This window comes from Dendrobates tinctorius, unplaced genomic scaffold (genome assembly GCF_039654945.1).
Source record: "Dendrobates tinctorius isolate UK_male_01 unplaced genomic scaffold, ASM3965494v1 ptg000230l, whole genome shotgun sequence".
Taxonomy (NCBI): Eukaryota; Metazoa; Chordata; class Amphibia; order Anura; family Dendrobatidae; genus Dendrobates; species Dendrobates tinctorius.
The window spans coordinates 12,153,005-12,441,362 of NW_027361897.1; the positions used below are offsets into that span (position 1 = coordinate 12,153,005).

At 44.3% G+C, this 288,358-nt stretch overlaps 4 protein-coding genes across 6 annotated transcripts; 3 read left to right on the forward strand and 1 right to left on the reverse strand.

Moving 5' to 3' along the window:
- Nucleotides 1–3,481: 3,481 nt before the first annotated feature.
- On the forward strand, nucleotides 3,482–88,711 carry LOC141059713 (protein FRA10AC1). Its single transcript, XM_073555831.1, has 14 exons — nucleotides 3,482–3,638; nucleotides 6,276–6,352; nucleotides 10,519–10,614; nucleotides 10,703–10,748; nucleotides 27,629–27,705; nucleotides 29,857–29,937; nucleotides 39,602–39,686; nucleotides 41,408–41,453; nucleotides 55,243–55,356; nucleotides 59,062–59,104; nucleotides 60,898–61,004; nucleotides 86,932–86,970; nucleotides 88,448–88,529; nucleotides 88,630–88,711. Exons 1-14 carry the CDS (start codon nucleotides 3,624–3,626, stop codon nucleotides 88,670–88,672), a joined length of 951 nt encoding a protein of 316 aa, XP_073411932.1. The 5' UTR covers nucleotides 3,482–3,623; the 3' UTR covers nucleotides 88,673–88,711.
- Nucleotides 12,898–14,426, forward strand: LOC141059662 (uncharacterized). Its single transcript, XM_073555745.1, has 2 exons — nucleotides 12,898–13,088; nucleotides 13,203–14,426. The coding sequence occupies exons 1-2, from the start codon at nucleotides 12,997–12,999 to the stop codon at nucleotides 14,299–14,301; spliced, it is 1,191 nt and encodes a 396-aa protein (XP_073411846.1). The 5' UTR covers nucleotides 12,898–12,996; the 3' UTR covers nucleotides 14,302–14,426.
- Nucleotides 88,712–98,885: 10,174 nt separating the features above from the next.
- Nucleotides 98,886–218,445, reverse strand: PDE6C (phosphodiesterase 6C). 3 transcript variants are annotated; one of them, XM_073555832.1, is made up of 22 exons: nucleotides 218,252–218,445; nucleotides 186,823–186,975; nucleotides 184,478–184,567; nucleotides 176,801–176,941; nucleotides 175,660–175,734; nucleotides 173,900–173,964; nucleotides 173,742–173,808; nucleotides 173,381–173,428; nucleotides 173,003–173,152; nucleotides 171,187–171,330; nucleotides 171,041–171,106; nucleotides 169,816–169,962; nucleotides 154,520–154,627; nucleotides 151,335–151,444; nucleotides 150,811–150,898; nucleotides 147,671–147,771; nucleotides 128,820–128,927; nucleotides 127,278–127,341; nucleotides 124,663–124,737; nucleotides 124,038–124,121; nucleotides 118,174–118,330; nucleotides 98,886–99,835 (listed from the first exon to the last, which is right to left on the reverse strand). In XM_073555832.1, the coding sequence occupies exons 1-22, from the start codon at nucleotides 218,321–218,323 to the stop codon at nucleotides 99,780–99,782; spliced, it is 2,169 nt and encodes a 722-aa protein (XP_073411933.1). In that variant the 5' UTR covers nucleotides 218,324–218,445; the 3' UTR covers nucleotides 98,886–99,779. The 3 variants fall into 3 exon arrangements, with proteins under 3 accessions (XP_073411933.1, XP_073411934.1, XP_073411935.1); XM_073555833.1 differs by having other exon boundaries at nucleotides 218,199–218,330; XM_073555834.1 differs by lacking the exons at nucleotides 184,478–184,567; nucleotides 186,823–186,975; nucleotides 218,252–218,445 and adding an exon at nucleotides 179,655–179,733.
- A 60,443-nt stretch (nucleotides 218,446–278,888) lies between these two features.
- RBP4 (retinol binding protein 4) lies at nucleotides 278,889–288,066 on the forward strand. Its single transcript, XM_073555835.1, has 6 exons — nucleotides 278,889–279,042; nucleotides 279,227–279,386; nucleotides 282,383–282,519; nucleotides 284,329–284,435; nucleotides 286,195–286,407; nucleotides 287,762–288,066. The coding sequence occupies exons 2-6, from the start codon at nucleotides 279,258–279,260 to the stop codon at nucleotides 287,779–287,781; spliced, it is 606 nt and encodes a 201-aa protein (XP_073411936.1). The 5' UTR covers nucleotides 278,889–279,042; nucleotides 279,227–279,257; the 3' UTR covers nucleotides 287,782–288,066.
- Nucleotides 288,067–288,358: the final 292 nt, after the last annotated feature.

Genomic DNA, 288,358 nt, shown 5'->3' on the forward strand with positions numbered 1-288,358 from the left:
CTTGAGCAAGCATCTGTGTGGATGGTCTCATGCGCATTAAATTTCTTGGTGAGAGCTGCCACCTCTCCAGAAATTCAAACACCTCATATGGGGTATTGGGGGGGGTGCTTGCATCAAGCAGGATCTGAATACATCCCCTAATACAGAGCCTGACCTCACGGGTAAGGGCACGGAGATAAAGGGTGAGGCTACGTGCATAGGCCTCCTCACCATCATCTGTAGTGACTCTGGACAAGTAATTCAGCACCCCAGTGTCCACATTGGTCCTGCTCTCTTGAATGGTGACCTGGCGCCTTCTTCTTATTCGCCGTGATGCTAGAGCAGCCTGTGGGGAGGGCCTGATCTGGGCAGTTGGGCTGCTGCTCAAGTTGCCCATCTCTTCCAGGATGGGTGAGGTTGCAGCTGCAGACCGTCCTGGTGGTGTGTTGTGTAGGGCAGCCATTGTGTGTTCTGGTGATGCCTCCTCTTCAGCCATCCTTCTTGTAGGGGGAGAAGATGGGCCAGCCACCTCATCCCCTACAGGATCTATAATGGGCTCTGCCTCTGAGGCCATTCCTCGATCCGTAAGGTTGGATTGAGTTCTGTTATGAAATAGAACAGAGGCAAAAATACATCAATATTTTTGTCCCTGTAAAGTATTTGTGTAATGTTTTTGTGTCATGTGGTGTGAGGTATGTACTTACGGTCTCAGAGCCAGAATTGGGGCGAGGAAGTTCAGCCGGTCATAGTAGATATATTTGCGCTTGACATGGCCAGCATCCCCACTCCTGGACCGCTGCTGGCGTTCCCGGCGGTACTGGTCCCGGATGCTTCTCCACCATTTCATCACATCTTCCACTGCAATGTGACAGGAAAGAATGTCAAAATCACATATTTGAGTGGTCACATTTTCGAACAGTAGTCTAGGCATGGGGCCTTATGGGGTGTGCGTTCTACCCATGGTGGCATATGTAATTGGGCCGATACCCAGGGTCTCATTAGCTCCCCTGAAACTAATTTTAGTGGCTAGGAGGATGAGGAGCTTGTGGCCTAACCCCTAATTATGGCTGTGTGAAGCCACGTGTCACATCCTAATGTAACGGCCTCATGAGGCTAATAAAAGTACATGCACAGGAGGGGGGGGGGCTGATTGTAGAGTCATTTTATAGCGCGCGCTAACGTTAATTATATTTTTATGGTTGCACTTACGAATTTTATGCTGCTCATCACGTGGTCTGTCACCAAAGTCATGGTACATCTGGCAACAGATGCGCCTCCATGACGCCTCCTTTCTTGTGCGGTTCGCATAGTTTGCGTCGCGTGGGTCCCATATTTCTGGACGCTCCTGCACCAGCACAATTAGCATCTCTACATTAATATATGTGGACGCCATGCTGCTGCTGTACTCCGTGGAGGCGTACTTCCTGGATGTCTGGAGCGCTTTTTGAGCTCATTTGCATGTCTAGGCTTCCTGATGATGGATTGGCCCATTTCCTGTTCACCAGCCAAAAGACCTGCGTATTGCTCGCAGGTCACACGTGTGGTCCGTGTGTAATCCGTATTTTTTGCGCACCCATAGACTTGCATTGGCGTACTACGGGCGTAGTACGCTGACAATTGCAGCATGCTGCGAGTGGCACGGAGCGTAGGATACGGAGGAGAAATATACGCCTGGTGCGAGTGACCCCATAGAGAATCATTTGTCCGTGTCTAATGCGTGCTTTTAGCGCCTCTCACTCTCCCGTATTCCTCGCCAGTGTGACTCCAGCCGTATACATGTGTAAGCAGGTGCGGGAATGCAGTAATGCAGGGATTGCAGAACAAGGTCCTATAAGGCCGGTTTCACATTTGCCTTTCAGGGCGCAGCGACGACCTGCGCATGGCCGCCGCCGGTTGCTCCGCCTATCGGCGCATGACGCTGCATGCGTCCTGCGTCCCCTATCTTTAACACTGGGAACGCAGGCCGTGCGCAGTATGCGTTTAAAGATAGGGGACGCAGGACGCATGCAGCGTCATGCGCCGATAGGCGGAGCTACCGGCGGAGGCTTAGCGGCGGCTGTGCGCAGGCCGTCGCTACGCCCTGAAACGCAAATGTGAAACTAGCCTAACAAGGTTGTTTAATTGGCTAACAAAGAAAAGGGTGGCAATGGTCTCCTCGCAGGGAGCTAAGAACATTAACCAATGGAGAGTAACAAGGGGAGTAAACAAAGGGTTAACGAGACAGTCTGATATGTAAATTGCACTTAAGGGCCTGTCACACTAAGCGATATCGCTGTGTCTGATACTTACCTCCGACCGCTCCCCCGCTGGTTATCGCTGATCGCGTGAGAACGTCCTGGACCGCTTCCCGTCGTCGGCTTCCTGCTGTGACAACGAGTGAGGACGTCAGGATCGCCTGGTGTGACAGGTAAGTAGCGACCCCCGTCCCCAGCGATGTCGCTGGTGAGATCTGCCTGTGTGGCAGCTCACTAGCGACCACTTAGCGATGTACCAGCGATCCTGACCGCGTCATATCGCTGGTTGGGATCGCTGGTACATCGCTAAGTGTGACAGTACCCTTAGAGTGGTCTTCTTCGGTCCTCATTCGAATACAGTCTGATGGGGGTTGTAGTAACCAACGTGGCGTCCTTAGGTGGATCCAGCGAATCACGGTCCAGCTTCTGGCTGTCCCCGGTTTTACCCGTTGAGCCCCAAGTCCATAAATCTGTGCAGCCAAAGTAGGGAGCGCTGCAGGGGTCTCTGTCAAACACGTGTGCTGCTGATGATCGTCTATCGGTAAAGGGGGACGCACCTTGGGACCCTGCACCTGGCACGCACTCCTCCGCACGAGCACAGCCCTCTGCTTAGCCGGGCGCGCGGCGCTCTGCACACTGTCTGTCTGGAGCGCTCGCTTAATCTCTGCCGCGGCTCGTCTCCGCGCTGTCTGTCACCCTGCGGAGCGTGCCGCACGATTCCTTCTGCTCGCGCTGCCGGCGGGAGACTGACTGCTGTTTCGTGCGCTTTCATCTCTGTTTGCGGCTTAAACACCCCCCCCTTTTCCCGGGTCAGTTCCGGACCCCGCTCATCACAGGTACCCGCTGCCTGGTCCTCCTCCTTACACATAACATTTTAAGTAAAATCGACTACCTTGCATGGGACTGCGTAATTAATTTTGCTTTCCATTTTCTCTGGAGGATTGTCCTAACATATTTGTAGCCATAATAAGACAAATATCACGGCGCAGGCCAGTGTTTCCCTATGGGCCAGTGTTTCCCTATAACGTGGCCACTCGTCAGCACCACGGGTGCGAACAGAATTGAAATATAATAAAAAGGGCCATCACAGGGGTCGTCTAAAAAACTCATTTTCATATGTCCTTTGAGCCACTATGGGTGCCCCAGCCAGACCATCTGGATGATGGGCAAATAATACCCCCCCAAAACAGAGGGTAAGTGTCAGGCAGCGTGTGTGCAGGGGCTCGTGTAACCCCACAGTACTCTAGTAGTGTGACTGTGTAGTGTACTGTCCCAGCAGGCGACCTCTAGTGTCAGCTACAGGTACTGCACGCTGCGGAACTTCGTGCGGAAGTGATTTGTTTCCGGGGGATTGTGTCTGGTGAGACACTCTCTGTGCAGGAAGGAGGGGGAGATTTTGTTACCGTGTCAATGAAGTCCAGTCATGTGAGTAAGCAGGAGCTGCAGCTTTTTCGTCAGTTCGCGGAGTTATTGCTTGCTGTGTGCGGAGAAGCTGGTGTTATGTGACAGGTGCATGCTGGGACCTCTGGTTCTCCACCCTTGTATTGCTGCACACCTGTGTATAGAGGGTATGTGAAGCAAAAAATCACTCTATGGTTCAAAACCTTACAAAAATAAGCAGAAAAAAATGTCTGATGCGAAACCTGCCTCGTGTGGGGATTCACTGTCACACAGCTCCCCCATAGAGAAACATTGGGGGCCGCTAAGAATAATGTGATCGTTGCGGGTTACCGAGATCGCAGTGTTTGTCTGTAGGGGGCGACGTGGTAACATGGGGTGGCAATATAGGATCCTGAAGCCAAATCATTGGGATTTTCAACGTTAACCGAATTATACATGTAAACTGGCAAACACGGCAGGTACTCGCCCTCCCGGGTCCCGATCTCAACCGCTGCTCCGATGTTTGTGTTTTAGCTGCAGCGGTGATGTTATGTCGACAGCTGATATCACCGCGTCTTCTGGCTGGGCTAGGGGCGGCATCATCACTAGGGGCGGCGTCTTCTGGCTGCGCTAGGGGCGGCATCATCACTAGGGGCGGCGTCTTCTGGCTGCGCTAGGGGCGGCATCATCACTAGGGGCGGCATCATCACTAGGGGCGGCGTCTTCTGGCTGCGCTAGGGGCGGCGTCTTCTGGCTGCGCTAGGGGCAGCATCATCACTAGGGGCGGCGTCTTCTGGCTGCGCTAGGGGCGGCGTCTTCTGGCTGCGCTAGGGGCGGCGTCTTCTGGCTGGGCTAGGGGCGGCGTCGCCTGACTGGGCTAGGGGCGGCGTCGCCTGACTGGGCTAGGGGCGGCATCATCGCTAGGGGCGGCGTCATCTGGCTGGGCTAGGGGGGGCGTCATCACTAGGGACGGCGTCTTCTGGCTGGGCTAGGGGCAGCATCATCACTAGGGACAGTGTCTTCTGGCTGGGCTAGGGGAGCGGCGTCGCCTGACTGGACTAGGGGTGGTGTCATCGCTAGGGGCGGCGTCTTCTGGCTGCGCTAGGGGCGGCGTCTTCTGGCTGCGCTAGGGGCGGCGTCTTCTGGCTGCGCTAGGGGCAGCATCATCACTAGGGGCGGCGTCGCTTGGCTGGGCTAGGGGCGCGGTGTCATCTGGCTGGGCTAGGGGCGGTGTCATCGCTAGGGGCGGCGTCGCCTGACTGGACTAGGGGCGGTGTAATCGCTAGGGGCGGCGTCTTCTGGCTGCGCTAGGGGCGGCGTCGCCTGGCTGCGCTGGGGCAGCATCATCACTAGGGACGGTGTCTTCTGGCTGGGCTAGGGGCGCGGTGTCATCTGGCTGGGCTAGGGGCGGCGTCGCCTGACTGGACTAGGGGCGGTGTCATCGCTTGGGGCGGCGTCTTCTGGCTGCGCTAGGGGCAGCGTCGCCTGACTGGGCTAGGGGCGACATCATCACTAGGGACGGTGTTTTCTGGCTGGGCTAGGGGCGCGGTGTCATCTGGCTGGGCTAGGGGCGGCGTCGCCTGACTGGACTAGGGGCGGTGTCATCGCTAGGGGCGGCGTCTTCTGGCTGCGCTAGGGGCGTCGTCATCTGGCTGGGCTAGGGGCAGCGTCGCCTGACTGGGCTAGGGGCAGCATCATCACTAGGGGCGGCGTCTTCTGGCTGGGCTAGGGGCGCGGCGTCTTCTGGCTGGGCTAGGGGCGCGGCATCTTCTGGTTGGGCTAGGGGCGGCATCATCACTAGGGACGGTGTCTTCTGGCTGGGCTAAGGGCGGCATCATCGGGCATCGCTAGGGGCGGCGTGACCTAGCTGCGCTAGTATGCTTTTCTTCACTTTGGCACACAATATTCACAAATTTTATGAATTAAAAAAATGCTTTTTATTTTTGTGTTTTAACATTTTTTCGTGACTTTTTAGCTCAAGAAGTGTCATGTTCTGCTAAAATTTGTCAAAATTTAAAAAAAAAAATTCAGGCATGCATGAAATCACTCTCAAGGGAAGGCTGGAGTACATTTGCCCCAACATTTTTGCGACTTTTAAAAAAAAAAAAAAAAAAATCAAAATTGATTTAGCCAAAAGCATCTGGAACCTGCAAACCCCATCCACATTAACAAAAATAAACAGATGAGCACATGTAAAATAGGACTTAAGACTAAAATATTACATCAAGTCTCCATCTCTAAAGCAAGCGACTGTCTTTGTTAATGGGTGACGTAGGAAACAACCCACACACTCATTCACTGACCTGTGCTCTGCTTTAGGCTGCTGTCTTGTGGTTATGTCTCTGTTATAAAAGTATTATGGCAGCACGCTCAAACATTGAGAGGCTTTTCTCCTACAGAAGAATTATTTCTACAGGAGAATTTGGTGGTATACCTGCACATACTACAGACAGTCCTAGTCCAGGCACTTATCTATGGCTTTGTGCACACATCACCTTGTGGATGATACCGAACAGTTTTTCACACTTTGCCTTCCAATAGTGCAGGTATATTTGTACTCATGGTATGCAGTACATACAGGAATGACTACATTCTACCTGTGATTTCTTTAAACTACATCGTTATACCCTTTGTGCATTATTACATGGAAGGTTTAATGGTGATTTTTCCATTTTGTTGCAGGCACGTGTCTACGATGAATATGACTCAGATTTTAGTGACGAGGGAGAAGACTCTGAGAAAACTGTCAAGAAAAAACGGTGAGCTCATATGAGCACTGCTAAATTGATTATATGGACATGAATGGGCGACGTAATGCAATGGCTCTTTTTATTAAAGGGTTTGTCCAGGCTTGGGTTTTAAGTCAGCAGTCACTCTTTGTGAATGTTTGCGTATGTGCACCACTACTCTGTTCACTCAGAAGACTGTGGGGCCAAAGTTATTGGGATCTGTGAGATCCCAATAGTCAGACCCTCATTGATCATAAATTGAATTTGTAATCTATGGTTGGGGGATAATTCTATGTAGCAAGAAATTCCCTATAAAGTGTAAATCATGCAAACATGGTTTAGTTTACACTTCACACCAGAATGGGAAAGAAGTGTGATCGAGGGACTGTGATGATTGTTCATAGAGAAGGAGATGATTGGAGAATTTCAGAAACTGAAAATGTCTTTAGCTTTTCACATCAAGTGATAAGATCCTGTGAATCCCATTCCAATCCTGGAGCCGATACTGGTCTCTAAATTTTGCTTTTGTCATTGACTCTACATTAGCAATGAGCGACCGTGCTTGGATATTGTGTTATCCGAGTGTCTTCAGTGTGCTCAGATAGTATGTTCGAGTCCCCGCAGCTGCATCATTCGAGGCTGTTAGACAACTGTAACACATGCAGGGATTATCGGTTTATTAGCCCGGGCATAGTAACTAACTACGGTTAGTTATAACAAATTATAATGAATATATATATATTTATAGCGCCCCTCCCTCTCCGCTTAGCCACATTCACTACAATATCCCACATCATCCCGTCAGCGAGTGCTACCGGACTACTACCCCTAATATCCCACATCGTCCCATCAACCAGAGCCACCGGACTACTAATATCCCACATCATCCCGTCAGCCAGAGCCACCGGACTACTAATATCCCACATCTTCCCGTCACAGCCGCCGGACTACTACCCCTAATATCCCACATCATCCAGTCAGATCCACCGGACTACTACCCCTAATATACCGCATCATCCCGTCAGCCAAAGCCACCGGACTGCTACCCCTAATATCCCACATCATCCAGTCAGATCCACCGGACTACTACCCATAATATGCCACATCCCATCAGCCGAGCGCTGAGTGGAACGGTCCTAACTTCCATACCGGGGATTCCTTTAAGAGAGGCCTGGCGTCAGAACCAGAGTGCTAAGTGGATTTGCCCTGACTCCCATACCAATGATCCCTTTAATAGAACCCTGGGGTCAGAATCAGAGCACGGAGGGATTTGCCCGAACTTCCGTACAGGAGATCCTGTTAAGAGAGCCTGGGATCAGTACCAGAGCATTTGAAGGCAATTGCCCTGACTTCCATACCGGGGATCCCTTTAAGAGAGGCCTGGGGTCAGTACCAAAACGCTGAGTGGATTTGCCCTAACTTGCATACCATTGATCCACGGGAGGGGGGATTCATTTCTGTCTTGTGATCTGTGCTTCTGTCTGGGGGGCAGACAATGGTTGGGAGCTTATGTTCCTGGGGATGCTAGATTTCTCCCACCAAGTCAGTGTCTGCTGAGGTGTTGTCAAGTGAGAAAACTTGCTCATAGCAACCAATCACAGCTTAGCTACTTTTAACCAGCTCTGGTGAAATGAGAGATGCTTAGTGATTGGTTGCAAGGAAAACTGTTGATCACAGCAACCAATCACAGCTGAGCTTCTTTTGAACAGCTCTGGTGAAATGAAAGATGCTTCGTCATTGATTCGTTGGTGATACACACATACATTCATTTTTATATATAGAGATTTCCTGCATGTGTTTTGGCTGTTGAACAGCCGCGAGACATGCAGCCACAGGGACTCAAACATATTATTGGCACAAGCCCAAGATCATGCTCAGATAACACTATATTCAGGCTATGTGCCCACGTATGCAGAAAATTTCTGCATTAAAACCAGACTCCTTCCCAGAAAATGCACATTTTTTCCGCGCATCTCCAGACACACAGAAAATAGCTAAAAATGCAGACTTTTCTGCAAAATTAATGAGCTGCGTTTTTTACCGCGAAGCGTTTTTTTTTTTCGCTTAAACGCATCAATATGCTCAAAAAGTGCAAAATGCATTAAAATGAATGGGATGCTTCTTTTGCGCTATTTTTAAGTGTTTTTGCCTGTAAAAACACTTAAAAAATGCGAAAAAAAACGCTTACGTGGGCACACAGCCTCAAGCACGTTCACTCATCACTACTCTCCATATTACAACATAACTTTTTTTTATCTTTCCTACATAGTTAATCTAGCTGTAGAAGTGCAAAAACACTGCAGTTTTTTTTTTTTTTTTTAACATGTATACATTTGTGGCTAAAAATCATTCTTGCAGTTGGGTTTTGCACTGTTTGACGTTTACAGGCTATTTGTTTTCCTGCATATTCATCATAGTTGTGGTTTGTGGCAAACAGGCAGAAAATGGGTACAAACTCCCATGAAACCATCATAAAAGGCTGACTGACAGATTCTCAGTTAACTCCTTCTGCAGACAGGATTATTTCTATGAGAAGAAATGGTAGGTTGTGCTGTGATGAACAGGGGACAAGGCCACATACCGTAATTGACTTGCTATTTAGTTTTGTGGTTACTAATGCTCCTTGGGGACCTTTTATCCTGCCGTATAAAAGCCACATTAATAGCTTTTAATTTTTGTTGCTTTTTTGTCAATTACAATATAGCTTGATTACTTGCTGGAAGAGAAACAAAATCTGCTTTATAATTCTGCGTTAGCTGCAAAAAAGGAATCTTTGAGTTGTGGCTTTGTCATTAGCTGCACAGGAAACACGTTGGTCTGAGATGTAAAAAGAATGGGTGTAATTTTCTGTATCAAAATTATGTAATATTGTGATTATTTCTATAGTTTTCATGTAGTCTTACATTGATGGAGCTGGTGCACAAGTTACAGACTTTGAAGCGATAGAGGGTTCAGTGATTACACACATGGGGTGATGGAGAGGGTTTAGTGATGACGCATACGAAGAGTGGGGGGTTCAGTAACTGCACACGGGGGATGATGGGGATGGTTCAGTGATTACACACCAAAGTGATGGAGGGGGGTCACACAGTTAGTGGCGGCTTTCTGGGTACTACTGTTCAGTTCCTACTCAAATGAAATGGAGCTGCTCTGCACCTCCTCGTATAATCATGAATCGTCTATGTTGCCCTTGTATATTTACCCACTGCACCCTCCATCACCTGCATGTCTGTAATCATTGAACTATTTGCATCATCCCCCATGTGGTTATCACTGAACCTTCTCCTTCACCCCCATGTGGTTATCACTGAACCCTCCCCATCACCCCCTTGTGGTTATCACTGAACCCTCCCCATCACCCCCTTGTGGTTATCACTGAACCCTCCCCATCACCCCCTTGTGGTTATCACTGAACCCTCCCCATCACCCCCTTGTGGTTATCACTGAACCCTCCCCATCACCCCCTTGTGGTTATCACTGAACCTTCCCCATCACCCCCTTGTGGTTATCACTGAACCTTCCCCATCACCCCCATATGGTTATCACTGAACCCTCCCCATCACCCCCTTGTGGTTATCACTGGTCCTTCTTTTTCACTTCACTGAACAGTCTCCATCACTCTCGTGTGTGATCACTGAACTGTCCATCACATAATGTAACTGCAATCTTTTCTTTTCAGCCTGGAAAATCTCTTTAAATGGCATATAACAGGGTATAGCAGAATACTATGACATTCTGGTTACCAGTAAGCCAGCAGGAGGTACAAAAGGAAATTAGATTTTAGGGTGTATAAAGAGATAAAAATTTGTGATACCAGAGTAATATTATCCCCAGACGCATATGTGAGAGCTGAAGAAGGGTCAGAGGTGGACAGCTAGATCATAAAGTAGGATGGGAGGTCTCTTCTAATGAGAGATTAGAAAAATCAGACTTGTTCATCTTGGATATATTTGTGTGGTCTTACAACTGGAGCAAAGTTTGTCACTTACAAGAGCCAAGTGTGTGGAAGAAAGGCTTCTTTACAGTTAAAGCAATCAGTCTTTTTAATACCTTTCCCTTTGAGGTAGTGTATATGAGTTGAGACTTGTTGGGTGAATCTTGCTCTTCTATATATCACACTTTGGTTGTCTTATGTGATCACCAGATGAACTACTCATCACTTCTGTGCTAAATGGTTGTCTGCTGTTAAATTTCAGAAGGAAAGAAGATGAGGAGCTGCTCAGAAAGCCCTTCCAGAAGGAGCGACCCGGGAAGGTGGCACACAGACAGGTCGCGGAGCAGGAATGGGACAGGTATGACATGAGCCACCTCTCGTCCATCAGTCGTTCCCAGCAATTCATGTATTACATTGTCGTTTTTTTGTTTGTTTTTTACAAAAAGGGAGGAAGCACGAAACCAGCGGTTCCACCTCATCTCTATGGATGCTGTATCCTTTGGCAATGTCCCGGGGCTTATTACTGCCACTGGCTTTAATAAACTTTCCACCCGAGTAATTAGAGGAAGTGCAGCTCAAGATCACTCTATGATGAAAACGGCAGATCAATGAGATTTCACAGCATAAATAATGGAAAAAGTAATCAGCAATTCTGTTCTGAGCCCCAGTGAAATAACGGACAGGTGAATTATGGATCTGATTATATAGTTCGGATTCTGTAATCATTTCTTTATTATATTGTGTGCTCCCCTAAGACATTTACTGTGTATTTGTTATAGATTTGCCCATTGTTTTTTCTGGATTTTCACTCACGGTTTTGGATCTAGAAGGTTGCTGTTTCTTCCAATGCAAAATGGATTTATTCACTTATCTTTAATCTGAGAACAGCATAATGTAGGGGCTGAGAGCCTTATTCCAGGGATGTCACTTGCTCAGAAGCTTTCTGTAGTTTCAATTTCAGTACAATCTGTGCTTTATCAGCAGGAGATTATCACTGCAGGACTAGGTGTCACGTGCCAGGCATTCCAGTCAATCTGTGTAACAACCCCCCCCCCCCCCTCCCGTCCCTACGTTATGCTGCTTTCAGACTACATAAAACATTTCCTTTAAGGCCTCTTTCACACATCAGGTTTTCGGCATCAGGCGCGATCCGGCGCTTTTGACTAAAACCGGATCCGGCGAAATGCAATGCCGGATCCGGTTTCCCCCCCCTTTGACTTGCATTAGAGCCGGATGGCCATGCGTTTCATCCGATTTTCGCCGGATCCGGCAATGTGACGCGGATCCGGCGTGTCCGGCTTTTTCATACAATGAAAGCCTATGAGCGCCGCAATGCGCCTGATCCGGCGACAGCCGGATCCGGCGGCCGGATCCGGTTTCTTTGGTCTGAGCATGCTCAGTAGCTCTGCCCACAGGACATATATAAAAGCAAGACAATGGGACCCTCAGCCACACCCAACATGCCACCCAAGCCAAGAACCAGGAGCAGGAGAAGGCAGCAGACATCTGCAGCAGCAGCACCATCAGCACCACCCCAAATGGAGCAGCATGCTGAACAACGGGAGGGGAGTCCAGCAGCAGATGAGAGACGGTAATTATCAAATCCCCCATTCCTCCAAACTAGGGCTATGGAATATCAAGATATTCATTGGCCCTTTGTTTCTCTTTATTCAACAGCCGCCCAATAGATGCAGCAGCAGCAGCAATGGCAGCAGCAGAAACACCACCCACAGCCATGGAGTCTGGCCATGAGGAAGACAGCACATCTTCTGGGAGCCCTCCCTCGCATCGTCAGCGTTTGACGGTAAGTTTTTATTTCCAAAATCCATCATCTCTGTAATATATGTGTATTCATTGCCTTTTATTTCAAAACAGGAATCACAAGATGAAGAGGAGCTCCCAGAAGAAGAAGGAAGGGGTGGACAGACACTTGGAGTGGGCTCACAATTGGTAAGTTTTTTTGCATCAAACGCAGAAACACAACATCACACTACACACAACACATAGAAAACAATGTTCTGCAGACCACACACAGCAAACAAATGCCTACATCCAAAGACATAACATTTTTTGTTTTCTTCTCTAGTCTTCCCAATCTGGTGCTCGGCCAAGAGGTCCTCGCAGTGCCTCCCAGGGTCGTCGGCGACAGCAACGCGGCGGTCACCAGCGTGTAAGTATAAATATTTTTGCTTTGTTTTTTTTGCACTTTTTATTTCATTTCTTTTGTGGAGGCTAATTATGTTATTTTTGTCTTTTTCTTTAACAGCCTTCACAGCGTGCTCCCGACTCTGACGGTGAGGATGGAGGGATTGATGTGGACCGCCTCATCGATCTCGTCAGAGAAAGGGAGCCGCTCTGGAATATGGCTGACCGCCGCCACGCTGACCTGATCGTTACCCGACGACTCTGGGAGGAAATCTGTTCGCTCCTTGTGGACCGCTGGGAGGACCTCGAAGCTCGGGCCCAGATTAAAGAGCGTAAGTATATACAGTACCGGTTGCTTGATTTAAACCAGTGTTTCCCGAACTCCAGTCCTCGTGGTCCCCACGGATCATGTGTTCAGGATTTCTATTTACTTTGGAAATCCTGAAAACAAGACCCCTGGGGACCATGAGGACTGGAGTTTGGGAAACACTGATGTTGTATACTAACCACTTTGTCCTTTCTCGTTTCAGGGGAGAGAATTGTGAAGCGGTGGCGGTCTGTGAGGGATCGTTTCAAGAAGGAGTTCAATAAAGAGATGCGGGCCCCGAGTGGATCTGGAGGACGCAGGAGCAAGTACAAGTACGCACGAGCCCTGTCGTTCCTCCGGGAGACAATGCTCACCAGAAGGTAAATATTACACACCACATGTGACAAAAAAATGTTTACATGTAACTTTTTTTTTTCAGCCAGGGCCATACCATGTCACTATTTTAATTGTTTTTTTTTCTCTTTATTCCACAGCACGGTGAGCAGCACTCGGGAGCCTGCACGATTGGACCCTTCTGAGGCGATCCCTGAGGAGACCGGCACCGAGGGACACTTCGACCGCCCTGGTACATCTGCACCTTCCCAGCCTTCCCACACATTCGACCCATCTGTCCCATCCACCAGCACCAGCACAGGAGCATCGTGGCCGCCTACATTACATGAAGCTGCTGGTGAGGAGATCGCTTTCCCTTTACCCCACCCTTCTGCCCCTGCCACCTCTAGTACACCTGCGGGTACTGGGCGGCAGAGGGGTCAGGAAAAGAGTTATGCGCCAGAGTTCTTGCATCTGAATGCATCTTTCCAGAACTGTCTAAAAGTCTTGTCAGAGCAAATCTCCGCAGGCTTTCAGCAGATCAACTCCAGCATTCTGGAGGTGAAGACACTTCTGCAAACCATGCATTCAGAAGCAAGATCTTCGCCAAACCACACCTTTTTCAGGTCTGTTGTGGAGCGCATGGCAACACTATCTCCTACCCAGCAGATGCATGTAATGCATTCGTGCCACGGTGCTCTACAGCAGGTTACCTCCCAACCTCCACCTCCCACCACTGTAGTTCCTCCACCTGCACCCCCTCCAGCCACTTTCCATCCTCCCCCTCCTATTACATCTGCACCCCCTCCAGCCACTTTCCATCCTCCCCCTCCTATTACATCTGCACCCCCTCCAGCCACTTTCCATCCTCCCCCTCCTATTACATACCAGCAACCTCCCCAGTACCAGCAACCTCCCCAGTACCAGCAACCTCCCCAGTACCAGACATCTCACTTCCAGCAACCTGCCCCGTACCAAACTCCTTCCCCATACCAAACGCCTTCCCCGTACCAAACTCCTTCCCCATACAACTTTCCATCAACATCATCTGCTCCTACAGTCCCTGCCCAACCCTCCACTCCACTGCCCACCACCTCTTCTGCCTCCCAAATGTCCACCCATTCTGTAGCTTTTTCCACACCATCACCTCTAACTGTTCCTTCCCCACCACGATCCCAGTCCTCTCTCCACACTCCCAGTGTCGAAGTGTCCCGCAGCCCCTCCAGCAGTATTTCCACCCCACACTACACAGATTTATAATGTGTGTTTTTTAATAAAAATGGTCATTTGGTTTAAAACATTTATTAAAAAAGTTTTTTTCACTTTAAAAACATTTTACAAAAAAAAAAAATATTTTAAATAAAAGTTAAATTATCGTTTTACAATGGTTGTCTGTCATTTCTTTCTGCGGCGAACTATGTTTAAAAAAAAGGTTAAATACAGGGTATTTCAAAGATAAAAAGGTATTCAAAACCAGGTATATAACTGTGGGTAAATTTTAGCTTTTTGCCACAGTTGTGTTCCTGGTTGTGTTTGAAGCAAAGTATTTCACCTAAAAAGTTGTGTTTATTGTTGGTGATTTCCTAACAATGTACACAACTTTTGTTAAAAGGTGAAATACTTTGCATAAAACACAACCAGGTACACACCTGTGGCCTAAAGCTAAAAATAGAGACCATGACAAGATAGCCAACTTTGGTTGGCAAAGGTATATACTGTTGGTACAGAAGGTACACAAGTTTGGTTAGGGCACAAATCTTTCACACTCTGTCATCCTGCCAGTGTTCTCTGCCTTGAGGTGACATAAAGTATAGTGCAAAATTGTCCCTCATTACTGAAACCGTCACAGAACTTCTAGTGGTAATGTCATGGTAATCTTGCAAGGTGGTTTCTTCAGAGGTGTCCTCAATGGAAATGGGTTCCTTGCAGATAACAAAATTGTGGAGTACCACGCACGCTTTGATCACCTCGTCCACAGTTTCTGTCTTGAGGTTGATCGCAGTCAATAGGACCCGCCATTTGGCTGTCAGAATACCAAAGGTACATTCAACCATTCTTCTTGCTCTTGTGAGGCGGTAATTAAAAATGCGTTTTGGTCTTGACAATCCTCTGCTAGAGTACGGTTTCAAAAGGTGTTCTGACAGCTGGAAGGCTTCATCCCCTACACAGACAAATGGCATAGGTGGACCAGATGTTTGCGGCAGCGGTCTAGGTGGTGGGAACTGGAAGGTGTTTCCATACAGTTTACGCCCCATGGCAGACAGTTTGAAAACTTGAGAGTCATTGGAGCGGCCATAGGCCCCAATATCAACCGCAATAAATTTGTATTCCGCGTCAGCGATGGCCATGAGGACAATTGAAAAATATTTCTTGTAATTGAAATATTCCGATCCCGATCCAGCTGGCTTTACAATGCGGATATGTTTCCCGTCCACAGCGCCCAAGCAGTTGGGAAACTGACATATCTGTTGAAACTTGTCAGCAATTTCAATCCACCTCTCTGTTGTGGGCTCTGGTAAAAACTCTTCAGCTAAGGAGTCCCACAGTGCACGGCATGTGTACTTCACAATTCCAGATATGGTGGAAATCCCGAGTCTGTACTGGAAATGCAGTGACGAAAGGGATTCTCCAGTTGCAAGAAATCTGTGGGGAATTAAAAAACAATAAATTAGTTTTAAATCACAGCATTACATACCAAAACTGAGCTATAACACTTAGAGATACAAACTACCACCAACAAGATTGCAGTGAAAGTGTGCTCTGATGCGATCACATCCAATAAATGTGGCTTACCTTAAAGTCACCATCAGACGCTCTGCGGGTGAAACAGAGAAGCGGCAATAGGTGTCCGCTTTTCTTATGAGGTGTGCAATGCGCTCCACCAAGTAATCAAAATTCTCCATTTTCATCCTAACATATCCAAAAAATTTATCCGGGTTTCGTCGAAGGTCCATGCAGAGTGTAGAATAGACCCCACGCGTCATTCCCTTGGCTGTGATGGGGTGGATCCACAAACGTCGTCTACGATGCCTGATGCGCTGCTGTCTCGCTCTCTCCTTCTCCAGAACAATCACCCTCAAACGATTCGCCTCCGCTATAAAATCCGCCAAATTCTTCAAAATATTTCCAATGACAACATCCATCTTCGCCAGTAACTTGCTCTTCTCTCCAACCTGCACTTTCTCCTCGACAACCTGTCAAAGAAGGGCTGTAGGAACACTCTATATATAGTTTTCCAGTAGCCAATCCCGTTCGGAAGGCCACAAGGGTCAATTTTAAAAACCGGATCCGGCGTAATCCGTCGAAAAACGGATAGAAAAACGGATGAACCGGATGAGACGGATCCGGTTTTGTCTGTCAAGAAAAAGACGGATCCGGCAGAAAACCGGATCCGTCACATCCGGTTTTACTAAACATTTGCCGGATCCGGCGTTCCGGCACGACGCCGGATCGCGCCTGACGCCGAAAACCTGATGTGTGAAAGTAGCCTAACCCCTTTCTAACCTCTGACGGGATAGTACATCAGTGGTCAGACTCCCCTGCTTTGAGGTGGGCCCACCTCAAAGCTACGACATGTCAGCTGTTATAAACAGCTGATATGTGCCTGCAATAGGCGCGAGTGGAATCGCGATCCACTCGCGCCTATTAACTAGTTAAATCCCGCTGTCAAACGCTGACAGCGGGCATTTAACTACCGCTTCTGGCCACCGGGCCGGAAGTGCATGCATCGCCGACCCCCGTCACTTGATCGGGGTCGGCGACGCGTTGCCTTGACAACCAGAGGTCTCATAGAGACCTCTATGGTTGTTGCAGGCACATTGCTATGAGCGCCGCCCGGTGGTCAACGCTCAGAGCAATGCAGTAAATCTGCTACATATGGATATTATCAGAAGCCGCTTCATACAATTCAAAACAGGATTTTTTGGGTTGCTTACCGTAAAATCTGTTTCTCGGAGCCTTCATTGGGGGACACAGAGACAATGGGTGTATGCTTTGCTGCCACTAGGAGGCTGACACTATGCACAAAAAAATGTTAGCTCCTCCTCCGCAGTATACACCCCACCGACCGGCACCAATTTCCTCAGTTAGTGAGAAAGCAGTAGGAGAAGTAACAAAACAGAACAGACAACTCAACTGTAACCAACCGACAACCATAAGAACAGGAGTTGTAAAACATGGGAGGGTGCTGTGTCCCCCAATGAAGGCTCCGAGAAACAGATTTTACGGTAAGCAACCCAAAAAATCCTGTTTTCTCGTTCGCCTTATTGGGGGACACAGAGACCATGGGACGTCCCAAAGCAGTCCCTGGGGTGGGAAACAAACTTCCATCAGGCCAGCGGACTCACCACCGCGGCCTGCAGAATCCGTCTACCTAGGCTGGCGTCCGCCGAACCGTAGGTGTGGACTCTGTAGAATTTCACAAACGTGTGAACCGATGACCATGTTGCAGCTTTGCAAAGCTGCAGCGCGGAAGCTCTGTGGCGCACCGCCCAGGAGGCACCCACTGCCCGAGTAGAGTGGGCCCTGATCCCCGGAGAGGCTCCGCGACGCTTAACTCGGTAGGCTTCCAAAATTGCCGATCTGATCCAGCGAGCAATAGTGGCCTTTGACGCCGAGTGACCTTTCCGCGCCCCATCAGGGATAATGAAAAGAGACTCTGTCTTTCGCAAGGAAGCCGTTCTAGACAGATAGACTCTTATCGCCCTAACCAGGTCCAGCTTGTTCAAGGACCGCTCTCGGGGATGAGTTGGATACGGACAAAAGGATGGTAGCACGATATCCTCGTTGAGGTGAAACGAGGACACCACCTTCGGCAGGAAAGAGGGCGGAGGCCGCAGAACTACCTTATCCTGGTGGAGCACCAGAAAAGGGGAGCGGCACGAAAGAGCTGCCAATTCCGACACGCGCCGGACGGAGGTGATGGCCACCAGAAAGGCTACCTTCCAAGAAAGGAGAGAAAGGGAAATATCCCTGAGGGGTTCAAAGGGAGGACCTTGCAGAACCTCAAGAACCAGATTAAGATCCCATGGATCCACGGGCGCCCGGTACGGCGGAACTGTGTGAGCCACGCCCTGAAGAAAGGTCTTAACCTGAGGACGGGAAGCCAATGTTTTCTGAAATAGAATGGACAGCGCCGAAACTTGACCCTTCAGGGAACTGAGGGCAAGGCCCGCATCCAATCCTGCCTGAAGAAACGCTAGGACTGAAGGGAGCGAAAAGGACATGGGCGCGATGTCATTGGTCTCACACCAAGTGAAATAGGCCTTCCAAGTACGGTAGTAGATCTTGGAAGATGATGGCTTTCTGGCTCGGATCATGGTCTGAACTACCTGGTCGGAAAATCCTGCCCGTTTCAGAACCTCGGTCTCAACAGCCACGCCGTTAAATTGAGCGGCCGAGAATTGGGGTGGCAAATCGGTCCCTGAGACAGCAGATCTGTTCTGTCTGGAAGCTTCCAGGGGGCGTCCGCGAGAAGGTTGACAATGTCCGCGAACCAAGACCTTCTGGGCCAATTCGGGGCGATGAGAATGACTGGAATTCCTTCTGCCTTGATCTTTTTCAACAGGTTGGGAAGAAGAGGCAGAGGAGGGAACAGGTAGGGAAGGTCGAACTGGGACCAAGGAACGGCCAGGGCGTCGGCGCCCACTGCCAGAGGGTCCCGAGACCTGGACACGAATTGTGGGACTTTCCTGTTGAGGCAAGACGCCATGAGGTCTACATCCGGGGTTCCCCACCGAAGGCAGAGCAGATGAAACACCTCCGGATGGAGGGACCACTCTCCCGCCGCGAGACCCTTGCGGCTGAGAAAATCGTCGGCCCAGTTGTCTACGCCGGGAATGTGCACCGCGGAAATTGTCGGAACGGAAATCTCCGCCCAACGAAGAATCTTGGACCCCTCCGCCAGGGCTGAGACACTCCGTGTTCCCCCTTGGCGGTAGACATATGCCACCGCTGTGGCGATGTCTGTCTGAATCCGTACCGGCAGTCCCTTGAGGAGCCTTTCCCAGTGAACGAGAGCAAGATGGATAGCTCGAATCTCCAGAATGTTGATCGGTACTGATTCCCGATCCGACCATCGACCCTGAACAGTGTGGTTGCGGAACACTGCACCCCAACCGAGGAGACTGACATCTGTGGTTACTATCTGCCAGCGAATGGGAAGGAAGAATCGACCCGATAGAATGAGAGGTGACGACAACCACCAGTTGAGGGACCGCTTGATCCGGTAAGAAGGAGGAACAGGGCGATCCAGGGACCGAGGCGACCTGTTCCACTTCGACAGAATGGCCTGCTGGAGAGGTCTGGCGTGAAATTGGGCAAAGGGAACTGCCTCTATCGCCGCCACCATCTTTCCCAGGACCCTCCTGGCTGTACGGAGGGACGGGAATCATGAGATCTGCAGCGATCGTACTTCCTGCTGCAGAGAGAGAATCTTCTCTTGTGGGAGAAAGACCCTTGACCGACGAGTGTCGAACAGAAGGCCTAGAAAGACCAAGCGTTGGGTAGGAACCAGACAGGACTTTTTCCTGTTGACGATCCACCCGAAATCGGAAAGTGTCCAGGACGATTGACAAACTTTGGTGAGCCTGTTGAAATGAGGGAGCCCTGATCAGAATATCGTTTAGGTACGGGAAAAGAATGAGACCTCTGACTCTCAACAAAGCCATCAACGCAGCCACGATCTTCGTGAAGAGTCTGGGAGCGGTGGCAAGACCGAAGGGCCGTGCGACGAGCTGGTAGTGGTACTGTCTGAGGAGAGAGGCGATACTCGTAGAGAACCCCGGGACCAAGGCTGGATCCTTTGGAGGCCGGGATTCGAAGAAACGATCCCGTGGGAGAGAGACGAACTGTATCTTGTATCCTGAGGATACGACCTCCCTGACCCAAGCGTCCTCTACGGAGGCCAGCCAAACGTCCCTGAAGGAAGGAAGTCGGCCTCCCAATTGGAAAGGCGCCTCGCGTGTCCGACGATAGTCATGCTGAAGTAGACCGTCCAGATCTGGACGGTCTGCCCTGGGAAGAGTGGGATCGCCAGGAAGGAGTGGGTCTGAAGGAAACTTTCTTTCTCTCCTGGTGAGCCTGCGGTCTCTGTTGGCTGGAGGAGTTGTCCGCCGTATTGAAACGGCGGAAAGTCCGAAAGGGTCGAAACTGACGCCTTAGTGGAGGTCTGCGAGGATTGGACTGAGGGAGAAGTGAACTCGTGCCTCCGGTGGCGTCCTTAATAATCTGGTCCAATTGGGACCCAAAGAGGCGCACCCCCTGAAAAGGCAAGTTAGTGAGGGACTTTTTAGAAGACAAGTCCGCTTGCCAGGCCTTTAGCCAAACTGTACGTCGAATTGCAACTACGTTGCTTGACGCCTGAACTGCACAGGATGCGGCATCCAAGGAAGCGGAAAGAAGATAGTCCCCAGCATGGGAGATCTGATTGGCGAGATCGGCCAAACGCTCCGGTTGCGCCTTATCTAAGATGCCTTGATGAAGGTCGTCTGCCCACGTGGCTATGGCCTTTGCTGCCCAGGATGAAGCAAAGATTGGGCACACAGCCGCTGAAGCCGCTTCAAAGGCAGACTTCGCCAGGGATTCTATAATCCTGTCATTAGAATCCTTTAGGGACGCCACGCCTGAAAGCGGGAGAACCGTGTTATTGGAAAGCCTGGACACAGGCGGATCCACCGAGGGAGAGGCCGACCAGTTGTCCGTGAGCTCCTTAGCAAATGGGTAGAGTACGCCTAGACGTTTTCCTCTTTGAAAGCGTCTGGTCAGATCCTCTCTTTCCTTGGTAAAAATCTTCCCAAACTCGGAATGGAAAGGAAAAACCCTGGAGGGAGTTTCTGCCCGTCTGAACGAAACCTCCTGATCTGAGGATTTCGCAGGGGAGTCAGCAATATCGAAAGTATGATGGATCGCTGCAATGAGGTTCTGCACTGTGACCTTCATGTTTGCATCCTGGTCTGAATCCAGCTCTAAAATCCCCTCAGATGACCTGTCCGAAAGCGCTTCACCTGACTCGGGAGAGGAGGCCCGAGAGGGAGGCTGCTGAGAAGGGCTATGCGGTGAGATGGGACGAGGAGAGGAATCCGGCTGGGCATCTTGCCTGGGTCTTTTGCGACTAACGCTGGCTGACTCAGATGGAACAATTTGGAACCTGCTTGGCCCTGCTGAAGAGTCCAGGGGCAACTTATCAAGAACGGCCACCAGGGACTGAGACACCTTGGTGAGGTCTGCCACTGATTGAGATAGCGAGGAGGCCCAGCCAGGCATGGGGGGTTCACTCTCACCTGGAGCCGTAGATGGCTCCTGGACGGCGTCAGGCTGAATTGGGTTGCTACAATCCAGGCAGAGGGGAGTGGACTGGCCTGTTGGAAGTTTGCGATTGCACGAAGAACATGCAAAGAACTTGACTAAAGTGGAGGGGGGGGGCAGTAGAGCGGGTACGATCAGACTTAGAGGTAGACATAGCGAAAAGCTGAGGTAATGCCGGAAGGTTGGGGGACAGAGGGCGGAGAAGGGTCAGTGTGCAGTGCAGAGCTACTCACGGTCCGGTGTCCCCAGAAGCGATGCTCTGCGACCTGTCAGTGGATGCAGGTCAGAGCGAAATCCCGCCGATAGACCTCCTGAAGGAAAAAAACAGCTGGCAGAAGATGATCCGGTGACGAGCTGGTGTCCGGCTAACAGGCTGGTAAAATGGCGCCTGCCTGAGAAAGAGCGCGCGTCCAGGAGAGGAGGGAGGGCGGAGCACATTGCAGGGTTAAAATTCACCACCCTCTAGCCAATAGCAGGCTGGGCAGGTGAAGGACAGGTGGTGGGAGGGCATGGGAAGAGCGGGAGAGAAGCCCGCTTAGAAGAAAGGGGCGGGGGGCGTGGCGCGACGCAGCGGTAGGCCCGAAGTGAAGCCGGGGCCCAAATTAGTTGCGGCGGCTGCCTGTCAGCAGGGGGTCGGCGTGGAGGTCGTAAGAAGGGGACGCCGCAGCCGCAAGCCGCTCTCAAGGGGAGGAAAGGAAAAAGGCCCTGTGCTCACTGTCCCCAGAAAGGGGGAGGAGGGGGGGAATGCGGGGCCAGCAAAAAAGAGCATGGTGTGCCTATAGATGTAGGGCGACTGCGAGCGCCCGCAGCGCCCGCATCCCTGTGCCATTGAAGAGGCCCCCTGTCCGCCGGGAATGAGCAGCCAGGTAATAAAAATCTATACTCGCCCATCCCCGATCCGTTACCTGGGTCTGAAGAAGTCCTGCGTCTCATCCAACCGACAGGCTCTGGTAGGCGAGTGGGAGGGAGACTGGCGACAAGGACCCCTGAAGTCGCTGGCACGTCTTGGTGTCGGCGTCCGTCTGGCTGGTCCTGCCGCGGAGAACTGCAAGGATACGGGGTGGCAGTACACGCCGTACTCGCAGACTCCGTGGGAGTACAGATGTAACTTTTCACTCTGTATCCCTCCGTAGAACCTGTAAAGGAACGACGCACGACGAGGTAGATATGGGTCTAATGAAAGACCCGTGTCCACCTCCTACTGACACTAAGCTAAACTGAGGAAATTGGTGCCGGTCGGTGGGGTGTATACTGCGGAGGAGGAGCTAACATTTTTTTGTGCATAGTGTCAGCCTCCTAGTGGCAGCAAAGCATACACCCATGGTCTCTGTGTCCCCCAATAAGGCGAACGAGAAAAGTTTTTTTTAGATGTGTTTTTATTTTTTAAAAATAACCTGATCTGAAAAACTTTCCCAAAACTCTTTTCCTTTAGCGTCTATTTATATTTGCTGATGATCAGATACTGTCATTCCTCGAAACTCTTGTGTCCAATTATCGGCCTCTGTATACGTGAAAAATGCCTGATTGATGCGGGTCCCATTTCCAGATCCAAAACCTGTCCTTCCAGATGAGGTGTCTGCCATATTGAGGTAGAGAAGGGGTGATGACCTGTGAACCCCCTCTCTTCATTCATTTTTAGGGGTGTTGCAGATATAATGTGCATTTATTTAATATTTCACCCATAGCTTTTCAAACTGAGAAATCCACTGAGAAAATGTGCATACTGTGAATGTCAAATCCACAGCGTAGGTCAATTTCTACTATGGATTTCCTCTGCAGCGTGTAGATAAGATTTTGAAATATTACACGAGTCTGTTCGGGACGTACGTACAGAGGGTAAAAGGGGTTATTCACTTTTACATCAGGAGGTGGTGTCCGTGCATCGCAGGCAGGTACTGTGCCCCTGTCCGGTAATTAGAACGGGCACCTGGAATACTTGGAAAGTGGCCGGCTAAAGCTACAGAAGAAGCTGTTCTCACCTCCTGATGCAGAAATGAGAGACACAGGAAAAACATGGCACATAAATTAATAAAAATACCTTAAAATAATTTTACCGGAGTTTCACTTTTAACTGTCGCTATCATTGGATTTTACATCGGATGTAGGTCACAGGTAATAAGCTAAGTGGTGGAGTAATCGAGGCTTGTCTGTGATGCCCAGAGTATTATGCATTGCTCCTATTAAATAGGTGCTATCAAGGGTTTCGGCATCTATCCCTGCACAATGTCAGAAGATGCAAAACGTACTTTAATGTGCATTCTAACTGCGGCAACTACTAACCTGACGTTTCATCCACAGGTCATCACACATTATAGCGGATTGCTGCATCTCATTATTTCCCATTGCTCCCAGCCTTATCTGTTCTGTTTTTAGCTTCCTGTCTCCATCAGATTTTCTGTTTTACATTATGCAGGGTTCATCCTTTTGCATTTAGTAAATTGACATGCAAATAAAATTCATAAAAAAAAAAAACGATTTAAAATCTGCTTTTGGTTTGTTAGAAAAAAAAAAAAGATGACATCATATCCTGGTATTAAATAATGTTCTCCAGAACATGATGATCTCATTGGCGGCCTGGGATCAAGTCTATAATAATTCACGTCCCTGCCAAATAAGCAAAGCATTCTTGGAAAACTTCAAAAAGAAGAAAAAAAAAGTGATTTTTCCGATTGGCTGCCCATATTGTAATTTAGTGACCTGTGCTGTGAACTCTTCAGGTTTTTATTCCTTGGTCTGTTTCAGATTCACAGTATTCCAATGTTCCTTTTGCATCAATTCCTCATCGTTTTCAAGGTCTCTGAAAACCTTCACAGTTTATTTCCAGTGGATAAACATCTTTAGCGTATCGAGCAGTGGTGGAAAATCTCCTGTGTATCCTAGTGCGAGCATTGTGTGTGAGATTGTTCATAATCCCGTCCGCGCTGCCGAGAGAATCAGCAGCAAAAATTGAGCGGAGCTGCAGATTTGAAAGTCTGCAGTGCAAGCATTTCAGCAAGATCCAGGCAAAGTGCTATGGATTTATCATATACAGTTTTTATTTTTTCCTGCAGGAAGTCTGCAGCAGATCTCAAGGACTCACGTATAATGCACACAATTCAGATTTTCTGCTCGGAAATCCACAACTTAATATAGAAATGACTACATTAATAAGATTTCAAAAATCTCATCTACACCTTGTGGACATTTTCCACATATTAATTGATCTACACAACATGCCAGCTCTTTCTATGGATTTCATTTTGGATTCGCCCTTTCCAGTGCATAGAGTGAAATCTGCGACATACCCACAAACACACAAATGTCTGCAGAGCAAGCTCTGTAGCTATTGTGCTTTGCCCTAAAGACTTCTAATCACTGACTGCAAGCATAAAACATGAAAAGTCTGTAGAATTGAAGGAAAAATGCATAGTTTTCAATTCTCAGCAATTCTTCTGCTGTACAGATCCATGCCCCCAGCTTCACCCAGTGCCTGAGCTCTAATTCCAAGGAAATGACAAATACCATAGCTTCACTGATTTTAAATTTTTTCCAGATTATTTTGTCTATTGACATTATTGCTTTAATTGCTTTTATCATGTGGCTTAATAGACCGATTCTATCATTAGCTCAACAGACGTTAGTTTGGATTTTCTGAGAACTTTCAGCAAGTGGAACAGAAAAAAACTGAGCAGTTTGATATACATATATTTGTTGGAAAAATGGATTTTATGTATTTAAATCTGCTTTTTTTTTCTGAGCTGAAGAGTCCAGTGAGTGGACCTGCTTAGGGCTCTGCTGTTATCTCTGTATGTATACACTTTGTCGCAACTCCCGCTGGACTATTAAGCCCAAAACAACAAGCATGTATAAAATTAGGTAAATGCAACCTCAGGGGCATAACCACACATGACAAAGAACACCGTGTCATTATTTAAGAGGAAATGGGCAAAAGCACAGAAGCAGGGTGTGAAGAATTTAGTTGCTTCCATAAGAATTAAAGGGGTTGTCCACTATTAGAACAACCCCTTCTTGATCTAAATGTTTGACGCCGATAAAACAAAAAAAGCTTATACTCACCTACCGTGCCAGTGCCGTTTCGGGGGCTCTTGTGCTGTTGTTGTGACATATGAGCTTTGCGCCTAATCGACATTGGCGTCACTATTCCCGCTTTCGTACGATTAAGTAATGAAGGAAGTGTTCACCAGCCGTACAAAAGTGGGAATAGTGACACCAGCATTGATTGGGCGCCAAACTCACGTGTTGCAACAACCGCACGAGAACCCCAGGAATGCGAGTGTAGGAGGCGAGTGTAAGATTTTTTTATTTTATCGGGGCCAAGCATGGATTATGAGAAGGTGTTGTCTAAGTAGTGAACAATTTGCTTAAGAAGGTACGTAGCAGCCAGGTTCTGCTGATCAAATTCTTTTGATTAATTGTTCATCAGTAAGTGGGGTCACCTCTATTAAAGCAGAAGTTTGGGCAGTTTTCTGGTCTAGAGCCGTTAGACATGTGTTAACACATTGCCAAATAGGAAAGCAACCAGCAGTGATATTAGAGATGCAAATGTTACTGCTCATTAGTCTACGAAGAATTCTAACAACATTTCCAAAACATTGTTCACAAGTGGAAAACATTCAAGACAGTTGACAATTTTCCAAAGAGATGACGTCCCAACAAACTCAGTCAACTGATCAAATTATGTAATCTTCAGAAAAATTACATAAACTTCTAGAGCTACTGCTCAGAATCTAAAGGCCTCAGTATGTTAAACTTTCAAGCTTATGAGCATAAATAAAAAATAGACTGAATAAGTATAGCTTGTTTGGATGGGTTGCCAACATGGCTAAAAATTTTATAAAGATTCTTCTAAGCAAACCACAAGTGTTTTGGAACATTGTCCTTTTGACAGACAGGACCAAAGTGAACATGCTAAGCCATAATGTTCTGCACCACATTTGTCATAATTCAGTCACAGCTTATCAGCAGAAACATCTCATACCAACTGTAAAGCATGGTGGAGGAGGAGTAATGATTTGGGGTGGTTTTTCAGCCACAGTTCCTGGGTACCTTGCAGTCATTGAATCGACCTTGTATACCAAACTATTCTAATGTCAAATGTGAGGTCATCTAGTCAAAAGCTAAAGCTTGGCCAAAACTGGGACAAATATCCCAAGTACACCAGAAAATCTATATCGGAATGGCTTAAAAAGAAAAGAATCAAGGTGCGTCAAGGGTACGGTTAGGGTTCAGACCTCAACGCAATTAAAATGTTGTGGCTGGACCTTAAGAAAGCTGGCATACGCTAATGCACATAGATCTTAATTAATTTATAGGCTTGTCTGGGCAAAATAAATCTTTTTCCAGTGCACTGGGGTCTGCACAGAGACAGGAAGCAGTAGTGTCACTGGAACACCAGTTACCTGTGACTGTCTGCAAAGGTGACTTTGAACAGCCCGTCATCATAAAACATCCGTTGATGGCGCAGAGTAAGACTGGAGGAGAGGCTAGAATGGAGGTCTGTCCTCTGCAGCGATGAGTTCTGCTTTTGTTTTCTTGGACGTTGACCGTAGATTGGTCTGGAGACTGCATGGACAATGCCATGAAGAGGCCTTCACAAGGGATCATTACACAAGTCCTTATAGGATTATGGTGTGGCATAATGTACATTCCACATTACAGTACATCGATTTGGTGGTGGAACCAGTGTTGCGACCATTTCTTCAAAGCGTCCCAGGAGCCGTTTTCTCGTGTTGCTGTGAGCATCCTGCGTGGCCTAAGCATGGTACCAAGGCCTGCAGCGTCTCTAGACTTGTCTCCCATTGAGCATATCTTTGGGTGTCATTGGTCAGAAATTGCAAAGGAAATTGCCAGCAGCGGTACTTGATGATTTGACCAAGTGCATTCAACGCGACAGAACTTTCTTCAGACAACCATTAATTAGCTCATTGATAGCAACCAAAGGTGCTCATACTTGATACTAAATAAATTGAGATGTTTTGAACGTTTTGTTTCCATTTTTTTTAACCTTTTAATATCGTTAACCTGACTATCCATCTTGTGTTTTCCATAACTCCACAAATGTTACCTGCTTGACTTTACAATTTCAATGTTGTGTATGTCATGAGAAAAACTAAATACACCCTACTTTTGAACTCTTTGGACTTGCTTATCAGGGCATAATTTAAAAAAAAATGGTCCTTTGAAGTTCTTAGAATTTCCTTGTGTTACAAAAAAATCCTTTAATGCATATAAATGATTGTAGTCAGCGTGTACATTTTACTTTTCTTAACCTCAAGTGTTGCAGTTTGCCAGACATCAGAAGTTTGTGAATGACTACATTCTGTATTATGGAGGAAAACTACAAGACTTCCAGCTTCCCAAGTAAGTGCATTGCCCTTATACATTATGTATCGTAATGTGCTAAAGTGTAATTTGCAGACCAATTAAACCATGCACACTTCTACAATGTCCTATGTTTCACCATAGCTATAGGTTACAATCCTTGTTTGCAAAACCATCCAGAGAAATGAGCCGCAACACATGTTGGTATAAGTTTAATGTGTAAGTTCACATTCACACTGTGCCCATGAGCAAAATACCGTGCAGTCAGTAAATAAATAGTAATAGTACATGTTAAATAACAGGGTACTTAGTTACACTATTTTGATCAAAAGAGCGTAAAAGCCATCTCGCTCCGACAAGGTGTACCCCCTCTGGATGGTCGCTAACTCTTGTAGTTCACCTCACTTTGTGTCAGCAGACCTCAAAATAGCCGGGGGCATATATAGACAAGATGGACTGCCCAATAAGGGGGAGCCATGCCCCTGTATGTACAATCCTTATGTAGTGTCATTCTGCAGTCGTGTCTTACTCTCTATTTTTCTTTCATACAAGTGTAGGTTACCAGTTAGATACATTAGTGAATAAAATAAATTGTGTAACCATATAGACTTCCAGAAGGGACTCCTATGTTTTTTGTAGCGTTATCGGCTCTCTTCTACTTTTACATGAAGCAATTTAAAAAAAATATCCAAAAGTAGCATTCAATCAATATTAATAAACATATTGTGAAGGTTCTTGAGTAAATCTATTTTAGTTGATGAGTAGAGATGGGTGAATCCGAACAAGGACTTTTTCAGGAAGTCCTTGCTCAGCACCCATACTTCGGGAGTTTTGCACTCCGTCATCTGCATGAAACACCCGCTGCTCTCATCGGCAGTAAGATCAGAGAGCTGCCAATCCGAGAGCTGCCGCTCTCAGATGACAGCATGATCCAGCAGCTGTGGCCGGCGGTAAAACATTTACCACCGGTCACAGAGGCGTCAGATGATGAAAAAGTATTACTCCATTCAACCTACACCTGCTGCCGCTAATAACAGCCAGAGCAGGCAGCGACGGATGGGTGTTTTCATCAGCTGGCACCTGCGCTTTAAATAACTAAATACATTTTAAAAAAGCAGTGTGGGTTACCCTCTATTTTCAATAACCAGCATGGCAAAACTGACAGCTGTGGACTGCAACTGTCAGCTTTATCTCACTATTCAATTTATCATTATTTAAATAATTTAAAAAAACGGCATGGGGACCCTTCTATTCCTGATAAACTGTCATGATAAAGTTAACAGCTGAGGGTTGCAGCCTGCATCTGTCAGTTTTGTTATATTGGTAATCAAAAATAAAGGGAAACCCACAGCGGGTTTTTGAAAAAAAATTTATAGTTCAGGCACCGGTTGGTGAATACTCCAATCAGCCGCTGCGTGCTCGCGCTTTTAGGTGTAAGCTGATGGGAGTAGTACTCTCTCATCAGCCAACGCATCTGTGACCAGAGTGAAACTTTTTACCTCCAGTCACAGCTGCTGACTGCAACGCTCTGACAGGCGGTAATGATTTTACCGCCTATCAAAATCAGTGTTTGCCGTGCTATCATGCAGATGACAGCGTGGCAACAATGAATTTTCGGGCCCCCCATTCATCTGAATGGAATCCGGGTTCGGGTACTGTTCTGGTACCCGAATTGAACTTTAACTGTTCGGCCAAACCCAAACATCCAAAGGTTCGCCCATCACTATGAGACATGTCTTGATTTTTTTTCTTCTTCTCTGATACTGTTTCCCTAATGCAAACTGCATTTTCCATGATGTCTTTGACTTTGCAGAGGGGCGGAGTCTCATCACTCCAGCCTGTCTCCTGCTTGTGATGGGTGTCTCCCTGCCAGCGCTTACAAGCTGGATCACATAGAATACACTGCAAAATCTCAACACAGCACCACACACGCATGTGTTGAAGACCGTTTTATAACTAGTTAGTATTCTGATCTACACCACATCTACACACCTTTGTCAAGTCTCACTTTTATACGCTACCAATGTTTCTTACCCCAGTGCTTTACAGGATAATATTGCTGATGATCCCTAATGTTGAAAATTACTCAGGCAGGGGTAGACAACCGATTGGACAATATCAGTGTTCACAAAGAACCTTTTGCTTTCCACTCTCTGTATAGGCTTTTAATAATGTACATTTTCATTGCAGAGGAAATCGTAAAACAGACTTAGACGTTATACGAGAAAACCACAGGTTCCTTTGGCAAGAGGAAGATGAAGACATGACTTGGTAAGTCCAGTAAGGCTTTGTTCACATTTGTGTTGTAGTGTTTAAAATAAAAAAGCAGATTTGACAGGAGGAATTGCCTTATTTGCAATATCATTATTCTCTGCAAGCAGTGGACCCCGTTACAACTGAGTGGGGACCCTGAGCTGCCATTAGTATATGTCATATGTATTGAAGAGTTGTGAGTTAAAGGGGTTATCCAGGACATTTTTTTTTTTTTTTACTATGGGCCTAAAATCAAACAAGCAGGTAGCCACTAGCTGTCTGTCGGGCTGTCTACCTGGGGCGGTCCCAACAATTTAAGTGATTCTGCTGCTCCATGTCAACGGAGCAGCTCTTCCTCTTCCCAGTTGCTCTGTTGAAGTGGTGTAACTACTGACTGATAACCAGCTTTCTGCAGTTAAGCAGCAGGGAGATGGCTGTCAGTCATCATGGCACCAGCAGTCACGCCCCATCGATAGAAGAGAGCAGAAGAGAAGCCTCTACTCTACTGACAGAATGTCAGCAGAAGCCCATGAATGTCCAGCAGGAGTGGTCTATGCTTGCTCTGTGCCCGCAGAAATCGTCCCTGGGCACAACAGGTAGGTAGTTAGGAAATACCTGCCTGTTGGTTCTTATGCCAATAGTAAAAAAGTTGCATAGTCCTGGATAGCCTTTTAAAAAAGCCGCAATGCCGAAGCACTCCCATGAAATGTGAGCGTCAGCGTTGTACTGATGCTCCATAGACTTACATTGTAAAAGCAGCTTCCAGCTCCCCCATAGATCCCACTGTGATCCAGCGAAATGGAATGGCAGACATATAAGACCAGGTTCACATTGCGTTAATGCAGTCCGTTCAACGCATAGCATTGATGGACTGCATTAATGCTACCCCCATAACGTGATTACGTTATGTGATCCCGCTAGCCAGATGCTTCATCTGCTCTAGCAGTGACGCTGCAGACCGCGTCCGAGGGTCTCTTACAGAATGACAGCACATCGCTAACGTATGCGGATTATGACATGCGTAAGGCTAGTTTCACACTAGCGCTTTTGAGCGCAGCGACGGCCTGCGCACGGCCGCCGCTAAGCCCCCCCCTTCCACGCCTCCGCCGGTAGCTCCGCCTACCGGCGCATGACGCTGCATGCGTCCTGCGTCCCCTATCTTTATCACTGGGGGCGCAGGCCGTGCGCAGTATGCCTTTGGAGCCGGAGCTACCGGCGGAGGCGGGGCTTAGCGGCGGCCGTGCGCAGGCCGTCGCTGCGCTCAAAAGCGCTAGTGTGAAACTAGCCTTAGCGATGCGCTCGTCTATAAACTGTTCCAAATTATTATGCAAAAAATATTTCCTCATATTTTCTCTAAATTACCTTTATGAATTGCAGTCATTGTTATTTTCCAGTCATCTAATATTCTAGTATAATTGCAATGTTTTTGAACAAACTGCCTAAGAAAACAGTATATTTTTAAAAATAAGAAACACTCACAATGCATGTTCCAAATTATTATGCACAGCAGAGTTTTCAACCTTTTTATTTTGAAAAAAAAAATGGTCAATTGTGAAATTATAAGCATTATCAGCTTATTACACAATGAAATCAAACAGTTTTCAAGTCAAAACTTTATTCTAGGTGATGTTACATTTGCACATAGGACCCCTTGTTCGAAAGAAGCTTCTGAACTCTCGTCCATTGAATTTCAGTTTTTGGATGGTTTGTGCTTCAATTGTTTTGCATGTGGCCAGAATACCCTCCCAGAGCTGTTGCTTAGATGTGAACTGCCTCCCGCCATCATAGACACTCCTTTTGATGATGCTCCAGAGGTTCTCAATGGGGTTGAGGTCAGGGGAAGATGGTGACCACACCATAAGTTTGTCCTCTTTTATGCCCATAGCAGCCAGAGATGCCGATGTGTTATTTGCAGCATGAGACGGTGCATTATCATGCATGAAAATGATCTTGGTGCGGAAAGCACGGTTCTTCCTCTTGAACCATGGCACGAAGTGCTGTTTTAGAAACTCCACATAGATTATGGAGTTCATCTTTACCCCTTCAGGATCCTAAAGGGGCCGACAATCTCTCTCCCCATGATTCCAGCCCAAAACATTACTCCACCTCCACATTATTGGCGCCTTAGCCGTGTTTTCATGGGGTGTCCATCAACCAGCCATCCTCCACTCCATCCAGCTGGACCATCGAGCGTTGCACGGCACTCATCAGTGAACAAAACTGTTTGGAAGTCAGTCTTCATGTATCGTTTGGCCCACTGGAGCCGCTTCTGCTTGTGTGCAGTGGATAGAGGTGGTCGACAGGATGGCTTACGCACAGCTGCAAACCTCTGAAGGACCCTGCATCTTGTTGTTCGGGGGACGTTGGAGGCACCAGCAGCTTCAAAAACTTGTCTGCTGCTATGACAAGGCATTTTTGCAGCTGTCCTTTTAACCTGACGCAATTGCCTGTTGGAAAGAGTCCTCAATTTTTCCTTATCAGCACGCACACGTGTGTGCTGGGAATCAGATACATACTTCTTGATTGTGCGATGATCACGATGAAGTGTCTTGGCAATGTTGATTGTAGTCATATCTTGACACATCCTTTTTCTTTCCCATTTTGGCATAAAATGTAGGCTTCATAATAATGTGAAAAAGCCTTCTTAAGTAGTCTTGCCATTATTTGGACACACCTGCCAAACTAATTTGCACAGGTATCTGCAATTGCTTTCAGTGATATAAAGAGCCCTGACACACATTACCATCAATGAATTTAAATGACAAACAAAAAACACCTTATCACCCCTAAACTCTTTTTGCATAATAATTTGGAACACAGTTTGAGTGTATGGGTGCGTTAACGCATCCGTTACATAGCGTTAATGCCGCTATGTAACGGATGCGTTAAACGCAGCACCCGAACGCTATGTGAACCCAGCCTATATGAGTAGACAAGAGTGTAGTTGGAAACTAGGGTAGACTGCGATCAGTAAGTATATTAACACGCTTACAATACATTACATAATAATAATAATCTTTATTTCTCCTACGCCTCATTGGGGGACACAGAGACAGTGGGTGTTATGCTGCTTGCCACTAGGAGGACACTAAGTAAACCAGAAAAAAAGTGAACTCCTCCCCTGCAGTATACACCCTCTCGCTGGATAAGATATCTCCAGTTCATGCTTAGTGTCTGTAGGAGGCACTTGGGTCTGGCTTCCGACCCCACCGTTTTTATTTTATTTTTGAATTTTCTGTAAATTTTTATTTTTTAATTAACGGAGTGAAGGGGGCGACGGTTCCTTTCTACGGCCCGCTCTCCCCCGAACCAACAACAGGCAAGCATGCGGAATATACCTCCCCGTACACTTTGCTGCGACGTTTGGGGCTGATTCCTCTGGCAAAAGTTCCGGTAATCCACGGATATGAGGGAAGGCGCACGGATTGAAGGAGACTGGACGGCGCTTCCGAAGGCCCTGAATCAGCCCCATAGCTCTCCATCCCCCTACCATAGGGAGGATCGATTGAGCATGCCCCTTTAAGAACTACTCCAGCTATGCTACATCAGCCCAGGAGGATGAGAGCCTGCATGGATGGCCCCGGACAGCGCTGAGCACTGGAGTTGAGGTATGGGGTCGGGTCCTGGCCCCCGGGAGAAGCGCTGACTTAGCGTCAGCAGCGGAGCACCAGTCCCCCATCGCGGCCCCCCCTCGGCACCAGAAAAATTTAGTCCCAGGCCTGCTAAGCCGCAATTTCAATAGCCCCGGCGCCTACCGCTGTTAGGCTCAAAAATTTCCGGCCTACTAGGCTGCAATTTGAATAGCGCCGCCCGCGCTATTATCGCCGCCCCTCGTCCTGGCGCCTCTCATCCCTGACGAGACGTGCAATCCTAATCTCGGGGGCCATGTCTTTTTTTACCTCAGCCTGCTCTGGAGAACTGTGAGGCGAGCATTCTGCCGGATACCGGGTGACACCGCAGGGCCACCGCTATTCCTCCCGGGGGACACAGCACAAGAGTGGGTAAGCTGCATCTGCCCTCAGATTAAAGCTTAACCCCTTTCCGGCACATCCCCTTCCCGGCACATCCCCTGCAGCTGCAGACAGACTGCTGTTAACCCTTTCATGAGCGCTATGTCTCAATCTAGGGAGGCTAAACGGGCTGCTAAAAAGCACACTGCGTTTTTTACCATGTGTACAACTTGCAAGCCTGCCTTACTCAGTGCACAGACTAATCCTTTATGCACGGACTGCGACCTGGCCTGCGAATGGACCTGCGCTCAATCGCCCCTCGCCGCCACTGACGGGCCTCCTGCGTTTAGTACCCCTGAGTGGGCTGCGTCCCTGTCACGGTCGGTGGAGTCTCTGACTCAGGCTATATTCTTCCTCTGGGAGAACTCTGTAACCCAGAGAGCATCCTTACCGAGAAAGCGAACCCATGACGCGTCCCCTAGTCCCGTTCGCGCATCTGTGACTCCTGTCTCTCGCTCTCCCTCTCCTGGAGTTCTCAGCGAGCACGACTCTGAATTCAAATCTGACACATCAGCCCCTCAGAATCCCCCATCTGATCAAGAGTCGTTTGATTCTCTTTTAGAATCAGTCAACAGGATTCTGAAGCTGGATGAGGGTAATGTTCCCGCTCCAGCACATCCTATCTCACTTAAGAAAACCAAGCGTGTGCGTGAGTGTCCAGCCATCCGGACTTTAAGGAAGTTGTCCAGAAACATAGGGATCGTCCGCATAAGCGGTTCACAGGGCAAAAGTCTACTCAGGCCAAATACCCTTTTGATCCAGACCTAATGAAGGATTGGTTACAGTCCCCTCCGGTGGACCCTCCTGTATCGCGTCTTGCTTCAAAAACGCTCCTATCCGTTTCTGAGGGTTCCTCAATCAGAAACCCCTCCGATCGTCAGATTGACTACCTTGTCCGTTCAGTTTTCGAAGCTTCAGGAGTAGCGCTTTTTCCATCTTTCGCGGCAATTTGGGTCACTAAAGCAATGGCCGCTTGGGCAGAAGTCTTGATTAATTCCTTCCAGGGCACTAATCTTCCTCCGGAGGCAACCATGGTCGCCAGGCAGATAATTCACGCAGCGGACTTTGTAGTGGACGCATCTTTTGATGCCGCCAATTGCGCTGCTCAAACTGCCGGTAATGCGATCTCCATTAGAAGAGCCCTATGGCTCCACGACTGGCGGGCAGATGCCATATCCAAAAGATCGTTGACTTCTCTCCCCTTTCAAACGGGTCGTCTTCTTGGAGAGAAACTGGATCAGCTCATTTCTGATGCTACCAGGGGAAAAAGTAAATTCCTTCCTCAACAAAAGGCTGTTTGGCCGTTTCGCCACCAACAGCTGACACGCTTTTGATCTTTTCGCAACAATTCCGGTTGGTCCTCCTCTACCTTCTCTTCCGGATCAGGTTCGATCCCCATGCGGAGTCAGAGGCTCCCAGGTCTCATACAGACCTAACCGCTCTTGGAAACCCAGGCCTAGGGCTTCTGGATCTAGGGGAGCCAGATCTCATAGATCTACCCAATGACTTGTTGCGGTATCCGGCGGACACCGACAGAGTAGGCGGTCGCCTACTTTCCTTCAGCCACACCTGGCTCGCGGTCATCCACGACAAGTGGGTCAGGGAGCTGGTGTCTCCGGATACAGGATATATTTTTCCTCTCCCCCCCCTCCATCTCACTTTTTCCTTTCCTCTACCAGCAAGAGAAAGACAAGAGTCTTCCTTCGGGCTGTTCAGGCTCTCTTAAAGGAAGGAGTCATCATTCCGGTCCCTCATCATGAAAGGTTCAGATTATTTTATTCAAACCTTTTTGTGATTCCAAACAAAGACGGGACGATGCGGCCCATACTGGATCTCAGATTGTTAAATCAGTTTGTCAGGGTACAGCGATTCCGAATGGTGTTACCGTATCTGGACGACCTGCTCATTAAGGGTCCGTCCCTTCCAGCCTGCGAGGAATCCGTGGAGATAACAGTAAATACACTTTCGCGCCTGAGGTGGAAGATAATCTTCAAAAAGTCTTCCCCGAAATAGGCTCAGCAGATTTCCCTTTTAGGGATGATCTTGGACACTTCCCGCGAGTTGCTCATTCTCCCTCCAGAAAAGATGCAAGCCTTACAACAGGCAGTGCGGACTCTTTCCCGACCAGCTTCTCACTCCATTCGTTTCAGCATGAGAGTTCTCGGAAAGATGGTGGCTGCAATGGAAGCAGTTCCATTTGCTCAGTTCCATCTCCGTCCCTTGCAATATGCGTTGCTTTTAGCTTGGGACAAGAACCCGTTCTCCATGGACCGTCGGTTCCTTCTGTCCCTGCGGGTCAGGCAGTCCCTTAGGTTACGGGCAGCACGGTGGCTCAGTGGTTAGCGCTGCAGCCTTGCAGCGCTGGGGTCCTGGGTTCGAATCCCACCAAGGACAACATCTGCAAGGAGTTTGTATGTTCTCCCCGTGTTTGCGTGGGTTTCCTCCGGGCACTCCGGTTTCCTCCCACACTCCAAAAGACATACTGATAGGGAATTTAGATTGTGAGCCCCATCGGGGACAGTGATGAAAATGTGTGCAAACTGTAAAGCGCTGCGGAATATGTTAGCGCTATATAAAAATAAAGATTATTATTATTATTATTAGGTTGTGGACACTGAGGTCCTCCCTGAATCAAGGGAGGTCTTTTCTCCCAGTAAGATGGTTGGTAACCACCGACGCAAGTCGTCTTGGCTGGGGTGCGGTCTTTCGTCACCACACGGCTCAGGGTCGTTGGTCGACCCGAGAGTCCCATCTCCCCTTCAACATTTTGGAGATACGAGCGATCAGATTTGCTCTACGGAGTTCCCACCATCTCCTTGCAGGTCACCCCATCAGGATCCAATCCGACAACGCCACGGCTGTAGCGTATATCAATCTACAGGGAGGTACCCGGAGCAGGAGGGCCATGCACGAAGTGAGTCACATCCTCCATTGGGCCGAGACCAACCATTCGCACATCTCAGCTATTCACATCCCGGGCGTAGAAAATTGGGTGGCAGATTTTCTCAGTCGCCAAGGCATTGCCTCGGGAGAGTGGTCTCTTCATCCGGAAGTCTTTCAGCAGATTTGTCATCGTTAGGGGACTCCGGATGTGGACCTCATGGCCTCCAGACTAAAAACAAGGTGTCTCGGTTCATTGCCCGATTGCACGATTCATGCACCATCGGAGCGGACGCCCTAATTCTGCCATGGCACCGGTTCCGGCTCCCGTACACCTTTCCCCCCCTCTTCCCTTGTTTCTGAAAGTTATCAAGAAGATCAGAGCGGAGGGTGTACCAGTGATCCTAGTCGCGCCAGATTGGCCGCGCCGAGCATGTTATGCAGCACTAATACAACTAGTCTCCAACGTCCCCTGGCGACTTCAGATCGCACGGATCTGCTCTCTCAGGGCCCGATTTACCACCAGAACTCCAGGGCCCTGTCTTTGACGGCGTGGCTGTTGAATCCTGGATTTTAACACAGGCTGGGTTCTCTCGCGACGGGATTTCCACCATGATTAGTGCTAGGAAACCTGTGTCTATCACCGCACCTGGAAAACCTTCTTTTCATGGTGCAAGGATCATGGTCGATCCCCTCTGGTGTTCTCCATTCCGGCCATATTGGAGTTCCTTCAATCCGGATTAAAATCAGGTCTCGCGCTTAGCTCGCTCAAGGGCCAAATTTCGGCCTTGTCAGTGCTTTTCCAATGCAAAATTGCCACCAAACCTCAGGTCAAGACGTTCATTCAAGGATTTTCCCATGTGGCGCCTCCTTATAGAAGGCCATTGGAATCATGGGACCTCAACCTGGTTCTCAGGGCCTTACAGGAGGCTCCTTTCGAACCGCTGCAGGACGTGTCATTGACTGTCCTCTCTTGGAAAGTGGTCTTTCTAGTGGCAATTATGTCGATCAGACGAGTTTCCGAATTGGCAGCCCTGTCCTGCCGTTCTCCGTTCCTGAATTTTCATCAGGACAAGGTAGTTCTCAGGACGTCCCCATCCTTCCTGCCCAAGGTCGTTTCCTCTTTCCATCTCAATGAGGAAATTGTTTTGCCTTCCTTTTGTCCGGCGCCAGTCCATCGCATTGAGAAGGCCCTCCACACCCTGGATGTGGTTAGGGCGCTGAGACGGTACATCTCGCGGACTGCTCCATTCCGCAAGTCATATGCCCTGTTCACACTTCCAGAGGGGCACAGGAAGGGTCTAGCCGCTTCAAAAGCAACGCTAGCCAGGTGGATTCACTTAGCGATTCAGCAATCCTACCGTGTCAGGAACGCACCTGTCCCAGCGGGGATTAAGGCACACTCTACTCGGTCAGTGGGCGCCTCTTGGGCCATTCGGCACCAGGCCTCGGCAGAGCAGGTCTGCAAGGCTGCGACTTGGTCCAGTCTGCATACTTTTACAAAACATTACCAAATTCATTCTCAGGCCTCTGCGGATGCAGCTCTCGGCAGACGCATCCTGCAATCGGCAGTACCTCAGTGTTGACTCAGTTGTACATGGGGTATTAGCAGATGTATGCTCCCCACCCAGGGACTGCTTTAGGACGTCCCAATTTCACTGTGTCCCCCAATGAGGCGTAGGAGAAATAGGGATTTTTGTGTACTCACCGTAAAATCATTTTCTCCGAGCCATTCATTGGGGGACACAGCACCCGCCCTGTTTAGCCTACTGGCTCATTTGTAGCATTCTTAGGTTTAGACATAGTTATGGTTATTGTTGATTGTTTAAGCTGTAGCTTTTTTCACCAAACTGGAGATATCTCATCCAGCGACAGGGTATATACTGCAGGGGAGGAGTTCACTTTTTTTCTGGTTTACTTTGTGTCCTCCTAGTGACAAGCAGCATAACACTCACTGTTTCTATGTCCCTCAATGAATGGCTCGGAGAAAAGGATTTTACGGTGAGTACACAAAAATCCCTATTTTAATTTTTTTATACATTACATATATTTACACAGGTCTACGGCATATAGCATTTCTTTCAAGTGCTTTTACAGAGCCTAAATATGCCCTCATATAGCTGAATTCAATGGGCCTATAAACCATAATACTTGTTTGCTAGGATGAAAAAAAAACTTATAAATGAATCTGTTGTATTAGAAGCACAATCCACAAAATCAAAGCAGATCTGCAGTGTATAAGTTTTGCATTGTTTGGCCTTAAAGGACGTTTGTCTTTTTCTGAGCTCCTATTCGCTGATTTATGACCACAGGCCTCATCAAAGTTAAGCTGAACTTTGATGTGGTCATCAGTCAGCTGAGAGGTGCTCAGAAAATAGTTACTATCTTTCCTATCAAATTGTGCTGACTGACAGATTCTCAGTGAACTCAGCAGCCAGCGATATGACTGGGGAATAAAGTTTGTAAGAGTCACACAGTGTAAACATTTCAATACAACCCAGTTGCTAAAATTATTTTTAGTACAAAATGCATGCATCTAAGTAAAAAAACAAAAGCCACGGCCCCCAAAGGTGGCCATAGCCTTTAGCCCGAACTTTCTGTAACTTTGTTTACATTTTCTCATTAAGATTTAGAGACTGAAATATAATCAGTTTTATGAAAAATTAATGGTTCTTACTGTTTAACGTTTTCTGTCCCTGCATTGACGCTTCATAAATGTTCTACGATCTATAAATGCGTCCACGGACATTTACTTTTCTCTGCCACATGAAAGGTTTTTTTTGTGCTGACAGGGAGAAGAGAATTGCAAAGAAATACTATGATAAATTATTTAAAGAATATTGTATAGCGGATCTCAGCAGATACAAGGAAAACAAGGTTTGTGGATATGAGATAAATGTTGTTTATGTTGTATGCATTATGTAGGAGCCCTGCACAAAGGCCGATCTTAGTATCGTCAACATGTAACACAAATCTGTATTTCTCGTACTTTTCCATTCTATAAGAGTCACTATTTGGCACAATTTTTTTTAAATTATAGGTGTTATAGGTTTGCAGTCAGGAGGCCCAGCAGTTTAAAGAGGTGTCTCTGCAACTAAGAGAGCTGTCGACCAGCTCTCAACTCACAACCCCACCCTTACATACACATGCATGCTTCATTTAGTCGAGCGTCCATGTGTTCTGCTCTCGGAGAGTGGAGTAAGCTACTGCCAGACACCTCTCCCAGGAAAATAAAATGATCGCTTGTTGGAGATCAATATGCACTGTTCTTCCTTTTCCCCCAACATCAATTGATTGCAGGTCTTCCGGCAGCCTGAAGTACGCAGTGTATGTAGCAGGCACATCATAGTGGTCATTCTTTGGTACTGCAGCTCGGCTCCCATTGAAGTAAGTAGAAGTTGAGCTGCAGTACCAGAGAACGGCCGCTATGCCGTGTACAAAGCTATGCACAATGGACATAGCTGATCATTGGCGGTGCCAAGTCTCTGACCAGATATTGATGACTTATTGTTATCCAAATACTGGATAACCCCTTTATGGCAGTGGCTACTTAAAAGGCAATGATCAATGAGTTCTGTATATTCTGAAAGTCATGTGTCTTGCAGACCAGATATACATGGGGTATTATTCAGGCAAGCAGCGGTCAAAAATGTTGTACAGATCCTCAAAGAGCAAATGATTATTACCAGCAAATAGACGTTCTGGTTTTTCCTGTTACTTATCGTAATCCCATTAGCTCACATTCACACTGTACTTACAAGCTCCATGAAATGGCAATACTGGAGCGTCTTAAGGTACTGTCACACTTAGCGACGTACCAGCGATATGACCCGATCAGGATCGCTGGTGCATCGCTAAGTGGTCGCTAGTGAACCGCCACACAGACAGATCTCACCAGCGACATCGCAAGGGTCGGAGGTCGCCACTTACCTGTCACACTAGGCGATCCTGCGTCCTCCCGCCCGCGTCCACGCGTCGCTCGTCGCCACAGCAGGAAGTGGCCGACGAGAAACGGTCCAGGACGTTCTCGCGCGATCAGCGATAACCAGCGGGGGAGCGGTCGGAGGTAAGTATCAGACATTGCGATATCGCTATAACGTCACAAAAACCAGTAACGTTATAGCGATATTGCTAGCGATATCACTTAGTGTGACAGGCCCTTTTATTTTATAACTTTTTGATATAGTGTGACTCTGTTATTCCCCCTGGAATTATAGGAATATTGACAACTAGGTGTTGCTATTCTCCCTTTTAAAGAGGTGTGGTCTCCACGGTCTGATATCAGCACTGATTGGTCAGTGTCTAAGGACACACCCCCAACTAGTAACACCCAGCTGACAGTTTATTGATACATTTCTAGGAGGAATAACAGAGGAAGAGCACAATGCAGAAATCTAGAGAAACATTACCCAACACCTGTCCATAGAGCTGACAACGTCCTGTTTGACTGTCTTCTTCCTATTTAATTTTTGCTTTTTAAGCTGTAGGGATTTATAGGAGATCTTGTGCTTCATGCGCTGCTTGTGAGCCTGTAAGTGTTAACATGGCCGTGCACAGATTTCTCTGTTTTTTGATCGCTACTTTCTTTCTCGCTGCAGTTTGGGTTTCGATGGAGAGTAGAAAAAGAAGTCGTCTCTGGGAAAGGTAATTATTCTACTACTAAATGGAAGCGGTAATGTCACGATGGGGGAAGGCTTTCCAGCGTTGAGAACCTCTCCCCCCCCATGTGCTCACCCACCTATCCACTCTCTCTTTCCCCATTTGCTGACTTTTCCCATCTGTGCTCTCTTCTTTGACCTGTCTACCCCATGTGCTATCCCCCTTGTCTGCTGTCACTCTCCTTCCTGTGCTGTATTCTCCCCTCATGTGCTGTCTCGTTTGAGCTGTCTCCCCCCTGTGCTCTGTCTCTCTCACCCCTGTGTCTGACTGTGTACAGAACATACCACAGCTCCTGGGCAGGGGAGGAAGCAAAAGACAGTACTGACATTACAGCAGGAGATCGCAGAGGATACATTTTGTGAGGTAAAATATTGTTTAAAAACAGTCAGTGAAATATTTTATCTCACAAAATGTATCCTCTGCGATCTCCTGCTGTTATATCAGTATTGTCTATTTCTTCCTCTTCTGCCCAGGAGATGTGGTATGTTCTGTACACGGTCAGACACAGACAATTTTTAAAATGAACTTTCGTTCGCGGGAAAACCCCTTTAGGCTGTGTGCCCACGTAAGTGTTTTTTTCGCGTTTTTTAAGCGTGTTTACTGGCAAAAACGCTTAAAAATTGCTTAAAAGAAGCATCCTATTCATTTTAATGCATTTTGCACTTTTCGTGTATATTGATGCGTTTTTTTCCGCGTAAAAAAACGCAGCATGCTCATTAATTTTGCAGAAAAGTCAGCGTTTTTAGCTATTTTCTATGAGACTGGGGATGCGCGGAAAAAAACACAAAAAACGCGCGGTTTCTGGGAAGGAGTCTGGTTTTCATGCAGAAATTTTCTGCACATGTGGGCACATAGCCTGATTATGACCGGCTTCCTCTGCCTGTAGACACGTTGTGCATCTGCTGCCAGGATCAGACGAATGATTCACTGCGCCTGCGCGGAATTTGCTGAGCCGCAGTGCGACGGTGTTCCGCTGGTGGTACCGCGCAAGAGGCAGTGTGACTGTGTGGTGCATACGACGTATAGAGTGTGTGTGGTGCGACGGTGTTCAGCTGGTGGTACCACGCAGCAGTTTCCACATTGAGACACCCACCACTTGGGTGTCCCAATATGGCGGTCGGTGAACTTCCTGCGCTTGGAATTCTGGGATCCGGACACATCTGACAGGACAGGAAATGAAATTATTACAAGGCAATTATATGAATAGATATGGCCTCCAGTATATGAGACCGGATGGATGAAATGTTAGCCTCATCTGTTGCATTTCGCCTTTCTCTTCTCAGACAGATTGAAAGTGTAACCTCGTGCTAAAAAAGCACAATTTGTCTATAAATGTGATAATTCACAGCATAAGTGCTATAATTTTAACATCCATTATTGCATAACGTTAAAGGATTCTCTTGCATAGATGTCACAAGCCTCTCGGAGTCGCTGAGCTCAGTGATTGGCTGCAGCGCTGCAGAAACTAGGGGCAGGGGCTCTTGCTCATACAAGGGTAGGCCATATGGATAGATATTGTCTTCTTACAAGGAACCCATCAGATCCCCCATGCCCTCCAATCCAGCAGCATTCACCTATGTATGATTGAACTCCCTGCCATCACCGCTCATTTCGTCAGCATCCATGTGTCTCTGAAGCCGGGTGCACCCTTCCTGGCCTCAGAGATACATTGCACATGACCTGAAATTCAGAGGATTTACAGTATATGAGGATGCAATATTTATTATGCTTACTTAGTGCCATCATGCTCCGCAGCGCTTTACACACATTATTATCACTGTCCCCATTGGGGCTCACGATCTAGAGTCCCTATCAGTATGTCTGTGGATATGGGAGGAAACCGGAGAACCCGGAGGAAATCCACGCAAACATGGGGAGAACATAGAAACTTTTTGCAGCTGCTGTTTTTAGTGGGACGTGAACCAAAGACCCCAATACACAGCAATAGCACCATATGTATTGATAATGCTAGATACTATCTAGTAAGTTCAGTCACTCGTAGGGCAGCATAGGAGGGCCTACGTGGCAAGAATGGTGGCTTCATCAGGCCTCCCTCACTTACCATTGCATCGCAGGGAGGCTGATGAGTACTGGTGGACGGGCAAATATTGACATGCCGCTTTCATTTATATGGTTATACTGCAGCGAGCAGAGCTCGCTCCGGTCACTGCAGTTATAGGCAGATGCTGACTGTGGGACACAGCCGGTGTGTGCTGAGTGTGGTGCAGGCTCAGTCCCTAGTCGTGCTCTATGGACCTATATGACTTAAATTTACAATGTTTAGTCGCTAAAGGAAGGGTTTTTATGCCTTTTCTTTTTTAATAAAAAGTAGTGGGAAGCCACCTGTTTGTAAAAGATAGGAAAAAATCATTACTTACCACCAAAATCTGCCGCTACTCCAATGCTGACACACTGACCATCTCTGTTAGATGGAAGTGATCACTTCATAATAACCACCGACCTGACGGCTGCAGGGTGACGTGTGACTGATGGTAAAGACATCCTCCGGTCTGGCCGAGATAAGCAACGATGGCGGATCCCAATGTCAAGCATTGTACTAGCCCCCTGATCATAGTCCGGGGGGGGCAATCACGTGTCCTAATAGAAAAGCGGGGCCATGCATTAGGACGTGAAAAGCCTGTGAGCTCACGCGGTTTGGTCGCGCATATATTGACATATAGATGTGTCTGTGGTTTAGATTTTTGCTTTCTGTCATTTCAACGTTGACCGATAGAAAACCCACACGAGTGCTGCAGAGATCCTCAACATAAATTGCCATACTGCAGGCTTCAATCCACTCGCAGGCGCATTTACATTGTGGATTTTTTCTGCAGTTTGTGGAGGAGACTTTGTGTGCCGCAGATTTTTCACACAGTCAGAGCGGTGCTGCAATCCCTTATGCCGGGGCAGCCAGGGCGCCTCAGGAAAAACGAGGATGCAGCGCCACTCCAGAGTCGTGTTCCCTCCATTCTCAGGATCAGTGAGGGTCTTAAAGGTGGATCCCTACTGATCATAGAGCGATCGCTAAATCCTCCCGATTTGTCATAAGAAAACATCATTATAAGCCTAATGTGCCATTAAAGTTTACACTTGTCACGTCTGACAGCAGAGGGCGCTACAGCTTTACTTACACGGAAACACACAAAACCTGAACATACACCCTGCAGTAAGTAAGAGCAACGGTGCATATAAAGAGCATGGGGTATTTAGTAAATGCTATTTTTGATCAAAAGAAGCGTTACGAGCCATCCCACCAGCTACAAGGTGTACCAAATCGTGAGGTTCCTAACACCTGGTATTAAAACCTTACCATGTGTCAAAGTGACATCTCTATTGGCCATTATTATATACACTATTTGTCATTACAGTTGTGGCCAAAAGTATTGACACCCCTGCAATTCTGTCAGATAATACTCAGTTTCTTCCTGAAAATGATTGCAAACACAAATTCTTTGGTATTATTATCTTCATTTAATTTGTCTTAAATGAAAAAACACAAAAGAGAATGAAGCAAAAAGCAAAGCATTGATCATTTCACACAAAACTCCAAAAATGGGCCAGACAAAAGTATTGGCACCCTCAGCCTAATACTTGGTTGTACAACCTTTAGCCAAAATAACTGCGACCAACTGCTTTCGGTAACCATCAATGAGTTTCTTACAATGCTCTGCTGGAATTTTAGACCATTCTTCTTTGGCAAACTGCTCCAGGTCCCTAATATTAGAAGGGTGCCTTCTCCAAACTGCCATTTTTAGATCTCTCCACAGGTGTTCTATGGGATTCAGGTCTGGACTCCTTGCTGGCCACCTTAGATGCTTTCTCTCAAACCATTTTCTAGTGCTTTTTGAAGTGTGTTTTAGGTCATTGTCCTGCTGGAAGACCCATGATTTCTGAGGGAGACCCAGCTTTCTCACACTGGGCCCTATATTATGCTGCAAAATTTGTTGGTAGTCTTCAGACTTCATAATGCCATGCACACGGCCAAGCAGTCCAGTGCCAGAGGCAGCAAAGCAACCCCAAAACATCAGGAAACCTCCGCCATGTTTGACTGTAGGGACCGTGTTTTTTTCTTTGAATGCCTCTTTTTTTCTCCTGTAAACTCTATGTTGATGCCTTTGCCGAAAAAGCTCTACTTTTGTCTTATCTGACCAGAGAGCATTCTTCCAAAACGTTTTAGGCTTTTTCAGGTAAGTTTTGGCAAACTCCAGCCTGGCTTTTTTGTGTCTCGGGGTAAGAAGTGGGGTCTTCCTGGGTCTCCTACCGTACAGTCCCTTTTCATTCAGACGCCGACGGATAGTACGGGTTGATACTGTTGTACCCTCGGACTGCAGGGCAGCTTGAACTTGTTTGGATGTTAGTCGAGGTTCTTTATCCAACATCCGCACAATCTTGCGTTGAAATCTCTTGTCAATTTTTCTTTTCCGTCCACATCTAGGGAGGTTAGCCACAGTGCCATGGGCTTTAAACTTCTTGATGACACTGCGCACGGTAGACACAGGAACATTCAGGTCTTTGGAGATGGACTTGTAGCCTTGAGATTGCTCATGCTTCCTCACAATTTGGTTTCTCAAGTCCTCAGACAGTTCTTTGGTCTTCTTTCTTTTCTCCTTGCTCAATGTGGTACACACAAGGACACAGGACAGAGGTTGCGTCAACTTTAATCCATGTCAACTGGCTGCAAGTGTGATTTAGTTATTGCCAACACCTGTTAGGTGCCACAGGGAAGTTACAGGTGCTGTTAATTACACAAATTAGAGAAACATCACATGATTTTTCGACCAGTGCCAATACTTTTGTCCATCCTCTTTTTTATGTTTGGTGTGGAATTATATCCAATTTGGCTTTAGGACAATTCTTTTTGTGTTTTTTCATTTATGACAAATTAAATGACGATAATAACAAAGAATTTGTGTTTGCAATAATTTTCAGGAAGAAACTGAGTATTATCTGACAAAATTGCAGGGGTGTCAATACTTTTGGCCACAACTGTATGCTTATTGGCCATTATTATATGCACTATTGGCCATTATTATATGCGCTATTGGCCATTATTATATGCGCTATTGGCCATTATTATATGCGCTATTGGCCATTATTATATGCGCTATTGGCCATTATTATATGCCCTTTTGGCCATTATTATATGCGCTATTGGCCATTATTATATGCCCTTTTGGCCATTATTATATGCACTATTGCTTTTACTTACAGCATGGCATTTGCTCACTTTGTTTCCATCTTAGGTTTCGTCTGGTTAACCGGTTCCCGACCTGTGACACAGCGTATGCGTCATGAAAGTCGGTGCCAATCCGACCTATGACGCATACCCTGTGTCATGAATTCAAAGCCCTCCTGCGGGTCGGGTGACCGGGGTCACTGAAAGGTCACCTGACCCGCAGATACAGGGGGCTTTGTAATTCACCACAGGGGGCGTCGCTTCGCCCCCACGTGGCTACGATCGCTCTGATTGGCTGTTAAAAGTGAAACAATGGAAATTGATGAAATATTACAATCCAGCCATGGCCGATGCTGCAGTAGCATCGGACATGGCTGGAGACACCGATTCAACCCCCCCACTGGTGATCGCCCCTCGCCACTGAATGACAGCGGCGATCTGCTGCCACTGTCATCATCTGTCCCCCCTCCCATTCCCTCCGCTCTCCGCCAGCTTCCCATAACCCCCTCACCCACTCTCACCGCCCCCTGCACCTTCTAAGTCCCCCCGTCGCTCCCCGTGTCCGGCGGGTCCGGTTCATGGGCGCCACCATCTTGGAAAATGGCGGGCGCATGCGCAGTGCGCCCGCCCGAATCTGCCGACTGCAGATTCCATTATTTCATTTTGATCACTCTCACAGTGATCAAAATTAAATAAAAAGTAAATGAACCCCCCGATTATCACCCCCATAGGTAGGCATAACTAATAAAATAAAGAAAATATTTTTATTTTTATTTTTCCATTAGGGTTAGGGTTGGAAAGAGGGTTAGGGTTGCAAAGAGGGTTAGGGTTGGAAAGAGGGTTAGGGTTAGGGTTGGAAAGAGGGTTAGGGTTAGAAAGAGGGTTAGGGTTAGGGTTGGAAAGAGGGTTAGGGTTGGAAAGAGGGTTAGGGTTGGAATTAGGGTTAGGGTTGGAATTAGGGTTGGAATTAGGGTTAGGCCTGTTTCACACTTCCGTTTTTTCAAATCCGTCAAAATCCGTTGGTTTCCGTAAAAAAACGGATCCGCCATTTTTTTGCAGGATCCGTTTTTTTTGTCCCATAGACTTCCATTAGTGGTTACCGCGGATCCGTCAAAAAAACGGATCCGTTTTTTTAAAAACGGATCCGTTTGCATCAGTTTCCGTCAAAAAAACGGAAACGGATCCGTTTGGCGGACACAAAAACGGAAGTGTGAAACAGGCCTAAGGGTTAGAATTAGGGTTAGACTTGTGGTTAGTGTTATGGTTAGTGTTGGGGTTAGGGGTGTGTTGGGGTTAGGGTTATGGATAGGGTTGGGATTAGGGTTAGGGATGTGTTGGGGTTAGGGTTGGAGTTAGAATTGAGGGGTTTCCACTGTTTAGGCACATCAGGGGGGTCTCCAAACGCGATATGGTGCAACCATTGATTCCAGCCAATTTTGCGTTCAAAAAGTCAAACGTGCTCCCTCCCTTCCAAGCCCCGACGTGTGCCCAAACAGTGGTTTACCCCCACATATGGGGTATCAGCGTACTCAGGAAAAATTGCACAACAACTTTTGGGGACTAATTTCTCCTGTTACCCTTGGGAAAAAAAATTGGGGGCTAAAAAATTATTTTTGTGGAAAAAAAAATGTTTTTTTCATTTTCACGTCTCTGCATTATAAACTTCTGTGAAGCACTTGGGGGTTGAAAGTGCTCACTAGAGTTGAGCGACTTTGGTCGGATCGGGTTTCGTGAAACCCGAATGAAACAAAATAAGTTTCAGATGAAACTCGTCCGACTAGAGCAAAACAAAGTCGGAGTTTCGTCCGAAACCCGACCCCAATGCAAGTCAATGGGAAATAAAAGTCGGACGAAACTCCGACTTTTTTTGCTCTAGTCGGACGAATTTCATCTGAAACTTATTTTGTTTCATTCGGGTATTCACGAAACCCGATCCGACCAAAGTCGCTCAACTCTAGTGCTCACCATACATCTACATAAGTTTCTTGGAAGGTCTAGTTTCCAAAATGGGGTCACTTGTGGGGGTGTTTCCACTGTTTAGGCACATCAGGGGCTCTGCAAACGTAATGACGACCGCAGACTATTCCATCAAAGTCTGCATTTCAAAACGTCACTACTTCCCTTCCGAGCCCCGACGTGTGCCCAAACAGTGGTCCCTCCCCACATATTGGGTACCAGTGTACTCAGGACAAACTGGACAACAACTTTTGGGGTCTAATTTCTCCTGTTACCCTTGAGAAAATAAAAAATTGCGAGCTAAAAATTCATTTTTTGAGGGAAAAAAAAAGATTTTTTATTTTCATGGCTCTGCGTTACAATCTTCTGTGAAGCACTTCGGGGTTCAAGGTGCTCACCACACATCTAGGCAAGTTCCTTATGGGGTCTAGTTTCCAAAATGGGGTCACTTGTGGGGGGTTTCCACAGTTTAGGTACATCAAGGGCTCTGCAAATGTAACATGATGCCCGCAGACCATTCCATCAAAGTCTGCATACCAAAACGTTACTACTTCCCTTCCGAGCCCTGACGTGTGCCCATACAGTGGTCATCCCCCACATATGGGGTATCAGCGTACTCAGGACAAACTGGACAACAACTTTTGGGGTCCAATTTATCCTGTTACCCTTGTGAAAAAAAAATTGCATGCTAAAAATCATTTTTTTTGAGGGAAAAAAATGATTTTTTTATTTTCACGGCTCTGCGTTATAAACTTCTGTGAAGCACTTGGGGGTTCAAGGTGCACATCTCACATCTAGATAAGTTCCATGGGGGGTCTAGTTTCCAAAATGGGGTCACTTGTGGGGGGTTTCTACTGTTTAGGCACACAGGGGCTCAGCAAATGTAACATGACGCCCGCAGACCATTCCATCAAAGTCAGCATTTCAAAATGTCACTACTTCCCTGCTGAGCCCCATCGTGTGCCCAAACAGTGGTTCCCCCCACATATGGGGTACCAGCGTACTCAGGACAAACTGGACAATAATTTATGGGGTCCAATTTATCCTAGTACCCTTGTGAAAATAAAAAATTGCCAACTAAAAAAATTTTTTTTAGGAAAAAAAAAGATTTATTTTCACTGCTCTGCATTATAAACTTCTGTGAATCACCTGGGGGTTCAAAGTGCTCACAATGCATCTAGATAAGTTCCTTAGGGGGTCTAGTTTCCAAAATGGGGTCATTTGTGGGGGAGCTCCAAAGTTTAGGCACACAGGGGCTCTCCAAACACGACATGGTGTCCGCTAACGATTGGAGCTAATTTTCATTTCAAAAAGCCAAATGGCGCTCATTCCCTTCTGCGCCCTGCCGTGCGCCCAAACAGTAGTTCCCCCCACATATGGGGTACCAGCGTACTCAGGACAAACTGGACAACAACATTTGTGGTCCAATTTCTCCTGTTACCCTTGTGAAAATAAAAAATAGCATGCTAAAAAATCATTTTTGAGGAAAAAAAAAGATTTTTTATTTTCACTGCTCTATGTTATAAACTTTTGTGAAGCACTTGGGGGTTCAAAGTGCTCATTACACATCTAGATAAGTTCCTTAAGGGGTCTAGTTTCCAAAATGGTGTCACTTGTGGGGGAGCTCCAATGTTTAGGCACACAGGCGCTCTCCAAACGCGACATGGTGTCCGATAGCGATTGGAGCTAATTTTCCATTCAAAAAGTCAAATGGCGCTCCTTCTCTTCCGGGCCCTGCCGTGCACCCAAACAGTGGTTTATGACCACATATGAGGTATCGGTGTACTCAGGAGAAATTGCCCAACAAATTTTAGGATCCATTTTATCCTGTTGCCCATGTGAAAATGAAAAATCTGAGGCTAAAAGATAATTTTTGTGAAAAAAAGTACTTTTTTTTTTACGGATCAATTTGAGAAGCACCTGGGGGTTCATAGTGATCACTATGCATCTAGAAAAGATCCTTGGGGGGTCTAGTTTCCAAAATGGGGTTACTTGTGGGGGAGCTCCAGTGTTTAGGCACACAGCGACTCTCCAAACGCGACATGGCAAGCGCTAAATATTCCAGCATATTTTCCATTCAAAAAGTCAAATGGCGCTCCTTCCCTTCTGAGCCCTGCCATGCGCCCAAACAGTGGTTTATGACCACATATGAGGTATCGGTGTACTCAGGGGAAATTGCCCAACAAATTTTAGGATCCATTTTATCCTCTTGCCCATGTAAAAATGAAAAAAATTGATGCTGAAAGAAAATTTGTGTTGGAAAAATTAAAATGTCCATTTTTTCCTTCCACATTGCTTTAGCTGCTGTTAAACACCTAAAGGGTTAATAATCTTCTTGAATGTGGTTTTGAGTAGCTTTAGGGGTGCAGTTTTTAGAATGGTGTCACTTTTGGGTATTTTCTGCCATATAGACCCCTCAAAGTGACTTCAAATGTGAGGTGGTCCCTAAATTGTAAATTTTGTTGTAAAAATGAGAAATCACTGGTCAACTTTTAACCCTTATGACTTCCTAACAAAAAAAATTTTGCTTCCAAAATTGTGCTGATGTAAAGTAGACATGTGGGAAATGTTATTTAGTAACTATTTTGTGTCACTTAACTCTCTAGTTTAACAGAATAAAAACTCAAAATTTGAAAATTACAAAATTTTTTTTTTTCGGTTAAATTACACGGAAGCACCACTCCCACCAAATGGATTGGAAAAGTTACCAAAGAGGAAGATGAAGGACCTCTGAGTATAGTACTCTCCTGAACCACTCGCCTGCTATTGGCCCTAACCTTAATGAATTATTTGCTTTATTGTAACTTTCTGCTCTGAAAACCTCTCGCTGGACTCTCTCATCATAAATCGGCCTCGATTACACTAATTTAATAGGGAACGTCTACATACCTTTTTTTTTTTTCTTTTTCCCAATGACGCCTAGTAATCGCCGCTGACATTATCATCAGGTAGTTACAAGTCAGATGTTAAACAGGATAAGTGTCTGTCTTCCATAAGCAGATTATACAGCCTTCACCAGCCCAGCAAGAGAGGAAATTTGCAAGGCAGGGAAATACAGTTATAGAGACGGTTCCAAGACAGATCGGACATGTAATGTCGTCGCCCAGGAAAGCCGAGGATCGGGATAAGTTGTCACATTCCATCTTAGAACCAGATGGAGCAACGTAACCGCAAACTCAACAAATCTGACTATATACAGTGGGTACGGAAAGTATTCAGATCCCTTTACATTTTTCACTCTTTGTTTCATTGCAGCCATTTGGTAAATTCAAGAAAGTTCATTTTTTTTCTCATAATGTACACTCTGCACCCCATCTTGACTGAAAAAAATCCATTAATGTAGAAATGTTTGCAAATTTATTGAGTAGAAGCAGCCTTTTGAGCTAGTACAGCCATGAGTCTTCTTGGCAATGATGCAACAAGTTTGTCACACCTGGATTTGGGGATCCTCTGCCATTCTTCCTTGCGGATCCTCTCCAGTTCCGTCAGGTTGGTTGGTGAGCGTTGGTGGACAGACAACATTTTCAGGTCTCTCCAGAGATGCTCAATTGGGTTTAGGTCAGGGCTCTGGCTGGGCTGGTCAAGAATGGTCACAGAGTTATTCTGAAGCCACTCCTTTGTTATTTTAGCTGTGTGCTTAGGGTCATTGTCTTGTTGGAAGGTGGGTGAACCTTTGGCCAAGTCTGAGGTCCAGACCACTCTGGAAGAGGTTTTCATCCAGGATATCTGTACTTGGCCGTATTTATGTTTCCTTCAATGGCAACCAGTCGTCCTGTCCCTGCAGCTGAAAAACACCCCCATAGCATGATGCTGCTACCACCACCATGTTTCACTGTTTGGGATTGTATTAGGCAGGTGATGAGCAGTGCCTGGTTATCACCAAAATGGTCTGTGTTCTTCTCATCAGACCAGATAATCTTATTTCTCATAGTCTGGGAGTCCTTCATGTGTTTTTTAGCAAACTCTGTGCAGGCTTTCATATGTCTTGCACTGAGGAGAGGCTTCCGCAGGACCACTCTGCCATAAAGGCCCGACTGGTGGAGGGCTGCAGCAATAGTTGACTTTGGAACTTTCTTCCATCTCCCTACTGCATCTCTGGAGCTCAGCCACAGTGATCTTGAGATTCTTCTTTACCTCTCTCACCAAGGCTCTTCTCCCAGCAACCTGGGCTTCTATAACCCCTCAGCAGTGCCACAGGCTGATCGCATCCATGCCACGCTGCATTGATGCAGTAATTGATGCAAAAGGAGCCCCGACCAAGTATTGAGTGCATTTACTGAACATACATTTCAGTAGGCCAACATTTAGGATTTTAAAATTACTTTTCAATCTGGTGTTATAAAGTATTCTAATTTACTGAGATAATGACTTTTGGGTTTTCATTGACTGTAAGCCATAATCATCAACATTAACAGAAATAAACACTTGAAATAGATCACTCTGTGTGTAATGGCTCTACATAATGAGATTCACTTTTTGTATTGAAGAACTGAAATAAATTAACTATTTGATATACAGGTGCATCTCACAAAATTAGAATATCGCAGAGAAGCATGCCATAAAAACTATATATACCGTATATATATATAGATCTTGCTGTGTTTTGAAAAAAACAAAACAAAATGCTAGTGACCTAAAAAACGACCCAAACCCTGATTCATTATTGCCTTTTTGCCTGTTTGTCTATTTATTTTGTACCTTTTTGCACCCAATTTGCTATTTTTTTTTGTTGTTGTTTTTTTGTTTTTTTTTTGGGGGGGGAGTTCCACCTTGTGGTTCCAGATGGTTTTCACCTGATTCATCAATTGCGGATTTTTATAATGTTGCAAAATTTGGCGGCACGACTCCACTGCACCCCCCCTTTCCGGAGTAGTTTTATGCATAGTTTACAACAGTCATATTTTATTTTTAAAAAGTTGCAAAAATGGTTAGTTACCAGAAGGAAAGCAAAAAAAGAAGAGGGACTTGAGGGGGGGGACACTAAACCTTGCAAATGGTGAAACTGGGCCCATAGATGTTGTACATTTTGGATTGACTTTATAACATGCGTCCGCAAAAGGAACGCTACAAACCGCTGTGTGTGTGGTCGCAGCTGATTCTTCCCGGAAGCTCCTCTGCACCCTCCTCGCTGACACACTTTGCTGATTATACACGTGCGCACATTGTGCTTCTGACCCTAATGAGATCAGTTATGTGACGGAGTCTCCTATGTCAGAGGAGACGATGTGTTTGCCGGGGAGGGGGGATTGTATCAGTGCTCGGCATCCTAAGATGGTCTTGGTGCCTTCTCTTATGTCACTGTATAAAGACTGTGGTCTTCCCACAGAGATCAGTAGCGCCTGAGATTGGAGGTGCCATGTTTTTAACAGCGGGGCCAGGATTAAGGTTAATGCTTCCTGGATATCTCTTGTAAGGGTATGCTCATGCCATAATGTTATAATATCTCTCCCCCCCCACCCCCACCCGACTGAAGCTCCTTTCTTTCCGTCTTGGCACAGCCGGTGCTTAGAGAGCGCCAATGTGCCGGGAGCGTCATCATGCCCAGTGACTGGACGGTGTTAGAAGCTGGCATATGCTGCAGACGTCAAGCTTCCCGGGGAATGTCTGCCAGACCTACATGTTAGCTGCTTAATCCGGAGTACTTTCGGGCTAATCTTCCAGAAACGGCGAGGATTTCTCCTCTTAGATCAGGGCATGGATCTAGCAGTAGCGTTTTGTATTATTAGTTCCTGATGGCCGGTGTACTGTTGTGCGAGATCATAATAACATGATGTACGGCCCTTTAAATGTGGGGGGGATGGAGCATGTAAAATCAGGGATTGTGGATGTATCAAGGATCCATCTATGATGCTGCAAATGCATTATCTGTGGCTTTACATGGGACTGCTAGTTATAATTATATGCGTGTGTGTGTGTGTGTGTGTATGTAGATTTATAACTAGCAAAATATATACATGTATAATAAGTAGAGTTATAACTAACATATCTTCTGTAGTTAATAATTATGTCGTACGTATCCATTCACATTAACAGTGGGGCGTGTCCCTACATCTTTTGTTCTGTCCAATCAGGATGCTGTCCGATTTATCCAGTATTAGTGTTGTTCTTCTGTTATTTCTCCTGGAAAGTTATGAGTAAATTGATAGTAGGCCGTGTCCCTACACATTTCGTCCAATCACTGTTAAGTCGTCTGTCCTATCCAATCAGAAAGCTGTCTAGTACATCCAATCCAGTGAGAGTGCTGATCCTCTGTTACTCCTCCTGGGAATGTATGAATAAATTGTCTGCTCGGTATATCTCTGGCTTTTGTCAGTGGGGCTTGTCTTTACAGTCACTCCCGTAACCTGTATTCCAGGACTGAGTTGCGGTGAATTTATTACTGCAGATTAGCTGGTGATAATGGCGTCCACATAGCAGGATAGTCTAACATGGCACCCTATTGCATTGTCCCTTGGCCGGGCAATTACCCAAACATATTTGGGTCCAGCTTAACAAAAATGTTGCTTTCAAAAGCCAAGTATTGGGGAGCGTGAAGTACCCCCCTGATGACTAGGGACCTAGGGTAGAGTGGTAATGGGCTTCCCTCTTGTTCTGCTCTACCTGCTGCGTTACTGATTATTTCTGTCTCCTTTTTCATGTAAGGTCAGTTTTTCTGCGGCCACAAGCGCTGCGATGAAAAGGAAGGCCTGAAGAGTTGGGAAGTGAACTTTGGCTACGAGGAGCATGGAGAGAAGAGGAACGCCCTAGTGAAATTACGTAGGATTTCTATCTGTACATTATATACTTGATATGGGCAGACATATGCGTTAATTAGCATAGTCCTAATTATGAGACTATGATTTCATTGGCTTCCATTTACAAAGCATTTTACACCAGTTTTTGACTACCCTCATTATACATATAATGACTTGTAAACAGCAGTGTTGATGCGCAGTGAGCCGGGTGTGCTGTGCCTTCTCCGGATCATGGCCAGGAATACAGCGGTGCTGTAAGACGCAGCCATGTCCTTTATCACCATTGCCTCACCGTGCATAAATGAAGCCAGGGTGCGTACTCCATGACAGTGCAGCAAGCTGGGTGCACGCTCTGTCTCATCGGCACATGGACCGGGAGGCAGCGATAACTTATGACTCGGCCAGCCATAAAGGGCACGTGCAGTGCGCCGAGGGACCTGGAGACCATACACCTCCCTGTTGCAAGACCTGTTACAAGGGCCTGATAACATAATTAGGGGGTGACTAATGTGGGGGAACCAACACCCCTGCAGCTAGTCGCCCACTGATTAGCATATCGCCACCAAAGAAATAAAATTGCTTTTAACAATATGCAATATGTAAAGCTTGTAAGGGTGTTCACATAGTAATAAATAGATGATGGTGGTTTGTGGGACCTGAGGAAGCTGTCCGGTTTATTTTACAGAGGATCTGTCAGCAATTTTCACAATACCGACTGCATACATTATGAAATAGATCTCTTGATGAGACTTGTGTACTTACTGTGGAAATCTCTGTCAGACTGGCTGCACAATCCTGATCTTAGAATCAGCATTTTATGTGTCCAGATATTCTGTAGCTGGAGTCTTGAGATGCTTTATTGTAATATCAGACAGAGAAACTTTGAAAAATGAATTATACAGCCATTCTGACATGGATTTTTAAAGTAAGTACACCAACCTCATCAGGTATGAGATGTACTTAATAATGTATGCAGTCTGTGTTGTGAAATCTGATGGCAGATTCTGTTTAAGATCAGTACAAGAAGAGTGAAGGACATGTAGTCATGTACAAACCTTTGTTGCAAGAAATTTTTGTCAGTATATGAAACACATTGCGGTCACATACACAACATGCCACACAAAGCAGAGATGCTGGACCCATCCCATATTACACTGCGCCAGCATTCAGCTGTAACAACAAAAATGACCGTGGGGTTTCTACTCTTGATGTACAGAACTCTCTCTTTATTCTGTTCCAGACATTTGTGTAATGGACCATACAATTCACCCCTCACAGAAGCGGTCGTATGACTGGCGTCCATCTGATCACATTGCTGTGGCCTAATGATTACACTGCGTTTTGAGATCGTGAAAGGACTGGGATCTAATGTACTTACAGTCATGACCAAAAGTGTTGGCACCCTTGAAATTGTTCCAGAAAGTGAAGTATTTCTTCCAGAAATATATTGCACTTACGCATATTTTGTTATACGCATGTTTATTTCCTTTGTGTATATTGGAGGAACACCAAAAAACTGAGAGAGGCAAATTTGACATAATTTCACATTAAACTCCAAAAATGGGCTGGACAAAATTGTTGGCACCTTTCCAAAATTGTGGGTAAACAACTTTGATTCAAGAATGTGATGCTCATTCAAACTCACTGGTGGCAAGTAACAGGTGTGGGCAATATTGAAAAATTGGCCAAGTATGGGATTGACAAGGCTATGGTTAGGTGGATTCATAACTTGCTCAATGATCGTATTCAAAGAGTGGTAATAAATAGTTGCACATCCGATTGGAAAAGTGTTTCAAGTGAGTTACCAAAAGGCTTTGTCCTGGCCCCAGTGTTGTTCAACATTTTTATAAATGATCTAGATAAGGGAGTTGAAGGTAAACTAATCAAATTTGCCACCATTGATGCAAAGCTAGGAGGAATAGCTAACACTGGAGAAGACCGAGAAAGGATTCAGAAGGAATCTAGATAAGCTTGAACAATGGGCAGTGACTAATGGATTGATATTTAACAGGGAGAAATGCAAGATACTACAACTGGGCAAAAAAATGAAAATTACATCTATAGAATGGAAGGAATAGACAGGATAGGAGTGTTACGTGCTGGCGGAACGCACCAAATAAATGAAGATGAAATAATATAAGGGGTGCGTTCACAGCCCAGGCCCACCGTGCAGAGGTGACCAACTGCTGCTAAACAATGAGGGGGAAGGCGTGTAGGAGAAAAGTCGGACACCGGTAGGTAACCCCTGACCCAGTGCTAGCAGGCACGAACTCCATTGCCTCACGTAGCCCGTGCCAGTCGGCGAACAACCTCAACCTGTTTACGTCACAGGTCACGGTAGTGTGAACCACTGCTTATGACGGGTGCAATTTCCGCCCTGACGGACGCCACTGGGATTGTGTCAGACGGCTTTTTCCAGGTGCTCTGGGGAGGTGTCAGATGGCTTCTTCCAGGTGCACTGGGTTGGTGTTATACGGTTTTCTTCCAGGTACACTGTGTTGGCGTTAGATGGTTTTCTTCCAGGTGCACTAGGGAGGTGTCAGACGACTTCTTCCAGGTGCACTGGGTTGGTGTCAGACGGATTCTTTCAGGTGCATTGAAAAAGTATAATTTCAATGGGGTCACTCTTCGCCTAATCGACTTTAGATATGTTTGTCTTATATGCCAAGAACTTTCGCACCATATATTACAAACTGACACAGAAGAGAGAGTGTGAATTCATGCTTAAGAGTAGAGTCGGATACTTTCAGACTGCACATGAGTCAACAGTGTGATGCAGCAGCAACAAAGGCAAACAGAGTTTTAGAATGTATTAAGAGAAGCATAGGGTCTAGATCAAGTGAAGTAATTATCCCCCTCTACTCCTCCTTGGTCAGACCTCATCTGGAATACTGTGTCCAGTTATGGGCACCACATTTTAAAAAAGACATTGAAAAACTGAAGAAAGCTCAGAGAACAGCTACCAGGATGGTGAGTGGACTGCAAAGTATGTCCTACGAGAAGCGGTTAAAGGATCTGGGAATGTTTAGCTTGCAAAAATGAAGGCTAAGAGGAGACTTAATAGCTGTCTACAATATCTTAAGGGCTGTCACATTGTAGAGGAATCATCCTTATTCTTATTTGCACATGGAAACCCGAGTAGCAATGGAATGAAACTGAAAGGGAGAAGATACATATTAGATATTAGGAAAAAAAATTGACAGTGTGGGTGATCAATGAGTGGAACAGGCTGCGACAAGAGGTGGTGAGTTCTCCTTCAATGGAAATTTTCTGTCTGAGATGGTTTAGTGAATCCTGCGTTGAGCAGGGAGTTGGAGAAGATAACCCTGGTGGTCCCTTCCAACTCTAACATTCTGTGATAAGAAAATCACACCTGAAACCAGATAAAAGGGGAGAAGTTGGGTCTGCGTCCTAGGTCATGGGTCTACCAGCAGTACATTGACCCCAAACATACTTCAAGAAGCCCCCAGTCTGGATCTAATTGCCATTGGGCACCTGTGGAGAGATCATAAAATTGCTGCTTTTTTCTAAGTTTTTTTGTGTTGTTGCAATACACACAAAGGAAATAAACGTGTATAACAAAATATGTATAATTGAAATAATTTTCTGGGAGAAATAATTCAATTTCTGGAATCATTTTAAGGGTGCTAAACCTTTTGGTCATGGCTATATATTTATTGTTACCGTCTGTCCATATTTACTGGCTCACCTTGTCACCTTCTTACAGGGTTGTGTCCAGAATGTTCCTACAAATTAAATTTCCATCACAGGTAAGTGAATGGCAGGAATGCATTACATTTGGGGAACGTCTCATGAATTTCACTTTAGTTTTTATTTATATTTTAATTAGATGTTATATCTCCTCTACATAATTACATGTTTGTGATTTCATTAAATGAATTCTTCCCATTTTAGCATGGTATTCCCTATCCACAGGATAGATGGTAAGTTGTTGATCGCTGGGGGTCTCAGTACTGGGACTTCCACCAATCTAGAGAAAGGGGCTTTGAAATGTCTAGATAGAATGGAGGAGCAGCCGCTCATATGCTTCGCTTGCTCCATGCATTGTCTGAGACTGCTGGAAATCGCTGAGCACTGTCCCTTTGACAATGAATGGATCAGTGATGCGAATGCTCGGCCAGTGATGCGTATGCTCACCCATTGATCCGGTCTGACAGTTCTCCAGAAACTTTTTCTTGGGATCGGTGGGGGTCCTAGCCATCAGATTCTCAGCAATCCCTATGAGTTAAGGGCCTGTTACACACAGCGATCTCGCTGGCGAGATCGCTGATTTTGTGACACATCAGCGATCTCTCCAGCGAGATCGCTGTGTGTGACATCCAGCAGCGATCGGCCCCCCTGCCGGGTATCGCTGATCGTGCTGGATCGTCCTGGGCCATTTTTTCATCGCTGGTCTCCCGCTGGCCAGCGCGCATCGCTGCGTGTGGCAGCGGGAGCCAGCGATGAGCGACGCTGCATGCTGGTTACCAATGTAAACATCGGGTTTCTAAGGGCTGCGGGGACTTAGAAACCCGATGTTTACCCTAGATACCAGCGTGCACTGCAGGCAGGGCGGGAGGTGGAGGCAGAGAGGCGCACAGACCAGAGTAGCTCTGCTATCTGCTACTCCAGTCTGTCAGACCGGAGTAGCAGATAGCAGAGCTACGCCGGTCTGTCTGTACGCCGCTCTGCCTCCACCATCCGCCCTGCCTGCAGTGCACGTGGGTATCTAGGGTAAACATCGGGTTTCTAAGGGCTCCGCAGCCCTTAGAAACCCGATGTTTACGTTGGATACCAGCTTGCTCGCTGGTCCTGATCGCTGGAGGGGCTGTCTATGTGACAGCTCACCAGCGATCAGCTAACAATGTCCCAGCGATCCCATCCACATCGGATCTTTGGTGGGATCGCTGGGACATCGTTATGTGTAACGGTACCCTTACAGCACTTCTGCTCTGCCAGAGTTTAGCTGTCCATTAAATGAGCTGCGGAATGAGGAAAATCAAGCTGAAGATGGCTTCTCCTGGAAAAATGAGGTGTCGGAAACATCACTAAGAGGTGATCCGAGGTCACATCAAGGTTGACCCTACGTTCAGTGGTTCCTTCGGGGCTTACATCTGAAGCCACACAAAATGGGATTCAGGTGTATGCGCTGACGGCGCCATTGATTATAATGATGCAGAAGTAGCGTCTTGCTGCCTTCCTCCACTAGGCGTATTGGGTCGAAAATTATGTACAACAGAGTACAGTGTGATTCCGCCCGTCAATGGTACCATCAGCACATACACTTGGAACTCATTTTGCTTGTGGTCTGAAGTAAGTCTTAACCGGAATGAGACAACAACTGTAAAGGGGTATGCCCATCTTCAAGATCCTATCCCAATATGTAGTAGATGTAATAATAGTAATATAAACAAATACCTCCAATTAGAAATGTAGTATAGTTCTCGTCAGGAGAACTATACTACTAAACGTAATTAGTAGGAAAGCCATTTCAAGTAAGACTAATTTGAGTGCTAGCTCCTTGCAGCTGAAGATGATAATTTTTATTACATGTCTTTACCAGGAGGAAAGAAGCACAGACAAAGTCCCGGAAAAGAAAAGCATCTGAAGAAGCAGGAGAACCATCCAGAAAAAAATCCAAAGATTCCCGAAAGAAAAGAAAGGTGAAAGGTAATCTGATTCTTTATGGCGTTGTTATTTCACATGACTGTGTGCCAGCAGTTGACATGTAGCGTTCTGGCTTCAGGAGAAACTCATATCTGTCGGTTTATACAATCTTATCATTTTCATGCAGTATATGAACAGTAAAGATGGCGGAAGCCGCCTGCAAATGCCTGGCACAAAGCCTTGCCAGCAGCATATGGGAGAATCCCTGGGTTTACACACACATTAGACTAATAGCAATTACAAGACGTTAACATTTTATGTTGGCATATTAAAGAGAATCTGTGAATCCCTGGGATGAATATGACCTATTAGTATGGGCATACAGGTAATAGTAGTGTTACACTAGTTCTACCTTTATGCTCATATTAATGGTCTTGTTGTTGAGAAATGTTATATTCTGTCTTTATGTTAATGATTTCTTCCAGGCTCTGGGGCGTGTGGTGCCTGGAAGATATCTTTGCCCGCTGTCTTCATTGTAATACTTACCCCCTCCCATGCACGTGAGTTATGGCCCTGGAATCCTGCACCTGCGCCCTCCACTCCCTCATAAATACATACCTCATCCTCCCTTCTGTGGGCGCTGCATCCAGGGATCTTCTGCGCAGGCATCAGGGAGTCACTGTAACCTCCGGTGTGCGTGCTGGTAATATGCTCTCCCCTCTTCCTCCCTGCACAGTGATTGCTAGTAACCATATGTACATGGCAATGACTATGAAGGAGGAAATGTGGAGAGCACCTTATCAGTGCGCACACCTGAGGTCACTCGAGTGTAAGTCCCTGGCGCCTGCGCAGAAGATCCCTGAATGCAGCGCCCACAGAAGGGAGGATGAGAGATGTATTTCTGAGGGAGTGCAGGGCGCAAACGCAGGATTCCAGGGCCGTAACTGACGAAAGGAGAGTAATTATTATAATGAGGACAGTAGGCAGGGATTTCTTCCAGCACCGCACGCCCCGGAACCTGGAAGAAAATCATTAGCATAAGGAAAGAATTTAACATTTCTCAGCAACAGGACCATTAATATGAGGCAGACAGGTAGGACTAGTGTAACATTACTATCACCTGTATGCCCATATTAATAGGTCATATAGGAGGGTGACAGAGTCCCTTTAAATTGCTCTGGGTCAGTCTCTCAGCACGCATATAGTCAGTTATTGGAAGGGGCCCTCGCACTGCAGCCTCATTTACATCAGGTTTGTACTACATGTGCCGCATTTTACCTACCTGCTGTGTTTGGTATTGCAGCTTTGTTACGTTTACTTTTATTCAAAACCTGGATAAACTTTTAAAAGTAATTTGTCACCAGGTGTCTGCCACCTAATCTGAGAGCAACATAATATGAAAACAGAAACTCTGATTCCAGCAATGTGTCACATACTGGGCTGCTTTTTGTAGTTTTCATAAAATCCCGGTTTTATCAGCAGGAGATATCACTAGAGGACTGGTAAACCTGCCGCCATGTAGTCTAACAGAGACATTTAGGTGCACAATTTTGCATCCTATATCCCCAAAGCAATCTAAACACCATGTGGACGCCAAAATGGTATCAATATAAACGTCAGCTCGCCACGCTTAAGAAACATGACCTCACAATGCTCCATTGAAGGGAAAAATAAAAATAGATATATAATACATATGTATTTATTTACCTGTATAGTATCGCCGATATCGTACTGATGTGGCAAATCATGTTGCCAGGTAATTTTACTGTTGCTGAACATCTAAAAACAACGGGATGCACAGAAGCCTTAGCTGAGTCCGTGTAGCCCCCACTGCATCATCACTACTGAAAGCGGATGGTGAAGGGAGGCAAAGGGTTCCTCTCCGCTCCCCTATTAAAGGGAGAGTGGATTAAGGAAGAACACAGCGGCCAGTACCTGAGAAGATCTTCTGGGTGCAGCATCACATCTTCAGCAGTGAGTACAGGGGCATGGTGGCAGTTCCAAGTGATGGCAGGAGGGCTCCTGTTGCTAATGTGGGTCTGCGTAATTATGTCCCCGTCGCTGCTAATTTAGTCCCCAGCTTTTCTCCAGACCAGGCCTCCTTACTGTAGCCCCGCCCACTGGGGCTTCGACGCCCAATTTTCAGGCACTTCTCGCTCTGGACGAGAAGCACCTCGACCGCATCCCTGCTCTGTGGCCTGGCTCCGCCCACATTCGCCAACTTATTCCTGGGGGTCATCACTTCCGCATTCAACGCACAGCTACTGCAAGGCATCTTTGGCTAGAGCAGAGGGACCGCTGGGGGCACGGACACAGGACCTGGATAAGGCTAGTTTCACACTAGCGTTTTGAGGCGTGAAGCTCCGCCCCCTGCCACGCCTTCTCCGGTCAGCTCCGCCTATGGGCGCATGACGCTGCATGCGATCTGCGTACCCTATCTTTAGCATTGGTTACGCAGGCCGTTCGCAGATATGCTTTTGCTGGCGCATGCGTCCTTTTGACAGTGCGCCGGCCACACCAAAATGCACCACAATGCGTTTGGCACAGGTTGGCACACCGTCAAAAGGACGCATGCGCCGGCAAAAGCATACTTGCGCACGGCCTGCGTATCCAATGCTAAAGATAGGGTACGCAGGTCGCATGTAGCGTCATGTGCCCATAGGCGGAGCTGACCGAAGGAGGCGCAGCAGGGGGCGGAGCTTCACTGCAAGCATGCGCTGTGCTTTAAAACGCTAGTGTGAAACTAGCCTAAGCTGGACACAGTGCTTAACCCCTTCCCTGCAGTAGTCTCTAAGCAGCTTTACAGGCCAATATGTCTCAGTCAAAGGCATCTAAGAAAGCTGCTAAAACACACAGCGGTGTATGCCTGATTTATCACATGTAATGCTCCACTACCCCGGGGACAATGTACCTCATTCTGTAAGGGTTGCAACCCTTAATGCGCACTGGAGCCCTCCGCTACTGCCGACCCTAGTTGACCTAGCCCCCCTGAGTGGGCCACGTCCCAGGCACAGTCCATGGCTTCCCTGGCTAAAACTATAGAATCCTTCCGTGATTCTTCCTCAAGCCAGGGCATTGATTTGTCTTGCGTGGAAAGCCCCTCAGCCAGGCGAGAGCCTTCCTTGGACAGGGGCCAGACATTAGCAGAAAATGAGCAATCTTCTAGGAAACGACTCCATAGCTTGTCCCCCAGGCATTCCTGTGCCTCGGCATCCGCAAGCTCCGTTCCCCGCTCCCTCTAACCAGGGGTTCCCAGCGAACACGACTCAGAATACGAGTCAGATGTGGCCCAAGACCCGGACTCGCAAGAGTACCAGAAGTCACTAGATTCTCTCATTGAAGCGGTAAATAAGGCTCTGAGGGTAGACGAAGAGCCCGAGACTAGTCCGGATCACACTGTGTCCTTTAAAAGGACCAAACGCCCTCACAGGGTGATTGCTAACCACCCTGAGTTTACGGACATTGTCCAGAGGCACAGGAGTCGCCCGGACAAGTGATTTACAGGGCAAAGGCCGCTGGAGACACGGTACCCCTTTGCTCCTACACTAAGAAAGGAGTGGACTGAGTCCCCTGCAGTGGATCCACCAATATCACGTCTCGCTTCCAAAACTCTCGTCTTTGTCTGACGCGGCACTTCCTCCCGAGGCGGTCAGCCTCTCTTACCAGATTGCCTGGTCTGTGGATTATGTTGCGCATGCCTCTCTAGATGCAGCTAACTGTGCCACGTTAGTAATGGCATTTGTGTCTGCTATCATGAGAGCATTATGGCTCCGAGCGTGGCGGGCAGATTCTGCTTTCAAAAAATCTTTAACTTCCCTTCCTTACCACAGCGGGCAATTGTTCGGAGAAAAACTAGACCAAATTCTCTCTGATGCTACAGGGGGAAAGAGTAAATTCCTCCCTCAGCAAAGGCCCAGGTGGCTTTTCCGAAGCCAACACCAGGTTTGCTTCCGGCCATTTCGCAGCACCGCAAGCTGGTCCTCTGCAACCGCTTCCTCCGGCTCAGCTCATCCCCTGCGTAGGGACAGGGATTCCCAGCCTTCGTACAAAGCGCACTCATTCCTGGAAAAGCAGGCCCTCACGGTCTGAACCCAAACCTTCCACATCACGCAAGTTCTCTGCTCAATGACACATTGTGGTATCCGAAGGCCACAAACAGGGTAGGCGGCCGTCTACTCTTGTTTCGTCAAGCAGTCTTGCGATTGTTCACGACCAGTGGGTCAGAGATCTAGTGTCCTCCGGATACAAAATAGAATTTGCGTCTCCTCCCCCAACACGTTTCTTCCAGCCCTGTTCTACCAAGCCATAAATGCACTCCGCAAAGACGGAGTCATCGTCCCGGTTCCACACAACGAAAAAGGGTTTTACTCAAACCTGTCCATGGTTCCGAAAAAGGACGGAACCATGCGCCCTATTCTGGACCTAAAACTGTTGAACGAGTTTGTCAGGGTTCATCATTTCAGAATGGAGTCTCTCCTTTCAGTCATCACCTCGCTGGAGAAAGGGGAATACCTCTCATCCATCGACCTCAAGGACGCATATCTTCACATTCCATTCTTTTCCGGTCACCAAAGATTTTTATGCTTCGCTGTCAGCGATGAGTACTTTCAATTCACTGCCTTGCCCTTCGGTCTTGCCACCGCCCTCAGTGTTCACCAAGGTCTTGGCAGCAGTCATGTCTATTCTGCACTCAGGGTGTGGTGATCCTGCCGTACCTAGACGACCTGCTCATCAAAGGATCGTCCCTTCAGGCCTGTGCAGAGTGTTGAACACTCTCTCTTGTCTGGGTTGGCTGGTAAACCTAAGCAAGTCCTCCCCAGCACCATCCTAGCGAATTTCCTTTTTGGGGATGATCCTGGACACTTCCCAAGGGTTGGTAATTCTCCCTCCAGAAAAGGTCTTGGCACTGACCCAGGGAGCCCGGAAGCTTTCTCTTGCCCGTCCTCACTCCCTGTGGTTCGGCATGCAGGTCCTGGCGAAAATGGTGGCAACAATCGAAGCAGTACCGTTCGCTCAACTACATCTCCATCCTCTGCAGCAGGCACTGCTGACCTCTTGGGACAGAAATCCGTTCTCTCTGAACCGCCAGTTTCGCCTGTCCCAGCGGGTTAGGCGGACTCTCAGGTGGTGGACGTTGATATCCTGAGTCAAGGAAAGTCTTTCCTTCCAGTCCGCTGGCTGGTGGTGACCACCGACGCCAGTCTTCTCGACTGGGGAGCGATGTTCCGTCACCACACGGCTCAGGGACGCTGGTCCATTCCAGAATCGCGTCTCCCGATCAATGTTCTAGAAATTCGGGCGATCAGGCTAGCCCTTCGGCAATTCCATCATCTTCTAGTAGGTCACCCCATTCTGATTCAGTTAGACAACGCCACGGCTGTGGCGTACATTAACCGTCAGGGGGGCACACGAAGCAGAAGGGCGATTCGGCGTCATTTGAAATTACCACTCGTTTTGTAAAAAGAAAAAAAAAACACAACAAAAAACATGGATTTTTGTGAGTACTCACCGTAAAATCCTTTTCTCCGAGACGCTCATTGGGGGGCACAGGTACTGTGGGTGTATGCTACTGCCATCTGGAGGCTGACACTAGGCAATACAACACAAGGTTAGCTCCTCCCCCGCCGCATACACCCTCACCCTGATTGCGGGCGGAAACCAGTTTAGTGCAAAAGCAGTAGGAGAGCAATAACCATTAGCCTTAATGCAGTAAACAGTATGTCTGGCAAAGGACCACCCTGACATTCATCACAACATACACATTAATCAAATAAACAAGAGCCAACCGGCTAACAGGGTGGGTGCTGTGTCCCCCAATGAGCGTCTCTGAGAAAAGGATTTTACGGTGAGTACTCACAAAAATCCATGTTTCTCCTTCGTCTCATTGGGGGACACAGGTACTGTGGGACGTCCTAAAGCAGTCCCTGGGTGGGAGATTGACTCACCTATCCAAGCTCCATGCATCCCTTGTTTAAAGGTGCGTTACCGCTGCTTGGAGAATCCTTCTACCCAGGCTCGCATCCACTGAAGCCTGAGTATGGACAATGTAATATTTAGTAAACGTGTGCAGGCTGGACCAGGTTGCTGCTTTGCATGCCTGCTCGGCCGAAGCCTGATGCCGAAGCGCCCAGGAGGCGCCCACTGCTTGAGTAAAATGCGCTTTGATCCCTGATGGAACCAGCGCCCCTCTGATGCGATAGGCCTCTTGAATAGTTAGGAAGGAAAAAAGAAGTTCCAGCGCCAGGAATGGAAAATTAAAAATCCATTTTATTGTGCCATTGCATATTAAAATTCCAGCAGGTACAGCATATCTGTCGGATGACTACAGAACAACGCGTTTCGACGCCTCAGGTCTTAATCATGAGAACATGATTAAGACCTGTAGCGGCTCAAAGGGAGCTTCCGGCAGAACACTCAGGACTAGGATAAGGTCCCTGGTGCCCATTGGCACCTTATAGGGAGGTACTAGATGAGACTCCCTGGATGAAAGCCTTTACCTGCATATTAGCAGCCATCCTACACTGGGATAGGAAGGACAATGCCAATATCCGACTTCTAAGAGAGCTCGGGCTAATCCTGCATCTAGGCCCGACTGGAGATAGGCCAAGATGTCGGGAATAGAGAATGTCTGGGGCGAAAGACCGTACTCTCGACCCTAAGTAAAGAACAACTTTCAGGAGTAACGATAGACTCTGGCCGAGGTATGCTTCCTGGCGCTAACCATTGTAGCGCTCACCTCGTGGTGAAAACCCCGCTTGAGCTAGAATCCAAGATTCAACGGCCATGCCATGTAACCCAGGGCCCCCGAGTTCGGGTGGCAGATCGGTCCTTGGGACAGCCGATCCGCACGCCGCGGCAATCGCCACTGGATGTCGGTGAGCCGCTGTATCGGATCTGCATAGCAGGCCCATCTGGTGCCAGCAGCTCTACTGGTACCCCTTCTACCTTGATCCCTCTGATAACTCCTGGAAGCGATGGCAACGGAGGAAACAGGTATGGAAAGGCGAAACTGGTCTCCTGGTAGAACCAACGCCTCCACCCCGAACACTCATGGGACCCGTGCCCGAGCAACGAACACGGGCAACTTGGCGTTCATTTTGGATGCCATCAGACCTACGTCTGGTGTCCCCCATCGTTTCAAATATGCTGAACAACCTCGGGGTGCCGGGACCCCTACCCAGCCACGACCTCCTGTCGGCTGAGGAAGTAGACTGCCCAGTTCTCTACCCCTGGGACGTGGCCCGCCGAAAATACTGCTGGATGTTCTCGGCTCACTGCCGGACGTGTCCCGTCTCACGCATGGTTGTCCTGCTGTGCGTGCCCCCTTGATGATTTACGTAAGCCACTGCCGTGGCATTGACTGACTGAATCCGAACGGGTGGTTCGGCTAGGAAGTGCCGAAAATACTGCAGTGTCCGCCGGACTATACGTATCTCCAACAAGTTGACCTGGAGGCGTGCCTCCTGTCGCGACCATTGGCCCTGAGTCGTGTGGTGATGAAACACTGCTCCCCAGGCCCAGGAGGCTGGCATCTGTCGTGACCACTAGCCAGTGTTCTGGGGGAAAAGGTTTACCCTGAAGAAGCGAAGATCTGACCGTCCACCACTCCAGTGACTCTCTGATCTGAGAGGATAGCTGGCACCGCTGATCGAGGGCAAATGGATTCTTATCCCAATCTAACAAGAGAGCCTGCTGTAGCAGGTGAAGAAGGAAACTGGACAAACGGAATCGCTTCCCTTGCTGCCACCATCTTCCAGAAGCACAAAACAAAGGAATAACCCCTAAAATTTAGCTTTTAATTCAATGACTAAAAACATTAGTGAAAATGACTAGTAGAGGACAAAAAATGAAGGGAGAAAAATACTGTTTTAGTTCTCTTCAATAATCACATAATGGGCCACCGGCTAAATTACCCTAGTCAGCCCTAGTTTCACCCTTCCTTACCGCGGAGGTTGGCACCCTAGTTGTAGACGATATGGCGCCCCCGCTCAACGTCGGTATCCCTAATAGCCCCTACGTCTCCCTGCATATACAAAAAGGGACACAAAAAGAAAAACACACTTATAATACCGAAAAAAGAGACATGAATAGTCTCATAGATAATACTAAATTGCTATGAACTTATCTCGTAGTATTTCTAATAGTATAAGAACCCCAAAAAGAGTTATCTCGGAGTCAAAAAAAATGATAGATGGGGTTAATATCCGGCAGCTTAGGGAAGGACTTATCTCGTAGTCACAAAAATGCTAATAAGCTGCAAATGGCAGACCCAATTACCAGATAGCAAAATTAACAAACGACTACAAGAAAATTCAATGAAAAAGCACATCAACTAATATATTGTCCGGAACCCCGGACACACATTGGAAAATAGTACAAACATTGCACACTAGAGGCAGTGAAAAAAAGCCTATATAGCACATGCGGCAGCCATTACCTTGCAAGTGAGGGTAAAATCACCCTAATTCACAAAAATGCAATAAAAAATAATAAGGCTACCATATTCATCTCTGATTATACAGCGTGGTACACCAATATTCAAGTAGCAATGCATACAAAATCACATAGCATAATTGCTCAGTAGATTAAATCTAAATAGATAGTACCACCGCAGGATCTGCCAAAAAATCATGTACAACATTATACTTATCAGCCACTTGATGCATATGGAAACCCGACGCGTTTCCCCCTCTTAATCCGCTGAGGGTTCATCAGGGGTCAAAAAGTGGGGTCTCATTACCCCTGGCCGAGAGAGCAATACAGTGTGCGGCTTTACTCCAAGCGCGTTCACCGCCATTGTTTAAAGATTCCGCGCCGATATAGAACGCCCACTTCCGGTTACCACAATCCAAGATGGAGGTCCAAACCGGAAGGGATCATATTGAGGACGGACATGCGGTTCAGCAGCCACCTGAATGACGTAGACGCCGCGCACCTTACTAAACAGCACGGATAGAAACAGGAATTCAAAAAATGGTGCCTAAAACAAAATGACCAAATAGGGCAATACGTCCCTCTCAATAGAGACACCATATCTCGCAAGCAATATGCGGCCGATCAATTCAACAGCCTCACTGTTCAGAACGCCCAAAACTTCAAGAAAATAGATAACAATAGTCCTCAAAGGCATGGAGTGGAATAATTGTATCCCTAAATAGAAGAAATAAAAAATAAAATAAAAAAATTCCAATAGTAATAATATACCGACCAAATTATCAAAAACCCTATAAAGAGCTGGCTGGGAAAATGTGAAACACACTGATTATAGATAACTACTAAAATTTAGCTGTTCATTAACCCCTTAACGACCGCCGATACGCCTTTTAACGGCGGTAATTAAGGGTACTTAAACCACAGCGCCGTTAATTCACGGCGCTGTGATTTAAGTGAATAGCGCCACCCAGTGTCGGATTTTCTCCGGGGTCTCGGCTGCCAGGGGTAGCCGAGACCCCAGAGAACATGAATCGGTCGGTTTTTACCGACCCCCGCTTTTGCGATCGCCGTTATTAACCCTATAACGGCGACCACAAAAAAAAAAGCCGCGATTTTACATTTAATTTCTCTTTCCTCTGATGTGATCGCACATCAGAGGATAAAGAAATAGGGTCCCCGGTCCCCTCCCGGTACCTCTCCCTTGTCCTCCGTCCCCTCCCGGTGGTCCCGCGCCCGCCGGCGTCATCCGATGGGCGCCGCCATCTTGAAAATGGCGGGCGCATGCGCAGTGCGCCCGCCGGGAATCTGCTGGCTCCGGCTGGCAGATTCCATTCATTATTTTGATCACTATGATAAACGATCATAGTGATCAAAATAATAAAAATAGTACATAACCCCCCCGTTTATCACCCCCTTATATAGGCACACATAATGAAATAAAAAAAATATTTTTTTTTTCAGTTTTCCATAAGGGCTAGGGTTAGGGTTAGACTAGGGTTAGAGTTAGGCTAGGGTTAGGGTTAGGCTAGGGTTAGGGTTAGGCTAGGGTTAGGGTTAGGCTAGGGTTAGGGTTAGGCTAGGGTTAGGCTAGGGTTAGGCTAGGGTTAGGCTAGGGTTAGGGTTAGGCTAGGGTTAGGCTAGGGTTAGGGTTAGGCTAGGGTTAGGATTAGGCTAGGGTTAGGCTAGGGCTAGGGTTAGGCTAGGGTTAGGCTAGGGTTAGGGTTAGGCTAGGGTTAGGGTTAGGCTAGGGTTAGGCTAGGGTTAGGGTTGGGCTAGGGTTAAGGGTTAGGGTTGGGCTAGGGTTAAGGGTTAGGGTTGGGCTAGGGTTAGGGTTGGGCTAGGGTTAAGGGTTGGGCTAGGGTTAGGGCTAGGGTTAGGGCGAACTAGGATTAGGGTTAGGATTAGGGATTAGGGTTGGGATTAGGGTTAGGGGTGTGTTGGGGTTAGGGTTGGAGCAAGAATTGAGGGGTTTCCACTATTTACCAACTTTGGGGGTCTAAAAATTGGGGTCTAAAAAATCACTTTTGTGGAAATAAAAAAGACTTTTTATTTTCACGGCTCTGCGTTTATAAACTTCTGTGACGCGCTTGGGGGTTCAAAGTGCTCACCACACATCTAGATAAGTTCCTTAGGGGGTCTAATTTCCAAAATGTGGTCACTTGTGGGGGGTTTCCACTGTTTAGGCCCATCAGGGGCTCTGCAAACGCAACATGATGCCCGCAGACCATTCCATCAAAGTCTGCATTCCAAAATGGCACTCCTTCCCTTCCGAGCTCTCCCATGCGCCCAAACAGTGGTTCCCCCCCACATATGGGGTATCAGTGTACTCAGGACAAATCGCATAATAACTGTGGGGGTATGATTTCTCCTGTTACCCTTGTAAAAATAAAAATTTGGGCGCGAAAAGATCATTTTTGTGGAAAAAAAATGGATTTCTTATTTTCACGGCTCTACGTTATAAACTTCTGTGAAGCACTTGAAGGTTCAAAGTGCTCACCACACATCTAGATAAGCTCCTTCATGGGTCTAGTTTCCAAAATGGAGTCACTTGTTGGGGGTTTCCACTGTTTAGGCCCATCAGGGGCTCTGCAAACGCAACATGATGCCCGCAGACCATTCCATCAAAGTCTGCATTCCAAAATGGCACTCCTTCCCTTCCAAGCTCTCCCATGCACCCAAACAGTGGTTCCTCCCCACATATGGGGTATCAGCGTACTCAGGACAAATCGCATAATAACTGTGGGGGTATGATTTCTCCTGTTACCCTTGTAAAAATAAAAATTTGGGGGCGAAAAGATCATTTTTGTGGGAAAAAAAAATGGATTTCTTATTTTCACGGCTCTACGTTATAAACTTCTGTGAAGCACTTGAAGGTTCAAAGTGCTCACCACTCATCTAGATAAGTTCCTTAATGGGTCTAGTTTCCAAAATGGGGTCACTTGTTGGAGTTTTCCACTGTTTAGGCACATTAAGGGCTCTCCGAACGCAACATGGCATCCGATCTTAATTCCAGCCAATTCTGCGTTGAAAAAGTCAAACGGTGCTCCATCCCTTGCGAGCTCTGCCGTGTGCTGAAAAAGGGGTTTACCCCCACATATGGGGTATCGGCGTATTCAGGAGAAATTGTACAACAAATTTTGTGGTTGATTTTCTCTTTTAACACTTGTGAAAATAAAAAAAATTGGTTCTGAAGTAATTTTTTTCCAAAAAAAAGTTAAATGTTAATTTTTTCCATCCACATTGCTTTCGTTCCTGTGAAGCACTTAAAGGGTTAATAAACTTCTTGAATGTGGTTTTGAGAACCTTGAGGGGTCTAGTTTTTAGAATGGTGCCACTTTTGGGTATTTTCTGTCATGTACACCCCTCAAAATGACTTTAAATGTGATGTGGTCCCTAAAAAAAATGGCTTTGTAAATTTTGTTGTAAAAATGAGAAATCGCTGGTCAACTTTTAACCCTTATAACTTCCTAACAAAAACAAATTTTGCATCCAAAATTGTGCTGATGTAAAGTAGACATGTGGGAAATGTTATTTATTAAGAAATTTATGTGACACATCTCTCTGATTTAAGGGCATAAAAATTTAAAGTTTTAAAATTGCAAAATTTTAAAATTTTTTGCCATATTTCTGTTTTTTTCATAAATAAACACAAGACTTATCGAAGAAATTTTACCACTAACATGAAGTACAATATGTCACGAAAAAACAATCTCAGAATCAGCAGGATCCATTAAAGCGTTCCAGAGTTATAACCTCATAAAGGGACAGTGGTCAGAATTGTAAAAATTGGCCTGGTCATTAAGCTGCAAACTGGCTCTGTCGCTAAGGGGTTAAGGCCTTTTGGACTCTGTGATTCAAGCCAAAAAATCCAGCGTGTCTCACGCTGTAAGATTCTATTATCCCAGTCTCCCTGTCTGACTGCGGGCTGCACTCTCTCTATAACACGAAAATTAATATGTTTATCATCCCCTCCATGCACCATATTGACATGACGGGCTAAAGGGGTATCTCTTTTGTGTCTAATGTCCCCCAAATGTTCACCTATGCGGACACGTAATTCACGCTTTGTTTTGCCAACATAGTCAAGGGGGCAAGTACAAGTACACAGATAAACAACTCCAGTGGTTTTACAATTTGAAAAGCTTTTCGTTTCATAACTCCTCTTTGTATAGGCACTACAAAAAGTATGGGATACACAGATATATTTGCAAAAACTGCAGTGTCCACACCTAAAAGTCCCTATTGCTCTATTCCGCAGCCACGTTTCCGCTCTCTTCTGAGGTTCCAAGTGGCTACCTACCACCCGATCCCTTATTGACCTACCCTTCCTAAATGTAACTGATGGACCCTGGGTGATACAGTCACGTATGTCATTATCCATTTTCAGGATAGACCAATACTTCTCCAGGATGTTCATAACTTTACCGGATTGGTCATCGAAGGTACCTATCAATCTAGTAATTGTATTGGAGTCCTCCCTTACCCTCGGAGTCAACAATGACGTCCTGCTTACTTGTTTAGCATGCTTATAGGCCGGTTCAATCACCCTTGTTGGATAACCCCTGCTTCTAAACCTCCTCCATAAGTCACTCGACTGCATTTCAAAATCATTCCAATCAGAGCAGTTCCTCCGAACTCTGAGGAACTGACCCCTTGGTATACCTCGTTTAAAAGGGGGGGGATGGTGACTTTCCCACCTTAAGAGACTGTTAGTTGAGGTTGGTTTTCGGTGCAGGATGTCGTCTGGTCCCCTAAGATATTATTCTGGGGTCGGTACATTGACGACATCCTCGTCCTGTGGGCGGGGTGTGGAGAATCATTCAGATCCTTTGTTGATACCCTTAATAATAATGAGTTGGGTCTTTTCTTCACCCATGAGGTAGGTGGAGATCAGATTACATTCCTGGATGTCAATATTTCTATTTCTTCAGATGGCTTGCTTAAAACCAACCTGCACCGAAAACCAACCTCAACTAACAGTCTCTTAAGGTGGGAAAGTCACCATCCCCCCCCTCTTAAACGAGGTATACCAAGGGGTCAGTTCCTCAGAGTTCGGAGGAACTGCTCTGATTGGAATGATTTTGAAATGCAGTCGAGTGACTTATGGAGGAGGTTTAGAAGCAGGGGTTATCCAACAAGGGTGATTGAACCGGCCTATAAGCATGCTAAACAAGTAAGCAGGACGTCATTGTTGACTCCGAGGGTAAGGGAGGACTCCAATACAATTACTAGATTGATAGGTACCTTCGATGACCAATCCGGTAAAGTTATGAACATCCTGGAGAAGTATTGGTCTATCCTGAAAATGGATAATGACATACGTGACTGTATCACCCAGGGTCCATCAGTTACATTTAGGAAGGGTAGGTCAATAAGGGATCGGGTGGTAGGTAGCCACTTGGAACCTCAGAAGAGAGAGGAAACGTGGCTGCGGAATAGAGCAATAGGGACTTTTAGGTGTGGACACTGCAGTTTTTGCAAATATATCTGTGTATCCCATACTTTTTGTAGTGCCTATACAAAGAGGAGTTATGAAATGAAAAGCTTTGCAAATTGTAAAACCACTGGAGTTGTTTATCTGTGTACTTGTACTTGCCCCCTTGACTATGTTGGCAAAACAAAGCGTGAATTACGTGTCCGCATAGGTGAACATTTGGGGGACATTAGACACAAAAGAGATACCCCTTTAGCCCGTCATGTCAATATGGTGCATGGAGGGGATGATAAACATATTAATTTTCGTGTTATAGAGAGAGTGCAGCCCGCAGTCAGACAGGGAGACTGGGATAATAGAATCTTACAGCGTGAGACACGCTGGATTTTTTGGCTTGAATCACAGAGTCCAAAAGGCCTTAATGAACAGCTAAATTTTTAGTAGTTATCTATAATCAGTGTGTTTCACATTTTCCCAGCCAGCTCTTTATAGGGTTTTTGATAATTTGGTCGGTATATTATTACTATTGGAATTTTTTTATTTTATTTTTTATTTCTTCTATTTAGGGATACAATTATTCCACTCCATGCCTTTGAGGACTATTGTTATCTATTTTCTTGAAGTTTTGGGCGTTCTGAACAGTGAGGCTGTTGAATTGATCGGCCCCATATTGCTTGCGAGATATGGTGTGTCTATTGAGAGGGACGTATTGCCCTATTTGGTCATTTTGTTTTAGGCACCATTTTTTGAATTCCTGTTTCTATCCGTGCTGTTTAGTAAGGTGCGCGGCGTCTATGTCATTCAGGTGGCTGCTGCACAGCATGTCCGTCCTCAATATGATCCCTTCCGGTTTGGACCTCCATCTTGGATTGTGGTAACCGGAAGTAGGCGTTCTATATCGGCGCGGAATCTTTAAACAATGGCGGTGAACGCGCTTGGAGTAAAGCCGCACACTGTATTGCTCTCTCGGCCAGGGGTAATGAGACCCCACTTTTTGACCCCTGATGAACCCTCAGCGGATTAAGAGGGGGAAACGCGTCGGGTTTCCATATGCGTCAAGTGGCTGATAAGTATAATGTTGTACATGATTTTTTGGCAGATCCTGCGGTGGTACTATCTATTTAGATTTAATCTACTGAGCAATTATGCTATGTGATTTTGTATGCATTGCTACTTTGAATATTGGTGTACCACGCTGTATAATCAAAGATGAATATGGTAGCCTTATTATTTTTTATTGTATTTTTGTGAATTAGGGTGATTTTACCCTCACTTGCAAGGTAATGGCTGCCGCATGTGCTGTATAGGCTTTTTTTCACTGCCTCTAGTGTGCAATGTTTGTACTATTTTCCAATGTGTGTCCGGGGTTCTGGACAATATATTAGTTGATGTGCTTTTTCATTGAATTTTCTTGTAGTCGTTTGTTAATTTTGCTATCTGGTAATTGGGTCTGCCATTTGCAGCTTATTAGCATTTTTGTGACTACGAGATAAGTCCTTCCCTAAGCTGCCGGATATTAACCCCACCTATCATTTTTTTTGACTCCGAGATAACTCTTTTTGGGGTTCTTATACTATTAGAAATACTACGAGATAAGTTCATAGCAATTTAGTATTATCTATGAGACTATTCATGTCTCTTTATTTTTTCGGTATTATAAGTGTGTGTGTGTTTTTTTTTTTTTTTTGTTTTTTTTTTTGTGTCCTTTTTGTATATGCAGGGGGACGTAGGGGCTATTAGGGATACCGACGTTGAGCGGGGGCGCCATATCGTCTACAACTAGGGTGCCAACCTCCGCGGTAAGGAAGGGTGAAACTAGGGCTGACTAGGGTAATTTAGCCGGTGGCCCATTATGTGATTATTGAAGAGAACTAAAACAGTATTTTTCTCCCTTCATTTTTTGTCCTCTACTACTCCTTCTTTTAGTCATTTTCACTAATGTTTTTAGTCATTGAATTAAAAGCTAAATTTTAGGGGTTATTCCTTTGTTTTGTGCTTCTGGTGTTACTACTGAATATATAATCCCATTGATTAGTTTTGAGGTCTGCCACCATCTTCCCCAGCATCCTCATCCCGAAACGAATGGAGCGAGGAACTGGCTGCTGGAGCTTCCGGACTCCCTGCTGGAGCGGTACCGCTCTGTCTTGAGGGAGACTCACCAACCCTCGGGAGGTATCGAAGATCATTCCTAGGAAGAAAATCCTGTGGGTTGGGACAAGGGATGATCTTTCCCTGTTGACCAACCATCCTAAGCGGAATAGCGTATCTTAGCGTAATGCTGACATTCTCCTTGCATGCTCAAAAAAAAAAGAGGGACCCTTTACCAAGAGGTCGTCTAAGTATGCAAGACGACTATGCCCCAAGAGTGTAAGACGGCCCTCACGCCTACCCTTAGTTTTGTGAACCCTCCGGGGGTGGTGGCTAGCCCGAAGGGCAGCGCCGCAAACTAAAAAATGTTGGCCATTGATGGCTCCCCGAAGAACCTTTTGATGCAGAGAAGCAAAAGAAAAAATGCAGGTAGGCATCCTAAAAACCGATTTAGGCTATGTATTCTCTCTGCACCATGCCCGATATAACCGAACGAAGCTATTCCATCCTGAAATGTGTGATCCTGATGAACTTGTTCAGGAGCCTCAGGTTCAAAATCGTCCTGACTGTCCCGTCCCTTTCGGGGACTGTGAAGAGATTGGAATAAAACTTCTGAGCCCTCTCGATCTCTGGTATGGAATAATGACCTGTAGTCCTGGAGTGACCTGAAGGCCCCCCGCAACGTCCCTGCCCTGGACTGTACCTTGGGAGGTCGGGCAGACAAAAAATCGTCTTGGGGGTTCCTCAAACTGTAAGTCGTACCCGTAGACACCAGTTTCGTCCCCCATAAGTCGTGTGCTAACTCGACCCAGAATGACGAAATAAGAGCAGGCGCCCGCCTGCCCTGTTGATGTCGCCCATAATGCTCCCCGAGTCATTTGGCTGGGGGTTCCTGGCACCTCTCGACCTGGCGGGCGCGGAACCCTCCACTGGATTGGGTCTACATGAGACCTATCGCTCCCTGTTCTGGCTGGGGCGACTTGGACCGGCCGAACTGGCTGCCGCCATCCCCCCGGAGTTGCGAAAGACCCGAAACTATGTCGGAAACTAGGAAAAAAAAGGTTGCCTGGTCTTCTGCTGTGGAAGGAAACTGCTCTTTCCTCCTGCCGCGTCAGAAATGCGCTGATCCAAATTTTTCCCCGAACAGGCCCTTGATAGGGTACGGAAGTCAGAGACCTCTTGGAAATAGAATCCTCTCGCCAAGCCCTTAACAAAAGGGGCTCTCCTAATGGCTACCGCGTTAGCGGCTGCCGATGCTGCACAATTGGCTGCATCCAAGGAGGCATTGATCAAGTAGTCTCTGGCCATAGGAATCTGATTTGTGACCTCTAACACCTCCGCAGGCAGGTCTCTATCTCGCAAAGCCTTATTCAGTGACTCAGCCCATGACATCCTGGCCTTGGCTCTCCCTGTTGCGCAAAGGAGGGGGCGAGCGCTGAAGCTGACGCTTCAAACACACTAATCGAGCCAAGCTCTCAATGAGCCTATCAGAGGGATTCTTTATGGACCTCGAGGCCAGACGAGATACTGGTGGATCCACCACTGGTGATTCCGCCTTTTTTTTTTTTTTTTTTTTTCTACAGAGTTCAGGGGCAAATGGATATCTTGCCTCCATAGTCTCCTGACCCGAGAAGCGCCTCTCTGGGCGTTATCTGTGACGCTGCCCAATGCCTTCAAACTCTGGGCGAGTGCCAAAGACTCCGTGCGGACGCCTGGCCTGTCTAAGGCTACTTTATGGCTCAAGGCCAGGGTAACTTCATACTGTACCCCCAAGGTTTGCTTGACAACTCCAATGAGGCTGTCTATTGCTACTGACAGCCCCGGATATCCAGGTCCGGCGGAGCGTCTGAGTCCCAATCCATACTCTGCCTGCTCCCGACCTCCGCATTCAGGTAACATAGGTGACAGAGAGAGCGTGATGCTGAACTCCCAGATGCCGAGGCACCGGGCAACCCGGAAAGACCTCATGTAGGTGCGTTCCTTTGGCATCTGTCTGGCATGAGAGCGGCCCCTGCAGGCCGAGGGTTCTCGTGAGATGGAGGACCCCTCTCCAGGCATGAAGAGAGTCGATCGCCTTTGTAAGCGACGCCATAGTAATAGCCTTCTGGAGGATTTGGCTCTCTGGACTCAGCTACCGGAGGGGGGCTCCTGGGCACGTTTGGGCTTAGGTCTCCCACTTGGATCCCGGCTCTGGCTCAGGCTGCTTAGCAGCCGCCAAGATTCTCTACAGGAGATGCATGCAGCGTACGCTTTACCCTCCCTGGCCATATTGCATGAGCAAGGCGTTTTTCTCCTTCTCTCTTTTTTCCCAGAGAGGGAACGGAGGGGGGGGGGGGTATGAGGGCACCCTCTGCGTGTCCTTACCCGCTCCTGCGTCCTCCACGCCACCGCTCCTGCGCACCTCTCTGGGGCAGGCCGACCACCCTACCTCCCACGGCCTATCCCACCCCGAAGCCGGGGCCTCACTTAATTTGCGCCTGCCCAGCTTCAAGGGGCGGGCCGCCGGAAGTGACATCCCAATAGAGGCGGGACTTCCGCCGCGGCCTAGCTCCGGCCAAAGCCGCGGGCTCAATTTTACAGCATCCACCCGCAAGATGCGACCGAGGACGCCGCAGCGGCGCAGCCGTAAATGCCGCAGCAGCACGGCTGCCGGAGGCGCCAGGCTCCGCAACAGGAGTGGTCGGAGGTGGCGGCGGAGGTGGTGGCGACGGGCGCCAGCTTACCTGCAGGAGGAAGCACCGGGAAGGATTTGCTGCACGCTCCTAGCACACCGCTGCTGTGTCCGCATCTCTCTGCCCAGGAGCCCCACACAGACGGCCGGTGATTTGCAATCTCTGACGACTCCACCAGGTATACCCGGGAGGAGAGGGGTGGTGGGGGATCCAGGACGGTGCAGGCACCCTAACTCCGTCCAGCTTCAGCCGAGGAGAGGGACCGTCCGCCGCCTTGCAGCACCTCCGTCTAGCGTTGGTGGAGAAGTGGGGGCCGCACAGACTAGTCTTGTGCCTCTGTGCAAGCCCATGGTTTCAATACCTAGGGGTGGACAGGGCTAAGTCTGGCATCGTGTCCCACGTCGCGGGAGAGGATACGTGGAGGCGACACTCTCATGTGGTCGCCCGTTGATGGTTTGGGGAAATCGGACTCTTTCAATAGGATCCGTTGCCCCTGTCTCATCTTTTTAGGAAAAATAAAGAAAAGAAAAAATAAATTCTGGGAACCTGCCCAGACTTGTCCCGCGGTGCGGGAGAGGATACGTGGAGGCGACACTCTCACGTGGTCGCCCGTTGATGGTTTGGGGAAATCGGATCCTTTCAATAGGATGCGTTGCCCCTCTCTCATCTTCATAAAATAACAAAAAAAATAGAAGTCTGGGGAAAAGTCCCAGATATGTCCCTCGGTGCGGGAAAGAATACGCGGACACGATACTCAACGCGTGCTCGCCCGTTGATGGTTTGGGGAGATCGGACCCTTTCAATAGGATCCGTCGCCCCTGTCTCATCTTCATAGTAAACTAGAAAAAAATAGTCTGGAGAGATCCAGACTGTGTGTGCGCCTCCATAAGACACTAAGCAAAAAACTGGTTTCCGTCCGCAATCAGGGCGAGGGTGTATGCGGCGGGGGAGGAGCTAACCTTGTGTTGTATTGCCTAGTGTCAACCTCCAGATGGCAGTAGCATACACCCACAGTACCTGTGTCCCCCAATGAGACGAAGGAGAAATAGCTCATTCTTTTTTTTTCGTCACTGTAAGACTTGGATGACCTGAACAAAAATGCAAAAACAAAGAAATCTGGAGATCTTGTTTGTGGCTTTTATTTCATTTGCTACTTGTCGTTTGGTTGCCAGCGCTCAAACATCGGGGCACGTTGTGTTCTACTTTTGTCAGTATTTGTGCTGCTTTTATTCTAAGCCAGAGGTGTATGAACCTCACTGACCTGTAAAAGATAAATGTCCTCAGACAGAACTTTGCCCCATCACTCTATGTAAGTTTTTTTTTTTTTTTTCTGTGTGATAGGTGGATTTTGTATTGGTTGAAGGATGACTACACAGAGTGTAATGTAAAGATGATGTCTGAGGTCAGTTACCACTCCGGTCGGGTCTGTTTTAGCTGAATTTGCCATGAGATGACAATTGTGGGGCGTCTTTTCTCATATCTCTGCAGTATGTTATTTCTCCTAGAAAATAATGAATAAATTGACAAATTGATGGGGCGTGTCTATAGGAAGACATGCACAGACTTCACTGATTGGATATCAGACTGGACACGCCCCCAGCTGGTAACTCCCACTTGTCGGTTTATCTGTAAACTTCCAGGAGGAATAACCGAGGAACAGCACAATAAAGAGGCATAAGAACTGCTAAATTTTCATTTCATGAAGATTGTGAGAATTGAACAAAAAGGCAGAAGAGGTGACAGATCTGAAATAATAAATGCGGTAAATTCAAGTTTAGTGACTTCAGACGAATTGTTTTTCACTATGTAATCAGAAGCCCCATTGTATAGTATGCATCGATATACCCTAATTTGTTTTAAAAACAACAAAATTGTTGCTGGGCCCCTTCATTCTATTTAAGAGGCCAAATAGATGAAATTCTGCACCACAGCCCTTCGTGTAGATAAACGACGTGTTTCAGATCAATTCTGATCCTTCTTCATGGCGTGATGCAGTGAAGGATCACAATTGATCTGAAATGCACAGCTTATCCACGCTCTGTTTCTTGTTCATATTTTTTGTGGATTATTCCATAAAGCCATCAGTTGTGTTGTTTGGATTGTGGGAGCTGGATATTTCTTCATTTTTCCTCTCATTACACACACACACCGTGTGATTCGTGCAGTCAGTAAGCTGAACTTTTCTGTTTTACAGCCCTAAGTGTACTCTAAGCCTCCAGTCTCTGTGCTTTGCCACCCAACAGCAAATCTATGTGATGATATTCCCATAGCTCCTCAGTAATGATGCTCCCGTAGCGCCTCAGTAATGATGCTCCCGTAGCGCCTCAGTAATGATGCTCCCGTAGCGCCTCAGTAATAATGCTCCCGTAGCGCCTCAGTAATGATGCTCCCGTAGCGCCTCAGTAATGATGCTCCCGTAGCGCCTCAGTAATGATGCTCCCGTAGCGCCTCAGTAATGATGCTCCCGTAGCGCCTCAGTAATGATGCTCGCCTAGCTCCTCAGTAATGATACTGCTGTAGCGCCTCAGTAATGATACTGCTGTAGCTCCTCAGTAATGATACTGCTGTAGCTCCTCTGTAATGATGCTCGCCTAGCTCCTCAGTAATGATACTTCTGTAGCGCCTCAGTAATGATACTGCTGTAGCGCCTCAGTAATGATACTGCTGTAGCTCCTCAGTAATGATACTGTTGTAGCTCCTCAGTAATAATACTGCTGTAGCTCCTCAGTAATGATACTGCTGTAGCTCCTCAGTAATGATACTGCTGTAGCTCCTCAGTAATGATGCTCGCCTAGTTCCTCAGTAATGATACTGCTGTAGCTCCTCAGTAATGATGCTCGCCTAGCTCCTCAGTAATGATACTGCTGTAGTTCCTCAGTAATGATGCTCGCCTAGCTCCTCAGTAATTATACTGCTGTAGCTCCTCAGTAATGATGCTCGCCTCGCTCCTCAGTAATGATACTGCTGTAGCTCCTCAGTAATGATACTGCTGTAGCTCCTCAGTAATGATGCTCGCCTAGCTCCTCAGTAATGATACTGCAGTAGCTCCTCAGTAATGATGCTCGCCTAGCTCCTCAGTAATGATACTGCTGTAGCTCCTCAGTAATGATACTGCTGTAGCTCCTCAGTAATGATATTGCTGTAGCTCCTCAGTAATGATGCTCGCCTAGCTCCTCAGTAATGATACTGCTGTAGCTCCTCAGTAATGATACTGCTGTAGCTCCTCAGTAATGATGCTCGCCTAGCATGCTCGCCTAGCTCCTCAGTAATGATGCTCGCCTAGCTCCTCAGTAATGATGCTCGCCTAGCTCCTCAGTAATGATACTGCTGTAGCTCCTCAGTAATGATACTGCTGTAGCTCCTCAGTATTGATGCTCGCCTAGCTCATCAGTAATGATACTGCTGTAGCTCCTCAGTAATGATGCTCGCTTAGTTCCTCAGTAATGATACTGCTGTAGCTCCTCAGTAATGATGCTCGCCTCGCTCCTCAGTAATTATACTGCTGTAGCTCCTCAGTAATGATGCTCGCCTCGCTCCTCAGTAATGATACTGCTGTAGCTCCTCAGTAATGATACTACTGTAGCTCCTCAGTAATGATGCTCGCCTAGCTCCTCAGTAATTATACTGCTGTAGCTCCTCAGTAATGATGCTCGCCTCGCTCCTCAGTAATGATACTGCTGTAGCTCCTCAGTAATGATACTGCTGTAGCTCCTCAGTAATGATGCTCGCCTAGCGCCTCAGTAATGATACTGCTGTAGCGCCTCAGTAATGATACTGCTGTAGTGCCTCAGTAATGATACTGCTGTAGCTCCTCAGTAATGATACTGCTGTAGCTCCTCAGTAATGATACCGCTGTAACTCCTCAGTAATGATGCTCCCGTAGCGCCTCAGTAATGATACCGCTGTAGCTCCTCAGTAATGATGCTCGCCTAGCTCCTCAGTAATGATGCTCGCCTACCTCCTCAGTAATGATGCTCGCCTAGCTCCTCAGTAATGATACTGCTGTAGCTCCTCAGTAATGATGCTCGCCTAGCTCCTCAGTAATTATACTACTGTAGCTCCTCAGTAATGATGCTCGCCTAGCTCCTCAGTAATGATACTGCTGTAGCTCCTCAGTAATGATACTGCTGTAGCTCCTCAGTAATGATGCTCCCGTAACGCCTCAGTAATAACTGCTGTAGCTCCTCAGTAATGATGCTCCCATAGCACCTCAGTAATGATACCGCTGTAGCTCCTCAGTAATGATGCTCGCCTAGCTCCTCAGTAATGATACTGCTGTAGCTCCTCAGTAATTATACTGCTGTAGCTCCTCAGTAATGATGCTCGCCTAGCTCCTCAGTAATGATACTGCTGTAGCTCCTCAGTAATTATACTGCTGTAGCTCCTCAGTAATGATGCTCGCCTAGCTCCTCAGTAATGATACTGCTGTAGCTCCTCAGTAATTATACTGCTGTAGCTCCTCAGTAATGATGCTCACCTAGCTCCTCAGTAATGATACTGCTGTAGCACCTCAGTAATGATACTGCTGTAGCGCCTCAGTAATGATGCTCCCGCAGCGCTTCAGTGATGAAGTACTCAAATCTCTTTGGCTGTTACCATGTGGTCTCATATTGTCACCCAAATTTATGTAGTTCTGCATTGTCACCTAATCAATCGCCCTTTTGCTGCCCTACTTATGACCAGTGTGTGCCAGGTTCTAGATGGCAGGTGTGACGCCGGTGGTGTGCTCTGCTCCCTCTGGGCCTGGATATGTATCGCCTTCATTGCTGGGTGTAATCTGACCTGTCACAGTCAGAATTGTCCACTTTAGAGTGTTACTGACATAATGCGCTGTATACATTGATTTTCATTTCTTGCTTCCAGGATACATAAGATGTAATGTTCCTTTGTATTTAGAGTGCTGACTCTTTGGCATGATTGTTAGTTTTGCTCTGGATTGATGGCGCGCTCTGTGTTTACTTCTACACATGCCGCCAGGACAAACGCCTATCTGTCCTGCTGTGTCAGGAGATAAATCCGCTCATGGCCTGGAGGGAATTGTCTTCATCAGTGAGGGGCCGCAGCCATGGAGCACACCCCTGACCCCCCCCCCCCCCCGCCCGACCCTCCTCCTGTTATTCATCACTTCAATAGTCGCTGCCTGTCACACACTGCGTTGTTATTAGTAAATGTAATATTTTCATTTTTGTGGGGTAATATTGTGTATTGTCACTGCTGCATCACAGGAACACAATAAGCTGCTCAATAGGTTCAGATCTGCGGTAGCAGGAGACATTAATGGCTTTTTGACGCATACAAGTTCCACTTTTGTGCTTTTGTTTTCCCTCCTATTCCAGGAACCATGACTTTTTTACGTTTCCATCTCCATCGTTGTATGAGGGTTGGTTTTTTGCACTGTTGAATGACACCAATCCCTTTACCATATAATATATTAAACTACAGGAAAAAATTCCAAACTCAAAATTCTGAATTTTGTAAACGAAATCAAACTCTGGTTTGCGTCGGTCATTTCCAGACCCACAACTGTTTGCTGGGACTGTGTGAAAGCTTGTATTCTTTCCTTTTTTTTTTCTTTTTACCTTTGTAAACCTCACATTTTTATTGATAATACTTTGGGGTAAATACGGTACAAGGTTTTGATCATTTTTATTTCATTTTTTGGAGAGTTACGGTGACGAAAAAAAGCAATTCTGGCACTTTCATTTTCACTTTTTTTGTTACACCTTTTACCCTATAAAAAACTGGAGTCTGAACTGAGAAAGTAAATTAATGTGTATGAACAATGTGAGTGCATATTAACACATGACCAATAACCAGAGAAAACAAAAAGCAAACAGCACAAATATCCTGAAATAAAAAGTAAATAATAAACTGCAAATAATGCATAAAGGTAATAATAATAATAAGGGTATTTAGTAAACATAATTTTGATCAAAATAATGTACAAGCCATCCCGCCACGTCACGGCAACCCTTGTGGGACAGTCCTAACTCTAGTATTTAAAACTTTTTCACTTGCCAAGTGATGTGAATGTGAACAAGGATCGAGGGACTGACCCACTAGTATAAGCTAAGGCCAGACAGGATGGCTTTCCTAGCTCAGAAAGAGGGCGGTCACACCCCTATATGCACTGAATGCACAATGAAATGAATAAAAAACTGGAGTCTGAACTGAGAAAGTAAATTAATGTGTATGCACAATGTAAGTAATAATAATAAGGGTAATAATTTAAATTATGTTTACTAAATACCCTTATTATTATTATTACCTTTATACATTATTTGCAGTTTATTTTTTACTTTTTAGTTCAGGATATTTGTGCTGTTTGCTTTTTGTTTTCTCACCATTTACCCTATAGTTTAAAAAAATGTCTTATTGATCAAACTTTTACAGAAGCAGCGGTAGCAAATATGCTTAATTTTTCTGTATTGACGTAAAGGAGGAATGAATAAAGCATTTTTTAATTAATTTTCACTTTATTTTTTAGTCTGCATAGTGTCTTATGGAGCCTAGAAGGTGGCTGGGTTTCACAGGAGTACCATTATGGCAAATTTTTGAGGCCTTCAGTAGGCCTGTCATTGCAAAGGCAACCCGTTGGCACCCTGCAATCATGTCTCGGGGAGGGGATTGGCACAAAAAAACAGACGCCTCACACGGACTGCGAAACTTAAAAGGGTTTTCTCCACATCATAAATAGGTAAAATTGCAAAGAGTTTCTAAAAATAAGCAACGGTGCAATTTACCTCTTCTTAAAAATCCTCTCCCTTAAGAACGGAGGGATGGTGTTAAGAACATCAGCAGAAGCCACTGTTTCTGCTGGACCAGCTGACCATCTAAAGGACATGATGGTGTGCTGACTTCATTTTCAACATACCCTATAATTTGTGCTCAAAGGAAATAAGCTACCACTTATAGACCACCACCAGAGGTCTCTGGCAGTGGTCTATTCTCCCAGTTAAGAGCACATGTATGCTCAACCCAGCCGAGTATGATTTTGGAGCTGGGCTCTGAATGAATATTGTTGGGCTGACAGTCATGTGCCCACCTTTACATGCAGGTCCTGCAGTATTATGATTGTGAAGGTGTCTGGATGTCACATGTGAATGTATCTAGGATGATACCTAGACTGAAAGATTTAATTTCCAAAAATGGAGAATTATTAATGTATTGATAAGAATTTATGGTCTATTTTGTAAAAAAAAAACAAAAACGTTTTTTGTCCCTTGAGTTTAAACAATCCAATGCAAGTTGACGCATTTCATCCATTTAGAGAGAACTCAACTGCCGAGTAGAAGGTTTTTCCAGATATTCTGGCAATTTTAGTAATTTTACGACATTTTATTTTTGTAATTTTCTCTTTCAGCCAAATCCTCAACCAGATGTGAAGAGTCCAGTGAATCGGGTAAATACAAAAAAAAAACATTTATGGCTCCTCATTATACAAATCTGGATTTTTTCGTTTGTTTTTTTTTTTTGTAGTATACTTTTAGGCGGCAGCTCATTTTTTAGTTACTTTTCTATAGGCAGTAAGTGTTAGATTGTCCTTGTGATTCAAGAACTTGCAAGCCGCCCATGATGATGATGATGAAACCATTCTGCCACAACCACTGTGTACGGATACGGCTCTGTACCAGTTTCATTTTTTGTATCTATCATAAGTCTACAGCGGCAGTTTTTCCCAGTGTGAAGCTGGAGTGTACATAGTCTTTTAGTCTGCCATGTACCCAAGATATGCCAGAAAAGTGTTTGTTTTTTGCAAACTTTTGGCCAACATGCATCAGCATACGTTTTCCATTGTATATGAAAGTGTAAAAAATATGATATACAATGCAGTAGACTTTATTTTTTTTTTTTTTTATAATGGAAGTCAATGACTGACGTAGGCATTTTTATGGCTATAGATCAGAGCCATCTCTCGAAGGCATTCATTATGGAATAAGTCTGACCCAAACATCCAACACCTTTCTTTATCAGTTTTCTGTTCTGTAAGAATTGCTAATTTTACACAACATGTAGTTGCACATGTAGTTGGGCTTAGCAAGTGGACTTTGGGCCAACTAAAGCCTAAGAGATGCATGATATTGTAAATTAGTGTAAATTGATGCAAATTTTAGAAAAAAAATGTACTCCTGCTCATAAGAGTTCAGATTCTGTTGCCCGGACAGCTGGGACGATGCATCAAAATCATTAATGATTGGCGCATCTTAAGGAACGTGATGAATCAGCCTCTTAGAGATGCGATTATGAGTTGCATCAAACACAGAATATCTGAGTTTTGGACTGTCGCTATATATATATATATATATATATATAGGACAGGCCAACATTTTCTCAGTCTCCTTCTTTTAGCAAATGTTTCTACTTTACCCCTTCTATTGTATCCCATTTCCTAGACTCTGACATCCATTATTTTACAAAGACGAATCCATACTTTATCTTCCTCTAGTAGTCCAGTGAAGAAAACAATCCTCAAGGTGTCTTCATGGGTTTGGTCTTCTGCACAACTTGAGGCATCGTTTTATACAGTATTGTCTACTGCAGCCTTCACTTTCCCAAAATACAGGTTTTTACTAGGATTCCATCTAGTATCATAATAAAGGGCATCATCACCCCCTAAACGGTTCTTTATACATAAAACTAATGTTTAACCATTTTATTATCATGGATGCAATGTATAGAAGGAACTTCATTTGTTTACTCTATGAACCTTTGTTTCACTTCTACACATGTTAGAAAGACTCGCATGAACTGAATTCACAGTTGACTTGTAGGTCACCACAAAAAAAAAAAAATTAAAGGATTCACTTCAATGCCTGAAATAGCTTATAATGTAACCGAGGTTGTGGTGAATCCTCTTTTATCACTAAATTTATACGCAGATGACAATAATGAAGACGATGATGATGAAGCTTCCAATGAGATCTGGAAAGGTCCCCAGAAAGAGACAGATGAGAAAACCAGGTGACGCTGATATTTCATTAGTTCCTATAAATGTGTATGAATTATTTTTACTAGGATGAAATCTGTACAGTCTTTTTATCTATTCTCTATTTTATTGCAGGGAAGAAGAGTTTGATGAATACTTTCAGGATATGTTTCTGTAAATTATGGCCAATGGTTTCAATAAAATCCTGTTATTTTAATTACTGTAATATCTATTGAGATCTAAACCTGCATATAGGTGGGATACAACTTAATTTCCCTTAGACCGGTTTCATACATCCGTGTTTCTCGGTGCAAGTACTGACCGCAATACATGAACTGAACTTGGGTTTCTTGACTCAAACTGGACAGCCTCATATGATTATATGAGCCTATCAAGTTCAGGCAGGAGATTTGCAGCCAATCCTTGAATGTGGGTAAGTGGTCTAATGGTGGCTATCAATGTGGTTGTAGTAAGCCTCCTGCTACGGAGTTTCCCCTTACAGACTCAACAGCTAGAGTCTCTCCTCCTTGATACCAGATACTTGGCTTCCACACCGTCGAGGCTTTGAACAGTTAAAAAAAAAAAAAAAAAAGTACCTACGTGGATGTAGCCTTAAAGAGAGTATCCTCGTGTGACGGGGATATATGGCATATCTGCACATGATACAGTAGGTGTGCAGACTGGACACTAACATTCAGTAACTCCCAAACTATTCAGTAGAGATAGACACAAAACAAACCCGTCTCTCTACTGAAGCCATTGTAGTTGGCAAGATTGCCAAATGGGTCAATAGATCAGGGTCCAATTTGCAGATGCCCACCTATTAGGAATTTATGCTAAACAGACTAATGAGATATATTCTCCAAATGGGAATGCCCTTTCATTGACCACTAAAGAAGCAGTCCATGCTCCCGAATGCCACATATGAACTGCATTGTATTTTATATGGTATGCATTGCTGAATTTCCTCCACTTTCCCATGCTCCCGAATGCCACATATGAACTGCATTGTATTTTATATGGTATGCATAGCTTACCCATCTTCTAGTATCCATAATTTTATCCCATCTTGTTATCTTTACCACAAATCTAAATGGTCTGTATAACCCCTTCCCCCTTTTATGACCTTTGCTTAACTCTGTGCATTTGGCCTGGGCAGTCACACCCCACTCTCACTCACACCTGATTGTGTTTAGCTGCACATATATTCAGCACCATGGGTCTGCTCCAGACGTAGTCGGCTCCATCGATTTCAAAGTACTATTTCTAAGTACTGTTGAATTAGACTGGAATTGATTGCAAGGTAACGGACTATAACACCACAACAATGTTTCGCCTTCATTTTACTATCACCCCCATACTACTCTATTTCTCCCTAACTCCTGCAATCCCCCCTCCTAGTAAGGAACTATTCATCTCCCCCTCCATTCTTCCCAGCCAACCAACCTTCTCCTCACAACTGTTCCTCCCCATACAATCCTTTTTCTCCAGACATGCACGGCCACATCATGTCCTATCCTCCTCCCACCTTCTAATGCTCTGTCTACTACTCCTCATTGCTGGCGACATATCCCCAAATCCTGGCCCCCCTTAACACATCCCTACACTCACTTCTGCCACCCTGCCACGATCCTCTATACGTCTTCGCAACCATGACAACCTCATACCTATTCATCCAGCCCCCACTCCCCCAACCCCCTTACCTGGAGCCCTATGGAACGCACGCTGTGCAACAAGCTGTCATTTATCCATGACCTCTTTATCACCAACAAACTCTCCTTCCTCGCCATCACTGAAACCTGGCAGACTCCTATGGTGGACTCCATCTCTCCCACACCCCTCGCCCCAGCAATAAACGTGGTGGAGGAGTTGGCTTGCTCCTTTACCCCAATTCCTCTGCCACCCTCCGCTACTCTTCCCTCGTTCGAGGTGCACTCCGTCCGCATCCATTCCCCCTCCAACTGGCTGTCATCTACCGCCCCCCAGAACTTGCCATCTCCACCTTTCTCGTCCACTTCAACACCTGGCTACTCCATCTCCTTTCTGCTGACATCCCCACCATCATCATGGGCGACTTCAACATCCCTTTTGACACTTCCACCCCGACTGCCTCTAAACTTCTATCGCTCACGGCTTCCCTCGGCCTCACTCTATGGTCCTCTGCAGCCACTCACAAAGATGGTCACACGCTGGACCTTATCTTCACCCGTCTCTGTTCCCTCACTAATCTCAATAACTCACCCCTCCCCCTGTCTGACCACAACCTACTGACATTCTCTTCCCTCTCCTCTCCTACTGCGCAACCCCCGCTCCATAATCTCGTTCACCCTCGCAGGAATCTCAAACACCTCAATTTACAATCACTCTCTGAATCCCTTCTCCCTCTTACAGACATAGCTTCCCTTCATGAAACAGATGCTGCTGCCACTTTTTATAACACCACAATAACAGCAACACTTGATTCGGCCGCCCCCCTCATGCAGAGCAAAACTCGAACAATCAACAGGCAGCCCTGGCTGTCCAGCCTGACCAAAGAACTGCGATGGGCTTCCAGGGCCGCTGAGCGGAGATGGAAGAGAACCCATTCAACTGAGCACTTCAATGCATACAAGCAGTCACTTGCCAGCTTTAAGTCCACGCTCTCTGCCGCAAAACAAACTTCGCATCTCTCATATCCTCCCTGTCTCATAACCCTATACAGCTCTTCCAACACTTTCAATTCTCTACTCCGTCCCACAGCACCTCCTCCCCCTCCTCTCATCTCTGCTGAAGACTTTGCCTCCTTTAAGCAGAAGATCGACACGATCAGACAAAACTTTGGCCCGCAGCCCCCAATGCCCCTCTTAGCCGCTCAGCCCTGTTCTGCAAAAGCCAGCTTCTCCACCATGACAGAAGATCAGCTCTCCAACCTTCTGTCAAGATCACACCTCACCACTTGTGCCCTCGTCCCACCTCATCCCTAACTTGGCCACAGTCCTCATCCCATCTCTAACACACCTTTTCAACCTTTCACTTACAAATGGTGTCTTTCCCTCATCCTTCAAACATGCCTCAATCACACCCATCCTCAAAAAGCCCTCCCTTGACCCATCCTCTGTGTCTAACTATCGCCCAATATCTCTTCTCCCTTATGCCTCAAAACTACTGGAACAGCATGTATATCTTGAACTGTCCTCCCACCTCTCCTGTTCCCTCTTTGACCGGTTACAATCTGGCTTCCGACCGCATCACTCAACTGAAACTGCCCTAACTAAAGTCACTAACGACTTACTAACCGCCAAGAGCAAGCGACACTACTCTGTCCTCCTTCTCCTGGACCTGTCCTCTGCCTTCGACACCGTAGACCATTCCCTCCTGCTACAGATTCTCTCATCTCTTGGCATCACAGACTTGGCCCTATCCTGGATCTCATCATACCTAACGGACCGAACATTCACTGTCTCCCTCTCACCCCCTCCTCACCTCGCCCCCTGTCTGTCGGTGTTCCCCAAGGCTCTGTCCTAGGACCCCAACTATTCTCCATCTATACCTTCGGCTTGGGACAGCTCATAGAATCCCACGGTTTGCAGTATCACCTCTATGCCGATGACACGCAGATCTACCTATCTGGACCCGACCTCGCCTCCTTACTGACTGAAATCCCACAATGTCTGTCTGCTATCTCAGCCTTCTTCTCTGCTCGCTTTCTCAAACTGAACATGGACAAAACAGAATTTATCATCTTTCCCCCATCTCACTCTACCCCTCCACCAGACCTATGCATCAATGTCAACGGCTGCTCTCTTTCCCCAGTCCCGCACGCTCGGTGCCTTGGGGTGATCCTCGACTCTGCGCTCTCTTTCAAACCACATATCCAAGCCCTCGCCTCCTCCTGCCGCCTCAAACTCAAAAATATTTCCCGGATCTGCTCATTCCTCAACCACGTAACGACAAAAACACTAGTGCACGCTCTTGTCTCCCGCCTCGACTACTGCAACCTCCTACTCTCTGGCCTCCCCTCTAGCACTCTGGCACCGCTCCAGTCCATCCTACACTCTGCTGCCCGACTAATCCACCTGTCTCCCCGCTACTCCCCAGCCTCCCCCCTATGCTAGGCCCTTCACTGGCTTCCTATCGCCCAGAGGATCCAATTCATGACATACAAAGCCATCCACAACCTGTCTCCTCCATACATCTGTGACATGGTCTCTAGGTACCTACCCGCACGCAACCTTCGATCATCTCAAGATCTCCTTCTCTACTCCCCCCTTATCTCTTCTTCCCACAACCGCATACAAGACTTCTCCCATGCTTCCCCCATACTCTGGAACTCTCTGCCGCAAAACATCAGACTCTCACCCATCAACGGAAACCTTCAAGAAGAACCTGAAGACCCACCTGTTCCGACAAGCCTACAGCCTGCAATGATCCTCGGTCTACTGAACCACCGCACGACCTGCTCTACCCCCTCCTACTGTATCGTCACCCATCCCTGTAGACTGTGAGCCCTCGCGGGCAGGGTCCCCTCTCCTTATGTGCTTGTGCGGCCCTTGTCTTACACTTGTTTATTATTCTCGTATATATTACACTTGTCTAGAATTCCACTTTTGACATGTAAAGCGCCATGGAATAAATGGCGCTATATAAATGCATAATAATAATTAGGACCAACGCAGTCTTTCATTCTTTAGCGGTGGTGCTACAGGTCCTACCATACCATGTTTGACTCCAAAGCATAAGTAGGCAAAATCAGAAAGGTTTTAGATAATATACTGTAAAGTAAAAATGTTTTCAAAAGTAGAAGTGTTAATAGTCTTAAATAGTTCAAAGTCAATGAGCAAAAGAGAAATCGAAATCAAATGATTATTTGGTGTGGCTGCATTTTGCCTTCAAAACATCATCAATTTATTTTAGGTACACATGCGCAGGTATTTTATAAGATAATAGTAAGGTGTATGAATAACTAAATATAACAAACAGATGATAATGATCATTTTCATATGTAGGTTGAAGAACAGTCATTAGATGAAACAAGCTGTGTAAAAGGCTTAAAACTAGGTGAGGAACAGACAAAATCTGCAATCAAGATGAGGTTGTGGATGACCGTTTCATGTCGCAGATCATACAGTATGGCAATACTGAGCACAACAGCAAGACACAAGGTAGTTATACTACATTAGCAAGGTTCTGTCCCAGGCAAAGATTTCAAAGTAGACTTGGGTTTCAAGATGTGGTATTCTAGTTCTTTTGAAGAAGCACCAAGAAATGTACAACGATTAGGACCAGTTTCCAGCCAAGGAAACTTAGTGCTGCGGATGGAAGACACATCATGATTCCCTTTGAAATCAGAATATATCCAGCAGTGCCATCAGCTCAGAACTGGGATCAACCATTGGGGCTCAGATTCACCAATCTACTGTCTGGAGAAGCCTGATCAGAAATAGTCTTTATGGAAGTATTGCAACCAAAACCCATACCTTTGACGTGAAAACAAAGACAAGTAACTCAACCATGGATGAAAAAATAGGAACTAGGGTGCAGTAAAAATGGCAGCAGGTGCTCTGGACTGATGAGTCAAAATGTGAAATATTTGTCTATAACATATGTTCGTTTACAAACCAGACAGGCCCAAATGCATCTGCACAAATCCAGGGTGCAGCGGACCCAAGTAAAATGGCAGCTGCACAGGTGCATAAATACCAAATGAAACAGCCAGCCTACAATCAGGGATTGGCCGTATGGTACACCAGTGCAGAAAAAATAATCCGCATGTGGCAGTGTTCACACAGGGAATGCAGGGCTTCTGGCTCACAACCTCTTAGTAACACCATATAGGGGGCTGCCCAGTGCCCATATGTTCGTCCAAGGACTGGAGAGCGTCTGCAGGTAACAGTGAAGCATGGTGGAGGGTACTTAGAAGTTTACGGCTACATTTCAGCAAATGGATTTAGGAATTTGGTCAGGGTTAATGATGTCCTCAATGCTGAGAAATACAGACAATTATCCATCATACAATATCATCAGGGAGTCATCTGATTGACTTAAAATAATTTTGCAGCAGGACAACGGCCCCAAACATTTAGCTAATGTTATTAAAGAAGTATTCCCATTTTAGATTTGCTAAACCTGTCTGAATACAGATCACTGTCTTCCCTGATTTCCAGCGCCTTTCCCGTCATCATCTGACTCACGTGACTGAAATTCTGAGACGTGGATCACACGGATTTGTCACTATCCCAATGGAAGCCTATGCAGCATCAGAACAAGGATCCATAGATTTACATTGAAAAAAACGATTTCCATTTCACCCACAAAACCCTTGTTAGTATTTCAGTCTCATGACTGAGAAGGAGACCGGAGCGGCGCTGGAAATCGGGGAAGACGGCGATCTGTATTTTATTGTGCTTAAATTATCCAACATCTGTATTTAGACGTTTAGGAATTAAAAAAAAAAACCTTGGGAATGCTTTTATAAAAACTTTTTTAGTGGAAAGAAGAAAAAAAGAGTCTTGTAAGTGATGATCTGGCCCCATGGAGCCCTTTTCTCAACATCATTGACTCTGATTTTCTTAAGCCTACATCCACAGAAAATGTGATTAGTTCTCCAAGATGTTTGGAACAACCTCCCTTCTGAGTTCCATCAAAAACTGTGTACAGTAAAACGAGAGAAATTTAAGCAGAGTTGAAGGCAAAGGCGATCACACCAAATTTAATTTGACGTAGATTTCTCTTTTGCTCTTTTACATTACATTTTAATAATTAATAACGATGAACTATTAAAACTTCTGGGGTTTTTTAAACAATTTTACATTACACTGTTTCCACACCTGCTTATAACTTTTGCACAGGACTGTATGTGTATATTAAACTTTTTATATAGGGCAAGCTACCACAAAAACTTAAAAATAAAATGTATTGGGGCCTTATTCCTTAGTGGTAATGCAAATATAAGATCCACCAGATGGGAGTCGGTTCAGGATGGTGCGATTCTCAGTTAAGGAACGTCCATCTCTAAGGAGAATTTGAGGTTAATTCTTTTGCATCTTGAAAGCCCTGTTAAAAGCCAAATCCAATATACAACAAGCAGCTTATGTTTATGTAACTTGTCTTCCTCTTGCACTGCCTGGGTTCTTCAGGTGCAAAGCTGAGACATGGAAATAACATTTATTGCATTCCCTTAAAATAAGTTGCAGTGTATTGTAAATATTTATAGGAAGGGATACCAGATGGATTCCGAGATTTCATGTACTCCATGTCGTAAATGTTAAGAGGAATGTTGTCTGTCGGCTTGTACTGACTAGCACACGAATAGTCCTTGTGTTTGTGTGTGTATACAGATAGATAGATATTAGATATGAGAGAGAAGAGATATGAGAGGGAGATAGCTGTAAGAGAGCGAAAAATGGATATGATATATGACCCATTGTTCCCAATTCATCCCTTGTGTGTTATTTTTAGGTGAATTTTATTTTTTGTCTTGTGACATTTGTTGCCGTTTTTTGATCTAGCTTTTTCATAATAGCGCACGAGGTTTTTTTGGGGTTTTTTTTGTTACCCTTTTTTTGCGCCTTTTTAGACCAAAAAACCACATGATCCTTTAAAATGTTCAATGTTAGTTTTTAACTTTGCAAAAGTAAAATTAGATTTTGTCCTGCAGGAGGGAGCTGGAGTACAATGGCTCATAATGTTTTGCAACGTGTTATGTTGAAAAGTCGCAAAAAATAAATTGGGTTAAAAACGTCTAGATAAGGAAAATCAGGACCACATTATCAAACTAGCAAAAAATGTGAGACTAAGTAAAGTTGACTTAAAAAAATGTAAAAAAAAAAAAGATGGACATGAGGTGCAGAGTGAGGGATGAACATGAGGCACTGAGAGCAAGATGGACAGCAGGAATGGAGAGCAACAGATGGACATGAGGCGCAGAGTGAGGGATGAACACGAGGCACTGAGAGCGAGAGATGGACAGGAGGCACAGCGTAAGCGATTGATATGAAATGCAAGGGGATTGAGACATGAAATAGAAGATAGAGGTAGATATAAGATATGGAGAGCTATATTAATTAAAAAGAGGGAGTGAGCAAAAGAGAGCTATGCATATAAGATGAGAAGGGTAAAATTTGAGAGAGAGGTTAAAGACATATTTATATGCAAGAGGTGATTTTCAAGACAATGCTATGGATATGAGAGTTACATATAAAATGTAGAGATGAGATAAATATTTGAATAGATATGAGAGAGAGCGATTAAAGAAATGACTATGCGAAAACAAAAGAATGAGACGGCTGAATTAGATATGAGAGATAGGTAAAAGAGATGAGAATTTCATATATTCTGAAGATAACTGAGATATCTAAGAGTTGGATAATAGACAGCAAAAGATAGCAGTGAATGTTAGACCGGGAGAAGTGGATTTGAGAGCAAGAAATTTGAGGGAGATATATGTGAATATGACAGAGAAATATGAGAATTAAAGAGATAGGAGAAACAGACAGATAAAAAAAGGCAAAAAAAACCGCAACACTCCAAATAGCGAAAATTATGGAAACTTTATTCGGCCATATATACAATGCTTCAGCTAAGACAGTTGTGTTATCCACAGGAAATAAGAACCCCTATTGCTGTGGGAGCCTACCATTTCACTATATGAAGAAATTTGATGTAACTCTTTATAAAACTTTCATACAGGTCACTAATACACCTGGAGATGTTTGACGAGAGATCCAGTAGCAGACCGACTTCCCATTGCTGGGGTCTTATTTTTTTTTATTTAAATTCACCACTAAACCCTGCACTCTTCTTTTGATTGATGATACTGTTGCAAGATTTCAGTCCTGCACAGGATGGCGTTGCTCAACGCTGGCGCCATCTTCCAACACATAGGGCAAGGAGTGGACAGGGGTTGAGTGCTGAAGGCTTTTGAATGTCCAGTAAGCACTTGTCGCCTCATTTGCATTCGACTGCCCACTACTGGACTGCCCCAGCTTCATCAGTGTTAGACTCCAATTAAATAAAAACAATGGATAGTCACCCCCCACAGCGGCACCATTCCAGCGATGTTCCCGGAGGGTGACGTGACATTGTCACGAGCCTGCAGCACTTTGGCTGGCGGTCTTTGCTTTGTCTTCTGAGCAGACGACCACCATGACAGAGTATAGATAAGCTACATCCAAACAGCGGCCGATCATTGGCTGCAGTGGACATGTGTCAAGGTGTCACGTCACCGCCTGGAACTGCTTGAGGCGAGTAACCAATGTTTTTAGTTGGTCTCCTGAAGTGATTCAGCAAGCGTTGTCCAGTAGTGTGAAACCCCTTTAAGATTTAAACATGGTCTTATTAACAATGGTAAGTCGGCTCTGAGACATAAAGAAATTTAAGTCCACTATGTCATTAGAAGTTTAACTTTTTGTCCACCTTCTTAAATGCATGCAATTGGAGTTAAAAAAATAATTTTTGCAATTGGATTTCATTAAAAATTTTGCACTGTAGGTAAGTGGCACAAAATCATGTCTCCAACACATCAGATAAAGTAAAGATAATGTGACCAACCCCATTACCGCATTCTGCTGCCAGCAATAGGCTGTGTAATACAGCGGCTGTAGGGGGGCAAAATGTTTAATGAAACTCTGTTGCAAAAATTATTGACCTCCCCAATTACAAGCATTTAAAGAAGCCCCCTCCTACCATCAAAATTTTTACCCTCTTGATTTATTGCAGTCATTTTATATAGCTCTGTGTACTCACAATTGCTCATTTTGCCTTTCTACACAGATAATTCTCTTTTCCATTAGGTCTATGACATCACGTGATTAATTACCAACGAGGTGAATCCTTCTAAGCTCTATGTAGAAACAGGAGGTCAATTTTCCCTGTATGAGTCATAAATCCCCGGGAGCATGAAGAGAGAACAGCTGGGTCAGGAGGGGAATGATAAATGCAGGGACAAGAGACTTCCTGTTTCTACAGAGAGAAGAGAAGAATTAACTGAGTAGAAAGGCAAAATGAGCAATTGTAAGCACGCAGTGCTATATAAAGAATTGTGGGCAACCCCTTTAAAGGATTTGTGCCAAGTTAGAATGATAAGTCTTCCTGTGTATGGTGGTAACTTCCTGGGTGCTGGAGTCCAACTGCTGGGACCCCCACTAATCCCAAAAATGGGGTTTTGAAAAGTCCCATCTGATTGGAGCGTAAGTGCCCCATTTTCTGGATTGGTGGAGGAGTTTTCCCCTTTCTTATGGATAGAGAATAAATTCCCTATTTGACACAAACCTTATAAGTAGGGAGAAATCTGATGGACCCTTCAAAAATCCTACACGTATTACCCATAACTTTTATATAAGGACAAGTTTATGGCTTTACTGTAAATACATGCTGCAAGGAGAAGTAGAAAAACATCAAACTAACCCACAGGCTTTAAATGCAGATTTTTTATTTATTTTTCAATAATTAGTAAGTTTCTTTGTGAGAACAAAATTGAGGTAAAAACAGGTGAAAGTAAAAACCTAGCGATCCCTTTAAAGGTTGTCCCTATATACATAAGGCCAACATTTAATGGGGCTTTTCCACTCCTATAAGTGGTACAGTATATCGCTAAGATATGTCATCACTTTGTGGTCGGTGGAGGTCTGAGTGATGAAATTGCCACCGATCCTTAGAATGAAGGTGCTGCATTGCTAATTAAAGGGGTTGTACAGGAGTAGATAGAAAGAAGGGTTCACTTTTTGGTTCCACAAACTGCCAATGTTGTCCAGAATAAAAAAAATGACACTGAAAACAAAAAAGTAGACCTTGTTTTTTTCCAATCCTGTTCCACCCCTTAAATCTATGTAGATCCTTCCCAGGTTTTCCTGCGTAGCGCCATCTAACCACTGTGCTGGGAACTGTAACACACCACTTTGGATGGCGCTGTGTTGCACTACCCTGCATAGCCTTTTCCCTGCAAGTCTGATGCCGGTAGAATCCCACCGTGGTTTATTCCCCTCTCGCCATTAAGATTAGCGTGCTCACCCGGCCAAAGGTTCTTTACGGTGTGTGGCCATTAATGTGCTGCTAGACTCACTGCTATGGCAGAACATTTTGTTTTGTTTTTTTATGTATATATTACAAAATGGTTTATTCTTCAGCACCCTAAGAACACAACTTCAGTAAATCCTTCTGAAGTCACCAGGGTTTTAATAGCAGTTGACACCCAATACATAAAAATAGATTCCTCACGACTATGCTAAATTCTACTCCCGGTCACCCTCCCATCTGGGGACGGCGTAGTTTTGCTCTCAGTCTCTTAGGGTCCTTGTTGGTGTCTTGTTCTACAAAACTGTACATGTTTTTGACTTGTTTGGTCCGTTCTCTCCACCTTCTGTGTCTAGTAAAAAAACAAAGAGGAATGTTAAAAGTCGGCAAAGGATTCAGTTTGCCCCCTGTGGTTATAGATTTCTGAACGTATGTTTTTCTATAAATCATTTTTAACACTCCTTCCCTTCTGGCAATTTCTGCATTTTTGTCTTGACAGAACATTTAATACGCACAAGTCTTGCAATTCATCACATGACAATATATTTGTATTTTGGTGCCAGTTTTCATGTACAAAACTGCCTTATTCTGACTTCAAAGTGATATGGTAGATGCCAGAATATTTGATAACCTAGTTTCAAATGGTCCCAGTGTCTTCCTTCTGTTTGTCTTGCTCTTCACTGCCTGTTGTCCAGCATAATCCACCTCTAGACAGATGCAGGAAGTGGGAGCGAAGCTTTGTCTCTCTGCTCCTGCTCTCCTGTCTGTCACACTGCAAGCAGCCATAACAGAGAGGTGTAGTTTTAGTTCAATCAGGCAAGTCAATGCAAATTGCTCCCTGGAAAGTGCGGTAAAGGAAGCTCCATCACATATAATGCGGCAGAATGTAGATATAGAGGAGTCGCCCTACTCAAAAATTGTGGCTGGCAAGTTACAGAGCATTGGTTGTATAAATTATTCTTTTGAAAGCTGAAACCCTCCGAAATGTGGTTTAGGTTAAGAAAATAAATTGGCATCAATGCAGAAATATTGATCATTTAATGGACACAGAATGGTCAGATTTCGGCAAGACAAAAGTTTTGTCGCCTGGTCATATAATGCACCCAATCCTAGTTTACATCCTCCCCTGTGCTCAGTAAATGATCGGTTAATTAGTGGGTGTGTATAAAAAGAAACCCAGCACCCCAGACCTTCACTTGAGCTGCAACTTGAGCTCTGACAACATGCCAAAAATCCAAACTGCAACCAAAGCCTGGATTATCAAGAGGCTGAAGAACAGATCCACTGCAAAGGTGGCTGGCACCTTTAATGTGTGTCAGCGTCAAGTACAAAGAATTAAAAAAAAGATTTGAAGAGACTGGAGATGTTTAACAAACCCAGGTCCAGCAGACCCCGCAAGACAACTGCTCAGGAGGAACGTTTGTTAGTTAGAAAATCCAAAGCAAGCCCCTCTTCCACTGCAGCAGAGCTTCTAACAGGCCTGGTCACCTCAAGTCCCTGTGTCAACTAGAACAGTTTGTAGGATTCTGTCTCGAAATGGCCTCCATGGTCAAATCAGTGCCCAGAAGCCAGCACTAAACAAAAGACAAAAAACCGTGTGGCATTTGCAAAGTCCCACAGACTGCTAAACAGATAGACGCTGGAAAAGTGGCAGAAGGTGGATTTCTCTGATGAATCTTCAGAAGAATTACACCACAGCTGCCGCAAATACTGCAGGAGACCTACTGGAGCCCGTATGGATCCAAAATACACCCAGAAAACAGTTAAATTTGGTGGTGGAAAGATCATGGTCTGGGGTTACATTCAGTTTGGGGGTGTTCGAAACATTTGCAAGGTGGAAGGCAATATCAATAGCCTAAAATATCAAGAAGTATTAGCCACCTCTTATATTCCAAATCGTAAAAGGGGTCAAATTCTCCAGCAGGATGGTGCCCCATCTCATACATCCATCTCTACAACAAAGTTCCTCCAGGCAAAAAAGATCAAGGTGCTCAAGGACTGGCCAGCCCAGTCACCAGACATGAACATCATTGAGCATGTTTGGGGTAGGATGAAAGAGGACGCTTGGAAAACAAACCCAAAGAATCTAGATGAACTCTGGGATGCATGTAAGACTGCATTCTGTTAGGGATGGCGGAACGCACCAAATATAAATGATAGAAGGTGCGTTCACCGCCCGGGGTCCACCGTGCGGTAGATGTAAGGACTGCTGCTGGATAACGGCAGACTAGGCAGATGGCGAAGTACTACGCTCGGGTTAACGTCACCCGAGGTGCTTAGGGCAGACTCTGTTAAGTACACAGAGGCGCCCTAGAGTAAATAAGGCGTAGGCGCCGGACCTGTTAACTCCACAGGACACGCCGGCGTGTGGCGTCGCAGCCACGAACGCCAATAGGTGCTGCAGACAGCGCGGCGGAAACTACGGCCGCTAAACGACAGCGCAGGAGAGCCGGATACTGTCGGACGCTAGCATAAGGTGTGGAGAGCACAGTGGCGCATAGTTTGCCACAACCTGGCACTAACTGAAACATCACTCTGTCACCATTCCTATAATCAGAGGGTAGGGGTTTCCAATGAGTCAGTCACCAGACACATGCATCCGTCACCATACATACATAGCAGATAAGTCTACACTAGCACATGGCCAAGCCGTCATGCGGGCTTTTTATAGCCATGCGCTTCCGGGACCTTCCAGTCCTCTGAGAAGGACCAATCAGATCCGACAACGGACCTGAGCACGTGACCCCTGATCTCCACTGAGAGGTCGTCCTGCAGGCATGCCCAGTAGCACAGTGAGAGGACTTAGACTCTGGAGCGATCTCCTGCAGAGCAGGTTGCGCTACCATTGCTGGCCCAGAGGTGGCAGCAACATCCAGAGAGCGAGTCCGAGCAGAGCGGCTGGATCGCTGACATTGCTGTGCAGGTCCCAGAGCCGTCGGAGAGGAATGGTAGACCGCTGGATGTATGGCTCTGGATTCCTGTCGTGCAGTCTCAGGAATCCGACGCCTAACATTACCCCCCCTCCTAGGGCCCCCCCTGAGCCTCACTTCGCTCAAAGGCCGCAATCAGGAACGGGGCATGGATGTTCTCCACCGGCTCCCAGGTCTGAGCCTCCGGCCCATGACCCTTCCAATCCACCAAATAAAACTTTTTGCCACGGACAGTCCTGCGCCCCACAATGGCGTTAACCTTGAACTCGTCAGACGACAAGTCTGATGACCCGACATGACTCGGAAAACCGGACCATATGAACTGGTTTGAGGAGGGACACATGGAAAACGTCCGAAATGGCTAGATGTGGAGGAAGAGCCAGGCGGCAGACCACCGAGCTAATCCGCTCGAGAACCTTAAAAGGTCCAATGTAACGCGGTGCGAACTTGGTGGACTTGACTCGAAGCTTGATGTTTCAAGTAGAGAGCCACACCATGTCGCCGGGAGAGAAGCTTGAAGCGGGTCGCCGATGCATGTCAGCGGACACCCTCATCCTTTCTTTGGAAGCACGGATAGCATCCTGAGTGCAATCCCAAATGTCAGGAGCCTCCAGTGCCCAGTCTGCCACCCTGGAGTCAGCGGAGGACACAGGCATCGGGACAGGGACGCGTGGATGTTGGCCGTAGTTTAGAAGAAAGGGCGTCTGTCCAGTGAAATCAGCCACTGCATTGTTCAGGGCAAATTCAGCCCATGGTAGGAAAGATGCCCAGTCATCCTGCCTGGCAGAGACAAAATGGCGCAGGTACGTGACCAAGGTCTGGTTGGCTCTCTCGACCAAGTCGTTTGTCTCAGGATGGTATGCGGAGGACAGGTTTACCTCAATGCTGAGTATACTGCAGAGCTCCCTCCAAAACCGAGACACGAACTGGGGACCTCGATCACTAACAATTTTGTCCGGCATGCCATGTAGACGGAATACATGTTTTATGAACAGTGTGGCAAGACCACGAGCGGAAGGCAACCGTGCGAGTGGCACCAGATGCACCATTTTAGAAAAATGGTCGGTGACCACCCAGATGATTGTACTGCCACCAGACTTGGGCAGACCAGCCACGAGGTCCATGCCAACCATCTCCCAAGGCCTATCCGCCACTGGCAGGGGATACAATAACCCAGCCGGCCTCTGGAGGATCTGTTCCGTGCACACGAGACGCATGCCTGTATGTATTCCTTAATGTCTCGAGCCATGTGCGGCCACCAATATGACCTTGCCAGAAGCTCTGTGGTCCGCTTATTGCCAAAGTGACCACCCACCCTGGAGGAGTGTGCCCAGGCGAGAACCTCAGGCCGTAGTCGAGGCACCAAGGTCTTGCCAGGTGGCACTGACTCGAGCGCAACTGGAGCCACGGTCGTAAAGCTCTCCGACGGGAGAATTAGCTGTGGCTCAGCCTCTCCTTCCTCTGCTGAAACCACCGAGCATGAGAGAGCATCTGCACGGACATTCTTCTCTCCTGAGAGGTAGTGCAAGGTGAAGCGAAAGCGGGAAAAGAATAGCGACCATCTAGCTTGACCAGAGTTCAAGCGCTGGGCCGTTTGTAAATAGACCAAATTCTTATGGTCCGTATACACCTGGAAGGGAAACCGAGCTCCCTCCAGGAGATGTCTCCACTCGGAAAAGGCCAACTTCATTGCTAGCAGCTCCCTGTCACCGATGGAGTAATTCTTCTCCACCGGTGAGAAGGTCTTAGAGAAGAAGCAGCAAGGATGCTTCCAACCTTGAGCATCCTTCTGGAAAAGGACTGCTCCTGCACCGACGGAAGACGCATCTACCTCCAAGATAAATGGTTTATCCACATCGGGATGATATAAGATGGGAGCGCCAGCAAAGTGAGACTTTATAGACGAGAAGGCCTTGGAGACCTGTTCAGACCAAGCATTAGGGTTAGCTCCTTTCTTCGTGAGAGCAACCAAAGGAGCTACCAGTGTGGAAAAATGAGGTATAAACTGACGGTAATAATTGACGAACTTCAAAAAGCGCTGCACTGCTTTGAGTGAATGGGGTTCCTGCCAGTCCATTACCGCTTGCAGTTTGGCCTGATCCATAGCCAACCCCTGGGCCGAGATGATGTAGCCCAGGAACGGCAAGGAATCCTGCTCAAACTGACACTTCTCCAGCTTGGCAAAAAGAGAGTTCACCCGCAGATGGTCGAAGACCCTGCAGACGTCTCTCCGGTGGGTGGTCAAATCTGGCGAGAAGATGAGGATATCATCCAGATAGACCACCTCCGAGGTGGAGAGCAAGTCGCGGAAGACGTCGTTGACGAAATCCTGGAAGACAGCGGGCGCATTACAAAGGCCGAAGGGCATGACCAAATATTCGTAGTGGCCATCCCTGGTATTAAAGGCTGTCTTCCACTCGTCTCCTTCGCGAATGCGGAACAGGTTGTGTGACCCTCGCAGATCTAATTTTGTAAAGATCTGGGCCCCTCGCAACCTGTCAAATAACTCGGAGATCAGCGGGAGAGGGTATTTGTTTTTGACCGTAACGGAGTTGAGACAGTTGTAGTCAATGCAGGGACACAACTCTCCACTCTTCTTCTGTACGAAGAAGAACCCTGCACCAGCCGGCGACACCGACTTTCTGATAAAACCTCTAGCCAGGTTCTCCCGAATATATTGAGACATAGCCTCCGTCTCAGAGAGTGATAGTGGATACACACAGCCTCTCGGAGGTTCTGTGCCTGGCAGAAGATCTATTGGGCAATCATATGGACGGTGCGGCGGGAGCGTCTCCACAGATTTTTTAGAGAAGACATCCGCGTACTGGTGGTAGGGTTTAGGCAGCGCCGAGAGATCCGCGGGCACCTCAGTGGAAGCTACCTGAACACTGCCCCTCAGGCATCTTCCCTCACAAGCCTTGCTCCAACCGAGTATACTCCCCGCGACCCAATCAATATGAGGGGAGTGGCAACGGAGCCAGGGAACCCCAAGAAGCACCTGGTCGATGCCATCTGGTAAAATGAGCAGGGACAGAGTCTCACGATGAGAGGGTAAGATTGAAAGCCCGAGTGGGACTGTCTGGTGGGTCACCTGAGAAGGTAAAGATGCACCATTAACCACCCTGATGGTCAGAGGTTGGGGCAGTAACACCAGTGGAACAGCGTGTTTTTGGGCGAAGGTCGAGGACATAAAGTTCCCCTCGGACCCGGTATCCACGGTAACCTCTGCCTCCCAGGTGAAGGACCCACTATCTAAAGTGCCCCGGAATACCGGTTTGGGTGAAAAGGGTTCTCTATTGGACTGACCACCACCTACGGCCACTGGACGTGGTCGTTTTTTCGACCGCTGAGGGCACATGCTGGCCGGGTGACCAAACTGTCGACACTGGTAACAACGCACGGAGCTTCGCATCGGTCGTGGCTTAGAGCCGGTGTGAGACACCTCCATAGGTTCGGAGGATGAGAGCTCCTGTGCGGGATACCTCAGCAGCTCGGTGAAGGTGGGAGCCAAGTTAACCCTACGTCTGGATTGCGCACGTTCCATCCCGCGCTCCGTAAACCGGAGGTCAATGCGGGTGGCGACAGCAATCAGTTCCTTCCAGACTCGTGGGAACCTCTGGTTGCTAGAGCGTCTTTTACATGCTCTGCTAATCCTCTCCAAAACACCGGAACTAATGCTTTGTCCGGCCACTCTAACTTGGAAGCCAGTGTCCGGAATCGGAGGTCATAATGGCTGACCGAGAGTGACCCTTGTGTTAGGGATAATAGTTGGAGAGAGGTATCGTGCATGATCCGTTGCCCCAAAAAGACGTGCTTCAGGGCCGCGAGGAACTGAGCAGCACCCTGAACCACGGGATCATCACGTTCCCACAATGGCGTAGCCCATTCTTATGCCCTGCCAGACAAAAGGGAGACAATAAACCCCACCTTAGCCCGCTCCATAGGAAACCGTCCAGCCAGTAACTCGAGCTGAATAGAGCACTGGCTCACGAATCCCCTACAGGTGGCGCTGTCACCCGAAAATTTGTCGGGAAGCGGGAGGCGAGAAATTGTCAGCGTGGGCGTAAGTGCGGGCACGCGTGAGACAGCCTCTGCGACTGAGCAGCGGCTAGCGCAGCATTCGCTGCTGAGGTGGTGCTCTCAATAGCCGCCAACCTGCTCTCCAGCTGCCGAATGTAGCGCTGCAGCTGCTGCAGGTCTGCCATTACCAGCCAGACCCTGGCGCTAGTGTAATGTTAGGGATGGCGGAACACACCAAATACAAATGATAGAAGGTGCGTTCGCCGCCCGGGGTCCACCGTGCGGTAGATGTAAGGACCGCTGCTGGATAACGGCAGACTAGGTAGATGGCGAAGTACTGCGCTCGGGTTAACGTCACCCGAGGTGCTTAGGGCAGACTCTTAAGTACACAGAGGCGCCCTAGAGTAAATAAGGCATAGACGCCGGACCTGTTAACTCCACAGGACACGCCGGTGTGTGGCGTCGCAGTCGCGAACGCCAATAGGTGCTGCAGACAGCAGCGCGGCGGAAACTACGGCCGCTAAACGACAGCGCCGGAGAGCCGGACACTGTCGGACGCTAGCATAAGGTGCGGAGAGCACAGTGGTGCGTAGCTTGCCACAACCTGGCACTGACTGAAACAACACTCTGTCACCATTCGTATAAGAGGGTAGGGGTTTCCAATGAGTCAGTCACCAGACACATGCATTCGTCACCATACATACATAGCAGATAAGTTTACACTAGCGCATGGCCGAGCTGCCATGCGGGCTTTTTATAGCCATGCACTTCCGGGACCTTCCAGTCCTCTGAGAAGGACCAATCAGATCCGACACAGGACCTGAGCACGTGACCCCCGATCTCCACTGAGAGGTCGTCCTGCAGGCATGCCTAGTAGCACAGTGAGAGGACTTAGACTCTGGAGCGATCTCCTGCAAAGCAGGTTGCGCTACCATTGCTGGCCCAGAGGTGGCAGCAACAACCAGAGCCAGAGAGCGAGTCTGAGCAGAGTGGCTGGATCGCCGACATTGCTGTGCAAGTCCCAGAGCGGTCGGAGAGGAATGGTAGACCGCTGGATGTATGCCTCTGGATGTATACCTCTGGATTCCTGTCGTGCAGTCTCAGGAATCCGACGCCTAACACATTCTTTGCTATTCCTGATGACTTCATTAATAAATTATATGAATCATTGTTGAACCACATGGATGCAGTCATTCAAGCTCATGGAAGTCACACAAAATATTAAATATGACTCTAATAACACCACAACTTCATTCACCAATGTTACGCAACATATATTTGTATTTTAAGTTAATTATTTGTTTGAATATCACATTACTTTCTGTGGCCGGCAAAACTTCTGTCTTGCCAAAATCTGACCATTCTGTGTCCAATAAATGATCAATATTTCTGCATTGATGCCAATTTATTTTCTTAACCTAAACCACATTTCGGAGGGTTTCAGCTTTCAAAAGAATAATTTATACAACCAATGGATGAATTTAGCGTCAGGTTATAAGCTTTTATTTACATTACATGGATAAGCGACATAACTTCTGTCAGGGCGTGTAAGTGACACTTTGCTGGAATCAAGGTATCTGCCCCTACATCAAACTGCTTTCAGATTGCATTGCATAACCCTAGTGACAGATTTTCTGTAATTCTCCATTATGCTGAGTATACTGAGCAAAAAGGCCCTTTTATATGGGTCAATTATTGTCCCTGATCATTCACTGGCTGACTGCATCTTTTATGGGGACCTAAAAATCATAGCATGTTCCATTTTATTGGTCAATCCTAGGTTTCAACTGCCGTCATCATATTCTGAGGTTAGATTTGAAGTCCATTTTATGGTCACATTTAAAAGGAGTCGAAAGACTATTCAAACCAAGAGCGAGAGTTTGGCGCACCCTTGGTGTGGGTCAGCCTTCCCTCCTTATATTGCATCCATCTCCACCTCCTTTTCCTTGATTGACTGCTCTTGCTTTACGAGAGCCAGCGAAGGGTGGAGATAGATGGAGAAACAAGTACCGTACTTGGAAAGCTGCACTGTATATTTAGCCACACAAAGGGGACACCGAGCTCCTGTGCTTGGTTTGAACAGTCATTTTGTGCTGAAAGATCCCCATTAATAGCTTCCATTAATTTTTTTAATGATATGTCATTGGCTAATGTTTACTGTGTATTCTCTGCCAAAAGAAAAAGTGAGTAAGGTTGACATGACCCAGCTAGCTTGACACAGTCCTAAAAAGAAAAACTTGTTAAAATTATTTTTCATAACTATTTGGCCACCAGAGTAAACAAAAAATGTGCTTTCTGGAGTGATACAAGACCTGTGCGAAACAAAGTTAGAAAATACACTGAAAATACAAAACTGCCGGTCCTGATCTGTAGAATATCCGGACACTGCAACACTTCCAGCAAACGGATAAAATAATGTCCATATTACTGATACTGACTCGTGCTGCACAAGTATACCAGCATATATAAAAGGGCAGGATACTTTTCTCACAATAAACAGCATTTTGGCCTATAAATAATCTAGTGATAGACGATGTAGAACTGATGGAGAAAGGTTGAACTTAATGGACCTGGGTTTTTTTTTCCAACTTATGTAACTATGTATGAAAAACTTTTAGGTATGACTTTGTGTTATTTTTTATACACCTAGTGAGAAGAAACAGAGCTGAACATGTCTGGAATGTAGGCTAACGTTCCTGGAATCAGCGCCTGCTCTTTCACCTCTTATTCTGTGACTGTAGAGGAACAATTGATGTAGAAGATCCTTAAAATAACTTTATGAAATTAGTTGCAAAGATGTTGCAGATATTGTTTATGCATCTCACTCATTAAGGTCCGGTATCGAACCCATGTAAATCTATGACCGGGGTCTTGCATCCGTAATATGCATAGTGAAAAACCAATAAAGCATGGGCCTTTGAATAAGTTTTAAAAGATGCAAATTATGTGCAAACTGTTGATGGTTTTGGAATCACAGGGGTCTTTTTGATAGCACCATGGTTGGCTACAGACCACATATGACAAACCTGTCCCACAGGGTGAGTATATTTGGCCAGCCCAACATCACACTTTCAACTGTATCGGCATCCTGGATGGATGGGGGAACAAGGAGAAGTGAGTATTTTTATTTTTTAAATGTGGGGCTCATTATTCTTTATGGAGCTTTATGTGTGGCCATTATACTGCTTGGAGCACTTTTAGTTGCCATTATACTGTTTTCACAAGTGTGTCACGACAACCTGATAAATGTGGGTGTAGAAGATCACTGTGTATTGTGAATTGCAGATATTCCATTTAGCCTGTTTATTTGGATCTCATATTAAATAAATTTGGTTTCCTTTGGTGCTGAAGACGTTAGAATCATAGAATCATAGAATCGTAGAGTTGGAAAGGACCTCCTGGGCCATCTGGTCCAACCCCCTGCTCAAAGCAGGATTCGCTAAATCATCCCAGTCAGATGTCTGTCCAGCCTCTGTTTGAAGACTTCCATTGAAGGAGAACTCACCACTTCTCGTGGCAGCTTGTTCCACTCATTGATCACTCTAACTGTCAAAAAGTTTTTTCTAATATCTAATCTGTGTCTCCTCCCATTCAGTTTCATCCCATTGCTTCTAGTCTTTCCTTGTGCAAATGAGAATAAAGTTGATCCTTCTACAATGTGACAGCCCTTTAGATATTTGTAGACAGCTATTAAGTCTCCTCTCAGTCTTCTCTTTTTCAAACTAAACATTCCCAAATCCTGCAAGCTTTCCTCATAAGACAGGGTTTGCAGACCGGTCACCATTCTGGTCGCTCTTTTCTGAACTTGCTCCAGTTTGTTGATGTCTTTTTTAAAATGTGGTGCCCAAAACTGGACACAATATTCCAGATGAGGTCTGACCAAAGAGGAGTAGAGGGAAATAATGACTTCACGTGATCTAGACTGTATGCTTCTGTTAATACATCCTAGAATTGCATTTGCCTTTTTGGCTGCTGCATCACACTGTTGACTCATATTCAGTCTGTGATCTATTAGTATACCCAAGTCTTTTTCACATGTGCTGTTGCTTAGCCCTATTCCTCCCATTCTGTATATGCCTTTTTTCATTTTTATTGCCCAGATGTAGTACTTTGCATTTTTCCCTGTTAAAAACCATTCTGTTAGTTGCTGCCCACTTCTCCAGTTTATTTATATCTTTTTGAATCCTCTCTCTTCTCTAGTATTAGCTATCCCTCCTAGCTTTGTGTCATCAGCAAATTTAATCAGTTTACCCTCAATTCCTTCATCTAAATCATTGATAAAGATGTTGAACAATACAGGGCCCAGGACAGAGCCCTGTGGTACCCCACTTGAGACATTCTTCCAACTGGATGTGCAGCCATTTACGACCACTCTTTGGGTCCGATCACTAAGCCAGTTATGAATCCACCTAACAGTTGCCTTGTCCTTTCCATACTTAGTCATTTTTTCAATAAGGATTGTATGAGATACTTTGTCAAATGCTTTGCTGAAGTCAAGATATACTATATCTACAGCATTTCCTTGATCCACCCAATCAGTGATTCCATCATAGAAGGAAATTAAGTTAGTCTGACATGACTTATTAGTTACAAACCCATGCTGACTCTGTTTAATCACTTCATTCTTATCCAGGTACTGACATACATGTTGTTTAATAATCTGTTCAAAGATCTTTCCTGGTATAGAAGTCAGACTCACCGGCCTATAGTTGCCTGGGTCCACCTTCTTCCCCTTTTTGAAGATAGGAACAACATTTGCTCTTCTCCAGTCTTCTGGGACTTCTCCTGTTCTCCAAGAATTTTCAAAGATTATGGAGAGGGGTTCAAAAATTTCTTCTGCTATCTCCTTCAGTACTCTGGGGTGTAATTCATCTGGACCTGGAGACTTGAATTCATTTAGGTTAGCTAAGTGTTTCCTCACTATCTTTCTGTTTATAGATATCCTGGATTCTTCTATTCCCTTAATAGGACAGTGAAGAACAGTTGATGTTACATTTCCTTTCTGAGAGAAAACAGATGCAAAATAGGAATTTAAAAGCTCGGCCTTCTCAACATCCTGTCTTACCATTTCATCATTTTCATCCTGTAAAAATCCTATAGCATCTTTGACTTTTCTTTTACTTTTGACATATCCCCAAAATCCTTTATTATTGCTTTTGACATCTCTTGCAAGCCTCAATTCATTTTCAGCTTTAGATAATCTGATTTGTGTCCTGCAGGTTCTGCAGACAGCATTATATTCTTCTTTAGATATGCCTCCCTCTTTCCATTTTATAAACATTTTTTTCTTCTTTTTTAGCATGTGCTTAAGTTCTGTGTTCATCCATCTTGGTTTCCTTAAATGCTTCCTATTCTTCCCTCTTTTCGGAATTGTTAACAATTGTGCTTTGAGAATTTCACTTTTCAAGATTTCCCATCCTTCCTGGACATTTTTGTCTTTAAGGATATCCAGCCATTGGATCCCTCCAATTCTCTTTCTGAATCCCTTAAAATCTGCCTTTCTGAAATCTAACCTTGACGTCTGAGTCTTCACAGGTCTTCCTCCTCTAGTTATCCAAAAATTCTAAAATAGCATGGTCGCTACCTCCTAGGGTCCCAGCCACTTTTACCTCCTCAACCATTTCCTCCCTGTTTATAAGGATTAGATCCAAGGTAGCAGTTCCCCTTGTTTTCTCCCTTACCTTTTGGAAGATAAAGTTGTCAGCAAGAGAGGATAAGAATTTCCTTGACCTGTTAGTTTTGCCTGAGAGAGATTCCCAACAAATGTCTGGATAGTTGAAATCTCCCATGACAACTATGTCATATTTTTTGGAGAACTTGGCCATTTGATGCATAAAGAGTTCATCCATATCTTCAGCTTGCACAGGCGGCCTGTAGTAAATGCCTACAATGGTGTCCTTTCCATTGTTCTGTCCTTGTATTCTTACCCAAACAGTTTCCACAGAACTCCCAGTCTCTGAAGCTTCGATCTCTGTGCAGATATACGTGTTTCTAACATACAATGCAACACCTCCTCCTCGTTTATCAAGTCTGTTTCTTGCAAATAAGTTGTATCCTTCTAGCCTTGTATTCCAATCATGTGTATCGTCCCACCAAGTTTCACTGATTCCAATGACATCATATTTCATTTCTTTTGTCGACGTTGTCGACCCTTTACTGGTCAGAAACATGCCAGTCCTTTTCAGCTGCTTCTGAACTCTTCCTATAAAACCTGGCCAGACCCTCTCTTCCTTGCCAGTGAAAGCTCTGCTTCCTTGCTCTTAGGAGACGCTGTGCTGTGTGCTAAAGCTACGGGTTTGGAGTTGTGGTGTTCTGTAGTTTGCTTTGGTACGTGTGCCTTTATCTCCTGGTCCCTTTTCCCATTTAGTTTATTCCTCCCAGTCCCTATCATCCTCCCTATTGTTGGTTAGTACTTTTATATGATAGAGGTTTTCTGTTATCCCTGTTTAGTCTTCGTGTGATGATTGAAGTTGGGTTACCATAATTTGATGAGGTGTGTACAATCTTTCTTGGCTGCTATCCTCACTCTGGTGATGCTGAACTTTGTTACCTCTGTACCTCAGCAATCCGTCTGGTGAAGGTCTGAGACCAAAACGTTACTGTATTTTGGATTGCTGCTGCTAAATAAATCATATTCCTCTTTCAAGAGTGCCAGATTTTCTTAAATATAAGGAGCGGTATCCTATCTGTGCACCTTTTATAACGGAGTGCACCTTCTTTCCGCAGTCTTAGCACTATGACTCCCACAACTATTACACTATTCCAGCAGTGCTTTCAGTGAGATCTCCCCTAGAAGGTATGTTAAATCTACTTTTTAACCATAGTAAATCTAGACCGTTTTAAAAAATATCCAACTTTCCTCATAAAGATTACAGAACTTGGATTTAAAGGGGACCAGTCACATTGAATAACTATTTACCTGCAGATATAGGGTTAGTCTGCAGATAGATATCATTAGAAAGGTTCCCGGCTGCCATAATGTAAGCAGGGCTCATGGGAGAAAACAAACCATTCCTCCCAGCAGCCGCCAGATTTCAGTCATGCAGGTGTGGCTACAATCCGCACTCGCAGCATTGGGAGCTGCGGCTATAAGCACGCCCTGGCACTATGACTGACAGCCGGCTCTGCAGGCAGTATGGCGGCTGGGCACTTTTCTAACACTATTTGCCTGCAGATTAACACTATATCTTCAGGTGAATGGCATTATCTGACATGAAAGGTTCTCTTTAAGGTAGAAAGATTAATAGTACAGGACTAGCATATTGATGACCAGATATGTAATTAATATCAGATTGATTGGAGTCCAACATCCGCCACCCCCATTGGTCAGTTGTTACTTGCTCCAGTGTTAGCAGCCGTATGTAAACAGTGTAGCAAGTCACAACAGCCAGCTACATACATTGTTTAGTGGCCACTTGCAGACCAGCTCCTGGAGCCACGCTGTTCTGGCTACATACATCTGATTCGGTCATTGGCTTATTTTTACAAACATAGCATTCTATGTTTTTTTCAAGAGGTTGCTTGTTTGTTTTTTTTCCCAGCGTTTTACTCTAGGCTTCTCTCTCAAAAACATAAAAAAATCATCAGATTAAAAAAGGTTTTTAAAAACACATGAAATGTTTGGTGCTTTTTCCAAGCTGAAAAAAAATTGCAAAAAGACTAAGGACAGCATTACATTTCTGTAATTGAGGCCCACACTACTTATTGGCCTCAAAGGTAAACCATGACTGGTTTCATGCTCATGATTTGGACCCCATGCAGTCTCAACATGCCCACTCATTACAGAAAACTCTGTGATCTCTCAGAGAAAGCATATTTTGGATAAGGAGCCAGGCATGGGAAGAAGTGTCCTCCGGTTGGCCCCCTCTGGCTTTTCCCTGCCCAGTACAGTTAGGTTGATAAGTCTCTCCCAGTTTGCTTTAGGGAGAGACCCGTCATCCAAACTGAGCCGGACATGGGAACAGCTGGATGGACCGCCCAGCAGACTTCTTCCTGGGCCTGGCTAATTTTTAGACTTGTGTTTGCTTTGTCCTCAGTGTTTCAGAGTAGAGCAGTTTTCTGGATTGAGAGAGTCTGTCTGTACTGTGCTTCATGCTGCCCATAGTTCCTGAAAGAAATGATTATACTTTTTCTCAACATACTGCCGAAGTGTCCACCTGGGAAAGCCCTTTGCAAAGTATTTCTCGGTCAGATGGTCCAGGCAAAAATTGAAGTGGTCTTCTTTTCGGGTGTCATCTATAAAATGGCTCAGCTTACCAACATCGGAGGTATTACTTCTAGATACAGTTTTAGCATTTGAAAAAATTGAAACTGATACAAAAGTGAAGATAAATCTCAGACATGATGCCCTGGGGCTCAAGAATCTGGAGCATCTTTATGGTACCTTTGGAGGATCTTGGCACTCGGGTGACAAAATTATCTGGGAGAATAAAAGTTCCAGAGTGTCCTCCTTCCTGCCACCCAACTGGATCACTGCGGCGCCATGTCACTACTGGGCAGGGACTGGGAAAAAGTAGATCCTAGTGGACGGTGCAGGGTCAGTATTAAACTATAGGGGTCAAACTGCATTATAGGGAAATAATCATTTATGGGCGCTGCGAGCACGGACTGAGTGAACCATGGAGGTCAGAAGGCGAGGGACCCTAAAATCGTGTCACTCTCATGAAATGATGGGTAAGCTAACTGCCCTGTATAATGTGCAGTCTTCTGCCAGACACATCCAAGACCTCCGTAATCTAGAAGCAATGTTGTGTTGACCATTTGTAAGTATGTTGATGTGTGGGGTTAGAGATTCGACAGTGTTTAACTCTCATCAGTCACCTGATCACATGGAGCAAACAATTTATCACCCGCACTTTGGACTTTGATTCCCTTTGATGAGATCACTTGTTATTTAGACCATGACCTGATTTCATGCTCTCCATTATCTAACCAAGCAGAACCAATTGTCTAATGGTGGCACATCTGGACCCTGAATTATTACTATTCTGACAAATTACCCGTCTGAGGTAATGAAGCTCCTCATGCAAGACCAGATCATTCTTCTCAATCCAAGGGTTGATTGTCTCAACACCTTTCTGGTTAAACCATAACCTGGCAGGTTTACTGCATAGACAGTCGTTGTCAGCAGGGATCTTTGCTCCCTCTTGACAATCTTCCCCACCCTGTAAGCAGTTGGTTTTAAATAGATGCGAATGCCATAGTAAAACAAAAGGAAGAAATGTATCTAAGGCTTTGCAACAGTTTTCTGCAGTAGATAGTTGCAAATCATGGCACAAACTGTTGATAAATGCACCAGTTTTGAAACTGCAAAGAAAAGTGTGCAGGATTTATTGTCAGGAGTACATTATTTTCAACTTTCCGCCATTTGTTTATTCTACAGATAGAAAACCGGCGCAATGGTGTAGATTTTAATTTCTGAATTAAAAGGGTTGTCCACAACTCCCACCTAACCGCGGAGGTTAGCACCCTAAGAAGTGCGACAGTGGCACCCCCACTCAACAAAGGCTTAGCCTTAAGCAGTCCTTATGATTGTCCCTGTTAATACCAAAGACCTATAGGAAGGATACTGCATAGATATAATGAAATCATAAATGAATAGTAACACCCCAATAGGGAGAAAGCGATAAATTGATGATAAACATTTGTCATCTATCTCTTTTCCCTAGGACTCAGCTTTCGTTGAGCAGGGGTGCCATTGTTGTTCTCTTTAGGTTGTCACATCCGTGGTTCGGTAGGGGCATACATTAGGGTAGTCTAGGACAAGTTCTATACATGTTTACCCTTTCTCCCGGCATATATATTTTATGTAACCTTATAGATGTGTCCTTATTTTGTATTTGTTGTACATTTATTGGTATATACAATTTCTTAGTCATCTCTTTAGCCAATATTATTATGATTAATCATGGGTGTGATATCAATATCTAATAAATATTAAATACCGTAATTTTAGTGAGGTTTTTCACTTTGGTTACCTTGGCATTGTAAGGTCACAAGTCAATTGGTTTTTATTTTATTGCTTTTTACATTTAATATATTCCTCCATGTAAAATAAAAATCTCCCGTACTAGCCTCCATTGCCGGCGCCGTTCCAGTGATGTCAGCTTAGGCCTGTTTCACACATCAGTTTTTGTCCATCAGTCAAAATCCGCCGTTTTGCAAAAAAAACGGATCCGCCATTTTTTTTGGCGGATCTGTTTTTTTCCCATTGAGTTGCATTACCGGCAGATGGCCATCCGTTGGATCCGTTTTTTTGTGGATCCGCCAAAATTTTGACGTCCGCCGACATGCCCGAACGGAGCATGTAACGTTTTTTCGGGCGGCAGGATCCGCATTTCTCACTGCGCATGGCCGAAAGACTTCACTCAGCCTGAAATTTAACTCTAAACTCTGCTCTGGCAGCTGGAAAATTTCTCTCTCTCGCTCTCTCTTTCCCCAGGCAGCAGTTCCTTTAAAATAACGGTCCGGTGTCAAACGTTGTGGTCAGTTCAGAAACGGATCCGTTATCCGCCATTTTAGCGGATTTTGACTGAACACAAAAAATGATGTGTGAAACAGGCCTTAGGGTCACCTGGGCATCGCATGGCGTTATGTCATGGGAGCCCTGCAGCCAATTGGCTCCCACTTCACTCTCAATTTCTTTCGACAAAACTGACATCCAGAGGAAGTTAAAACTGCTGCTCTCACTTCCTCCAGATCTCAACTGCATCAGAAGGAAGTGAGAGTGAAGCAACCCATTAGTGCCTGCTGATCAGCTGCAGGGTTCTTGTGACATCGCAGTGTTACGCGAGACCCGCTGCCGCCATTGCTGCAACGCCGCAGGCACCTAAGGTGAGTACAGGCTGTTTTTATTTTACATGGTGGAATATAGTGATGGAGGAAGCATTGTCTGAACAATGGACAATCCCTTTAAGGACAGGCCAACAGGCGTAAACAGTTTAATGCAGTTTGTTACTAACTACCTGCTTGTTGTGCCTGGTGCCTATCTCCACTGGCTCTGTGCGATCAGAGACCATTCCTGCCAGTGATTCTGCAGCTTCCATTGACATCACATTGTCAGAGAGGGGGCTCCTCTGCTCTGTTGACAGCCGCCTCCCTGTTGTCTAACTGCGGGGAGTCAGCTATCAATTAGCATGTAATTGACAGTCTAGCCCCATCAGTAGAGCAGTCCAGAAGAAGTGCTGCTCTGTTGATGTGGAGCAGCTGAATCGCCGGCAGGAGAGGTCAGTGACTGCTCTGAGTTGGATAGAACAGGCAGGTAGTTAGCATCTACCTGCCTGTTAGTTTTTGGTTCATAGTAAAAAAAAATATTGTCCTGGATATTCCCTTTAAATGTAAACCTGGTAATCGCTGCACAGCTTATATTGCTTGTGGAAGCTGTAAACTAATGCACATTCTCATTATAGTACACCTGCCTGATCACAGGCTTAACAGAAAGGTGCACGTTCAGTTCAGGGCAGGCAAGATATTGGACAATAGTAGACGCAATGCATCTCGGGAAGTGAGAGGGAAAAAAATTAGTTACAGCTCCTAGTGTGCTGGCAGAATGCTAATAAAGAGGCAACACTGACTCCAAATTAGTGTATAGAAAATGACAAAGCATGAAAAATACCAGCTAGAATGTGCCAGAAATTGTTTCAAGAAACATTGGTGAAGAAATGATCTTTGCTTATGGTACTAGAGAATGTTGTTGGACATTGTCTTGACGCATCAACGTCTCATATTAGACACTAGTTACCTTTCTTAGCTCCGACATCATTTTCCTGTAGCTTCTTCTGTTCTTCTAAAGCCTTCACCTTTTCATCATAGACATCAGCTTGTGATTTCCATTGAACTCTGTTATATTGAAGTCCGTCAAACATGGGTGTAATTTCTTTATGAAACCGTGAAAATTCCTGAAAGCGGTAATGAAACATGCAGAATTAGCAGCACAAGTCACATAAGGTAAGCATTATAATACACCATCCATATCCTATTAGGGAGGTCTGTGTTCCCATTACTTTTTATCAGTTTACTATAAAATTAGAAGTGGACACAAAGAAGTCTTTGCCCGTAGATTACCATATTTTTCACCCAAAATGTATGGGATACACGGAAGCTTCCATCAGAAGTTCTTAATATCTCGCAAAAGAGAATGTAAATTGTGCATCATATTAATCTATGTGCAGGCCAGCTATGTTTCCTTTCTGTAGGGAATGGCTAAACCAGTGCTTTACTCCTGGTGTAGTGTAGGTTCCCGATAATGTATCCCTTATGGCGAGTTTAAAGGGACTCTAAATACAGAAAATGCACAAAAAATAAAAAAATACCACAGCATTTCCTCCTTTCAATGCTCATTTCCATTGATCGTAGTTTTTCTTCTCATGCTAGAAGAGCCGAGAAATGTATAAAGAAATCTCAGTGTGATTCAGAAGATCAGCCATGTTCCTCCTATCATATGTCACATGCTGTAAGATACTGGCTGCAGCAGGAGCCTCCCCCCTTCTGCCCTGTCTGCAGTTGAACAAAAAATTTTGACCCCTTGGTCAAAAGGATTTGACTGTATCCGGCCACCAGCCAAAGATGGCACCCAATCATAAGTTATTGGGGTCTGACGGGCACCAATATGTCTTCTACAAGAAATCCTGAACAAATTTATGGATTCTGTTATGAATGAATGACCAGACCCAAATGTGAGCAGAGCTGTAGACGTGCAGAATAAAAATACTTTATCAGGTTACACATGAAAAAATATCGACATGAAGCCAGGTAAGTTTCAACTTCATGGTATAAGGTTTATTAAAGTGAAATTCATGTATGTTGGGTAAAAATACATTTTGTTCTTGGCCAAATTCTTCACCTTGCATAGGGTGTAAGACATCATATATAGGGAGATTTATCTTTGGGGCCTATTATATCCATTTGGAAAATGTATTTACATTACAATCCTAATATTTAGTTCTTAGATGAAATGCTGCCTTTTCAAGCAGAACCAATTTGGGTTATGGGAGAGATAAGACAGGGAAAATCAGAGCCCCCATGGGTGCTCTCGCTGGCATACTGTATTCTCCATTTACATTGCTCGCAGAAAAGAGAGGGACTACTAGCTCTGATGGGTCATGCATTAGGACTTGGTGAAGAGGAGCTCTGCTAAGACCGGGGGCAATGACAAAGGGGATGCAGTGGATACTTGAGAAAGGGGCAATCGCTGCAGTGGGCGCTGTTGTGACTATTGGGTGAAGCCCAGCTCACATTACTAGAGGAAGATGAGACTCACAGCTGTGAGTAATAGGGGAAGTCTCTGCTTTGACTACTGGCTGAAGACAGGTCATTATTGCTGTGACCGCTGGAGGCGGTGGAGCACTGTGACTACTGGGGAAACTGACTACTGGTTGAGGTAGATGAAGGAACTGTTGCAACTACTGATAAAGGGCACAGGAGGTTCTTCTATGTATATTGATGGATTGGACATACACTAGAGTTAGTTAAAACGGTCCTCAGCTATACTGAGGCATGCAAGGGAATGGTGTGATTGCTACCGGGTGGCAATAGACTCCAGGAAGTGAGGCGGCAACACAGCTGTGGCTGCTGAAAGTGAGAGCAGAACATGGCATTGACTATTGGGAGGGAGAGGGGCGCATGGCTATACAGTTACTGCTGAGGAGCTATAGACTAAATATTACTGACAGTTCTAAAAAGTAAATGTAGAAGAGAAGTAAAACGGCACTGAACTGGGTAATATATAGACTATATACAAAAATGTCTTAAGGACTAAAAAAGGAGGCAATAATGCTGAAAGCTGAGGCTGGGCTTATTTGTACGCTGTTGAGAAAAGCAAATAAGAAACGGTTTTATCGGAAGCATACTTGAGGTTTTACAGAATTGGATGCAATAATCGAAAAATTAGTCTTCCTATTTTCAGTTAAAGGGTTTGTCCAGCCTTGGAGTACAAGTCTGCAGTCACTCTAAACTGTGTTCCAAATTATTATGCAAAAAGAGTTTAGGAGTGATAAGGTTAGAATTTTTTTGTTTGTCATTTAAACTCATTGATGGTGATGTGTGTCAGGGCTCTTTATATCTCTGAAAGCAATTGCAGATACCTGTGCAAATTAGTTTGGCAGGTGTGTCCAAATAAAGGCAAGACTACTTAAGAAGGCTGTTCCACATTATTAAGCAGCCTACATTTTTTGCCAAAATGGGAAAGAAAAAGGATGTGTCGGCTGCTGAGAAGCAACAAATTGTGGAGTATTTAGGTCAAGGCATGACTACAATCAACATTGCCAAGACACTTCACCGTGATCATCGCACAATCAAGAAGTATGTAGCTGATTCCCAGCACACACGTGTGCGTGCTGACAAGGAAAAATTGAGGACTCTTTCCAACAGGCAATTGCATCAGGTTAAAAGAGCAGCTGCAAAAATGCCTTGTCATAGCTGCAGACAAGTTTTTGAAGCTGTTGGTGCCTCCAACGTCCTCAGAACAACAAGATGCAGGGTCCTTCAGAGGTTTGCAGCTGTGCGTAAGCCATCCTGTCGACTACCTCTATCCACTGCACATAAGCTCCAGTGGGCCAAACAATACATGAAGACTGACTTCCAAACTGTTTTGTTCACCGATGAGGGCCGTGCAACGCTCGATGGTCCAGATGGATGGAGTGGAGGATGGCTGGTTGATGGACACCCCATGAAAACACGGCTAAGGCGCTAACAAGGAGGAGGTGGAGTAATGTTTTGGGCTGGAATCATGGGGAGAGAGATTGTCGGCCCCTTTAGGATCCTGAAGGGGTAAAGATGAACTCCATAATCTATGTGGAGTTTCTAAAACAGCACTTCCTGCCATGGTTCAAGAGTAAGAACCGTGCTTTCCGCAGCAAGATCATTTTCATGCATGATAATGCACCGTCTCATGCTGCAAATAACACATCTGCATCTCTGGCTGCTATGGGCATAAAAGAGGACAAACTTATGGTGTGGCCACCATCTTCCCCTGACCTCAACCCCATTGAGAACCTCTGGAGCATCATCAAAAGGAGTGTCTATGATGGGAGGCAGTTCACATCTAAGCAACAGCTCTGGGAGGGTATTCTGTCCACATGCAAAACAATTGAAGCACAAACCATCCAAAAACTGACAAATTCAATGGACGAGAGAGTTCAGAAGCTTCTTTCGAACAAGGGGTCCTATGTGCAAATGTAACATCACCTACAATAAAGTTTTGACTTGAAAACTGTTTGATTTCATTTTGTAATAAGCTGATAATGCTTATAATTTCACAATTGACCATTTTTTGTTCAAAATAAAAAGTTGAAAACTCTGCTGTGCATAATAATTTGGAACATGCATTTTGAGTGTTTCTTATTTTTTTCATAGGCAGTTTGTTCAAAAACATTGCAATTATACTAGAATATTAGATGACTGAAAAATAACAATGACTGCAATTCATATAGGTAATTTAGAGAAAATATGAGGAAATATTTTTTGCATAATAATTTGGAACACAGTGTATGTGACTGCAGACTTGTGAATCCTGTAATAATGAAACCAAGGAGGACACTACCAAATAGAATTTAGGTATCCTCCTGCAGTCAGTAAGAGCATGCACTGAAAAAAAGTAGAAAAGCTACTGACCAAAGAAAGCAGGGATCACCAGAAAATATTAGAAATTTTATTGGACAACCATAAACATCACCATATAAAAACACTTAAAAGTCATAAAACATGACAAGGCATACACAAGGCTCATAATAGTGCCTACAAGAACATCCCCCACATAAGAGAAAGGCTAAACAGTTTAATATAGTATGTAAACCAATAATAGGTAATGGACACAGATTATAAATTCATATGGTACACTAATGAGGGTTTAAAGATCAAAGTATCTATAGCAACAGTGAAAATAACTATTTGCCCGTAAAGGTAGTACATCAAGATACTATGGCGGTGTACAAAGGCATCTGAGATATTCACAGAACAAATAGTGAGCAATGAAATCGATAACACACAATTTGCAAAAAATGCCCTGAAAAGTGACCAATGAGCTAATTGAGATATACACAGTATAGGGAAATACCATGGAGTTTTGTCCATAACAATAAATAAACCGTGGTTCTAATGAATACTAGCCATATCCAGCAATACAGCGACAGTGCGGAAAGAAATTAAAGACAGGCTAAGAGAAATCGTAGATAAATGGAGACCATACCCCACATCACCTAGAAATAGAGAGATGCAATGTACTCCTGCCCGCACTATCCTGGTAACCTGCATACATGAGGGAGCTTGTGGAGTGCCCGACGCGTGTGCCCCTGACGAAGCCACCTTGCGGTGGCGACACGCGTCGGGCACTCCACAAGCTCCCTCATGTATGTAGGTTACCAGGATACTGCAGGATAACAATTCTATTCACTGAGCTACTGTAAAGAGGTGGAGATATTGCCCTGTTCCCCCTTGAAGACAACAGTGCTGTGTACAATGTAAAGTGTATAATGTCATGCATTATTGAGAGAGTGATGTGTAATGTGAATTGTGATGTGGTTTATTGTAATGTCTTGCACTGTACTGTGAGGAAGCTAAGTTCTGCGCAGCAACAGACAGTGAGTAGGGTAAGATAGTTAAGTGTTGGGTCTAGCCGAGAGGAGGGACTATATAGCAGGATCAAAAAGGAATTCCTGATAGGGAGTCAGACAGGGCCTAGCTTGCTAGAACAGACATTTAGTCTGAGTGCTCAGCAAGGCTGCATGCAAAGGGTGTTCTGTGGTCAGAAAGAAAGGAGATCGGGACAGAGAGAGTGATCCTGAGGAACAGACCAAGATAGAGAGAAAGTTACAGAGACGTAGAGAGGACAGTGCCAGCACAGAGGAATGAACAAAGAGCAGAGTAAACAAGTGAGATGGGTTTGGTGAAGGTATGCCTATCAGCACGGCTCCAAGTAGCTTCTAGCTCTTAAAGTTAATGGGCCAGGTTGGAATACAATATGAGACAAAGTGAGTGCCCCAAGTGGGAGTTCCCTAAGTGTCAGAGAGCTTGAAGCTGAGTCCGGTCATATTGGCAAACCATCTCTACAAGGAGAATCAGATGTGGAACCACAGGAAATGGAAATGACTTTCACGGACTGTACTGTGGTGTTAAGCTGGGTGGTGATGAAGGAAATGAGACCATTGGAGGCAGGAATGTGAGAGACCAAGGAAGGAACGAGAGTGTGTATCGAGATGCTCTGTACTATTGAAGAAACATCAGAGAAGTTATGTTCCCGCTCTCCTGTGTACAAAGTTTCCATGCAGTGGCTGTTTAGTACAGCTTCGTTTGTTAAGAACTGGTAGTCTCCTTTCATGAACTGGTTAACTTCTGGTCCTAGCAAACCAGTGTCATTGGTTACATGCCGCCTGCATGGGCATAGCGCCCTCACAGCACAAGTCCACAAACTCAGCCAGGACCCCCACCTTCATGTAACATGCCGGACGCAAGAGATGAGTACCTCGCTCACGGCTACCTCCCCGCGCCACGTTACGCTACCATCATTCACGATCTATAGTCTCAGGTTATTTTCAGAAAGATTTCCATCAATTTAGACCGATTTCACACGTCCGTTGAATCCAGCCTAAACCCGTTCTGTGGATTACTTACCTTATACACAAATGTACATACAAAGTCAATGAAACCAACTTGAAGTTTCGGCAGCTCCTCCGCTTTGTTTCTGTCCATCATTGGCTATAAGAACAAAAATATCAATTCTGTAGTTAAACATTAAAACATACATTCCATACTACTAGGAAACATCCTAATATACTGTGATGCTATGGGGGGAGATTCACTGAATGTGCTAAAAAATGTTGTGCATGTCTTGTACCAAATTTATTATGTGTCTTAGACACTTTCTGCTCCTTATATAATAAGAGAGTGCGGCTCAACAAGAAAGAACCCTAACTTTACATGTGATGGTGTAAACCCCATAACGGCTAAAATTTTAATACAAAAATAAGTCAGTGTAACAGTGCTCAAAAGTGATCATACATCCTGAGCTACAGCGGTAAATTTGGTACATTTTGAGATTACGCTTAATAAAGACCGCAATTAGATAAATGAAAAATAAACTAAAAAGTCATGAAAGCAGTTGTAAAATAAGGAAGGAAAATAAAATCCATGTACAGTACTACAGAAGTGTGTAATATCAAATAACGTGGAAAGTATAAGCAATAACATTTAAAACCCAGTGACCACATAATAGGATTACAGTAGTAATTCATCTTACGATAGGCTGCTGCTGAAGAACCGTTCTCTCCAGGTCACCTTGTTCCCAGAATTCATTAGCAACCATAAGGGCAACCTAGATACAAATAAATCCACTATCATTCACTACATGATTAAAATGCGATTTTGTTGCCACATAATGTGGGACGTTCTGAGACATTGTGCCTTTTTCCAAATTAAATTGTAAAATTCAAATATGTGCACGGAAGAGCCCCACTGATACACTGAGCATCAAAGCAGAGCTCTCTTTATTACATGCCTTGGTCAAGGTTTTATAGGTTCCGTATTTAATAGTCGAACATGGTAACAATATAATTGGCTCTTCTTATCTCTAAATATGGGCTGGCATTAGCATACATACATCTCATTGGCTAAATTTAATTATGTCTACACCCAGCTGAAGAGTCTAGTGTACTCCTTAGGTTCCTTTCTCTCACTCTCCTATGTTTTCTCTAAGTCTGTTAGACAAAGACATTCCTAAGGAGCCCCGTATCACAAAACACACGTACTGGCTCAAACTCCATCTTGGAAAGCAGATGAGAATATCCAAAATAAAGTCAGGATAGAGAAGTATAAATCCTGCTCTCACAAATGTCATTAATCAAAAAATTGCAGTAAGTATTTTTGTGTAAATTGTTTTGTACAGCAGGTCACCTTGTACCCAAGTTGCCTAGAAGCTTGAAGTCCCATTCATTAATATTAACTGACCCCACCGACCATCTAATGTGTAACCTCCAATTCTCCTGTCACAGGTTATGGAGGAAGGATTGGGCTTCTACTTCCAGGAAAACACTCAACGAAGTTTTCTGTCAGCAGTTTACTCTCCTCTTCCCTTTGTCTCTGGCCAATCTAAGGGCCCCGTCACACATAGCGACTCACCAGCGATCCCGACAACGATATGAACTTGTCAGGATCGCTGGTGTGTCACTGCATGATCGCTAGTGAGCTGCCAAACAGGCAGCTTCACCAGCGATCAGGACAGCAACACGCGGGTAACAAGCGACGCACGTCGCTTAGTTACCCGCAGTGTACGTTAAGATACCAGCGCACTGGTGCAGGGAGCTGGTAACCAAGGTACACATCGGGTTTCTATGCGCGGTGCTTAGAAAGCCGCTGTTTACCAGCTCCCTGCACCAACGCGCTGGTATCTAACATACACATCGGGTTTCTAAGCGCCGTGCGGCGCATAGAAACCCAATGTTTACCTTGGCCTCCAGCTCGCTGATTGCTGGTCTCCCGCCTGCCACACGCAGCAATGCGTGCTGGCCAGTGGGAGACCAACGATCAAAAAAATGTCCTGGCCATTCAAGGACGATCAGCGATAACCGGCAGGGGGGTCGGTGACTGATAAGTGTCGCACACCGCGATCTCGCTGGTGAGATCGCTGGTGCGTCAAAAAACTTGAGACTCAGCAGCGATCTCGCTAGCGATCTCGCTGTGTGTGACGGGGGCTTATGAATCAGGAAAAGATGGCATAAGCTAAACAAACATTGGTCTGACACCTGAGATGTAAGGGCAATTTTAGAGGCCACTAATGTGACTGCTGTGGAGCAGATGAACAATCCACTTTCACATGGACTGTGAGAGATTACGAATTATGATGAATTCCCCAGGAGGAATACAGAAAAATCATCATCATAGTTTTCACTCAGTGCCCTCTGTCGTTCAAACACAGTCCCCTGAAAAATTTGAGAATATTGGCAATATCAAAGGAAATAAACTTAACTAAAAATGTGACAAAAATTACTTTTTTTATGGTCAGATAGATCCAACTTGATTTTAAAATTCTGGAAAAACATCTTCAAAATCTTGGTAGAAAAGTGCCTACCTTTCTACTATTTTTTTTAGCTTTTGGTTCACATTTAGCATAACAATAAACCCTTCTAAGCAGTGTCTGTGTAGCATCTGGACCATGGATGTTTTTCACATTTTGAACAGCGTGAGTTTCAAAGAATTTAATTTTTGTTTTGTTACAGGGGGGGGGTTTGCCTTTAACAAAGAAACTCTTTTGAAGTGGAAGTCAAATCAGTAAGTCTTATATTATTAGTTAGAGTAATTGAGCTAAAAAGAGTAGAAACAGTCAATTACGTTACAAATTTAAAGGGAATCTGTCACCCCTTTTTTGAGATATCATATAATGATATCATTCAATTGTGTGTCACATAAGGATTCTCTTAGTACTTTTGCTTCCCCCTGACCCCGCACCTTTCATGCATAAATACCTTTTTACATCGGTTCAGATGTATGTAAACTGCCGCTGTCCGGTCCACTGGGCGGGGCTTATTCACCTGCTCCCCCCCCTGTCTTGCTCTACGCATTTCTTATGGTGTAGAGCAAGACAGGGAGGGGGGGAGCAGGTGAATAAGCCCCACCCAGTGGACCGGACAGCGGCAGTTTACATACATCTGAACCGATGTAAAAAGGTATTTATGCATGAAAGGTGCGGGGTCAGGGGGAAGCAAAAGTACTAAGAGCATCCTTATGTGACACACAATTGAATGATATCATTATATGATATCTAAAAAAAAAGGGGTGACAGATTCCCTTTAACCGCAAAACAGAGAGCAAATCAATCAGCAATGTTGTGGTCTTTTTTTTTTTTTTTTAGATACTTACTTGACTTTGTACTTCCCAGGGCTTTGTAATGGCAGACAAGTCACATCCTGTCATCATCATAGCCCTGTAGAGACATAGTCACATTTTGTAAGCAAAATAAACCTAAAAGCCAGCGATGTGACTGATACAAATATGCATAAATGCATCTGGGACTTATTTACTAAAAAAAAAAAGAAAGTTTGATGTAGTACTTCCAACTTGAAAAAAAGAACTTGGATCTTTACCCATTTCAGATGACTCTGTTCTGCTAAATGAAGACTATCATAAACAGTAATTTACTAGATACAGTATGTGTGGTAGCCCCTACTAGCTGCTTTAACTCCTACTAGAGTTGGTGCAAATCGATTCGGAAGACCCAGTCCATTGATGTCGTTGGTCCCATACCAATCTTAACAACTGTCAAGGCCAACCAGCCAATCGTCTTATGTATATGGTGGTTTCCTACCAGAAGGAAGGGTCAGAAGTTTTGAATTCAATCACCTGATCATTTTCTCTCCTTGACCGTAAGTTGCCACCGCCATAGTCTGTCATCAGTGTACTGGCCCCTCACTATACCAAAGACGTGCACACTTCGTTAATCTGAGAGTGTAGGTGTCTTGGGGATTTAGAGCAAAAGCTGTTTGCCGAATGAGCTTTCTGATGTGGATGGTCTGTTTTAGATGGAGTGTAATATCTATTCTTAACAACTATCAAAAGGTCATAGACATTGAAGGGACATGAATCCTTGGGGTCTGGAGCACCCGGGGACATTAGCAGTGACACACCCTTCCCACAGTGGACCAGCTTACACCGGATCCAGGTCATGGGTTAGTAGTTTGAAAGCCTGATTAGTACAAGTTGAATCCAAAATAAAGGTACAAGCACTTTACATTTGATGGCAAACGCTTCTATATTTGCCACAGCCTTCTGTTAAGCAGACTATCCAAGACCCCTCTTCTTGGTGAGCCACTCAGTTATCAAGCCCTAAAGGAAGTCTGGTTGTCAGCCTAGATATGTGTTAGGGCACTGAGCTTGTTTCTATTGAGGGTAAATAACGAGTGCTTGAACCTTGCTTGTAAGGTCAAAAAGTATTGGGCTTATTTTTCTTTTTGGAAGGACATATTTTTCATACACCAAGTACCCCTATAGTGAAGTGTGTGGTCCTCTTGGTAGAAAGGGACCCCTATAGTGAAATGTGTTCTGCTATTGGTAGAATGGGACCTCTATAGTGAGGTGAGGTGTGCTGTCCTCTTAGTAGAATGGGACCCCTACTGAAATGCGTAGGCCTCTTGGTAGAATGGGACCCCTGTAGTAAAATGTGCAGTTCTCTTGGTAGAATGGGACCCCTAAAGTGAAGCGTGTGGTGCTCTTGGTGGAATAACGATGAAGAAGTATTAAGCATAAATGCCCCTAGATCTGCAACAACTGTAATGTAATCTGACAATATCTTTGATTTTCAGTTGGTGATTTGGTCTACTAAATCTTTCATTTTGTTGTCGATCCATGGCCCCAAATAATCTGACATCAAAGATACAATATTCATGTACAATTCTAATCACTCACATAATTATTTCCTTTTTCGTTTGGTCAGTAATAATATATTTTATCCTTTCATCCTCGGTCTGCATCTGTTCCGTCGCGTCCACTATCTTCTGAAACATAGTCCTTTTTCTGTTCCAAGCGAGAAAGAATATGTCAATATATTCAGCTAACATCTCAAAGTAAAAAATAACAAGTTCACATGAAACAAGCACAATATTACTATGCAGGTGTCATAATCTCAAAAGTAGATGGCTATTGTTAGAACACCTCATTTCTTCTTAATATTGCCAGACCTATTATTCAGAAAAACCCAGGGACATGAGCTATTGTTCATGTGAGATTGAATGTTGACTATTATTGTAGGTTGAATTGAAGTTTGTTGATTTGTTGGACCGTTGCTGACTACCTATTGTATTAGTCCTTACAGCTTATTGTTCTGCTTTCCTTGAGGGACAAAGGTGCAAGCTAATTGAACAATCCTTGTTAATATGTTGATTACCCATTTTATCAGTTCATGCAGCTTGATGTTCTGAAAATATTACAGGACAATATGTGCAGGTTAACTGAACACTCGAACAATGAGCGATGACCTCCTCCCACCTTCCCCCAATCCTGTGAAAAAATGCCTAAATAAGAGCTATGAACTATAAAAGGGGATCTGCCTCTGTGTCCAGCAGACTATACAGGACAGCAACTAAAAAACAATGGCACCAACTGGAGGAATACAGATCTGCTCCTTTGACCATCATTTAACCCTTAAAGACATTTGGAAATGCCAAGTTGGGACAGTCAGGTCACCTGGCCACATACCTCAATGGACTGTCTGCTTCCTAAGTTTACCGCTACTCTGTCTCTGTGGGTGCCTGCCAAAACCAGTGTGCTACTGGTTGGTTTAGTTGGCCCTGGAAGCCTCGAAGTTACAGATGCTCTATTTCTCTGTGAGCGAGCAGAAGGGTGAGACTCTGTAATTTGCACCGTCTTACTGTATGTACTTGCTGGGACTGTACTATTTGTTATAGTTTCTTGGTGGTTCAATAAAGTATTGCCACACAGTTTTACTCTCACCTTGTGTTGCCTGATTAGTATTTTGCCTACCGGCAAGGAGTATAAGCACAGTACATAATAGACCTACATGAGCAGGTGACATGGCTGCCTCATCACTGATTGTGGATACGTCACACAAGACATTGGAAATCAAGGTCCCAGAGTCTGGAGGAAGAGTGGAGAGGCACACAATCCAAGCTGCTTGAGGTCTAGTGTGAAGTTTCCACAATCAGTGATGGTTTGGGGAGCCATGTCATCTGCTGGTGTAGGTCCACTGTGTTTTATCAAGACCAAAGTCAGCGCAGCCGTCTACCAGGAAATTTTAGAGCACTTCATGCTTCCCTCTGCCGACAAGCGTTTTAGAGATGGAAATGTAATTATTCAGCAGGACTTGGCACCTGTTCACACTGCCAAAAGTACCAATACCTGGGTAAAAAACAACAGTATCACTGTGCTTGATTGGCCAACAAACTCGCTTGACCTTAACCCCATAGAGAATCTATTGGGTATTGTCAAGAGGGAGATGAGAGACACCAGCCCCCACAATGCAGACGAGCTGAAGGCTGCTATCAAAGCAACCTGGGCTTCCATAACACCTCAGCAGTGCCACAGACTGATCGCTTCCATGCCACGCCGTATTGATGTAGTAATTGATGCAAAAAGAGCCCCCACCAAGTATTGAGTGCATTTACAGAACATACATTTCAGTAGGCCAACATTTTGGATTTTAAAATCATTTTTTCAAGTTTTTGTTATAAAGTATTCTAATTTACTGAGATAATGACTTTTGGGTTTTCATTGGCTGTAAGCCATAATCATCAACAATAACAGAAATAAACACTTGAAATATATCACTCTGTAATGACTCTAAATAATGAGTTTATAAATACTGTATATAATTTATAAATAGATATATATACTAGATGGAAGCCTGATGCCATCGCATCGGGAGGGCGGTAATGTCACAGGGGGCAGTCTTTGATCGCAGAGGATACATTTTATGAGGTAAAATATTGTTTAAAAACAGTCAGTGAAATATTTTACCTCGCAAAATGAATCCTCTGTGATCCCCTGCTGTAATGTCAGTATTGTCTTTTGCTTCCTCCCCTTCCCAGGAGATGTGGTATGCTCCATGCACGGTCAGACACAGACAATTTTTAAAATGTACTTTCGTTCGTGGGAAAACTCCTTTAATGTGACTGGCTTTCTCTGCCTGTAGACACGTCGCGCATCTGCCGCCAGGATCAGCCGAACGATTCACTGCGCCTGCGCTGAATTTGCGCAGGTGCAGTGCAACGGTGTTCCGCTGGTGGTACTGCACAAGAGGCTGCGTGAGGGTGTGTAGTGCATATGGCAAATAGTGTGTGTGTGTGTGGTGTGTACTGCTTATAGAGTGTGTATGTGTGTGGTGCGATGGTGTTCCGCTGGTGGTACCGCGCAATAGGTTGGTACTAGCAGCAGTTTCCATATTGAGACACCCATCACTTGGGTGTCCCAATATGGCGGTTGGTGAACTTCCTCCACTTGGAATTCAGGGATATGGTGATATCTGGACAGACCAGGAAATGAAAACATTACAAGGAAATTATATAAATAGATATATACACTGTGTGTGTATATATATATATATATATATATATATATATATATATATTTTACCAGCTCTCCATCCTGGTATATATGTCCCTTATCCTGACCCCACCCTGGTATATATCACCCATATTGGTACATTGGCCATGTTCTGTCACTTTTCTTTAATGTATAAAAAACATGTAATGTTTTTAATTTATAGGAAAAAAAAATCAAAACAAAAACAAGTCATGGGGCTCCATAGAAGAAGTATAATGCACCCCCATAGTCCTCTATTTAGTACAGGGTTGGCCATTTATATGGATACACCTAAATAAAATGGGAATGGTTGGTGATATCAACTTCCTGTTTGTGTCACATTAGTATATGGGAGGGGGGGAAACTTTTCAAGATGGGTGGTGACCATGGCGGCCATTTTAAGTCAGCCATTTTGGATCCAACTTTATTATTTCCAATGGGATGAGGATCATGTGACACATCAACCTTATTGAGAATTTCACAAGAAAAACAATGCTGTGCTTGGTTTTAACGTAACTTTATTATTTCATGAGTTATTTACAAGTTTATAAAATGTATTCAAAGTGCTGCCCATTGTGTTGGATTGTCAGTGCAACTCTCTTCTCCCACTCTTGACACACTGATAGCAACACCGACAAAGAATAGCTAGTCTAAGGGGGTCAGATTCCTTGTAGGAATGCTCGGACCTGACACCCATAATGTGGTGGTGCACCATCTTGCTGGAAAAACTCAGGGAACGTGCCATCTTCAGTGTATAAAGAGGGCAACACGTCATCATTTAGCAATTTCAGATATCCAGTGGCATTGAGGTTTCCTTTGAGGAAAAATGGCCCCACTATCTTTGTATCCCGTATACCACACTATACCATCAATTATGAGTGTCAGGTCTGAGCATTCCTACATGAACAGTTTCCTGGAAAGTGGATTGGTCTTCGTGGGCCAGTTGAATGGCCACCAATTTCTCCCGATCTGACCCCCTTAGACGTTTATCTTTGGGGTCATCTGAAGGCAATTGTCTATGCTGTGAAGATACAAGATATGCAGCATCTGAAACAACGGATACTGGAAGCCTGTGCTAGCATTTCTTCTGTGGTGTTGCCATCAGTGTGTCAAGAGTGGGAGAAGAGGGTTGCATTGACAATCCAACACAATGGGCAGCACTTTGAACACATTTTATAAGTGGTCATAAACTTGTAAATAACTCATGAAAGAATAAAGGTACGTTAAAACCAAGAACACCACACTATTGTTTTTCTTGTGAAATTCTCAATAAGTTTGATGTGTCACAAGACCCTCTTCCCGTTGGAAAAAATAAAGTTGAATTCAAAATGGCCAACTTCAAAATGGCCACCATGGTCACCACTCATCCTGAAAAGTTTCCTCCCTCCCATATACTAATGTGCCACAAACAGGAAGTTGATATCACCAATCATTCCCATATTTTTTAGGTATATCTATATAAATGGCCCACCCTGTATAATGCATCTCATAGTCCTTCATATAATATACTAGACAGGCCCTAGTCATCCCTGTAGTATAATGCACAGCCCACAGTGAACATATTAGTATAATACACAGCCCATATCCTTAATATAAAATAATGCATAGTCCATAGTCCTCTATATAGTATAATTCACAGCTCCGTAAAGTATAATGTACCCCATAGACATCCATAAAGTATAATGCACCTCCATAGTCATCCATAAAGAATAATGCACCCAATAGTTATCCATAAAGTATAACGTACCACATAGTCATCCATACAGTATAATGCACCCTATAGTCATCCATATAGTATAATGGACAGTCGATAGTCATCCATATAGTATAATGCACCTTATAGTCATTCATAAAGTATAATGCACCTCCATAGTCATCCATAAAGAATAATGCACCCTATAGTCATCCATAAAATATAATGCACCCTAATAGTCATCCATATAGAATAATTCACCTCATAGTCATCCATAAAGAATAATGCACACCTGGTGGGTCTGTGTGGTGCAATACACTTCAGCTGGATGTACATCCAAGGACGCATATCCAGTTAAAGTTACTGCTGGTGTCGGTGGTCCCCTGATCCGTTGGACCCTGTTGCAGCTGCGACCGCGGTCATTACGCCCCTGGCCATATCCAACATGTAGTAAAAAATTTCTACTTGGACACATGGCAGGGCTTGGAAGGGACGAAGCAACATGTGGTATTTGTAAATTTGACTGGAATATATTGCAGACACTGTCTTATTTGCAGAGACCCTGGGGTTCAAAACAGCAGAAATCCCCACAAGGGACCCTATTTAGGAAACTAGACCCATTAAGGAATTCCTCTAGGAAGGTGTTGAGCTTGTTGAACCCGTAGTTTCTTGATAAATCCTTTTAAAATGTGGATGTGAAAACGAAAATTACGGTGTTTCTGCTAAAATGTTTTAGCCCCAAATTTGCAATTTTCACAATGGATAACCGGAAAAACAGACGCCATAATCTCTTATGCAATTTCTTCTACACCCAGACATCCCATATGTGGTCAAAAACTGCTGTTTGGGCACATGGCGGGGATTGGAAAGGAATGAGCGCCATTTGATTTTAGGAGCATAAATTTGTCTGGAATAGATTGTGAATTCCAAGTTGCATTTGCAGAGCCCCTGACAGAAACCCAACACAATTGACCCAATTTTGGAAAGTTGACCTCTAAAGGAATTATGGCAATGTGGGAGACAGGGCGCACTGCAATCTAATAATAAGTAAGGGGGAATATATATCACCAGCCCAGGCTGGAGATATACATTTAAACCTCCTGGTTGTCACTGCCAGAGTTCCTCACTAAGGCTAGTTTCATATTTGTGTACCCTGGAGCTGTGGAGGGATGCAGCCGCATGCGTCGTTTTGATGGTGCGGCGACCGCACCAAAATGCAGCCGCATGCGGACGGAGGAGGAGCTGACTGGAGGAAGTGCGGCCGTGGGTGGAGCTTCACAGAGGACGCCTGCATCCCTCTGCAGCTCCAGGGTATGCAAATGTGAAACTAGCCTATAACAATATGGTATTCTGACACCAGTTCTTCGTTCGACATAAGCCCCGTCCGACAACAGGCTTATATCGGGTCAGAAACCAACCTGGGTAGTGTACAATTGCGGACATGGGGATTTGTGAATTGACATAAAAGAGCAGCGCAAAATTAAATGTATATTTAATCGCTGAAAAGGCGCACTAGAAATATACAGGTATATATTTACAAGAACAATATACAGGTATACAGTAACAAGTGTAGTGCAAAGATAGGGTATAGATAGGTTGTAATTACCGTGTTATGTAGCATGTGACCACAGGGAGGCGCTGATGGATCACAGGTCCAAATCTTAGTTACAGGCATTCCTGTCTGCGTCAGCTAACGTATCCACGTGCCATTAGAAAACGAAGTCCAAAATGAGGGTCTGCCTTATATCTCCAAGGCTGTTCCCTCCCCCACTCTGCTGCCTCCCCTGGGCTGGGCTACCTCACTCCTCCCATGTCTGAGAATATGATTTTCTGCCCAGAATCGTGGATGGCCCATAACTTTCTGCCCGAAGCTCTGAATGGGTCGGTGGTGCCGACAATGGGTTCTGCTGTATTTTGTCTGTGCATAGAGACTAAATATGCCTACCATATGTACTTCCTGTTAGCTATGCTTTATAACTCCTTAATGCAGGGTTCTGGAGGTGGCTAAATAATATGGGCGTGTGGGGAAAGGAATGCTGATTCTGATAATGTGCTTGGCTAGTCTCAGAGATATTGCATTCTGTTATTATAGGTCATTTTCAGATTCTGTACCTCAGAGCCTGCTGTGACTTGTTGCACCTGCTGTCTCCATGTGCTTCAGTTAGTTTGCCTGTAGCTGCAGGAGCTCACACCTTGGTGCTAATTGGTGGGGACCAAGCTTCAAAGAACTTGTTCCTTGGTTTTTAATTAAAGATAAACATTGCATTGATTTTTATGGCTTGGGGGAATGCCAAGGTGGGGGCACATTCCAGGAGGGACATCTCCGTGGTCCCTCACACAAACATTTTAAAAAGCAAGTAAAACCATGTGGGTCCAATCTACTATCCCATAGTAAGTGCTGCTGGTGCGGTGAAATACACGTCCACAAAGAATAATATTTCAGGGCCCAAGTAGCGATGTTCATTACCATAATGTATTGATACAGGAAAGATATATGTCTTTGTACCGTGTTAGTGAGTAGATAGAAGAATATTCCTCAGATGTTGTATTAGCCTAGCCTGATGATGAGACCTGCGTAGTCTCGAAGGCTTGCAATTTGTTACCATCTTTTCAGTTAGCCATTAAAAGGTATCAACCACTGAGGGCTCCCAGTTCATAATGTATTGAGCATTTTAAACCTAGACGTTATTCACAAAACATTATAACATGTAGATGTGAATACGAAGTAACATTTTTTAACCTAAATACTGTTTTAGCACCAAATTTAAAATTTCCGTAAGGGATAATAGGTGAAAATGGACCCCGTAGTTTGTTATGCAATTTTTACCGAATGTGGCAGTACTCCATATGTAGCTGTACACTACTGTTTGAGCACACGGCAGGGATCGGATGGGAAGGAGCACTACTTGGCTTTTAGAACACAGATTCCATTTGAATAGATTGTGGGCGCTATTAGCCCCTGAGGTGCTAAAACAGCAGCATCCCCACCAGGTGACCCCATATCGCAAACTTCACTGCTTAAGGATTTCAGGTGGGGGTAGAGTGAGTATTTTAAACCCACATGTGGCTTTGTAGTGGTACAAATGTAATTTTTGTATTTGCTGCAAATTTGTCAGGTACACAAGGGTTAATAGGTGAAACCAGACCCCACAATTTATCGCTCAATTTCTCCTGAACGCGGTGCTGTCACATGTGTTGTCAGAAATTACTGTTAGGCCACACATCAGGACTGCAAAGGAAGGAGCTCTATTTGGCTTTTGTAGCACAGATTTTGCTAGATTAGTTTGTGGGCAACATTTGTGGAACCCCTAAGATGCCAAACAGCAGAAAAACCCTAAAAGTGACCCCATTGTAGAAATTGCACCTCTCAATGAATTCATCTAGGGCTACAATTACTACTTTTTTAACCTCCATGCCAGGCTTTTTTTCTGGAGAATTACAAATCTGCCAGTTTAGTGTCCATACAGTACATTGTGTCCCCATATAGTGTAGAGCCCCGATATATTGTAGCCCCCTTATACATTATGCCCAGCTTGTACTTCTGGAGACACACACGTGTAAATTGTTAATTGGGCTCTCCCTGCTACCAATGACGCCAAACTTGTGGCCGTTTACTGTGGCTTAGGCACAGTGGACTCAGAAGGAGGGGGCATTTGGATTTCACTATTTTATTTGAGGGAATATTGGAGACATGGCACTTTTCCAGAGTCCTTTTTCTACCAATAACGCGGATGCTCCCTATATTTCTAGCAACAGATAACAGACCTGAGTAGGGGCTGGTTTTGTGAGGAGTAAATTAGGGTTTTTATTTTTGACATTTTCGGGTACATAATATATTTCAATCGCTTTCAGGATAAGGCTGGGATAACATTCTTGTGTTCTACGCCGTGCACTTACGTTTGGGGTTTCCGTGTAAATTCCACAAAAATTCAATTCAGACAAAACTCCCAATGGAACCACTCATTTCTCACTGATCACTCACTAAGTGGAACAGGCTTCCACAAAAGGTGGTGAGTAGAGATGGGCGAACCGGAGCAGAAATGTTCGGCGTTTATACCAAACAGTCACTGTTCGAGCCTGAACGCCGTACACGGACTTTCTGCTGAAGTCTGGAGCAGAGTTTGGGGTAAGGAGAGAGGTATTTTTTCTTTTCTTGGCAGGTTGGGTTTCTGCTATATTCAATGGGGTTTGGGTTCTGGTGGAAGTATAAGGAGGTGGCGGGGAACCTCGTGTGCCTTCTCTCTCCTGGACGCTGTTAGCACGGTTACATGCGGCACCGCATTGTTATTGATGTGATATGTAATGTAATGTTTATACATTGTAATGTCATGTACTGTTACAGGATTAGGGCTAGAATAGGATCTTAGATAGTATAGGACCATTGTGGGGTAGAATAGTGGGGGATGGGCAAATAGGCAGCACAGGGGTTAACTAAATGGGAGGACCAGCACAGAGCATGGAAGTATAGTCAGGATACTTCCTGATTAGAGTCAGAAGCTCGAGCAGCCTGCCCAAGGGCAGGGTGCATGCAGTGCAGGAGACAATACAGGTCATGGGGATAAAGCTGCGGATGGCAGTAAGGGGACCCAGGCTGAAGAGAAGTGCAGTCAAGCACCAGCTCAGCAGGACAATCCTCAGGAAGGATCCAGGTTTTATGACTGGGGCGGGAGTCCCGGCACCTTTTCCGATTGGAACCGAACGAGGGGCTGACAGGGAGCTGGTGACGCAGTAAGTACAGATGGGACATGGATTGTCCACAGAGATGGCAGGGATTGCTGGGAGAGCAGAAAGAGGGGATACAGAAAGAAAGGAGTCTGCCCGGGAGGCAGGGAAGGTGCAGGATATGCAGCTATGTGTGAATTGTGCTGCCAAAGAGATGAATGCCCATATTATCAGTAAAGTTGAACGGTTTGAAAAGGACTGTGATTCTGCAGTGTTTTATGGAACCTGGAAACACGAAGCTGGAGTGACAGAGACAGAGGGGACTCTAGCAACTGAAGTGAGTACTCTGCTGCACACATCACACACACAACAGAAAGGACTTTGTATTTCATATGTAGGGTGCCAGGGTGTGGGAACTCTACAGCTCGTTGCCACAACTACCACCCTGGCCACCTTACAGAAGTTTGGGTACTGTTCTGATACCTGAACTGAACTTTGTAAAATGTTTGGGTCAGATACCAGAAGCCAAACTTCAACCGGTCCGCCCATCCATTGTGGTGAGTTCTTCTTCCATGGAAGTCTTCAGAGGCTGGACAGACTTCTGTCTGAGATGATTTAGTGACTCCTGCATTGAACAGGGGGTTGGGCGCAATGACCCTGGAGGTCCCTTTCTACTGTAACATTCTATGGTTCTGTGATTCTATAACTTTAATGAGTCAGATGGAGACAATTTGGTGTCCATTTGGCAACTGTTACGGTGGTATCCATCTTTTTAGATGTGTACTGAATTGTGGTCAACCACACTTGTGTACTAAAAAGATGCGTAAAATAATGGAACACCGCCGGAACAGAGAGCAGAGTCATAAGTGAGTGGTTCCGTTGTGGCTTTGTCTGAATTGCGGTTTGTGGGATTCACACAGAAATCCTGATGTAAGCGATCAGCAGTGAGCACAGGATAAATGTGAACCGAGCCTTGTTCTGATTTTTTGGGATGTGGAATGAACACAGCAGTGCAAGAATAGTTCTTATTTTTGCGTGGTTCACCGTGTCGTATTAGTGATTAGAGAACTTTATTCTTCGGGACGGTGCAATTACAGTGATACCAGATTTATATTGTTTTAATGTTTTGCTGCTATCACACAATAAAAATGCATTTAAAAAAAAAAGTCATTTGATCGTCATATTCTGAGAGCTGCATCTTTTTTATTGATTGACGAACAGAGCTGTATGAGGGCTTGTTTTATTTTTTGCATGACGATTTGGAGATTTTTTTATACCATTTTGGGGCACATAAAGTTATGTGATTGCTTTTTATTCAGATTTTTCAGACACTGAATGAACAAAACCCTGCAATTCAGTAATTGTTTTTATCTTTTTTTGCGCCATTCACCCTGCGGTAAAAGTGATAAGACCAATTTATTCGACGGTTGGTACGATTACAGCGATACCAGATTGGTTTTTTTATTCTTTAATGCTTTTACATACTAAAAACAATATTTTACAAAAATGAATTTGTTTTTGCATCACCACATTCAGAGAGCTGTAACTTTTTTATTTTTTTTCCCCGAATGAGCCATATTAGGGTTTGTTTTTTGTGGGACGATTTGGAGTTTTTATTTATACAATTTTCTTTGACATTAATTTTTGATCGCTTTTTAGTAAATTTTTGTGTATCAGTATAATGAAAAAGTGTTGGTGTGTTTTTCTTTTTCTTTTTTTTCTACAGTATTCGTCGTACGAAATAAATAGCGTGCCAGTTTCAGGGTGTGTGAACACGTAAGCGTTTTTAAGCGTTTTTACTGGCAAAAGCGCTTTAAAAACGCTTACAAGAAGCATCCCATTCATTTGAATGAATTCCGCACTTATTGTGCATATTGATGCGTTTTTTTCCACACAAAAAACACATCGCGGTAAAAAAACTCAGCATGCTCATTAATTTTGCAGAAAAATCCACATTTCTAACTATATTCTATGAGACTGGGGATGCTGCGGCAAAAACGCGCAAAAATGGCGGCAAAAACACGCGGAAGAAAATGCGCATTTTCTGGGAAGGAGTCCCATATTTTGTCAGGAATTTTCTGCATGCGTGGGTACATAGCCTTATAGATCTGGTCGTTCCGGATGCGGCAACAGCAATTATGTGTGTGTTTTTGTTTATCCTTGTTTCATCACAAACGTTGCATTGTTAGTGGTGAAATGGCTTTCTGTATTTGTTGCGCTTTTTTGTGTTTTTTTTTTTTACTTGTTTACACATTTTATTTCACTTTTCTTCACTTTTTCAGCAATTTCAGTCATTTTTACTCTGAGCGTTGGTCTCATGCATTGCGGTTCTCCTGTACTGCAGTACCAGAGACCTGTCACTGACCATGCCTGTGAGACCTGGCATAGCAGGATCTCACAGGCCATCGTACCCCGGGGTCATCAGATGACCTCAGGGTACCAGGGCAATGGCTATAACAATCACAGGGGGTTGATCATGCCATAGGGGGGTCTTTTTACCACCTTTTAATCACTTAGATACCTCTGTCGCGATTGACAGCTGTATTTAAAAGGTTAATTAGCCCCGATTGACGCTAAAACCATCCGGGGCCGGTACGACAGGGTGTCAGCTGTCATGTACAGCTATCACCAGCGGGAATTTCAGCCACGGGGTGACATTATTCTCTTATTCCGGATCATGAGGGAATAAGTCCCCTTAATGGACGCCAGTTTTATGAGTATCAGCGGTCATTAAGGGGTTAAGCAACAATTCACTATTAACAGTTATGACCCTTATTTTTCAATTATTTTTGCAATTCACCCCCACAGCCAGATCTCAACTTGTGGGCCCCAATCCTGATTGACGACAACCTATTCTTGCCCAATTGGTGCTTGGAGCTTATTATAATTTCTGTTTTTGTTTGTCCAGAGACTTTTCTGACGTCTAGTCACTAGTATAAAAAGGCCAGGATTAGCAATGAGATTACATAGACCTGGGATTAACATAAAATTACCATATTTATCTGTCTCGCTCTCTACTTACTGTCTATTTGCGGGGCCACAATTAGGGCAGTAAAAGTAGTCATATAACCAAGGGGCCACCAATCAAGAAGAAGATAACAGGATGTCAAGGCCATGTGCACACGATGAGGATTTGTTGCGTTTCCGCAGTGGTATTTTTCTGTGCGGAAATGCACCAAAAACGTAAAGGTTTACTAAAGCGAGGTTAATCAATGAGAATCCAGAATTGTTGTGCACATGATGCGGAAAATTCCGGCCTTATTCGCAGCGTTTTATTTTCTGCAGCATGTTAATTCTTTTTGTGGATCTGCAGCTTTTTTCACCCATTGACTTCCATTGAGTCACTCAAATCTGCAGCAAAAGCGTGTAAAAGGTGCAAAAAGGTTTGCGGATTTAGTGCGGATTTCATGCGGATTTCGTGCCAAAAAAACGCAGCAGATTTGTTAAAAGGACATGATGTCAGAAGGGGGAAGAGTTTGTGGGCGGAGAATCTAGAATAGAGCCTATCTTGGTTGAAGCACATCAGCAATGGAGGCTGGACTTGAAAATGACTTATTTTTTTAAAATAATATATCTTTATTTAGCTAACAAATCCACACACAATACCACATACAAATCCCTATGTACCGTATATCCGCATAAAAAACGCATGAAATCTGCACAAAAAACGCTCGGAATTTACACTGCGTTTTCTGCCAAAAGATGCAGAAACTGCGCAGAAATTTCCGCAAGCAAATCCGCAATGTGCGCACATAGCCTAATAGGATGTTATTCCTTACATTATTCCTTTTTTCCAAGTCACCCTCCATCGATGAATTCTGTCTAGCATGGAGGATGGGAGACTTCAAATGGAGATCCTAACTATTACTCTATATGGGATCTAGATATTTTAAATAATGGTTTTAGATGCAAATTGTCCTCACTAACATCAATCCTTGTCCCCATTGGGACTCACAGACTAAATTCCAAATATGCTAATTATGCAAATTGTCTCTTCAGAGAGGAAGAGGACTAGAACTCTAGTGCCACCTATTGGAGATAGCAATCCTAAAAGTCAACGTTGACACTTTAACGAGCCTTGTTACATGACTTAGGATAAAAGCCAAACCAGAATCTCCATTTGCAGACACTGTGTTTCGGGGTACTGCCCCTCATCAGTGCAAAGTGGGAGATCTGGTTTGGCTGTGAGAGAGGCGTCTGACCGATATCCAAGAAGTATCATTTCTCCTTGCGGAGAATGACATGCTAAGCAAGTCGAGGTGAGGAGACTTAAAGCCGCAATGCTCCTCTGGGAAATATGCTAATTATGCAAATTGTCTCTTCAGAGAGGAAGAGGACTAGAAGTCTAGTGCCACCTATTGGAGGTAGCAATCCTAAAAGTCAATGTTGACCCTTTAACGAGCCTAGTTACATGAGTTAGGATAACAGCTAAGCCAGAATCTCCATTTGCAGACGCTGTGTTTCGGGGTACTGCCCCTCATCAGTGCAAAGTGGGAGATCTGGTTTGGCTGTGAGAGAGGCGTCTGACCGATATCCAAGAAGTATCATTTCTCCTTGCGGAGAATGACATGCTAAGCAAGTCGTTCTCCGCAAGGAGAAATGATACTTCTTGGATATAAATTCCAAATAAACACATATATTTTTGATACTGTGGAGGAAAGCTGAATTCCTGGGGGAAACCCCACAGAATACAAAGAGCATACAAACTCCGTGCACATGTTGAATTCGGTCATGTTTTACCCCAGGACCCGAGAAGTGTCAACCACAACTTTAGTAATGATATTAATCAACCAAACTTGGTGCATGGAGCAGCACAACACACTACCCTCTGTAGAAACCAGACCACCTATATCAGAACATGACTGGGAGACTTCACTACCTGTACCTAATCCATACAGTTGAAAGGTTTTCTCATATCCACATGCCATATACTAGGTACCAGTCCTTTAAAAAATGTTCAGAATATGATGTTGGCATAAGTGGAATAATATGGGGTCTTAAATCAATCACCAGTATAAATCACACTTAATAAACAGTCGGGGGCAAAAGAGTTGGCACCCTTGAAATTGTTCCAGACAATGAAGTATTTCTCCCAGAAAATTATTGCAGTTGCACATTTTTGGTTAGACACATTGTAAGGTAGCGCTTGTCATTAAAGTAGGGGATACTTGCTAAGCAGCCGATAAATCAGGTCCGGCACAGGTTTCTCAACATAACTCAGTCCATTCAGTTTATTATGCAGCATAAACCATCAATAGCAACAGAAAGTTCATATCAAAAACAGCATAGCGTCCATGACAGAGCTCCACTCTGTTAACCCTGTGGTCACACAGGCTTTGTTATTTATGGTACACAGGCTCTCTAGCCTCACAGTTATTTCCCCTGTCCGGGTTACCTCATAGCTGCTTCTCAGTCCTGACGTTCATTCCCTCTCCTGGGAATTCTCAGACATGTGCAGCCATGCTATACACGTGCACTCAGGAAGACAGCCACATCTTCCTCAGCACAGTCGGTCTGACAAAACCTTACAAACGGACCAACCGGGTCTAAGCATTCACTCATATGACCTACCCTGGCCACCTTATATGGTCCGTAGCCACGCCCACCGGATCACATGGCTATGACCTCATCACAGGTCCTACAACCATTCACACACATATACTTTTCTATAGCGTTCTAGACACACGCCCCTAGGTGGGTTTGTAGGAGATTGATCCCACCCGTCTCACCAATCACCTGATGGCTTCTCCCTAACACATTGGAACGAAACATCAGCACATAATCAAGCCTTCATCCCAAGGCCACCCACCTTGGGATACATAACAGTCATTTAGGACCCTGCTCCTGTTACCACTCTGGACATGTCTATCCGTCCATTCTGGGACACCCACACAGCGCCCCCTAGCGGACACAGTGGTCACTACACCACATACCTCCCCCCTCTGTTCAAGCTTGTGGGGTTGAACACACGACATCACCCAGGGATCTCGAGACTGGGCACCCATGTCACCTTGCCCAACAGGTCGAGAGAACCGTCTCCGTCTGATTTGTCTGTCATATGGCCTCATCTCTACATTAGGCCTCCCCCGCCCCCAGCGGTCAGAATATCGGTCTTGGGCTTTGGCCCTCCAGTCACAGTCTGTCTGCGTCATCAGACACTGTTTAGTCACCACACTTCTACAGTGCGCCCCGTCAACTTATTTTCTGTCTATGCATCTTGTAACAAATGGTACATCACCACGTCTAAGTTTGCTTTTCAATGCATTAACCTCATGGTTCATTGCATCTGCTGTCTCTGTAGCATCCTCCAGTTCACGCTGTAATTTACGGTGCAACGCATTGGCACGTTGAGCCTCTTCTCCGCTTCTTCCACCTGGCGCTTTAGCTGTTTCAGCCGAACATTATTTTTCTCCGCCTGGTCTTTGTACTGCTCAGAATTACGCCTTTCATCGTGACCCCATGTTTACAGCGAACCTGGACCATTTTCTCAGTCAGACAGAAAATGAAAGGAGTTCCTGTCAGAGTCACCTGACTCTTTGGGTCCAACCGTCCAGAGACTCCTTCTCGGAGCAACATCACGGTACACACCTGCGGCCCGTCGTTCTCTGGAAAGAATGTGCCACATTCCGAAAAAGTCATACACGAACACTGCTGTTCCCCAGACCTGTTCACTGAGGTACCCAGTGCTGCCCTTTTCTGGACCACCCCGATTTGGGTCTCCTCCCCCCTCTGGGACTCCACCCCTTTTTGGGTTACCACCCTGATTTGGGTCACCGCCCCCTCTGGGACTCCAACCCTTTTTGGGTCACCACCCCGATTTGGGTCACCGCCCTCCTCTGGGACTCCACCCCTTTTTGGGTTACCACCCCCGATTTGGGTCACCACCCCCTTTCAGGATTTCCCCATGTCCTTTCTACAGGTCTCCTTAGACCAAAGTTCACACAGAACAGTTTGTCTCTTGGGCCCGTACTGGCCCTTTAAGTACGATACCACACAAGTTCTTGCTGGCACCACCACAGCTCCTGCTGTCACCAATCTCCGACACCTCTGGCTGCCGCTCACACACAGCTGCTGGTGTCACCTTTGTAACCCCGCCGAGTTACAGCAAGCCGCTTGTCACCTTCGTAACCCCACCGAGTTACAGCAAGCCGCTTGTCACCTTCGTAACCCCGCCAAGTTACAGCAAGCCGCTTGTCACCTTCTTGACCCCACCGAGCCACCGCAAGCTGACTTGAAAAGGAAAAGAAATAAAAACAAACTCAACACAAAACTCACGTGTCCTGTCTGTGTGCTATTCAGAACGTCCGTCTCCTCCTGGACCGTCCAACACACAGTGCACCGGGTGCTATTCAGGGAGTCGACCTTCCTCCCAGGGTTTCCCAACACACCGGCCTCACCAGGTCCAGGGGCTCAGCAGGTGCTATTCAGGACATCCATCTCCGCCTGAGACTGTCCTACACTCACGCCTCACCAGGTCCAAGGTTACAGCACATGCTCCAGGGATCCGATTCTTCTCCCAGAACCTTCCAACACTGACCCTCCAGGACCTTGCAAACTGAACCCTCCAGGTACACAGTCTTTCTCACTGACCCCGGTCAGTAAACACAGACTCCTGTCTGTTACCTGTGTCGGCCACACAGGTTCTTGGGTACCTCTTATCCACAGAGGCACCCTATAGCAAACCACAGTCTCTTTCTCTGACCCCGGTCAGTATACCACACGGTTTTCACACCCGTCACCTGCCGGCCATGCAGGTTCTCGGACCCCTCTACCACAGAGGTGTCCTATAAATCTCTTCCACTGACCCCGGTCAGTACATCACACGGTTTTCAAGACCGTCCACCCTCCTGGCTCAGCGTTGCCAGCACTGCAACATGTGCTTTTGGAAACCGTTGCCCTTAGCAACCGAATTTTGCAGACCTCGTCCTTTTCCCCCAGCAACAAGGCTACAACACTGCCCTTTGCATTCTCCGCCAATTGTAAGGTAGCACTTGTCATTAAGGTAGGGGATACTTGCTAGGCAGCCGATAAATCAGGTCCGGCACAGGTTTCTCAACATAACTCAGTCCATTCGGTTTATTATGCAGCATAAACCATCAACAGCAACAGAAAGTTCATATCAAAAACAGCATAGTGTCCATGACAGAGCTCCACTCTGTTAACCCTGTGGTCACACAGGCTTTGTTATCTCCGGTACACAGGCTCTCTAGCCTCACAGTTATTTCCCCTGTCCGGGTTACCTCATAGCTGTCATGCCGCGCTCACCAGGAGGCGGGGCTTCGATCCCGAGTCACTCCCTCCGGTAAGGCGGTCCCTCGGGGCTTCCGTCGGGTGCGTACGCGTAGCTCTCGTCCTCGGGGCTCCTCCTCCATGTCACGTTTGCGCTTGCGCGCTCCTGTCAGTGCTGTCTCCAGGTCAGTCTCCTCTATGGTAATGGAGGACTTGACCCAGAAGCTGTAGTGGTCATGTGCTTTCTGGCTAGGATCTGACCCGGAACCTGTCATGGTCATGTGCTATATCAGGCTGTTCTCCCCTATGGGAGGTGCCTGATTATTGTTGTGCTTCCTGGCTGGGTCTGCTTAGTCCCAGCCAGGCCGTGCGCTGTTCTCAGGTCCTCTGCTCTGTCTGGTATTCTATTGTGCTTCTAACACTTGCTCTGAACTTTCACGCTGCTTCATGCTCAGTAGTGCCTCTTGGCACACTCTAGTATCCTGTCCTCTATCCCTTGCTCTGTCGTACTTCCTGGTACTCTCTGTCCCTGTGCTCTGTAACACCTCCTGGCACGACTGCTACTCCATTCAGTACTCTGTCGTGCTCCTGGCACGCGTCCTGCTTTGTTTACCTCCGGACGTATTACTCACTATACGCCATATCTGTAGTTTGCGCACTTCCATGTACACTCTTTGTGTTCCTGGTACCCAGTTCCGATATACTCATTCGTGTCTCCTGTGAGCCGCCCCACTTGGTACCAGCTGTCGCGGTTCTGACCTCTGCGGTCCTGCCCCTAACGATCCCTGTTTTTTTGTGTTGTTCCAATACACACAAAGAGAATAAACGTGTATAACAAAACATGTATAATTGCAATCATTTTCTGGGAGAAATACTTCATCTTCTGGAACAATTTCAATGGTGCCAACACTTTTGACCAATACTGTATACTCAGGAGCCCAATCCATGGGCCAGTATAAAGAGCTGCTCCATAATCATCTGAATGGCCAGCATGTGATACTACAATTCTATATAACTTGCCGTTGCTTTTCTCCAGTAAATTTAAACTGATGAGTTAGGAGGAGTCCATGAATTCGATTGCACGATACACCAACTCCCCTGTGAAAAGGGGATCTCTGGGGTGAGATACCTTTTTTTAAAGAATAACTTAACTTTTAGCTAACTTTCAATATGTTATAGCCTCTATTCAGTACTGTTGATCAATAAAGGTCTGGATTCTAAAACCCCCGCACATCGTTTAAACTAAGTGGCAGAGTAACTCAGCAGAACACTGCATGGACTCACAAACTTCCTATTGAGTCCGTACACTGATTTGCTTGGACTCGGGCATAAGCGAAGTGCTTCTGCTCTTTGGTTTGAGCAATCGGTTGGAGGCTCAGGAGCCGGGAATTCACCAATCATTAGTACTGGAAGGAGGTTACAACTTAGTGAAAAATTAAGTTAAACGTTTACGTAACTCACCTAGGAATAAAACTTAACATAATGAATCATGAATTAGTGGTTTTCCTTTATAGCATCAGAGAATTATAATCTACAATTGTCATTTAACGTATTATCTAACCAACTTCGATTGTATCCAAGCCGGCAATCAGCCGGGCATCACGTGGCAGCTGGCATTACTCCGTGGCACACTCACTTGAAATATAAAGCCAGGTCAGTTGCTATGATTGCGACTTCAAACAAATGAATCACATTCTCAAACTGTCTCTTGTTTAGATTCTGGAAAATGTTTAAACTCTGAAAGATAAAAAAAAGTTTGTGTTATCGCAGCTCGGAGGACAAGCAAAGAACAGCACAGCAAAGTCCTAGGAATCCAACCTGAAGCAAATGAAAACTCAGTATTTCCAGAGAAAATCAATGTATTGAATGATGGCAGCTGTCAATATTGAAGCTGAGATGAAGGCCGTGTTCACACTGTCGGTTTCCGTTAGTTTTCACTGCAAAAATATTGCAGTCAGTGGGGTAAATCAAGGACAATACAGTGAAAGAAATCCATGAAGTAAGGTATGATATGAGATACTGCAGGAAATAGTTGACATTTCTTCAATCCTTGATATGTATTATCAAAGTTTACATCGGTTTAAGATTGTGGTATTGATTTAGTATATATGCCTTATTTTCCTGATACAGAGCTCCTGCATCACCTGCGTAGAAGTAGGGGAAGGGGCGTTCTTGAGATTGAAAATTATCCACAGATAAGGAATAAGTTTCCAACTGATTAGGGTCTGACTACCATGGTCCTCAGCAAACCTGAGATTCAGGGCTCTGAAGAGCAACGGCTACATTGAAAGGAGGTTGAAAATGTGCACTGCTCAATCTAACGGGAACACCAAAGATCAGCCAAGAGCTACAATTGGCAATTTCCAGCGCTACCATTAAAGGGTATATCCGGAACTTTACAAAAAAATATAAAATGTACCTAAGCACTAACAGGCAGGTAATTGCCTGCCTGTTGTGTATGACACCATTCTTTCCTGGCACAGAATGGTCACATACCGCTCCTGCCGGGGATTCAGCTGTCTCTGCTGATGCGATGGCGCAGGACTTCCGTCATAATTCTAAAATAGAAAAGGTACAGCCAGCAGCACTCAACCATCAGAATGCAGGTTCAAAAGTCCAATGATCCAATTGGAGAGCAATCCATCATAAGAAAAAACGAACAGCATTCTATTCCGGGTGAAGATGCAAATGCAACGTTTCAACCCATGAGGGTCTTTTTCAAGATATGCTTGACAAAGACCCTTATGGGTTGAAACGTTGCATTTGGCAGAATAAAGATGTCATAAGATACTTTATCTTCACCCGGATGGAATGCTGCTCATTTTTCCATCACAATTCTGTCTGATAGCCAGCTCTCCCAATTAGACAGCGGGGAACCAGCTGTCAATCAGAATGGCGCCGGAAGTCCGCCCCATCAACACAGCGGAGCGGAAAAGAAGCCTCCGTTCTGTAGACGTGATGCTAACAGAGGCTTCTGAATCCCCGGCAGGAGTGGTCTGTGACTGCTCTGTGCCGGGGAAGAACGGCGCCATGCACAACAGGAGGTGAGTTGCAATTACCTGCCTGTTAGTGCTTACATGCATTATTTGTTTTTTGGTGAAGTCCCGAATATACCCTTTAAGAATGAATAGAGCAGTAGTGCACACGCTCGACCATGACTCCATTCAGCCTGGACTCTTCTTTTGGACCGATTAGACCAACAGTGATTGGAAAGTTAGCTCCTTTCCCGTGGATAGGCGATAAGTTTCAAACTTGAAAAATCCTAGCTGTCTGCAGCCACCACTAGAGGGTGCTTAGCAGCTTGGGCAAACGGTGCAGCACCTTTACTTAGCCCCCTGGTAGTGGCATCCGTTTCAACTGTGTTTCCAATATTTGGAGGTGGGTATAGTGAAAAACTATGGTGTGCCCTCCTGCTTCACCAATCACATTCACTCTTCTAGGCGACAGACCACTATAGGCCTTCAACCTACCATATATGCAGGGCGCCAAAATTCTGACATAAGGGGCAGTATGACGGACAAAGAGAAGAGGCTGCTCGATTCAGCATGAGTGCAAGGCACAAAAAGGGAAATTATTGCATAAAGGGTCTTATTAATTATATGAAGTATTAATAGTATTTTGGGAACAAAGGGGAAATATTACTGCTGTAACGAGCATTAGTATACAGTGTGGGGAAAAAAGGGGGCAATAATACTGTGCATGGCACTTTTACCATGAAGGGCACAACTTTAGTCTGTAGCGGAATTTGGAGTAATATTACTGTCTAAGGCATTTTATGTTTGACCTTATTATTTTTGGAACACTCTCTGACACAATTGTGGGTAGCACTATTATTTATTTCCAAGGTGCAACGTTTGGAGGCATTTTGCACAGAAGATGCAGCCACAGTGCATCAACAGACAGAGTGTTATGCCTGGGACTAAGCAGCAATTCCCAGACAGGTAGCGCAACCAAAAACATTTCTGCAACTTGTCTTCCACTATTTTAGAGCTGCAAATTTCCTGTAACATAACAGCCAAATACTAGACAAGTCGCGTACAATACTCAGCTGCATGGGACTGGCATTGAAGTATTTGGCAAATGAGTCTCGTGCAACTTGAAACCAGAGACAGAAAATCAAACACATTTGGAAATATTTGCTTCTCTATGTCACAGTCGCAGGTCGACGCCATAGGAAATCATTTGATGCTTTATCATAATACGACATTACGACATCAGAGAAGTTGGCCAAAGCAGACAATTTTGATCATAATAATCGATCGTCAGCTGCCTGGGTGTAATGAATGATTGACCGTTTCAACCATTTATTATCCTTCAAAAGACCAGCCAGGCATATTGTATTTTTTCTATCATCTTCCTAAAAACTGTAACATAGCATATGTGGTCTGAAAAAATGTAACACAGCCGATGTGGTCTGAAAAAATTTAACATAGCAGATGCGGTCTGAAAAGCTTTTTTTTTCACCACTGATGAACGACCTTTCGCCCACCTTTGTTTTATGTAACATGTACAGATGCCGTAAAGCAGGTGCGGAAAAAAAACGGCCATGGGTCTCCTTCATAAAACTCAACAGCTTGGTCCGGGGATCGCTGTTTATACTCGGAGGGGGAATGCTGGATGCGTAAAATTGGGCCTAAGTCAGGTTCAAGCTTTCACCACCTTTACCCATGCATTATTGCACTTACTATTTTGTAAGGAGATGCTTGAAGGTTTAGAGAAAGTCACACGTGAATGACCTCCATTTCAAAGCCGAAAGCAATGGCATGAAACCCTTACCTCGTCTTCCAGCAAGGTTTTGCTAAATTCTAAGTGATGTCGCTCTAAAATAGACGACCCATGAAGCTTTGCAAGGGGTGCCGCAGATCTAAAGTATAGAAAAAAAAAAGCCAAAAGGTAGATCATGCATTACAAGTTACGACATGCTGAGAATTTAAAGGATATCCCTTATCTTTGAATCCTGAGATCAAGGGGCTGGAACTGTGTCCTGAATGCAGTAGAGGTGTTTATGCCCAGACTATGTTCCATTCATTGACTATGGGACTGTCAAGTACAACGCTCGTCTGTGTCCGGCAGTTTTATGAACTTTGAATGAAGCGAAGGTTGAGCATGCGCAGCTCCATCCGATTCAAGACAGGCTGCAGAGCCCCGTTCCCTGGGTTCCAGAGCCCTAACCTGAGGATCACTGGGGATCCTAGTGGTCAACCCCATACAATCAGAAAGTTATCCCCTAAATTGTTCTTTTGGGGAGAATAACCCTTTAACTCTATTTAAATAAAAGTCATCAAAATCCAGACACTTACTTCAATTGGTACAAATTATTGGTTCCTCTATGGTCGATATCATGGCAGAAAGCAGCAGCTACCATGGCAAAGGCCTCCAGATCAGAATAATATTTCTTGAGTTTACCTGTCTTTTGAAAAGGAATGGACTTTCATTAAAGAGCATCTGTCAGCAAAACACTCTTTGTACACACATTTACACTACGTGTAGAATAATAATCTATTAATATCCTTCCAGAATTTCTTTGTCTTAACCAAAATGGTTGTTGTATTAGTCACACAGCAGTAAGAAGTCACAGGGGATGAGCTATGCCTCCGAACAGTCAAGCAGGTCAGTCCCCCATCTTAGCTGTCTGACGCCCACTGCCTGGTTACATCATAAGTGGCTCAGCGGTATCTGTCACATGTGCCGTTAAGGCAGGTGTATTGGTCGGTGTTTCATCCGTGCACATTGCACGTCCCAAATACTGTTGGATGTGGCCTATTAGGCCACGTTCATATGTTCAGTATTTGGTCAGTATTTGATATCAGTATTTGTAAGCCAAAACCAGGAGTGGAACATTCGGAGAAAAAGTAGAATAGAAACACGTCATCACCAAATAAAAATAAGCCAGTATATAGCAAAGTTTTACCCAAAGCAGAATTTACCTAAAAGCATCATATATGGTTCACAATGAAGATTGTGACCTATATGCAGTGGAGCAGAGTGAGTTGTCAGCCCCCCCGGGACAAGGTAAGTATTTTGCTCCCTTCCATCATTCCAATATTGAAACCTTTATTCCTTAAGCACATATACTGAATTAAAATATATATATACACTCACTGGCCACTTTATTAGGTACACCATGCTAGTAAGGGGTTGGACCCCCTTTTGCCTTCAGAACTGCCTCAATTCTTCGTGGCAGAGATTCAACAAGGTGCTGGAAGCATTCCTCAGAGATTTTGGACCATATTGACATGATGGCATCACACAGTTGGCGCAGATTTGTCGGCTGCACATCCCTGATGCGAATCTCCCGTTCCACCACATCCCAAAGATGCTCTATTGGATTGAGATCTGGTGACTGAGGAGGCCATTTGAGTACAGTGAACTCATTGTCATGTTCAAGAAACCAATCTGAGATGATTCGAGCTTTATGACATGGCGCATTATCCTGCTGAAAGTAGCCATCAGATGTTGGGTACATTGTGGTCATAAAGGGATGGACATGGTCAGCAACAATACTCAGGTAGGCTGTGGCGTTGCAACGATGCTCAATTGGTACCAAGGGGCCCAAAGAGTGCCAAGAAAAAATTCCCCACACCATGACACCACCACCACCAGCCTGAACCGTTGATACAAGGCAGGATGGATCCATGCTTTCATGTTGTTTATGCCAAATTCTGACCCTACCATCCGAATGTCGCAGCAGAAATCGAGACTCATCAGACCAGGCAACGTTTTTCCAATCTTCTACTGTCCAATTTCGATGAGCTTGTGCAAATTGTAGCCTCAGTTTCCTGTTCTTAGCTGAGAGGAGTGGTACCCAGTGTGGTCTTCTGCTGCTGTAGCCCATCTGCCTCAAAGTTCGACGCACTGTACGTTCAGAGATGCTCTTCTGCCTACCTTGGTTGTAACGGGTGGCAATTTGAGTCACTGTTGCCTTTCTATCAGCTCGAACCAGTATGCCCATTCTCCTCTGACCTCTGGCATCAACAAGGCATTTCCGGCCACAGAACTGCCGCTCACTGGATTTTTTTTCTTTTTCGGACCATTCTCTGTAAACCCTAGAGATGGTTGTGCGTGAAAATCCCAGTAGATCAGCAGTTTCTGAAATACTCAGACCAGCCCTTCTGGCACCAACAATCATGCCACGTTCAAAGGCACTCAAATCACCTTTCTTCCCCATACTGATGCTCGGTTTGAACTGCAGGAGATTGTCTTGACCATGTCTACATGCCTAAATGCACTGAGTTGCCGCCATGTGATTGGCTGATTAGAAATTAAGTCTTAACACACAGTTGGACAGGTGTACCTAATAAAGTGGCCAGTGAGTGTATATAAAATTCTTTTTTTTATTACAATTTGTTTTTGTTTATTTATACAGTTATTTTATTACCCTATGCCTAGCAGTGACCCTAGTCCTATTACTAACCATAAATCTAACAGTAGCCCTAATACTAACCCTACTTCTAGTTAGAGGTAGAAAAAGAAACGTAAAGCAGTGCTTAGTAATAAGGGAAGACTATAGTGAATCGTGTGCTATTAAATGTTGGTATGTATCACGTTAACTCATGGGGATTATGGCAACCGTACAACAGTAATAAAGGAAATGTTTTCTTGGTCACTGAGATGACTTTGTCATTGCCTGCTAGGGTCTGTGTAGGCAGTGACAGAGATTACAAAGCTCACATCATTATATAGAGAGAGCCAGGTCAGGCTTTCTATATAATGATGAGCAGCCAATGGCAAACGTGTCTTGACTTCTGTGCTCTGCATGGGTGGGGCTTCCTCTAGGAAGGAGTGGTGCTTTCCAGTTAGCGATATTTTGCCCTTTTATAAACTTTGGTGATTGGGTCTTTCTATTGGTTCCCCCAAAGGAGAAGCCACTGCCTCACTGCCTATACAGCCACAGCTGCCAACCAGACAAATTTCCCAGCAATATGCTGATTTTTCATATACAATCGTGGGAAATTCAGGGCCATCCCAAGTCTCAAAAAGGTGCAAATTTATTCAAATACCACTTTAAAGTGGCCGTATCCAGGTGGGTTTTGGGGCGCTCCCGGGGGAGATTGGGGCCAAGACTTATGCTACCTAAAGTTGGTATGTGTCATGTTCTCTTATGGTGAGTATTGCAGCAATACGAGAGTCATTAGGAAAATTAATTTTAGACCTCATGTAATAGATATTTACAACTCCTGATTATTCCATCGGACGATTGGAACGGCCAACCTTATAACTTATTTGTGCCACTGCGCACAGATATTATCCAATCATTGTGGTCATTGTCAAACTGAAAGGACACACCTATTTGTCAATTTATTTCTAGGTTTACAGGAGGAACAATAGAAATGGCACAAAAGTTGTAAGCATTGTCACTCCAGAACTATTAATATTTGAGGAGTACAAGCAGATACATGGGAGATCTGACAGATCGTCTGACAAATGTATTCATTTATGCAACAGTGTTCAGTGATCTCTTCTCAATAACTGGAACGTTACATACCATGAGCAGGGTAAACATTGTTTGTCCCACGTTAAATCCATGCCGCCAGTTGTGGTACGTTATGTCCCTGTAGCCTTTCCTTACTGTATACATCCATTTTGTTAAGACCTAGATGGAGAAAAAGAAAGATTTATGACATTGTTTTGGCCACTGGTGTTAGTTAATCAGAGGCCAATAATTCATCATAAACTAATTATGGTAGAAAAACAAGAGTGCTTTCCTCTAAAAGCATGGCCTTACCTGGCTACTGTATGGTATGGGAGCTCAGTTCAATGGAAGTAATAGGGCCTGAGCTGCAATATCACACACAACGTGTAGACAATTGTGGTACTGGTTTTGAAAGAAAGCAGTTACGGTATTACGGTAGGTTGTTTTTTTTATTCTGTACAGCCCCATGAACATTTTGCATAGCTTTCATGTTCATTCCCACAAACAGTATAGATATTAAACAGGTACTATTTCACTATCAGATCATCTCAACAAAGCAGTCAGTGTATTTTGGCTGTGTGCATCATTGAGCCTCTTCCATGTTTCACTGTAGCATTAATGAGCCCCCACCATGTTTCACTGAAGGCATTACTGAGCCAATGCCATGCTTCACTGGAGGCATCACTGAGCCCCCATCTTTCACAGTAGGTATCACTGAGACTCCACCATGTTTCACTGGAGGCATCACTGAGCCCCTACCATGCTTTAGTGTAGGAATCACTGAGCCACTGCTATTCTTTACTGTAGACATCACTGAGGTACCACCATGCTTTACTGTAGGCAGTACATTCTTTCCAGCATGTGCATCATTCTTTTTCCTCTAAAGATACTGCTGATACATAGGTCTGAAAAGTTCGAGTTTTGTTTCATTGCTCCACAGAATCGAATCTCCAGAAATTCTGTATTTATATAGTTTTGAGCATATTGAAGCCTACTTTTCTTGTGTTTTTGGGTCAGTGGAGGTGTAAGCCTTGGATTCCGGGCATGGAGTCTACCTTACTGTGCAAACTAAATCCTCAGTGTCTGCTGCCACCAAATCTTGCTGCAGGTCTTTTCTGTCACTCAAGGGTTTTTGACCACCTGCCTCCTCAGGAATCTGGTGGCAGATGATGAAAGCTTCCATTTTCTGCCACGTCCATATTGTATAACCGGTGTTCCTATAATGTTGAACTTGGGCACTCTGCTTCAAACTGTATATTTGGGAACATAAATGACTTTGCTAATTTTTATATCATTTTTCTTTTTGTTCAAGGAAATGATCTCCTATAAGTTTTTGGACCACTTAGTCAAACTAAGAATATTAATGAACTGGAGGCCATTACCCATGACCAATGACCTAAGATACCTCAGGAACTTTGCCAGAAACTGGTGTCTGGAAATGCCTCATATTTGCAGCAGGTCATAACAGCCAAAGTCTCTACTAAGTATTAACCCCTTCCCAACATATTACGTAAAGTTACGTCACATGTTGGGTCCCTGACTTTGATGCGGGCTCGCACGCTAAGCCCGCATCTTTCCTGTCAGATGATGGTTGAATTATTGCCTGTAACAGCCGTGGGTGGAACGAAGCTCTGCCTGCAGCTTTTATGATGTTAAATGTTGCTGTCAATCTCTGACAGCAGCATGTAATTCATGTCTGCACAGGCAGGGGGCGCGTCATTCCACATACCTGTGTCGTGATCACGGGGCGCCAATATGTTTTCATAATAGCCGGGGGTCTGCTGAAGTCCCCTATGCTTGCCATCATGATTGTTCTGTGAAAGCCAACGTTTAGCTGACATTCTTAGGATACTGTGATTTTTGCTGTACATTGCAGTGCTGATGCACTATAGTGCATAGTACAAGCGACAAGTCCCTAAGGGGACTAATAGATTCATCATAAAGTGAAAAAAATGTTTTTAAAAATGTGAAAAAAAATTTTTAAATTACAAACGTTCAAATCACCCCTCTTTTGTCCCGTTAAAAATAAAGCAATTGCAAAAAAGTTAAAACACACATATTTGGCATCGCTGTGTTCATAAAAATCCAATCTACCAAAATATAAAATAAAATTATCCAATTGGTAAACGGTGTAGTGTGAACAAAATCTAAGTGCCAGAAATAGGGGTTTTTTGGGGGGCAGATGCAACATAGCAATAAAATGCCGTAAGAAGCGATCAAAACATTGTATCTACCACAAAATATTTTCAGCAAAATCGTTTGCTCAGGGTGCAAAAAACATAAGCAATCACACAGTCCCACATCCCGGAATCAAAAATTTTACTGGTCTAGGAAAAAGGCGACAAAAGCAATTTTTTTTTTTACAAACGTAAGAAAAAAATAAATTTAAAAAAACTATACATGTTTAGTATCAGCGTAATCGTGCTTACCTGGAGAATTATATTGCCAGGTCAGTTTTACCGTATAGTAAATTAAAAAATAAAAAAAAATTTGTGGAATTGCACTTATTTTGCTATTTCAATGCACTTAGAATTTGTTTTCCGTTCTCCAGTAGACTATGTACTAGAAGCAATGGTCTCACAAGTCCTTATCCGGCTATATTGACAGAAAAATACAAAAAATTATTGCTCTTTGAAGAAGGGGAGACAAAAACAAAAACTGCAAAAAAAAAAGCATCAGAAATCGACATACCAAAAAGGGGGTTCAAGACTCTTGTCGGGAAATTTTGATAATAAACCTATTTTACAAAGGGGGTTGAATAATTTTGAATGCTAATATAGACCAGTGAGATGCACTAATACGCTGCAAGAAACTTTCAGCTATAATTTATAACTGGTGCAGGATAGATTCTCAGTCTATGGTCAGGGTCACACTTGCTAGAAACTCGCACGAGCATCGCGTCTCAATACCCGACGCTGCTGCCGGCACTAGGAACCGAAGTGTGCGGCTGCATGTATGTAGGTACAGCAGGTACGCAGGATGCAGTGACGAGACACGAGATGGATGCAATTTTTGGTGGTGGCTTTTATATATATGGATGCCGACAGGGATATCCTGAGCAACCGAACAAGATAACAACAATTTTCCTAGCAGGGACCAAACACAAAGAAACACGGGTAATGAGAACTTGACTAACCCGGCGAAGGCCGGTCACTATAGGGCCGCGGTATAGCCGACTACGGGTCCTTAGTTACTATGCGTCACTTAGCCGTCCAGACGTCCCACGGCGTGCTGTCCGATGATGCTTCGGAGTCGCAGTCGCTGGGCCCAGCTGCTGAGGATCTGGCGGAGGCTTCGTGCGTTCCTACGCCCAGGTGAGGCGGGGGCACAACAGGCCCTAGGAGCGTCCTTTGGCGGGGTAACCCCCCACGGAGGCAGCAGGATACCACCTGTTAGCGGGAGGATGGAGGCCGCAGCCCCCCGGGCAGGGACGAGCCGCAGTGATGCGGACTGACGGCAGGAAAGGCCGCTGGCACAGGCTGGGGCTGTGCTGGGAGTCCCACAGATGGCGAGGGGCAGGCCCCAGCTGCGGGCTGAAGCGGGGAGGTGGCGGCTGTGGGCAGCAACGGGCAGGCCGCGGGCTGGAGTGAAATGGCAACGGCCGCGGGCAGGAGGCCGCATCCGCGAGTTGGAGTGGAGCAGCAACGGCCGCCGGCGGACAGGCCGCAGCCGCGGACTGGAGTGAAGTGGTGCTCTTTGGTCTGTCTGCTCAGTCCCGTCTCCCAGCGGTCCTCAGCGAGTCTCCCTCCCGTCTCTCCTGCCGCTCTCTTCCTCTATGGTGGCTGCTGGAGGCTCTTGCTATCTGGCGCGCTTGATGTCTCCTGCTCCTCCTTTGCCGATCTGCTGACTCACCCTCGCTAGCGTTGCCCGCCCCTTTTATATTAGCTCCTCCCCCAATCGTTCTTGAAGTCTCTACTGTCCATCCTCTAATTCTGTCCCCCGGAACAGACCCCCTAGGAGCCTTGGTGACGGTCCCCTTGGTTCCGGCCTGGACACGCAGCGGGGGCCCTTCCTCCTACATGTATTTCTATGCATCTGAGCGCTGGCGGCAGTGGCGAGTATTGAGACGTGAGACTCTTGCGAGTTTCTCGCAAGTGTGACCCCGGCCAATGAGTCGAGAAGGTTTTTTGCAGTCATATAGAACATGCTCTGCGGTTGATATTCCAGCTCAGCTCCAATTTACTGATTAGCGCTGAGCCACAACACTAAACACCGCCCATGGCCAAAAGTGACCTTGTTTCAGAGAGAAAGCAATCATATTTTACTAATCTCTAACGTCACTTTTAAGGCTCTGCAGTTCTTCTTCCTTCCATCAGTCCTGGCTTTATCCTTACCTACCAACTGTGGATGTTAAAAGTTTGTTGGATATCTGGATTATAAAACACCTTGTTTGGCCACAAAATGGATATTTTTCTAAACAAATTTTTATTTTTTTTATGCAAAGAATAAAATATTGTTTGCAGTTGTTAAGAATTTCAAGTTTCCTTTATTTCTGGTTGATATATGCCAACTTTCACATTTGACTTTGTCTAATAACATTGGGCAGAAGGCCCACAGGGAAAAGCCACATCTCAGGTCTTGCAGAAAGCTGATTTTTTTTCCATCACAGAGCTGCCGATCCCTGTCCTGAAGCTATTCATTTTAGAATAGATTTTGGCAAATTTTCATCTCCATCATCATTTAGTGAAAATTAAACCAAGAAGCAAAACATAATTAGGAATGGTAATATTGATGTGGAGCCTGTCTTCTGGAAGATCGGCTAAATAAAGGGGCAGTGGTGTTCCAGCGAGAGCCGTGTCACCTTCATTATTTGCTGTGGCACAGTGCTATACATTTTGTTATGGCTGTGTCTGGTGTTAGTTCAGAGTAGCTCAATCCCATTCAAATGAAATGTGCCCCCTTCATCCAGCTGAACAAAGAGGGTGATCAGATATTGATGACCTATCTTAAAAAGGATCAGTTTCATTAAAAGAGATTGCTTCATCTACAGTAAACAGTACCTGTCCTCATGCCTTATTGGTCAGGACCCTCCTTTATTAGCTTTGAAGCCCCTAGTTCATCATTTCTGGCTGCGGCACAGAAAATGTCTAAACAGCTTTTATTGATCACTTGGGGGTTCTCATTTTTATATACGAGTTCAAAAGAGTCGATTGTCTGTAGTTTGTGAAGCCAGAAAAATAAGTTACCTTCATGGGACGACTCCTTCAAGTCTTAGAGTCAGCCATAAAGGAGATATCTGTCAGTTGATTGCTTGCATGGATTACAGAAATCTCTTTTGCCCTCTCCATAAAATTTAGGAAGCTTGTGTGGCGCCCCCAGGAGTATGGTCGCCACAGTGGCATTACCTTCCTTGGAAGCAATGAAAGGGTCTCTCTGTCAGTCAATCACAACATACACATCACAGTTCTCATTCCAGGCCAGCAGAGGGAGCTCTGAACCAAAACTGGGGAAAGAGCTACTCTCTGGGGGCCAGGAAGGGGAAATTAGGAGTTCGTGTGAGGAGGCCAACGTTTGTGGACGTGGAGGAGAGGAGCTGGAAGATTGAGCAGAGTTGAGTGCTCACTTCTAGCTATAGCGCATGATCTGGATCCCGGTCTCCAAGGTTGTATAGATACTGATGTTCCTGCAGCAGAAACCGGAGGAATAGGAAGCTGTAAATGCTCTGTTCCCATATAAGACTCGGAGGCACAACAGCAACGGGTGAGCCAGAAGAAGAAGAAGGCTACAGCTGTCTGCCATACGAGGGAGTTCTAAATGAGAACAAGCAAGTGGAACTTCAGTGTAACACAGTACTGCAAGTACCTAAGATAAGCGCTAGAGAGGAGACTACACAACCCATCTGATAGAGAGATTCCTAAGTTGCTTCCAGGCCGGCCAGCCTCTGTTCCATCTGTAATCTGTAATTCTGGACTGCATTTACCAAGCAAAGTAAAGGTAAAAGAAACTGCACCCTATTGTGTCCTTGCCTTCTTCCTGCAAACTCTCCAGCACTGCTACATCTCTGTGCCAGACACTACACCCTCTTCCTCAACACCTATACTCTTCATCTACTCTGCCCTGGGATTGCAGCCCTGCCTGTGGAGGGCTACAACATCATTGCTGCACCACACCATCTGTCCCAGAGGATCTGTTTGCAGCGTCGGCTTAACCCCTTTATTGCCAAGCACCACAGGTGGCGTCATGTATCATCCACTCATAAACTTTAACCAGCCACGCTTTAACCCCTTTTTACATGGACGCCCAGGGCCACGGACCGAGTCACTGCTACTGTGACACTTCCCTCTGAGATACCGGCCTGGTACCGAGTACCTCACTGCCCCGGCGGATGATCCACTTGGCTGAGTGTTCGTGAATATTTCAGTAGAAAGAGGTAGACAAGCTGTTGACATTAGCATTGATATTTATTTTTATGAGAAAATATTTAATATAACCTAAATTTCATTGATTTGAAAGCATTCTCTTTTTATTTTTAGGAGTCCAGCGGGAGGTCTTACACTCAAAGACTGAATAGGACCGTCCACTGGACTTCTAAGAATAAAAATAGTAAGAATTCAAATTAATAAAATCTAAGCTTTGCCATATAATTTCCAACAAATCTATGTATCAACCCAGTCAGCTTATTTCATTCTATATAATATTTCTGACAGCTCAAACTACAGACATGTTCATCTTGGCAAGTTCTCTTTAAAGTCTACCTTATCTACACATGCTGTGAAGCCGAATTCAGTTGTCCACTGTGGAGAACTGGACTGGTATGGTATGTTTTTCAATGAAATTACTGGTGAGGAATCCAAGAAAATGTTCATGATCATTGTGTTAGAGTAATCTAGAGAAATGTAAAGTTATGCACTTGGGCATTAACAATATGTGGGCATTATAAACTGCTCAAAAAATAAAGGGAACACTTAAACAACACAATGTAACTGCAAATCAATGAGACTTCTGTAAACTCAACCTATCCAGTTATGAGGCAACACTGATTGTGACTCAATTTCTCTTGCTGTTGTGCAAAAGGAACATGTTGTGAATTCACTTTCTGGTCTACCTCTGGTTGCTGGCGAGGGTGGTGGAGCTGGTTGTATTGACAGAGGAGTCGTGAGTTCTCTTTCCGGGCTCCCTCTTGTGGTTGCAGGAGGTAATGAAGCTCATCTAATTAGCAGAGACCTGCCACCTGATATTGAGGACGACGATTGGACATCTGGAGTCTCTGACTGGATTTAAGACAGCCGACTCCCTCTATCCCTGCTGGTGATTTTTCCTGCCTCCTGAGGTCTTAGTTTCCAGTTCACTCCCTGCATTCCCAAGATAAGTGTTCTTTGCTATTGTTCACATTTGATTTGGTTTTGTCTATTCAGTTTTGTGTGGTCAGCCAGCCCCGCCTGGGGCTGTGCTGAATTTCCATTCTTATGTTACTGTTTGTGCCAGTTTGCTTTTTGTCCCTTTTTAGATTGGCCTCTTTTTGCTCTGTTTTCAGAATATGCCAGAGTGCTGATATAGTGGGTAAAGTCTAGTGACTTCAGGGCTTTTTTTGCTATCATAAGTGTTGGACATTTTTGCAGGGTTTTTTGGCGTGATTGCAGACAGAGTCTTTCCTTTCCTGTACTTTCTAGTTAGTGTGGGCCCCATCATTTGCTCAGCCTATTTTCCTACCTGTGTTTGTGGTTTCATCTTGTCTCACCGACAATATATGTTTGGGGGGCTATCTATTCCTTTGGGGGTCTGCTCTGGGGCAGTTTAGTTTTCCCCTTTTCTTGCTTTAGGCTTATTTAGTCCTCCGGCTGTGTCGAGGTGTCTAGAATCATCGTAGGTACGCTCCACGGCTACTGCTAGTTGTGTGGATAGGATCAGGGGTCTGCAATCCGCTTAGTTACCAACCTCTCTGGTTTTCTGTGGCTTAGCTTGGTCTTGTTTTCCTCCTCGGTGACCCAATCATAGCAGAATCACCAGCCTAAACCGCAGATTCTAGGCTACTCAAAAACAGGAAAGAATTGTAAAAAAAAAGTGTCAGAATTTATTTTTTTTTTAATCTATTTTTTTCCCCTTTTTCTCTGGGGCCATGGGAGGATTTCTTTTCTAATGGAGATTAAGCAATTGTCTAATCGTGTGGAGCAGCTCGCTGCTGAAGTGCAGGGAGTTCTCTGGGGATCGGTCTAAATTTTTGAATTTTAAGAATAATTGTAAATTATTTCTTGCCTTGAAGCCTAACTCATCGGGGAGCTCTGTGCAGCAGGTAAAATTGTCATCTCCTTGCTGCGCGGCGATCCCCCGGATTGGGCTTTTTCTCTGAAACCTGAAAATCCTATTCTGACTAATGTGGACGCATTTTTTCAAGCCTTGGGGTTGCTGTATGATGAACCTAATGCTATTGATCAAGCTGAGAAAACCCTATTGGCATTGAACCCGGGTCAGGATTCTGCAGAGTTATACTGTCAAAAATTCTGAAAGTGGGTGGTCCTTACTACATGGAATGATGGTGCCTTGGCAGCTCTCTTTTCGGAAGGGTTTATCATAAACCGTAAAATATGTTATGGTGGGATTTCCTGTTCCCTCTGGTCTTGATGATTCTATGTCATTAGTCATTCAATTTGATGGGCGTTTACGTGAACGTAAAACTACACGAGAGGCGTTGCCGCCTTTTGAACAAACGTCTGAACCCATGCAATGTGATAAGGTTTTGTCTAGGGCGCAATGTCAGGAGTTTAGAAGGCGTAATAAGCTGTGTTTTTTCTGTGGAGACTCCTCTCATGCTATTTCTGTCTGCCCTAAACAAGAGAAACGTTTTGCACACACATTTGCTGTGGGCAGTGTACAACCTTAGTTCCTTTTGGCAATTACTCTGATCTGCTCCTTATCCACATTTTCCGCTAAGGCTTTTGTAGATTCAGGAGCAGCTTTGAATCTGATGGATTTGGACTTTGCTAAACGTTGTGGTTTTCCCATGATACCTCTGCGGAGGCCTATTCCTTTGAGGGGTATTGATGCTACTCCTCTGGCAGAGACTAAACCACAGTTTTGGACCCAGGTGATAATGCGGGTCGCCCCTGAACACCAAGAAAATTGTACATTTTTGGTGCTGCACAATTTGTATGATACTATTGTTCTGGGTTTTCCCTGGTTACAAACTCATAATCCAGTTTTGGATTGGAAATCTGTGTCTGTGGTGAGTTGGTTGTCAGTGTGTTCTTAGTGACACTCCTGTTTTCTCAACCTCTCCTCAGTCTCATGATATTCCTGATTATTTGGCTGATTTTTCTGATGTATTTAGTGAGAGTAAGTCTGCATCCCTGCCTCCTCATAGGAGTTATGACTGTGCAATTGAGTTGATGCCCGGGTGTAAATTTCCCAAGGGTCGGCTTTTCAACTTATCCGGACCTGAACATCATACTATGCGATCTTATATCAAGGAGTCGTTGGAGAAGGGTCATATTAGACCATCCTCTTCACCCTTAGGTGCTGGGTTTTCTTTTGTGACCAAGAAAGATGGTTCATTAAGGCCTTGTATTGACTATCGTTCCCTCAACAAAATTACGCTTAAATATCAGTACCTGTTACCCCTGATTTCTGATTTATTTTCCAGAGTTAAAAGTGCCTGCTGTTTTACCAAGCTTGACCTCAGGGGGGCGTATAATCTTATTCGCATCAAGCACGGGGATGAATGGAAGACGGCGTTTAATACTCTGGAGGGACATTTTGAGTACCTGGTGATGCCTTTTGGGCTCACTAATGCCCCTTCTGTCTTCCAATCCTTTATGAATGATATTTTCCGGGACTTTGTGGATAAGTTTTTGTTCATCTATCTGGATGATATTTTGATCTTTTCCAGTGATTGAGATTCTCATGTGGAACATGTCCGAACTGTGTTACGGATTTTGAGGGAAAATTCCCTGTATGTTATGGGATGGAAATGCCTCTTTGGTGTACAGAGGATTTCATTTTTGGGATTTATTTTGTCTCCATCGGCTATTGAAATGGACCCGGCCAAGGTACAGGCCATTTATGATTGGGTTCAGCCCACTTCTTTGAAGGCTCTCCAGAAGCTTCTGGGTTTTGCTAATTTTTATCGTAAATTTATAGGTAATTTTTCTGGTATTGTCAAACCACTGACTGATCTGACCGAGAAGGGTGCTGATGTGCTGAATTGGTCTCCAGAGGCTGTCTCGGCATTTCAGGAGCTTAAGCGGAGATTCACTTCTGCTCCGGTTCTACGGCAACCTGATGTCTCACTTCCATTTCAGGTGGAGGTAGATGCTTCTGAGATTGGTGCAGGAGCTGTTTGGTTCCAAAAAGATCCTGTGACTTCTAAAATGAATCCCTGTGCCTTCTTTTCTCGAAAATTCTCCCCATCTGAACGTAACTATGACGTGGGGAATCGGGAATTGTTGGCCATGAAATGGGCATTTAAAGAGTGGAGACATTGCTTGGAGGGAGCTAGACATCAAATTGTGGTCCTCACCGACCACAAGAATTTGATTTATCTTGAATCGGCCAAACGCTTGAATCCTAGACAGGCTAGGTGGGCCTTGTTTTTCACGCGTTTTAATTTTGTGGTCTCTTTTCTTCTGGGCACTAAGAATGTTAAGGCAGACGCCCTTTCTAGGAGTTTCTTTGCTGAGTCTCTTATTGTGACCGAGCCTACTACCATCCTAGGTGAGGGGGTAGTTCTTTCTGCTATCTCGCCCGATTTGAGACACGCCCTGGAGGAATTTCAAGAGGACAAACCTGAGCATTGTCCTATGGGAAAATTGTATGTTCCTGACCAGTGGAGGAAGAGAGTGATGTCTGAAGTTCATTGCTCCGCATTGACTGGTCATCCAGGTATTTTTGGTACCAGAGATTTGGTGAGTCGGTCTTTTTGGTGGCCTGCCTTATCTTGTGATGTCAGGAATTTTGTGCAGTCCTGTGGGACTTGTTCTCGGTCTAAGCCCTGTTCTCGTTCTAGTGGGTTGCTGATGCCCCTGACGGTGCACAAGAGGCCATGGACCCATATCTCAATGGATTTTATTTCTGATCTTCTTGTCTCTCAGAGAATGACTGACTGTTATCTGGGTGATTTGTGATAAATTTTCTAAGATGGTCCATCTTGTACCACTCCCAAAGTTGCCATCTTCTTCAGAGTTGGTGCCCTTGTTTTTACAACAGGTGGTTCGGTTGCATGGGATTCCTGAGAACATTGTGTCGGACAGAGGAGTCCAGTTTGTTTCCAGATTCTGGAAAGCTTTTTGTTCCAATCTGGGAATTCAGTTATCTTTCTCCTCTGCGTTTCATCCTCAGACCAATGGGCAGACTGAGAGAACAAACCAGACTTTGGAGTCCTATTTGAGATGTTTTATATCTGCTGATCAAGATGACTGGGTATCATTTTTGCCCTTGGCCGAATTCACGCTAAACAATAGAGCTAGTTCCGCCACTTTGATGTCGCCTCGATTTTCTTCAGGGCAAGTGGAATCTTCAGCCTGCCAAGGAGTGGAGCGAATGCTGCAGATTTGGGACCAAGTGGTGGATAAGTTGTTTTTCTCTCAGGAAAAGGCCCAGCGGTTTTCCAACCGGCATAGGACCATTGGTCCTTGGTTTAAAGTGGGTGATATGGTTCGGTTGTCGTCAAAGAAAATTTCTATGAAGGTGGTGTCTCCAAAGTTCAAGCCAAGATTTATTGGACCTTATAAGATTTTGCAGATTCTTAATCCTGTTTCTTTTCGATTGGCTCTTCCAGTTACGTTTAAGATCCATAACGTGTTTCATAAATCTCTGTTGAAGAGGTTTGTTGAGCCAGTAGTTCCTATGGCGGCACCTCCTGACCCTGTATTGGTTAAAGGCAATGTGGAATATGAGGTAGAGAAAATATTGTATTCTCGTTTGGCTAAACGGAGACTCCAGTACTTGGTCAAATGGAAGGGTTATGGCCAGGAGGATAATTCTTGGGTCTCTGCTTCTGACATTCATGCCGATAGATTGGTTTGTGCTTTTCACCGGGTCCATCCTGATCGGCCTGGTGGCTTGGATGAGGGTTCGGTGACCCCTCCTCAAGGGGGGGTACTGTTGTGAATTCACTTTCTGGTCTACCTCTGGTTGCTGGCGAGGGTGGTGGAGCTGGTTGTATTGACAGAGGAGTCGTGAGTTCTCTTTCCGGGCTCTTTCTGGTGGTTGCAGAAGGTAATGAAGCTGATCTAATTAGCAGAGACCTGCCAACTGATAATGAGGATGACAATTGGACATCTGGAGTCTCTGACTGGATTTAAGACAGCCGACTCCCTCTTTCCCTGCTTGTGATTTTTCCTGCCTCCTGAGGTCTTAGTTTCCAGTTCAGTCCCTGCATTCTCAATATAAGTGTTCTTTGCTATTGTTTACATTTGATTTGGTTTTGTCTATTCAGTTTTGTGTGGTCAGCCAGCCCCGGCTAGGGCAGTGCTGAATTTCCATTCTTATGTTACTGTTTGTGCCAGTTTGCTTTTTGTCCCTTTTTAGATTGGCCTCTTTTTGCTCTGTTTTCAGAATATGTCAGAGTACTGATATAGTGGGTGAAGTCTAGTGACTTCAGGGTTTTTTTTGCTATCAGAAGTGTTGGACATTTTTGCAGGGTTTTTGGCGTGATTGCAGACAGAGTCTTTCCTTTCCTGTCCTTTCTAGTTAGTGTGGACCCCATCGTTTGCTCAGCCTATTTTCCTACCTGTGTTTGTGTTTTCATCTTGTCTCACCGACAATATATGTTTGGGGGCTACCTATTCATTTGGGGTCTGCTCTGGGGCAATTTAGTTTTCCCCTTTTCTTGCTTTAGGCTTATTTAGTCCTCCGGCTGTGTCGAGGCATCTAGAATCATCGTAGGTACGCTCCACGGCTACTGCTAGTTGTGTGGATAGGATCAGGGGTCAGCAATCCGCTTAGTTACCAACCTCTCTGGTTTTCTGTGGCTTAGCTTGGTCTTGTTTTCCTCCTCGGTGACCCAATCATAACAGGAACAGACAACAGGTAGAGATGATAGGCAATTAGCAAGAAAACTCCTAAGAAGGAGTGGTTCTGCAGGGGGTGACCACAGACCATTTCTCTGTTCTCATCCTTTTTGGCTGTTGCTTTAGTCACTTTTGCATTTTGTCATTGCTCTCACCCCTTGATGTATAGTAGCATGAGGCGGTGTCTACTGTACTACCCACAGAAGTTGCTCAGTTAGTGCAGCTCATTCATTGTGGCAGTAGCTGTGTCTGTCAGCACAGTGTCAAGAGCTTGGAGCATATACCAGGAGACAGGCCAGTACACCAGGAGATATGGAGGGAGCCGTAGAAGGGCAACAACCCAGCAGCAAGACTGCTACCTTCTCCTTTGTGCAAGAAGGAACAGAAGGAGCAGTGCGAGCCCTGCAAAATGACCTCCAGCAGACCACTAATATCCATGTGTCTGCTCAAATTGTCAGAAACAGAGTCCTTGAAGGTGATTTGATGACCCAACGTCCACAAGTGGGTGTTTTGCTTACAGTCCAACACCGTACAGGGCGATTGGCGTTTGCCAGAGAACACCAAGACAGATTCGATATTGGCACCCTGTGCTCTTCACAGATGAACAGGTTTGGCAGTGGGTCAGTAATGGAGTCGGGATGCATTTCTTTGGAGGGTCGCACAGCCCTCCATGTGCTAGCCAGACGTACCCTGGCTGCCATTAGGTATTGCAATGATATCCTGAGACCCATTGTGAAACCATATGCAGGTGCAGTGGGCCCTGGATTCCTTCTGGTGCATGACAATGTTAGGACTCATGAGACTGAAGTGTGTCAGCAGATCTTGCCTGATGAAGGCATTGATGCTATCGACTGGACTGCCTATTACCCTGACCAATCAATCACATTTTGAACATCATGTCTCGTTCCATCCACCACAGACTGTCCAGGAGTTGATTAATACTTAATCCAGGTTTAGGAGGAGAACCCTCAGGAGAACATCCACCACCTCATCAGGGGCATGCCCAGGTGTTGTAGGGAGGCACGTGGAGGCCACACACACTACTGAGCATCATTTCCTTGTCTTTAATCATTTCCACTGAATTTGGATCAGCCTGTAATTTGATTTTCCACTTTGATTTTGATTATCATTCCAAATCCAGACCTCCATGGAATATTGATTTTGATTTACTGTATATTGATTATTTGTACATTTTATTGTTCTCAACGCATTCCACTATGTAATAAAGATTTGAAACTAGAATATTTAATTCAGTGATATCTAGGATGTGATATTTTAGTGTTCCCTTTATTTTTTGAGCAGTGTATGTTCTAGGAGGAATAGAATCATAGAATGTTAGAGTTGGATGGGACCTCCACGATCATCGTGTCCAACCCCCTACTCAGTGAAGCGCAGGATTCACTAAACCATCTCAGACAGATGTCTGTCCAAGCCTGTTTGAAGACTTCCATTGAAGTAGAACTCACCACCTCTCGTTGCAGCCTGTTCTACTCATTGATCACTCTCACTGTCAATAAGTTTTTTCTAATATCTAATATCTGTATCTCCTCCCTTTCAGTTTCAATCCATTGCTTCTCGTGTTTCCATGTAGAAATGAAAATAAGGAAAGTCACTGGTAGAGAAGGATCTGGATGTACTTGTTGATCACAGACTAAATAACAGCATGCAATGTCAATCAGTGGCTGCTGAGGCCTGCAGGAAATTGTAATATATTAAATAAGTATGGCCTTATGGGACAGAGACGTAATACTACAACTATTGTGACCTAGTTAGTGTGACCTCATCTGGAATATGCAGGTCATAGAAAAGATGCTCTGGAGCTAGAAAAGGTACAAAGAACCGCAACAAAATGGATAAGGGGCAAGGATGATCTTGGTTACGAGGAAAGATTCAAAGAATAAAAATTATTTAGAGTAACCTCACAGAAATATTTATGTAAATGTGTAAAGTAGTGACAAGCGAGCATGCTCAAATAAGGTATTATTTGAGCATGCTCAAGTGCTAATACAGCATCTCCAGCGTGGTCGAATACTATGTTCGAGTCCCTGCAACTGCATGACTCCCGTCTGTTCAACAGCCACAACACATGCATGGATAGCCTGTTTAATAGGCAATCCATGCATATGCTGTGGCTGTCGAACAGACGGGAGTCATGCAGCTGTGGCGACCCGAACATAGTATTGGAGCACCGGCACGCCGAAGATGCTCTATTAGCACTCGAGCATGCTCGGATAATACCTTGTCAGAGCACGTTTGCTCTTCACTAGTGTAAATTTTTTTCTGAATTTTGAGTTCAGCGGATTGACAGTCGGGATTAGGAGGGAGAGATTAATATTAGTATACTCATGTTTAAGGTTTCATATAAACAATGCAAATAAAATAGCTATACAATAAGGAAATCACTATGTAAGTCAGGCCATTTACCTCTGCCGGCACCTTAAATTTTTCAACAGCATTTAGTTCTACAAACAGCCGAATGCCGCTCTTGATGAGATCGTGCTCGGACACTGGCAGGTCACTAAAGCGGAATTCGTAAAGTTCCAGCGCCGCCGGGTCTGGCAGCTCTTCTTTCTGTTCAAAAGAAGGTAAACACTTGTGAGCAGATGGATCCTATTAGTCGGGTCGAAGACTTTCCTTAACTTATGGATTTGTTTTCAAAAGGCGTGTCTATGCTTTTATAGGCCATTTTATAGAACAGCACATAAAATGTCTACATAGGCATTAAAGTAATATACTGTGGAGATGACGCAGAATATTTGTGTTGTATTTACATCAATAGGAGCTGAGCTGTAGTACCTGAGAACGGCCACTACACAGTGTATGGAGCTGTGGTTTTCCAGTTTCAAGGGGCTGTGACCTGCCAACATGTTGATCGGCGGGGCTTTTGACTGTTGGATCTCCTCCTATCTGCCATCCATTACCTATCCTAAGGATATGTCATTAATATCATAGCCTTGGAAGACCCATTCAATATTGATAGTTTAATACTTAATATTTTCTACTTTGATATCACTTTAAAGTGAATCTATTAACATTTAAAGGGGTTATCCTCTTTGGATTAGTACTTTTTTGTGGGATGGTTCATCAATATTAGATTAAGGTGTTCGATGGCTGCATCTTCTAGGGAAATCTAAGAACAAGCGCAATATTTCTTTGCATCACCACCAAAGGAAAAATTAAACTTTACACAATTTCCATGAAAACGCTAATGGACCTTATGTGTAACATTTAAATTTGTGTGGGCTTATCCTTGTAATGTCTTTTTCCTCTGGCTAAAAAATGACAGTATTAAAGGGAGTGCTCTATCTATTGAAAGGGTTGCCTATGACTTTAATATTGCTTGCCTAGCCATAAATCAGCTGGGGTTCAACACCAGGCATCCCCACCAATCAGTTGTTAGCATATTCTGAGCCGGGTGTAAGTACACAGAGCCATATCACCACAGCTCCATACACCATGTAGTGGCCATTCTCAAGTACTGCAGCTTAGCTCCAGTGGAGCAGCATGGTTGCAGATTTTCCTACATTTCCTTGACTTATCTAATTGGAAGACCTTGATTTTTTTTCTTATCTTTTTCTTGTACTTATGTTTCATAACTTGAACTGATAATTGTATACAATCTACATTTATGTCCCTCCAAGAATCTTACCAATATCTTCACCAAGTCCTTCTGCTCACAGTCGTCTACATTCTTATTTAACTTTTCTTTCGATTTCTAAAATAGAAACATTGCTTTGGTTAGACCTCATATTTTAGTCTTGATCTTAAGTAGAGAACAGCCTTGAAGACCTTTACCAGAATGCTCTGGAGTTCTCTAGGCGTGCACTTCATCTGGTTCATCAACATCTCCTGGGCAATGTCCTTTCTGTTTTCAAGCTTATTCATTTTGTCATAAGTATCAGTGTTCAGAACTGACCATCCTAGAAACTGGGTCAGGGTCTGGAATAGGAAAGATGTGGTCAGTGCTATGACACAAGACAAATATGTCAGACAGTCCCAAGTGTTTCCTAGACAGTAGAAACTTATTTAAATCGTATGTTGGCCAGTCAAGAATTTACAGTTCTTCTTTCTGATGGACTTGTACATTCTGATATGAAATTGTACAATGTCTCCCGAGTTGTGTTGTCACTAGATATAAATAAGCATTACATGATGGTCGTATATCAATCACTGGGTCCTCAGTAGGGTTTCAGCCAGGGCCACCATCAAAACATTTTGGTCTCATCTGGGCAGGTGTCTAGTATGCAGTAAATAACCAGAACAATATGCTAAGGTCCTAAACATCTATCAATTTACACCAGAATTCTGACGTAAAACTGTATGAGATGTCATAAAAATGTTCTCCAAAGTCGTAATTTTATGATTCCTGGCGTTTTTTTACGCTAGTCCTGGCATGCTTCTCTCACTTAGCCAGAGGCATCCGAGCATGGACATTTCTTGCGGTGGCTCATGGTAGCGGAAAGGTGCATCACATTCATTAAAAAGTGCACACCTCTTAATGAAGTCGATGCATCTCATTCCAGCATACCTTTAATCAATAGTGGTACAGATTGTAGTTTGGCCTCATGAAAAAGTGTGACTTCGAAAAGCATCAACTAATAAACCGCATTTCCTCATTTCACATCTCCTGCTGATCTTTGACCCTCAGATTTTAACCCACTCATCTCTAGCCTCACCATTTTCTTCACATGGTGGGTTTGCTGTAGCCTTTTTGATACTTATACAGGGGTTGTGAATTCACAACCTCCCAGGTGAGCATAACTGCTTTTGACTCCCTGTTTCCTGTTTCAACTTCTTTCAGACCCTATTGCACCTGTTGTCTTTCCTTTTTTTCTTGCTTGACAGCAAGAAGCTTGTAAGAGCTGCTCTCTTCGCCTAGGAAATCGTCCATCGCTGATAAACTGCAGAGGTCGTTGTTAACGGAGACAACGAGCAGTACACAATAGAATTGAAAATATCTTAGCCCTTGGGAACATGGAGGATTTTTAGTAAGAGGTAAGTTGCAAAATTTCTTATTTTTCCAAACACTTTGCCATTTTACCGATTTTTGATGATTAGACAACCATCTAGATACATATTAAATACATATGGTCCACTGTGACCGCTACAACTTACTCTCCTTCCTTCCCCTGTGATTCACCACTTTTCTTGTTGATAAATATATACATTCAGTGGCAGACTGGGGTACCAGGGGTCAAACAGTTCTCTTCGCCTCTTTCTGTTTCTCCATACTTAGTGTAGCCCACACAGATGCACAATGCAAAGATTGAGTCAACTTCTCCCCTTTTTATCTGGGTTCAGGTGTGATTTTCTTATTGATCACAACTGTTACTTGCCACAGGTGAATTTGAAGCTTGAAACAAAGTTGTTAACCCACAATTTTGGAAAGGTGTCAACAATTTTGTCCAGCCCATTTCTGGGGTTTTGCATGAAATGATGTCCAATTTGTCTTTTTTTTCCTCTGTTTTTTTTTTGTTGTGTTGTTCCAGTAAACAGAAAGGAAATAAACGTGTATAACAAAACATATATATGTATGTTTGTATGTGTATATATATATATATATATATATATATACTTTTGCTGTTGAATATTCACACAGTTAAGTCCTTACTTCAGTGATTTGCTCGTCATACTCATCAAATGGTCTCCCATCCTTCCTGTTGTAGAAAGTCGCTACACCCACAATCTCTTCCTTTTTGTTCACAATGGGCAGGGACAGGACATTTTTAATAGTCCATCCGCTCTCATCCACCTCCCCTTTCTAGAAAGACAAAGTTAAATCATCCTTTTATTGTTCCAGCAGTAGAAATATGATAGATCTCTACAGAAAGAATAGACTCTGATAGAATAATGCATGTGATTACATCTATAAGATTACTTACCCTCTAAACCTGCATCGGAATAATGGTAAAATATAATTTTGTACAATTAATCAGAATTGGAATAAATTCTTGAAAAATAATTGAATGTAAATGATTGATTTTCTCACCTGAAATGTGAAGTATTCATCGGCGGCTGCATTCATCATGTTGCAAATCTGACTCATGGAAAAATAACATCAAGTAAGTGATCACATTCATGACTCCTATGCATTTATTATTTACAAAGGGTCTGCATCTAATTTATTTTTAATTTAAAATCCTGTGTCCCCCAACAGCCACCATTTATTATATACAGCATTATTATTGAGGCCAATGTATGCAATGATATCCTTAGCTCCATCTAGTGGTGGCTGCAGGCAGTTCTAGCTTTATTGAGACATTATCCCACTTATCCCACAGGAGACAGTTGGATTTCAGGTATATTAGGAAGTTACACATTATTTATATGCATATAATAGAGAAACTTACAAATCCATTTTCAGCAACATAGGTGGGCAGCCCACTCACGAGCGACCAGTGATCTTCAGGGGGAGTGCTTTAATGACAAAACATAACAGAAATTAATATAGAGTGATGACAGGGTCCCACAATTACAGTGGTTATGGTACAAAGGGTTAATGTCTTACGGGATGACTTTGATTTCTTCTTTCCCGTGCAAAATATAATCAATTATCTTGTAAAAATTAACTTCCTGAGCAAAAAAAAAAGAAAAGCACCAGTTCAGTTTTGCCCATGACAATTACTCAAGAAGACAACAAGAGAAAACAACAGGTTAGACGCCGTGGTGTCTAAAGTAGGGGTCAGCAAATCTGCGGGATTCCTGCTGTTCTCACAGCCTCCAGTTGTTAGGCAGCTGCCAGGGAATGCTGGGAGTGGTGGAGTCACACCACCTGGATAGCTGTAGGTTGTTGACCGCTGGTCAGGAGCTACACGTGATGCATTGTGGTTTTCTACATCCACAATGAACGGCTGCATAATGAAAAGATTTGTATTTCCCTTACCCTATGAAGGTTCCTACTGAATGATAACAATCAATCTTGAAAAGAATATTACTACTTTGAAGAGAATAAAGAAAACTTTTGGGAGACTTTGTATACGTTGTAGGGCCTTTAATCCTGAGCATATCGGTGGGGTCCAAGTCTTGAAGCTGCCACTCAACAGACATCTTATAAGTGCGCAGTTCAGGAGAACGGAACGCACAGTTCCTCCCTGATTGCATGCACACAGTAGGGTACAGCTAGAGGCTTTCTATAGAATCTGTACTCCACTGTGAGTGGGTTTAGGAAGGAACTCTCTCCTATCTCCTGAACTGTGCTCTTCAAAGAGGTCTTTTGAGAGATCAGTGGGATTCTCACAATCCAAATTCTATCCATTTGCTTAAAAGGAAAGGCACTAAAACACATTAAAATATCCCCTAAAAGTTGACTTACTCTTTAATGCATTATATGGTAAAATCACAGCAACCATTTAACTGCTGAGTTATCCCTCACACGCTTCAATGACAACAAGGGACCCCAAAAATACACATCGTTGATAAAGGAGTCATCAATTAAGTAGTCTCTGGATACTCAAAAGAAATTATGTCAATCTGTTTGGGTTCTTAAAGTCAGCATGTAGACTATGATCTAATTTATTATGGACCGGTGTGGCGCTGATTCTGGAAGAAAGCAACCATGTTTTTTTTTTAATCCTGTGCAGAGAATTTAATTTTTGCAATTTTTCTCACTTTGGTTTGCTGGACTTCTACCGTGGTGCACTTCCAATGTTAAATGTTTTCTGCGTACCTTTAAAAACTTAGAGTTTCAAACGGGGCCTCAGTTGCAATACTCAACGGGGGGTTCACATTTTCAACATTTATGGCATATCTGTATCTCACCACAATGTATCTCACCTCTAGATCCATCACCTGTGGAAATACCACAAATGTGAATTTCCCTTTTAACTACAGCCATAGTCCAGGTACACTTGTGAGCCTTAGCCATAGATAGCCTCACCTCTCTCGATCTTCAGTTATCTACTCTTGTCACATCACCTGGCTTAGGCACTGACTGGATGACGAGTTCATGCCAACACAAGATGCTGATCCCCTGAACAGGAATAAGACCTATTATGTCCACAGCGGATAAGTCCCACTTTGCTGTACCCTCAAATTTAAGACAAACTAAGGTACAATGTTGGTCCAGAGATTACTCTTGGTGGCTCATCTGTGTTACTGATGTTCTACCAGATGACCCTGCAGGTCCCCTCCCACTCTAACATTCTATGATCCTATAGAAGTATTCTACATGAGGAGAGAGTTTATATTATACACCAACTGCCCTTATAGCGAAAATAAAAATATATGTGTATTATTCAATATGCAGCATAGAGCAAAGGCCTTACAAACCCTTCCATCAGGGGTCTTTGGACCTTTATAAGGTGGTACTTCTCCTAGTAGGATTGGCCATTGTTCGTAGAACTCCTAGATAAAAGAAAAGATGAAAAGTCAATGAAAATAAATATCCTAAATATACTGTACATGATCTACTCTGTTTTTTCTTTAAGTACTCTGCACAGTGATGTTCCTTTTCAACTCGAAATTTTACCACACTCGATATCCAGACACTTTCTGCAGTATAGTATATAGGGCACCCAGTACTGAAGAAGAACCTGGCCCCTGGGCCCTGCCAATTCAATATTAGTATTACTAGCCCTGAAAAAATTACTAGCCCTGATCCCACTGAAAAAAAAAAAACGTGTCCGATGTATAAAAATAATTGTTACTAATTTTAAAATTTATTTTAGTAATCATTGATGGTCATAAATAAAAGTGTAAAAATATGAAAAACAGACAAGCATTTTCTTTATTTTCCCATCAATATCGGCAATAAGATGTAGAAAAAAAGAGAGTCTGAAAATAACATAAAAATTAGGACTCACACTGGAGGAAAAAAAGGTCTGAATTATTTAAATATCCTAAGACTAAACATTTTTACAGCTCTTTAAGCCATAAGCCCAAAAATGTGCTTCGCTAGAAATGGAGGAAAAGTGGGGAAAATGACCTGGTCCCAAAACTGACTAAGAGAATGCTTAAAGCAACATTTTCAGCGAGGCATGTTCCACACCAATTTCCCCCCTCACCCACTTAAATTTGAATAATGGTTCTTCAAATGATTCAAAGATAAAAATAAATGTTAGGCAGATAGGTATTGTGTATGTGTCAGGGTAAGAATTGACATGCTGCAAATGTGAAAAAAACAAAAAGGTTCAAATCTGCAAGGAAAAAATAAGCAGCACGTGCACAAGATCTCAGAAACTCATTCACTTTTCTTGTACTGTAAAACGCGTATGAGAAAAAAAACGCAAGAAAAATGCAGGGTGTGAGCGATCCATTAGTGTCTAAAATTGGACAAAAAAAATCCTGCACTGATCCTGAAAACCTCCTGTGACCTGAAGGTTGAGTAACTAGCATAGTCTCCTGCCTTCTTGCTCTGCTTATGATGAAGCCTTGGGTTTATCAACCTTCATATTATATCTGTAGACCTCACCTTTTCTTTTGTCATGTCCAGCAGAGCCACAGAGTAACGATCACAGTTCAGGTACATTCTGACGGTATAGAGAGCTTTGTGAAACTGACGTTCAATGTCAGTAAGTTCCTCAAACACTTTGTTGGCGCACCAAAGCAGGATCTGTCGAGAGGAAGTGAGGTGTGCGGTCATTGTTACAGTACATGCAAGACAAAAATCACCCGTCTGATGGAAAGCAGCTTCATTGTATTTTTCTTGCTTTGATAAATTTTCAATATCTTGCCATGTTAATCCGATATAACTGCACGGTAGTTTATCCCAATAGTGATCCACATGTCTGCGTCAGAACGTCATAACAGTAGGTCATGATCAGCAGGGATCGGGAGCTGCTGGGAATCGGTAATCTAATATTCAACTTGTTATTATATAACGTCCTAAGCTTTTGGTGAAACTTGTCAAAGGTTTGGGCAATCTGGATTAATAATAATACAGCAGTTACATTTTAACACAAGTAATATGAATGTCAGAAAACTGCTTCAGGAAGTACAATATTAAATGGATAATTATTGAGTGTTGTAAAATTATAGCCTTTGGCTCTGATCTCTTATCCCTCGTCTTCGTAAATTTCCGACACAGGATTAAAGCTTCTTCTAGTGGACTCTAGTGGGAAGAGGTCCAGTTGCCAGCTAACAGGCTCATGCGGGGACCCTAGGGAAGGGACAAAAGCAGTTCATCACTATTTCTGTCTTCTCTTTAGCCAGTTATATGGTGTTCTACAAGTGCAGTGCAGTGATTAGAAGCAGCAGCACTGCCAATGCTTCTGTAGGACCAATCATACGATCATCAAGTGTCTGCTGAGCATAGCAGAGCTCCTGGTGCACAGCAGGCAACATTCAGCTCTGCCAGGGTCTTCTATCACTCTAGTGGGCTCTTCTCCTCCTATAAATGCTCCAGATACAGAGTAAAAAAATGTAAAATAAAGGAAATAAAATGTTGGATGCATCAGTGTGAAAAGTCACTGCTGACCTTCACAGGTAGCTTTCATATGACCTATATGGCGCCAGTCTTATAAGGGTCGTGATTAGTTATTTGTAACTCTATATGAGTATATTTATTACCATACCCTTTGTTTATTATTGGGCTAACAGGTTCCTATGCACTTTTTGCCCTTTATTTGATTCTATAGGATAGGTCAATTATACTGCTTGATCATTATATCTACATTGACATGTCTGCACATTTTCAGTTTGTTTGCGTCTACAGCACACCTCCAGACACACATGTGTTTTATCTCAAACTAATCTTCTAAATTGCACCTATACAGTGTTATATATACAGTTAGGTCCATATACTGTATATTTGGACAGAGACAACATTTTTCTAATTTTGGTTCTATACATTACCACAATGAATTTTAAACAAAACAATTCAGATACAGTTGAAGTTCAGACTTTCAGCTTTCATTTGAGGGTATCCACATTAACATTGGATGAAGGGTTTAGCAGTTTCAGCTGTTCCACCCTGTTTTTAAAGGGACCAAAAGTAATTGGACAATTGACTCCAAGGCTATTTCATGGACAGGTGTGGGCAATCCCTTCATTATGTCATTCTCAATTAAGCAGATAAAAGGCCTGGAGTTGATCTGAGATGTGGTACTTGCATTTGGAAGATTTTGCTGTGAAGGAAACATGCGGTCAAAGGAGCTCTCCATGCAGGTGAAACAAGCCATCCTTAAGCTGCAAAAACAGAAAAAAACCCATCCGAGAAATTGCTACAACATTAGGAGTGGCAAAATCTACAGTTTGGTACATCCTGAGAAAGAAAGCAAGCACTGGTGTACTCATCAATGCAAAAAGACTTGGGCGCCCACGGAAGACAACAGTGGTGGATGATCGCAGAATAGTCTCCATGGTGAAGAAAAACCCCTTCACAACAGCAAACCAAGTAAGCAACACTCTCCGGGAGGTAGGCGTATCAATATCCAAATCTACCATAAAGAGAAGACTGCATGAAAGTAAATACAGAGGGTTCACTGCACGGTGCAAGCCACTCATAAGCATCAAGAATCAAAAGGCTAGACTGGACTTTGCTAAAAAAATCTAAAAAAGCCAGCACAGTTCTGGAAGAACATTCTTTGGACAGATGAAACCAAGATCAACCTCTACCAGAATGATGGAAAGAGAAAAGTAAGGCGAAGGCGTGGTACAGCTCATGATCCAAAGCATACCACATCATCTGTAAAACACGGCGGAGGCAGTGTGATGGCTTGGGCATGCATGGCTGCCAGTGGCACTGGGTCACTAGTGTTTATTGATGATGTGACACAGGACAGAAGCAGCCGAATGAATTCTGAGGTATTCAGAGCCATACTGTGTGCTCAGATCCAGCCAAATACAGCCAAACTGATTGGTCGTCGTTTCTTACTGCAGATGGACAATGACCCAAAACATAAAGCCAAAGCAACCCAGGAGTTTATTAAAGCAAAGAAGTGGAATATTCTTGAATGGCCAAGTCAGTCACCTGATCTCAACCCAATTGAGCATGCATTTCACTTGTTAAAGACTAAACTTCAGACAGAAAGGCCCACAAACAAACAGCAACTGAAAACCACTGCAGTGAAGGCCTGGCAGAGCATCAAAAAGGAGGAAACACAGCGTCTGGTGATGTCCATGAGTTCAAGACTTCAGGCAGTCATTGCCAAGAAAGGGTTTTCAACCAAGTACTAGAAATGAACATTTTATTTACAATTATTTAATCTCTCCAATTACTTTTTGTCCCTTTAAAAACAGGGTTGTATACACTAAAGGGTTGAGACAAGAGCGCAATAGGGTCTTATCTGGGTGAATCGTATGAATAAAAAGGTATTTATACTCACCCTTTCCAAGAGAGAGTAAAGCCTGTATAATCGGTATGTCAGCCTGCTGCACGTCCAACGGTCCACAGCGGTGACCGCAGCAAAGATTCTTAGGAGTAAATTCTTGGACTTTAGGTGCGCTGCCAGACAAATTCCATAGCCAAACAAGGTTAATGATTAACCCTTTATTCCCTATGCGTTTCAAAGTATAACACTTCTACATCAGGGGATGGAATTTGTCTGGCAGCGCACCTAAAGTCCAAGAATTTACTCCTAAGAATCTTTAAAAACAGGGTGGCACATGTTAGGGAGGTGAAACTCCTAAACCCTTCATCCAATTTTAATGTGGATACCCTCAAATGAAAGCTGAAAGTCTGAACTGCAACTGCATTTGAATTGTTTTGTTTAAAATTCTTTGTGGTAATGTCTAGAACCAAAATTAGAAAAATGTTGTCTCTGTCCAAATATATATGGACCTAACTGTAATTACCTAGGTTTGGATGTCATAAAATAATGAAAATAATAATAATGAATAATGAAAGCAATATTCCCGGAACTGCCACTGCTTTCCTACAAACAGCCTCCCAACCTAAGGAATATCCTTGTCAGAAGTACCCTCACATCACCTTCAGAGACAGGCACAGTCCCCTGTAACAGTAAGAAATGCAAGACCTGCACCCACATATCACCAACAGATAAAGATCCCATACCAAACACAAATCAGGACTATAAGATCATGGACTCTTTTTCATGTACATCCTCCAATGTCGTGTACATGATACAGTGTACAAGGTGCAATGCAGGGACATACATCGGGGAAACTAAGCAAAAACTACAAACAAGGATGAATCTGCATAGACATATGATAAAAAATGAGCTGGACACACCTGTAGGGATACACTTCTCTAGACCTGGACACAGCTTGGCAGATCTAAAAGTCCTAATATTGAAAGGTCATTTTAATAGTGACAGAGAAAGGAAGATTTGGGAGTTTAAATTTATAAATATGTTCCAATCGCTAACAATAGGACTGAATTTGACACCTGGATTCATGACTCATTACATGGACACAGTTCACACCTCCACAAGAAGGTCTTCAGATCTCTAATAGAACACTTGGTCCTCATCTGCATGTGTTACAAAAACCTTAATTTGATTTCCTTGGCCTGTCTATAGCTAGCATCATCTCATGTCCTGTTGTAATTCCTATTTAAATGTTGCCATCTTTTCTCAGTAATTCACTTGTAATCTAGCCTGATGAAGGGGCCTTTTGAGTCCTGAAAGCTTGCAAATATAATTTCTAGGGTGAGCCAAAAAAGGTATCACACCTTGAATACTTTTCTCAATTTTTGGGGGGGACATAAGTATTTACATAAAATAATTGTAAATGGTTTTTACCACAAATATACAGTATAGTGATTGTCACTAGGATCAGCGTCTGCTGTTGTATCTGGTTGTTTTTCCTATCCTGCTAATTTTACACTTGATCAATAAAGTTGTATTTGCATTCTTTATATCCTCCTGATCTTCTTGTCAGGTTTCTTCTCTCTTGCTTGTTTTCACAATTTTTCCGATGGGTCATTACTCAGTCTCAGATACACATATAGTTGTAGTAGGAAACTCTTTCCTTACACTAGGTTTACTTGTATTGAATTTTTATATATTACTTGCACGTGTATATATTTTTCACTTTTGGGTATCTTTTGTTAACAATGTAAAAAATGAACAATAAAAGAAATAAAATGTTTCCCAAAGATGTGTGATTATCTCTATAAGATCGAGTCATGTACAAAATAAATAAATGTACATAAATGTACAGCATATTTATCAAGTATCCATAGCACGGTAATAGCCCGGAAAATTCATTCAACATTTGGTATATATATATATATATATATATATATGTATGTATATATATATATCTGCGTATAAAAAAGTGAGTACAATATTCACATTTTTGTAAATACTTCACTATATCTTTTCATGACGCATCACTGAAGATATGACACTTAGTGATAAGCGAGTATACTCATTGCTCAGGTTTTCCAGAGCATGCTCGGGTGATCTCTGAGTATTTGGGTGTGCTCGGAGATTTAGTTTGTCTCGTCGCAGCTGCATGATTTTCAACTGCAAGACAGCCTGAATACATTTGGGGATTTCCTAACAAACAGGCAATCCTCACATGTATTCAGGCTGTCCATCAGCCGCAAATCATGCAGCTGCGGCGACTCAAAATAAATCTCCGAGCACGCCAAAATACTCGGAGGACACCCGAGCATGCTTGGAAATCTCGAGTAATGAGCATACTCGCTCATCACTAATGACACTTTGATACAATGTAAAGTAGTCGATGTACAGATTGTATAACAGTGTAAATTTGTTGCCCTGTAAATAACTCAACACACGGCCACTAATGTCTAAATCGCTGGCAACAAAAGTGAGTACACCACTAAGTGAAAATTTACAAATTGTGCCAAATTATCCAAATTTTCAATATTTTGTGAGGACACCATTATTTTCAAGCACTGCCTTAACTCTCTTGAGCATGGCGTTCACTAGAGCTTAACAGGGTGCCACTAAAAAACGCTTCTACTTCTCCATGGCGACATCATGGAACTGGTTGAAGTTAGAGACCTTGCACTCCTGCACCGTCCGTTTGAGGATGCCCAACAGATGCTCAATAGGGTTTAGATCTGGAGACATGCTTAGCCAGTCCAGCATCTTTGCCCTCAGTTAATTTAGCAAGGCAGTGGTCCTCTTGGAGGTATGTTCGGGGTCATAATCATGTTGGAATACTGCCCTGCGGCCCAGTTTCTGAAGGGAGGGAATTATGCTCTGTTGCAGTATGTCACAGTACATGTTGGCATTCATGATTCCCACAATGAACTGTAGCTCCTAACAGCCAGCAGCACTCATGCAGCCCAAAACAATGACACTCCCACCACTATGCTTACCTGTAGGCAAGACACACTTGTCTTTGTACTCCTCACCTGGTTGCCGCCACACACGCTTGACAAGATCTGAACCAAATAAGTTTATCTTGGTCTCATCAGACCACAGGACATGATTCCAGTAAGTCATGTCATTAGTCTAATTGTCTTCATCAAAGTGTTTGAATTTCATGTGCATCATCTCTGGAAGAGGCTTCCTTGTGGGACCACAGCCATGCAGACCAATTTGATGCAGTGTGCTGCGTATGATCTGAGCACTGACAGGCTGACCCCCACCCCTTTAACTTCTACAGCAATGCTGGCAGCACTCATACATCTATTTTGAAAAGGCAACCTCTGGATATAACGCTGCGCATGTGCACTAAACCTCTTTGGTCAACCATGGCGTGGACAGTTCTGAGTGCAACCTGTTTTGTTAAACCACTGTCTGGTCTTGGCCCCAGGGTGTTGGCAACCTTCTTAGATCCTCAGAGAGTTCTTTGCCATGAAGAGCCATGTTGAACTTCCAGTGACCAGTATGAGATGAGGGTCTTCTCCCTGGCCTTGTACCAGCCTGATTCCTCCCTCACCTGTCGGGTAAGAGATTCATCCTCCATAGTGTTCATATACCATTAGGTCCACTTGGTTCCCATATACACTTCCGATTTTGTATGGAGGCACCTCACCTACTTAACCTGTTTTACACATTGGTCTTTGCATCAGGGTTGATGGGATGACCTATGGGTGGTATTTTGTCTGTCTATCTTTGTTATCCTGTTTCTTATACCTTTCAGATTACTAGTTGTCTTTATATATATATATATATATATATATATATATTAATTAAACTTTTTGTATGTTTACTCTCAAACTCCTGTTTCTCCAGTTTTTTCTCACATTTGTATGGAGTGAGGTTTTTTAGAGTGTGTGGTTCAGATGCTCCCTCGGTTGGTGCCATTTTCCACACACCTTATGTATCTGGGTCTACTGTGTGTTTATTCATGAAAGAGTGAAAGAGCGATAGCATCAAATTTACCACACCTCCCCATTCGCACCTGAGACCTTGTAACACTAATGAGTCACATGACACAGGGGAAGGAAAATTGAGAATTTGGCACAATTTGGTCATATTAACTTAGGGGTGTACTCACTTTTATTGCCACCGGTTTAGACATTTAATAGCTGTGTGTTGAGTTATTTAGAGGGCACCAAATGTACACTGTTATACAAGCTGTACACTGACTACTTTACATTGTATCAAGGTGTAAGATCTTCAGTATTGTCCCATGAAAAGCTAAAAAGCTATAATAAAATATTTACAAAAATGTGAGGGGTGTGATATACTGTATGTACATATATATATATTTATATATACTGAATGTGGACAAAGCCAGCTTCATACAACCACGTGAGTTAAAAAATAAAAATATTATGTCTATGAATAGCATGAGAGCATCAAAAATGAAAAAAATTGGTGGGTCATTAAGGAAGTTATCTAGTGAAAACAAGGTATTATCTGTCCATGACATTTATTCTGGGCCTGTCCGGAAAAAAAAAGCACAGCGCTCGTCAGTGCCAGAGCAAATGAAAAGGGATGAAAGTTTCTGTTCTGCCAGTTAGGGGGTATCCAAGTAGTCAGACCCCCATCAATCAATAAATTATTACCTATCCTGTGAACAGGAAATAACTTTTCTTCACCAGGTCCTTTCAAGTCTGGTCATCCAGGGGTTAATGTAATAACTCAAGTTCTTTTGCATATGTGTAATATGATGTGTATAGTAGTCATACATCAGTTGGGTGACAATACTAAAATAATATGGAGTATCTAGATAGGGGACAAATACTTCTTTCCACCGATGCATGTCAGTCACCTTTGGTGGCATGATGCCATTTTTTAGAAGCACATCTACTTACTTGACTTTTTCGGGATTCAATGCCATAAAGGTAGTTGACATGATGTTGTTTTAGAACAACAGATATAAATTCCAGATATTTGGTAAAGACCTGCAATAATAGATGAAATATAATAAATACGCAGTATAACACATGTCTATATAAGGTTTAATAATAAAATGTACGGCATTGTGCAAAAGTTTTAGGCAGGTGTGGAAAAATGCTGCACAGTAAAAATGCTTTGAAAATTTGAAGTGTTAACAGTTTATCAATTAACCAAATGAAAAGTGAATGTACAAAGGTGAAATCTACATCAAATAAATATTTGGTGTGACCACCCCTTGTCTTCAAAAAAGCATCAGTTCTTCCATGCACGCTTGCACACAGTTTTTGAGGTTATTGCACAGATCTTGGAGAAGGTCTTTACGGTGAAGATAGTTCTTAATGTTTGGGGTCATTGGGGTAATTTGTAGACAATCAGATGCCTCCCCGATGATATTGCGCAATGAATACGTATCTGCCCATATTTCTCAGCAATAAGGACACCATTAAGCATGAACAAACCCTCAACTCCGTTTTTTAAACTGTAGATCCAAACTTACAAGAAGCCTCCACCATGTATTACTGTTGCCTGCAGATACTGATTATTGTACTGCTCTGTCGCCCTTCAGAAATCAAACTACTTTCTGTTACAGACAAATATTTCACTTTTTTGACTCATCACTCCACACACAGCACTTGCTGCCATTTTTTTGCCAAAACTATATCCTTGTTTGTATGTTGAATATATGGCTTTATTCATCAGTAAAAATCACTTCTGGCCAGACTTCTCCTAACAGTAGATGGTTGAAGTTCTGAGCTAGTGGCACTGCTGGAGATCTTCCGATTTCATAGAGAGCTAAACTTGATCATAGAATGATAGAATCATAGACTGTTAGAGTTGGAAGAGACCTCCAGGGTCATCGTGTCCAACTCCCTGCTCAATGCACGATTCACTAAACCATCTCAGACAGATGTCTGTCCAGTCTCTGAAGACTTCCATTGAAGGAGAACTCACCACCTGTCGTGGCAGTCTGTTCCACTCATTGATCACCCTCACTGTCAAAAAGTTTTTTCTAATATCTAATCTGTATCTTCTCCCTTTCAGTTCCGTTTCATTGCTTCTCATGTTTCCTTGTGTAAATGAGAATAAGAATGATCCCTTTACATTGTGAAATGCCTTCAGATATTTGTAGACCGCTATTAAGTCTCTTCTTAGTCTTCTTTTTTGCAAACTAAACATTCCCAGGTCCTTTAACTGATCCTTGTAGAACATACTTTGCAGTCCACTCATAATGCTGGTAGCTCTTCTCTGAACTTGCTCCCATTTTTCAATGTCTTTATTAAAATGGACACAGTATTCCAGATGATGCCTGACCAAGGAGGAGTAGAGGGGATAATTATTTCACGTGATCTAGACTCTATGCTTCTCTTAATACATTCTTGAACTGTGTCTGCCTTTTTTGCTTCTGCATCACACTGTTGACTCATGTGCAGTCTATGATCTATTAGTATACCCAAGTTTTTTTCACACATGCTGTTGCTTAGTTCTATGCCTCCCATTCTGTTGATTCAATTTTAATTTTTCTTGCCCAAATGTAGAATCTTGCATGCCTCCCTGCTAAATATAATTCCATTAATTACTGCCCATTGTCCAAGCTTATCTATATCCTTCTGAATCCTTCCTCTGTCTTCTCTAGTGTTAGCTATCCCTGCTGGCTTTGCATCATCTGCAAATTTGATTAGATCACCTTCAGTTCCCTTATCTAGATCATTTACAAAAATGATTTAGATAAGATAGACACATGAAAGATGTGTCTTTCATCTTCTGAACTAAGTTTCCTTGATCGACCACTGTGTTTACAGTCCTCAACGTTGCCCATTTCTTGGTGCTTCTTCAAAAGAGAAGGAAGAGCATATTTTGAAACCCCTTTCTGCTTTGAAATCTTTGCCTGGGAGAGACCTTGGTGATGTGGTATAACTACCTTGTGTCTTGTTACTGAGCTCAGTTTTTCTATGGTGCATGGCCTGTGACATGAAACTGTCTTTCAAAACCTCATCTTTGTAATAGAATTTCTCTGTTCCTAACCTAGTTTAAAACCCCCAACAGAGCTGTTTCTGTTTCAGTTAATGACTGTTTTTGAAGGCAAAGGGTGGCCACACCAAATATTGATCTGATTTAGATTTCTCTTTTGTTCATTCACTTTGCATTTTGTTCATTAATAAAAATAAAATATTAACACTTCTATTTTTGAAAGTATTCTTACTTTGCAAAATATTTTCAACACCTGAAAAAAACTTTTGTACACAATAGTTGCTTATCTTACAGTTTCATCTTCCTTGGTAAAGGCGTCGGCCTGCTGTTTATTAATGGCCATTATGACTGCTAGAACCTCTTTTCCATACATAATGGGTGTAGTCAGAAGATTGTTTGTCGTAAAGCCGGTCTGCTTGTCCACAAAGTCAGAGAAGTGTGTGTTCTGCAGAGAGAAAATTAAAGATGAAGCAAATTTTTTAGTGTTAATAGTTGTGTACAGGTATGATAGTCAAGATGTGTCACGGGGCATTCGTCCTGTTAATTTGTCCGTGAAATGTTTTCTTGCACACGTTGCAGATTTAAAGGCATCACAATTAAGACAAATGTGATGTTCAAATTAAGGTATTAAAGACTGAACAAATTTTTTCATATTTTGTGGAAAACTCAATGTAATATTGGGGCTGGATCATGATGACTGGTGGGAAAACCAAGATGAAAGAAATTTCTTCCAGTTTTTGTCATTGCATTGCCATACTATCTTCTAAATAATTGTGCCTAGTCCTGTAGATAAATACTCCTTTGTTTGCCAAAAGAAGTACAATGCCTACATAATATATACTCACTAGACAACCTTTTTAGACAGGAAATTTAGAGCAGACTACATAAGATGGAGATGGAAAGGTAGAGTCCCCTGAATGTTGGTGGTACCCTGCAATTAGAATTCAAGGCCCTTTTGCTTTGATTTTAGTCTTAAAACGAGTCAAAATATCTATCCTATAGAGAATTTGTCATTGAACACACTCCTTCGGACCACTAACACGCGACAAGATCTATACCTATTTTGCTGATCTAAATATTCCCTAGGGTCTCATTTATAAACCCTACTCAACCCCTTCGCTGGCACTTACTGAACTACTGAGTTTGGCTGTGTGCACACGCTACGGATTCTGCTGCGGATTTTTCCACGCGGATTTTGCAAAATCCGCAGGTCAAAAAACCTGCAGTTTATCTGTGGATTAGCCTGTGGTTTTCCCCTGCAGTTTGACACCGCTACAATAGAGTAAGTGTAAAACCGCTGCGGATTCCGCACAAAGAAGTGACATGCTGCGGTTTTGAAACCACAGCAAATCAGCGCGGAAAAATCCGCACGATGTGCACTGCGGTTTTTGTTTTCCATTGAAAATAATGGTACTGTACACCGCAGCAAAAACTGCTGTGAATCCACAGGGCCAAAACTGCTGTGGATCCGCAGCAGAATCCGCAGCGTGTGCACATACCCTTTGTACCCACTGCATTGGATAAATATGATGCAAATGACCCCTAAAACCATTACTCAAGAGCAAAGGAGGAGGGTTGGAAAGGGTTTACAACCAAGAACCCGGGATACTTTATCGCCTACCAGACACGTGCCATCAAGGAGGCATATAGCACTTTTTTTTGTCTTCGCTATGCTAACACTGAGATCAACAACATAGATATCTATTTATTCCATCACCAATTGATTACTATGCATCACAGAAGCTTTATGTACATTTAATTGTAGGGGCACAAAAAAAAGTTGCTCAAAATTTCATTGTTATCTATGTCCAGATACATTTTTTTTAGACGACTTGGTCCACCAAACCAATTACAAGGTATTCACATTTCTTGGCTGCTCCCCGAAAACTAAAGGATTAGTCATGTTGAGATTTAATATGGCCCATCCTTATTTCCTCTGATGGCTGATGTTGAAAGACAGTCAGGCTGTCTCCATACACATCAGGTCTCTGACTGATCCAGCAAAATTGTTTGGCTTGGCCCACTGTTGGATGGAGTGAAAAACTTTTTGAAAACTTTAAAAAACAAACTGAAGGCATTATAAGGAGACAATGGCACAAACATTTTAGTTTCTTAGAAGAACTACATGATTGGACTCTAAAATGTCATGCTGTACGGCTAAAGTAAAGGAGACACATAGAACTGGCTGGATGGAAATGCAGTCTATTCCCTGAAGATGTGTTTTGTTTTTTTGTTTTTTAATCAGATAGTTTTTATTCACATTTTCATTATAACAAACAAGTGAAAAACAACTGTATCACCATCCATCCCACCCTCCCCCCCCAACACCCCACACCCCCGCGCGGTCCACAAAAGAAATAAGAAAATTATACACAAAAAGCACAAATCTTATGAAAATATAAAATACATGCACATAGACACCGTGGATAACAATGTCGACCAAAATCAGCTATTAGACGAATAGGTTCGCTGCTGGCAGACCCAGGGTGTCCAGCCAACCAGCCCAAATTTGCTCAAAAGTATTCGGTCGTCCCCTCTTAAGGTATATGGCTTTTTCTCTATAGAGTATATAGTTTAATTTATTGATGTATTCTGTCCGAGATGGCACCTTATCTGAAATCCAATGGTATGCTATCAGCTTCCTAGCAGCATAAAGCATTCTGGCAACTGCGGTTTGAAGGTATTCATCTCCCCCCACATCCTCGACATAACCCAAGACACAGACAACGGGATCTCTCGGGATATCCTGTCCTGTAGTCACATGGATCAAATTAAGGACCAGAATCCAAAATACCTGCAGGCAGGGGCACGTCCACAACATATGTAAGATATCAGCATTCTCGAGCATACATTTAGGGCACTGCGAATCCCTCCTCATCCCCATATCAAATAACCATTTAGGGGTTCTATAAACTCTATAAAGAATATACAATTGGGACAAACGATTGGGTTCACTAAGAGACAGCCTGGGGACCATCTGCAGAATAGATTCCCATTGATCCCCTGAAATGGCGCCCAACTGTTGCTCCCACTTCGCCAGCGCTCCTATCGGATGCTTCACCAAAACCATTGAAAGAGGTCCACAGTACACAAACGAGATTAAACCCCTAGTGGATGCCTGCAGCCCGAGCCTGCTGACAATAGCATCCTGGTGTATAGATATGCTATTCATTTGGTCCTGCACTGTGTAGGCATGCCGCAACTGCAGATACTGGAAGAACATAGAGAGTTGGAGTGGAAAATCCCGTCTCAGTGTGTCAAAGGACTTAAAAACCCCATCCTCCACCAACTGTGACAGCCACCAGATACCTATTCGCCTCCATTGCGCAAAACCTTTAAGCGACCTCATTTGTGGCAAATACAGGTTATCCCAAATAGGGGAGTATTTTGTGAAACCCGTGATTCCTCTTAACTGTTTAATTTTATCCCACACTTTAATCATGAGAAGGACCGTAGGATATCTAGACGCCCAAGGTCTAAATCTGCCTGCCTCTAAGTTGGATAACAGCGACCCCTGACCCACAAGAAACTGGAAAATCAACTGGCCCCCCGCTGTCTCCGCTGGGAAGCCCTCCATTCCCCCTGCCATGTGCTGACATTGAGAGGAGAGAAAGTAGAGCCATGGATTGGGCAGCGCCAGCCCCCCCTCCTCTTTAGATTTTTGTAAATGTTCCAATTTGATCCTTGCACCCTTTTTTAACCAAATAAGTTCGAAGATGTGTTTTGTAGAAAGTGTTTAATGCTATGGAGGTTGAACGTCTGGCAGAAAATGAAAGTGGCACGAAAAATAGAAAATTCATCTGCATAAAGGCATTTGGTGGGAATTTGTTTGGTACTTGATATCGAAAAGAAAGCTGGAGGAAATTCAATCCTAAAAATATCACTATAATATAAAGTGAATGGAGCACCTTATCCTAACAGAGCAAATATTGGAGTCGACATTTAGCGTTTTATGCCCCACCTCCATTTTCCAGCATGTTTTGCGCTTACATCCACTGCCATTTTTCCCATTTAGCTCACTTTGCATTTCTTCTGCTCTGTGTTACCTATAGTGACAATGTGAACTCAACATGCCTTTGCCTGATATACTTATTCCTACTACTAAAGAGTGCACTTCTATCGATTTGCAGATATAATTTACCCAAAAGTTGCTTATTGTGGACAAATAGAGATCTATCTACAAATACTTAGCGTACCTACCAACAGGGTGCTGTGATTTACTAATCATTAAACATGATTGGTGCAGACGCCAATCTCTGAAGGTCCAAACCATCCGAACATAGGCAGACTCATTGGGTTCTGGTTGATGTGGTCTTTTTTTTTCCTGTTCTTAGATACACATTGAGTATAAGCCTTGTGTGATACATGTGCGTGCCCTACATTGACTACTCCCATGCATTTTCCACATCAGAGAAATGTGTTTAGTACCATGTCATGCCCCAGCTAAGACAGGTAAGTATTAACTGTGCACCGTGTGGTTGGTACTTTTATGGAGAGAAGTATCTGCAGGGCGGTCTAATACTGTGTGTATGTAGGGCCAGCACCATCACCGGGCAAATCCAGATGAAAGCCACCTGGCCCTATAGGTACTGTATATATGGAACAGGCCTAGGAGCTCCAAACAGCATGAGTGGTTGTTGTGTTGTATGGCTGCCATCTGAGTCTGGCTGCTATGATTGGAGCTATCTATCAAAGGAGAACGGTAAAAATGATATACAGCATATATGTAACTGAAACATGTGATTTGGGACTGCTAGGACCTTGCAATTCTACAATGCCAGGAAGAGATACTGCGATCATGCGATCGCCAGGTGCTACAGAAGAATCAACACTGCCGATGCTCCTTTTCTCTGTATAGTGCTCACTGTGAACTATGTAAGTGAAATAGAAGACAGAAGCGGTAATAAACCCCCCTCTGTCTTCTCTCTTTCACTCTGTCAGAAGCAGTCGGGGACTGGACCTGCTCCTGCTAGACCTGAAGCAGCAGCTTTAATCCAGGGCCAGGCACTTTAATTTACATCACTTGGACATTATGGGGTTTAAAACAGTTCGGTCTGGTTGTCCATAGCAGCCAATCCTAGCACAGCTTTTATTTTACCTCAGCAGTTTAATCAATTGAAGCTGAGGTCTGATTGGTTGCTATAAAAGGCACAACTAGTTTTGTTTTAGTCCGTTAGGTTTTGATGAATGAGGCCCTATGTCTTTTCCACAACATAATGAGCATTTCATAGTCCACATCATGCCCAAATTTCCAAGTCAATAACTACAAGTATTGTCCATTAAACTGCCAGGGTTAGCAATGAGAAATCCACAAAGCAATAATGTCACTTCTTACCATAGTCTTACAGTCCATATATCAGCTCTCCTACTTGTAACCATGCAATTGTGTGTCCATTCCACAACCAGAAAATACTTTTTACCTCCTAAGTTATGGTGGCCAAACGCCTTAGATATACATGGACGCTGTGCTTGGCCAATAACCAACTTCTGCAATCACGGGAGAGTGGAAAAACCCTATACATGGTGGAAGGTTGTCCAGTCGTGACAAAATTAGCGGATTCCGCAAAAAATCATCCAACGAGTTTGTGTCCCTTAAGCAATGAAAATTTGTCTAAATTTAAAGGTAGCAGATGTTGTGAAAACTGTGAGAAATTAGGAAAGTATTTAGCAGTATATAAAAAATAAAACTTAAACCTCAATTAGAGGTTTGTTTTTCACATACGTGGTCTATTCCTATTTTTTACAGATAGAACATACACCCATTATAACCAACCATGATGTTCACATGCCCATGATTTTTGGTGGACTGGGCGTCTGAAGTTAAAAAAAAGCAGAAAAAAAAACACTTCACAACCTTGCGATTTTCCGTTTTTTTGGTTTTTTTTTTCGGTTTCCTGTTTTGCTTCCCTTTTTTCCAAAGCCATAACTTTTTATTTTTCTATCAATATGGCCGCGTGAGGGCTTGTTTTTTGTAGGATGAGTTGTGATTTTGAATGACACCATTGGTTTTACCATATAGTGTGCTGGATAATGAGAAAAAAAATTCCATGTGCTGTGACATTGCAAAAAAAGTGCAATTCCACAATTGTTTTTTTGTTTTTTTTTTATTACCGTAACTATGTTCATTAAATGCTAAAACTGGCATGCCATTTTGATTCTCCAGGTCAATACGAGTATGCTGATACCAAACATGTGTAGGGTTTTTTTTATTTCCGTGGTGAAAGAAAACATCTCAAATTTGTATGGAAAAAAAGAAAAATGGCGCCATTTTCCGAGATCCGTAGCGTCTCCATTTTTCAGGATCTGGGGCTGGGTGAGGGCTTATGTTTTGTGTGCCAAGCTTACTATTTTAGGGTAGATACGATGTTTTGATTGCCTGTTATATTGCATTTTATTGCAATGTTGAGGCGACCAAAAAAAAATATTTCTGGCGTTTTTCATTTTTGTTCTTATTACGCCATTTACCGCTTGGATTCATTTATTTTATATTCTTATAGATTGGATATTTCTGAAAGCAGAATATTTTTTAATACATTTTATTTTTCTTTTTACTTGCTTCAATGGTTTCTTCAGGAGACCTGAAGTTACTATCATCCGATTGCCTGTGCTACAGGCTCCAACCCTGCTATGTGTAGCAGAAATCATGATTTCCTATGTATGTCCGCTATGAGGTTCTCAATAACAGGCACTGGTGTCTTCTGCAGACCCCAAGCTGACAACCCATCGGCGCCACATGATCACGTGACAGGTGAGCAGATAGGTGTTTCTGATGACGCTTTTCCAGGTCGCGACTGTCAAATGCAGCTGTCAGAGATTGACAGTGGCATTTAACATGTTAACAGCCACAGGTGGATCTTGATTCCATCAGTGGCTGTTAGAGGCACATGTGCTGGAGGCCACATCAATTGCAGGGACAGTGCCTTAGACGTACCTATATGTCCAATGTCGTGAAGAGGTTAACATAAGAGAAAAACATAATGGTAAAAAATGGATCTAGAATAGTGATGAAATATAAGTTTTTTTCTCACTTGTCTGGATAAGGCCTTATTTGCAAAATTGCCCTTTATAAGTTAACAAGGTTGCTCCAAATTTCAACAAGGGCGACATGGTGACATTGGCAGTGACACATATCGCTCGGTCAAAGGTCACTATGTGTCGCTTTTAAATCACATTGTGACTCTGTGAGAACTTTGATCATGACAAGTAAGTCACAAAAAATCCAACCTGGTTGGATTTTTTGTAACTTTCTTGTTGCGATCCCAGTACCGTCTGAGTCATATTATGACCCCATTCACTTGTACTGCACTGCGATGTAGCAGAGACACCTGCCAATCTTTGATTCTGTGACATATTGTGGCCAAAGTCACTGAGTAGCCTTCACCTAAATAGTAAGAACAAGATGAATCAAACAACAGGAGGCCATACATAACCAATGAGCTGGCTGAGGTGCAATCGTTCTAGCTGCGATACTCTTCCCTGTTAGGCCATTTTTGTGCAGTGCAATGATGACTGCACGTGTTTCTTTAGAGATAACCATGGTTAACAGAGGAGAAACAATGATGCCAAGCACCAGCCTCCTTTTAAAGTGTCCAGTGGTGTCATTCTTACTTAATCATGACAGATTGATCTCCAGCCCTGTCCTCATCAACACCCACACCTGTGTTAATGGAGCAATCACTGAAACGATGTTAGCTGGTCCTTTTAAGGCAGGGCTGCAATGATGTTGAAATGTGTTTTGGGGGATAAAGTTAATTTTCTAGGCAAATATTGACTTTGCAAGTAATTGCTGTTAAGCTGATCACTATTTATAACATTCTGGAGTATATGCAAATTGCCATTAGAAAAAATGAAGCAGTAGACTTTGTAAAAATTAATATTTGTGTCATTCTCTAAACTTTTGGCCATGACTGTACTACTAAGATACCCTGCATATGATATTCTCAGAATACAGACAGCCATACATCGTATAAATGTCTGCCCTGAGGCCTGCTGCTCACAAGAAAATGGTAAATGTTAGTTTTTAGGAAGTTTAGGACTCCCACAATTGTATTTTTCCATATTTTAGGATTTTAGTTGGAAGTCTGACATGGTGAGGCATTAGGAATGAGTGGATCCACATGAGATTATTATTATCCCATTTGGATCCATTTTACAGGTTGCTATGTAACATTTTTCCTCCCTTTTTTTCAGTCACTATAACCATAATAGATTTGCCTGGCATGGTTATACATTTTTATTGGACACATTGTGGGCCTATCCAGGGCTGTTGCTGGGGAAAGATTCTTCCTTGCACCCTGAAAATGATCCAATATCCCATGTCTATGATTGGCAAAAGTATGTGAACTTTTAGGATTAGCAGGTAATTTAAAGTTGAAATTAAAATCTAGTGTTTTCAATCAAAAGGCTAACAATCAGTTGTGAATGGGTAACCTGTTTTATTAACAGTGATTTACTAAAGCCTGATCTTCACAACACATTTGTGGAAGTCTATGATGGCACAAACAAAAGAGATTTCTGAGGACCTAGGAAGAGTGGTTGATGCTCAATCAGGCTTTAAAAGGATACACAACCATTTTTAAAGTGTTTGTACACCAATAATTCATAAACAAATAGGTTATGTACAAATTGAGGATATTGAAGACCATGATTATCCTCAAAAGGAGTGGACGACCAACAAAGATCACTCCAAGAACAAGACAGAGTATAGTAGTTCACATGGTCACAAATGAACCCAAGGTAACTTGTAAGCAACTAAAGGCCTCTCTCACATTAGCTAATATTAATGTTTATGAGTCCACCATCAGGAGGACACTGAGCAATGATGTGCATGACAGTACTGCAATGAAAAAGCCATTGCTCTCCAAAACAAACACTGATGTTCGTCCGCAGGTTGCTAACTATCATCTGGATTAGAAGTAAAGCTATTAGAGTAATGTTTTGTGGACAGATGAGGCCTAAAGAGAGCTTCTTGGTTTACTTGAGAAACGTTTGTTTGGAAAAAGAAAAACACTGCATTATTGGATAAAAATCTGATATCATCTGTGAAACATGGTGGTTTGGGCCTGTTTTGCAAAATTTTGATCAGGACAACTTGCCATAATTGATAGAACAATGAATTCTGAATTTTATTAGCAATCTCTAAAGGAAAATATCAGGAGATCTGCCAATCAGCTGCCGCCCTAGGTGTGTGATAATTATTATGGGCTTGGGCTTAATATGATAAATAATCCCATGTTCCATCTCTCCCAGTCACTGAAGTTCAGCACGTCCACAGATGTATACAGTATAGTTGTGTCTCATCTATAAAGTGGGCCACAAACCCTTTGTTCCTCTGCTGTGGTTTGTAGAAGATGACGCTTATCAGACGTCATTCCTCAGCGCTGCCTTTCATGTTACTAGAGCCGTGTAAGAAACTATCGAGTCTCATCAAAACCTTCCCTGCTAACCAAGTGGTATCTTTGTGAAGGACAGTAGTTGTGTCTGACGTGCCGTATTGTGATAGCAGAGGACTGTGTACACACAGGCTTTTTCCAGAATCCCAGGTCAATTTCTAGACCTTCCCATTTCAAAGCAAAGTAGTAAAAGTGGTTTGATGGTTCCAGAACCCCTGGTCAATTTCTAGACCTTTCCCTTTCAAAACAAAGCAGTAAAAGTGGTTTGATGCGGAAGTGACATAACATGAGATCTGTGACCGATGCCCAAAATATAGATAACCATGTGTATAAACACCTGTCGTTGCTGACGTCCAGGAGAGGATTATGAGAAGCCCAAGGAAATCAATGAGAAAACGATCCAAGTAGACGCGAGTCAGCGGATTCTGTCGACGTGTACTGAACTCTTTTCACCTGAAGCCAGAGAACGTCGGATGTGCAAGGCTTAAAGAAGGCGGAAAACAGAGAAGTGCGCCAAGTAGCTTTATGCAGTATTTGTGTGTATATATTACACATTATTCTACACAAACCACAAGGAAAACAGGGTTCTGTTTTTCATGACCCAACCTGTAGCTAGAGATGTAAACATACCAGGATGAAGAAACTGTATTCAGAGACTTGAGACAGATAACCTTAGTGCAGAGACATAGCCCATAAATTGTGCCGCCTCTGGCCGAGTCCTAGGCAGCCACCTACTCTGCCTATTACTTGCCCGAGACACATCTGGAGTATTTGATTGCTGTAATCTGGGGTAGAGATGAGCGAATCAATTTGGAAACCCCTGATCCAGTGACCCTCATTCCCGCAGGAATCCTCAGCACCTCTTTTGATTTGTAGGCCCAGCACAACAACGGCGTGATGCATGCATGATGTCACGCCGGGCATACTAATCAGCAGTGATGGTGGATGCCAGCAAGTAGGAAACAGTTTGCAGGGCTTTGATTACTGTTGGACCAGGGTCTGGAGAATTGACTTGCCCTTCTATAATCTGTCGCCATTCTATGAATCCCTACTGTTAGGAACGGTGGAACGCACTAAGTAAAAATATAAATAAAGTGCGTTCGCCGCTCGGGGTCCACCGTGCAGTAGGTGAAATAACCGCTGCTAGGTGGTGGAAGGAGCAATATGGCGGAATTGTACACAGGGTTAAACTCCACCCAGGTGTGCAGAGCAATCTCAGTTAAACTCACGGAGATGCCAGAAGTACAAACACAAATAACTGAGCCTGTTGTAGTCACAGAACTCAGTGAAAAACGCACACACGGTATACGGTCACAGGAGTAGCCCAAGACGGTGGCACTACGCCCGTCTAGACCTACCGTGTGTGCGGCGTTGCAACTGCAAACGCAATGGAGGCTGCTACTGCAGCGCGGCGTGGACACTGCCGCCAAACGACAAAGGCAAGGCGCAAGCGCAATGTCGGACGCTAGCAGCTGTGCGAGTTGAAGCAGAGGAGCGCTGGCGCTGAAACTAACTCAGTCCCTATTCACATGCATAATATCAGAGGGAAGGGGTTTCAAATGAGTCAGTCACCAGAATCATGCATCCGTCCTCATACACACAGCAGCAAGTATGACTATACTAGCGCATGGCGGAACAGCCATGCGCGCCTTTTATAGTAGCCGGGACCTTCTGCACGCTTCCAGATCTCTGAGATGGACCGATGAGAACTGGAGCGGGACCTGAGCACATGACTCCCGATCTCCAATGGGAGATCATCCTATGAGCATGCCCAGTAAGAGGACAGAAAGATTTAGCCTCGGGAGAGATTTGCTGCAAGGCAATCTCCTCTGCAATCTCCTCTGCAGTGGCAAAATAGGAGGAGAGTGCAGAATGTGAGGATCTGGATCCCTGCTGAGTAAATGCAGGAATCCGACTCCTAACACCTACTGTATATACGACATATTGAGAACATGCAATGGTCAGTTAGATGTGATGTGTTTGCATTTCAGGGTTTTTGGTTTTTTTTACTAATGACTTCTATGAAGAAAACATCTCAGTATTGGGAATTAGGTTTTAAGGCTTTTACATATTTTTCCCTCTTGCAATGTGAAGTAATGGAGATGTAAGTTATTACTGCAATAAATTCATATTCCTACAGTATAACAATAGATGAAGGAGACACGGGGAATGGCAACCAGCCTTGTGTGCACTGATGACAGCCTTACCCTGTGACATTATACGCTACACAGATTCTACTTGATCTTTACCCCTATAATCAGCCTTATGCACTTATCAGGATTATCCCCAGCTTGCCATGTGCTGGAGGGTCGGAATACGACAAGGACTTCAATTCACTGCAACATCGCTTGTGTACAGCATTACCAGACGAGCTGGTGTAAATGTCTATGTCCTATCATAAAGGAAACTAATGTAGTATATTACTGTTACTTATATAGTGACATCATTATTGCTGATATACCACATATAACATTCACAGATAATACAGGTATAACAAACATACCGAAAGTTATGCTATACTAGGTACAGAGGGAAAGAAAACACAAACTCAAACAGCCAACTATTCTGTAAGAATGAGAAAAAAATGATATCAAATTTATATCAGAAAGATAGATATATATGAGATAGATAATAGATAGTGATGAGCGAGTATACTCGTTGCTCGGGTTTTTCCGAGCATGCTCGGGTGTCCTCCGAGTATCGGCATTGTGACCATTGAGGCTCACAATCTAAATTCCCTATCAGTATGTCTTTGGAGTGTGGGAGGAAACTGGAGTACCCAGTGGAAACCCACGCAAGCACAGGGTGAACATATAAACTCCTTGCAGATGTTGTCCTTGGTGGGATTTAATTCCAAGCGTAGGCTTGAAAAAGTTCTAAACATGGAATGAAACTTCGCCCTGACATGACGGGTCAATAAACCAATATATTTTGGACATTTGGCTGCCATCTTCTTGGGAAATCTATCTATGACAGTTTAAAAAGTGGTCAGCACTCAGTAGCAAGTTTCGTGCAAACATCTAGTGCATTTATTGGCCCATGTGAACATGTGGCAATGTTTCAGTGCAAGAGCAAGTGAGCCTTCCACAATGTCTTGACAATGGCTCACATGCTCTTGAGCCGAAATGTTGTCACCCGTTCACATGGGCCAATAAATGTACTAGATTTTTGCAAGGCATTTGCTATTGAGTGCTACCCACTTTTTATGCTTTGATAGGTAGATATGAGATAGAAAAACTCTCTAAAAGACTTCCACTTTGAAAAGACCACCCTTATCCAGATAGGATGTCCTGAGACAGATTTTCAGCTCCCCCATATATAAGGTATACTTGTCATCTTCTATTAGAAGGCCACCCCCCCTTCAAAGACCAATTTTCAATGTTGGGTGATGATTTTAAAGAGGTTTCATAGTATATATTATAGACGGGAGGGAAGGAAATGAAGGAAGGAAGGAAAGGGAAGGCTCCTAGTGGTCATTTTCTCAACATTCAATAGAGAAGTGTTTTTCATACCTCGTGACTCTTTATTAAAGAAACTACAAAAATTAGAAACCTATAAGTGTAAGTTCTCTGACTTTTCATAAAGTACAAGAGTCCCATCTATTTTCCCAGATGAATCTAGATATTTCAGATTGTTTCCGTGGCTGGAATCGTATTGAAGACCCAATGACCGAGTACTGTACGACGATCAGACAATGGTTGCATCTAGCCACAACATGACGGGTGATATCATACAAATTCAAATCAGCATGTACAAGTCCATGAATTTCATTGACTTGATTATACTTGCTACTTGTAGTATTACTTTTGACCAGTAGTGACAGTATAACTATTCCAGTTACAAGAACGCATAAGGACCACTCGCTCTATGATAATCCCTACAAAACAAAGGCATCAGAAATGTAATAACTTTAAAATGAAGAATTTTATCTTTTTTCAGTAAGAAAAAAAATGCAATAAACTTTGCATAATATAATTATTGTTTTAACCCTTTAGTAATGCCTAAAATTACCAGAGAAATCAAGAAGCAACTGTGAAGTATTCACCTGCTCAAGTGTTATGTCGTTATTAACTTTATAATATTATAAACAGTAAGCACTTTCTTCTGTTTGGTAGTTGAGGGCTATCATTTCTTAAATGGGCAGGAAAAGGAGGTAGATATTTAGGTCACGTACATAGGCTGCACAGGTTTGTGTAATGTGTCTGCGATACAGGAGACCTGGAGTAAGTAGGTTAATTGGATCATGATTTGGCAGGTTGAGATCACTGGCGGAAATGGCGTCATTCCCTCCTACATCTACATCAGTGTGGATATATCTCCTTCAAGGTTCTTCTTAACAGAAAATTACACTTTTTTCCAAAACACCAAGGAAGGGGAGGGAGAATAACAACCTGTCCAGGTTCATAGCTTTGATAGATGTTCCTGGATGGAAGACCTCTTTATGAAGTCCCACAAAGATTGAGGGCCATATTGTTCTTTTGGAATCCTACGTTTTTGAAAAATATATCTGGTCTATACTTTTTATACTATATTATTATAGTTTTATATGCAGAAAATAATAAAAAAAACTATTCTGATATAGCCATATACTGTTTCTGCAGTTTGGAGGGCCCTGAAATGAGTGCTTTGGGAGCTCTTCTTAAGAGTGAAGGGATCATTAGTATTATTTTTTTCCCACATAAACTTGATGAATTCAGTTAAAGGCACAGTTTATTTACTAAGAATTTTTTATTTTGACCTAGAGCCATGTGATGGTCTACAGGCCCTTTGACAGTTGGGTTGGCTGTAAACTTTTTTCAGTCCTTCAGTGCCACTGTTGGTCCTTGTGGAGGCTAACCCTAACCACAGCATCAGCCACACCCTGATGTTCTACCCTCGTGACTGCAAAGTATCACACTACTATGGCATTTCTCTGGAATTACTCCCTGATTGCAAATATGTGAACATGCACGTCATCAGCTCTACGTCACAGGTGTACAGTCCCAGACCACCAAATATCCACGCAGATACAGTCTAAGGGCACCACTGCTAGAAGGTTAGCTGCACTTTATTAACATTTGGTACAATTACTGCTACCTTACTGTATACATACTTAGGGTCTTTTCTGTAACCTACTTATGAGAAGCACCTTTTTCTTGCCTTTCGGTCCACAAGGCTGACAATTTGTCTATAAATGTTCAAGACAGAAGCTCTCATAAAGTCTGTTGTCACATCACTTTGGCTTCTTACAGAGCTTAAAGTCTCATACAGACCATAGAGCCTCACCAGCTATGTTCCTCCTAGGGCTGAAGTTAGCACATAGTTCACAAAGTCTCAGGGTTGGCCTTCCTCGGGGCCTGAAGACTCCCACAGCTCAGCAATACTTATCAGGACACTTCCTGCCTATGACACCATTCCTCTCTGGAACTTAAACTCTGGGACATTGCTTTTGACCCACTGAACAGATTCTACTCACAGATGCCATCTCTCCACCCAAATTCCAGCCCAACGATGGCACCTTGGCAGGCAAGTTCAGGCCTCTTTTTAAGTGGCTATGTACATATAAGATTTTTTTATGTCAATGTTTCATCAGTATTTGTAAGCCAAAATTAGGAGTGGAACCTAATGAAAAATTCACATTTGTTAGTTTATTTTTTTTAGGCGCTCCAGATTTTGTCTTCCATTCCTGATGTGTGATTAGCCCCATAGACCAATAGCAGGTCTTTTAGGCACTTCCTGTTGCCTTTGTGTTTCAATGACACAACACTTACTCCTACGTCAACATCAGGCTCTTCTTGGGCATTCACTAATGTTGGCACCTCCTCCTGCAAGCCAGCAAACAGGAAACATGGCATAGAGGGGCCATTACACACCATGGTCTACCTGCCCACCAAAACTCAGACCATTCCTGCAGACAGAGCATAGCGGGGATATTACATACCATGGTCAACCTGCCCACCAAAACTCAGACCATTCCTGCAGACAGAGCATAGCGGGGATATTACATACTATAGTCCTCCTGGCCACCATAATTCAGACCATTCCGGCAGACAGAGCATAGCGGGGATATTACATACCATGGTCTACCGGCCCACCATAACTCAGAACGCATCATGCTCGACAGTGAAGCGGCTCTCATTGACACAGCATATGCAAAGCACATCACATCATTTTCACAAAATGTCCATATACAGTACCCTTAGAATGATATTCTAACATTGGAAGATATGGTTCAGATTTTAGCACAGTCTGTTGAAGTGGTGTCAAACTGCTTCCTCCACCGATATCCAATATGAGGAAGATGAATTTATCAAAATCACACACTACAACAAGCACTAATATTTTGGCACAAATTAATTGCTGGAACTAGAAATTGTCATACCAAATGTATTTTTGTTGTCCTAAGGATACCCCCATTAAAGCTTTCCTACAAAATTATGAACTTTTTGCAGCACATTGTATCAAACAAGTCTTACATGAAGTCAATACTACACACACATTATTGATGTTGACATGACAAATACAATGTCCACATAATATATAGTGTAGGATAAAAATGAACAAATTGATGTATAGTAGGAATAGATTGAGTATAATGTGTAATGAAATCCCTCACTCTGGGTTTAAGAGTCCAGTGGGTGGTCCTAATATGTGACTGACAACAACTGTACCTGTATGCACACCCATACAAACATGGATGACCAAAGATTGGACAGAGATGATTTAATTTAAATCAATTCAAACATTTAAACAAAGGGCCATTAAGGGAATAAAGAGGGACGCAAATATCTTCTCCAAATGTGGAATCTAAATGAGAAACACCTGAAAATTCAGCTACTGTTGACAGTTTCTAATTGCAATCTGAAGAATTGTGAACTAGGCTGTAACTTTCATAGTGATTGGTTTTGGCTTTGGAAAGTTCATCTGTATGTACTTATGTCACAAAAAAAGTGAAATTCCATGTGAGTGACCATAGACTAGCCATAAACATGCATCAAACAAGAAAACTCTGGATATCATGTCTGGCACTGGAGCCATTGTGGTTGACAAAGTATAGTATTCTGGCGAACTTTTGAGAGCATTCTCTGGCTATTATCATAATAAGAATCTCAACAGCTGCGGTCGTCAATCACCAGTGATATAAATGAATCTCCCACTTCTTCAAAAAGATGTTCTGCATCAGCAGAGATGCACTGTAAGGAATAATACCTTCACTCTATGTAACAGAACATCTTGGGGGGTTTTTTATAACCACCAGCAGCACCACAGGTTTTAGGTGGTTTTCATAAATGAGGTCCATAACGTTTTCTAATGAAATATTTTACCATTACCATTTTTTTTTGGTATTTACAATATAAGAAAGCTGGTAGACCTAGCTACAATAAAAAAAAAAGTTCACAAAGTACAAGACTGTTTAAAAAAATAAAAAGCTGTCAATCGCCTTGCGTGGGCAGGGAAATCAGCCTCACATGATCACTCCATGAGTCGGACTAGGATTTTATCTGCTTTCACAATAAACCCTATTAAAGTATAAGGGCACTGTCCTCAGATAGGACTGTGTAGGATATGTCACAAACCTTCTTTATGTCACAACGTTTGAATCATCCTTCAACCCAGACCACAGTCACAAAGTTCAGAAATATCTAGGTTTCTTTTAGGGCAAGGATCTCAGTTTTTCAACAAAGTCTTACATGTAGCCCTTGCCCAAAGCATAGAGGCTCTATGTTATGCTCCTTGGCACATAGAACATACCTCAACAGTGACCCTTTCCCTTGTTACACCCATGTATTCACCCTATAAATATTACATAAATATATTTTTTCTCCAAACCAGTAAAAACAAAGTCTCCTACCTAGACACTTTATTACAAGACATTGAAAACTTTTTTTTTTCTTTTTTAAAGAACTATGTTCTTAATATTTTTCTACTCATTATTTTTTAATCATCTTCCAGTAGATACCACACAATATTATTGGTGTCTTACCTTTTTCACATCAGAAACATTGAACGTCTTCTTTGTATGAGCCGCCCACCCCACGATACCAATATCTAAAGGAAAAACTATTTCACTTTGAGGTGATACAAGGTTGTCTTCAAATTTGGAATCTTTGGTGACATTGAAGAGCCTTGTGGCCAGCTCTAGTATTCCGTTCCTGGATCTACAGATGAAAAAGCTACAATAGGTGGCTTGAAGGAACAATGCCAGTCTTTGGAGGACTTTATGAATAGTCTTCTCCATGTTGCTGTCATCTTGGATCTCCTGCACCAACTCCAATAAGACGTCTGCTTCTTCCAGTTTTGTTAGGTCTTTAAATGATACCCCATCTTTAAAGTCCAGCTGCTTGTTGTTGAACAAGGCTCCAACAGCCTCACCTCTCAATTTTCTGTCAAAATATTCCTTGGCAAATTGAGGGTTGTTTTCCAGATATTTCTCAACATCTTCTTTCTTCAATTCACCCATTTTCTTGATGATTATTTCTTAACCATGCATAATGTTTACTGACTAGAAATATTTAAACATTTTTCATCATAAAAGACATGGCAAATTGGTCATTCTGTGGACTATCTCTACAAACACTTGTGTATCCTTGAGAGCTTAAAAAATCCTCACCAGCCTTCTTGAGGTTTGACAGAAGGCACTAGCTTAGTGTCTTCTTAGCCTCGGATTCTGAAGAAGGCTAATTAAACAGATGTCAGGACACTAAACCCCCCAGCATGCTTTTAGCCCGTAAATCCCACAGGAATCATTATAGATAGAGCAATCCATTTTAAGATCGCATCTCTGCCTCTCCGTAAGGTACCAAAGTAGCGTGTGCGTCTACACTGAAAATGTAATTCATGATTAAGGTCCAGTCCCGTGACTTACTTACGTATTTGTGAATGGAAGATCTAATCACATAATAGACTGTGGAATATAATGGAGAGGAATATAGGTTGATGGGTTTAAAGATTGACAGTAGTCCCACCTCCCGTCCTTCTGTTTTCATGTGAACGGATGGACGAAATGATTCTATAAAGTAGTTTTAAATTATTGGAAACATGCTCAGAAATCTTATTCACTGCTGTCATGTCACACACTATCTGTACGGTTTCTTCAGTGTTTCTCTCCCAATCTGTATGGCTAAGCTTTGAGCTGTGAGTTTTCTCACTTTCCAGCTTCACCACAAAATTGCATCTGCATTTCCTGCTTCTGCTTTTATACAGGCTATTATAGTCCCTCCTAATTTTCTATACTATATACTATGTCATATGGTAGCTGTGAAGCTGTGAAGCATTATGGGGAAGTCTATCTTCAATTATACTCACAAACATTTTCATTGCAGATGTAAGAGGCCGTTATGTGGTGACATAGAATATAAAATGTAGCTGCTGATGCTGATCGAATGGCTCCCCTTTTAGGGATGGGAGAAGGAATGCAGGTGTACACAGGTAACAGTTTACCTGTTCACTCACAGGGAAGCAACAAACTTGATGTTTACAGTCTCATATGAGGCAATGAACTTGATGGTTTGAGGCAGTACCTTGGCTTGAGCAGATGAAAAGTTGATATCTACAATAGTGGTTTGACACTTATGACACTTTACTACCACTTTCCACAGCCTGTTGGTATTATTTAACTGCTACTCTAACAACCAGCAAAGTGTCTGTTTCACTCTCAATGCTGTACAGCAAACACTCACAATTCATGACACAACCCCTCTATTGGTCACCTCTCTTGGCAGCAATGCCCTATAGTAGTTTTGTTTCTTGATGACTACTTAGGCAGTATCAGACTCTCACAGGTCTGCTTCTGTCTCTGACAATCCTCTCCAGACACATACATCAGCTTTAGACTTCATCTTCTCCTCACCTTGATGGTACTAATCTTCGCCCTTTAGTGAAATGCACTGTTTGCTAATAGGAATAAGTTTTCTCTACTCCACTCTGTGGCGGCAATTCTTCATCTTTCTCTCAGCAATGGTGGTACTCTTATGATGACGGGAAGCAAAAAACTCTGACTGTAGTCCAGGCTCTTCACATATTCATCTGAGGCCCTCTGAGGTAGATCAGTTTAATAGCAAGTGCTACTCACTTCCACTTGCATGCAAATTAAGACATATACTTTTTTGGCTGGCTGCACAGTTTCTCCTCCTCTACTTGTCTGCTCCATTTGCTTGTGTTTGATCTCCAATGGTGGTAAAAAGGAATGATTTATGCACTAACAATGTGTATGAATGAGCAGAGGCAAACATACATGGATCAGCTTCACAAGGGGCTGTACACCATGTGCAGAATTATTAGGCAAGTTGTATTTCAGAGGATTCTTTTTATTATTGAATAACAACTATGTTCTCAATCAACCCAAAAGACTCATAGATATCAAAGCTTAATATTTTTGGAAGTTGGAGTGGGTTTTTTAGATTTGGCTATCTTAGACCTCTTTCACACATCAGGTTTTCGCCGTCAGGCGCGATCCGGCGCTTTTGACAGAAACCGGATCCGGCGAAATGCAATGCCGGATCCGGTTTCCCCCCCATTGACTTGCATTTGCGCCGGATCGCGCCGGATGGCCATGCGTTTCATCCGGTTTTCGCCGGATCCGGCAATGTGTCGCGATCCGGCGTCTGGAAAAAACGGCTACTGTAACGTTTTTTGTCTCCGGCGAAAAAGCCGGATACGCCGGATCCGGCGCGTCCGGCTTTTTCACACAATGAAAGCCTATGAGCGCCGCAATGCGCCGGATCCGGCGAAAGCCGGATCCGGTTTTTTGGTCTGAGCATGCTCAGTAGCTCTGCCCACAGGAGATATATAAAAGCAAGACAATGGGACCCTCAGCCACACCCAACATGCCACCCAAGCCAAGAACCAGGAGCAGGAGAAGGCAGCAGACATCTGCAGCAGCAGCACCATCAGCACCACCCCAAATGGAGCAGCAAATCGAACATGCTGAGGAGGGGAATCCAGCAGCAGATGAAAGACGGTAATTATCAAATCCCCCATTCCTCCAAACTAGGGCCATGGAATATCAAGATATTCATTGGCCCTTTGTTTCTCTTTATTCAACAGCCGCCAAAGAGATGCAGCAGCAGCAGCAGCAGCAGAAATGGCATCACTGGCAGCAGTAACAGCAGCAGCAATACCCACAGCCATGGAGTCTGGCCATCAACAGGACAGCACATCTTCTTCTGGGAGCCCTCCCTCGCATCGTCAGCGTTTGACGGTAAGTTTTTATTTCCAAAATCCATCATCTCTGTAATATATGTCTATTCATTGCCTTTTATTTCAAAACAGGAATCACAAGATGAAGAGGAGCTCCCAGAAGAAGAAGGAAGGGGTGGACAGACACCTGGAGTGGGCTCACAATTGGTAAGTTTTTTGCATCAAACGCAGAAACACAACATCACACTACACACAACACATAGAAAACAATGTTCTGCAGACCACACACAGCAAACAAATGCCTACATCCAAAGACATAACATTTTTTGTTTTCTTCTCTAGTCTTCCCAATCTGGTGCTCGGCCAAGAGGTCCTCGCAGTGCCTCCCAGGGTCGTCGGCGACAGCAATGCGGCGGTCACCAGCGTGTAAGTATAAATATTTTTGCTTTGTTTTTTTGCACTTTTTATTTCATTTCTTTTGTGGAGGCTAATGTTATTTTTGTCTTTTTCTTTAACAGCCTTCACAGCGTGCTCCCGACTCTGACGGTGAGGATGGAGGACTCGATGTGGACCACCTCATCGATCTCGTCAGACAAAGGGAGCCGCTCTGGAATATGGCTGACCGCCGCCACGCTGACCTTATCGTTACCCGACGACTCTGGGAGGAAATCTGTTCGCTCCTTGTGGGCCGCTGGGAGGACCTCGATGTTCGGGCCCAGATTAAAGAGCGTAAGTATATACAGTACCGGTTGCTTGATGTAAACCAGTGTTTCCCGAACTCCAGTCCTCGTGGTCCCCACGGATCATGTGTTCAGGATTTCTATTTACTATGGAAATCCTGAAAACATGACCCCTGGGGACCATGAGGACTGGAGTTTGTGAAACACTGATGTTGTATACTAACCACTCCTTTCTCGTTTCAGGGAACAGAATTGTGAATCGGTGGCGGTCTGTGAGGGATCGTTTCAAGAAGGAGTTCAATAAAGAGATGCGGGCCCCGAGTGGATCTGGAGGACGCAGGAGCAAGTACAAGTACGCACAAGCCCTGTCGTTCCTCCGGGAAACAATGCTCACCAGAAGGTAAATATTACACACCACATGTGAAAAAAAATGTTAGATGTAACTTTTTTTTTTCAGCCAGGGCCATACCATGTCAGTATTTTAATTGTTTTTTTTTCTCTTTATTCCACAGCACGGTGAGCAGCACTCGGGAGCCTGCACGATTGGACCCTTCTGAGGCGATCCCTGAGGAGACCGGCACCGAGGGACACTTCGACCGCCCCGGTACATCTGCACCTTCCCAGCCTTCCCACACATTCGACCCATCTGTTCCATCCACCAGCACAGGAGCATCGTGGCCGCCTACATTACATGAAGCTGCTGGTGAGGAGATTGCTTTCCCTTTACCCCACCCTTCTGCCCCTGCCACCTCTAGTACACCTGCGGGTACTGGGCGGCAGCGGCAGAGGGGTCAGGAAAAGAGTTATGCGCAAGAGTTCTTGCATCTGAATGCATCTTTCCAGAACTGTCTAAAAGTCTTGTCAGAGCAAATCTCCGCAGGCTTTCAGCAGATCAACTCCAGCATTCTGGAGGTGAAGACACTTCTGCAAACCATGCATTCAGAAGCAAGATCTTCGCCAAACCACACCTTTTTCAGGTCTGTTGTGGAGCGCATGGAAACGCTATCTCCTACCCAGCAGATGCATGTAATGCATTCGTGCCACGGTGCTCTACAGCAGGTTACCTCCCAACCTCCACCTCCCACCACTGTAGTTCCTCCACCTGCACCCCCTCCAGCCACTTTCCATCCTCCCCCTCCTATTACATCTGCACCCCCTCCAGCCACTTTCCATCCTCCCCCTCCTATTACATCTGCACCCCCTCCAGCCACTTTCCATCCTCCCCCTCCTATTACATCTGCACCCCCTCCAGCCACTTTCCATCCTCCCCCTCCTATTACATACCAGCAACCTCACCAGTACCAGCAACCTCCCCAGTACCAGACATCTCCCCACTTCCAGCAACCTGCCCCGTACCAAACTCCTTCCCCGTACCAAACTCCTTCCCCGTACCAAACTCCTTCCCCATACAACTTTCCATCAACATCATCTGCTCCTACAGTCCCTGCCCAACCCTCCACTCCACCGCCCACCACCTCTTCTGCCTCCAACATGTCCACCCATTCTGTAGCTTTTTCCACACCTTCACCTCTAACTGTTCCTTCCCCACCACGATCCCAGTCCTCTCTCCACACACCCAGTGTCGAAGTGTCCCGCAGCCCCTCCAGCAGTATTTCCACCCCACACTACACAGATTTGTAATGTGTGTTTTTTAATAAAAATGCCCATTGGGTTTAAAACCTTTATTAAAAAAGTTTTTTGCACTTTAAAAACATTTTACAAAAAAAAAAAAAAATTTTAAATAAAAGTTAAATTATCGTTTCACAATGGTTGTCTGTCTTTTCTTTCTGCGGCGAACTATGTTTAAAAAAAAGGTTAAATACAGGGTATTTCAAAGGTAAAAAGGTATTCAAAACCAGGTATATAACTGTGGGTAAATTTTAGCTTTTTGCCACAGTTGTGTTCCTGGTTGTGTTTGAAGCAAAGTATTTCACCTAAAAAGTTGTGTTTATTGTTGGTGATTTCCTAACAATGTACACAACTTTTGTTAAAAGGTGAAAAACTTTGCATAAAACACAACCAGGTACACACCTGTGGCCTAAAGCTAAAAATAGTAGACCATGACAAGATAGCCAACTTTGGTTGGCAAAGGTATATACTGTTGGTCCAGAAGGTACACAAGTTTGGTTAGGGCACAAATCTTTCACACTCTGTCATCCTGCCAGTGTACTCTGCCTTGAGGGGCCACAAGGGTCAATTTTAAAAACCGGATCCGGCGTAATCCGTCGAAAAACGGATAGAAAAACGGATGAACCGGATGAGACGGATCCGGTTTTGTCTGTCAAGAACAAGACGGATCCGGCAGAAAACCGGATCCGGCACATCAGGTTTTACAAAACATTTGCCGGATCCGGCATTCCGGCACGACGCCGGATCGCGCCTGACGCCGAAAACCTGATGTGTGAAAGTAGCCTTAGGAAGATATCTGTTTGTGCAGGTAACTATTACTGTGCATAATTATGAGGCAACTTAATAAAAACCAAATATATTCCCATCTCACTTGTTTATTTTCACCAGGTAAACCAATATAACAACACAAAATGTAGAAATAAACATTTCTGACATTCAAAAACAAAACAAAAAAACAGTGACCAATATAGCCACCTTTCTTTACGATGACACTCAAAAGCCTTCCATCCATAGATTCTGTCAGTTGCTTGATCTGTTTACGATCAACATTACGTGCCGCAGCCACCGCAGCCTCCCTGACACTGTTCGGAGAGGTGTACTGTTTTCCCTCCCTGTAGATCTCACATTTTATGAGGGAACACAGGTTCTCTATGGGGTTCAGATCAGGTGAACAAGGGGGCCATGTCATTATTTTTTCTTATTTTAGACCTTTACTGGGCAGCCACGCTGTGGAGTATTTGGATGCATGTGATGGAGCATTGTCCTGCATGAAACGATCCTGACTTCTTCCTGTACCACTGCTTGAAGAAGGTGTCTTCCAGAAACGGGCAGTAGGTCTGGGAGTTGACCTTCACTCCAAACTCAACCCGAAAAGGTCCCACAAGTTCATCTTTGATGATACCAGCCTATACCAGTACCCCACCTCCACCTTGCTGGCGTCTGAGTCGAAGTGAAGCTCTCTGCCCTTTACTGATCCAGCCTCGGGCCCATCCATCTGGCCAATCAAGAGTCGCTCTTATTTCATCAGTCCATAAAACCTTAGAAAAACCAGTCTTAAGATATTTCTTGGCCCAGTCTTGACATTTTATCTTATGTTTCTTGTTGAAAGGTGGTCGTTTTCCAGGCTTCCTTACCTTGGCCTTGTCCCTGAGTATGTCACACCTTGAGCTTTTTGATATTCCAGTAACGTTGCAGCTCTGAAATATGGCAAAACTGGTGCAAATGGCATCTTGGCAGCTTCACGCTTGATTTTCTTCAATTCATGGGCAGTTATTTTGCGCCTTTTTTTATCAACACGCTTCTTGCGACCCTGTTGGCTATTTGCCATGAAATGCTTGATTGTTCGGTGATCACGCTTCAAAAGTTTGGCAATTTCAAGAGTGCTGCATCCCTCTGCAAGACATCTCACAATTTTTGACTTTTCGGAGTCCGTCAAATCTCTCTTCTGACCCTTTTTGCCAAAGGAAAGGAAGTTGCCTAATAATTAAGCACACCTTATATATGGTTTTCATGTCATTAGACCACACCCTTCCTCATAACAGAGATGCAAATCACCTGATTTTCATAATTGGTAGTTGGCTATCAAGTCTATACAGCTTGGAGTAGGACAACATGTATAAAAAGGATGATGTGATCAAAATACTCATTTGCCTAATAATTCTGCACACAGTGTAGAGGAGGTGGGTTCAGCATGACTGAAGTGTGCTGAGTCTAAGGCGAATTTATATAGGCTCATAACAATCCCTATACAAATCTTTTGCAATTACACAGGATGTTACTGTCTTTGTAAAGCGGCCAGGGAGGGAGTTGTGGCAAGGAGCTGTAGTGTTCCTACACCCTGGCACCCCACAGATGAGATATAATGTCTTCCCTGCTGCATAAGTTAATTAAATTCACCGCACACTCAAACAGACTTTATGCAAATAGGTGTTCATTTTATTATATGTGTGGCATCCTCTGACAGGCGCGGGAGCGCTTCCTTCTCTCAGCACACATCAGCCATTTATCTTGGTATTTCTTCTTGAGGGATTCTCCTCTCCTTCTGTACTCTATACAAACCTCCAATATTGGAATAAGCGATAATATGATAAAGGCTCGGGCTGAGCTGAAACGTCTTTTATTTATATCGCTTCCACTGTGTGCTATATTCCTGTTTGGCTCCCACATGTAATAAAATGAACACCTATTTGCATAAAGTCTGTTTGAGTGTGCGGTGAATTTAATTAACTTGTAATTAGGACCTACTGGTCCGTTGCACCTGCACCTCGTCTATATTTGACTAGAGTGCACGCTAACTACCCAGTTCCCTGCTGCATATGCAGCGTGCACAGCAGAACACTGACATTCACTGCCAGAGTCCTCTCGGCTTCGATCACTCCGGTTCCATATCCATGAACTTCACAAACCACTTCAGAGTCAATGTGTTTTTACAACTGTTTAACTTTGCTGAGCAGTAGGGTATCCATCACACGCAGCACAATTTACACAGAGTGGCATTTCCTCAGCTTTCCCTGTTTCTCTTGCAGTCTCTTTCTCCTTCTGGCAATCCCTGCCATTTTTTATAGCAATCTGTGTCCCACTCCTTGACAATCCCTATCTCGCTTCTGGACAATACCTGTCCCGTTTGTGCTCCAGGCCCACCAGCTTCCTATCATTCCCTGGTCCAGCTTCAATAGGAAAAGGTGCCAGATTTGCCTTCCCAGCTTCACCTGCCCCGGTCGTAGACCCCGGCTCCTCTTCGGGTTGGCCTCTGTTCTAGCTGGTGACCGTCCGGACGTTCCTCAGCCTGGGGCTCCTTCCTGCCATAGCAGCTTTATCCCCACAGCTGGCAGACTGTCTTTTCTCATTGTTCACTGCTCCATCCTGACTGCACTGATCCCAAACCAGGAGGTGCCCTCCTATATCTCACTGCTCTGTACTGCACTGCTCTGTAGCCCCTCCCAACAGGAAAACCCTTATGCTAACTAATACTATGCTAGTAATCCTATTCCCTATCTCCAATGTTCCCCACTAATCTAACCGAACTATTTTCCTATACTAACCTCTATACTATCCCTACTTCTACACATATTAAATACATCACAGTGCAGTACATAAACAATACAGCACATTACACTAACATTAGCAAGCGACAGGGTGCCGCATGTAATACAGGTGTCCAGTATCCACAGGGGGGAAGACACCTAATGGACCCTGTCACCTCGTTACACCTTCATCATCTCTTCTATTAGACAAGTTTTCACCCAGCATCTGAATGTGCTCAAAAGATGCCCTTAAAATATTTAATTTTCTTATGGATGGTCTTACCCAGGATTCAAACTCAGGAAACAAAATATTAAAAGTGAGTCCCAGGCTGCACTGTTATGTGTTGGAGAATTTTCTCTGTCTAACAATCCAAATGGAATTCTTGTCCTTTACTGTACATCTCTATATACCAGTAAAAACAAATTAGAAACGTAAAAGTCAGAATTTTTTTCTTACATAAAAGTATTAAAAAAGGCGCAAAAACAAATTCTAAATATAATATAAATAATTTAAATTGCATAAATGACAAACCAGTAAATTAAATGGACATGTCTGTTATTCCTGTAATTGTAGCTATCTGTACAATACAGTACATATCATTTAAGGAGATCTGTACATGGTATTAATAAAAATGGTGCAATTGGCGTTTTTTCTCCATTTAACTCATAATTAAAGTTATTATAAATGTACCGCTTACATATACTGTATGCAGAATGGCATCTATAAAACTGTAACTTTAAGTTCTGACTGTTATGTCTATGGATTTGGGCAAAAAACAACATTTCCAACAGTAAAGAGATTACATTACAAACTTTGTGTCACCAAGCTGCCTCTCTCCTTTTTTTTTTAATTAAAAAAGTTATTGATTTTATACATTACAAAAATAACATAAAATGCGACAACAAATCTATGTAGTTCATATAATAAGATGCAAAAACCTTCAGTATACAGCGTATTAGATAATAAACAACAATATATGAAGCATGATTATCAGCAATACTCAGTTAACTGTCAAACATGGTGGTGGCAGCATCATGGTTTGGGCCTGCTTTTATTCAGCAGGGACAGGGAAGATGGTTAAAATTTATGGGAAGATGGATGGAGCCAAATACAGGACCATTCTTGAAGAAAACCAGTTGGAGTCTGCAAAAGACCTGAAACTGGGATGGAGATTTGTATTCCAACAAGATAATGATCCCAAACATAAAGCAAAATCTACAATGGAATGGTTCACAAATAAACGTATCCAGGTGTTAGAATGGCCAAGTCAAAGTCCAGACCTGAATCCAATCGAGAATCTGTGGAAAGAGCTGAAAACTGCTGTTCACAAACGATCTCCATCAAACCTCACTGAGCTCGAGCTGTTTGCGAAGGAAGCATGGGCAAGAATTTCAGTCTCTCGATGTACAAAACTGAAAGAGACATACCACAAGTGACTTGCAGCTTTAATCGCAGAAAAAGGTGGCGCAACAAAGTATTAAGTTAAAGGGGCCGAATAATATCGCACGCCCACTTTTCAGTTTTTGAATTTCCACAAAAATTTAAAATAACCAATAAATTTCATTCAACTTCACAATTGTGTTCCACTTGTTGATTCTTCACCAAAAATTTACATTTGGTATCTTTATGTTTGAAGCATGATACGTGGGAAAAGGTTGAAAAGTTCCAGGGGGCCGAATACTTTCGCAAGGCACTGTATATACTTTAGTGTCATGGTAGCACGCTGTGCAGTGATGAGGCAGTGACCCACAAAGTCCAAACACAAAAGTCTCTTTAATGCGTTACTTCACGGCATTAAATGTCCAATTCACACAAGTGCATATAATGTTAATGTCCATTTCAGAGCACTGTATAGCACACAGTATCCTTTAGATTACAGTCACTAAACACGCTGGCCTTCCCTTTGACCAGTAGCCGTGAGTGACTGCACCGCTGTGTCAATATCTCTTACTTACAGCCAGCGTCGGACTGGAACACCTTGGGCCCACCAGAGAAAATCATTCTTGGGGCCCACTATGTAGCTGCATAGAGTTAAATACCAGACCACCAATTATGCGGTAAAACACGCTAATATCCGGGTATAATATAAGGTTGTACATGTCTTAATTATGTAGCAGGAGTTGGGGTAGCCCCCTCATAGAATATAAAGCAGCCCCCTCACATAGTATAATGCAGCCATCTCATAGAATATAATGCAGCCATCTCATAGAATATAATACTGCCCCCCTCATAGGGTATAATACTGCCCCCCTCATAGGGAATAATGCACCCCCTAATAGGGTATAATGCACCCCCTCATAGGGTATAATACTGCCCCCCTCATAGGGTATAATACTGCCCCCCTCATAGGGAATAATGCTGCCCTCCTCATAGGGTATAATGCTGCCTCCTCATAGGGTATAATGCTGCCCCCTCATAGGGTATAATACTGCCCCCCTCATAGGGAATAATGTACCCCCTCATAGGGTATAATGCTATATAGATATATAGATATAGAGTTAGATAGATATAGATAGAAAGATAGATGTAGAAATAGATAGATATAGAGATAGATAGTAGATAATGGATAGAAAGTAGATAATGGATAGATATAGATAGAAAGATTCATAGAGATAGAGATAGATATAAAGATAGATATAAAGATAGATATAGAAAGAAATATAGATAGATAGATAGATCGATAGGTAGATAGATATAGAGATAGATAGAAAATAGATAATGGATAGATAGATAGATAGATAGAGAGATAGATAGCTATAGATAGAAAGATATAGAGATAGATATATAGATAGAGATACATAACAGATAGAGATAGATAATAGATAGAGATATACAGATATAATAATAATAATATAGACATATATAGATAGATATGGAGATAAATATATATAGATAGATGGCTATAAATAAAAATAGATATAGAGATATATATAGAGATAGATAGATATAGAGATAATAGATATAGAGATAGACAGATAGATAGATATAGAGATAGATATAGAGATAATAGCTAGATATAGAGATATGTATAGAGATAGATAGATAGATATAGAGTTAGAAAGATAGACAGATATAGAGAGAGATATAGAGATAGATAGAGATAGCTAGATAGATAGATGGATAGATAGATATAGATAATAGAGATAATAGATAGATATAGAGATAGATATAGAGATAGATGGATAGATCAATAGATAGATAGATAAAGAGAGAGAGATAGAGATAGATAGATAATGAGATATAGAGATAGATACAGAGATATAGTGTTAGATAGAAAGATAGATATAGAGATAGATAGATATAGAGATAGATAGATATAGAGATAGATAGATATAGAGATAGATATAGAGATAATATATAGATAGCTATAGAGAGAGATATAGAGATAGATAGGTAGATAGATATAGAGATAATAGATAGATATAGAGATAGATAGATATAGATATAAAGATAGATAGAGATAGAGAGAGCGGTAGATAGAGAGAGAGATAGATATAGAGAGATATAGATACAGAGATCGATAAATAGATAGAGAGATAGATATAGATATAGATAATAGATAGAGATAGATAAAGATAGATAATAAATATAGAGATAACAGATAGATATAGAGATAGAGTAAGATAGAAAGATATAGAGATAGGTAGATATAGATAATAGAGATAGATAGATAGACATAATAGATAGATATAGATATAGATAGATATAGAGATAGATAGCAAGATAGATATAGAGATAGATGTAGAGATAGAAAGATAGATATAGAGATAGAGCGATAGATAGAGATAGATATAGATAATAGATAGAGATAAATAGATAGATAGATAGATAGAGAAAGATAGATAGATATAGAGATAGATATAGAGATAGAAAGATAGATAGATATACAGAGAGATAGATATAGAGATAGAGATAAATAGATAGATAGATATAGAGATATAGAGAGAAATAGATATAGATATAGAGATAATAGATATATATAGAGATAGATAGATATAGATATAGAGAGAGATAGATACAGAGAAAAGATATAGAGATAAATAGATAGAGAAAGATAGATAGATATATAGATATAGAGATAGAGCAATAGATAGATATAGAGATAGAGCAATAGATAGATATACAGAGAGATAGATATAGAGATAGATAGATATATAGATAGATAGCTATAGAGAGATATAGAGATAGAGCGATAGATAGCGAGAGATATAGATATAGAGATAGATAGATACAGAGAAAAGATATAGAGATAGATAACGGATAGATAAATAGATAGATAGGTATAGAGATAGATAGATAGATATAGATACTAGATAGAGATATATATAGATAAAGATAGATAGATATAGATGGTAGCTAGATAGATAATAAATATAGAGATAATAGATATAGAGATAGATAGAGTAAGATAGATAGATATAAAGATAGATAGATAGATAGACATAATAGAAAGATATAGAGATAGATAGATAGATATAGAGATAGATGTAGAGATAGAACGATAGATATAAAGATAGAGCGATAGATAGATAGAGATAGAAATAGATAGATATAGATAATAGATAGAGATAGATATAGAGATAGATAGATATAGATAATAGATAGAGATAGAAAGATAGATAGATATAAGAGAGATAGAGAGATATATATATAGAGAGAGAGAGAGATAGATAGATAGAGACAGATAGAGAGAGTGAGAGAGATATAAAAAAAACAAAACAAAACACAATACTCACCTCTCCTCCTCGCTCCCACGCTGATCCCGGCTTCAGTGTCAGGAGCTGCCCCCTCTGCCAGACACACAGCGGGTGCGCGATGTAGTGACGTCATCGCGCACTGGCTGTGAGTCAGGAGCAGAGAGGACTGAGGGCGGCGCCGGCCCTGATGCAGAGCGGCTTACTGGGCTGGGGGCGGGGCCTCTGGGGGTGTGGAGACCTGAAATGATATTCACTGCTTCGCAGTGAATATTCATTTCTCTTTAGCAGCGGGGACAGGGGCTCCTGCCTCCTGACACCCGCTGCTGCTCCACTGGCAGGGGCCCCCATAGCAGCTGCATGGTGTGCGACACACCACTGGCTGGGGGCCCCTGGAGCAGCGGGGGCCCTAGGCAACTGCAGGCCCTGTATGCCAGCAGGTGCCAGGGCCCACCAGATGCCAGGGCCCACCGGAGAATCCTCCGGTTCTCCGGTGGGCCAGTCCGATGCTGCTCACAGCCTTTACACAGTACACGATATCCTTTAAATTGCAGTCACTAAACACGCCAGTCTTCCTTTGACCAGCTACCGTGGGCGACTACACCACCGTGTTAATGTCTCTTTACTCACAGCCGTATACAGTCCTTGATATCTTCTGGATTACAGCCGGGTACCATATTCACCTGCTTGCAGCCGTTAAACATGATAGTCCTCATTCTGGCACAGAACAGTCCACCTCCGAATCCAGTTACCATGGACGGCAGCACCGCTGTGTACACTGTGGGTGACAGGTCTATTGGCTCCGCTCTGTCCTGTGTCTCTTCACACAGACAAAGCTCTGCAGAACCTTTGCTCTGCACCCTCACCTATACCAAACTGAAACTGGCCTTGACACACCCAAACCCTTTCCTGCAGGGCTTTTAACAAAGAAACCAGTGGCCTTCAGCCACATGGAAAACCCGGGCCTGGAACAAAACAAACTGCACGACTACCATCCTGCAGTCTGTTTCACAACACAACATCTCGGAGCAGGTTTTCCCCACATCTGCCTTGGACACGACTACACTTATTTTTATTATTTCTAGTCTGCATTGCAGTCACCACTATGCCCGTGACTGCCATGCACTCCTATGGCCTTCATACGCCTCCATGCACATCTTGAGGAGAACACACAGTGACCCCTACTTGTGACATCGGTCACTGCTTCACCATTGCAATCACAGCTACACCTGGACTGCAATGCCCCCTCTTGGCCTCACTATGCCTCCGTGCGCATCCTGGGGAGCACAAACAGCGACCCCGACCTGTGACCCCGGTCACTGCCTCACAATACATATACATATATACAGTGAAGAGCAAAAGGGTAGCGATGTTTTGAACTTTTGACTTTCATGCTCCATATCTCATTATCCACTTCTGCTTTTACCTTGAGACTACCATCATTTTATAGACACAAAAAGATCTGACAACCACACATGGTTAATTAACCATGTATGTGGCTGGATTACTGCAGCCTATCATCAATTACCATATAAAGTCATAGAAAAAAGCGATGATCAAAAGGCAATAGTCTTATAAAAAATATAATTTTTATTAGAACACATAATTAAAATTCATACTGCCAAATATTTAAGATGATAGAATAGTACACGACACTCGTCACTCACAATTCTCAAATAACGCAACAGATCCAAAAGGAGCAACTGCATATACAATAATCAGCAATTACATGAGGTGCCCACACACACCGCTCACAACGATGGTGATACACAGGTTTTAATCAATAATACCCTTTGTGTGCCTATTGATGAATTATAGCCATTTATTAATAATAGAGAATGCTGTGCAAAAATTACCGGCCATAATATAACACAATCAATCCCTCCAATGTGGCACAAGGATTAATGGGTCAATATAAAAATCACGCCTATTGCACACCTCCCAATAGTAATCCACCAATGTATATTAAAGTAAGAAATTAACACCTCTCAGACGGCCTACATATAGCCTATTGGACATGATTTTACCTATTATTCCATGTTAACTAGCACAGTGGCTGCCACTCACAGTAAATATGGGAAAGCCGCTGCAAGTCCGGCATAAACCCCACTAGTCCACCATTCCTATAACCCTCATAATGCACAACTTTTCGGTAAATTTACCTCCTGGGTAGTGGGGGTGCAGGGTGCTGTCTCCTCCTGGACCAGCACGTCCGCCCCAACGCGCGTTTCGGACTCCTTTCTCAAGGATAAGTTGTGCATTATGAGGGTTATAGGGGTCGTGGGTTAGGGGGAGCGGGGGTGTCAGAGATCATACTGACCCCCCGGCGTGGTCTCTGCAACCCCCCGCCTCTCCCACGGTCTCCCTTCCTGCCTTCAGCGGTCACGTAGTACCGCTCATTAAACTCATGAATACACGCATATTCATGAATTTAATGAGTGGTACCACGTGACCACTGAAGGAAGGAAGAGCTGCCGGAGACTGTGGGAGTCGGAGAAACAGGGCTGCAGAGACCGTGCCAGGAGGGGGTAAGTATATCCAATATTGACCTGTCCCGGGTCCATCGCTGCTCACTGCTGTCTGCTGCATCCTGTGTCAGTGACGTTTAGGCAGCAGGGGGTGCGGTAACGTGGTTAGTGCACGCCGTGCCCTCTGCTGGCTGAACAGTCACTGATACAGGAAGCGGCAGACAGCGGTGAGCAGTGATGGAGCCCGGACACGTGAATATCTCAGGTGCTGGGTCCTGAGCAGGAGAGGTGAGTATGGCATTATTTTTTGCAACAGCAGCATATGGGGCATAATATATGGAGCATCTTATGGGGGCAGCATATGGGGGCATATTCTATGGGGCAGCATATGGGGGCATATTTTATTGAGCAGCATATGGGGGCATATTCTATGGGGCAGCATATGGGGGCATTGTCTATGGAGCAGCATATGGGGCATATTTTATGCAGCAGCATATGGGGGCATATTCTATGGGGCAGCATATGGGGGCATATTCTATGGGGCAGCATATGGGGGCATAGTCTATGGAGCAGCATATGGGGGCATATTCTATGGAGCAGCATATGGGGCAGCATATGGGGCATATTTTATGGAGCAGCATATGGGGGCATATTCTATGAGGCAGCATATGGGGGCATATTTAATGGGGCAGCATATGGGGGCATAATCTATGGAGCAGCATATGGGGGTATATTCTATGGGGCAGCATATGGAGGCATAGTCCATGGAGCAGCATATGGGGGCATATTCTATGGGGCAGCATATGGGGGCATAGTCCATGGAGCAGCATATGGGGGCATATTCTATGGGGCAGCATATGGAGGCATAGTCCATGGAACAGCATATGGGGGCATAATCTATGGGGCAGCATATGGGGGGCATAATCTATGGAGCAGCATATGAGGGCATAATCTATGGAGCATCATATGGGGCATAATCTATTGAGCATCTTATTGGGGCATAATCTATGGAGCATCATATGGGACTTAATCTATTGAGCATCTTATTGGGGCATAATCTATGAAGCATCTTATTGGGGCATAATCTATGAAGCATGATGATGGTAGTCTCACGGACAAAGCTGTAGTGGATGGCGAGATATGGAGCTTGAAAGTCAAAAGTTCAAAACATTGTTTTGCCCTTCACACTCTCTCTCTGTATATATATATATATATATATATATATATATATATACACAATGTATGTATGTATTGGAGGATCAAATTGTTGCAAAAGGACACGCAAGGAACTATCTCAGCATGATGTGGACCTGTGGTACATCGAGGAGGACTGTAAGGTCTCCCTCCCAATGAAACCATTTTGCAGCAGTTTTATTAATTTATTCTTGCATTTGGGATTTCAAGGTTTCATCCGATGAACTCTTACTATCTCCACAAACCGTTCTTCCAAGAATGGGGGGTCTACTGATTTACAGTGGTGTGGAATTATTACCATAGCTGCTTGAAGAAGGTGTCATATGGTAACAACAATTTTTTTAAAAACATTTTAAGGCATAGAGAACATGTATAGTAAAATTGCCTCCTGCCTCCTTTTGATCACCGCCCCCTTCATCTCCTGAATTGCTTTAAAAACACCCTCCCAGAAGACTTCTAAGATTGGAAATGACCAACAGATGTGTGTCATTGTGCCTACGAGTGCTCCTGTGACGAGGTCAGCTTACGATGAGTCGATTTCTTTAGAGTGGACCCTCTGGGTCGTGGCACCCACCCACCTAGGGCGAGCTGACCTTGTGAGGAACCACCCCCTATACAGGGAGTGTCAGGAGCAAGACCAAGGGGCTGAGCCACCACGACTGCTGGAACCAGATGGCCGGCTCAAGTAGACACTAGGTACGAGTGTCTGACGACGAAGGACGTGCAGGAAACAAGACAAGACAATACGTGAATTCAAGGTATCTTCATTAAGGCAAATTCAGGATAACATTAAGTGCAAAATGTGATAACAGGCAAACAGAGCAAGGTGCGTGCGTGGCACGCCAAAGTCCAAGTGCAGCCATGAGGTAAGGCGCGTGTGCACACTGCTCCAGGCATCTTGCAGCACAACAGTCACGAGGTGCGTTTGCACACTGCTTCCAGGGATCTTGCAGCATGAGACATAACGGGCATGAGAATTCAGTGCACGTGCACACTGCTCCAGGGGTCATGCGGCACAACAGACATGGCGGGCATGACAGGCATAACGGACATGGCAGGCATGACAGCTCCACAATGCTAGCATAAGTTGGAGACCCCTGAGAACCATTTATGTAGGATCAAGGGAACACTGTACCATCTAGAAATCACTTTGTAACTCATTTCCAATGCCTTAGCGACTATAGTGCATTTATGGGAGACATAGAAACATGCTTCCCATTGCTCTTTTGTGAACGTCTGATGCAGCTCATTCTCCCATGCCTCGCAAAAAGAAGAACGTGTGTCTAGGTCACCATTTAATAGCAGCTTGTATATATCTGAGATGATGTGTGCAGGGTTAGTGGGAGCTAGACACATTATTTCAAAAGTAAATAGATGGCAAGCTCAATCTAATTGACTGATATGAGTAGAGAAAAAATGTATGAGTTGTAGCGCACCTTTTGCCTACGATATCGTATGATAGCAGAGAGGGGAAAGTAATACTCTTCCAGGGGCCACGTGACACAGACGAAGAGGATTTCTCTTGGAGCTGCTTAGAAAAAAAATTGTGGAGGCACCTGGTGGAAATCTCGGGTTGTCTGTTATTGGTGTTAATGGACAACTCGCATCAATTAGAATTCCTTTCTCACTGGGAAGTGAATAGTTTTGACCGTTGGTCTTAGACTGTATGGTCTAGGGATATTATTCCGAGTCAAAGCGAGCCATGCCCAAGGCAGAGTAGAGTCCGACACAGAGCAAGTATCATGGGCTTTATGCACCCAGAGTTTAGAATCTCAGCAATGCAGGAGATCCAGGATCCCTGCATGAGCAGATGCAAGATAGGCCTCTCTCCTTTTTAAGGGATGTTCACTCATGGTGGTCTTTTTTGCACTCTTTGCACTCACATCACTTATGCAGTATTTCATATAACAGTTTGCGGCGCCCACATAATAAAATGCAATGATAAACAGCAATGACAATTTGTAAGGGCTTAATACTAGCAAGCATCAGTGCATTGCCGGCAGTACACGGCACTCAAACATAATGTGTCACCATCAAAGGTAACCCATTGAAACCAACAAAGCATATCTCAGTCTAGGACAGTTTAGAACATAACATTGGGGTTCAGGGGGCTTAAATCCATGATTTATGTAAGATGGCAATGGGCTTATTTTCAATCCTATTACTCATTATATAAATTACGGTAACTCAGGAAAAATTTCAGCATTTCATCAGTTGACTCCATTCCAGTCTGTCGAACTGTAGAGATTGTTCCAACTGATAGTGTTTCTATGCTGGTAGGCATGCCTGTCCTTACAGATCCATCACCCTACCCTCAGGAAAGCAAAGATGTAAATCTGCAAAAATAATATAAAAGAGATGAGTTGCAAAATATTCTTAACTAATCCTTGGATAGAGAAACTAAAGCAAAACTTTAAAATGTTACTTGTGAGCTTCAAATGTGTCCCATGATCCCATTAGAGGTCAGCAAATCACAAGTAGTCATGGCTAGAGCAGCATCATTGCTTACTACCACCAGATGTAAGGAAGAATTTCAAAAAAAGGACGACCCACAAATTGGTGGGCTATAGTGATGAGCGAGTATACTCGTTGCTCGGGGAGACCCGAGCATGCTCGGGTGACCTCTGAGTATGTTGGCGTGCTCGGAGATTTAGGTTTTGTCGAAGTAACTGCACGTTTTACGGCTGCTGGCCAGCCTGAACACATGTGGGGATTCCTTAACAAACGGGCATTCCTCACATGTAGTCAGCCTGTCCAGCAGCCGCAAATCATGCAGCTCAGAGACGAAAACTAAATCTCCGAGCACGCCAAAATACTCGGAGGACGCCTGAGCATGCTCGGGAAAACCCAAGCAATGAGTATACTCGCTCATCATTAGTGGACTATGCTCCTGCACAGATCGCAGACTACACTAACACTATTATTGACCAAATGGTAGAGGCCTATACCACCTGGGTCACCACTTAGAGTCTTGAATCTATTAAACTGTTGAAAATCTTACATTCTGCACTTGACGCACATAAAAAATTAGTTAGGCCAGTTTCTCATCACATTTCAGCCTCATGTTTGTGACTCCATTGTGGTTTTTGCCCAATTTCCCCAATTAATTATAGTTCACACTTTTTTGTCTGCCTATAAAGAAGAATACTGCCAGAATGGAGGTCAGGTGGAGAATAAAAGTGACTCCGTCTACCACATTATAGTGAATGACTCAGTGAGTGATCCATTTCGATCCGATTTTCAGGGAGTTCGATGGAAACTCAGTGCAGTCAGAAACACGATGCCAAGGCCGAATATTCTTTTTGTAAAACATAGTGCTAATGTGGTGCAGGTGCTTCTCACAAAATTAGAATATTCTCAAAAAGTTAATTTATTTCAGTTCTTCAATACAAAAAGTGAAACTCATACATTATATAGAGTCATAACAAACAGAGTGATCTATTTCTAGTGTTAATTTCTGTTAATGTTGATGATTATGGCTTACAGCCAAAGAAAACCCAAAAGTCATTCTCTCAGTAAATTAGAATACTTTAAAACACCAGCTTGAAAATCCGAAATGTTGGCCTACTGAAATGTATGTTCAGTAAATGCACTCAATACTTGGTCGGGGATCCATTTGCATCAATTACTGCATCAATGCGGCATGACCTGTCTAAGGAGTTGACGAAAGTCATCATATGCTTCCCCCTCTTTGGACATTGTTTGCATGCATTACATGCGGTTCCATAGCCTTTCCAAATGTTAATGTGTTCATGCAGTGCTGCTGCTGTGTGTATGCACTGGATATGTGTTGTGTGTAAGATTAGGAATAGCATAGGACAGTAGAGGGACTAGATTAGTGGGGCACACTAGAGGTAGGGGATAAGAGTCTTAAGGTACTGTCACACTTAGCGATGCACCAGCGATCCCGATCAGCGATATGACGCGGTCAGGATCGCTGGTGCATCGCTAAGTGGTCGCTAGTGAGCTGCCACACAGGCAGATCTCACCAGCGACATCGCAGGGGTCGGGGGTCGCTACTTACCTGTCACACCAGGCGATCCTGCGTCCTCCCGTCCGGCTCCACGCTCTTCGCTCGTCTCTCCACAGGAAGCGCCGCAGGAAGCTGACGACGAGAAACGGTCCTGGACGTTCTCGCGCGATCAGCGATAACCAGCGGGGGAGCGGGTCGTAGGTAAGTATCAGACATAGCGATATCGCTAGCAATATCGCTACAACGTCACAAGTTATAGTGATATTGCTAGCGATATCGCTTAGTGTGAAAGGCCCTTTAGAGTAGATATAGTTAGTATAGGGGTTTTCCAGACTGGGAGGAGTTACAGATTAGTGTAGTGTAGAACAGTGGGGATATAGTGAAGACACTTCCTGGTTAGTGAGCAGAGACCGGGCAGCCTTGCACAGGGCAAGAAGGAGTTGAGTTGTAGCAGGGAACTGAGACAGTCTGACAGCCATGGGGATAAGATCGCTTGGATTGTGGCCTCTCCACTCTTCCTTCAGACTCTGGGACCTTGATTTCCAAATGAAATGCAAAATTTTCTTTCATCTGAAGATAACACCTTGGACCACTGAGCAACAGTCCAGTTTTTTTTTCTACTTGGCCCAGGTAAGACATTTCTGGCGTTGTCTATTGGTCATAAGTGGCTTGATACAAGGAATGCGTCACTAGTAGCCCATGTCCTGGATACTAGACAAATACACTGTCTCTAACAGCTAGGGTAATGCTGCTTTGAGATACAAAGTGATTCCAGCAATGTATTAATAAAATAATGATTTTATTGATATAAAATTAAAAAGCAAACATTAAAAAACAGGGTGGGAATAAACCAAGGGGGGATGTGCACATTAAGAAGAAGGCTGGGTCAGAAACAATAGATCACCAAATGTACTCTCCAGAGTAAAATATAATTAGTGATAAACAGGTTAATGCAGGTCGGTGTAACTTACCGTAATATCAGATTCAGTTCAAGGCAGTGTCTGTGCCAGGGTTTCCGAAAGTAAAGTGCTTAGTGCAATAAAGAAATCCACATGGGCAGATCACAACAACTTACAAAGCTGATATGTGAGTGAAGGGAGTATTAACCCCTTAACCCCCAGGGGTGGTTTGCACGTTCATGACCGGGCCAATTTTTACAATTCTGACCACTGTCCGTTTATGAGGTAATAACTCTGAAACGCTTCCATGGATCCCAGTGATTCTGACATTGTTTTCTCGTGACATATTGTACTTCATGCTAGTGGTAAAATTTCATTCATATAACTTGCATTTATTTGTGAAAAAAATGGAAATTTGCCGAAAATTTTGAAAATTTCACAATTTTCCAACTTTGAATTTTTATGCCCTTAAATCACAGAGATACGGCACACAAAAAACTTAATAAGTAACATTTCCCACATAAATACAACCAGTCCCTCATATCCAAATGAAGGGTAAAGAAGAGATCCCACTATAAACTTCAATTAAAAGGTATATTTTTATTGAAAAAAATTCTAAAAACAATGTGAGTTAGCAGCAAGATAGCCATGATAGAAGACACCAATCAAATTAATTAGAATAGGCTGTAACATCATGCAAGGTATAACACAAGTCAATACACATGAGCAAAGGGTTACTAATGCTAATCCGTTGTAGTGACCAATGAAAAATAAAAGATTCTGATAGAGAGTAAACCCCTAACACAATTGTTTAACCACCATAATTAAACCCATGCTACATAAATGAGGTGTACCTTACACATGCTGACAAAATCCCTAGAGATACCAATAAGCCACAAAAGAAGATAAACTGTTTATGGTGGTTAAACAATTGTGTTAGGGGTTTATTCTCTATCAGAATCTTTTATTGTTCATTGGTCACTACAACGGATTAGCATTAGTAACCCTTTGCTCATGTGTATTGACTTGTGTTATACCTTGCATGATGTTACAGCCTATTCTAATGTATTTGATTGGTATCCTCTATCATGGCTATCTTACTGCTAAGTCACATTGTTTTTAGATTTTTTTTCAATAAAAATATACCTTTTAATTGAAGTTTATAGTGGGATCTCTTCTTTGCCCTTCATTTGGTTATGAGGGACTGGTTGTATTTATATGGTTGAAGTGGCCTGTTCACTTTTGGACTACTTTTTGTTATAACATTTCCCACATGTTTACTTTACATCAGCACAATTTTGGAACCAAAATTTTTTTTTGTTAGGAAGTTATAAGGGTTAAAAGTTGACCAGCGATTTCTCATTTTTACCACACCATTTTATTTTTACGGACCACATCACATTTGAAGCCACTTTGAGGGGTCTATATGATAGAAAATACCCAAAAGTGACACCATTCAAAAAACCGCACCCCTTAAGGTGCTCAAAACCACGTTCAAGAAGTGTATTAACCCTTCAGGTGCTTCACAGGAATTTTTTGAATATTAAAAATGAACATTTTACTTTTTTTGACAAAAAAAATACTTCAGGTTCAATTTTTTTTATTTTACCAAGGGTAACAGGAGAAACTGGACTGCAAAAGTTATTGTGCAGTTTGTCCTGAGTACGCTAATACCTGATATGTGGGGGGAACCACTGTTTCGGCGCATGGCAGAGCTCAGAAGGGAAGGAGCACTGTTTGACTTTTTCAATGCAAAATTGGCTGGAATTCAGATCGGACGCCATGTCACGTTTGGAGAGTCCCAGATGTACCTAAACAGTGGAAACCCCCCACAAGTGACCCCATTTTGGAAACTAGACCCCCCAAGGAACTTATCTAGATATGTGGTGAGAACTTTGAACCCACAAGGGCTTCACAGAAGTTTATAACGTACAGCGGTACAATTAAAAAATCATATTTTTTCCACAAAAATGATCTTTTCACCCCCAATTTTTATTTTTCCAAGGGTAACAGGAACATAAAAGATATTGTGCAATTTGTCCTGAGTACGCTGATACCCCATATGTGGGTGTAAACAACTATTTGGGGGCATGGCAGAGCTCAGAAGGGAAGCAGCGCCATTTGACTTTTTTTGCTGGAATTGAGATCGGACACCATGTCGAGATTGGAAAACCCCTGATGTACCAAAACAGTGGAAACCCCCCACAAATGACACCATTTTGGAAACTAGACCCCCCAAGAAACTTATCTAGATGTATGGTGAGCACTTTGAACCCCCCAGTGCTTCACAGAAGTTTATAACGCCCGGGTGTGAAAATAAAAAATTCCTATTTTTTTCACAAACATGATCTTTTAGTCACCAATTTTTTTATTTTCCCAAGGGTACCAGGAGAAATTGGACCCCAAAAGATGTACAATTTGTCCTGAGTACGCTGATACCTCATATGTGGGAGAAAATTACTGTATGGGCACACGTCAGGGCTCGGAAAGGAAGTAGTGACGTTTTGGAATGCAGACTTTGATGGAATGGTCTGCGGGTGTTATGTGCGTTTGGAGAGCCCCTGATGTACCTAAACTAATGAAACTCCCCACAAGTGACGCCATTTTGGAAACTAGACCCCCCGCAGAACTTATCTAGATGTGTGGTGAGCACTTTGAACCCCCAAGTGCTTCACAGAAGTTTATAACCCCTGGGGCGTGAAAATAAAAAAATCATATTTTTCCACAAAAATGATATTTTTGCCCCCAATTTTTTATTTTGCTAAGGGTAACAGGAGAAATTGGACCCCAAAAGTTGTTTTGCAATTTGTCCTGAGTAGGCTGATACCCTATATGTGGGGGTAAAACACTGTTTGGGCGCATGGCAGAGCTTGGAAGGGAAGGAGCACCATTTGACTTTTTCAACGCAGAATTGGCTGGAATTGAGATCTGATGCCATGTTGCATTTGGAGAGCACCTGATGAGCCCAAACAGTGGAAACCCCCATTTCTAACTCCAACCCTAACCCCAACACACCCCTAACCCTAATCTCAGCCCTAACCCTAGCCCTAACCCTAGCCCTAGCCCTAACCCTAATGGGAAAATGGAAATAAATACATTTTCTTTTAATTTTATTATTTTTCCCTAACTAAGGGGGTGATAACGGGGGGTTTGATTTACTATTTATGGTGGGTTTTTATTTTTGGCAGCTGTCATACGCTAAAAGACGCTTTTTATTGTAAAAATAGTTTTTGCATCACCACATATTGAGAGCTATAATTTTTCCATATTTTGACCCACCGAGTCATGTGAGGTCTTATTTTTTGTGGGACGAGCTGAAGTTTTTATTGGTATCATTTTCAGGCATGTGACATTTTTTGATCGCTTTTTATTCCGATTTTTGGGATGCAAAATGAACAAAAACCAGCGTTTCATGAATTTCTTTTGGGGGGTGCGCTTACACCGTTCTGCCTGCGGTAAAATTGATAAAGCGATTTTATTCTTTGGGTCAGTACGGTTACAGCGATACCTCATTTAGGTCGTTTTTTATGTTTTGACGCTTTTATGCAGTGAAATCAATTTTATATAAAAAATAATTATTTTTGCATCGCTTTATTCTGCGAGCTATAACTTTCTTAATTTTTCGCTGATGACGCTGTGTGGTGGCTTGTTTTTGCGGGACAAGATGACGTTTTCAGCGGTACCATGGATATTTATATGCGTCTTTTTGATCGCGCATTATTGCACTTTTTGTTTGGCGTATTATAATCAATCATTATTTTTTGCTTCGTTTTTTATTTTTATTTTTTAAGGGGTTCGCTAAAGGGGTTAACTAATGGGATAGTTTTTTAGGGCGGGTCGTTACGGACGCAGCGATACCAAATATGTGTACTTTTATTGTTTTGGGTTTTTTTATTTCAAAAAAATGAATTTATTAGGGGTTTTTTTGACCGCCCCTGACACATTGTGCTGGGTGTCAGCTGTGATAATCAGCTGACACCCGGCCGCGATCAGCGGCGCTCACCACATGGGTGCCGCTGATCGCTGTGACGTACTATCCCGTCCCTGGTAATTGAGTCCCAGGGCACATAGACGGGATAGTACGTCACATGACAGAAAGGGGATAAGTGCTCATATCATTTACTGCCAAAATAGTGGTTAGCAGTAGTGTTGAGCATTCCGATACCGCAAGTATCGGGTATCGGCCGATACTTGCTGTATCGGAATTCCGATACCGACTTCCGATATTTTTTCAATATCGGAATTCGGCATCGGAATCGGAAGTTCAAAATGATTGACAGCCTGACGTCATCATGATGCGCGGTGTGTGCGCATCATGATGCGCCGTCATTTCGGGCCTTCCGGGGGTCTCTGCCGGCCTGCCGGGGGGCTGTGTGGACTGCCCGGGGTCTGTACCGGCCTGCCGGGGGGCTGTGCCGGCCTGCCGGTGGTCTGTGCACCCTGTGGGGGTCTGTACCGGCCTGCCGGGGGGCTGTGCCGGCCTGCCGGTGGTCTGTGCACCCTGTGGGGGTCTGTACCGGCCTGCCGGGGGGCTGTGCCGGCCTGCCGGTGGTCTGTGCACCCTGTGGGGGTCTGTACCGGCCTGCCGGGGGGCTGTGCCGGCCTGCCGGGGGGCTGTGCTGATGTCCGGGGGTCTGTGCAAGCATCGTCTGATGGGACAACAAGTCCCATCTGGCGATGCCTGCTACCATGACAGTGATTGACACATTAGCCAATGATGGGACAGTAGTAGTCCCATCATCCGGCTAATGTGTTAAATGTTAAAAAAAAAAAAAAATACTACATACATACTACATACATACTACATGCATGCTACATACATACTACATGCTACATACATACTACATATATACTACATGCATGCTACATACATACTACATGCTACATACATACTACATATATACTACATGCATGCTACATACATACTGCATGCTACATACATACTACATGCTACATACATACTACATGCTACATACATACTACATATATACTACATACATGCTACATACATGCTACATACATGCTACATACATGCTACATACATACTGCATGCTACATACATACTACATACATACTACATACATACTACATACATACTACATGCATGCTACATACATACTACATACATACTACATGCATGCTACATGCATGCTACATACATACTACATGCTACATACATACCACATACATACTACATGCTACATACATACCACATACATACTACATACATACTACATGCTACATACATACTACATGCATGCTACATGCTACATACATACCACATACATACTACATGCATGCTACATGCTACATACATACTACATATATACTACATACATACTACATACACACTACATGCATGCTACATACATACTACATACATACTACATACATGCTACATACATACTACATGCATGCTACATGCATGCTACATACATACTACATGCTAGCTACATGCATGCTACATACATACTACATGCTACATACATACCACATACATACTACATACATACTACATACATACCACATATATACTACATGCTACATACATACTACATACATACCACATATATACTACATGCATGCTACATACATACTACATGCTACATACATACTACATATATACTACATGCATGCTACATACATACTGCATGCTACATACATACTACATACATACTACATACATACTACATGCTACATACATACTACATGCATGCTACATACATACTACATGCTACATACATACCACATACATACTACATACATACTACATACATACTACATGCTACATACATACTACATGCATGCTACATACATACTACATGCTACATACATACCACATACATACTACATACATGCTACATGCTACATACATACTACATATATACTACATGCATGCTACATACATACTGCATGCTACATGCATGCTACATACATACTACATACATACTACATGCTACATACATACCACATATATACTACATACATACAATACATTCATACAATACATACATAGACATACAGTACATATAACATAGAGTAACATACTTACCAATACTTGTCACATTGTTCCCCGAAGCCATTGTCTTTTCCGGAATAAATATTAACATAACAAACCACAAAAATACTCACCCACGATCCGAAGCAGTCCACGAGTGTGTCCCATGACGATCTTGGGTAGAGAACTGCAGCATCAGATGATGCTGCCGTTCTCTACGGGCTGCAGGAATCCAATGACGGAAGGTAGGTATCCTTCCGCACTGTATTCCTCCGCCACTTAAAAAAAAAAAAGTCCCTAGTCTCACTTTATGCCATTGCTGCGTGGGAAATTCCCACACAGCAATGGCATAAAGTGAGACTAGGGACTTTTTTTTTTTTAAGTGGCGGAGGAATACAGTGCGGAAGGTTACCTACCTTCCGTCATTGGATTCCTGCAGCCCGTAGAGAACGGCAGCAACAGCTGATGCTGCAGTTCTCTACCCAAGATCGTCGTGGGACACACTCGTGGACTGCTTCGGATCGTGGGTGAGTATTTTTGTGGTTTGTTATGTTAATATTTATTCCGGAAAAGACAATGGCTTCGGGGAACAATGTGACAAGTATTGGTAAGTATGTTACTCTATGTTATATGTACTGTATGTCTATGTATGTATTGTATGAATGTATTGTATGTATGTAGTATATATGTGGTATGTATGTAGCATGTAGTATGTATGTAGTATGTATGTAGCATGCATGTAGCATGCAGTATGTATGTAGCATGCATGTAGTATATATGTAGTATGTATGTAGTATGTATGTAGCATGTAGTATGTATGTAGCATGCATGTAGTATATATGTAGTATGTATGTAGCATGTAGTATGTATGTAGCATGCATGTAGTATATATGTGGTATGTATGTGGTATGTATGTAGCATGTAGTATGTATGTAGCATGCATGTAGTATGTATGTAGCATGCATGTAGTATATATGTAGTATGTATGTAGCATGTAGTATGTAGCATGCATGTAGTATATATGTAGTATGTATGTAGCATGTAGTATGTATGTAGCATGCATGTAGTATATATGTAGTATGTATGTAGCATGTAGTATGTATGTAGCATGCATGTAGTATATATGTGTTATGTATGTAGCATGTAGCATGCATGTAGTATGTATGTAGTATATATGTGGTATGTAGTATGTATGTAGCATGCAGTATGTATGTAGCATGCAGTATGTATGTAGCATGCATGTAGTATGTATGTAGTATATATGTAGTATGTATGTTGCATGTAGTATTTATGTAGTATGAATGTAGCATGTATGTAGTATGTAGTATGAATGTAGCATGTATGTAGTATGCATGTTGTATGTATGTAGCATGTATGTAGCATGTAATTTTTTTTACATTCAACACATTAGCCGGATGATGGGACTACTACTGTCCCATCATTGGCTAATGTGTCAATCACTGTCATGGTAGCAGGCATCGCCCGATGGGACTTGTAGTCCCATCGGACGATGCCTGCACAGACCCCCGAAGCCTGCACAGACCACCGGCAGGCCGGCACAGCCCCCCGGCAGGCCGGCACAGCCCCCCGGAGCCTGCACAGACCACCGGCAGGCCGGCACAGCCCCCCGGCAGGCCGGCACAGCCCCCCGGAGCCTGCACAGACCACCGGCAGGCCGGCACAGCCCCCCGGCAGGCCGGCACAGCCCCCCGGAGCCTGCACAGACCACCGGCAGGCCGGCTCAGCCCCCCGGCAGGCCGGCACAGACCACCGGAGCCTGCACAGACCCCCTGGCAGGCCGGCACAGCCCCCCGAAAGGCCCGTACAGACCCCAGAGAGGCTGTACAAGGCAAAAACAGGGTTTTTCTTATTCCGATACCGGAAGTCCCATAGACTTGAATGGGACTTCCGGTATCGGCATCGGCGATACCGATACTTTTTTTAAAGATCGGCCGATCCATTCCGATCCGATACTTTGAAGTATCGGACGGTATCGCTCAACTCTAGTTAGCAGTCAATATGCAACATTGCATCATACATAGTAACATAGTAACATAGTTTTGAAGGCTGAAGGAAGACCTTATGTCCATCTAGTTCAGCCTATTTTTAGTGCAGCTGTTCTGCGTTGTTGATCCTGGGGAAGTCAAAAAACCCACAGAGTAGCAGCCAATTTTCTCCATATGGAAAAAAATTCCTTCCCCTAAGCTGGGTCAACCATCTACCTATAATATTCTGTTATTCGTAACCTTCTATACTGTTACTCACAAGAAAAGCATCCATTCCTTTCTTAAATTCATTCAGTGAGTTGGCCAACACCACTTCCTCAGGAAGAGAATTCCAGAGCCTCACTGCTCTTACCGTGAAGAACCCTCTTTTATGCTGGTGCAGAAATTGTCTTTCCTCTAAACGAAGAGAATGCCCCCTTGTTCTTGTCACAGTCCTTGGTGCAAACAGTTCATTGGAGAGATCTCTGTATTGCCCTCTGATATACTTGTACATATATATTAAGTCTCCCCTAAGTCTTCTCTTTTCTAGAGTAAATAAACCTAATTTTGATAACCTTTCTGGGTATTGTAGTGAACCAACTCCATTTATCATTTTAGTAGCCCGCCTTTGAACCCTTTCAAGTTCAGTAATGTCTTTCTTGAGCACCGGCGTCCAAAATTGCACACAATACTCCAAGTGTGGTCTGACGAGTGATTTGTACAGAGGGAGAATTATGTTTTCATCTCGTGTCCCCAGACCTCTTCTAAAGCATCCCATGACCCTATTTGCTTTGGTGGCAGCTGCCTGACACTGGGCACTCCAATTTAGCTTCTTATTGACTAAGATGCCTAAGTCTTTTTCCATGTCTGATTTCCCCAGCAGTTTCCCATTTAGTAAGTACTATAATTGTAGCATCTGTTTCTCCTTCCCAAGTGCATAACCTTACACTTATCTGTGTTAAACCTCATTTGCCATTTTTCAGCCCAATTCTCCAATTTACTCAAATCTGTCTGTAGTTGCAAACTGTCCTCCTTTGTGTTAATTACCTTACATAGTTTTGCATCATCTGCCAATACTGATATTTTACTGTGTAAGCCATCCACTAGATCATTAATAAATATATTAAATAGTAGGGGGCCCAATACAGAACCCTGTGGTACCCCACTAGTAACCCTGGCCCAATCTGAGTATGCACCATTAATAACCACTCTTTGTTTTCTATCACTAAGCCAGCTACCTACCCATCTACACATATTTTACCCTAGCCCAAGCTTTCTCATCTTACTTACCAATCTTTTATGTGGGACAGTGTCAAATGCTTTAGAGAAGTCGAGATAAATGACATCCAATGATTCTCCTTGGTCCATTTGAGAGCTTACATCCTCATAGAAGCTGACCAGGTTGGTTTGACAGGAGCGATCCTTCATAAATCCATGTTGATATGGAGTTAAACATTTATTAACATTGAGATATTCCATAATGGTATCCCTTAGAAACCCTTCAAAAATGTTACCCACAACAGATGTTAAGCTTACCGGCCTATAGTGTCCAGGTTCCCTTTTACACCCCTTTTTGAATATTGGTACCACATTTGCTTGCCGCCAATCAAAAGGAACAGACCCTGTTTCTATAGAGTCTTTAAATATAAGGAATAGAGGCCTGTCTATAACATTACTTAACTCCCTTAATACCCGAGGGTGAATGCCATCAGGGCCTGGTGATTTGTCAATTTTAATCTTACTAAGGCGGTTCTGCACTTCTTCCTGGGTTAGGCAGGTGTTGTGAGTTCATTTTCCCCTTCACCATTGAGGTCTGATGAACTCCCTCTTCTGGTGAAGGAAGGTAGTGAGGCTGATTACAAAGCACCTGAGCAGAATGATGATGACTGGGTGACTGGGATTGCTGACTTGGTATAAGGCAGCCGACGCCCTTCTGCCTTGCGGGTGATTCCTGCTCCTCAAAAGCTAAGTTTTCTGCTCTACTTTTTGCATTTGCGTTTTGGTTTTGTTTTTGTTTTGCCTTGTTTTTCTGGATTTCTGCCTTTCCCAGCTGGGTGAGCTGAATTCCTTTTTGCTCTGTCTTCAGATAATACCTGAGCACTGATATAGTCTTTTTGAAGCCTAGCGTCTTCAGGGCTTTTTTCCCTATCAGTCTGTTGGCTCTTGTTTTTGAGAGGGTTTTGGCGGATTGCAGACAGCAGCTTTTCTATTCTGTCCTATTTAGTTAGCTTGGGCCCCATCATTTGCTCAGCCTATCTTTCTATCTGTGTGAGTGTTTTTTCATCTTGCTTCACCGTCATTATATGTTGGGGGCTGCCTATTGCTTTAAGGTCTGCTCTGGGGCAGTTTAGATTTCCCTTTCTGCCTTAGGCTATGTAGTTCTCCGGCTGTGATTGAGGGGTCTAGGGTACCGTAGGAACCCCCCCACGGCTACTGCTAGTTGTTGTTGTTAGGTTCAGGGGTCTGCAATCCGATAGCTGCCAACTTCTCTGGTTTTCTGGACTTAGCTAGTATTTCTGTTTTTGCCTCCTACGGTGACTCATTCATAACAGAATCACCCGCCATACCGCAGATCCTAGGGTACTCAATAGCAGGAAAGAATTGTAAAAAAAAAAAAAGTGTGTATATTTTTTCCTCTATATCTCTGAGGCCGTAGGGGGAATTTTTTTTCTCTCAATGGAGATAAAGCAATTGTCTGATCGTGTGGAGCAGCTCGCTGCAGAAGTGCGGGGAATTTCCGCCTACCTTGCTCATTCACATGCTGCTGAACCAAAGATCCCTACTCCTGATGTGTTTTTTGGGGATCGGTCTAAATTTTTGAATTTCAAAAATAATTGTAAATTATTTTTTGCCTTGAAGCCTAACTCGTCAGGGAGCTCCGCGCAGCAGGTTAAAATTGTCATCTCTTTGCTGCCTGGCGATCCCCAGGATTGGGCGTTTTCTTTGAAACCAGATGATCCTATTCTGACTAATGTAAACGCACTTTTTCAAGCCTTGGGGTTGTTGTATGACGAACTTAATGCTATTGATCAGGCTGAAAAGACCCTGTTGGCATTGAGCCAGGGTCGAGATTCTGCAGAATTGTACTGTCAAAAATTCCGAAAGTGGGCGGTCCTTACTACCTGGAATGATAATGCCTTGGCAGCTCTCTTTCAGAAGGGTTTGTCAGAAGCCATAAAAGATACTATGGTGGGATTTCCTGTTCCCTCTGGTCTTGACAATTCTATGTCATTAGCCATTCAGGTTGATCGGCGTTTACGTGAACGCAGGACTGCACGAGAGGTGTTGCCACCTGTTGAACAAGTGTCTGAACCTATGCAATGTGATAGAGTTTTGTCCAGGGAGCAGCATCAGGAGTTCAGAAGGCGTAATAAGCTGTGTTTTTTTTGTGGAGATGCCTCGCATATTATTTCTGTCTGTCCTAAACAAGAGAAACGTTTTGCACACACGTTTTCTGTGGGTGGTGTTCAACCTAAGTTTCTTCTAGCAATTACTCTGATCTGCTCCCTGTCCACATTTTCTGCCAAGGCTTTTGTGGATTCGGGAGCAGCCCTGAATCTAATGGACTTGGATTTTGCTAAACGTTGTGGATTTCCAATGACACCTCTGCGGACTCCTATCCCTTTGAGGGGGATTGATGCTACTCCTTTGGCAAAAAATAAACCTCAGTTTTGGATCCAGGTGGTAATGCGGGTCGCCCCAGACCATCAAGAAAATTTCAGATTTTTGGTGTTGCATAATTTGCATGATACCATTGTTCTGGGGTTTCCCTGGTTGCAAATTCATAATCCAGTCTTGGATTGGAAATCTGTGTCTGTGGTGAGTTGGGGTTGTCAGTGTGCCCTTAGTGAGGCTCCGTTTTTTTCCACCTCTCCTCAGTCGCATGATGTTCCTGACTATTTGGCGGACTTTTATGACGTATTTAGTGAGAATGAGTCTGCGTCTTTGCCTCCTCATAGGAGTTATGACTGTGCAATTGAACTGAGCCCGGGGTGTAAATTTCCTAAGGGTCGGCTCTTCAATTTATCTGTACCCGAGCACGAGGCTATGCGATCCTATATTAAGGAGGCGTTGGAGAATGGTCATATTAGACCATCCTCTTCACTAGAGTTGAGCGACTTTTGGTTTTTTAGGGTCGCGTTTCATTTCGTGAAACCCGACTTTTCCAAAAGTCGGGTCGAGCAAGATCGTCCGATTATAGGGAAAAGTCAGGGTCGTCCCGAAACACGAAACCCAATGTAAGTCAATGGGGAATAAAAGTCGGCAGTGAGAGGAGGACAGGAAACACACCTACAGTGCCCATTTGAATGCCAAAAGCATCAATTCTTCTTACTTAAGCTTGTCAACCTTAATTAACTTCATAATACAAGTTACGCACTGAAAAATGGGGGTTATTTGGCTACAGTTGTGGGGGGGAGGGCTGGCTCCAGGTTTTCATGTGCCCTGGGCGAATGAGCGCCCCTTTAACACATACCACAACTCATCATGCTCCGATACGGCAGAGAAATAGCGGTATAGTACAATGAAAAATACTTCACTTTTTACATCTCATGACAAGGCCCATCTATTTCTCCATACAGAATCATTGGTCCCATATAATGTTTGAAACAGTATATGATGAGCTCCACATAATGCTACAGTATATGTTGGTCCCCATGGATGAAGCTCCACTGTCTTATGGGCCCAAATAATGCTCCAAACATAATGGGCCCCATTTCTAATGCTCTAGTGTATAATGGGCCCTGTAAATGCTGCTCCAGTGTCTGATGTCCACCTTTGGAATGTTCCAGTGTATGGTGGGCCCCATCTATCATTCTCCAGAGTATAGTGCTCCCCAAAAATTGCTGTCCCAACATTGAAAACAATCAAATAAGTCTCCTCGCTAGGGAATCCCTGTACTTGTCTGGACTCCTCGTCGTCCCCATCTTCCATCTCACTGCACAGTATTTCAACTTTGCAAGTGCTGTGATCCTGAGCAAGCAGGGGGGGGCCCACTCGTTGGCGACGGCACTGGCACAGGGCCCCTGATAGTACGGTGGTGTGTCTGATGGCGGGTGGGCCGAAACTGCACTTTCATCTGCAGCTTCCTCTTTGTCACCGTGTAAGATGGAACTGTATATGGGAAGGGTAACCTGAGTTTCATCAGGGTCAGATTCAGGCCGTGTAGCGTGCGAGGGGAATGTAGTGGTCTGGGTGAATGTACCAGCAGATTCATCGAGCAGTGGCTGGGCATCAGTGCACTTGTGTCGCCCCCAGGAGTACGGTCGCCACAGTGGCATTACCTTCCTCCTAGGGAGTGTGATGTCATGCTTGGGAGCAACGAACGATCTCTCTAGCAGGTTAACTGATTGGGTGGCGTTATTCCCACGAGTCATGACCCTCCAAACAGCGTTCATGAAGGCAAAGTGTTTGTTTTACGTGGGCAGTATGGTTGCAAAGCTGAACCTTAAAGGAATGTCCAGAAGGGCACCACCAGGAGTGGAGCCTACGGTTAAATTCGACTCCACCTGGGAAACCTCAAACATGCCAGCTACAGAACAGATGCACACATTGCAAGCTTAGTTCCGTTAACGAACGAGACTCCGTCATGCCCCGCGGTCCGAGTCCGGCTTACTAGAGGGACACGTGAGGCTCTGGCACATGAGATTGGCCAATAACTGGTGTGTCATGCCCTTACATGTCCGTGGCTGCATGTGAGCTACACTGAAAAGGCCAGCGTTTGTCGCTTACAGGTGCAGATAACCCGCTGAACAACGTTAGTGATGGGGATCACTGATTACAATTATTACTCGCGAACAATGATTTCCCAGTAAGTGCAGGTCAACCGCAGTTCCGGAATTAGGCCTAACCGTCATTCCTGAAAAAATGAAAAACTTACGTGTGCAAACCACAGGTGCTGTAGCTTGCTTAACAGCTCGCCAGCCGTTCTCACGCCCAGTATGGATTACACGTGATTGCACAAAGGTGAGAAAGGGTACCGTATCCCCAGATAACATGTATGGATAGAGTACACATTCAAAATATATGTCTATACATCAGGAGGCAGGCTCAGACGGTGTTAGGCCCAGTATGGATTGCACGTGATTGCACAAAGGTTAGAAAGGGTACCGTATCCCCGGATAACATGTATGGATAGCGTACACATTCAAAATATATGTCTATACATCAGGAGGCAGGCTCAGACGGTGTTAGGCCCAGTATGGATTGCACATGATTGCACAAAGGTTAGAAAGGGTACCGTATCCCCAGATAACATGTATGGATAGCGTACACATTCAAAATATATGTCTATACATCAGGAGGCAGGCTCAGACGGTGTCAGGCACAGTATGGATTTAACGGCCCAGACTACACAGCGGAGGAGCAGGGAGAGGTAAAGATTGCAAATGCTGGGGCCCTGCCCAAGCAAGGGGGGCCCACTCGTGGGCGTCGGTACTGGCACTGGGCCCCTCATAGTACGGCGGTGTGTCTGACGGCGGGTGTGCACCACCACCGTCAGAGACACTTGATTGCACTATGAGGGACCCGGTGCCAGTGCCCGCGCCCAAGAGTCGGCCTACCCACCTGTCCAGGGCAACGGCACTCGCACGGTGTCGTGCGCTAGGTGGTGACCCCGGCCATGGGGGGGAGGCAGCACAGTAAGGGAGTTTTAGAAAGTGGCATATGTTGATGTTGGACATTCAGCTGATGCAAAAGGTGAAATAGGTCAAGTCCCAGGAAGAGGTGGACCAAAGCAAGCCATTTTTCTGTCACCCTATGTGTCATCAGGGGAAGGTGGGACAAAATCCTTGGAAACCCATGCGTGGTTCATTTTAATGAAGGTTAGATCATCCACATTTTGGGTTGACAGACGGGTCCTTTTTTCTGTCAGGATTGATCCAGCTGCACTGAAGACTCTTTCCGATAGCACACTTGCAGCTGGGCAAGCGAGCTCCTGTAAGGCATATTGTGCCAATTCAGGCCAGGTGTCCAGTTTAGCGGCCCAATAGTCAAAGGGGAATGACCTGTGTGGGAGAACATCGATATGGGAGGAAAAGTATTTTGTAACCATAGTTGACAACTGCTGTCTCCTGTCACTTTCCATCGATGCAGTATTACCAGTTGTGTGAGCGGTACTTGAAAAATCAGTCCACAACATTGTCATGAAACCCCTGTCTCCAACGCCACTTCTGCTGTGTGCACCACGAACACCTCTGGCAAGCTGCCCCCGGCCCGTACGGCTCGTGTGAGAACCATCACCGCTGCTGTGTGCTGGGAATGCCTCAAGCAACCGATTTACCAGAGTTGCTTGTTTATTAGCCAATATTAGGTCAAGGTTCTCCTGTGGCATGATGTTTTGTAATTTGCCTTTATAGCGTGGATCCAGGATACTGGCCAACCAGTAGTCGTCATCGTTCATCATTTTGGCAATGCGGGGGTCCCTTTTTAGGATCAGCAAGGCATAATCTGACATGTGGGCCAATGTTCCCGGTGTCAATGATGCACTGCGAGTGCTGGTTGGAGGAGCACTTTCTGGCAAATCCACATCCCTCCAGTCACGCACAAACCCTGTACCAGACCTTGCCACGCCAACATTTTCACTTGCCCCACGAGATGCATCCTCCTCCCCTAAGTAATTATCCCCATCCTCCTCCTCTTCTTCCTCCACCTCGTCCAGGAGAGGTCCCTGAGCAGACAATGGCTGAATGTCATCAAGGATTCCCTCCTCCTCTTCCTCCTCATCAACATTGGCTGCAGAAGCCTGCTCCTTAAGGTGCGTCAAAGTTTGCATGAGCAGACGCATAAGTGGGATGCTCATGCTTAGGATGGCGTCGTCTGCGCTTACCAGCCATGTGCATTCCTCAAAACACTGAAGGACTTTACAGAGGTCTTTCAGCTTCGACCACTGCACACCTGTCAACTCTATGTCTGCTCTCAAAGTGCCTGGCCGTGTATCCTCCCACAAATGCATTATGGCCTGCCTCTGCTCGCACAGCCGCTCCACCATGTGCAGGGTGGAGTTCCACCTTGTTGCAATGTCGATAATGAGGCGGTGGTTGGGAAGGTGGAGCAATCGCTGCAGCTTCTGCATACGAACGGAGTGTACAGGTGACCGGCGGATGTGCGCGCACAGTCTTCGCACCTTCTGGAGCAGGGCTGTTAACTCCGGATAATTTTTGAGGAAGCACTGCACCACCAGGTTCAAGGTGTGAGCCAAGCAAGGTATGTGGCTGAGTTTTGAAAGGGCTATGGCTGCCACAAAATTACGGCTGTTATCACTAACTACCTTGCCTGCCTCAAGATGTACACTGCCCAGCCATGACTCAGTTTGTCGCTTCAAGTACTCGGCCAGCACCTCGGCGATGTGTCTGTCGCCCAAACACATCATCTGCAACACAGCCTGCTGACGCTTTCCACTAGCTGCTCAATAGGGGGACACCTCGTGTGCAACAGTGGCAGCTGCAGATGGAGTGCTCGTACGACTGCGCTCTGTGGACGAGCTTTCGCTTCTGGAGGAGGAGGAGGAGGGTCGAACGCCTACAGCCAACTGTTTCCTATACCGTGGGCTAGGCAGCACTGTCCCACCACCGCTGTCCCCTGTGGACCCTGCATCCACCACATTAACCCAGTGCGCAGTGATGGACACGTAACGGCCCTGGCCATGCCGACTGGACCATGCATCAGTTGTGAGGTGCACCTTTCCGCTCACTGACTGCTTGAGTGCATGGACAATGCGGTCTTTCACATGATGGTGGAGGGCTGGGATGGCTTTGCGAGAGAAGAAGTGGCGACTGGGTAGGTCATAGCGTGGTACTGCATAGGCCATGAGTTCGCGGAAAGCTGCGCTTTCCACCAACCGAAAGGGCATCATCTCAAACGAGATTAGTTTGGCAATGTGGGCGTTCAAACCCAGTGTACGCGGATGAGAGACTGAGTACTTTCTTGACCTACTCATAGTGTCTGGGAGGGTGAGCTGGACTTGAGAGCTGCATATGGTGGAAGTAGCGGTGGACAGGGCGGACTGAGAGAGGGTTGATGATGGTGATGGAGTTGGTGTTCTTTCTGATGGCCTAGAATCAGTCTTTCGTTGATATAACAGTGGGATTCCCTGACTGCTGTGGCCTTGCAACGACACCTCAACATTTGCTGCTGTGCTAACCGGTGGGCTTACAGTGGGGGAAACAATGTAGCGTTACTGACTACCTTCGTTGTGATCAGTTGCACATGTGGCACTTGAGGTTTGGTGTTGTGTCCACGCTTGCAAGTGCATGGTGTTTAAATGTCTAAGCATGCAACTGGTATTCAAATTTTTCAGATTTTTCCCTCGGCTAAAGGTCTTTGCGCACTTCTTACAGATAACCTTGGCCTGATCATGAGGATTTTGTTCAAAAAAGTGCCACACTGCACTCTTCCTACTTTGGCAGACATTTTGCGGCCTAGCACGCTGTGATCTTTTGACCCTCTGGACAAGCTGTCCAGCAACTCTTTTGATTTTTGGAACCTGTCTTTGGAGTGCTCCGGGCCTACCAGATAACAGCTGTTGCGATGTCGATGTTTGCTGTGGATGCTCCTCATCTGAGCTATTGTAAGCAGCACCCTCTTCCCCCAATGGATGCCAATCTGGGTCAACAACTGGGTCATCCATCACCTCCTCTTCAATGTCATGTGCACCTTCCTCTGTGTCACCGTGTATGGTGGTATAGTGTGCGGGAAGGGGCACCTGAGTCTCATCAGGGTCAGAATCTGGCTCTGTACACTGCGAGGACAATGTAGTGCTCTGAGTGAATGTACCAGCAGAATCATCCATCAGCGGCTGTGCATCAGTGCACTCCATGTCAGATTCATCTTGGCCTGGGTAATTCACCATTTGACTTGATAATCCAGGCATGGTATGTGAAAACAGCTCCATGGAGTAATCAGTAGTATGGCCTGCGTCATCCTTCAATCTTGGATGGGGTGAAGGACACAAGGAAAGGTGTGGTTCATGAACATGAGCCTCCAATGACGACTCAGTGCTTTTACTTTTTACAACTGAAGAAGAGGAGGCGATAGAGCTGGAGGCTGAGTCAGCAATGTAAGACAAAACTTTTTCCTGATGCTCTGGCTTTAAAAGCGGTTTGCCAACTCCTAGAAAACTAAGCCTTCGAAGCCTTATGGAGCCAGACGATGACGCAGGCTCAACACCTCCTGCATTCGGTCCTATTTTGCTCTTGCCACTACCATCAGATCCACCACCAACACCATCATTACCAGCTGCCAACCCCCGCCCAATTCCACGGCCTCTTCCACCAGCCTTCCTCATTTTTGGTAGAAATGTAGACAAAATCCAACAAACTACAGTATATAGTAATGTAAAACAAGGTACAAGGTGTCTATAGGACAGGGGAGATTTTGAATTTCTGCTCACACTAGTGGACACTGGACACTTTTGGATTGTGTGAGGCTCACTGAATATCTGAGCGCTATGTCACAGGCTCGATGGCACAGCTGTGACCAAAGTGACTAGAGGATAAGTGAGATTTTGAATTTCTGCAGACACTGGACACTTTTGGATTGTGTGAGGCCCACTGAATATATGAGCGCTATGTCACAGGCTCGATGGCACAGCTGTGACCAAAGTGACTAGAGGATAAGAGAGATTTTGAATTTCTGCAGACACTTGTGGACACTGGACACTTTTGGATTGTGTGAGGCCCACTGAATATCTGAGCGCTATGTCACAGGCTCAATGGCACAGCTGTGACCAAAGTGACTAGAGGATAAGTGAGATTTTGAATTTCTGCAGACACTGGACACTTTTGGATTGTGTGAGGCCCACTGAATATCTGAGCGCTATGTCACAGGCTCGATGGCACAGCTGTGACCAAAGTGACTAGAGGATAAGGGAGATTTTGAATTTCTGCAGACACTTGTGGACACTGGACACTTTTGGATTGTGTGAGGCCCACTGAATATCTGAGCGCTATGTCACAGGCTCGATGGCACAGCTGTGACCAAAGTGACTAGAGGATAAGGGAGATTTTGAATTTCTGCAGACACTGGACACTTTTGGATTGTGTGAGGCCCACTGAATATCTGAGCGCTATGTCACAGGCTCAATGGCACAGCTGTGACCAAAGTGACTAGAGTATAAGGGAGATTTTGAATTTCTGCAGACACTTGTGGACACTGGACACTTTTGGATTGTGTGAGGCCCACTGAATATCTGAGCGCTATGTCACAGGCTCGATGGCACAGCTGTGACCAAAGTGACTAGAGGATAAGTGAGATTTTGAATTTCTGCAGACACTGGACACTTTTGGATTGTGTGAGGCCCACTGAATATCTGAGCGCTATGTCACAGGCTCGATGGCACAGCTGTGACCAAAGTGACTAGAGGATAAGGGAGATTTTGAATTTCTGCAGACACTTGTGGACACTGGACACTTTTGGATTGTGTGAGGCCCACTGAATATCTGAGCGCTATGTCACAGGCTCGATGGCACAGCTGTGACCAAAGTGACTAGAGGATAAGGGAGATTTTGAATTTCTGCAGACACTGGACACTTTTGGATTGTGTGAGGCCCACTGAATATCTGAGCGCTATGTCACAGGCTCGATGGCACAGCTGTGACCAAAGTGACTAGAGGATAAGTGAGATTTTGAATTTCTGCAGACACTGGACACTTTTGGATTGTGTGAGGCCCACTGAATATCTGAGCGCTATGTCACAGGCTCGATGGCACAGCTGTGACCAAAGTGACTAGAGGATAAGGGAGATTTTGAATTTCTGCAGACACTTGTGGACACTGGACACTTTTGGATTGTGTGAGGCCCACTGAATATCTGAGCGCTATGTCACAGGCTCGATGGCACAGCTGTGACCAAAGTGACTTGAGGATAAGTGAGATTTTGAATTTCTGCAGACACTGGACACTTTTGGATTGTGTGAGGCCCACTGAATATCTGAGCGCTATGTCACAGGCTCGATGGCACAGCTGTGACCAAAGTGACTAGAGGATAAGGGAGATTTTGAATTTCTGCAGACACTTGTGGACACTGGACACTTTTGGATTGTGTGAGGCCCACTGAATATCACAGCGCTATGTCACAGGCAGAAATTGGCTAGTGTATCACAAACTACAAGGTGTATGTAGAATTGGGCAGAGTAGGAATCTCCCTAGAGTGCAGATCTGTAAGAACGGAACATGTCCTCGACTTATTCTCACAGAGTGACACAGATAGCTTCACTGTGGCTGTGATAACAGCCGTTACACGGTACTGTGTGAGGAGCGTACACCGCTGTATGGTGTGAAAAAATGCACGCTCAGTACCTCAGCAGGACAAAAAAAAAAAATTGGGATTGCTTTTAACCCCTTCACGACCTTTGACGCCACGTAGGCGTCATGAAAAGTCGTGCCAGAACGACCCATGACGCCTATGTGGCGTCATGACTTTAAAGCCCCCCTGCGGGTTGGGTGACCTAGGTCACTGAAAGGTCACCCGACCCGCAGATACAGGGGGCTTTGTTCTTCGCCACAGGGGGCGTGGCTTCGCCCCCACGTGGCTACGATCGCTCTGATTGGCTGTTAAAAGTGAAACAGCCAATCAGAGCGATAGTAATATTTCATCAATGAAAATTGATGAAATATTACAATCCAGCCATGGCCGATGCTGCTGTAGCATCGGACATGGCTGGAGACACCGATTCCACCCCCCCCTGGCGATCACCCCCCCCCGCAACTGAATGACAGCGGCGATCTGCCGCCGCTGTCATCATCTGCCCCCCTCCCATTCCCTCTGCTCCCCGCCAGATTCCGATAACCCTCTCACCCCCTCTCACCTCCCCCGGCACCTTCTAAGTCCCCCTGTCGCTCCCGGTGTCCGGCGGGTCCGGTTCTTGGGCGCCGCCATCTTAGAAAATGGCGGGCACATGCGCAGTGCGCCCGCCCGAATCTGCCGGCTGCAGATTCTATTCTTTCATTTTGATCACTCTCACAGTGATCAAAATGAAAGAAAAAGTAAATAAACCCCCCGATTATCACCCCCATAGGTAGGCACTACTAATAAAATAAAGAAAATATTTTTATTTTTATTTTTCCATTAGGGTTAGGGTTAGGGTTGAAAAGAGGGTTAGGGTTAGGGTTGAAAAGAGGGTTAGGGTTAGGGTTGAAAAGAGGGTTAGGGTTAGGGTTGAAAAGAGGGTTAGGGTTAGGGTTGGAAAGAGGGTTAGGGTTGGAAAGAGGGTTAGGGTTAGGGTTGGAATTAGGGTTAGAATTAGGGTTAGGGTTGGAATTAGGGTTAGGGTTGGAATTAGGGTTAGAATTAGGGTTAGGGTTGGAATTCGGGTTAGCGTTGGAATTAGGGTTAGGCTTGTGGTTAGGGGTGTGTTGGGGTTAGGGTTGGAGTTAGAATTGAGGGGTTTCCACTGTTTAGGCACATCAGGGGGTCGCCAAACGCGACATGGTGCAACCATTGATTCCAGCCAATTTTGCGTTCAAAAAGTCAAACGGTGCTCCCTCCCTTCCAAGCCCTGCCGTGTGCCCAAACAGTGGTTTACCCCAACATATGAGGTATCAGCGTACTCAGGAAAAATTGCACAACAACTTTTGGGGACTAATTTCTCGTGTTACCCTTGGGAAAATAAAAAATTGGGGGCTAAAAAATTATTTTTGTGGAAAAAAAATGATTTTTTCATTTTCACGTCTCTGCATTATAAACTTCTGTGAAGCACTTGGGGGTTCAAAGTGCTCACAACACATCTTACATACGTTCCTTGGAAGGTCTAGTTTCCAAAACGGGGTCACTTGTGGGGGGTTTCCACTGTTTAGGCACATCAGGTGCTCTGCAAACGTAATGACGACCGCAGACTATTCCATCAAAGTCTGCATTTCAAAACGTCACTACTTCCATTCCGAGCCATGACGTGTGCCCAAACAATGGTTCCCCCCCACATATGGGGTACCAGCGTACTCTGGACAAACTGGACAACAACTTTTGGGGTTCAATTTCTCCTGTTACCCTTGTGAAAATAAAAAATTGCAGGCTAAAAAATCATTTTTTGAGGAAAAAAAATATTTTTTATTTTCACGGTTCTGCGTTATAAACTTCTGTGAAGCACTTGGGGGTTCAAAGTGCTGCTCACCACACATCTAGATAAGTTCCTTGGTGGTCTAGTTTCCAAAATGGGGTCACTTGTGGGGGGTTTCCACTGTTTAGGCACATCAGAGGCTCTGCAAACGTAACATGATGCCCACAGACCATTCGATCAAGTCGGTATTTCAAAATGTCACTACTTCCCTTCCTAGCCCCGACGTGTGCCCAAACAATGGTCCCTCCCCACATATGGGGTATCAGCGTACTCAGGACAAACTGGACAACAACTTTTAGGGTCCAATTTCTCCTGTTACCCTTGTGAAAATAAAAAATTGCAAGCTAAAAATTCATTTTTTGAGGAAAAAAAAAGATTTTTTATTTTCATGGCTCTGCGTTACAATCTTCTGTGAAGCACTTCGGGGTTCAAGGTGCTCACTACACATCTAGATAAGTTCCTTGGGGGGTCTAATTTCCAAAATGGGGTCACTTGTGGGGGGTTTCCACAGTTTAGGTACATCAAGGGCTCTGCAAATGAAACATGATGCCCGCAGACCATTCCATCAAAGTCTGCATACCAAAACGTCACTACTTCCCTTCCGAGCCCTGACGTGTGCCCATACAGTGGTCATCCCCCACATATGGGGTATCAGCGTACTCAGGACAAACTGGACAACAACTTTTGGGGTCCAATTTCTCCTGTTACCCTTGTGAAAAAAAAATTGCGTGCTAAAATTCATTTTTTTTGAGGGGAAAAAATGATTTTTTATTTTCACGGCTCTGCATTATAAACTTCTGTGAAGCACTTGGGGGTTCAAGGTGCTCACCACACATCTAGATAAGTTCCTTGGGGGGTCTAGTTTCCAAAATGGGGTCACTTGTGGGGGGTTTCTACTGTTTAGGCACACAGGGGCTCAGCAAATGTAACATGACGCCCGCAGACCATTCCATCAAAGTCAGCATTTCAAAATGTCACTACTTCCCTGCTGAGCCCCAACGTGTGCCCAAACAGTGGTTCCCCCCCACATATGGGGTACCAGCGTACTCAGGACAAACTGGACAACAACTTTTGGGGTCCAATTTATCCTAGTACCCTTGTAAAAATAAAAAATTGCCAACTAAAAAAATTTTTTTTAGGAAAAAAAAAGATTTTTTATTTTCACTGCTCTGCATTATAAACTTCTGTGAATCACCTGGGGGTTCAAAGTGCTCACTATGCATCTAGATAAGTTCCTTAGGGGGTCTAGTTTCCACAATGGGGTCATTTGTGGGGGAGCTCCAAAGTTTAGGCACACAGGGGCTCTCCAAACACGACATGGTGTCCGCTAACGATTGGAGCTAATTTTCATTTCAAAAAGTCAAATGGCGCTCATTCCCTTCTGCGCCCTGCCGTGCACCCAAACAGTGCCCCCCCCCACATATGGGGTACCAGCATACTCAGGACAATCTGGACAACAACTTTTGTGGTCCAATTTCTCCTGTTACCCTTGTGAAAATAAAAAATAGCGGGCTAAAAAAGCATTTTTGAGGAAAAAAAATGATTTTTTATTTTCACTGCTCTATGTTATAAACTTTTGTGAAGCACTTGGGGGTTCAAAGTGCTCACTACACATCTAGATAAGTTCCTTAAGGGGTCTAGTTTCCAAAATGGTGTCACTTGTGGGGGAGCTCCAATGTTTAGGCACACAGGGGCTCTCCAAACACGACATGGTGTCCGATAACGATTGGAGCTAATTTTCCATTCAAAAAGTCAAATGGCGCTCCTTCCCTTCCGGGCCCTGCCGTGCACCCAAACAGTGGTTTATGACCACATATGAGGTATCGGTGTACTCAGGAGAAATTGCCCAACAAATTTTAGGATCCATTTTATCCTGTTGCCCATGTGAAAATGAAAAAACTGAGGCTAAATGATAATTTTTGTGAAAAAAAGTACTTTTTTTTTTTTTATGGATCAATTTGAGAAGCACCTGGGGGTTCAAAGTGATCACTATGCATCTAGATAAGTTCCTTGGGGGGTCTAGTTTCCAAAATGGGGTCATTTGTGGGGGAGCGCCAGTGTTTAGGCACACAGCGACTCTCCAAACGCGACATGGCAAGCGTTAAATATTCCAGCATATTTTCCATTCAAAAAGTCAAATGGCGCTCCTTCCCTTCTGAGCCCTGCCGTGCGCCCAAACAGTGGTTTTTGACCACATATGAGGTATCGGTGTACTCAGGGGAAATTGCCCAACAAATTTTAGGATCCATTTTATCCTGTTGCCCATGTGAAAATGAAAAAATTGATGCTGAAAGAAAATTTTTGTTGGAAAAATTAAAATGTCCTTTTTTTCCTTCCATGTTGCTTTAGTTCCTGTGAAACACCTAAAGGGTTAATAATCTTCTTGAATGTAGTTTTGAGTAGCTTGAGGGGTGCAGTTTTTAGAATGGTGTCACTTTTGGGTATTTTCTGCCATATAGACCCCTCAAAGTGACTTCAAATGTGAGGTGGTCCCTAAAAAAAATGGTTTTGTAAATTTTGTTGTAAAAATGAGAAATCACTGGTCAACTTTTAACCCTTATAACTTCCTAACAAAAAAATATTTTGCTTCCAAAATTGTGCTGATGTAAAGTAGACATGTGGGAAATGTTATTTAGTAACTATTTTGTGTCACATAACTCTCTAGTTTAACAGAATAAAAATTCAAAATTTGAAAATTGCGAAATTTTCAAAATTTTCGCCAAATTTCTGATTTTTTCACAAATAAACGCAAAAATTATCAACCTAAATTTACCACTAACATGAAGCCCAATATGTCACAAAAAAACAATCTCAGAATTGCTAGGATGCGTTGAAGCGTTCCAGAGTTATTACCTCATAAAGGGACACTGGTCAGAATTGCAAAAAATGGCCAGGTCATTAAGGTCAAAATAGGCTGGGTCATGAAGGGGTTAAAAAAGCAGTTTGCAGCTCAGTACCTCAGCAGGACAAAAAAAAAATTGGGATTGCTTTTAAAAAAGCAGTTTGCAGAGCAGTGGGTAAACAGCAATGCAGCTGTCAGGAAGCCTTAGAAGGCAGCCCAACAACCAACACCACTGATACACCACAATATAGCCTCCCCTTGCACTGCACACACAGTGACTGGTGTGTTGTACAGGCACAATCGCTAGCAGCAGAAGCAGTTTTTTTTTCTTCTTCCCTGCCTAACGCTCTCCCTACAGAATCAGCAGCAACCTCTCCCTATGCTAAGATCGGCAGAAGTAAGATGGCGGTCGGCGTGCACGCCCTTTTATACCCCCTGTGACGCCCACCAAAGCAAGCCAATCACTTGCATGCCCTTCTGAAAGATGGTGGTGACCCGTGCCTATGTCATCACGTTGCCCACAGTGTCCGTGGATCCTGATTGGCTGAAAAAGAGCGCAAAACAAACTTTTGAAACGCGACTTTGGCGCGTAAGTCGCCGACCTCGTGGCCGACCTCATCCTAGGGTCGGGTTTCGTTTCATGAAACGAAACCCGACTTTGCCAAAAGTCGGCGACTTTTGAAATTTTTCGACCCGTTTCGCTCAACTCTACTCTTCACCCTTAGGTGTCGGGTTTTTTTTCGTGGCCAAAAAGGATGGTTCATTAAGGCCTTGTATTGATTATCGTGCCCTCAACAAAATTACTATTAAATATCAGTATCCGTTACCCCTGATTTCGGATCTATTCTCCAGAGTTAAAGGTGCTTGCTGGTTTACCAAGCTTGACCTCAGGGGGGCGTATAATCTTATTCGCATTAAGCATGGGGATGAATGGAAGACGGCGTTTAATACTCCGGAGGGACATTTTGAGCACCTGGTGATGCCTTTTGGACTCACTAATGCCCCTTCTGTCTTCCAGTGCTTCATGAACGACATTTTCCGAGACTTTGTGGATAAATTTTTGATTATCTATCTGGATGATATTTTGATCTTCTCCAAGGATTGGGATTCTCATGTGGAACATGTTCAGACTGTGTTCTGGATCTTGAGGGAGAATTCCCTGTATGTCAAAGGATCGAATTGCCTTTTTGGGGTACAGAGGATTTCATTTTTGGGATTTATTTTGTCTCCGTCAACTATTGAAATGGACCCGGCCAAGGTACAGGCCATTTATGATTGGGTTCAGCCCACTTCTTTGAAGGCCCTCCAGAAGTTTTTGGGTTTTGCTAATTTTTATCGGAAATTTATAACAAAATTTTCTAGTATTGCCAAGCCATTGACTGATCTGACTAAAAAGGGTGCTGATGTGTTGAATTGGTCTCCGGAGGCTGTTTCTTCCTTTCAGGAGCTGAAGCGAAGATTCACTTATGCCCCGGTTTTGCGGCAACCTGATGTCTCACTCCCGTTCCAGGTAGAGGTGGACGCTTCTGAGATTGGTGCAGGAGCTGTTTTGTCCCAAAAGGATCCTGTAACATCTAAAATGAATCCCTGTGCTTTCTTTTCCTGAAAGTTCTCTCCATCTGAACGTAACTATGATGTGGGGAATCGGGAACTGTTAGCCATGAAATGGGCATTTGAGGAGTGGAGACATTGGTTGGAGGGAGCTAAACACCAAGTCGTGGTCCTCACTGACCACAAGAATTTGATTTACCTGGAGTCGGCCAAACGCTTGAACCCTAGACAGGCTAGGTGGGCCTTGTTTTTTACACGTTTTGATTTTGTGGTCTCTTTTCTTCCTGGCACTAAGAATGTCAAGGCAGACGCCCTCTCTAGGAGCTTCTTTGCTGATTCTCCTGTGGTGACCAAGCCTGCTACCATCTTAGGCGAAGGGGTAGTTCTTTCTGCCATCTCACCCGATTTGAGACGTGCTCTGGAAGAGTTCCAGGAGGACAAACCTGAGCGTTGCCCCAGTGGAAAGTTGTATGTTCCTGACCAGTGGAAGAAGAGAGTGATGTCTGAAGTTCATTGCTCTGCATTGGCTAGTCAACCAGGTATTTTTGGTACTAGAGATCTGGTGAGTCGGTCTTTTTGGTGGCCCGCCTTGTCTCGTGATGTCAGGAATTTTGTGCAGTCCTGTGGGACTTGCTCCCGGTCTAAACCTTGTTCTCGCTCTAGTGGGTTGTTGATGCCTTTGCCGGTCCCCAGGAGGCCATGGACCCATATTTCAATGGATTTCATCTCTGATATGCCTGTCTCTCAGAGAATGACTGTTATTTGGGTGATTTGTGATAGGTTCTCTAAGATGGTTCATCTTGTACCACTCCCTAAGTTGCCATCTTCCTCTGAGTTGGTGTCCCTGTTTTTGCAACAGGTGGTTCGCTTGCACGGGATTCCTGAGAACATTGTATCTGACAGAGGAGTTCAATTTGTGTCTAGATTTTGGAGGACTTTCTGTTCCAAGCTGGGAATTCAGTTGTCCTTCTCCTCTGCTTTTCACCCTCAGACCAATGGGCAGACGGAGAGAACAAACCAGACTTTGGAGTCGTATTTGAGATGTTTTATTTCCGCTGATCAGGATGATTGGGTTTCATTTTTGCCCTTGGCCGAATTTGCTTTAAATAATAGAGCTAGTTCTGCCACTTTGATGTCACCTTTTTTTTGTAACTTTGGGTTTCATCCTCAATTTCCTTCAGGGCAGGTGGAGCCTTCTGCCTGCCCAGGTGTTCACACTGTGGTGGAGAGAATGCACCAGATCTGGGACCAAGTGGTGGATAAGTTATCTCTCTTCCAGGAAAAGGCCCAGCGGTTTTTCAACCGACATAGGACCATTGGTCCCCAGTTTAAGGTTTGTGATATGGTTTGGTTATCATCAAAAAATATCGCTATGAAGGTGGCTTCTCCTAAGTTTAAGCCTAGATTTATTGGACCTTACAAGATTTTGGAGATTATTAATCCGGTCTCTTTTCGTTTGGCTCTTCCTGTCACATTTAAAATTCATAATGTGTTTTATAAGTCCTTGTTGAAGAGGTTTGTTGAACCAGTTGTTCCTGGGGTGGCACCTCCGGACCCTGTATTAGTAACATGGAATATGAGGTAGAGAAGATACTGGATTCCCGTCTGGCTAGACGGAGACTCCAGTATTTGGTTAAGTGGAAGGGTTATGGTCAGGAGGATAATTCCTGGGTCTCTGCCTCTGATATTCATGCCAAAAGATTGGTGCGTGCCTTTCATCGGGCTCACCCTGATCGCCCTGGTGACGTGGATGAGGGTTCGGTGACCCCCTCCTCAAGGGGGAGGTACTGTTGTGAGTTCATTTTCCCCTTCACCATTGAGGTCTGATGAACTCCCTCTTCTGGTGAAGGAAGGTAGTGAGGCTGATTACAAAGCACCTGAGCAGAATGATGATGACTGGGTGACTGGGATTGCTGACTTGGTATAAGGCAGCCGACGCCCTTCTGCCTTGCGGGTGATTACTCTGAGGGATTCTTGGAGACCAGTCTGATTCCTGCTCCTCAAAAGCTAAGTTTTCTGCTCTACTTTTTGCATTTGCGTTTTGGTTTTGTTTTGCCTTGTTTTTCTGGATTTCTGCCTTTCCCAGCTGGGTGAGCTGAATTCCTTTTTGCTCTGTCTTCAGATAATACCTGAGTACTGATATAGTCTTTTTGAAGCCTAGCGTCTTCAGGGCTTTTTTCCCTATCAGTCTGTTGGCTCTTGTTTTCGAGAGGGTTTTGGCGGATTGCAGACAGCAGCTTTTCTATTCTGTCCTATTTAGTTAGCTTGGGCCCCATCATTTGCTCAGCCTATCTTTCTATCTGTGTGAGTGTTTTTTCATCTTGCTTCACCGTCATTATATGTTGGGGGCTGCCTATTGCTTTAGGGTCTGCTCTGGGGCAGTTTAGATTTCCCTTTCTGCCTTTAGGCTATGTAGTTCTCCGGCTGTGATCGAGGGGTCTAGGGCACCTTAGGAACCCCCCACGGCTACTGCTAGTTGTTGTTGTTAGGTTCAGGGGTCTGCAATCCGATAGCTGCCAACTTCTCTGGTTTTCTGGACTTAGCTAGTATTTCTGTTTTTGCCTCCTACGGTGGCTCATTCATAACAGGCAGGTAATACTTAATGGGGAGTTTACATTATCACTCTGCATTTCCCCTGGCAAATCCTTTTCCTGTGTGAACACTGTTGAGAAAAAAGTATTTAAAACATTTGCTTTTCCCACATTGATCTCTATGATTTCACCCTCATTGTTCTTTAAAGGGCCGACACCATCAATTTTAATCTTTTTACTGTTCATATAATTAATGAATAGTTTGGGGTTTATTTTACTTTCCTTAGCAATGAGTCTCTCAGTTTCCACTTTTGCTAAATGTATTTGTTTTTTACACATTTTATTTTTTTCTCTATAACTTTTTAATGCTTCTTCATTGCCTTCTTGTTTTAGCTTCTTAAATGCCTTGTTCCTGTTATTTATTGCCCTTTTTACATCCTTATTTAGCCACATTGGTGTTCTCCTGTTCCTAGCCCTTTTATTTCTGTACGGTATGGCTAGCTCGCAGAGGGTGTGTAAAACTGATTTAAATATTTCCCCATTTATTTTCTGTGCTCCTATTTTTGAGGACATTGTCCCAATCAATTCGGCGAAGGTCCTCTCTAAGCTGATCAAACTTTGCTTTCCTGAAATTCAGCGTTTTCGTAACCCCCTTCCAGGGCACCTTACTGAAGGACAAGTGGAATTGTATTATATTGTGGTCACTGTTCCCTAGGTGCCCATCGACTCGTACTTCTGTTATTCTATCTGGCCTGTTGCTTAAAATTAAGTCCAGAAGGGCTGTCCCTCTAGTTGGGCCCTGCACAAGTTGTGACAGATAATTATCCTTGGTTACTGACAGAAATTGGTTTCCTTTCTGAGATACGCAGGTTTCAGTTTCCCAGTCTATGTCGGGGTAGTTGAAGTCCCCCATAATAATCACCTCATTGTGATTTGCTGCTTTGTCTATTTGTTTCAATAATACATTTTCAGTGGTTTCTGTTATATTTGGTGTCTTATAACAAACCCCTATGAGGATTTTATTACTTTTCTCTCCTTGTATCTCCACCCATAGAGACTCCACCTCTTCATTTCCCTCTTGTATATCTTCTCTTAGTGTGGGCTTTAAAGTGGACTTTATATATAGACAGACTCCACCCCCTTTCCTTTTTTTTACGATCCCTCCTAAACAAATCATATCCTTGCAAGTTAGCCGCCCAGTCATAGCTGTCGCCTAAGCATGTCTCAGTTATTCCTACTATGTCGTATTTTTCCTCATACATTACCAACTCCAGATCTTCAAACTTATTGGTCAGGCTTCTTGCCTTGGTCAGCATGCAGGAAAGAAGTTTTGCTTCATTTTTCTTAGCTTCCTTCTGAGTACCCTGTCTTGGGTCCTCTTTACCACATTTAGTATCCTTGATTAGTTTGTCCTTCAGCTGCATGTTCTTGTCTGCTGTTTTTCCTCCCATCCCCTCTTCTTCTAGTTTAAAGCCCTCCTGATGAGTGTGGCAAGTCTTCTGGCGAATGTGTGTTTCCCAGGTTTTGTGAGGTGTATCCCATCTCTTGCGAGAAGTCCATCGTAGAGGTAATTCACGCCATGGTCCAAGAATCCAAATCCTTGCTGCCTGCACCACCGTCGTAGCCAGTTGTTCACCTCTAGTATCCTATTCCATCTTCTGATGCCATGGCCATCGACTGGGAGGATTGATGAGAAAACAACCTGTATGTTCCGTTCCTTTATTTTCTTCCCCAGAATTTCAAAGTCTTCGCAGATAGTTGGTAGGTCATTTCTTGCCGTGTCGTTTGTGCCTACATGTATCAGTAGGAAAGGGTAGTCGTCCTTGGATTTGAGGATAGTTGGTATCCTGTTGGCCACATCCTTGATTTTTGCTCCTGGGAGGCAGCATACTTCTCGTGCGGTTATGTCTGGCCCGCCGATAGTTGCCTCCGTGCCTCTTAGTAGTGAGTCGCCCATAACTACCACTCTTCTTTTCTTTCCGGACGCACTGCTTGTTGCTCGTGAGTGTTTTTGAGTGTCATTTGTTTCCGCTTTTGTTGACAGAGTAACTTTTGTTGATAGTGTGTCTTCTCTTGTAGATACGGTATCATCCTGAGCTGTGCCATTTTCGTTCAATTTACTGTCTGAGTATTCAATTTACTGTCTGAGTATTCAGCAAACTTTTCATTCTGTTACCAAATGTACTTCAGGAGTTTTGTGTAATAATTATATGGGTACTATATAATCTGATTGCGTGGGAAAATATGAAACTGAGACCAAAGTTGATGCAAATGAGTATACTAACAAGAGAAGCAAAACTAACAGAGCACTTCCTGCAATAGTAATGAAAACACAGAACAATATAGAATAATGCAAGTGAAAGAAAACCTACAGAGCACTCCCTGCAACAGTACCAAAAACACAGAACAATATAGAATGACGCAAGTAAAGCAAAACTAACAGATCACTTACTGCAACAGTACAAATGCACAGCACAATATGGAAATGTCCAATGTAACTGAAGAGCGGGGCGCGACCGCTAATATGAACCAGTCCAACAGTAATATGACACAGGTGTCACGCTCACACCCTGACTGGTGGCCAGAGCCAGGGGGTTGTAGCCCGACTGTACCACAAACCAGACTACCCTGGAAGGGGCATCTTCATTGGGTCCAACGTCAGCCCATTATCTCGAGAAAACAAAGCCTCCTCCTCTAGATCAGAGGGAAACACAGACAAGGAAATCACTTCATCCTCCTGCCACATAGAATCAGGAGGCATCCTCTCAGGATCCATCTTCCGCTCATGGTCCAGAAGAAAATTTTCAGGTGACAGGGATGTTCCTGGGAACTTATCAGTGGTTCCATCAAAGTAGATGTGTGGAGAGACCGCCACTGCTTCCTTTTCTTCAGTGACATCAGCACACCAGGACTCAACATCCAGCAGATCAGGTGGAGAAGGTGATAACACTGTAGACTGACCTTGGTGTATTAGAACTAGACACCTCTGGTGACTTGGTAGATCCAGACGCAGCACCAGGCTGGGTCTCTGGACCGGAACGGGCAATAGAGTACCCGACTCAGAATGACCGATGGGCAAACTGGACAGCACGCAAAAGACAAACTTCTCCATATATAATGCTCCGATTTGGAGCCATAGTTGTCCCTCCAAAACTAAACTGTTCATAAGTAGAGCTCGGCCATCACCAAACACCCTTGCCAGATTCGGGAGCTGTTGAACAGGAACCACACACTGTTAGGCGTCGGATTTCTGTCGCTGCACAGCGAGAATACCGAGCCTTACTTCCGGTGGTCTCCCATTCCTCTCCAGCCGCAGAGGAGCTTGCTCAGCAAACTCGTCGGTCCCGGCACTCTGCCCAGACCAGCTCCGTGGGTTTGCTTGCTGCTGCCACCTCTGGCACAGCTATGGCAATGCATGCTGCTCAGCAGCGAGATTCTCCAGGGTCTAAGTCCTCATGTTGGGCCACTGAGCATGCCCATGGGGTGATCTCCCATTGGAGATCGAAGGTCACGTGCTCAGGTCCTGCTCGTGTTCGGATTGGCCCATCCAAGAAGCCAGGAAGGTCCCGGACGCTCGCGGCTATAAAAGGATAGCCAGTATTTTCTGACTATAAGGAGTGAGTGATGGATGCATGTATGAATGTCTCTGGTGACTGACTCATTATGAAACCGCTACCCTTGGTACGCATGTGTTGTGCAGACTAGCCTGCTAGTGCCCAGGCTTAGGAGTAGGTAGGACAGAGTTGAGTCAGATATTAGTCACTATCAGTGACTCGGTACGCCTCAGAGCAAGTGCTCCGCACTCCTTAGCCAGCATCTATAGCGGCGTTCCAGTCAGCGACGCCGCGCGCTCAGTGGCCTAGGACTCTAACCCCCTGCCTTGGGGTGGAGTTCTGTGGCTGTTTGCTGTGTGCTCTGTGGCCGGGCTCTGTGAGCTAAACAGGCTCCGGCATTCACTTTCAAGCGGCTGTGCGGTTCTGTGAAGTAACAGAATCCGCTCCTGTTCACACTGGGCGACGTAACCCACGTGTGACTGTTTTCACGCCGCTCTTCCCTTCCGCCATTACCTAGCAGCAGTGTACCACCTCTGCACGGTGGACCCCGGGCTGCGAACGCACTCTCTACTATTTTATAATCTGGTGCGTTCCGCCAGCGCTAACATTATCCTAGCGCCAGGGTCTGGCTAGTAATTGCGGACGAACAGCGACTGCATAGATACATCCAGCAGCTGGAGGGTAGGTTGGCAGCGCTAGAGCGTTCCACCTCAGCTGCGGATGTTACTTCGGTCGCTGTCTAAGCAGCTACAGAGGCTGTCGCCCGTGTCACCACGGCCAGTCCTGCCCCGACCTTGTACCGCCTCCCGAGAAGTTCTCGGGCGATAGTGCTTCATGCAGGGGTTTTGTGAGTCAGTGCTCCATTCACCTGGAGTTGCTGGCCACACGATTCTCCTCCAAGCGGGCCAAGGTGGGGTTTATCATCTCCCTCCTGTCGGGCAGGGCCCTGGAGTGTATATCTGGATGATATTCTCATTTACTCTCCAGATATTGACTCCCACCGGAGAGATGTTTGCAAAGTTTTCGATCTCCTGCGGGCCTACTCTCTTTATGCCAAATTGGAGAAATGTGTGTTTGAGCAGGAGTCCTTGCCTTTCTTGGGCTACATCATCTCAGCCCAGGGTTTGGCCATGGATCCTGCCAAGCTACGGGCAGTGATGGATTGGCAGGAAACCCATTCTCTCAAAGCGGTGCAGCGCTTTATGGGGTTCATAAATTACTATCGCCAATTCATTCCCCATTTCTCAACTTTGGTTGCGCCCTTGGTTGCCCTCACCAAAAAGGGTGCAAATCCCAAACTGTGGTCGGAGACTGTCTCCAAGGCCTTCGCCTCCATTAAGTCCCACTTTGCTATCGCTCCCATTCTACATCGCCCTGATGTAGATAAGCCCTTCATCCTGGAGGTGGATGCCTCCTCCGTCGTTGCTGGAGTGGTCCTTTTTCAGAAGGACTCGCAAGGTCGGAAGCACCATGCTTCTTCTTCTCTAAGACCTTCACACCAGCGGAGAGGAATTATTCCATCAGGGACAGGGAGTTGCTAGCAATGAAGCTGGCTTTCTCAGAGTGGAGACACCTCCTGGAGGGGGCTCGCCACCCATTCCAGGTGTTCACCGACCACAAAAATTTGGTCAAATTACAGACAGCCCAGCGGCTGAATTCTCGCCAGGCCAGATGGTCCTTGTTCTTCTCCCGATTCCATTTCACGCTGCATTTTCTCTCCGGGGAGAAGAACGTCCGGGCCGATGCTCTTTCCCGCTCCGTGGTGTCATTGGAGGAGGAGCCTCGGTTGATAGTCCCATCAGAGAGCCTGAGGACCGTGGCTCCGGTTGCTCTCGAGTCTGTACCTCCGGGCAAGACTTTAGTTCCTGCCCATCTGCGACCGGAGGTCCTCTCTTGGGCCCATTCGTCCAGGGTAGGTGGCCATTTTGGGATCAAACGGACCTCTGAACTCCTGGCGAGGATGTACTGGTGGCCTCATATGGCCTGTGACGTCAGGCGTGCGTCTCTTGCGCCCAGAATCGGTCCTCTCGGCAGCGACCTGCTGGGTTACTCTATCCTCTGCCGGTTGCGGACAGGCCCTGGGAGATGGTCGGTATGGACTTTGTGGTGGGTCTGCCCAAGTCCAGCGGCAGCACTATCATTTGGGTTGTCACCGATTTCTCCAAGATGGTGCATCTGGTACCACTCTCTTGGCTACCGTCGGCACGGGGTCTGGCTGTGTTGTTTATTAAACATGTTTTCCGCCTGCATGGCATGCCGGATAAAATTGTCAGCAAACGGGGTCCTCAGTTTGCATCTCGGTTCTGGAGAGAGCTCTGTTCTCTGCTCAGCATTGAGCTAAATCTCTCCTCGGCCTATCATACCGAGACGAATGGGTTGGTTGAGAGAGCCAACCAGACCCTGGTGACATATCTGCGACAATTTGTCTCGGCCAGGCAGGATGATTGGGCATCCTGGCTACCATGGGCGGAGTTCGCCTTAAACAACGCTGTGCCCGACTCCACCGGTCAGCCATTCCTCTTAAATTATGGTCAGCATCCGCGTGTCCCCGTGCCCATGCCAGTGTCGCCCACCGACTCTAGGGTGGCAGACTGGGCGGTGGAGGCACGTGACATTTGGGATCACACGCAGGATGCTATCCGGGCCTCCAAGGAGAGAATGAGGTCCTCCTCTTATTCTCGCCGGCGCCCTGCTCTGACCTTCGCTCCTGGTTACTTAGTGTGGCTCTCCGCTCGAAACATCAGGCTGCGGGTGGAATCCGCTAAGTTCGCACCGTGCTATATTGGCCCTTTCAAGGTCATCAAGCAGGTTAACCCTGTGGTCTACTGTCTGGCCCTTCCACCACATTTGGCTATCTCGGACACGTTTCATGTGTATCTCCTTAAGCCGTTCACATGTCCCGGTTTTCTGCCAGGACATCAGACCTGTTGTCTGACGAGTTTGAGGTCAATGCCATTGTGGGATGCAAGGTGATGTGGGGCAAAAAGTTTTACTTGGTGGATTGGAAAGGTCATGGTCCAGAGGCTCGGACCTTGGAGCCAGTGGAGAACATCCACGGTCCTCTTCTCATTGCGGAGTGAGGGGTAACGTTAGGCATCGGATTTCTGTCGCTGCACAGCGAGAATCCCGAGCCTTCCGGCGGTCTCCCATTCCTCTCCAGCCACAGAGGAGCTTGCTCAGCAAACTCATCGGTCCTGGCGCTCTGCCCAGACCAGCTCCGTGGGTTTGCTTGCTGCTACCACCTCTGGCACAACTATGGCAATGCATGCTGCTCAGCAGCAAGATTCTCCAGGGACTAAGTCCTCATGTCGGGCCACTGAGCATGCCCGTGGTGTTATCTCCCATTGGAGATCGAAGATCACGTGCTCAGGTCCTGCTCATGTTCGGATTGGCCAATCCAAGAAGCCAGGAAGGTGCCGGACGCTCGCGGCTATAAAAGGTTCGCATGGCCGCTCGGCCATGCGCTAGGATAGCCAGTATTTTCTGACTATAAGGAGTGAGTGATGGATGCGTGTATGAATGTCTCTGGTGACTGACTCATTATGAAACCCCTACCCTTGGTACACATGTGTTGCGCAGCCTAGCCTGCTAGCGCCCAGGCTTAGGTGTAGGTAGGACAGAGTTGGGTCAGATATTAGTCACTATCAGTGACTCGGCACGCCTCAGAGCAAGTGCTCCGCACTCCTTAGCCAGCGTCTATAGCGGCGTTCGTGGCAGCGACACCGCACGCTCAGTGGCCTAGAAGGACTCTAACCCCGTGCCTTGGGGTGGAGTTCTGTGGCTGTTTGCTGTGCGCTCTGTGGCCGGGCTCTGTGAGCTAAACAGGCTCCGGCATTCACTTTCAAGAGGCTGTGCGGTTCTGTGAAGCAGGGCTGTTTTTAGGGGGGGACGGGGGGTGCGATTGCCCGGGGCGCCACCTAAGCCAGGGGGCACCTGCCTAGTGCCTAGCTGTCTGTGTCTGTCTCCCTACAAGCAGGGCCGGCGTCAGCACCCGGGCAAGTGCCGGGGCCCTGGCGAGATGGGAGGGCCCACTCACGCTGTCTGGGATACCCGACGCCACGCCCCCCATGTATTGACCCCATCCTGCGCCCTCCGCAAGGGACCCACGCAATGACGCAGCCCCTTACAGCCAGCAATGATCATCGCTTCCTTCGGCTGTAATCTTGTGTGCGGCGCGGCACAGGACCTGTGATGAGGTTGCAGAAGGGGAGGAGTCAGGGGTCACATGATCATGGTGTCTGCAGGACTCTGCTGTGCTGGTCGCTTGTCATTATGGTGCTGGTCTGGATGGATGAGGTAACGTTTATGTGTGGGACAGTGGGGTCAGGAGAGGTTTACAAGGTGGATGTAGCAGAGCCATGTGTGTACTTATGTGTGGGGTCAGGGAGGGGTTTGACAAGGTGGATGTAGCAGAGCCATGTGTGTACTTGTGTGGGGTCAGGAGGGGTTTTACAAGGTGGATGTAGCAGAGCCGTGTGTGTACTTGTGTGGTGTCAGGAGGGGTTTACAAGGTGAATGTAGCAGAGCCGTGTGTGTTCTTGGGTGGGGTCAGGAGGGGTTTACAAGGTGTACGGAGCAGAGCCGTGTGTGTATGAGGTGTTCGGAGCAGAGCCGTGTGTGTACGAGGTGTACGGAGCAGAGCTGTGTGTGTGCGAGGTGTACGGAACGGAGCCCTGTGTGTACGGAGCTGAGCCGTGTGTTAATGAAGCGGAGCAGAGCCGGGGATGTACGGAGTGAAGCCGCGTGTGTACAAGGTGTACGGAGCGGAGCCGTGTGTGTACGAGGTGTATGGTGGGGAGCATTTATACCTCCCGAGTCCCAACCGTCCCAGATCCAGCAAGACAGTCCCGATTTTGAGAGAGAGAGACTGCCCCTGCCGGGAGCTTACTTTCCCCGCGGGACACAGGAGTACACAGCGGAGCCCCAAGGAGCAATTTAAAACTCGCACGTGACGTTCTACCGGAAGTGACGTGCTGGAAGCTGACCAGAAATTAGGTAATTTCAGTAAGAGATTGTGACGGAACCATGGAGGCACTTCAGGGAATGCTTCAGATCCATCACCGTGTCCTCCTCTGACAGAGCGGACAGCGGGATCGCCTTGGAATCGGGGATGTCGGCCATGTGAGCGGATCATGATATGTCCTGCACCAGGAGGCTCAGGTGGGCACTACAATGGGAGCTGGGCTGCTATAATATCTTTATAGAATTTTTCTTTCTCTGTTTCTTTCTCTCTCTGTTCTTTCTCTCTAATCTCTTTTTTCTCTCTCTCTGTTCTCTTTCTTTCTTTCTGTCTCTGTTCTTTCTCTCTCTCTGTCTGTTCTTTCTTTCCCCTCTTTCTTTCGTTCTTTCTTTCTCTCTCTCTGTTCTTTCTTTCCCCTCTTTCTTTCTCTCTGTTCTTTCCCCTCTTTCTTTTTCTCTCTACCTCTCTGTTCTTTCTTTCTTTCCCCTCCTTCTTTTTCTCTCTCTCTCCCTGTTCTTTATTTCTGTCGACTCTTTTTCTCTCTCTGTTCTTTCTTTCTCCGTTCTTTCTTTCCCCTCTTTTTTCTCTCTCCCTCTTTGTTCTTTTTTCCCCTATTTCTTTCTTTCTTTTTCTTTCTCTTTCTTTCTTTCTTTCTTTCTTTCTTTCTCTCTCTCTCTCTGTTCTTTTTTTCTGTCCACTCTTTCTTTCTTTGTTCTTTTTCTTTCTTTTTTCTTTCTCTCTCTGTTCTTTCTTTCCCCTCTTTCTTTCTCTATCTGTTCTTTCTTTCCCCTCTTTCTTTCTTTCTTTCTTTCTTTCTCTTTCTCTCTGTTCTTTTCTTTCTCTTTCTCTCTCTGTTCTTCCTTTCTTTCTCTCTGTTCTTTATTTTCCTTCTTTCTTTCTTTCTTTCTCTTTCTTTCTCTGTTCTTTCTTTCTCTCTCTGTTTCTTTCTCTTTCTGTTCTTCCTTTGTTTCTCTCTTTTCTTTCTTTCTCTGTTCTTTATTTCCCCTCTTTCTTTCTCTCTGTTCTCTTCTCTGTTCTTTCTCTCGCTCTCTTCTTTCTTTCTTTAGTGGAGAGGAGAGAATCTCACCAAGGGCAGCCTCTCCCACTGACCAAAGGTTTTGGAGCTTGAGCTCCTTCGGACAGTGGCCGTCTGGGTGTTCCACACAACCGCAGCAATACTGTATGCCCTTCTTACGACTGGTTTCAGTCTGTTTCTTTGCCAGTCCACTCTTATCAGTCTTCTTGGGTTTTACTCGGGTAGCTGCCTTGACGGATTGAGGAACAGGAAGGTCTCTGACGGTCATGGTCTGACGTGGCGGTTTTCTCATGGGTTTCGCCCATCTAGACCGCCTTTCGGACCTAGAAAGGGATGACTTTGCAGGAGCAGCTGGGCAAGGCACATGAAAGGCTTTACGGAAGGCCACTAAGAGGGCCTCTAGGTCCGTGACGATAGGATCCCCTGCTTCCCAGAGGGGACTGATCCATACTAATGCATCTCCTGCTATGTAGGACATGATGTATCCGACCTTGACCCAGTCAGAGGAGAAACAGGCTGCATTCCACTGGATGTAGTGCAAGCACTGCTCCAGGAACCTTTGGCACTCTTTAGGATTCCCATAGAATGTAGGCGGGTCTGCTGGGTCGAGCTTCTCATAAGCCAGGAGTTGATTGAAGATATCATTAGAGACTATGATTGGGTCTGGTGTATCAACAATCTGAACTACCCTGGGAGGAAAAAATTCTTCCGGTTGCTCATGCAGGCAAAGAAAAAGTTCTGCGAGCGGAAGGACATGGGATACAGTGGAGACCATGGCCTGAGCAAACTGTTACGTTCACGCCCTCACTGGTGGGCGTGATCCAGGGGATTGTGTCCCCAGTGTTCCAGAAACCAGACTAACCCGGAAAGGGGAATGACTAGGACAGCTACTTGGTCTTCACTGGAGCCTCTGATTGTGAGGTCAGGCTTGTGAGGCAGGTAGCTGCCAGGTGCCACTCCAGGGTGTTCTGGCTGTGGCTGCTGATCCCACTTGGGGAGACAGAACACTAGGACAGGTGTGGGCAGCAGGCACGACTGGCAGATGAGCACAGCTGAGATACTGGCAGGCGGGCATGGCTGAGACACAGGGGCAGGGACTAACTCGAAAGGCACAGGGACACGGGCAGGGAGGAGTGGTGTATGGAATAGGTAGGAACCTGTTCAGACTGGAGGTGTAGGAAATGGTACAGGTAGGATGGAAATATGGACAGGTATGAGGGAACAGGTTTGGAAGACTGTGGAGAGGAGCTGCAGTTTGCAGCAAGAGGTTCCGCAGCAGCAGAAGTGGAGCACAGGCTGAACCGCACAAGTGCGGAGCACAGGCAGAGCCACAGGAGTGCGGAGCACAGGCAGAGCCGCAGGAGTGCAAAGCACAGGCAGAGCCGCAAGAGTGCGGAGCACAGGCAGTGCCGCAAGAGTGCGGAGCACAGGCAGATGGAGAGGACACAAGGAAAGACACAGCAGGAAAATGAGCCACAGACAAGGAGACTGAGAGACAGAGGTAGGACTGAGATCACACAAGGTAATGGTATGAGAAAAGATACAGGAACAAAGACACAGAGACCAGGATATTCTGCCTCCTGGAGGGCAGCAAAACAGGCACAAGATAAGGCTAGAACAAAGACACAGATACCAGGATATTCTTCCTCCTGGAGGGCAGACAGACAGGTACAAGGCAAAGCTAGGAGCAAGCCTCCAGAGAAGGCGAAACACAGGACAGGACCTAGCGACTCAGTAGCAAGACACTAACTGAGTAAAGGCGTTGCTCAGGCAGGTACCACCGGGTGGAGCTGCCCTAAATACTAGAGACCTCTTGGTGATTGGCTGGGAGCACATTGGGCAGGTGCACACTGATTCCATAAGAACCAGAGATTGCCTGCGCCGCCCCCTGTGCACACAGCCAGGAAGCATGAAGCAAGAGGCACACAGCATGGATCCGGCAGCAGACAGAAGTTACAGCATGGCTTGGATCAGTGAGTAAGTTGGTGTGTGGGGGATGGGAGGCCATGCAGTGATGCTGGCAGAGTTGTTACAGATGGTGATGTCAGGTTTCTTTACAGGCCACAGCAGATCCAGAGGCGAATAGGTCCACACTAGAAGTCCACACAGTAGTTAAGCACAGACAGCATAATGTGGAGAGGCAAAGCACCAAGTAGCGAGCAGCAGCAGGGAGTACACCAGTAGACAGGCAGGAGCTCAGGAGCCAAACAGCAATAAAATACTCAGGCAAAGAGGAACACACGGCCCAGACTTAAATAATCAGAACAGACTGGAAGATCCATGACAAGACGAGATACAAGACTCCATCTTGGATAAGCGCGAACAGGCACAAAGGACTGTCCGGAATCCTTACATTTTGCTTTAACACCCATTTCTCTCAGCTGGCTAATCATTTCTAGAGTAATCTCCTGATTGTTTGTCATCTATCTCTATTTAACTCCTGTCTCAAAGTTACAGTTAACCATTTGTCTGCTGTAAGCATAACAATCTTTTCTCTACTAATACTGGTACTTTTCAAATTATTATGCTGCTATAGGGAAGTATCCAATTTGCCTATTCATTCGTTTGCTGATTGCGTATGTCTCTGCCATTGACCATCAGTCATTGACCATCAATCAGATAGTACTCAATGCTGCCATTACCCATTTGATTGCTGCAAGTTCTGGACTGACTATACACGTACAGTATATCCACACTCCCGGCTCTGTGTCTTCTACTGTTCCTGCTTGGCTTGTGTGCCCACCATCTAGCATACCCTGATGTCCTGGCCCTAACTGATGTACGTGCCATTCGGTAAGTCCTGCAGCAGTGCCACCACCTTCAGTTTGTGATGAATTCCCTAAACTATGGCTTAAAGAATTCACCTTGCCAGATGACCCCATAACATCAAAAATTATAAGACACAGGGAAAAATTTAAACCTGAGTGTTATAGTTCAACTCTGTTTTCTTCTAGTAGATTGAAAAGTCCTAATTTAGAGCTCTGCTACTTTCTACACGTAGTTCTGATGCAAGACCAAGTACGAAGACTTTTATGTACCCTATGGTGGTCATGCAGACGATTACAAGGATCAGCACTATATTTAGTTGTCTCCTACTATAGACTTTTTCACACAGCAGGTGTCCTAGACAGCTTAAATAGCCTAAGATCTTATGATTCATTGTTTTGTGGTTAGCAATGTTGCTTTGTAGCATCAGAGTCCTAGGACTGAATCTGATCTAAGGCAAGGTTTGAACGGTCAGATTAAAGTCCCAGAACTCCAATTCCCAGGATTTTATATGTTTTACTTATGTCTTTTTGAATTTCCTCCAGGTTCCCTTTCCTTTCACAATCCATAAACATTCTGTTAGGATATTTGGCTTCTATGAGTCCAGTAAGGACCGGGAATAATGTGAATGGTGACATCTCCTGTATAGAACTGTGAAATATTTTGGCTCTATTATAGAAATTGCAAAATCAAAGTTAGGGTGTGTTCACACTGGGCCCTTTGCTGCTTTTTTTCTGCAGCATAACCTGATTTCTTGGCTTGAAAGAAGCTGCGGCAAAAATGCAGGTTTAGATCCGTTTTTGGTGCAGATTTGGTGCGTTTTTTTGGTGCATTTTTTGTGTCTCTTTGTCCATGCTAATGTCCTTGACTTTTCTGCAGAAAAAACGCTGCAAATAATGATACCTGTGATTTTGGTGCGTTTTTTCAACACCCATTCAAGCGAATGGGTGAAAAACACTACAAGAACGCTGAAAGAAGTGACATGTTCTATTTCCAAAAAAAGCAGCAAAGCACAAAATCCTGATGACAAAAAAAACAATGTGTGTGCATGAGATTTCTGAAATCTCATAGGTTTTGCTGGTACTGTGAAAAGCAGCTGAAAAGTAGCATAAAAAAACGCAGCAAAAACGCCCAGTGTGAACATACCCTTAGTCTCTCAGTGCATCAGGAGCATCTTATGCACAATATGTCAGTAGTAAGAATCAATGTTAATCTGGGGATAATGAGGAGCACCAACTGGAAACATAACTATCTTATGTCACCCAAAGCAATAATATGGCCAGTCATCTTCTGTGGAGTCCTATTTTAGAATATTAAATTGATGGGGAAGGCCTTTGGAAATATACTGTATGATAATTTACCGAACTATGTTGGGGCATTCAGACAATTTTGAGGTTATTTACCTGCAGGCAAAACTGGTGGTGATCTTTGCATCCATTGTCTACATTTTAACATTCACGACATTTGGAAAATGTTTAACAGAAGACTAAGAACACTTTATGACATGATGAAACACAAAGCAAATATTGACTGTGAGGCACAGAGAGGTGCCCGGCCTGCAGGATTATCATTGATTTATACAGATTCCTCAATCCACTGTAGGAAAAGTACTAACGCATTAAAGGGATCCTTATGGGAGACTCATGCATGTTTTGGAGACCGTCTGCAATTTTGCAGCCATGTATGTTTTACCTGGAGCGACTCTGATGACCTGTCCAAGAGACCAGCCTTTGGTAGCTTCTCCCCACTCCGCTCACTTAAACTGACAGGCATCTAACTATACATACACATAAGGGATGGACAAACCTGTCAGTTATGCGAAGTAGAGAGCAGAGAAGCCACCAATGTCCTACCTTGGACTAGACACCTGAAATGCATGGTCCCCGGCTGGCTTTTCAAAGTATGATTTGTCTAAAATGCTGCAGCGCTTCAAAGTGAAACATGAAACATGGCTGCAGTAGTACAGCCCAGGGGCGGACACATCAATGGTGCAACCTGTGCAGTCATACAGGGGCCCGAAAGGTCAGGAGTAGGGATGAGCGAGTATACTCGTTAGGATTCGGTACTCGGTGACTAATGATGTACTCAAATCCTAGTGAGTAAATTTCACTACTCACCTCGATCTCCTGCCCGGCCAATCACAGTAAAACCGCCGCCTTCTTTGTTGTGGCATTACTGTGATTGGCTGGCCGCGCAGCATGACTGTATCGCTGAAGCCCCTGGAGAGCGGTCGCAGCTGATGCGGTTGTTCTCCACGGGAGATTGACGTGGGACCCTCGTTATTAATTGGATTACGGCGGAAAGGAGAGTATAGGTTTCTTTATTATTTTAATTTTTTACAGGTGATCAATGGATTCGGGGAATTAGGTGTGTGCGGTGAGTACGTATTCTATGTTATGTGTTGTATGTTATGTGTATGTACTGTATGCTATATGTTGCACAGTTGTGGCCAAAAGTATTGACACCCCTGCAATTCTGTCAGATAATACTCAGTTTCTTCCTGAAAATAATTGCAAACACAAACTCTTTGGTATTATTATCTTCATTTAATTTGTCTTAAATGAAAAAACACAAAAAGAATTGTCCTAAAGCCAAATTGGATATAATTCCACACCAAACATAAAAAAGAGGGTGGACAAAAGTTTTGGCACTGTTCGAAAAATCATGTGATGCTTCTCTAATTTGTGTAATTAACAGCACCTGTAACTTACCTGTGGCACCTAACAGGTGTTGGCAATAACTAAATCACACTTGCAGCCGGTTGACATGGATTAAAGTTGACTCAACCTCTGTCCTGTGTCCTTGTGTGTACCACATTGAGCATGGAGAAAAGAAAGAAGACCAAAGAACTGTCTGAGGACTTGAGAAACTAAATTGTGAGGAAGCATGAGCAATCTCAAGGGTAAAAGTCCATCTCCAAAGACCTGAATGTTCCTGTGTCTACCGTGCACAGTGTCATCAAGAAGTTTAAAGCCCATGGCACTGTGGCTAACCTCCCTAGATGTGGACGGAAAAGAAAAATTGACAAGAGATTTCAACACAAGATTGTGCGGATGTTGGATAAAGAACCTCGACTAACATCCAAACAAGTTCAAGCTGCCCTGCAGTCCGAGGATACAACAGTGTCAATCTGTACTATCCGTCGGCGTCTGAATGAAAAAGTACTGTATGGTAGGAGACCCAGGAAGACCCCACTTCTTACCCCGAGACATAAAAAAGCCAGGCTGGAGTTTGCCAAAACTTACCTGAAAAAGCCTAAAACGTTTTGGAAGAATGTTCTCTGGCCAGATGAGACAAAAGTAGAGCTTTTTGGGCAAAGGCATCAACATAGAGTTTACAGGAGAAAAAAAGAGGCATTCAAAGAAAAGAACAAGTTCCCTACAGTCAAACATGGCGGAGGTTCCCTGATGTTTTGGGGTTGCTTTGCTGCCTCTGGCACTGGACTGCTTGACCGTGTGCATGGCATTATGAAGTCTGAAGACTACCAACAAATTTTGCAGCATAATGTAGGGCCCAGAAAGCTGGGTCTCCCTCAGAGGTCATGGGTCTTCCAGCAGGACAATGACCCAAAACACACTTCAAAAAGCACTAGAAAATTGTTTGAGAGAAAGCACTGGAGACTTCTAAGGTGGCCAGCAATGAGTCCAGACCTGAATCCCATAGAACACCTGTGGAGAGATCTAAAAATGGCAGTTTGGAGAAGGCACGCTTCAAATATCAGGGACCTGGAGCAGTTTGCCAAAGAAGAATGGTCTAAAATTCCAGCAGAGCATTGTAAGAAACTCATTGATGGTTACCGGAAGCAGTTGGTCGCAGTTATTTTGGCTAAAGGTTGTGCAACCAAGTACTAGGCTGAGGGTGCCAATACTTTTGTCTGGCCCATTTTTGGAGTTTTGTGTGAAATGTTCAATATTTTGCTTTTTGCTTCATTCTCTTTTGTGTTTTTTCATTTAAGACAAATTAAATGAAGATAATAATACCAAAGAATTTGTGTTTGCAATCATTTTCAGGAAGAAACTGAGTATTATCTGACAGAATTGCAGGGGTGTCAATACTTTTGGCCACAACTGTATGTCTTTTTTTTTTTTTACATTCACCACATTAGCCTGATGATGGGAATACTACTTTCCCATCATCCGCTAATGCGGTCACTGTAGCGGGCATATCCAGATAGGACAAGTAGTTCCATCAGAAGATGCCCACACAGGTCCGCACACACACAGCCCCACAGACTCCCGGCACACATTCTCCATGCACACATAGTCTCCGCCCACACACATTCTCTTCCCATTAGGCTATGTGCCCACGTAGCGATTTTTAAGCGTTTTTGCCGCAATTTTTGGCGCAAAAACGCAGCGAAAATGTTTAAAAATCGTGTACAGAACGCCCCCCATGCATTCCTATGGCATTCCGCACATGCTGTGCTAATGCTGCGCTTTTTTCCGCGGCGGAATCGCATCGCGGAAAAAATCGCAGCATGCTCATTCTTTTGTGCGGAATCGCAAAGAATTGCCGCGATTCTGCACCCATAGGAATGCATGAGAATCGCTTACTTCCCGCATGTGGCTATGCCCACCATGCGGGAAGTTAAGTGTCTCATATGCGGTTGGTACCCACGGTGTGGAGGAGAGGAGACTGTCCTCCAGGCCCTGGGTACCATACCCCTGTAAAAAAAAAAGAATAAAAAATAAAAAATCGGGGTATATTTACCTTCCGGCGTCCCGCGCTGCATTCCCGGCCTAAGCGTTCCCAGTAATGCCTTGCGGCACGGTCCAGTGATGACGTAGTCTCGCGTGACTCTGGCGGTCTCGCGAGATCGCTATAGCAACGCGAGACTACGTCATCACAGGTCTCGCAAGGCATTACTGGGAACGCTGTGGCCCGGGATGGCAGCGCGGGACGTCGGAAGGTAAATATACCCCGATTTTTTTATTTTTTTTAGCATTTTAACATCCTATCTTTTACTATTGATGCCGCATAGGCGGCCTCAATAGTAAAAACCTGGTCACACTTGTCAAACACTATGTTTGACGAGTGTGACCAACCTGTCAATCACTTTCCAAGCGATGCTTCAAATCGCTTGGAAAGTGCTTGAATATCGCACACGAAAATCACGGCAAAATCGCGATCATAATCGCGGTAAAATCGCGCGGGGAAAAAAACGTGCGATTTCTGGGAAGGAGTCCGGTTTTTGGTGTGCATTTTAACACGCACCGTGGGCACATAGCCTTACTCGCATTTCCCATAGTCTTACATTGGACTCGCTACTCTTTACGAGTCCCCGAGTATTAGGAGCTACTTGTAACGAGTACAGCGAGTCCAAGTATTTCACTACTCGCTCATTCCTAGTCAGGAGGTCCATTTGCATTTTCACCTTCAAAACAGGTGGAATTGTGCATCATGGTTAGCTATTGTATTGCAACAGACTCACATATAGTTCTTGCACAGAGGCCCTTTTATGTTTGTGTTCACAAGTGGTGCAGCCTGGTTCGGGCAGCATGACGCTGCTGCCAGGTTCCCTTTAAGTCTTCTCACATTCCTAAAACTCAAGGGCTTTTAATAGAATTTTAGTAAAAGTCCAGTACTGAGTGTTTTTTATTACTGCACAAGATTATTAATACATCCATATAGAAAAGTAGTTCACAAATAGTCGGACTGCAAACCTACAAATGGTTAGGTGAAGTAAGATGTGGTCCTGCAGCGAGGTCTATCAGGGTGGACTGATTAGCAGTAGCAATGAGCTCTATGTCACGGTCTAACCTCAGATATCGGCATTACACTTGAAGTGGATATTTGAAACAAGTGGCATGAGTAAAAGAGATTTCATGTAGCTCCTTATGTTCTGGTGTTCTGGTTAATGACAACTGGTTCCTCTTCTTCTGAAAGCTAATAGCAGCTGCATTGGCTGCCTCTTTGGTACGTACACTCTTGTTTGGAGCTAATAAGAAGAGGAAATATGAAACATTCATATACTGAAGCATTTACTCCCATTATATGAAAATACAGTAGCAGGTAAAAGTTGGGCACCCCTGGTCAAAATGACTGTTATTGTGAACAGTTAAGCAAGTTGAAGATGAAATGATCTCTAAAAGGGCTAAAGTTAAAGACGACACATTTCCTTCTATTTTAAGCAAATATACAGTATATACCCTTGGACATTTGTGTGCTCAGATAACTCTCACCAAGGTTTCAGACATTAATTAGCCTATTAGGGTTATGGGCCATGGCTTGTTCGCTATCATCATTTGGAAAGGCCAGGTGATGCAAATTTACTGTATTTATAAAAATGCTGCCTCCTCTACCCTTGTGCCAAAAAACAGCAGCCATGGGTTCTTTTAAGCAGCTATCCAGCACTCTAAAAATGAAAATGGTGGAGGTCCACAAAGCAGGAGAAGGCTGTAAGAAGATAGCAAAGCGCTTTCAAGTTGCCCTTTCCTTAGTTTGAAATGTAATTAGGAAATGGCAGTTAACAGGAACAGTGGAGGTCAAGATAAGGTCTGGAAGACCAAGAAAAATTTCAATGAGAGCTTCTGTTAGGATTGCTAAAGATGCAAATCAGAACCCCTGCTAGACTGAAAAAGACCTTCAGAAAGATTTAGCGGACTCTGGAGTTGTGGTTGGTTTTAGACATAGTTGGCCATGGAAAAAAGTTTTAAGTGAGGTCCCAAATACTAACAAATTGCACCATCACACAGAAAGATTTCAGTTGCATTTACATGCGCTGAGTTCAGCCCGCTAAACAAGCATGATCGGCAATATTGGAGTAATTCGATGCTTGTTCCCATGCCTCTTTACACTGGCTGAGGGACAATGATGGGGACAGAACAATCACTAGTAGATCAATCTGTCCACATACAGTATCATGTTATCAACAACATATCTGCAGTTTTCACAGAGTGATGTGCTGCTGAGAACAATGATTTTTATTCCAACATAAACAATCCAATCACTCGATGAATAGGCAGCATTTTCATTGTTCAGTGTAATACACCCCATAGCCCTCCATATAGTATAATGTGCACCATTGTCCTCCATAGTGTATAATGCACACCCCATAGTTCTCCATATAGTATAATGTGCCCCATAGTCCTCCATATAATAAAATGTGCCCTATAGTCCTCCGTATAGTATAATACACTCCTTATAGACCTCCATATAGTATAATACTCTCCCCGTAAGTCCTCCATGTAGTATAATATACTCCCCATACTCATCCATATAGTATAATACACTCCTCAGTCCTCCATATAGTATAATACACTCCATAGAATGCAGCCCCCTTATAGAGTATAATGCAACCCCCACAGAGTATTATGCAGCCTCCTCATAGAGGATAATGCAGCCCCCATAGAGTATAATATAAAACAAACCACTTGGAACAAATCAATTATAGCCCCAATGGAGTCACATACCCTGTAGTAATGACTAAAAGAGGGGCGAAAAAGGACACTCCTAAATAGCATATTAAACATGCATTCTATCACTATGTATAGAAAGCTTAGTGCTTTTGTTAATAGTGGGCCATAAAATAGGGACTCAAAAGTGAAGGAAGATCATAAACAGGTGCGCATCCTGAAAACATACCCCCATTTATCCCATGTAATAGTGCTTACCCATTATAAAACTCCGTCAGGACACTGCAAAACAAAAGCACTAAGCTTTCTATACATAGTGATTTCTTTTTCAGGACTAAAGCAGCCTATATTACCTGATCCTGTAACGTACATTTGTTATGTCAGTACTATATATGTAATAAATTTGATATCTATTTTCAATATTGGACTTGTACTCCATTTTTTCATGTTTAATACCCATAGAGTATAATGCAGCAGCACAGTCCTGAAGTATTATGGCCACCACGTACGCACTGATATATATATATACAGTTGTGGCCAAAAGTATTGACACCCCTGCAATTCTGTCAGATAATACTCAGTTTCTTCCTGAAAATGATTGCAAACACAAATTCTTTGGTATTATTATCTTCATTTAATTTGTCTTAAATGAAAAAACACAAAAGAGAATGAAGCAAAAAGCAAAACATTGATCATTTCACACAAAACTCCAAAAATGGGCCAGACAAAAGTATTGGCACCCTCAGCCTAATACTTGGTTGCACAACCTTTAGCCAAAATAACTGCGACCAACCGCTTCCGGTAACCATCAATGAGTTTGTTACAATGCTCTGCTGGAATTTTAGACCATTCTTCTTTGGCAAACTGCTCCAGGTCCCTGATATTAGAAGGGTGCCTTCTCCAAACTGCCATTTTTAGATCTCTCCACAGGTGTTCTATGGGATTCAGGTCTGGACTCATTGCTGGCCTCCTTAGAAGTCTCCAGTTCTTTCTCTCAAACCATTTTCTAGTGCTTTTTGAAGTGTGTTTTGGGTTATTGTCCTGCTGGAAGACCCATGACCTCTGAGGGAGACCCAGCTTTCTCACACTGGGCCCTACATTATGCTGCAAAATTTGTTGGTAGTCTTCAGACTTCATAATGCCATGCACACGGTCAAGCAGTCCAGTGCCAGAGGCAGCAAAGCAACCCCAAAACATCAGGGGCCCTCCGCCATGTTTGACTGTAGGGAACTTGTTCTTTTCTTTGAATGCCTCTTTTTTTCTCCTGTAAACTCTATGTTGATGCCTTTGCCCAAAAAGCTCTCATCTGACTAGAGAACATTCTTCCAAAACGTTTAAGGCTTTTTCAGGTAAGTTTTGGCAAACTCCAGCCTGGCTTTTTTATGTCTCAGGGAAAGAAGTGGGGTCTTCCTGGGTCTCCTACCATACAGACCCTTTTCAATCAGACGCCAACAGATAGTACGGGTTGACACTGTTGTACCCTCGGACTGCAGGGCAGCTTGAAATTGTTTGGATGTTAGTCGAGGTTCTTTATCCAACATCCGCACAATCTTGCGTTGAAATCTCTTGTCAATTTTTCTTTTCCATCCACAGTGCCATGGGCTTTAAACTTCTTGATGACGCTGCGCACGGTAGACACAGGAACATTCAGGTCTTTGGAGATGGACTTGTAACCTTGAGATTGCTCATGCTTCCTCACAATTTGGTTTCTCAAGTCCTCAGATAGTTCTTTGGTCTTCTTTCTTTTCTCCATGCTCAATGTGGTACACACAAGGACACAGGACAGAGGTTGAGTCAACTTTAATCCATGTCAACTGGCTGCAAGTGTGATTTAGTTATTGCCAACACCTGTTAGGTGCCACAGGTAAGTTACAGGTGCTGTTAATTACACAAATTAGAGAAGCATCACATGATTTTTCGAACAGTGCCTTTTGTCCACCCTCTTTTTTATGTTTGGTGTGGAATTATATCCAATTTGGCTTTAGGACAATTCTTTTTGTGTTTTTTCATTTAAGACAAATTAAATGAAGATAATAATACAAAAAAATTTGTGTTTGCAATTGTTTTCAGGAAGAAACTGAGTATTATCTGACAGAATTGCAGGGGTGTCAATACTTTTTGCCACAACTGTATATATATAAAAAATGCAATACTCTTCTCTCCTCGTTGCCCCACTGCTTTGGTCTCTGAAGAGCGTCTCAGCAGCTCCACTGCCCGACACAGCATGGTACCCGATGAAGTTACGTCGTCGTGCACCCGCTGAGTCAGAGGGGAATGATGGGGGAGGAAGCATCATCTGACGCTCTCTCTTCCATCATTGCTTTCAACTGTATCAGTATCTATGAGGGAGGTGGCGTTGGCGCCGGACTTCCTGACTCACGGGCCATACACAGGCTGCTTGGTGTGCCGCTATTAGCAGCCTGTCACTGGTTGGGGGCCCTTTGTGGAGCGGTGGCCCTAGGCAGATGCCTAGTCTGCCTGCCCCTAACACCGGCCCTGGGTACATTGTTCTACTGTTCAGAAACACCTGCACAAATGTGGCCTTTATGGAAGAGACATCAAAAGAAAACCTCTCCTATGTCCTTCTCACCATAAAATTCAGAAGTATGTAAAAGAACATCTGAACAAGCCTGATGCATTTTGGAAACAAGTCCTGTGGACTAATGAGGTTAAAATAGAACTCTTTGGCCACAATGAATATGACCAAAGGTGTGTATGTAGAAAAAAGGGCACATTTCAGGAAAATAACTCGCCAACCATTAACCATTAACTATGGGGGTGGATCAATCATGCTTTGGAGTTGTGTTGCAGCCAATGGCATGGGGAACAAACATAACACCATCTGTAAAAAAGCTGAAGTTAAAAAGAGGATGGCTTCTACAAGTGAATAATGATCCTGAACCCACATCAAAATCCACAACAGACTACCTAGCTGATGGTTTTACAATGGCCCTCACAGTCCCCTGATGTGAACATCATTGAAAATCTGTGGTTAGACCTCAAAATAGCAGTTCACAATAACAGAAATTTTGATCAGCGGTGCCCATACTGTTACATCCCACTGTATGTGTGCAAGTGGGACCTAATAACTAATAAGCCTCAGTTCACACCCCTGTCAGAGGCAACGTTCAGGAACCCTGTGGACAGTCTCTGCACATTTGAAAAAAAGACAGCTCTGCCTTCAATACAATCCATGATAAGCCGAAGCGACAATGCCATGACTGGCTAGTAGTGATATTACAAGGTAAAATAATCAAACCTATATAAAGTCGTAATCTGAAATATGTATTTCTCTCTGTGTTCCTACACGCAAGGACTCTCAAACTTTAGATGGTCAATGAGAGGTGGACTTCGCTATTGTTGTGCAATGATGTTAGATTGTCCTCCACTCATAGTTTGGCTGGGAGCTTCTTGAGTCAACTAGAAGAAACTATTGTAAGGACCAACCTCCCTCTATATAAAACCTTTGCTCGTCTGCCTCCTCAGACATCTTGTGCGACTTCTTCCTCTTCACCATCCTAAGGATATGCACCTGGTCCAGTCTGCTCCTGCCCGAATTTAGCACTTTGGATGAGTATGTACTGGATGCATCTCATAGAACTCTTAATTTTAGGAGTGTCTCATCAATATCAGATTCCTTGCAAGTCCCAATTACTAAATAAATAACCCGCACCAATACTGACGCCACCGTAAGGCCATGAGGTGGTCCCATTAATATTCAGGCTGACACAGGAGACACCACAGAGACCTGGGATTTAATATACATCGGTTTTAATGCCAAAACAAATCATGGAGTGAAGAGCTTGAACTTGTCCTGAGAGACGCCAGAAGGAAACATGATAGAAAGTGATGTTTGTATGTGAAGGACAGAACAAAACAGAGCCGCTCTTTAACAGGACTGGACATGAATGGAGTTTGTGTGCCCTCCCGGAGAGCTGGGTCACTGCCAAACACCTCCGAACCACAGACTAGGCTCCCAAATATGTATTGGCAAACCCTTCTCCGCTGCTCTATGTTCTCTCGCAGGGTGTAATATTTTCTTTCCGTATGACATTGCTGTAGGGTTTTTGTTTTTTTCTCTCCTTTTTTATGCAAGTGATGGGTTGGGGTTAAAGTGCACAGTTTGATGTTATGCAAGTTTGTTGAAGTGGGCCTCTATCCAGATAGGACTGGATGCAGTGTGCGGCTTATAACATAGGTCTTTTACCTTGTGCTGATGATATTACGAAACCGTGTGAGTGCGGAGCTGTATATAAACCTCCCAGACATTGCATTCCAGGCTTTCTTACATCTGGAAGCAGCTGGACTCTCTGTGAGCTTCTCCTTTACCTACCTATAGCACAATCTATACTTATTATAACACTTATATTTTACTTTACTATTTTATATTTTGCTATTATAGCCTTCTTTTATATTTTATTTATATATTACCTTTTATTCCGCTGTTTTTTTTTTTTACATTTTTTTTTATATTTTTTTCTTTTTTTTTTATGCAGATTCTATACCTGATCTTAAAGAGGCGCAAAAATGGACCTAAAGGTGTTCGGGCTGTTAATTGCCCTTTGTTATTTTGGGAGCACCGAGGCCTTCCGATTTTATGAGAGAGATTGCACCGTGAGCAACTTCAGGGTGATGCCAAATTTTGACAAAACTCGGGTACGTGCTCATCTCTATTCTGGATTTTTTGTGACTACTGTATTTATAAAGCAGGAGGAGTTATTAGATTCAATCTTATTACTTTTCTACAACTTAAAAGTCAGGCAGAATAGGCAGTTGCACTGGGTCAAACTTGGCTTAGGGCACCATCAGCCACTAACACTATTGTCTACCATTATGAGAAACCTACCACTGGTGTCCATCAAAAACATTTACATTGATATCAATATCACATTAGTAGTGCGACTGATACATTAATTTTGCTGAAATTAACCCATATTTCATATACAGGCACATTTATGACTTACAATACCCATTGACATACATGCAGTACTGCCACCTAGTGTTCAAATCACCATGAAAAATGTCTATTCAATGAGAAACTTGCATGTTCAAATGTGTTAGTCACAATATCCTTCTCTCCAAGTAAGGTAAGGAATAAGACAATATAAAGCATTTTTACTGTTTAGATGTCCTTGTTTCTATTTGTGATGTGGAGGAAATTCAATGATCCCTGTGAATTTCTTTCTTTGAGCCTGTACACCCCAAATTAATTTTTCACATTTCTCAATTTTCTTTACGACATCAAAAAGATACAAATGTTTGCACCACCTGCTTCTGCACAAACCTGATGTGATATTTTATGTTTTTTCATGCCCACGTTGCCAATTTTTCAGAAAAGTTGCTGAGACTTAGTAGAAGTGTGAATAGCTAACCACAGATATCAAACAACATAAATGAGTGTAAAGAAAAGCTGAAATTGACAGGTAGTTAATAAATTTCTGGCACATGGACAACCCAAAGATGCACCAAATTTTTTTTTAGTAGGATTGGGAATCAAAATTAGGGCTCATACTCACATGCGAGAAACTCGGATGAGTCTCGCACGTCAATACCTGGCACTGCCGCCGGCACTTGGATCGGAGCGTTCAGCTGCATAGAAATACATGCCGGGTATTGACGTGCGAGACTCGCATGTGAGTATGAGCTCTGATTTTGAGAAACTGTCCCCTAAAAGCGGTTGTCCACCACTAGTGTAAAAATTGGCTCTTGATGGTCCAAACTTGAAAAAAACTTACAATCACTCCCAACCCCTCGTTGATTTTCTTTGCTCTTTCTTCCAACTCGGATGGAACATGACAGCTGCAGCCAATCAGTTGCCACTGACTGGCTGCAGCAGTTACCGGACACCCAGAAGAGAAAGCCACAAAACTGAGTGGGAAACGCCAGCAACAGTGCTGAGCAGTGCACAGTATATGGGGTTATTTTATCTTAGGACCACCGTGGAGCATATTGGAGCTATTCCTACAGTATCCCTATGTTCTCATACAGGATAGGGGAACAAGCTGTTGATAAACATCTAAGTTGGCAGATTATCTCCCATTAGAACAAAAGACTGGGAACATTAAAATCCACCCGCTAGCATGGAAGAAGCAGGACACCCCCATAACCGTCAATGATAAGTGATCCAACAGTTCAACCAATATTATCATGTTTTTTGGCAGATATTTAAGACTACGTTCACACTGAGGTTTTTTTAGGAGGCTTTTGAAGTGGATCTTCTCCAAAATCCTCCAAAAATGTGTAGTACATTTATCAATACTAGATAGTCTTAAGATGCTCCAGATTTATCACAGTGGTTCATGTTAATCTGTCTAATTTTAAGACTGTCTATTCTGTTTACACCGCCTATAAGTTGGCTTACTTTGTGCAAGAAATGTGAGCCATAATTCTGGTGATTTTTTTTTAGCGTATGGTGTCGCCCTTAAACCCCTGTTCCTTTTCCAATAAGTCACACACCATTGTCAGACTAGTTATAAAAAGTGCCTAAAACACATAATAAATATATGGCGCAAGTGTTGAAAGACAGTTTTTTTGGCGTAAATTTTGCCATAATTATGGCACATTTAGCTTGACAAATATCACCCATTGTGGGGAAAAAAAGACTTCAAAAACTTATTCAAACTACGGTACCTCAGGAAACACTTGGGGAAAAAAAGGACTGCATTTAAGCTTAGTCTGTGAGCTTAGTCTTAGAGTATGTGCACATTACATCTTCTTCAGGGGGTGCGTTACATAACCCACCTGAAAGAGCGCTCGGTAAACGTAAAAAATGAATATATACACATCAATGTAAAAACGACTTGCTGTTCATATATTCTGTCTCTTAAGATTGCTTGCGCTGCTTCTGGTTTCCAAGGATGTGAAGCAGTTAATAGAAGTGATCTGACCATTCTTCTGGAGTCTTCCGCATGGAAACCGCTCACTTGTTTATATATAAGTTTAAAAAAAAGAGATGATGGTGACAAAGCCACCACAAAAGCGACCTCCAACGTTTTTCTGAAAGATCTTCCTGTAGCAAAACTTTGGGGGAACTCCGGATTCTAAAATACGTCATGTGCACATTCCCTAAGGGGTATGTAATGATATGCGGTATGTATACAGTTGACGCATTGACCAACAAGATATAGGACAACATAAAGTACATAGTTGTATGTTCAATGATACCAGACGTAGCGCGCTTCAGTTTATCACTCAGGATCATATTTTATTGTAATTTTCCAAAGGCCTTTAATAAACCTACTGAGTATCAACATGCATGAATGGAAATAACGAGCGCAGCGCTGACTCTTCAGTAGTACACAGCAACTGCAGTTTAATTACAACACATCCTGTTATGGGCTGGTTATGGCGCCCTGTGGCGCTCAATTGATTCTTAGAGATTGAAGCTTGAAGATAAATGGTGAAAAATATCACAATACCAAATGAACTTAAAGGGAACTGGCGCATAAAAAACATAGTCCTATGTGCAGGTTATAGGGTCGGAGAAGCTGATCAGATTGATATTTGCATTTATGGAATAACATTACATAGATCAAGGAATTCACTCATTTAAACGTATGCTTAGTCTAGGTTTAAGAATTACAGTGGGCGGGGCTTTATAAGCAAGATCGTTGGCAATCACTGATTAGGACCACCCACTGGTTTCTTTTTAGTATGCCGGGACTTGGTATGCAGTGGCCAAGAAGGACCCAGAAGGACTGTTTCTTATTGACAACATAGTGGCTAACTTCAATGTTGATGAAGATGGAAAAATGACTGCAACAGCTAAAGGCAGAGTCGTCATCTTTCAGTAAGGAACTCTATATTACCACATGTCCCCCAATGGTCCACTTAGCCATGTACCATGATATCTCTCCGGGCTCCCTCCAACACACGATCATTCCTTGCGGCTGAGCGTTCATTAGGGAGATTGGAGAGAGCTTCCACCAGACAGCTTTGGTGGCAGATTATCTCCTGGAGGACAGAAGAATCGTTAAACTTTTTTTCATGTCAGCCGATCCCTCCAGCATTGGCGAGTTCGGACAATTTTAGTCTAATGTGTATGGGGTCTTAAGTTAATAGAGGGGTAGACATTCTCCATTCAGAACCCTATTTCACTAGTCAGTGGAGTGTGGCTACAAGGATCGTCTTTTAGACAGTCTATTGACTTCAATGTAAGCTATGTAATACTTCAGTTCCCCTGTGGGGGTGCTAAAGAAAGTTGACCACTTGTCTCAAAGTGATTAGAGCCGATCACTAGAGGCTTTAGCAATAGAAAATTCTATGATCAACTTATTATAAATCCTTCTTAACAAAAAGGGATTGTCGAAAGTGGGTAACTTCCCTCTAGGTAGATTTAAAGGGTTTTTACGATTTCCAAGATCCTATCCCAGTACGGAAAAGGCTTAATAATAATATTAGCAAATACCTCCAATTAGAAGTATAGTATAGTTTTTCTTATTTTCTATGTCTCATTCCTCATGTATTCCTCAGGCATTGCAGCACCTTAGGTATCCATGGTTCCGACCACTGATATAATGACAGTTATCTAGTTGCTAGTGGTCATAATCAAGGATACCTAAGGTCCTGCACATGAGAAAAGAGACATAGTGAGTCAGGAAAACTATACTACATTTCTAATTGGAGGTATTTGCTAATATTAGTATTATTACACTTACTACATATTGGGATAGGATCTTGGAGATGGAAATACCCCTTTAATTAATCATGTAAAAATTTCATATTGGTGCGCATGGTTTGTTTTTTTCATTATTTTTAGGAGGCTAGTATTGCTACTGTAACATGTCAGGAACCCTCCACGGAGCCATGTTGAGGGTTTAATAAGTGGTTCTAGGTTCAGAATAAGTTACGGTCCCATACATACTATATAACTGTTGACTGAACAATTAGTCCCCGACAGATATTTCTCCTGAAACTCCCATTAGTAGGCACGCTCACTCGACTTGGATGAGAACTTCTGTGTTTTCCATGAGAATGCTTCTGCCAGACTAAGGCTGCTTTTACACTTGCCGTGTTTTTGCGGGCCATATTTGCGGCTCCAATAGATTTCTATGGGGCCGCAAAAATGGCCCGCAAAAATACATCGGAGCGCCGGGTGCCATATGGCCATGAGGGCCATATATACGGCCGTGAAAAAATAACGAGCTTGCTTGATATTTTTGACTGCTCACGGACACGGCCTCCAGTTAAAACAATGGTACCGCAAAAACAATGGTAGCTTGTTTTTGCGGTACACCGAATTTGCGGATTGCCGTTTTTTTCCCTGCAATTTGTTACAACAGGGAAAAATGGCGATCCGAGAAGGTTTTTTGCCGCCCGGTTTTGCGGGAGACCGCAAAAAACACGGCAATACGGCCCGCAAAAACGGCCCTTAAAAATGGGCCGCAAAAAAACCGGCATGTGTAAAAGTAGCCTAGAGGACCAGCTGCTGACATTCAGCTTTCCACGTGAAAGTTGTGAGGTGCCCATACACCAATTTTTGGCTGACTTGAGTGTAAAATGTATAGGACCCTTCAGACCCAAGATACAATCTTCTCTATAGGATAGAATTATATTCTAAGGGTATCTAGTATACATCTAACTACTGGTATTTCTTCAGGACCATGGAATTGTGTGCTGATATGGTGGGCACATTTCAAGAGACTGATGACCCTGCTAAATTCAAGATGAAGTATCACGGTGTCCTTTCGTTTCTAGAAAAGGGACGTAAGTAAATCATTTCAGAATTTCCACTGATTATAGTGAGATAGAAAATTAGCAAACAAATGTATAACAAATAATAAATCCTTATGTGTTCACACTTCTATAGGCTGAGTGAACACACTAATTTTCACCCTACCCATGATTTTCTCTTTTTTTGTGTGATTGTAATGATAATTGCCCAACAGTGAGGCGGCATAACCTTGGCCACAGGGGCATTTGCCTTGAGTGTAAATATTCTTAGAGTCACATTTTCAAAAGAAAAAATATAGACTCTAGGGCCATTGATCTGAGGCAGTGGACATGTTCTGGACTTCTGGGGATGCCCCAGATTTCCAGACGAGCGCCTCTCTTAATTGTACTGACGTCAACATGTAGCAAATACAATTGGATCCTGTGGTAGAGTAGGGAGCTGTAGACTACTTGCCCCACTACTTTCTGTCCGGTTGGCCGCATACTGCAGCGTACAATATGGCAACGTCCTGACGTAGATGGTGCAATAACATCACTGCATTACACCACCTGTGCCGTCCTGTTCTGTACGCAGTGGAGAAGAGGTCTCAGTCACTCGGATTAGGTGAGTATAACCTTTATTCCTTTTGTGGTGGTGGCATGAAGGTGGCATGATTACTTTTGGAGGAGGCACTCAGGGGGCATCAATTCATTTTAACAGGCCACTAAGGGGCCATTATTAAATACTAAATGGGGCAATTAGGGAGCATTATTACTGGGTAAGGCAATGCAATCTTTGCCTTGCTCCAGGCATTGGTAACTCATGCTTTACCACTGTTGCCCAGTATTAATAAAGTAGATCAATAATAAACTTTATAAATTGAGATGCTATAAAAGTAAGAATAAGAGGCAGTTTCAGTCAGCAAATATTGCAGTGTAAAAAATTGCTAAAAGGAAAAAAGGTTTTGGAAGAATAAAAGAAAAAAAAAAAATCATAAAATCAAATGTCCCCTGATGAAGAAGGGCGAAACACGCATTGGGAGTGGCAGGGAAATGTGTACACCAGTGGTAAGAAGCATAAGCAATATAGCAATTTGTACATATTATTCTTTGGGAACTTAGGCTATTTATATGGAACTATAAGCCTGAGGGGCGTGTTGGAGTCAGATGCTTCTGATTCATGATGAGGTGCATGCCTCTTCATAAATCAGCAGTGCCTGATTAGTGTCATGAGCCTCCATGCAGGAACTGGAAACATAGGTACTGGCGTGAGATTTTTAGCGTACTGAACACCATGGCTCATCAATAAGTAGACAAGTTGAGGCGTCCCACCCCAGCACTGTCCATTGTGTAGGAGCCGGAATAAAATGGCGTGAAGAGACCAAATGTTGCAAAAATTTAGGAGCAACTCAGAGTCGTGGCTAACTTTTGTGACTCTTCAAAGCTTTTACTTAACAATTCTGGGGTGAATTCTTTGTTGAATTGGGCCCGATGTACAGTATTTAGTACATTGTACTTAAAGAGAATCAGTCACCACATTTGTCTAAAATGATAATATAGGCCTAGAAGTGAAACTACCAAGTGAGATTACCAATGCTGCACAGTTTTATTACACGTCATGTTGATGTTTTATACAATGTAAAAACGTAATGTCAGTACATTTATAGCAAGAAAATAGCATTACTCTATAATTTTAATTTTACATACAAGTATATGGATACAGACTGGATACTTAGTGAAAAAAATGACTAAACCTGCCTGTTCCTATATTGATACCATGCACCATAAATCTCAATGACATCCTTGTTTTTAGTTGATGACCACTGGGTGGTGGATACTGACTACGACAACTACGCCGTCCACTATTCATGCCGTGAGGTAGATGAAGATGGCACATGTCTAGACAGCTACTCCTTCATTTTCTCCCGTGATGAAAATGGCCTGACGCCCGAGATACAGAGAATTGTTAGGAGAAGGCAGGAGGAGCTCTGCTTGGACCGAAAATACAGAGTTGTTAAACACAACGGTAAGGGGAACATTAGTCATCTTGATGTTCTTGTAGACCCTCTGGAATCAATAATGTCAAGAGAAGGATCACTATAAACTGTGTGGGCAACCGTTGTAGGGGCTCATATTAGTCACGTTAGTCACAAGTCTGGCGGTGTGTGTGGATCTTAGGGGTCACATTCATGCTAATCAAACAATGTTTCACCTCTTCATTGGAAAAATACTGTAGGTATGGATCAGCTGTGCACATGCACGATGGTTGCTGCATTCATTCCCTACGGGACTACTGAGAGCTGCTCTCAGTTTTTTCCAGCAGCACCATAAATGGAGCAGTAGTCTGGCATGTGTCCCATCTGGGCGATCAGTACAAGTTCTAGTTGTCGGACTCCCATGAACAATAAGTCATAACCAGTCCTTTGGATAGGTGATAAATTGTTTTTACCAGATAACCCCATTAAGCTTGATTTACTATAATGGGGGGATGAGCTGCTATATCAGACACATCCTTTCAGTGTGTCTGATACAACATAGTTGTGCTGTTTTTTGGTACGGTTTTGTTTGCCATTAATTTGCGGTAGACATGGTAGAGTCATCTAAAGTGTTAACTATCCTATACACACCTTAATTAGATGGAACGTTTCAGCTGTTTATTGGTCATGGAGGCTTGTATATTAAGCAGGCAACCGTACACCTATATTGGTTCAAAACGCGTAGGTCAGACTACTTTTTCCATGATGTGTGCTTTTTTGATGGATCAATAAACTTTATTGTTTTCATCCTTATCTATCTCGGAGATCATGTGCTCGACTATTCTTCTATTTTCTAGACAGTATTAGCAGAGCTCAGGATCACTGAAGCTGACTGGATCCAGTAATCTGTGCAGCGTTTACAAGTTATATAGCAAATAGCTAGTAAGTGCTGGTCTCCTTGTCTGGGAAACCAAAACAAGCAGTAAACGACAACAGAATTGAAAATTCTGCTGCTTGCCATCAGCATAAGCAGATGTAAAAATCCTCTAAATCTGTTTAAGGGCACAGTCAGACGACCGTATAAATCGGGCTGAGATCGGACCGCCATGCTCGGACTGGCTATGACTTTCCCGGCCGACACAGAAATATATGAGAGTAGAATACTATCATCACAAAAAGTACGTCTCAGAAGTCAGACCCAGTCAAATTTTTTGTGACTTGCTTGTTGAGGTTGCAGCACCTTTAGGGGACCTCATTCCCTTGTGTTAGGCTGCGATGTAGCATCGGGACAAGGCAAGCTGTCTGTAGAACCTGTGATGCGGCCCTAACCGCCATGTTTTACGCCTTGTACCCCACACCAATTACTCGCCTCTATGATTAACCTTCTTGTCTCCCTCCCTACAGGATACTGTACACAGACATAATGTTCACCAGAGGTCTTTGGATTTAAAGTCTGCAAAAATATCCTGCCGCCTTCTGCATCCTGTATTTTTTTTTTTTTTGCAAATATATCGATAATGAACGTTGGATATGAAGCAACGTATTGATGATCACAGCAGCAATGTACATATTTTATACTGTTTAATTGTATGATACTTCTAGCGCACACAAGCTGCCTGACGCTTCCTGTAAACCTTTCCGTGATATGTTTGATTCACCATATCCAGAAATGAAGCAATAAAGATTCATAGATTCGTTTCTACTCTAAACACACAGTCGTCATTTTTTTTCACATCTGCACAATAATACGGATTTACTGTAAAGTTCTTAGACCCGAAATAAATTTGTAAGGAGCTGGCAGATTCAGGTTTCCAATGTGGAAAATATGTACTTTGTGGAATCTACATGATTCATTCCAAAAACAAATCCTAAGATTTATGTACCGGTACCAAATGCAGAACTGATAGCTCAAGCCCGGCACGAAACAAGAATATTCGGGGATATGTAAACTATATGGACAAAAGTATTGGAGTCAGAAATAACTTTCCAAAATGTAAAGTT

Coding starts and splice junctions, on each gene's coding strand:
- LOC141059713 (XM_073555831.1), top strand. Junction 41,454..55,242: donor AGAAGTCGTCTCTGGGAAAG/GTAATTATTCTA, acceptor TTTTCATGTAAG/GTCAGTTTTTCTGCGGCCAC. Junction 61,005..86,931: donor AAAGAAAAGAAAGGTGAAAG/GTAATCTGATTC, acceptor TTTCTCTTTCAG/CCAAATCCTCAACCAGATGT.
- LOC141059662 (XM_073555745.1), top strand. CDS start 12,997: ATGCGGGCCCCGAGTGGATCTGGAGGACGCAGGAGCAAGTACAAGTAC. Junction 13,089..13,202: donor GAGACAATGCTCACCAGAAG/GTAAATATTACA, acceptor TTTATTCCACAG/CACGGTGAGCAGCACTCGGG.
- PDE6C (XM_073555832.1), bottom strand. CDS start 218,323: ATGGTAACTGGATTCGGAGGTGGACTGTTCTGTGCCAGAATGAGGACT. Junction 173,429..173,741: donor ATGTTGCTGAAAATGGATTT/GTAAGTTTCTCT, acceptor TCCATGAGTCAG/ATTTGCAACATGATGAATGC. Junction 124,122..124,662: donor TTCTTCAGCAGCAGCCTATC/GTAAGATGAATT, acceptor TTGTTCTTATAG/CCAATGATGGACAGAAACAA.
- RBP4 (XM_073555835.1), top strand. CDS start 279,258: ATGGACCTAAAGGTGTTCGGGCTGTTAATTGCCCTTTGTTATTTTGGG. Junction 279,387..282,382: donor CAAATTTTGACAAAACTCGG/GTACGTGCTCAT, acceptor GTTTCTTTTTAG/TATGCCGGGACTTGGTATGC. Junction 282,520..284,328: donor GGCAGAGTCGTCATCTTTCA/GTAAGGAACTCT, acceptor GTATTTCTTCAG/GACCATGGAATTGTGTGCTG.